The following is a 268,430-nucleotide window of genomic DNA, read 5'->3' as shown; positions in this document are numbered from 1 at the left end:
ACTACGATGAATCTTTAAGCCAATATTGGTCTCGGTTTAAAGGCCTGCTTGACGCTTGCCCAAATCACAGGATGACGGAGGCTGAAACATTTTATCTATTCTACGAAGGGGCAAATCCTGAGTCCAAGGACTTAATGAATTCCTCGAGCGGGGGGAATTTCACCAAGAATAAGGCAAGCGAGGCACGCGAGATTCTGGGAAGATTAATCGACGCGAAGAAGGCGTATGACTGCCCGCGTGCTATCATGAGGAGAAGCTCCGCGAACACAGTTAAGGAACGAGAAGGAGAAGAGGTTAGAGACAGAATAGATCGACTGGAGAAGGCACTGCTAAATGCCATTGAAAAGAAAAATACCCCTGGGTCGACTGATAAGGAAAAAAACCCAGGTCAAGAAGAACATCAGCTTCAATTTTACAATAATCCCTCACTCGATGGAGATTTCCAAGCTCAAGTGAATGCAATGGGGAATTGGAATCAAAGTAATCAAAATACCAACTGGAACCAGTGGAAGATTAAGGAGGCACCATGGAGGGACAATCCTTGTTTCAGATGGGCTGAAGGGAACCAACAACCACAGTCACAACACCCAGGTCCAGCGGAGAACCAGCAGACATGGCCCAGCCGGAATCAGGAAGGACCACAGCATAATTCTAACTGGGCAGGGAAGCAGCAAGAGGGGCTGAACAACTGGAATTTCCGTAACCAAGGGGATCAGCATAACTGGAACAACAGGAACCAGAGCAACCAAGGGAATTCTTATGTGCCACCGCATCAGAGGAACAATTCAGGAAGCAATCAAAATTTCCAACAGAGTCACCCAGGTCCAGCAACCCAGTACAACAATAATCAGGGAGGTCAGGGAAATTTTCGCCAGAACCAGGTGGTTGGAACCAATCAAAATCAAGGATTTAATCCCAGTTCAATTCAAGGTTTCCGACCACAGCGGAATCTTGATGACATGGTGCATGACCTGGTAAATTTCCAACAACACATGCAGAATAACATGCAGGCTAACAATGACGTGGTGCACAAAATTCAAGATGCCCAGCAGGAGCAGAAGTCTGCCATGGACATGTTGGCAAAGCAGATGTCCCAGTTGGCCACGTCGCTGAACGAAATGCGGGGAAATGAAGGGAAATTGCCTGCCACTGTCAAACCACCAGACCGAGCAAATATTAGTCAAATTACCTTGAGATCGGGGAAAGGCTATGAAGGACCGAAGCAAGTGATAAACGAGGAGACACCCTCACAGATGAACGGAGAAAAGGGGAATCAGAAGTCTCGAGGAGATGATCCTGGACTCAGAGAAATTCCTATACAGGATGACCTCCAGGAGGGAGATTTAAGGGGATCTATGCCTCGACTAAGTGACCCATTTTTCCTTGATCCAGAACCTGAGTTGGAACTTAAAGAGGGAAGCAGGGAGACAGGTGCAGCCCCAGCAGGGAGTTCCACGAATGCAGTAAAGCGACCCAAACCATTCCCATATCGAGGAGAAGCCAAGAAAAAGAAAGATGATACTGAGGACCTTGTGGAAATATTTAGTAAGCTGGAGATTAACCTACCCTTTTTGCAGGCTCTGAAAATACCCACCTTCAGCAAGTTCATCAAGGAATTCATAGCAGGAAAAACCAAACCTGATGGGAAGATTGTTATAGGAGAAAATGTATCCGCCGTGATACAAAAGAGGAGGATGCCGTCAAAGTGTACAGATCCAGGTATGTTCACTCTTCCTATTTCTATAGGTGATATTAAAATTGAGCATGCCATGTGTGATCTAGGTGCTTCGATAAATGTCCTACCGCTGTCAATATATAAAAAATTGGTGGGAGTCAGTTTGGTTGATACTAAAGTAGTGATTCAGTTGGCCGATAGAACATGCATCTCTCCTGAGGGAGTATTGGAAAATGTTATAGTTAGAGTGCATGATTTCCTATACCCAGCTGATTTTCATGTGATAAAAATGAGGGGAAATGAATCTACTGAGTCTAGTGGGGTGTTACTGGGGAGACCTTTTCTTCGCACCGCGAAGACTGTTATTGATGTGTTTGATGGAACCATATGCCTGGACTATCATGGGGAGAAATACACCTTCAACATTGAAGAAGCTATGAAAAAACCGCTTGATGTTGAAAACTTGCATGTTGTAGATGTAATTAACCCCCTAGTCCAAGAATATCTTGAGACTGAACTAATGCAGGAACAGTTTGACAATTCGGAGCTGAGCCAGACTGTAGAAAAGGAGGTGACAGGATGGTGTGAAACTTTTTTCACACAGGACTTGACAGATGATCAGATCAATGAAGCGATCATGGCATTCTGCCACCAGCCACTATCATTCCAATCAGCCAGATCTGTTCAGGAGAAGAGCCCAGACGAGGGAGCGAATCTAGAGGAAATGGCGCCAAGAAGTAAGGCGGAGAACCCTTTACCTCAGGAAGCCATCACACCGAAGAAGGAGTTGAAAACTTTGCCTGAAAATTTAAAGTATGCATACCTGGAGGAAGGAGAAACTTGTCCAGTGATAATTAACAGCCGCTTGACTGAAGACCAAGAGAGTGCGCTGCTGGAAGTAATAAGGAGGAACAAGAAGGCCATAGGGTGGACACTTTCTGACCTAGTTGGAATTAGCCCTGATCTTTGCATACACCACATCAGACTAGAGGAAGGGGCAAAGGCTCGGCGTGATCCACAAAGGAAACTGAATCCAAACATGAGGGAGGAAGTGCTCAAGGAAGTTCTGAAACTACTGTCCCTTGGAATCATATACTCTATTCCAGATAGCGAGTGGGTCAGTCCGGTTCACATGGTACCGAAGAAATCTGGAATACAAGTGGTGAAGAATGACAAGAACGAGTTGGTGCCTACTCGACTGGTCACTGGATGGAGGATGTGCATCGACTATAGGAAACTAAATGAAGCCACCAAAAAGGATCATTTTCCTTTACCATTCATTGACCAGATGCTAGAGAGGCTGGCTGGCAAACAGTATTTCTGTTTCCTCGACGGATATAGCGGTTATTTCCAGATTTTCGTGAACCCAGAGGACCAGGAAAAGACCACATTTACATGCCCTTTTGGAACTTATGCCTACCGAAGGATGCCATTTGGTCTATGTAATGCACCAGGGACATTCCAACGTTGTATGATGAGTATTTTTTCGGATCTACTAGAGGTGTGCATCGAGATATTCATGGATGATTTCACTGTATATGGAGGCTCATTTGACACTTGTTTAGCCAGCCTTGACCTAGTGCTGCAAAGATGTCAAGAGAAACATCTAGTTCTGAATTTTGAAAAATGTCACTTCATGGTAACTGAGGGGATTGTTTTAGGTCATGTGGTCTCTGAAAGAGGAATACAAGTGGACAAGGCAAAGGTGGAAGTGATTGCAAAGCTACCTTACCCTACAAATCAAAAGGAAGTTAGAGGATTCCTCGGTCACGCAGGGTTTTATCGAAGGTTTATCAAGGACTTTGCAAAAATTGCGCAACCACTCACTCATTTGCTGCACAACGATGTGGAGTTCGAGTTTGATGAGGGATGCAAGAGGGCATTTCAATTGCTCAAGGAGAGACTAGTGTCCGCACCAATTATCAGGGCACCGGACTGGAATCACCCTTTTGAGATAATGTGCGACGCGAGCGATTTCGCTGTGGGAGCCGTCCTAGGGCAGAAGATAGATGGGAAAAACTACGTAATTTTCTATGCGTCCAAGACACTAAATCAAGCTCAGAAGAATTACGATACTACGGAGAAGGAAATGTTGGCTGTCGTCTACTCGTTCGAAAAATTCCGCCCTTATCTTCTTGGGTCAAAGGTTATTGTTTTCACTGATCATGCAGCAATAAAGTACTTGCTAGCTAAGAAAGAATCAAAGCCAAGGCTAATTCGATGGGTCCTACTTCTACAGGAGTTTGATTGGGAAGTAAGAGACAAAAGAGGAACAGAGAATCGAGTGGCTGACCACTTGAGTAGAATTCATCAAGGAGATACGGACGAGGCTATTCCCGATGTTTTTCCCGAAGAGCATTTGTACTATATGGACGAACCACCTAGACCGATAAGCTGGGAATCTGTCTTAGTTTTAACCGGTCCAGGAGAATCTGATCGAGGAAAGCGCGTACGTAACGCAGAACCATGGTACGCAGACCTGGCAAATTACTTGGTCACGGGAGAGGTGCCAAGTTCAGAGGAAGCCTCCCGGGCCCAGAAGATGAAGCTTAAAAGCGAAGCCAAATATTACTTCTGGGATGATCCTTATCTTTGGAAGATGTGTGCAGATCAGATAATTCGACGTTGCATTCCTGAATGGGAACAAAGAGATGTACTCCATCATTGTCACTCCTTGGCGTGTGGAGGGCATTTCGGACCAAGGAGAACCGCAAGGAAAGTTCTAGACAGTGGATTCTACTGGCCTACATTGAACAAGGATGCCTTTGAATACTGTCAATGCTGCGAAAGGTGTCAACAGACAGGGGGAATCTCGAGACGAGATGAGATGCCCCAAGTGCCCATAGTGATCTGCGAAATTTTCGATGTTTGGGGGATGGATTTTATGGGCCCATTTCCGTCGTCGTACGGAAATGCTTACATATTGGTCGCTGTAGACTACGTTTCCAAATGGATAGAGGCGAAGGCTACGCCCACTTGTGAGTCTAAAGAGGTGGCCAAGTTTCTGAAGTCAAACATTTTCAGCAGATATGGAGTTCCTAGAGCGATTATCTCAGATCAAGGAACACACTTCTGCAACCGCACTATAGAAGCGCTCATGAGGAAATACGGCGTGCATCATAGATTGTCTACACCATATCACCCCCAATCGAATGGGCAAGCTGAAGTCTCTAATAGGGAGATAAAGAGTATTTTGGAAAAATCAGTTAACACCACAAGGAAGGATTGGAGTAAACGCCTTGACGATGCTTTGTGGGCGTATAGAACTGCTTACAAGACACCAATCGGGATGTCACCTTATAGGTTGGTGTTTGGGAAAATGTGTCACTTACCCGTGGAAGTGGAGCACAAGGCATACTGGGCCATTAAGGAAATGAATATGAAGTCTGTGGCATGTGAAGAAGAAAGGAAGCTGCAATTACAGGAGCTGGAGGAACTACGGCTAGAGGCATTCGATTCAGCAATGTGGTACAAGGAAAGAACGAAGCTCTGGCACGACAAGAACCTCCGGGTCAAGGAACTTCAGGTGGGGCAGAAAGTACTTCTATTTCAGTCCAGACTCAAGCTAATGCCAGGGAAGTTGAAGTCAAAGTGGGTAGGTCCATATACCATCGTTGGCCTCCGCGCACACGGAGCAGTGGAAATCCAGGGAAGTGCTCCTAACTCGGTCCCTTTTCTTGTTAATGGCCATAGATTGAAAGTCTATAGGGATAATTCTGAGCTATGCGTAGTGGAGGAAATACCACTACGTGCGCTCTCAGTTATCACTTAGCCAGACAAAGGAATATTCTCGATGAACTCCTGGGTCAAGGGAAATGTTATGTTTTTACACACTGATCCAGGGGATTCGAGAATATTCAAAGGTAATTGTACATAGTTTAATTGCTTTAGAAGACAAAGAAAATCCAAACAAAATAAAAATTCAAAAATTTCCAAAAATATTTTCGAAGACCCAAACTCAAAGGGGATTTATGTCTCGTACTTTAACCTTGACCCAGGAGTCTGGGGTCTTCATATTTTTTTTAGGTCGCGGTCAAGGGAATCAATTAGAGGAAGAGTGCATGAAGGAGCAGTTGAGGAGGGAAGTTATAATTTGAAATTCAAAATGCCGACAATTATGGAGGAGTACGGTCGCTGATGTCATGCCTGCAACCGTCTCTCTCTTCTGTGTAAAAGATGCGAACCGACCTTCTCTCTCCACATAATAATTTCACAACTTGCTCCTCCCTCTCTCTACTGTCATTCTCTCTCTAAGCTTACAAACCCTAACCAAATCGGCCGAAGTGGCGAGGCACAGAAGATCATCCACAGCAGTCCCTCGATCAAGCCATTCCAGCAGTTGACCACCCCGACTATTCCCGAGAAAGTTCCAAATCCACCGAGGACGAAAATGCTAATGAGGAAACCAGGACTCGATCAAGCTGCAGAAGGAAAGGAAGAGCTGGAGCAACCAGCGAAGAAGAAAGTGAAAACAAACCGCCCCAGTGTTCCACCACCGTCTGGCTCTCGCGGGAGCCAGCCCCAGAAATGAGCAATTTCCCCAGACCAAGTAAATTTTAGTTTTTGTGTTTCTTTTTCTGTGTTTTATTTCCATGCGTTGCTGTGTTTTATGCTATCTTCTCCCACTTAGCCCAATGCTTGGTCTAAGTGTGAGAAGTTCTATGTTTTCTGTTGGTTTATTCTTCTCCCACTTAGCCCGTTGCTCGGTCTAAGTGTGAGAAGTGAAATTGTTGTTTAATTCTGCATTGAATTCTCTGTTTTCCCCCCTTCACGACGATGGCTTGAGGCCAAGCTTGAGTGAAGCGGGAGGGGGAGAGGAGTCAATGCAGTGTTATTATGCTTTGAGGAGTCGTAGGTCTAGGGGTGTGTCGCATGAACTAGTGGATATAATACGGCAGATTCCCTTAGGGAGAGCAATTGAAAATAGGAGGTATTCCAACTTAGAAGCCTGATTCTTTAGTAAGCCGAACCAATCTGAATGAAGCGAGAACGATAGTAAATGCCTTTACTTGCCTAGTTGTGAAGCCCTACTCTAGAGGTGAGTTATAAGCCTGTGATAACACTTAGAGCTAACACATGTCAAAAGTCTGCCACTGAATGCTGAAGGAAAAGAGAAAAGAAAAAAATAATAAAAAAAAGGGAAAGGAGAAAATATATAATCGCAAAAATTTGGAGGTATAAGCTGGACGAAGTCCAGAGGAGGAAATAAAAAAAAAAAAAAAAAAAAAAAAAAAAAAAAAAAAGGGAAAAAATCAAGGAGGTATAAGCTGGACGAAGTCCAGGAAATCAAGGAGGTATAAGCTGGACGAAGTCCAGAAAAAGAAAAAAAAAAAAAAAAGGGGGGGATAGTGACGGAGGATAGAAGGAGGAAATTCTCATAACCCGAGGCTTCAGTGGTTTGGCAATAACTTAAGAGAGAATCGGTCCTAACATCCCTGGTAAGGAATGAGCGATCGAGTGAATCTAACAATTGGGGAAGTAACAGGCTATCTTGACGAGCTGACAGGTTGGCTAGGTAGAGGGGAGAAAAAGGCCTATTTGGAGGAGTGCAGCCTGTTGGATTGATCTTAATCTTGTGGGGACGGTTGCCTAAAAGTTGAAACCAGTTCATGCATATGTGTTTATATGTTTTCATCCTATGTGATTATGTACTCTTTGTTTTAGTGTCTAGCTTTGCCTCAGTTGTGTCTAGGTGTAGGAGTTTTGTCTAGAGTCTGTAGAGTCGGTCAAGGGGATAACCATGCTTGAAATTCGCCTTATTCTTCTTTTCTTCTTGTCTTTATACTTGAGGACAAGTATGGTTTAAGTGTGAGCAGTTTGATAAGGCTAATTTCATGCATTGGTTATGTAGTGAAAAACATCACATTTCTGCTGGATCTAACAAGATTTGTTAAGCCAGGTGTGTGTGTAGCGCTAGATCCAGGAGATGCTGGAGGAGGATATCTAGCGAGGAGCAGGAACGGAATCACGAGGAAAAGCTAGAGGAAGGAAGCCAAAAGCTGAGGGCAATCAAGTCAATCAATACCTCGCTGGGCCCCACCTCGAAGCTTATAAATAAAGGAGTGCGCAACAAGAATGGCAGATCCGTCACACTCCACACACAGTCACGCTCTTAGCTCACACACACTAGGGAAATGGGGAATTGGGGGAGGTTTTCGTTTTCGTGAATTACGTATCAGTGCACCACCGTCCCTTGAGGGCGAAGAAACAATTGTTCTCTTAATTTCTGTTTACTACTCTGTTCCGTCTCGAACTTCACTTTTGGAAGTCGAGCTTGCTGTTTTTGTTGCTGAATCAGTTTATCCGTTCTATTTACATTTGATTTGCTTTGATGAAGTTAGATTTCGTGTTGATTATTATGATGCTTGCTATTTTGGTTTGTTTATTTGAGATGTTCTCTTGAATTTGTTGCTGAATATTTTAGGAGATTCGAGAATCGTGGTATTGAAGTTGTGTTCGGTTGGATTTTTGTTCGGATGCTTGGATCCGGAGTGGATTTAGCATCCGAAGTGTGGATCTGAACAGGGGAGGTGAAATTTGTGCATGAGATTATGGGGATTTTGTTCTGCTTGGTTTGCTTCGTCTAGTAGTGTGATTTCCGTCGTTGTTTCGTTTACCGTTAAAATTATGTTTCCAATCTACATCTGAGTTTGTTTTTCTCGATCTCTGCATTTATTTGTGTTCGTTGAAGAAGATGAAGTCATTTTCAGTTGATGCTTTAGTTAGTTAGGCTGCAGATTCGATTCTGTCCGTACTTACCTTTTTCAGAGTTTGGTCCCCACTTGTTTTAATCTCCTTGGTCTAGAGATGTTCGTAGAAGTCCCAGATCTAGTAGTTGATTTGATTTAGTTCTTATACATAATTCATTTTTTGCCTAGATCTAGCAGTTAGCATAGCATACTTTATTTCCAAATTCACTTAGTTAAATTCCTCAACCCAAAATATGCGTGGCAGCAGCCAACCCAAAAATAGTTTCCAATTCTCTACGCATGTATTTTACGAGTCCATCTCTGTGGGATCGATCCCTACTTCCCTGTGCTAGTTTAGTATCTGTGGTTGAGGGTTTTGAAGGATTGTTTGCGTACCAACGACCAGACTTCCAGTCTTGTGAGTCTCTAGACCTTGTGATCTAGTTGATTTACTGGATCTAGGAAGTGTGTAATTAGAAATTGATAGGATACAGCAAGCAAGAAATCAACTCTTCAGGAATCTTTTTCATGGCAGCAATATCATCATCAGACTTAGGACAAAGATCTTTACTCAGTAAAAAATGTGCTGCTAAGGGAACAGAAGCAGTTTTAGCAGCAGCCATATTAAACTTTTGAAGAATCTTAAGCACATAAGGCTCTTGGTGAAGCACCGGGATAGACTTCTTTCTATCCCTGAAAATATTTATCCCCAATATTTTCTGAGCATCACCAAGGTCCTTCATGTCAAAGTTCTCACTTAGAGCAGTTTGCACAGACTTAATAGACTTTAAACAAGGTCCCATAATGAGCATATCATCCACATAAAGCAACAGAAAAACAGGAACACTGCCAAGATTTTTAACATATAAGCATGCATCAAAGGTGCTCCTAACAAAGCCTAGCTTCTGCATACAAGAGTTAAATTTGATGTTCCACTGTCTAGGAGACTGCTTCAAACCATATAAAGCCTTTTTTAACAAGCAAACATGATTGGGAAACTTAGGGTCAACAAAACCTTCAGGCTGTTTCATATAAATGGGTTTATCAAGATCACCATGAAGGAAAGCAGTTTTAACATCCATCTGTTTCATTTCCCAATTAAAGTGAGCACACAAGGCTAACATAAGTCTGACTGTGGTAAATTTTACAACAGGGGCAAAGATCTCAGTGTAGTCTACCCCCTCTTGCTGAGTAAACCCTTTGGCCACTAACTTGGCCTTGTACCTAAAACCATCAATCTCATTTTTAAGCTTATAAAGCCACCTGCAATCAACCACAGAGGCACCAACAGGTAAAGGCACAAGAATCCAAGTATGGTTTATCAACAAAGAATGCATTTCATCTTTCATAGCCTTAAGCCACAAGTTCCAGGCTTTAGACTTCTGAGCCTGCTTATAGGTCTGGGGTTCATCCCCATCAGATTCAAAAACATTGAAAGCAAGAGCAAGCAAGTTAACCAAGCCAGTGTACCTAACAGGGGGGTTATGAGGCCTTCTTACCCTATCCCTAGATAACACATAATCATGCAAGTTTGGCTCTTCAACTACAACACTATCTTGGACAGCAGTTGAATCAGGGGGTGCATCAATATGATCTACATCTACTGGGTCCTCAGCATGGTCACCATCAGGTCCAGGAGTTGGATCAGTGATCCAAACCTGCTCCACCTCACTTGAGGCACCAGTAGGAATCTCCACCTCACTTTGAATGTGGGTAGGAGACTCACTGGATAGAGCAGACTCCCCAGAGGGTCTAAGGCAAGGGAATTCAGTTTTATTAAAGACAACATCCCTGCTAATTATAACCCTGAACCCTGGTTCATCCCTCAGCCATACCCTATACCCTTTAACACCATCATACCCTATACCCTTTAACACCATCAGGGTATCCCAGAAAAACACCTTTCCTAGACCTAGGATCAAATTTATCAACCTTCTGATGAGTAAAGGCAGAGCAACCAAAGACTCTTAGATGAGAAAAATCAATTCTTTTACCAGAAAACACAGACTCGGGACATTTTCCTTTCAAAGATACAGAAGGTGATCTATTCACCAAATAGCAAGCAGTAAGAAGAGCTTCCCCCCAAAACTTTTTAGAAAGACCACTTTTAGAAAGAAGGCACCTAACTTTTTCAAGTAGGGTCCTATTCATCCTCTCAGCTACTCCATTTTGCTGAGGGGTATAAGGAACAGTTTTGTGCCTCTTAATACCATAAGAGACACAGAGACTATCCATCTGAGCATTACAGAACTCCAACCCATTGTCAGTTCTGATAGCCTTGATGGATTTTCCAGTTTGATTTTCAATTAAGCATTTCCAATTTTTAAAAGTGTCAAAAACATCAGACTTTTGCTTTAAAAGAAAACACCAGACCTTTCTAGAAAAGTCATCAATCAGTCACAGATAGAAAATAGACAGACCCTGAATGGGTAGTCACAGAAGATGGTCCCCACACATCCATGTGTAGGTACTCTAGAACTCCTTTACTGATACATTCAGTAACAGGAGAGGGAAAAGACACTCTATGCTGTTTACCTAACACACAAGTATCACAGAAAGGAAGGTCATTTTTAAAATCTTTTGAGGAGAGAAGCTGATCCTTTTTCAAAATTTTCAAACCCTTATCACTCATGTGTCCAAGCCTATTGTGCCATAATAAAGTCTTAGAATCATTTACCACATTTGCAGATTTGTTATTATCACATAGGGACAGAACAGAACACACATACAAGTTATATTTTTTGAAAGCTTTGAAAACACATAAAGACCCCTTAAAGATTTTCATAACCCCCTGCCCCCATCTTCCCTCAAAACCATCTTTTTCAAGAGAAGAACATGAAAGCAGATTATAGCAAAGATCAGGGACATACTTCACATTTTCCAACTTCAAAGTAAAACCATTTTCAAATTTCAAACACACAGTCCCAACCCCAAGAATTTGACACTTTTTATCATTTGCCATTGAGACAAAAGAGTCAGAAACCAGTTTGAAGTCAGAGTACAAATTTTTGAAAGGAGAAATATGAAAGGTACATCCAGAATCAATCAACCAGTCAGTTTGGGCAAAAGAGCAAGCAGAGGCAGAATTCACAGAGAACATGTCATGATTCATAAAACAAACACCTTCAGAATCATCATCCTTAGCAAAATTGGCAAGAGCATCCCCATTTTCATTATAAGACTTTGCCTTTTTAGGCTTAATACATTCTCTCTTATAATGACCAAGTTCACCACAGTTAAAGCACTTCTTGTTGTTCTTATTGGGATTCCTACTCTTAGACCTAGACTTTCCTCTGTTTGACTTTTTCCCATTATCATTATGCTTCCCATTGTTATCTCCCTTGAATCTAGATCTACCTCTAACATTCAGGGCTTTATTTTGACTGGTTTTAGCCTCATTATTCTCCCTAAGTTCAAGTTCTTTAGACTTAAGAGAGCTAATGATCAACTCAAGGGGAGCAGAATCCCTCCCATACTTAATAGCAGCCTTTACATCACTGTATGAGTCAGGGATAGCATTCATTAAAGCTATGCTAGTATATTCATCAATGGTTTTATCACCAGCACGTTTAATGTCTTGAACAAGCTTTTGAAACCTATCCACATTGTCATCAATGTCCTTAGTAAGATCAAGCTTGAATTTGAAGAGTTTTTCCAACAAATACATCCTACTTGACATGGATGTTTCAGTATACAAGGTTTCAAGAGTTTTCCACAATTCAGAAGCAGAATCAATAGTTCCAACCTTCCTTATGACAGAGTCACTCAGGTTGAGGATAATAGTTGACCTTGCCAACTCATTCATTTCAGCTTTCTTTTCCTCTGATTCAGTTTCTGGAATAGTATTTTCAACAGCTCTGAAAACTTTTTGCTGTATTAAAATGCACTTAGTCTTTTGCTTCCAAATGCTAAAATCATTTTTACCATTGAAGGGAGTAATCCCAACAACTGGAGCAGCCATTTTTGAAAACAAAAGGATTTTAGGCAACACACACAGGAAAAAGAAAAGAAACACTCAAGGCACAGCACACAACCCTGCAGAACCAAACTTTTGGTGAGCTAAAAGCCACAGAAACACAGAAAACTCACCAAGAAAACAAGAAATGCAGGGATTTGCTAATCTAGGACTCCACAGAAGAGCAAGTAATCAATCAAGATCACACACAAGCATGCACACACAGGTGGTTAGCAGAGAATGTGTTCAAGAATGTACCCAGCTCAAGTACAGAGATCCTCCCTATCTGTCACGAGCACCCTGGCTAGAGGATTTCCCAGTTCACAAGCACTCAATGAATGAGGGCGCAGGGGGTCACTCTAGGCAGTTTGGAATAGCACTTGGTGGATAGGTAATTTTCTCTTTACAAGCAGTACAAGAAAGAATCCAGAACACACAATTTGCTAACACTTAAAGCACACCAAAGCACACCACAGCGGAAGAAGAAAGAAAGCAGTAAAGCACCTTGGAAAACAGTAAGTCCTAGAAGACCTATACAAGAAAACAAGAGCAGATATCCTAAAGCCGCGGCAAGCGACTACTACCAGCAACAACTGCCCACCCTAAAACTAGAAAGCAGTAAGAGTTTAAGGGTTTTAGCCAATTTACCAGAGCGAATATCCTTCGTTAAGGAATACACGTCTTACCTCAGGGCCTATACCGGAGGCCGAGCTTTACTCTGAAGAGCCCACCTCCTTAATTTGCGACCCGGCGCGCCCAAGTGATCCCCCCGTGGCTCTGATACCACTGTAGGGATCAGACCACTCGGGATTCGCTAATTACCGGGACCTCTTTATTGCAATTGATCTGAGATGGCTAATCTCAGAGTTACAAGCCAAGATACAAAGTATACAGTCGAACTATACAATCTACTTGAAGCTAACAAGATACAAGGAACCCTAGCACTAATCAGAAACCTTGACCGGTTCTGATTCCATAGCTATCTCTTTGAATCTTGACCTGCACACTAAGTAGAACAGTTAGTATAGAAAGAACTCAGATCCTTTAGGATCTGACACAAGAGTAATCAGAAAAACACAAGTAATAAACCGAGGGACTTTGGCTCAGGTTGCACACGCAACTTCACAAGGGCCAGAGACCTCCACCGTCTACACCACGAGTCACAAAGGAGCACCGTGAGACTGAACAACCCAGAAACCCTAGGGATTAACCGATTACTACTTCACAGAAGCGATTCACCACAGAAATCACAAGGTCTCGTCTCAATCACCAAGAACACAGCCAGAACATCACCAACTGCCTCTCACACACCAAGATCTTCTCAATACTTCACCGAATGCAAAAGATCAGAACTCAACCATTCGATCACCAACAGATCCACCTCATCAACACAACGTTGAAAGGATCTCACTCTTCCTCACACAACAAGAGAAGGAATGATCGGAGAAGATGACCGGAGAAGAATGAGAGAGAGAGCAGTTGCTAGAGAGAAGGCAGAGCAAAGAGAGAGAGGGATATCTAAGAATGAGAAACGGCGGATAGGGATAGAGTGAGTTTAACCACTCACAAAAAACACACCCTAGATCCAACGGCCAACATTCACAATCCGGGTGATAATGCCACGTGGCAGCCATCGGTTAATCCCAGGTAAGTTACGGGCCACAACACATTGGGCCACAAATAATAGAATCTGGACTTCGAATTAATTAAGCCCACAATTAATTCATCCAGCCCAATTCACAATTGGTCCATATATCTCACATTTACCTTTTCTTGTTGGAGATGCTCTTATGTTGGAGATGCTCAAGAGCATCTCCAATGGGACGGACTTCCCATCGCCCTTCCCAAAAACACCTTCTGCCACGTCATAAGGACTCCCCACTGCACAATCCGCTCTTCCCGCGTGGACTTCCCGCAATTAAAAAAATTCACAAATTCACAAATACTCAATTTACGTTACGGAATTAAAATTTCGATATGGAATCGGACGGGGAAAATGCAACGATTTTATTTTATTTTTTTAAAAAGCATACGTATTTAAACTAAAAAAAGTACATGTTATACCTTGAATCTCTATAGTTTGCAACGAGCCGTATATATAGAGTTTCTAAAAAAAATTAAAAATCGCGTCGGGACGTCCATTGGTCTGCCACAATGGCGGACGTCCGCCCGCCGTCACGACGGACATCCCGGGAATGCCGCGGATCTCCGTTGTCCGCTAAGGACGTCCGCGTCCGTCTCCTTCGCGCCTAATGGAGGACGTCCCCGACGGACGTCCGACACGCCCGATCCGACTCCCGCCGGGATGTCTGGCGTTGGAGATGTTCTAATCTAAAAATTTACCTTCTTTTTTGGGATTTACTTTTGTTATCTTTTTTTAGTTTACCCTTTTTTTCATAAATTACTACTCATTAAAGAGATGAATATGAGATTCGCAATGTTTAAAGACTTTAAAATGAAGCTGAAAATCAACTTAGTCGAGTTAACTGTGGTTGATTTGAAGTGGTGGAGATTATGAGTCATGTGTGCAGAATTACGTCTTACAAGTCCGTCGTCTTAGTTTTTTTTGAAACCTTTCCCTATTTTATTTTAAGTGCGAAAAACATACACTATCATATTTGAAATATCTAGACCATTGATAATGCATCGACATGTTGCTGACGTTGATGGTTTTCCTTTATTATTACGGAGTATTATACTATAATAATAATGTTTTGACTAATAAGCAGTAATTTACTAAGCTGACTTGCCACTTGAGATGTGATTTTGTCTTATTTAATTATTTCAAGGCCAACCATCTTATGGCACCAAACCTTAATCATAGCAAATGTGGAATCCTATAATGTTTTGGTCAACAACAATAAATTTATGCCTAGCTCAATTTATACAACTTTGGCAAAAGAATGTCAATTTGGATAAGTGGGGAGATTTTATCTACATTTACTTTTAGAAAATAGTAGTATTATCTGATAATCATTTGTGCTTTAAGTAGATAATGCTATGCATGCAATATCCGTATTTGGTAGTATCATATGCTGTGCTCATACTTTTCAAATTTCTATATAAAAGCATAATATTCTTAGTATTGCTTTATCATTTTATTTCGTCAAAATAAACACGCATTTAACCTTACTTTTTGTGGAACTAGTCATTAATATAGAAATAAAGGTAGGAGTACTAAGAACAGTGGCGGAGCTACGGTGGGGAAGGGGGGTTTGCGTCCCTCACCCATTCGACTTTTTCCTATGTATAATATATGTATAAAAGAATTAACAATTGAGGTAGTAGTTGAGTTGGTTTGATTTTCAGGTGCTGAGGTCCACCAATTCAGAAGCTCCAAGTTCGAATCCCCTTTCTAGTATTTGCGCTGAATTAATTTTTATGCATTTTTGGTAATTTTTCTAATAATTTTTAATGTTATACGTAGCTATTAATTTTGTTCCTTTTTTTTATTGTAATTACAGTTAAATGATTTTCATTATTTAACAATATAAATTACTCTTTATTTCTTTAATTCTATGAATATATAAATATGTCACATAAATTTAGAAATTAGTTTTAATCATATCATTTTTATTTTAAAAATCTAGAATAGAAGAAAATTATTCATTAATTCCATAGATACATAGATATATTATTAGTAATATCAATTTGAATAGCACTCTTTATTATAAAAATCCGTTCTTTAATTTTTTTTATTGTTTTTCGATGTTGTTACTAACTTACTATATTTCTAAATTTTATTACTCGTTCTCTAATTCTCTATCTCATTATCCATTTCTCGTACATACTACCATTTATGCTGGAGCTATTTCTACGTCGTTAGCACAGAAAACACTCAACAAATTTTAGCAGTAATTTGGACCCCTAGGATTAGAATCCTGGCTCCGCCACTGACTTAGAATGATAAAATAAATCCAGCATAGTTTTCTGTAAATCATATAGGGCCATTTGAAGCCCATAATATTGGACCGTACAGGCCCAAATATCTGTTGTGGGTTCACTTAGTTTTGCTCAAGCCCTAAAATTCTTCTGATTAGGTAAGGAATTAGATAATTAATGGAGCAGCTGTGAATGTAAAATATACTTTTCGATTGTTAAAAAATATTTTACTCACAATCAATGATAAATACGAGTTTCTTATAAAACTAGATTTTTTTCTGGTGATATAAATCATTTTAAATTTAAAATAAATAAGTCTGTAAACAACGGTTTAGCACATAAATTGATAAATATGTACTAAATTCAAATTAGTTTCAAATAGTCACAAAAAATACAGCACATGAAAAAGGAAAATGGATAGCAATCGAGACTAGTATGGGCTAGAAAAAATGGACCTGATTAGGTCAAGTTTAGTCCACACCTTGATTATGATTTTTTGAGATCTTAAAATAGATGAAAGTTATTATTCTCCATTCACAAGTGGTAGGTTATAAATGTCTCATCCATATAAATATCCACACTTTATTTTACTCGAATACCATCGCCACATATTTCTTTCATTCGATTTCTCTTATTTTTAATGAAAAATTAACTCGATTTTAGTATCATAGTATGGGAGTACGTACAAATAATCGTATAATAATATGGTATAGTACAATATTAAAATAGTGTACTCCATAAATTAATTACGACAACTCATGAAGTTTAGAAAGGTCTAAACAGTACAACACCAATTTAAAATTAAGGTTAGGGGCTCGATGGGAATCAACATTCCTTCCACTATCTAATAATTTATGGTTACGAGATTACTTGGTGATTAAATTAATGCATTGGAACAAATAATTAGGAATAAAGAACGAAGGAGATTATAAATGAGGCGATCTTTTTCAAATCTAGATATGGTTGAGATAATGTTTATTTAATACGCAATTTGTGGACTTTAGCTATTGGGTTTAGTGCTCCAATTACTTGTATTTTAAAAGTTCACGAAAGTCTTATGTGGGGATGAGGGAACAACATTTTTGGCTTGGAAATTTTCAAAAACATCATTTGATCAATATAAATTTACTAATTTTCATAAACATAAAATTTGATTATAAATATTCGAGCTTTGACTTTATAGTCAATTTCGCATGATATGGGATTTTGAGAATATCACGTGACAAAATTAAAGATGAAGTGGCAAGTTAATCCATCAAAATAACTTAATTTAAATCACAAACTTTGATAAATTACGACATTTCCCACAAGCTTTAAGTTTGCCAAACTAATCACGAACTTTAACCTTGTATCAAAATTTTGAATTTTAAGTATCCCTAAAATTAAAATTGGCATAGCAAGTCCGATTATGAGGTGGCAGACCGAGTCAAAAACGTTGAAAAATAATACTCCATATTAGTACTACTTAAAAAATAAAAACATGAGTCATCTTCTTTTCTCCACTACATCTAAGCTACAGCCTTCGTGCTTCAATCACTTCCCTCTAATAATTTCTTTATTTATACTCTAATTTCATTTGAGCATCTGTGTCTATCTCTGCACCACCAAAATCTTCCATTAGACCATAGCACAGTCACCGAATTCTTAATTGACGACCACCTGCAACGCCGATGCGGATAGCCTCAGCCTCTTTTCCAATTTCTTAAACACATTAATGTCGTTTTGATATATAAATTTGTCACTCTAGCGTCCATCGATTTCAGCACATCAGTTTTGATTTGGCAGGAATACTAACTCAAAATTATGAGGTCAAAGTTCGGTTAACTTTTAAGTTCATGACAAACACTAAAGATTTTGGCCAAAATTTGTGTTTTTAGAGACAATTTTCATTAATCTAAAACGATGTCGTTTTGATACATTTATTTGCCACTTCAGCTTTCCTAGTTTCCATCTCAGTTTCGTTTAAGAAAATAAATCAGAAATTGCCTTTGAGGTCAGTGTTACGATTTTTGCGATCACTTCAAAATTTGTGATTTTGGAGACCAATTGCTTTTATTTTAACTATTTTTATTTTTTGTTAAAATTACATAGGAGTATAATTGCTTTTATTTTAACTATTTTTATTTTTTGTTAAAATTACATAGGAGCATTATATGATAGAGTAAAATATTACTACAATCATTTACGCACGGTGAGAAACATACTACACCACCATATAATGTGGAAAATATGGTAAGAACTAAAAGAACCATAACACCACTCACAAACTAGGCCACTCACTAACACATATATATGGAGACAAAACACATACTACTACATCGTATTAAGACGAGATCGACGTATACCTCTTTCACATAAGAGATTTTGAACTGTTTGATTAGTTGGTTGAACTACTCACTGCAGAGAGTAAGAGTTCAGACGAGTAAATATAGGTGATAAAATTTTGATTTCATTGGCATACTATAAGATTTGTTGGAGAGAATGATGCAACTTTAACTTTATATAAGTGGGAATGGTCCACATGTTATGTGATGTATGAAAGGAAATGAACATGTGTTGTGTCGACTGCACAATCATTTTTATTATTTCACTCACAGAGGCATGGCATGGGATGTAGGAATACCAAAGTTATGGCTCCCCATTCCATTTTGTGGCTCTTCCTTTTTTCATTTTCTTTTTTTACTCTTATCTCTACTTATAGTGTTGTTTACATATGGTACTAAATTACTAAGATAAATTAACATGCATATTTTGGACTTCTGCAGCGTTTGGTATATAGCTAATTATATTTACAAATAAGATAAATTTTTACCACAGCTGAGCACTGCAGTAAACACAATACCATTATGTCTTAATTCTTAAATTGTGGAAACGTGTGGGATAATCATAGAAAGACACTTAAGTTGAAGCGATATACTAAGATATCAACCTCGTATTCAAGACCCAGAAAACGATTCCACAATTTTGATCCTTTAATTATTAGTAGTACTACTATTAAACATATGTTGACCGTTGACGTCGACTTAGTTCATTGTGGAAAGTTGAGAGATCATAAAACGACATACTAGTAGTAGTGTTTTTAAAATTAAATTCATGTATATTGCCACTGGAAGATATTTAATACTACTACAATAATGCATTTTGAATTGACTCTAATTGACTCCATCCAACTAACGCCACATCATATGTTCAAGTTTTCAACTGTTCAAACTTCAAGGAATAAAAATGTCCACATTTTTTTCATTTTAACAATTGCCTTTATTCCGATTATTAAATCTTTTGTACTTAATTAGTAAAAGTAGCATATGATAGTGAAGTGATAATCTCTTAATTATAATTATGCTTATTACTCCCTCCGTCTCAAAGAGTATGAACTCGTCCCCAAAGAGTATGAACTTTCTAATGTTGAAAAATTCAAAAAACATATTACCCCTAAACATCATTTTATTGACAACGTATACCATTGCCATTTACACTTATACCATTATAATAATGTGGACTTCAATCTCCACTAACATTATTTCCACTATCCTTTATCTCTCCCTCTCTCTTACTTTTTTCCTTATTTATTAAAACCGTGCCAAACCCAAAGTTCATACTCTTTGGGGACGGAGGGAGTATTTAATAGAGCATCTTCGCGTAAATCTGTATCCTGATTGTATAATTTAGTAGAGCATTATCGCTGAAATATATACTTCGTGGATAATAATTTATCTTTTAATATAATTTATTTATTTTATTTTTGATATAATAAATTTTATTTCACATACATTAAACTTTGTGCCATACTAATAAATTTTATTGACTAAACCATTTTATATAATTAATTAAGCAATATATATAAGAAATAATTGTTTATATAATCAAGTGTCTTTCTCTCTTTACATAGTATATTATTTCGTTGCAATTTATTAAAGTATATACTCCTAAGTCACAATATATTTAATAATCATAATCAAAATTAATTTCGTATAGTCACTATTTTTGAAGTCTATATTGAGTTGTTATACTTCCTTGAGAATATAGTCATAGGAGTAATATTTAAATTTCTTAAACACTAATAATGGGGGCAGATCTATGGAACCAAAATCATACTAGTGTTGACTACATTTTTAAGAGACTTAATAGACATTGATAAAAATATAATCCAATACATTAAAGTATATCTATATTAATTACACGATGAATTCTTAATTGGAAACTCAATAATGAACACAAAATACAAAGATTACCCATATTCGATTAAATCAATAGTTAGTACGAGGCTCTTTATATTCCACACGATAATTAATAAGAAGAGACTAAAATTTAAAATCTGAATATACTTATCCAACACCGAAAGGAGTACAAGTTGATTCTCAGAGTAAAAATATCACCAATCAAAGTTGTTGTCTTTATATTCTTATTTTTGTTTCTACTTTGAAAGACCAGTACCTATTCGTCTGAACGCCCAATAAAAGCTAAACTCTAATGATGCTTGTTTTAACTTTCAAAAAAGTTTTTTCTATAAAGTATTGTCCACTTCATGCAACCGATCGTTTTATTAGTATAACTTTATTAGCTTTTTTATTGGCGTGCTTAACTTAGTGTTTTATCTTATTTAGTTCACACACACATATAGATTTTGGTGCCAATAATGTAGTAGTACAAGATTGTAAATAATGCAATAATTGATTGTATATGGTTATCAAATTCACGAGTCTGGACAGATTTCCATTTACGAAACAAAATTATTAAATGAGTAGATAATATGTACATGATGTGGACAATGTTATAAACCATGCATCCATTTGGCGAGAATCCAATAGAAATTGAAGTCCCACATGTGACTTTCTTTGTTTTTTATTAAAAAACTAAATAAACATATACTACCATTATCTATGTTATTATGTAGGTGCATATCATCCTGCCCCTTAGCCACCCTATTTCTTTAATATAAGTAGCAGACAATGATTGGATATTACTATGATTTATTAGAATGGGCAATGTCTTTTTCCTATCTCAAAATAATTTATCCCATTTCACATATGAATTTATTAAAAATGGGAATTTATTTAACTTGGTAAGTACAGTAGAAAAATGAGAAGCAGATTGTGAGAATGGTTAATCGTTGGTGGGCGGTGTAAGTGATTGAAAGGATCCTTACAGTATAGAATAGACACTAGTTTCTATGGTGAGTGGGACTCTCTCTCCTGTGTGTGCCTGTCTTTATAGTTATGTACATGAATATGTAATGTCATAATGCAAATGCTTTTTTCATTTGATAGTAGAGGCCAACAAAAAACAGTCCCCCCCTCCCCTGTCTCTGTGTTTAATCTGCTTTTCTCTCTGACTTATCTGACGTCCCACTACCCCTCTCTCTCTCTCCAATGATCTTATCTCCCCATCCAAATTCTTGTGTTCCTCTCCTCAACCTAAACCATTTTTGGTAAAAACTAGAATCTGCACCAAATTCTGTCTTTTCACTTCTGCAAGCTGAGGCCCCCTCTTCTGCTGCTTCAAGGTACCTTCTTCTCTTCTTCTAACTTCAAACAAACCCTCCCTTTTTCCTTTTTCTACCTACTTCTTTTCCATGTTTAACTGTTTTTGTGCTTTTTTTTTATTCCATATATCTCTTCTTCTTATTCTTTGTTGATGAATCTGATTTTGGGCTTTGTTGAGGATGTGTCTAGTTTTGCTTTTTTCTACTTCTATAAGGGAATTCTGATGATGTTGTATGACTTGTGATCTGGGAATTTCTTGTTGATAGCTTCCTTTTTCCCTCTGTGGAACTTCGCATAAATTTGTCATTTAATTCTTGTGTTGATTCCTTTAAAGATGTTTTTTTTTTGTGTGTGAGATGCAGCCTTTGTTTCCAACTAATCCTTTATTGAGTATGAATCTAGTGACTTTGGATTATTTTATCTCTGCACCAAGTAATTTTGGACACTGAATTATGAATCCTTATTTAGAGCAAGAGAAATAAATAGGGTTCTGTTCGAATAAGGAAATCGGATATTATGGTACATAGGCTCAAATTTGTCATGTTTTAAGAATGTTGTACTTGTAAACTATGTTACCTTGTATAACAACATTACCATTTGAAATTCTATTCCAATTTTGGGTCTGTCAGTTACAAGTTCGAATACTATATATCTGCAGATTCTTACTCATTAGATGGTCTCCATTGTTTACTTTCTTGAATGGTCTTCAAAATGCATTATCATTTACTCTTTACTGATTTATCTCTTCCTTGTTCAATTATATTGTAGTCCCAGATTAGTATATATGGTTCCTCATATCCAGCTTCTCTCCTCGAAATGTTTGCAACGGGTACTAAATTCAATTTGCAATATATCAAGTATATTTGCAATATATCATGTAATCCATAAGGTTGTTCGATTTGTTGGATTAGAAATTCATTCTCCTTGTTTAATTGGATGAACTTGAACTTAATCTCGGAAATTTAGTACTCCTAGTATATCAAGTATATATCAGTGTTTGAAGGATTACATGACCAAATGAACTCAAATTGATCAATCCATATATGCTAATATAGGGTGTTAAATGTTAATGATAGAGAACTAACTCTCTTCTCTAACACCTCAACTGATTAGCTTAAGCATTCTTAATTTCAGGTGAGTGAGTAAACAAGGGGTTGGTGGAATCGACTATGATGCCTCCCAATATGAACATGGAATCCGAGGACGAATCCGAGGTGAGCAGCCAGGTCGCCTCCAACGCCTCCGTCTACTCCAAGGAAGAGAGCCGAAACACCTCATCCTGCCTCGACGACAGTTTCATCAAGCCCGTCACACTAGACCTCACCCTCGGCTTCAACGGCTCCCCTGAACCCGACCTCACACACCCCAGTGATGCCATCGCCAACAACCCCCCTCCGCCCTCCTCGCGAGTCTTCTCGTGCAACTACTGCCGCCGCAAGTTCTACAGCTCCCAGGCACTTGGAGGCCACCAGAACGCCCACAAGCGCGAGCGGACGCTCGCCAAGAGGGCCATGCGTATGGAGATGTTCTCCGACAGATACGCCAGCCTCGCCTCGCTCCCCCTCCACGGATCCGCCTTCCGGTCTCTAGGCATCCAGGCTCATGCTTCAATGCACCCGGAGCAGGGGATGATACGAGGCGGTGGTGGTGCGAGGTTTATCGATCAAGGCTACTTCGGATTGCCACTCTGTATGGAGTACGAAGAAGGGGAGCTATCGTGGCCGGGAAGCTTCCGACAAATGGAGGGTCTCCGGGGACATCCGGCCTTCGAAACGGGGCAGGGATCGGATATAGCAGGCGGGGCTGCTCTGCCTCCGAGGACAGAACATTCATCTCTTCCTGACCTAAACCTCAAACTTTGACAATTTTTTTGGCACTGGAGTTTTACATGTGATGCATAAATAATTGTACAAAGATTTGAGTGGTGGAGATGGAGATGGAGATTTAGAGGTTGCAGCTTCAAACAGAGATTCTTGGTAGATGAATTTGGTGTGGAGATGCTATAATTTGCTAGTTGGGATAAGAACACTAATATTGTACCATCACTCTAATGTCGACTATAATACTGCTAAAATTTCCATTTCTATCTTCTGTAATTCACTCAATTTGTACTCTTATTGAAGCATATCAAGATCAGGTTAATGTACTTTCTTGTGGGAATAAGGAAATAATTTATATATTTTGGAGTGAATCTTTTGAGCGGGATCGCGTGGTGTGGGCGTGTGTCCGGTCTGATTGTGTTTGCGGGAGAGAGGTTGCGGTGCCGGGCTCAGAATAGCATCTGTGTATGTAGGGAGAGGCCGAGTGTGGGGTCCGGTCCGGTCCGGTCCGGTCCGACCACAACAACAACTGTGTTAACCAAACACATACTACACATGAAATTCTATTTCATGCTTTATTCTATATACACTTAACTTATTTAACATAATTTTCATCAATCTCGCTCTAAAAAAGGAAATACTTATACAAGAAATAGGAAGTACTACTACTACTGTTTCGCACTATTATCATTACTCCAAACAATTGGAATAATCAGTTGGGCCCAGCGGTAAGTTTAGGGCCTGCTCATTTAAGCCTCATTTATGCATTTTATAGAACTTACCTAGGCCGAATATCCTACGACTTATGCTTATGATATCAAATTTAATATATTTGGTCAACTTGTTCAATCAAGTCATTGACATTATTCACATAAATAATTTTATCTTTGTTATTTATATTTTTATTATCAAGCTATTAATTAATTATAGAGTGAACAGCATCCATTAATTGTCAATGAAGCTTCAAAATGAAGCGCGACATGGATGGAAATAATTTTAAATTTTTAGTATTGTTAAATCTATAATAACATGGCATCAAATTTGTGCATGGTGAATTTAAAGCGAATGCAACCATTCTCAAATAGAATAATAAAAGAATCAATAAAATATAACCAAACTTATCCTAAACCACTCTGTATTAAAATCCATGATGATGAGTTGGAATAAATACTAATTTCACTCTATTGAAAGAAGGCAATTTCATTTAATGAAGAATATAAAAAAGTCGTGAGACACACTCTGGTGAAAGAAAAAAGAAAAGGAGGAGAGAGAGAGTATTATTTAATGAGACATTACATTAATATTATATATAGATGAATAAGTGAGAGTATTTGGCACTCAAGCAAAAGGTCATAAAAGTCATCCAGACAATGAGATATTAGGACCACTCGAAGCGTTAATTTGACTTACTCAAGGGGTACTTTAGGGTTTTCATACCTCCAACAAAGCAAATCATCCGCGTTGAAGACTTGAAAGTGTGAAAAAAGAATTCAGCCGTTGCAACTTGCCAAATATATACAGCGAGGAAGAGAGAGAGCGGTAGAGTCAATGCTCTAAAATTTCAACCAAGCCCTAAGATTCTTTTGAATTTTACGGAAATTTGCTCTGTCTCTGTAAGTTTTCAGCTCTTTCTCTCTTCCAATCATTTTGCTTTTTTTGTTTCTGGTGTTTGAGTTGGAAATGGAGAGAGAGCGAGATCATTCTGATGAGCTGTCAGGGGAGAAAAATAGGGATGGCCCGCATGAAAAAGCTCAGTTTTTTGATAAGGGTATTGATTTTCTTGGAGAAAAATCGGCAGATAAAATCAATTCGATCGGTGGTTTTGATGAAAAGGCTAAACGGGCTGGGAATTTAGGGAGTCAGGAGCTTACTCTTAGCTATCTCTGCGAGAATTCGAAACCGTTATTTGAAAAAGATGCTTCGTTGCTGAATTCTTTTGATAAATTTAGCGGTAGGTATAAGGGGAAAGAGATAGCGGTAGCTGAGGATCAAAATGAAGGGGAAAATAATGTTTGGGTGGAAAGGGATTTTCTTAGGTTGAACGAGAGCAGAGGGAATTCATCTAAGAGGGAGGCTGAGAATGCTGATAATGATGCTGAGAATAGGGAGAAGAAGCCAAAGGTTGAGTCTTTGAACCTATCTTTGGCTCTTCCTGATGTTTCCCTGTCCTTGGCCGGGTCGAATCGTGTTCAGAATGGGGGGGATCTTCCCTCTAGATTGCGGCCTAGTAGGAGTGTTCAGTCATTGGGGCCGTCGTATAACAATAATACGCAGACGACTTACTCAAATGACTTTACAGCAGCCTCGCTTTCCTACTCGTATTCTCATCCCCATTCGCATAATCCTAGCTGCTCGCTCACTAGGAACTCGACTGAGAATTATGAATACTCGGGTGGAAGTCATAGGAGGGACTGTGATCAGATCTGGAATTGTGGGGAGGGAACTAATGGTTCTGTCCACAGCCGTTTTAGGCCGATTGGAGATGGCACTGTTGCATTTTCCAATCATGTGGGTGGTGGAGGAGGGGTTGGGATGGGTAATCGCAATGGATTGAATAAGGATTCTAGTAACAATAGTCTTTATAGGACAGCTAGCTCTGAAAATCTTTCATTCTTCCCGTCTGAGCTGCCTGCTAGACCAGTGACAGATGGTCAGTTGGGTGATTCAAGGAGAAGAAACTTGGAGAACTTGAGAGATTCAGAAGATATAGATGTGGTGAAAGGGCGTAAGCTTTCACGACCTGAGAGAATACTTAGGGAGATTGTTTCGGAGTCTGTTCCTGTCATGGCACAAGTAATGCAGGAGCTCACCGATGAAACAGTTGAATCTGTTAAAGAGTACTTGAAGAATGTCATCGACAGCCCTGAGAGGAAAGATGAATTGGTGGCTTTCCAGAAGAGACTTGAGAGAAGATCCGACCTTAGCACCAATGAGACTCTCTCAAAGTGCCAAAAGAGCCAACTTGAAGTTTTGGTCGCGATTAAAATGGGACTAGGAAGCTTTTTACATAGCAAGAACCGACTCCCAGTATCTGAATTAGTTGATATTTTCTTGCTTGAAAGGTGCCGGAACATAAACTGCAGGCGGTCATTACCTGTTGAGGATTGTGACTGCAAGATTTGCTCAACAAAAAAGGGATTTTGCAGTGAATGCATGTGTCCTGTGTGTTTGAATTTTGATTGTGCCAGCAACACATGCAGTTGGGTTGGTTGTGATGCTTGTTCACACTGGTGTCATGCGGCTTGTGGCCTTCAAAGAAACCTCATAAAGCCCGGCCCCTGCTTGAAAGGGTCTTCGGGGGCAACCGAGATGCAATTTCACTGCCTTGGCTGCGGCCATGCTTCTGAGATGTTTGGGTTCGTTAAGGATGTCTTCATGTCTTGTGCCAAGGATTGGGGTCTAGAAACCCTGATCAAAGAGCTCGACTGTGTTAGGAAGGTCTTTGGAGGAAGCGAAGATCGCAAAGGAAAGGAGTTGCATATCAAGGCTGATGAGATGATCAGCAAACTTCGGAGCAATATCATTACTCCTCCAGAAGTCTGCAGTTCTATCTTCCAATTTTTTAACTGTGAGTTCCCAAACCTCTTCTTTCTGCTTGTCTTTACTCACTAGTTATGCTCATTACAGTCTTGCTATATCTTCTCGAGTGCAATGTATTATGCGGCGGATTGGCCATTCAATGACTTGACTGATAACTGTTCTTTTGTGTCAGAAAAGATTCAATATAGAATTCTTAGTTGGACCAAATTGATATGTGTTCAATTGTTGTATTTTGATCTGTTCGGTAGTTAGGATCGGAAAGCTTGGCAGCTTGCTATGGCCGAATGATAATAGTATTCATGTTTTGTATTGTGTCATGAAATGAATTTTGTTTGGTTGGATATATGATATTGAGATGTTGAACATGATTCACATTCATTGCCATCCATACAAATTGGTTTTTTCAAGTATCGGTTCATTATTCAAATTGATCGTATTCTTTTTTAGCACATGTAAAAGGCTAATATGCCATTGTTAACAAAATGCTTCTATTGATTATTCACAATGCTATTCCAGTTGGAAGAGATGATATGAAGCAATCTGGATCATGAAAGGTTTTTTTTTTTTAAGAATTGCATTGCTTAAAAATTATCTTCTATTCAAAGTTTATAACCATCGTTAATGAAGGTCGAAAATATATTGTGTTCTTATTTATTTGGCGCTTAAGTTTCGTATGAGAATCAATCTCTTTTGAGTCTTCCTAAATCTGACCCGAGAAACAGACGGAGAACGTTCATCCCTTGTCCTAATACTGAATTAGAAATTCTGAAACAAGACTGGCTCTGATCAATTTCTTAGTCTTACCTCTTTGATAGATTTCTTATGTAGCACATAGCATTCCTTTGCCATATTTCATGTCATTTTTTAATGGCAGCTGACTGACTCAACAATGATTCCGATTTTTACTGTTTGCCTTTTTTGCTTGCTTGAATGCAGCTGCAGATTCTCTCTTGGAGATGGGTGCTTCAAACATGCCTTCAAAAGATTTGACCGATCAACCGAGCTTTGCAAAAGATGCTTCGACTCTCCCACCCTCCAACGCTCTTGCTCCCTCACCATCTTTCTACAACATGAACTCCTCGCGCGGGCGGCAGGAGTCATCGCCCTTTGATCCTTACCACAACGACGTAAAAGCTCCTCCCATGAGTGACAAGATTGTTGAGGATGAATGGTCGGTCAAGCCCATAAAGAAGGACGGTTTTGACAGCTTGGCGAGCCTCGTGCGCATCAAGGAAGCCGAAGCCAGAATGTTCCAGAGCCGCGCTGATGAGGCACGCACAGAGATCGAGAATTTCAGGCGGATGGTGAGGCTGAAGACCGAGAAGCTGGAAGAGGAGTATGCCGAGAAGCTAGCAAAGCTGTGTCTGCAGGAGACGGAGGAGAGGCGGAGGAAGAAGCTCGAGGAGCTCAAGATGTTGGAGAATTCGCACTGCGATTACTACAAGATGAAGATCAGAATGCAGTCGGAGATCTCTGGATTGCTCAAGAGAATGGAAGCAACGAAGCAACAGTTAGTTTAATTATTGTTTCCTATATTAGGCTCAGATGCTCTGTTTTGTTTTGGAAGAAACCAAGATTTTTGAATACTCTGTTTCAACTTATGTTTTGCTTGTATGATTTCGAACACCAAATTGTTTAATGATCAAGCAATTGTGACAGAGAAAGCCTACTTTCCTTCCTTTCATCTATGAAACCATTTTATATGAGAAACTACATATTAATACAACTATAATTTTAACAACTCTATGAATATTCATTTCATTTATTTGCACAATAGTGACAATACAATATTTAAACTCCCATATTTAAACTCCCATATAGAACAAATCAATCATTCCTACAACAAACAATCACTCACAAATCACCAATATACATGATACCAAATCATGAAAAAGAATTGAAAAAGAAAAGAGTAAAAATGGTTCATGCATAACGAGCAAGAGAGACAGAAAAATCGACAGAGATGCCGAAAAGCAGAATGCAGAGGGCAAGAAAGTTGATGAGACGCCCCTCGTTCTGGTGTTGCAGCCTCATGAGAGTGGCTTTCTCCGAGAGCCCCGTCAAGGCTGTGGCGATGGCCATGAAGAGGAGAGCTCGGCCACCATTGACATGCCACGGGGCGATCATTGCCTTTGAATGCGAGGGGGAGCTCCGAGGCAAAAAGACAGCGAGTCCAACCAACCACTGCCATAAGGAATATACTAGTTTTACTCTCGTGCGATGCAAGAAGCTAGTAAACAATAAATCTTAGATAGATAGATAGATAGATAGATAGATAGGTAGATACCTGAGCGCAGAAGAGAGTAAAGGTGCCGATTCCAATCCAAGAATGCAAGCTATACATGTCGGTGAGGCCGACTTGATCGTGATATTTGAAGGCAGCATGCAACCCCACAATCCCTAACACCATAGCCACCAAGTGGAAGAAGAGATGAACAAATTTCCTTACTTGCCACTCTGCTTTTACAGTCTTGTACGCCATCATAGCTGAAAATAGACACAATTTATTCATCGAAGTTGTTTCATACAAATAGGTATAGAGAATTTGTTGGTTTGGATTATTTTATTCATACCTTCACCAGCCATGAATATGAACCCAAAGAACATGAGGAAAGGATGAACCTGCACAAACAAACATTAATGGGAATATGTAACTCTGAGAATGAAGAAGAAGAGGGCAAAGGCGTACGTTAAAGACGCGACGGGCATCATCTGAATCGAGGTCGAGTCCCTCGCGATAGTGGAGCAGCCACACCAGCATGAGAATGGTTGCTAGTATGCCAAAGAAGTGAGCCACCACGGTAAGACCCGAGGCTGAACTATGATACCTACCCCTGTCGCGCTCAACGTCCATTTTCAATCAAACAATTTGAGGCTCAGATGAAACAAAAATGCTACACACGAATATCTCTTATTGTGCACAATTTTCTCTGCGCCTAAACTTATATATTTATAGGGACGGAATAGAACTTAATATGCAACAATTAATCAACTTTGGAAAAGTTGCTTGCGTTGCTGGTTTGGCATATTTGCTTAGGGAGAATGACTTTATACTTTAGCAAGGGATAATGAAAAGTTGTCTGAGTAAACTAGGTAACTAAAGCTTTTTCTGTTTGGATTGATAGAGTTTTCTAAATTCCAAGCAAAAACCACTTCTTTTTCTTTGTAAAATATGCATGTGTCTTCGCTCCATTGGAAAGCGATGATGATTCTCTGTTATTATATTATACTCATATATACTGTTGTGTTGAGTTTCAAGAGGATTGAATCATGTTTAATGAGCTAGTGTTTTTGGTGAAAAGTTGAATAATGATACAGCAGCAACATGTGCTGTTGAGCGATGAGTGGATTGGAATAAGAGTTCTGCCAATCAACAAACTGCAGAAATAGATGGCACAATGTGAAGAAAATAGGAGATAGAAACATTACATACTCCTGTTGTCATTTGATATTGAATAACTTTTGTTTCAAAACCAATAAATCCAGACAAATAAAAAGCAACAATTGAGTTAATATACAATGTAAAGATTGCGTGTTTGACAATTATCCTCACTCCAATATATCCCAATTCCCACATAAAAGGAGCACAATGTAAAAGTTACACCTATGTGAAAAGCAACCTGATTCTACAATCTACAACATGAGAGAGAGATAGAGACAGAGACGCAACTATGCATCCTCTGAAAAGCAGCCTATGTGAAAAGCCTGGATGAGACTGAGGTTGCATTTTTCAGTAGTCGAGTTCTTAGACGTACTTGGACCAGAAGTGAAGCAGTAAGGGCGCTTCACGGGAGGCAATACCAACCCTGATTGTTTGTCCATTGCGAGTAGCTTCCCACACTTGCTGCACAGTCATAATCACCAAAAATTCACCACTAGGAAAATACTCTTCAACAAGGAAGAAGGAAAGAGTGTAGGAATATTTACCTGCACACCTTCACAAACAGTGTTTGATAACTGCAAACCCAGTGCTGCAACAAAATGAAAAAAATGTAGTTTTAAACCTTAAACAGCTTCAAGTATTTAGTTGCATATCAAATAAGAGTACCAGCAAAAGCTGCAAGGCCATTTTTGGATGGGCAGAGATAAAAAACTGCAGAGCCATAGAAGCATGTTCCTGCAGGAACAATTTTTCAAGGAGATAATTTCAGTATCCAAATGTACTGGGAATGGGTAGATGTCAGTGCTGAAAGCCCTCTTACCGAGACGTGTCTAAATACATGATGAGTTGAAAAACCTCGTGCATGCAAATGGCTGCCACCCTTCATAAGAAATTTAACAGTAATGCATCAGATCTAAGTTGAAATTCAGACTGGGTACGAAAAAACACTTACATTGAAAACTCAGGAAATAAGAAATATTATTAGCAGGAACACTAACAAAAAACATCTAGCAGTAGGCACTCATTTACCAAAAACATTTCAAGTGAAAGCTGGGCTTTCTCCCATAGTTACTTAAATAAACTACTACTCCCTCCGTCTCACTATAAGTGAAGCATTTCTAATTCGGGACGGGACTTTATGTAGTGTTGTTTGTGAGTAAAAAGTAGAGAGACTGATGTTTCCATATTCAGAAATGTGTCATTTAGAGTGGGACATCCCAAAAAAGGAAAATGTGTCACTTAGAGTGGGACGGAGGGAGTATTAAACTACAGTATCTAGCAGACTATTACAACGAAGCCTTTATCTCATTCCTTATATGTGCACGATAATGAGCCTCTAAGGCACAATACATAACTGCAAAGGCAGTTCACTGAAGCCTTCACTAGAAGCATGGAAAACTGCTTCAAGCAATACAGTCAATGATTAGAGGAATAAGAAAATAAAGCACGTTCAAGCATAGCTTACTAAATCACCTCATCAGGTGAAAAGAAAGCTACTGCATCAGGATCCACAGATCCTGCTGTGTGTAATGATACTACTGCTCTGAAAACTGAGGGGAGAAGTAACTCGATCACAGCAGCTTTATCTGCAGCATGCATTTCTGGACGTTCTCTCCATTTGCTTGTGCTTGGGAAGCTAAGATCTTTTGTTGACTCAGTTGGGCTCTCATTTGCCGAAGAGGGCAATGACGATGCTCTCTTTAACCACTCCATCCGCTGGTAAGTACATGCTTGCAGATTTGGAACTTCTTTCTCCAGATGAGACAGCATATCACTCACTGTTTTTAGATCACCAATCTCTTCATAAGATATCGGCAGAGGACTGCAGTGCTTCTTTGTTGCTGGTTCTAAAACAGAATCGTCGGCAAGGTGCGGGAAAAATTGCCTCTTTTGATCTGTGAACGCCTTAAGTGCCAGCCTATGCAAAACCACAAAAAAAACAAATACTTATGACAAATATATTGAACTTTGTGAGAGAGATATACATTCATATATAAGCATGAATGTTTAGTTTTCAATTAATTGAAAATTTGAAACCCATCCAATCCAGATTAAAACTATACTAAGAGGCAAGAGCAATCTATTTACCCAGCACAATATAACTATGTCATATTTAAGGTTATACTTTTCATGGCATCAATTGAAATTATTTGCATAAATTATTGTGCTAGAAGGGTAACATGAACGAGTGAGCACCAATCTGATTAGAATCAGAAACATGTATTGAAAGAAGAGTGTCACAAGCATCCAACATAAATTTTCAGGATACTGCTCTAGGATAACTGCAGTCCCAATTGTTATCTGCGATCCATTCCTAGTCAGAGTAAATATCCATGGATAACAGCATTTCGAATTGGATAACTAATCTGCCTTGACCTGTAATATGCAGGCCAGATAGTGGAACAGACCAAGATATCAATAGCTAGCCTAGGTTGGGGTTGCTGTATATCCTTTTCTTTAAGCAAGCCCAGCAATAGCCAACTTTTGGCACCTTTAGCTTCAGTATCAAATAAGCATACCTGGTTCGATCAACAGCAGATGCACCAGCCTGGCCAGCAAGTTGCCGCTTCCATGCGTAGGCAACAACAGCTCCATCTGGACAGACCAGAGGCATGTGGAGACCCCAAGAATTACTACGTGAACGGAGAGAGTCATTTAATACACCAGATTCCTCCAGCTGTCTTCCTAACAAACACAAAATCATATCATGTGAAATCACATTTTATGACCACAAACAGTGAGAAATTTTCCCTCCGTGCAGATTGAGATAAAAGAGAAGACCCACAAAGAGAGAAAAATGTTATGAGTTGATTCACAAAATATGTCAAATTTTGCATTTTGAAGTCCATATCAAAATGCACAAAATATGCAGTAATCTAAAAAGAAAGGTGAAAGAGCAACAAACACAAGATAGATACAACAGGTTTGTATGATCCAAGCCCATCCAGAAAATACCCATAAAGTTTTAAAGTTCTTCCATGACTTCATTGACTACCAACATGGATCAAAAAGGTTAGCAAACATTTCAAAAATGGAGTTTGGTGTACAAGAAATTGAAGTATTACTACTATGATTATAAATTGGGCCGCAGCTTTATATCTCAGCTCCTAAGATACAACATCCAGAAACAGCTACTTAAAGTTCCTCAATGGCTCAATCTACAGAGCATAAGAAAAACACACTAACACTAGACAATAAAAACATGTGATATATTAAACCTTCACAGGAAACAATCATAAGAAAAACACAAATGAAAGATTCCTACAATGATCACATCTAATTTCGCTGAGTATGTCCATGTCATACATTACAATCCATCTTTCTTTCAACCAAAATTTAAGCTAACTACCAATTGGCCATTTGGGCATAATTATCATTCGCATTCCTTATGCTAGCGGGTGAAATTACAAGTATCATAGCAAAATGCCCAAAATCACACCCCAACTCAAGCTTTCTACCAAGTTGTGTGAATGAGTAATCAATTCCAATTACACACAATTAATAGTAGGTTCAAATAAAATTCAACAAACTTATACGAATGAAATCATGGATGCACATAGACGTTTGTGTGAGTAATACTGACCAATCGCGCGGAGATTGACGAGGTATTGGCGCATTAGGGATTCTTCTTTGAGGATTAAGTTCAAACACTTGGCAGAATATTGGTGATGAGGCTTCTCGGCCACGAAGAATAAGGCTTCCAGCAACCGGTCCGCCCCGAGCCGCACATCGGCAATAAGCCGTCCAGCTTGGCCGAGCTGCTCCAGCGCTTGCGCCACTTGCTTGGGCGGGGCATTTCCCGCCGGCTGCTGAGCTGGTGGTGGAGCAGCTGGCTGCTGCATTTTGTTCGAATTTTGGGGTTTTGAAATTGAAATTGATTCCTACTTCTCCGATGAGGAAATTGATCCCGTCAAAGATCGCTGCTAATCAAATCAAGGGTTTGGGCTGCATTTTATTGCCACATTTTAAACTTATTAGAAACTATAATACTACCTCCAACAAATAATAATAGAGCATATTCATCTTTTACTTTAACAGTAGTAGTACTAGGAGTGGTTTTAGTTTAATAATTTCATTATAAATGTCTATAAAATTTTCCTTAACTAATGTTTTAACAATAAAATTGGAATACATGATTTTTTAGTCTTATTTAGAGACCAAAGCCGACATTTCATATTTAATCCGAATTTAAAATCTATGATCACCTAATTAAATGGTTCTACAAGCCATCATAGAAATGGGGCCCGTTATATCATATTGGGCGTATTGACGACATCCCGAAGAGATATAATCAAGAATTGTGAATCATTACCAATCCTAATTTAAAAAGGTGATGGAAGAAATATATATGCCTTGTGCAATCAATATATATGATGATTATCAATCCACTGATTAATAATTAAATACGATAATATTACATTTCTATTCCTCCTATGCTACTAGGTGTGATGGGGAACGAAGATCATTAAGATCCACTCATTATAATAAGGATTATGTCCTAACAAAAGTTAGAAATCAACAGAAAAATAAACCTCTCTTCATATACAATATATAAAAAATGGAGTTTTGGAAGATTTTGAATAATCATTTTATGCTAAACGATATAAATGCAATTAATATAAAATTTAGAAATTAATTCTAATAAATATATAATTCTATTTAGTTGGTTTTCCACGTTTCTTATTAGTGAAGATTAGTATACCATATTTCATATATACTTGAGTGAATGGGAGGTTAGAGAGAGAGGAAAGCTATTGTTTGGACTAAAAAACGTCAGCAGCAGGTAGTCTTGGAGGTATGCCTTAGCCTTGGGTCCTTCTTCAGACAGGGATTTCCCTCAGCCGAATAAAGGAAACATGGTCTTTTCAGATATCTCAGCCTCGCAAACAGAGCACTGTGGACACTCATCTGGACCAAGGGAAGAGCTTTTATGGACATTATCGTGGCTATTCTTCTTCCTCCACTCGGTGTTCTTCTCAAATTTGGCTATGGAGTACTTCTATTTCTCTTTCTAATTAATATTCTTTTCTTTATTTGATAGTATACAACTACTACTATATTTATATTTGATTTTGGTGAAGTTAACATGTTGAGTTTTGGATTTGCTTCTTGTTGACACTTCTTTTGGTTATATTCATGGAATCATTATGGTATATATATTCTCACCCTATAAACATATTCACCTCACTTTGATTAATGATAATTTATAGTCATTATAGCTTATCTTCTTGATTTGGATGACTAGGGAAAGACTCCACAAAATTATGTGGGGTGAATTGTTTTTAAACATTAAAATTAATGTGTACAGACATTTCATTAATTAATTAAATTCCTAGCCATTTATTCTTCCACGCATTTATGCCATTAATTTTCTATACCTCTTCCGATTTCTTTCCTCTCTCTATAAATATCCATGGTTTGCACTTTGCATCATCACATAAGTCGTCACAGTTCTCTATTTCTCTTTGTGCTAAAATCCACCTTGATGATTTCGGCAAGCAAACCAGACTGACCTCCAACTCCAGCTTGGGCACCGCCACCTCCAAGACTGTTGGACCACAACCGGAAGATTGAATTTGTAGATACCTTGGTGAAATTGATTGCATTACTATTAGTACATGTCTTTAATTAAATTTTGCAAATGCTACTTTGTAACTATGCAAATAAAATATCGTATAGATTTGAGAAATAATTAAACTGAAAAATCTAAATCTATTGCAAGTTAAATTCACTAACCTAAACTGTTTATTTTAACGATATACCATATTTTCGGTATGGATGATATCACTACCGTTACCATATCAATATTTTGGTAGATTGTATCGAACTTCGGTATACTTTACCGGGATGGTATACCGAACTTCGATACACTATCTCGTTATACCGGTAACTTCGTTAAATTTTTTGGTAATATTCATTATATTCGGTAACATATACCGGTAATATTCATATATATCAGTAATATTCGTTATACCGGTATATACGTATATATCAGTAATATTCGTATATAAGGGGCCTTGGTTGCTGCCGTGATCGGAGGCCAGCCGGTGTCCTCTTCATTCAGAGAGGGGGTCGGAGGGGGCCGGAGGAGGGGGGCAGCGGTGGTGTGGCCATGTGTGAGTGAGACCTTGAGAGTTTGAGTAAGGTGGGTGTTAGTGAAAACCCTAATAGTTTTATATATAAATAGGAAACCCTAGAGAGCTGGTATAAAGTTAGGATTATTCTTTAGTTTATGTTAGGATTGGATTATTCTTTAATTTAAGTTAGGGTTATTCTTTAGTTGAGATTTGATCTCCTGGGCGACGATATGTAGGCGACATATGAGCGACTGGTTATGTGGCAGCCAAGGTGGAGTCAGTATTTATTTTTTATTAATCTTAATGTTTTCTCTAACATGTAAATGTAATTTCATCTCTATCAAGGATCCGCGACTGTAAAGATACCTATCTCTATATTCTTAAGTCTGAACAATACCTTTATCACAAATTTTTTGATTCGTCTTCAAATACTCCCAAAACTTCATCCCTGCGGATTTTATTACTCCTGCATCAAATTTTTTTGATTAATTTCAAGTTTTGGCTGCAGCTAAACAAAAATTAGAATCCCCGACGCCCATAAATCGAAAAAGGGGAAAATGGATATAAGAAATTTGTTGTGAGTTTTACGTTCGCACGCTCTGCAATTTTTCTGAAATTTTAGGAGGAAGAGAGTAGTAGGGGTTTTACATCTCGTGCTCTGCAATCATTCTGAAATTATAGAAGAAACAAAAAGCTGAAATTTACTATGGAATTTCAATTTGGAGAATAAAATCATGAAGATGGAACTTCTGGGTTATGACTTATGCGTAATGTTGATGGAGAGTTAGACATGGATTAAAAAATGAGGAATTAAGCGGAACGGTGGAGAGAGAAGAAGAATTAGATCTGGGAGACGTGAGTAAATGGAAGAGATTGTATGATAGAGAGAGAATATTAAGAGTTAGTATAAATTTTTTTTTAAATTATTCCACCTTGGCTGCCACATAAGCAGTCGCTCATATATTGCCTACAAAACGTCGCGCCCGGGAGATCAAATCTCTTCTTTAGTTTATGGTTAGATGTTTAAGTTATGATTATTATATAGGATGAAGGCATTTATTTTCTACACGAGATTTAAGAAAGTTGTATTTAGTGAGTTAAATAAAGTAAATGAGAAAATAAAGGAAGAGAAAGAAGAGAGAGTATAGGAAAATAAAGAATAAAGTAATGAGTCATCTTGGTTAGGACAAATCAAAAAGGAAAGTGGGTCATCTTTAGTGAGACGGAGAGAGTACTACAACAAAGGGGCTAGGGCAGACACGCGCAACATTTTACTCCATTCTATCTTCATCCAAAGTCCAAAGTCCAAAACCTTCATGGAAACAGGCCACGATTCCGACATGCCCACCCCCGCCGCAACATTCCTGCAGCCGTCGGCAGCTATGGCGCTCCCATCTTGCAAAAACCATTTGGTGATTTGGTGGGGTTAATGATGAAGCTCCATATTCCGAGTTGTTGATGAATAGTTTTAGCTTTAAATCGTCTCATTCCCTCGACCTATACGCCTTTCAACGGGGAATCGAAACTTCATACCTAAAACTCCGCGATGAGAAACTGAAGGAGCCTGTCTCGGAGGATATCGGAACTGAGGCATCAGAGTTATCCCCATGAGCTGCGACCAAGTGGATTCGGCTTCCGGTGATGGTTCCGGCGAATTCGTTGTCGGTGGAAGAGGCTATAGGCGGCTGCATCCCCATCATAAAACTATGCATCACATTTTCCCATTTGTCCTGTTTGATATCAAATATCTAATTCTCTTTTATATAGTACTACAACAAAGGGGCTGAGGGAAGACACACGCAACATTTTACTCTATTCTATCAAAGTCCCAAAGTCCAAAACCTTCATGGAAACGGGCTGCGATTCCGACATACGGTTAGACTAAATCCATTTTGGAGTGCTATGGTAGATGTTACTCGCTCTGTTTCTTCATAGTCGAGACACTTTTTTTGGCACAAAGCTTAAAAAATGGATGTTGAAAAAAGTACGAATACACAAATGAAAAAAAAAACTATATTATAGAAAACTAATTTCATGTTAAAAAAAGATAGTGTTAAAACTCAAATGAAGAACAACCTTAGCCCATTAAATATATACTACTACTACTACTACTTCAACCTAAACTAATTGTTTTATGCGTCTCATTTTCTTCTTCTCTATTTCTATGTTGTTGGTCTTCTTCCTCAGGTAGTAGGTAAGTTTTTTTCACTTCCTTCTACTCTTTAGTATGCAATTTTCAGAAATGAATCTATCATACAAAAAGGAAAACTCATTAGAATCATTCATCTTGCTTTCGTTGATTCAATTTCTCTTCTAACCGGTTTTGATAAGAATGGCTAGAAGGAGAGGAAAACTGTTGTTTCGAACTAAAAAAGTCTGCTGCTGGTGGCCTTGGAGGTATGACTTTGCCTTGGGCTCCTTCTTCAAAGAGGGATTTCCCTCGGCCGAATAAATGAACCATGGTCTTTTTCAGATATCTCGGCCTTGCAAACAGGGCACTGTGGACACTCATCTGGACCAAGGGAAGAGCTTTCATTGACATTATCGTGACTATTCTTTTTCCTCTACTCAGTTGTTTTCTCAAGTTTGGCTATGGGGTACTTCTATTTTTCTTTCTAAATTAATATTCTTTTGTTTAATTTGATAGTATACAACTACTACTATATTTATATTTGATTTTGGTGAAATCAACATGTTGAGTTTTGGATTTGCTTCTTGTTGACGCTTCTTTTGGTTATATTCATGGAATCATTTATGCTATATATATATTCTCACACAATAGACATATTCACCTCACTTTGATTGATGTTAATTTATAGTCACTATATCTTTATCTTCTTGATTTGGATGGCTAGGGAAGCCTCCATTCGATTACTTACTTTCATGGGTCTCATACATGTTATGCTTTGCTCTACGGATGATCGTTTTAATACATATTGATTATTGATTTTGTGCATTGCAAATTGAATTTGTTCTTTACTACCTCCGTCCACCAAAATTTGTCTTATTTTTCCATTTCCGTCCGTCCCCCAAAATTTTGTCCCATTTCACTTTTACCATTTTGGTAGTGGACCACATATTCCACTAACTCATTCCTACTCACATTTTATTATAAAACTAATATATAAAAATAGGACTCAGAATTCACTAACTTTTTCAACTCACTTTCCATTACATTTCTTAAAACTCGTGGCGAGTCAAAGTGAGACAAATTTTGGTGGACGAAGGTAGTATTTTATTGTAGTTTTAGGTGAGACAGACGACTTTACCTACTAGTTCTGTTGAAGAGTGACTAATTGTGATGAATTGAAGGTTTTGGTTTATAATGATGAGATTGATTTTAATTTAATGTTAATGTAGTGTATAAAGAAGTTTTAAAAATGCTGAGTAATTATCCGTTGTATTTAATTCTTTATTGTGATAGATTTTTATCTTCCTACTCCATGATTTATTGTTTAAATATTATATTATGTGATTTGTTTCAAATTTATTATGTTTCAATGTTGATTTATATAGATTTTTTATTCTCATATAACAAAATTGTTATTCATATTGTTCATTGTTGATATTGATTCTAATTTATTTAATTAATTTAAAATTGAAAATTAATTAATTAGTGTGCGTGATACTAGTTAGAAATAATAAATAAGTACAATACTAGTTAGAAATAATAAATAAGTACATATTTCAGATTGAGATAATAATGATAGAGCGGGCAATCCTAAATAAGTCATGTTTAAAATATCTAACCCAATAAACACCAAAAATAGTGATTTCAAATTATATTACACAACCAAGAAAAATTAAATTCATTCAAAATTTCCATGTTGATTCTATTGAGTTATTAAACATTGAATTCTATTGAAACTGGTGGATCCTCGAACTATTTTGTTTGTTTATACATGTAATTAATTATGTTCTAAAAGTTTGCTTTACTTTGATCGAGTTCTTGGGTTCTATTAATCCAGTTGAATCACACAAAAGTTTAAGCACCTTACAATAACTTAAATTTCATAACCTAACCTGTTTATATTCATGAAGTTTGGTCAAATTTCTGATTTTTTTCATATCTTTTAAAATTTAAATGTTATCAAAAACTTACAGTGGCTTTTAATGATATTAGTTCCATGCGTTGTCACACTAATACCCATTTACATCATTTAATTTAATTTCATTCACATCACCAAATTTACACATTCAGCAATTTAGCATCAGATTTGCCCTAAAAATGTTATCGTGGGATTTTTCAAAACTTCATAATTGTATTCAAATTTTGGATGGTATGAGAAAAATTAGAATTTATCAAATTTCGTGATTTGTTGGGTAATTAACCATTTACTATATATTATTAGATACTTTACATGAGGAATGTAATATAATTGAGATTGAAACTTTACTAATTCATCCCTCTCCCATTACTGAAAACAATTAAATATTTGATTATCTTTATTTTTAAAAAAATTGCAAAAAGAGCCTTGTGACATTGATGAACCTTGTAGTATAAAGTTACACGTACGTAGTTGTTAATGAACCAATAAAAATTTCCTCCGTAATTCAGTCAAACAAATATCTATATTAGTAGGTCAAGCTACTAACCTAGTTTTAATTCGAAGAACTATGATTGGTGACCATTTATGTTAGAGTGAAAGGCGATGGACTGATATGAGCACCAACGGTACTCAAAAGAGTGCAATCAAAGAGTTGGTATAGTACTGGAGAAGGGAAAGACTTGGCTTTATTGAATTACTGAAATTGAAGGGAACAAAGAACAAAGAACTCCTCCGCAGAGGTCTATGAGATAACTCGTCCTATTCTGATACTTTTTCCAAGATGCATAATCCTATCAGAGACTTCCTATTTATAACCACGGTAGAAGCTAAAATAAAGGAAAGGAAATAACAAGAATTTGAAATGAGTTTGTTCATAACAGCTGCCATGAATTCAGGGCCTTCCGTAACAACTTCAACTCTCATCCGCAATAACCTCTTCCTCTGGATTTGTTGACTCAGTCGGCCAAACAACTCCCCTAATCTCTCGCTGATACACTCTCCACTCCGTATCAATTTATGAGGAAAATAATCGATTAAAAAACCTATCACTAATAGACAACAAAAACAATTATTTATTGGAAGTGCTTACGTGCTTAATCCATATTAATTCACGTGTTATGTTGTTTATCTAATTTATGCTATGGTAGCAGCCACGTCACACTATACCTGTGTGGCTGTATGTTTTGGCACCTTATCTAATTTATTTATGCTATTTATCTAATTTATGTTTTGGCACCTTAAGGCTTAAACTGTGGTACTAATATGCAAAAACAAAAAAGTAGGGATTGTTTGGACAAAACTTTAGTTAATACTGTATTGATAAAGTAGGTTTGGATATGGCTCCGATTTGATTTTCGATTGCATTTTAACTACTACTCCGTATTTGTTTATTGACTATAATGTATACATGAATCTTAGTCAAACACTTGATGCAGATAATAGGTCAGTAACAATCAAATTTAATACAGAAAAATAACAAAGTGCGTGCTGGGACTACACAGTCTTGGATGTATGATCATCTGTTACGATGGGAGTAGCAAACTTTTCAGTGATGATAAATTTAGAGTTTGTATACTAGAAATCACCTTTCGAGTAATTGAATACTGTTAAAACTCTTATTTTATTTTCTAAAGGAATAAACAGATTATTTTTGTCATAATTTTATTATGTTTTACATTTTATGGATGTTTATTACATGTTTAAATGTATAAGTAACTTAACAAAGTCTAAGTCTTTGTTTTAGTAGACCTGTTGTGGGCGTCGTTCACTTTAAGATAACACGGTCAGTTCTAAACAAAGAAAAAGAAGAATTTCACAACCTAGATAGGCTTAGACTACCTATCGTGAAAGGTTGCAACGTCAGTCCGATTATTTCTAAGCCTTACTGAAATAAGATAACGTTGGTGTGGTATAGCACTGAATGGATCTAACAGCGAGATAGTCTTTATGCTATCTACTGAAAGACGAGATCTTGTAAATTGTTATTTCTTAATCAATGTACGTTAGCATTGGGCATACGGTATTGATTATGCACTACTTTGACTTACCAAATGGTGCGGGTTTTTCGCAACCCAATAAGCCTGGTATATTGGGTAGTGGTGATTAATATCTAGCGGTGCTAGGATTGCTATTATGTTGAATCATGCGCGAGGTGAGTCTTGTTTGATAACTTCCTCAAGAGAAGCTTGAAATAAGGTTTTATTATTAGAAACCTAACTAGTTGGAGTTTAATTACTCTATGAATAATAAATAAGATTTTCTTGTCGAGTCCTCTCTTGGAATGAATAAGATATTAATTAATTAAGTCTATAGCAGACAATAATTAATTAATGGATGTTTCTATCTTAAGCGCGGGAAATAAATATCAAGTAATGGAAACCCGAAGTACTTATAATTTCGGATTTGGATGGGAGTGTAATATTACTTCTGTAGTGGCTGCTCGTAATATTCTAATTATAAGCTTATATTAAATTGAGTTTAATTTAATTAGTAAAAAGCTAATTGGAGGAGCTCATATCCAAAGCATTTCATAAATCTCTGTCTGGGCCCAATATGTGACTTATTCTAAATAGGAGAATAAAGGAGACAAAAAATATAGTACTTATTTTTCTTCTAAAATTTTCGGCCCTCTCTCTCTAAAAAGGGGCGATTTTTTTTCTTCTCCGTGGGAAAGGATTTCTGTGTTCTTTATTTAAGTCCTAGTACACTGGTGAGATCAGCCCACCCTGATATCAGTTTACAGTTCGGGAACCAGACAGAAGATCCGTGGTTTTGTACTAAAGATCTTCACGTGGAGAAGGCACTAGCTATCTTCGATTCTTTGGAGAATCATCAAGGTATAATGGCTAAAACATAGAAAAGCATGTTTTAGGTTTCAATTAATTTAAAGCATATTTTATTTGAATTATGGGCATGATACATGTGATAATTACGCTAATAGAATTTGTCTAAATAATCTGCTAAATAGATCAGAATTATTATGTAATTGATTTATGTGAGCGCTTCCGCTGCCAGTTCCTTCAGATAATATGTTCTAATGATAAAAATATCTGGTAAGTTGATAGCACAGAGCATATACAAATGCAAAAAAATGGTAATGATTCCAATTAAAGTATAAATTGCAGATATGAATATTGAATTTATAAGTATGAAAAAATAACACACGCTTCAAGGTTGATCTTATTCTCTGAAACTATACTATTGCATGATAAATGCCAAATCTTGCGCAGCATACAGAAGATTTCATTATTAATTGAAATGCTTGAAATTACCTTTCATAATCTGCACTACATCTTACCACTCAGAGTTTGAATCCAAAAGATGCTACATGCATAAGCTTTCCACAGATACTTTACAATGCAACACAAAGAAAACTTAACAAAAATTTAATGATTGAAGAATATCACAAGAATCACAAATTGATTAATTGACGCTCCTAACTTCCTTAATCAGCCCTTTATGGTATGACAAACAAGAAATTCATGTTAATAAGTGCGGAGTATTAAATAAAAAACTGACCACTTATCAAATCTCCAAAGAAACAAGGAGTTATCAACAGATACCCAAGCCCGCCGTATTTCTAGAAATATTCCACATAGAGCTGTTCCTTCTCCACCAGCAGTGTTGTACCTTTCAATCAGCACTGGGGGCAACTCCCATGTGTATACAACTTCAACCAAAGGGAGCCACTGCAACATGCATATGAAGGCATAAAATATAGGTTCTAAAGCAAGGAAGTGACAGGTCAAAACAAGAATAGTATAATCTGAAAATGGGAATTAATTAAAATCAGGAGTGTCATCCAGACAGTTCAAGTAATGAACAAAGTTACACCGATAATGAAAATTTATTACATTCCAGCCGGTTGTTTTGTCTTAGTACCATTTACAAACTATTACAGGCATGCATAGTACTGTCAATAATATCAAATCCCGTCCAAGGATGGTTTTGGGATCTATGACATGAAACGCCTTGCAACCTATATTTAATCCTCCCCAATACCTCATCAATGTATTCCTCCAAAATGTCGGAATTCTTCCTCCAATTGTATTCTATCCAAATAGACCAACTTCAGGACAATTGTCCCAGGTTTATGGGTTCTAGTGAAACCTAGGACATCTCCGGCTCTTTAGATACACTAGACCACAACTTTTATTCCGGCGGAGACCCGTGCGTGTCGCACCCCAGGTGCTATTTTAACAACACTGTTAGAGATGAATAAAGGTAGAAAACTTACCCATAATTAACCACAATTAAAAAATGGAGTTCCTCAAATGTAGGAGCTTTCAATAACTTTGGAAGATGTGATAGAAACAAGGACATGATAAATATGCAACAGAAATAAAGGATCATTTGATTTACATTTTCAGATTTTTTTTGAGAATGTGAACAAAAACCTCCATGGTTTGGAAGAAGATCCAGGGTAAAATGTGAAGAAACAAAAGAAATAAAACTTGCATTACAAAGATGAGACTAGGAAAATAAAGGGTACAAATATATGGAGGAACTAACCCCAACCCAAATATACTCCCAAAACCCAACTTCAAATTCAAACCCAACCCTAACCTAACCATATGTCCATATCCTCACTGACTGTGACGGTTTCTAACCATTCCACAATTAAGGGTTACGTCATTTACGAAGACTAACATGTAAAAAGGAGTGAATTTTGTCGTTTCTAGTATCCATGTTAACGGATGGGCGGGCTCTCAGCATATGTGGAAACCTTCTTGTTTTCTATCTCTTTTCTTTTCCAACATATAATCATCTATTTCCCTCATTAAACCCCTTTATTTATCATACGGTAGTATAGAAATTAATAGTTACTTTGAATAACATGGAATATAAAGTGTGTAGAAACAAAGATTCAAAGACATCCAATGTTTCCATATTGCATTGGATTTGGAAGTTCAGTGGTCATTAGAGTTGTTAATAATAACTGCATAAACAATTTCAGACGTAACCTCAAAAGTAAACATGTATTATTAGTTCAGTGGCCACATGCTATTTCAATTAGTCTCTTTTGTTCTATTGTATCTAAATACTTCAAGGGTGACCCCAAAGACAATTTATTCTGCTTTTATTCCTCAATGACAATAGAGGTTTGGTTGTCTGTATCGTTCTTCTTCAAAGGTTCTATCCTTTGCATCCACTTGGGCAAGACGGTCGACAGAAATAAAAGCTGAAGTTACCCATTTTGGGACTTGAGATGAATCCTGTTCATTTGAATGAATCCATAGCAACTTTTACCAGACCACTCTTGGAAGCTAATTCTCGGGCTGATGAGTCTTCATTGAGAATTAAAGCAAGAACATGAAAGAAGGCAGAGAGCATTTTCTGATTCCCACTATCAGAGATGTCGCTTCACTTGTTCAATGGAAGGAAATGACCCTTGGTCTTTCTTGGCCTTCATTTTGTGAGCAAATCATGACAAAGAGATCCCTAATAGGGTAAGCTAAGGTCTCCTTCATTTGCACAAGTATCTTGCATGTCAACAGCAGCTCATCAACTGGTGGGAGTTGCACCAATTCCTCTTCAACATTCTGAGTATCCTCCGTTGGGTCCTCTTCTTTTGTCTCTGTCGTAAAATTTCCAAGAGACAGTGCTAGTGCTCGAGCAAGCTCGTCATCTTCTTGAGGTTCCTCAGGATGCGAAAACAAGCATTCCATGGCAAGCTCCACACTATTTGAACCAACCTGTCACAGAGCCTCTTCTGCCTGAGACCCTGTGAACTCCATCTCCACTATTGTTGAAATAGTTGTTTCAGTTGGGGGTGGACCAGTATGACCCACATTAGCACCAACACTTTTTACTTCCACTCCAGAGAATACATGCTTTAAAATTTTGACAACTGTCGTGATGAACTCATAATTACATTCATGGAACCGAGGGTGCGTCCAAACAGGAAGCACAACCTTCAATACCATGGACTGAAGAACTTTGACAAATGTTTCTGCATCACGAGGAAATGGAATGTCCCCAGGCACTAGAGGCTTTGTAAGTAAATGTTTATTGAAAGGTGATAGTATGTAGGACGAAGTCGCCAAGTGGTACAAAAGCTTTCCATAGCTAGCTGAGGGTCCATTAGTCCACAACTGATCAGTTTTTTCAACATCATTTTGCTTCCTTTCATCAGTGTCCATAGGAGATGCAGGAGCCCTACTAATGGCAAAAGGCAACTGCCTGGTAGCCTCTAATGTAGTCAAGACCGTTTGAATAACTCCATGTCCATATAAACAATTCAATATGACAGGATTGCATGAGTCAGGTTTGTCCAAAAGAATACTATCAATGAACTCAACTACCTTGCCGTAGTACAACATTTAATTGTAACCAAATCCTCAGATCCAGAAGGACTAATATTCCCACCAAAATTCATGTGATCCACAGCTATAGATTCAAAGGAAGATGCCACTGATTTTGAGGGAGGAGATACAGTGAGCATATCATCCCTCCGGCGAGATGGAAGCAGCATGACCTTCCCCAACTCTTGAAACAAATGGGTTATGTGAATGGATAGTGATGATACCATATCACAACACGACTGATGGTATGAACCAGATTCATCTTCCTGATTAGCTGCAACCTGTGAGTAGGGATGTCAATCGGGCCAGCCCACCGGGTTTCGGACCAATCCTATTCGGGTTGCGGGTCAATCGGGTGCGGGCTAATCTGGTTGTGATTTTTTCGGGCTATAAAAATTCAACCCTAACCCTAAAAGCTCGGGTTTCGGGCTAGCCCATCGGATTAATCAGGTTGCTACCGATAAAATTAACATGCGATCAATCCAATAAATAATAGTGAAAATTAGTTGTATTTATAAAATGTAAAATATTTAGTTATGATAAATTTGAGATATATGCTTAAACTCAAACGTAAACATGATCAAATACTAATATTTGAGATTTATGCAAAATAAAACATAAACATCAAGAAATTTTAAAGTATGATTTAGAATTTTAAATATATTTTTTTAGTGAATTTGAAGTTTCTAATTTATTTATCTATTATTATGTTAATAAAAATTTTAAATTTAATTTATATATTTAATAATATAAAATCGAAAGTTATTTTTTTTAGTAATCTTCATTATAAAATAACCAATGAAGTGTCGAATTGAAGTCAAACAAATAGTAACAGGTTGCGGTTAATCGTGTGCGGGCTAATCGGTCTGTAATTTTATCGGGCTTGAAATTTTCAGCCCTAACCCTATGAATTTGGCGGGCTATTCGGGCCGGCCCACGGGTTGCGGACTACATTGACATCCCTACGTGTGAGGAATAAGGTGCATCGACACTCTGTCATTGGTGAAGACTTGAGAAAGAGTAAGGTCTCGATAGAGATTTATGAGGCCAAAAAACTGGGACTCAAAGCTCCAACCAGAAGTCCTCCTTAGTAAAGGATCAAGGAATTGCCTGAATGAGTTCAACCTTGGGTCTTCGGCATCATTCATGCCAACTCAGACTGCCGAGAGGCATTAATGGGAACCAGTGAGTTGGTCCTCCGCTTCGGGTATTGATACAAGTCAATTGTGAATTAAATTTCTTCTTACCATAAATATCAAATAAGAGAGCAAACATCTTTAAACTGAACCGTAGCGAAGGTGATTAGTGTAAATAACAAAGTAGAATTAATTTAGTCAACAATGGCTACGTTCGGTTGCTTGTATAAATTAGTAGTAGTTGGATTGGTTGAAATGGGCTTTCTATGAGACTAATATTGGAAAGAAATAATGGGGAGCAAAAGAGAGAGGCAGTGAGATAGAATAGTCGGAGGGTTAATCTCCCCAACCATACAGATTATATGCACACAACCAATTCAACAACATATCTAGCATTATTGGACAAAAACACAGTAGTAGAAGAAATGGACATAACCAAATACTCCCCCCGTCATATAGAAATAGTTAGATTTCAGACTTGTTCATATTCAATATAAGTGGAAACATGACAAATCCATTGGACATGAAACTTGTTAAAACAAGACATATTCAAAATATCTAACATAGTAGCAGAATTGGAACAATCAAGGCTCCACCTCCATTGGTTGAGCCTGGGCGTCTGGCTTAACCATCCACTGGCGGAGGTCCCAAGGGTCAAGGCCAGGCCGGGGACAGAAGACAATTGCTTGGATAGTGAGAGTCGAAGTAGCACCTTTTTTTTTCACAGCCAGAGTCAAATATGCTAGGGCATGGCACATGTCTGTCGTTACTGCCTTGACAACTTCCACAAGCTTAAAAGCTTTGCTTTTCTGCAATATTTCAATCATAAATATTAAACAAAAATTGTTTGATGAATTGATTAAACATATACATACCATGTCAACATTGATTTCTTTGATAGCAAACTTTGCTAGCTTGTACGCAATCTGACGGAGGCCGGGACGAGACAACTGAAGAGGTTGGAGATAAGGACAGCCATGACGTAGCCAAGCAGGAATAATCACATCCACATCAAAACCCTATTAATTTCAATCAAAATAAAAACCCTATCAATTCAATCAAAATTAGTATTAGAATGATGATGATAATTGGATACTTACACCACTATTGCGAACTTGTCTGAGGTATTTGAGATAACGCTTGCGGTTATAAGGATGTTCTTCAATCTCCTTTATCATGTCGAGGTCTCTGTATTTATGTTCCCTCGTATTTATGAAATACTGTGCCTTTGGATCGAAATCTTTGCTCATCCTATGCGTGAACAAACTCAGTATACCACTGAAATCTGTGAATTCCGAAACCTCCCGCGTTTCCTTAGCCATGCCGGAATCGATTTTGGTTAGACCGGATTCCGAGACCTCCCTTGTTGCCATGGCGGAATTGAATTGCGATTCCTCCCTCGTTGCCTTTGCCTTCTTTGCCATGCCGGAGTCGATTTCCTCAATCTCATTTCGTTTACCACACACACCGAAATCGCATGCTCTTTCCCCATTCGAGAAATTTGGGGATCTAGGGTTTCCCACGAGAGCCATCGAAGATAATACGATTTCACGATACGTCTGTGTTTTACTCCTATATATAACAAAACAATGGGCCGGCCACCGACTCCCTTTAAATCATTAAATACTCATTTTCTCAAATCACATATTTATCCTTTTCTTTATTAATAACTAACTAGTTAAGATATTAGCAATTCGGAAAAATTATTATTGATGTTAGGAGCACTACCTCAATTCCAGCATCATGGAAAGCCTTAACCATTTGTTTGAATTCTTGGGAGGCATTAATTGGTCCTCCACCATTGCTTGCATAACGACTCATAGGTGCAAAGAAATTTATAGTTGAATAGCTCCATGTGTTGATCTTGCAAAACATAAGAGTTAAAGCATTAGATGTTCATTTTTCTGGAAGTACATGCGAACCTTTGACTAGTAGTATCAATACATTACATAGTCTACATACCACAAATTAACAGGGATTAGAGCCATATTATTCAAAATCTGCAGCTTGACTACCTTTTGGCCCACTGCTCAAACAGAAATAAAAGATATGAATTGGTAGCCACAAGTTCAATGGCCCCTTTATGCCATTCTGAATGATATTCTCTCTTCACACCACAAGAACGTTTAATGTAAATCATGATATCTGTCCATAATCAAATATTTCTTCGTAGCACGAAAACCTATTTGCTGGAAAGGCACATCAGGTTCCGTACATATGTTGGATTTATCCCAGGCATACATTGTAGATTTCTAGAAATTAGTAGTTAGAATAGAATGTAATTGCTATACCAATCACAGGATTCCAGTCCTATATTAATACATCATGACAAACTAAGCATGCTGGAGCAGATAGATATTTTGCTATTTTAATAGAACAGCAAAAGTTTGCTCTCGTCAACCCATGTTCTTGGAGAAGTGCCCATAACCCTGCATTCCATTACATGGGAGGAATGATATCCATTGACCAGCTCAAGTGAGATGTTAAAAAATTTCTCAATTTGTACTCTTTGTAGCTCCAATTCTGATTGTCACCAAGTATAGGGAATTTTATCTTTTTTAGGTTCCGGGTTGATAGAGCAAATTTGGAAAAATCAATACTTTCTGTCGTTGATTAATCATCTTGTATTGTTTTATTTAATCAAGAACCCTCATCAACTTCTCTCCTTTAATTCATGAATCTAAATTCCTACTATTGCACAAGGACAGAGAACATGCCATGAAACTCAAGAATTCAAACATATATAGCCTCACAGTTGATATCCTACCAAAAGCATTTAAGTGCAAGCTGACCAAAAATCCAAGATAGAGAGCCTCCACATCCATCACATGAAAGATTTCCAGCACTTAGTAAGGTACACAGATGAAACCTGAGCACATGCAAATTGAAGCCACAGATTTGACTCACATGATCAACAAATTCAGTGTCAAAGTTTATACCAAGTGCTCTCTTGCATTTGGGCGCCTTTGGAGCTCCATTTCATCAAACTCGAACACAGGGAGCAGCTCAACTGCATTGACACCAAGCTCCAAAAGATGTGGTATCTTCACAAAATTAGATACATATTTCTTTAAGTAAAGCATGCATTGATCAAGCAAGTCAGCATAGAGGATACATCATATATGAAAATATGAATGTATGATTTCTGAACTACTACTCTCTGCCCTATTATTGATACTACATTGAATATATCATGCAACAAACATAATTGTGGTAAGGGCATTCTCATATGTGCCAAGAAATATAATTACCCTCGATCAGATGTAGATACACATCGTATCAAACTGGGTAGACGATTCTTGTGTTTATTTCTTTTATGTTCGTGATTGTGTGTTGATTTCCTAACAATTTAGTGAATATCTGTAGATATATTTGGAAAATTGTATGTAAATATTGAATGGTAAGAGGGGGTGAGAGTGGCATATGCCCCACCTAGCCAAAGGCTGGCTCCCTCATATAATAGGAACAAAATGTAAAAGAGCTTTAACACTTTGAAGATAAGTGTTAAATTCTCTAAATTCTGCCCCACATCGACTTGGTGAAGATCCAATCTAATCTATATAAGTGTGGATAACCCTTCCCCTTATAAGGCCTTTTAAGGGGTGAGTAGCCCATTTCTAATATGGTATCAGAACGGGCCCAAGTCACCAACGATTTCAACACCCTCTTCCGTTCCCTCCCGCCCGACAGAAGCTACAAGGCATTTGCAATGCCCGGAGACTTCCACGGCCGCCTTCTTCCACCGTCATCCGTCCACTTTGCGTACTCTTCTTACGCGATCCACTGGCTGACGGAGGTGCCCAAGGCGGCCGCAGGCCTCAAGAGATTGTATGGTGTTGAGAGAGGGGAGGTTTATCAAGCTTATTTGAATCAATATGAGAGGGATTTGGAGGCATTCTTGAAGTGTAGGGCTGTAGAAATGGTGAAAGGTGGGATATGGCTCTTCTCATTCCTGCCTACATGTTGGGACCCACAAAAAGAGTTCACTATTGCTTCGGTGATCGAACTTTTCAGATCTTCCCTAGATGATATGGCTAGGAAGGTCAAACTAATGCTGCTTTTATTAGTCAAAAAGTCAACTTTAATATAGAAATTGACTATTTATATTGACTTATGTAGGGAAAGTTGAGTGAAACAAAGTTAGATGCATTCAACTTTCCATATTACATTCCCACTCCGGAACGGGTTTGGGCCATATTGCAAAAGAGCAATAGCTTCAGCATAGAAAGAATTGAGATTTTGAAGAGTGGGACACTGCTTACTGTTGATGGCCACGTGGCATGTTTTAAGGCAGCTCATCAAAATATGCTCTCACATGAGTTTGGAGCTCAAACCATCGATGAGTTGTTCGACTTGTTTAAGAACAAACTTCAAACTTCACTAGTATATGCAAATCCTTCTAATGATAAAACTCTTGTTGTTGTTGCTATCCTCAAGCTCAAAAATGTTCGTTTGATAAAAAAGATGGGATATGAGAAGATATGTAAAGTTTGATAAAAATGAAAGAAAATAAAGTTTTAAAGAATATGATTTCTGAGATTTTTTATTCCAAGTAATGTGAATTCAATTAAAAATAATTCTAGGGGATTATGATTATTGTGTTTGAAAATACGTCGGGATTATGTAACTATAGCTTTTATTTACTTAAAATAATCAAATATATTGAAAGTTCTACAAAGGACATGATAAAAGATTATTAAAATAACATTGATCGCATTAAAATTAAAAATAGATATAAAATAATGGTACTATAAAATAATTTAGGAATACTCAACGTTAAAAAATTATACATACAACTTAGTTTCAAATACTATATGTCAAAGAATCATGCGAGAGTCTTTAAATTAAACAAAGCTTAATTTCAACAAAATAAATACAATAGCAGACGAAAAACATACAGAAGAAAATATTTAATTGATAAAAATAAAGAAAAAAATTGAAAATTAGCAAAATTTTACTTTCTGCAATATATAGAGAAGAAAAGAGGCGAACATTCTGAAATTCAAGCAGCCAAGAATACTCGCGGCATTATCTATGGTCAATTCAACAAGAAACTTGTAATGAATTATGCATACAATCGATATGAATTTGCATGTTATAACACATATACATTATAGTATATAATTGATTGAGAACTTAATTTAGATTAAATCACTATTAGCTGTTGAAGTGTTGGAGTAATCAAACGACTGACATCAAAGACAAAAATTGCAAAAAAGAATGAATTGAGAAAAAAAGTTTAGTGTGAGTCAGAAGAAGAGAGACTAACATACACGAATAAGATATTATGGCGTTCTTTTTCTTGCAACTTAGCCCCTCTGAAATTAGCTGCACTGTCCAAACTACAAAAAAAATTAATAGTTTAGAATCATACTATTATCACATTTGGTTACTTTCCCATACTACAATCCTTATCAAACAAATGGGCCCTTAATGCTTAAATGTATTCAAAGAAATTCGTATCTAAATAAGGACCTCACCCTACAACAACCGCCACAAGGATGAAGAAATCAGTGAAGGTTTGCGCATACGATGCAAGATAAAAAATAATTTGCATAAAAAATTCTTCTAGTTCATTCAAAAGATTCAGTTGCTAGCGAAGAAATCATCGTAGCTCAACCCCTCCAATATGGCATCGAAGAAGTCCATATCAGTGCCCAATCATGGAAATCTATAGTAGCTCTCAAGCCTACCTGTGCCATTGAGAAAATAGGATGTCGACTCTGAAGTGTTGGAGCAATCAAACGACTGACATCAAAAACAAAAATTGCAAAAAAAATGAATTGAGAAAAAAAATTTAGAGTGAGTCAGAAGAAGAGAGACTAACATAGACGAATAAGATATTAGAGCATTCTTTTTCTTGCAACTTAGCCCCTCTGAAATTAACTGCACTATCCAAAACACAAAAAAATTAATAGTTTAGAATCATACTATTTTCACATTTGTTTACTTTCCCATACTACAATCCTTATCAAACAAATGGGCCCTTGAAGAGTGGGAATTTTGGTTGTTGAAGTTAATGATGGTTTAGCGAAAGCGTGTTCTAAAAATTAATGAAGAAAGTCCTCAGTCCAGGAAATCCGCTAGACACTGCGTCTAGGAACTTAGAGAACCTTGAGTTACCTGTCGTTGGGCACACAATCACTACCTTAACTCCCTCTTCAAAAACCCTCAACCCGCTTTAGTTAAGAAAAACTAGTACATGGAAGTAGGGATCGAATCCACATAGATGAATGCGCAAGTAAACATGTTCGAAGACTCGGGAACTATTTTTTTGTTGGCTGCTGCCACGCAATTTTGGGGTTGAGTTTTAATTCCTAGACTTGGTAATTGAAATATTTTGACTCTAACAGCAAGATCTAGGCAGAAACATAAAAACATGCATATTAAATCGAAATAGAGCAAGACAATTCCCAAATCTAATGAACAATTTCCTAGATTAACCTGGACTCGGGAAAGAAGCTAAACGTGGGGACCATTTTCTGAAAAAGGTAGAGTACGACTAAAAAGCTGCAAAATAACTAACTAAAGGATTAACTAATAGTGACATCATCTTCTCCATTATATTGCACGAAACAACCAGCTAAAACAGAGCAAAGCGAGAATCGAAACAACGTAAAACAAATTAAACCGACAGAAATTAAGAACAGTTAAAACTAAGCAGATCTACGGCTACTAGACGAGGTAAAACGAGAATACAGAACTTAAACAATTGAATGAAACAAAACAAGCAGATCCAACCACGAGACGCTTAATCCACTCCGGATTCAAGCCATCCACAACAACCAAACATCATTCCCACCTCTGATCCTCACTAGTCTACGTAGATTCAACCGACAGACAACAGATTTCTTACAAACCAACTCCAAACTCAGATCAACCAACAATAATCAGCAAATCAAACCCAAAACAACACGATAAGATAAACGGAACATAAACAAACATATTCATTGCAAAATACGAAATATCCAACGATGGAAATAACACCAAAGCCGAGCCTCGAACAGCGAGGACTCGGCGAGTACAAAAAGTAGACAGAAAATTAAAGATAATTGTTTCTTCGTCTCCGTAGAGACGGTGTTGCACCACAAACTTCAGATGAAAATGAGAACCCCCCTCAGATTTCCCCCAAGTGCGTGAGTGTGTAGAGAGAAAGTGGAAAAACTAAGCTAGGAGCTGAAAAGTGATGATCGAGATTTTTTCTCATGTTGATTGCGTGCTCCTTTTATAGTGGATAGAGCTTCTAGACTGTTCTTGTAATTCCTATTTTGCCCTCCAATCGATGCTCCTCAGTCTAGTGGCTCTTCATCCTTCTGCTCAATTTTCCTTGCCAGCTTCCTCCACCAGGTGATCTCTTCCTGGGGTTGGCAATTTTCTCTACACACCTGACTCAAAAAGGTTTGATAGACCTGGGAAATCGCAGAATTTAACCCTATAACCAATGCATGAAATTAGCCTTATCAGCCCTTAATGCTTAAATGTATTCAAAGAAACTCGTATCTAAATAAGGACCTCACCCTACAACAACCGCCACAAGGATGAAGAAATCAGTGAAGGTTTGCGCATACGATGCAAGATAAAAAAATAATTTGCATAAAAAAATCTTCTAGTTCATTCAAAAGATTCAATTGCTAGCGAAGAAATTATCGTAGCTCAACCCCTCCAATATGGCATCGAAGAAGTCCATATCAGTGCCCAATTATGGAAATCTATAGTAGCTTTCAAGCCTACCTGTGCCATTGAGAAAATAGGATGTCGAGTCTGAGAAGAAGCTGGAGTTACGCGGTATCTGTCCAAATGAGCTTGTCTCCTGTTCTAGCATAGGATCACCACTAATGAGAAGTGAAAAACGATGCTTCTCCAATGACATTGTTCCCTGCGCCAAATACAAAGCCATCATTTGACTCTGATTCAATCATGACACCATTAATTCGTTGTCCTGATTGAGGTTGTTTATTAATACTCGTATATTTTTAGGCACGGACGTGTTGACCAAAACTTGCATGTCCGGTTGCAGGGTATACATAGAGTAGCTCTCAAGTCCACATGGAAAAGTAAGTTGTCACCAAAATCATCAGTACTAATGAAAGGCGGAACATGCGTTTCTCCTATTGTGTTTGGAGCTTATACGAGTGCCACGCCGGCCTTTTTAGATTCCGAAACGTCGTGTAATATTCTTGCTTAGATGACCTCGTTAATTAAAGTGTTTTTCATTGTGGTGTTGTGTGAACGCTTTGTGTTGAATGCTTTGTGTTGAATCATATTTTGTTGTGAGTTACGATATCTCAAATGAATTTTGTACATTTATACACTTATTCAAATTTAATTTAATTATATATTCACGTGTCTAGAATAACACCAAGACGCTAATTAAGTTTTACACGAGTTCAAATTATAATATTAAAGTTACAATTTGATAATCTTTATTTTCAAGAATGATTTATTCTGACTCAATTTTGTATTTGTATAAAACAATTTAAATACTTTTACCAGCTGGCCTAAATAAAATACTCCTTTTGTCCATGAAATGTTGTCCAAGTTTGACTTAGCATGGGTAAAAAGAAATGTGAAGAAAAATGAAGAAAAGTGGGTGGAAAATGTGAGTGGAATGTAGAGTGTAATGAGTTAGTTGAAGGTGGAGTACATTTACCAAATATGGTGGAAAAAAAAAAAAAGCAAAGTAGACAATATTTCGGGAACGGACCGAAATGGCAAAACTGGACAACATTTCACAGACGGAGAAAGTAAAATAGAATCCCCACTCACTCTACCTCTTTTGTCCTTATCCTTATCTAAGCATCTCCACCGATTAAAAAAACTAAATTTAGTAATGAGTGAAAGTGATTTTAACTTTTCAATAACATACGACATCATTAGATACCTAAATCAAATTCAATTGTGATTAGGTGACAATCAAATTCAATCATAAGTAGCAAAGATCTCATAATCAATGGAAAATTTCAAGCACCGTGCGAATATCAAGCATTTCAAGGTAACGGGCAAGTCGGTCAATGTTGTCGGCGGTGCCTACATGGAGATCTTCGCCTGCCCAAGCGGGGAAGACGAAGATGCAGATCAAAATGGCCACGATGCCGGCGACCCAGATATCGATGAGGCGCAAGCACTCCCCTTTGAGTGTGGTGTCATTTGGATTCCATGACACCATTATCACGGTAAAACTGGCCATGAATGCTGAAAAGCACTCATCGAACATATCATTGACTTTTGGAAAGAACCGGCAATACGACGCAATTGTAACTGCAAATTAATTAGAGTTTTGTATTAGTGCCTAGTGAATCTATTTGAACTAGCATTAGTGGACACCTGTCATTAACTTGTGGGCCCACTATATTGCATATATCTAATTCTATCTTTTATTTTTGTTAACAGTGAGAAAAAACATAAGAAAAGACAAAAAGGGAAAATAAAAAATGGTGACGTGGCTAAGTTGTTAAATTTGGCGCTCATTTGCCATATATAGAAATTTAAGAGCCACTGTATGGAGTAATAAATGTATGTACCTATGAAGGTGACAGATAGCCCAATCACGACCGAGTATTTATCCGTCAAAGCGGCCGAATGGTGCATCCCATATCCCAGCGCAACGCCCAAACATGTCGCGAACAATCGGTTCAGTCCTTTCGCTAGCGTGGCTCTTGCAAAAATTGTTAAACACTACTAAGTAAGACCAACTGCATGGGTCACGCAAGATTGAAATGAGAAATCACTTACCCACAGTGTACTCGAATAAGGCCAGGACGGTCGTGATGCTCAATAATCCATCGGCGCAGGATGCCTAGAAGAAGACGTCGTGGTAGTGGATGAGACCGAGCGCGCCTAGGGCTACCCCGACTTTGAATGCGTGTGCTACTCTCCTCGGATCATCATGCCCAGTTTGTAGGCTTCTTCTCCGATCGCTCTCAAGAACCGTTTTGCTCAATTTTCGATTACTCTCTCCATAGCCCCGCCGGAAAAAGAAGCTGAAAGGATGAATTTTTGGAGAGAATGTGGCCCGCCGGAAAAGGTGAATTGAAGCTGCGAGGTTTCAATCCAGAGTGGTTGCCAACAACGACGGACCCAGGTGCGGTCGGGTGGGGTCGGCCGACCCCACCATTAGCCGATGAGTGCCGCCGGAAACCTCTGCGATTGGCTGTCGAGCCACTGCGCAACTCCCCATCCAACTCCACAAAATTAGAGATTTAAGAAGGAAGAGAGAAATAATTAGTATTAGATTAATAAAACATTAAATGTTATTAAAAAAATCTATTACATTCACGATAACGGGCAAGTAGGTCAATGTTGTCGACGGTGCCTACATGGAGATCTTCGCCTGCCCAAGCGAGGAAGACGAAGATGCATATCAAAATGGCCACGATGCCGGCGACCCAGATAGCGATGAGGCGTAGGCACTCCCCTTTGAGTGTGGTGTCATCTGGATTCCATGACACCACTATCACAGTGAAACTCGCCATGAATGTCGAAAAGTACTCATCGAACATATCCTTAAATTTTGGAAAGAACCGGAAAAATGTCGCGATTGTAACTGCAAATTAATTAGAGTTTTGTATTAGCACTCATCGAATTTGGTTCAAACAGAAAGGGTTCGAATTTTACCAAAAAGTGGTCTCGTCGGTTTTATGTAAATGGTTCGAATTTGTTAGAGAGAGAACCCCCCAGCCATTTGAAATATATGTCATACACACAACTTATCTTGAAAAGTTGCACATTTAAAATTGAGGTGAAAATGGTGCCTATTATTTTGGTTTGATGGTTCGACACTAAGAATTAGTTCTGCCTATATCCCAACTCTGAAAAATAAATCCCAAAAAATAGTACATCATCTTTTACGCCCCCTAAACGATGATAGATGGCTTCAAGCACCGTGTGAATTTCAAGCATTTCAAGAACCGTGCGATTTTCAAGTTTATGACACATGATATTCTCAGTCCGTTTTCGGTCATCTTCCTTACACTGTTTACCATTCTAAGGAGGAAAATGACGTAAGTAGCAAAGATCTCAAAATCAATGGCTAATTTCAAGCACCGTGCAAATTTCAAGCATTTCAAGCACCATGCGAAACACATGACATTTTCAGTCCGTTTTCGGTCATCTTCCTAATATTGCTAACCATTCTAAGGACAACAATGATGTAAGTAGCCTTCTTCTTCGATCGCTCTCCAGAATCTTTTGCTCGATCTTCACTTGTTTCTTCCATAGCCCTGAAGGGATGAATTTTTGGAGAGAATGGGATGAATTATTAGATGAGAGAGGGAGTTTATTTTTCCGTCTGTGGCCTGCCGGAAAAAGGTGAACGGAAGAGAGAATGGGATGAATTATTAGAAGAGAGAGAGAGAGTTTATTTTTCCGTCTGTGGCCCGCCGGGAAAAGGTGAATTATTAGAGAGATGAAAAAGGTGAACGGGCCGGAAAAAGGTGAACGGGCCGAAAAAATTATTAGAGAGATGAAAAAGGTGAACGCCTGAACGGGAGAGGGAGTTTATTTTTCCGTTGGTGGGAATGGAACTAACGACCACATGGTTGAAAGCAACAAGCTCTACCAGCCGAGTGGAGTACATCAATTCCTATGTGTAATTTTTTTATAATTTAGTACAGTTTATTAGGTTTCAATTTATCAAAATAATTATTAATAAAAATTTAAAAATCTAAAATTATTTTGATATACACGATTAATTGATAACTTATCAGATTTTTTACATAAAGCTTGACAGCTCTATTTATTTTGGCTTAATAATAGTAAAACTCAACTTAATTAGACTATAATAAAATTTAATAGTACTAGTATTCATTGAAAATTTAAACGTGTATGATTGGTGTAGGTTACCGTGAAACTTGGAAAATTAAATTTAGAACTGACAATTTAGGTTGAATCAATAGGTGTCCGTTATGTTTCCAGCGTAAATACATACATTTTGATCCTCGTTTTCATTGGAAATATATCCTTTTCGTAATTCTGTTCATGCCAGAACTTCCTATCAAGATACTTAATTGCTGTATCATATTCATTAGCAATATTGTTTTCTAATTCTTCATGCTGGAACTGGGAATAGAAATGTAATTCAGTTCATGCCAGAACTTCCTATCAAGATACTTGATTGCTGTATCATATTCATTAGCAATATTGTTTTCTAATTCTTCATGCTGGAATTGGGAATAGAAATGTAATTCTGTTCATGCCAGAACTTCCTATCAAGATACTTGATTGCTGTATCATATTCATTAGCAATATTGTTTTCTAATTCTTCATGCTGGAACTGGGAATAGAAATGTAATTCTGTTCATGCCAGAACTTCCTATCAAGATACTTGATTGTTGTATCATATTCATTAGCAATATTGTTTTCTAATTCTTCATGCTGGAACTGGGAATAGAAATGTAATTCAGTTCATGCCAGAACTTCCTATCAAGATACTTGATTGCTGTATCATATTCATTAGCAATATTATTTTCTAATTCTTCATGCTGGAACTGGGAATAGAAATGTAATTCTGTTCATGCCAGAACTTCCTATCAAGATACTTGATTGTTGTATCATATTCATTAGCAATATTGTTTTCTAATTCTTCATGCTGGAACTGGGAACAAATTTCTAAGCAAGTACTCTCTCCATCCGTGAATAGGAATCCCGTTTTGCCATTTTGGTCTATCCGTGAATAAGAGTCTCAATTCATTATTTCTATAAATGATAAAAGGTCTCACATTCCACCAACTCATTCCACTCACATATCATTTAAAACTAATATAAACAAGTGGGGCTCATTTTCCACTAACTTTCTTTCACCCACTTTTCTTAACAATGCTTAAAACCCGTGCCAAAAATGAATGAGACTCTTATTCGTGGACGGAGGGAGTATATGCTAACTTAAAACCTTTTGTACTAATTTGTAACGTTGATGAAAGATTTTGTATGCATGGTGTAATTACTCCGAAAAAATAGTACTAAGAAATACTCCCTCCGTTCACCATTAGAAGTCTCATTTCTCAATGGCACGGGTTTTAAGAAATGTTAAGAAAAGTAGATGAAAAATAGTTAGTGGAATAAGGGTCCCACTTGCATATATTAGTTTTAAATGAAATGTGAGTGGAATGAGTTAGTGGAAGGTGGGACCTTATTACCATTTATGGTAAAAGTGAACCGGGACTCTTATTCGCGGACGGACTAAAATGAAAAAACGGAACTCCTATTTGCGGACGGAGGGAGTAATTTGGAGTGGAGTGAAGGATGAAAAATAAAAAAAAATGTTAACGGTGTTAGTGTTATTTGACAGTCAAACTTTTTGTACTATGATATATGTTAACTTAAAATTTTTTAGACTAATTTGAAACATTGGTGAAATATTTTGCTATGTATGGTGTATTTACCCCCTATTAATCTTATTCTTTATTTCTTTTCAGATAAATTTTTTTGGTGAGAGCTACTCCTAATAACAGAAGTGAATAAAATATATACAAAGAAATGTTAGTATTAATTTTTTTTCATAAGAACACAATATTTAATGAAATGATTTTTAAGACGGTATTATATTTTTGTTAATTGTAAAGAGGTCTACTCATTTATTTTCATATAAAATATAAATAAGATAATTGTTTACATTTTTGAATTTATCTTCTTCCATTTTATGTGCCTACAAAACAAAATCTCCGTAAATTTATTTTTATTCAGGGGTAATTATACCATATATAAAAAAAATTTATCAATATTTCAAATTAGTACAAAAAGTTTTAAGTTCATATATATCATACAAAAAGTTTAATTAGTGTTTCAAGTTGATGCATTCCATCTAAATCATTTAACACCGTTACTTTTTTTATTATTTTATATAAGAGTTATGCCTTGCAATAATAAAAATTCCATTACTTTTCTTAATTGCCGTCGAAAACTAAACTGTGCTAAATGAAATTGATCTTTGCCATATGTACTTCCAATTATGTTCTTCTGTTTTCATGTTCTTAGTATTCTTCTTGTTTTCCTAATTTCTTTCTTTGTTGTTTTATTTTATTCAAATTTTACTATTGATGGATGAATTGGCCGTAACATCAGAATACATCGTTAGGTGCTAGAGAAGCAATAGAATTTCCAGTATTTAAATGCAACAAGCAAGCAACAAGCTCACCGTGTGCTATTTTTTTATAGGATTTAATTAATTAAAACAAGTAGGAAGCAAATGATAAACAACATGAACATATTTGTCTAAAACATACTCCTATAGACAAAGGAATTTCTATGAATCCAGATCGATGGAGAAGCTGGTGAAAGTTGCATAAACATAATCGACTAAACCAATTCTGCTAGATAATACAGAGAGAGAATTCAATAAAATAATAATAAAAGTTAACGGTTTAAATGATTTAGACGGAATGTATCAATTTAAAACACTAATTAAACTTTTTGTATGATATATGTGAACTTAAAACTTTTTGTACTAATTTGAATGATATATGGTGTAATTACACCATATATCATTTAAACCGTTAAGTTTTAAGTTGATAAAATTGATAATTACACCATATATCATTTAAACCGTTAAGTTTTAAGTTTTAAGAACTTAAAACTTAACGGTTTAAATGATATATGGTGTAATTATCAATTTTATTCATAGTAGTATGTTTAATGCCCTCATTCCTAGAGAACAGAAAACGCCGCTAATCACTTAATCATGTATATACTACTATTTTTATTTTTGTAAAAGAAGAAAAAAACGTTTTCATCATACTATAATACGCCTAGAAAATAAAATATCATTTAATTAAGCTTAGTTCCTGTACGAATGTACAAATACAGTAACTTTTTTTCAATATCATTTCATCTACAACAATAATACATATACTATACCAAAAGATGGTTATAAAAAGTATAATAAAAAAGGAATAATACTGAAAATATTATTCTTTTTTTATTTTACTCTCTCTCTACTTTATTTTTTTTTTTTTTAAACGAGCACGGAAAATCAAATAACTCATGTACTTATTTTAGCACAGTGCTGTTGCTTGTGAATTGTGATGATGAATTTGATTGCATTCTTTAAGTTAATCATATATGATCGCTTTTAAAAATTATGGTGTACTTTTTTAACACTTGATGCGGTAGAAGAGATGTAATTCGGCATCAGATATAATCCTTTTTTTAAATCTAATTTAATTATTCGTCAAGAAAAAAACAAAAATCTAGAGTCAAGTGCCTCTGTACAACGAAATTCGTCATCTTTATTGTACGTATTTTCTCATCATATAATTTGTAGGCAAGTGAGAGCCAATGCCCATTCATTCTTTCAAAAGTAAAAATAAAGAATACATTGTATTTTAATGTTACTTTTGGATTCCGCGTGACATGTGAGTTTGACAATTGAGCATCATTTTGATTATATTATGAATAATACAAATAACATAAAGTGTCACTAGCTTTTTTATTGAGTAGAGCGAAACCTTGGCCGCCAATTCCTATAATACTCTCCGTCCAACACACATGCTATAATACACAAGTTTTTAAAATATACCTCTCCGTCCCACCTTATTTAATTAATTTCTTTTCTATCATTGTTATAAGAAAATTATATTAAATAGTTAAAATAAAATAAAAATAAAATAAAATAAATAATATAGAAGAATGTTTCCTCAACATTATTTTCTCTCTTACTTTGCATTCTATCCACTTTAACTATTTATTATCATTTTTCTCAAACACATGCCGAAAAGCATTCAATCACTTGAGCTAAGACGGGAGAGAGTATTATTTTATTATAAAACAATTAAAAAAATTATAGTTTTATAGTACATTAATATGAGATATAATTTCGTAAAATGAAAATATGACAATTTTTAAAGAAAAATTAAAATTGAAAATATGACATCTGATTTAATAGCTGGTGATATGAAAATATGACAAATTTTATTCCCTCAACCTTTTCGACTTGATATACTCCATATTCATTGAATAGCTGGTAGTCTGGTACTCATTACTGCAAAGAGTGAAATAATAAAACACATGAAATCTTAAATAATTACCCCAATATTTTGAAATTGAAAGTCGTAGCATTGGAGAAATCTGAGACAGCAACCTTCAAAACTGCCTCACTCAAAAGAGGCACTGGAGTTGAAGAAGCTTCTCCAAATTTCATCTTCATCATTCTTTTTTCTTTCACTCGAAAGACTCTTTGTTGATCAATAGTGGACACATGAAAATAGGTATATGGGATTAAGAACACTATCATAGTTATAATATTTCATTTTTTATTTTAAAATGATATCAAGTTTATCCACATTTTATGCAAGTTATTACTATAATCTAAATTACCTACAAAATTTATTTTGCAATAATTTTTTAATATAGCTCTTATCATTTTTTTGTTGCGTTCTAAAAAAATTACAATGGCTCCATAATCCATACTTATAGATCGTTACCAAGTCGGTGTGTAATAAAATATTAAGAATTTTAAGAGCGGCCACTAACGTTCCAACAGCGCCATAGAAAAATATACGCATTCAACAAAATTAAAATTACGTAAACAATGTCTCTTTTTTTTTATCAAATGCGTCATAAGGTCTTAATAATTATCTGAAAATATAATTTTACCTGTCACATTCACGCTCACACCACTTACCAATTTAAGATGATACTCCGTATTATATTATGATAACCTTATATAGTAGGTGTAGCTAGGGCCATACCCTAAGGATTTTTGGACCAACATCATCATACTTGTTTGGCACAATATGTCATACAGCCAATAAATCATGAGCCCAAGTGGCAAATATTTAAGGCATTTCCTTTTTTTTTCATGTTTTTGCAAATATTTAAGGCATTTACTAAAATTTAATTCCAATGTCTGAATTTTATCGTAATGCCTTAAACAAGAAAAGAGACATTGTTTACGTATGATAATAAAATTTTATTATTATTGATTATATATATAAATTCACTTACAAATAAAATAATTTAAAGTATATTATATTTAACATTAATATTTAAATAACTTATAAATAAAATAAATGTAAACGTTATACAATTATTTTACATACTAATTCAAACTTTTTGAGAAAAGATTGTTCCAATATTACAAGTATAGAAAATATATTCTGATTAGATAAAATATTAAATTGATGATTGGAGATTAATTGAAATCTTGAATGGTTCATAGAAAATTGAGACACAAACTATTGTGCAATTCATAATAAAAATCCATTGAAATCCTCAATAATTCAATCAAATCAAATTAATTAAATTATTAATTGAATATAAGATCAATTAGAAATTCTTTAGTTTTTATATTAAATCTAAAAATTAATATGAATTCTCAGTTGTTCAATTATACTGAATTTGAACACTTAGTTGAAAATCATTTGAGATACTTAATTAACAAATTAAAAAAAGTATCAAAATTCCTCTATATAGAAAACATAAGTAACTATAGCTTGCGTGAATTATTGCTAGTGCACACTCTTAATTTATGTCGGACAACTTTTAAGATAATTGGAAATCAAATTCTTAAGTTCAAAACCATATATAGTAAGTAATATATAAATTGTTATTTAAAACAATTAAAATATATTTGAAATAAATACTCCCTTCGTAGTCCGTCTCGTGCTACTTACACTTTTCAGTCATAAATTAAAAATGGAGTAATTAGTGTAATTAAATTAGTATTTTAAGTATAATAAAAGAAAACTTAATAATAGAATGATTAATTAACTCTAATATAATAATTAAACACCATAATTCTTACTTGAAATATAAATAGTAGTATTAGTAGTTTAGGAAGAGCCAAACAGACATAGTATTAGTAGTTTAGGAAGAGCCAAACAGAAAAGCGTGACTAACATTACACAAGGTAGTAGTCAATTGTATTAAATGAATTGTCATTTAAAGAGAGAATGATACAATAAGCTCCTACAAAACAATAGAATCTTTATTGTCATAAACAAAGTCAATTAATACGATATTATACACAATTGAATCTCCAATATAATATAATGTAAATATATTGAAATTCACAATTACAAATTTTGAATCGAAGATTAATGATATTTCCACATATTTTAACTGATCTTAGATTTATTCCTAAATTCTATTGATCTCTTAGGTTTTTAGGCATGGATTATTTGATATTATTTGATAATATATTATTGAATTATTAAATTTTTAATTATTAGTTATTGAATATTTTGATTCTTACACTAATTAGTCAGTTATCAACCAACAAGTTAGTGTAGGAACAGATCAAAATTTCAATGATAGGGTTAGTCAAAATCTACAACCGATTAATTGGAATCAACATATGAGCAGACCTCGTTACAATATAAGAGCACTTTTTTTTTAATATCTAATTCACATATATAAACAAAAAATTTAATACATTAAAATAACAATAATTTTCAAATGTTCTTCAAAATAGCAAATTTTGATTAATATCTAATTCACATATATAAACAAAAATTTAAATACGTTAAAATAATAATAATAATAATAATAATAATAATAATAATTATTATTATTATTATACTCAATTGTACTATAATTTTCATACTAATCGGTAGTATACACACGTAAACACTATATAAATACATACTCCTACTAAGTATATCAATCCATAAGATTACTGTACTATATTACCGGGATGTGATCAAATGAAAACTCTAAATATCGTACAAATTCAATACTATGATCTGGACCATTGAAAAATGTCAATAGATTACAAAAAAACATCAACAGGAAAATGTCAACAGAATTTCAACGGTAGTCAATGATTGATGTTGTGTTGATATTGTGTTGACACCGTATTGACATTAAAATCTTGAAATTTTACACTGAGTTGATATTGTATTGAAACTGTGTTGAAGCTATGTTGAGGAGTTTTGAGTTTGTACAATATATAAGTTTGCATTTTATCACTACCCTTACATTACCTCTGTCCTATTTTACTTGCACTTTACTGTTTCAGCTCTTCCCAAACTATTTGTATTATTTCAATTTTAAGTAAGAATTATACTAGTATTTAATTATTTCATTATTAAGTGTTCTTCTATTACACTTAAAATATTAATTTAGTTACACAAATTACTCAATCCTAAATTTACAATCTAAGATGAACAATGTGAATAGCAAGAGACGAATCAAGTATATACTCCCTTCGTCCTACTCTAAGTTTAGCATTTTTATCTTGGCACGAAATTTTATTCAATATTGTTTTATGAATTAAGTGGAGATAATAAAGTAAGAGAACGAGAAATTTTTTATATATATTTTTCGAAATATGTTATTGTGAGACATCCTAAAAAGGAAAATGCTTCACTTAGAGTGAGACAAAATGAGTATATTAATACAATTGATAATACTAAACCCTACTAATTTATACAAATATTATAATATAATTTATGAAATATATACAAATTTTATAACATAATTTATAAATTATTTCAATTTTAAACGTTACTATGAAAGTGCCTAAAAATAAATAAATTAGGCTAAATAGATTAAATTTATACCGCCAATCCCCACTCCAACTATTTCTCGGACCCATTCCCCATACACCAATTTCCATTACTCAAACTCCATTGAAAAATTTAATACTCCATTAATTTTATTAGTAAAGGGTTATTTTGTAAAGACACATAAACAATAAATAGACTTATTAATTTATTATTTGTTTGCCGTGTATATTGATCAAAATATCCAATTATGGCCGGCCATATTATGGCCAAGTACCATTTCCCTTTACTAATAACTACACGTCTTTTCGATTTAAAAAATTTACTTACTTAATTATTGTGCCTAGTTATAAAGTCATCACCACTCTTTAATTTTCATAATTACTCCCAATGACCCACTCCAATGTGTACAAATTGTCACCTCAAGTCAAATTTAAGTCAAGCTTATGATTCTAATAATTTAGTAGTACGCTCTTTTTCTTTGCTATCGACCTATCACCTCTGTACAACAAATTCACCAAAATCACAAATCCTTGTATTCCCTGAAATCTCAAATGGAAATTAAAGTGAATTATATAAATAGTTCTTGCATAATCAGGGGATATGTATAAATAGTCAATTTTTATAGTAATAGGGGTTTAGTCACATTGAAAAATTTAGAGTTTTGTTGCAATATATACAAGTGATAAGACTTCATGTACAGAGGAGTCCACCGTCCACGTTAACTGGGCATCAGCATCAAAATTATTGTCAATTTTTATGCCATTTTTGGTTGACATTCTGTATATTCCAAGTTTATTGGCAAAGCGAATTTATGGGATTTTGGTTGTCACTGATGAAAAAAATTGTATGCATTTATGTAAATAAATTTCGTGTGATTGCAATATTTATTCAACAAAAATATCTACAAAATTCATATTTATAAAAATATAACAGAAACGTGGTATGTTTTTTTTTTTTTTTAAAAAAAAAGAGAGAGCATTTGGGTTGGAAGAAAATTGATAATTGATTTCTTCGTCTAATAATATCCAATTTGCACCGCCACTTTGCAGTTTCGAGTTTTTTCTCCAAAAAAATCTCAAAAAATTATCCAGTTTAGGAAATTTACTATAAAAGAATGTTAGTAATATCTCATTTTAACAATATCATAATTATGTATATATTTAATAATTAATATCAAATAAAGTTTAGCAAGTAATAAAAGTAAAACAATCAACTTCAATTTTAATAAATTAAAAAAAAAACACAAATATTAGTGGTGGGGTTTACGTTTGGTTGTGGATAAACCTCATTTTGTTGCGGTGCGGCCGTCCACCTCCATCATCATAATTCCATACAATATCCGTAATGTAATGTGCTTCGACAATTTTGTATGCACTCTCTAATAAGTCCAAACTAAACATTCTAGTATTAAATAATTTTTCCAAAAGGTAAGCAAGATTTTATTAATTGCGATTTGCGAGTTTAATTTTAATCCCTTGTGTGACGAAATATAATACAATAGTTATACTAATAAATTAAATGTCTCACTGTCTCAGTGCTCAAATATTTTTACATTATTATCATTTTCCTACTTATTTGAGAGATTTCCTGATTATTCTATTCATTCTTTTGTATCTTTTATACAACCAATATATGTAAGTGGTCATTATTAAGTTTTTAGTTTTTGCCTCTAAATTTTTATTGTACGAAAAATCAATTCGGACCATATATAATATTTGAGTCAAGTATTTAATGAGCCAATTTTCAATGTAAGTGGAATTATAGCTGGCTACAGTTTATCGTCATAAATGTCAAAACCAAATTTTACCGTTTCAGACTTTAGCATTGAGGTTTTAGGTCAAAAGATACAAATTCCACTGTTAAATAGTGTAACGTTACATTAAGATTAATAAAAATGTAATTTCACACTCGCTTTGCTACTTGTTATTTTCATTCAGAGTTTCAGAGCTGTACTCTTAACTTAGTGGTCACTTTAGTTTTCAATAATTACGTTTGACGTTTTTTCTATAATCACAAAATTATATAACGCGTTTCGTTTAATACTCCTATTTTGACATTGTCATCCTAAAATTAAATAAATTGTCAGCTTCAATATCAATCTAAAATAAATACTTTTATACTCCGTACATATTTTTTTTTCTTATGCTTGAAAGTTAGCATACTTTATTAAAAGTAAATATTTTTATAAATAAAATTGATTGTTCATATAATAAAAGCTTAGCGTATCTGAAAGTAAAAAAAATGTCGACAATTATTTTTTGTGTGACGACTATTGTCTTAATAAAACTACATACCGTTTTAATGTATAAAAGTTAATATTTTAAACACCGCTTTTTCATTCAATAATTTAAATTTAAAATTTTCATCAATCTTAAAATTAATTCGTTCTTTCTTTTTGGAATGAAGATTTAAATACCTTCTCTAGCGAATTTTCAATTTGAATGAGTGTCGCTCAACCAAAAAAAAAAAGGGGAGAAATATTGGATTTAATATAAATTTCGGATTTGTTGAAAGTTTCTAATGTAATTGGAGAATACGGAAGATTTAAGTAAATACATGATTTCCCAACTTAATTATTCTGAATAAGACATGTAATTTCATTTGCTTATACTTTGATTTCTTAACTAATTTAATAGATCGTATTAAAATGAGGCACACTCGTGTATCTTAACATTCTCACTACCCAGGAAAAGAACAATAACATGAATTAATTGGAAATAACAAGGAGTATTGAATTGGGGTCCATTGGAATTTGGGTATTTATTGACTTATAGTCAATCGACATTCCGACAACTTCCTATGCGAATCAAATGGTATGATATTCCCATATTAGTATATAATGAAATCGCAATTATCAACGTGGACCTGGATTCTCTTGAGGTTAGGTTAAGGCAATGGTGGCGGTTGCTTCGTGCATATGATTTAAAAAATATGTTTCGTACAAGTTATTTTATACTCCAACAAATGTTAGGTGTGAATGATGTTGGAAAATTGGGTATTTATAAACAAAACGCTAAATCAAAAATAAAGAGTCGTTAGTGGCCGTTGGGCTATTTAAAAACCTTTTCAAAAATTAGCGGTCTATTTAAAAACCTTTTCAAATATCTAATTTTTGTATTAATAAAATAAATTAATATTGCCACGATGAGTGACATTAGTCGTGCTCATCGTCATTCTTTAATGTTGAGTACATTGTCACATACTCTATCACTCTATTATTAATGTAATTATTTAATAATCCTACCATCTCCTAAGGACGTCAATCAAGTCAACACAAGTTATGGGTCAACCCTACTTGAATTATGGTCTAATAGAATTAAAATTTTATCAGATTACAAATTTTCAACTTATTTCCTCTAAATTTAGCTGATTACTTGGGGCAAATTATAAGTTTCGGCTTGCAATGACATTCTAGCAATCTACAATACAAAATACTCCGTATTCAAAATACATTTACAAAAAATATTACTACTATAACTTTTATTTAAACCTAATATAGGAGTATAATTATTAAGTAATCCTACTATTTCGTGGTTCATTTTAGTCACATGGAGTAATTATTCAATTTACGGTCACTATGTGGATATTTTCGTGGTTGATTTCTAGAACCATCGTGACGGAGTATGTTAGAGTGTCCACTATAGGTGAGCCGCGGCCGGGCCACGGGAGAGCCGCGAGCCGCGGCTCCCTATAGTGGGGGGGTGGGCGGCGGGGCGGGGGGGGGGGGGGGGGTGGACGTGGGCGCGCCACGATCGTGGCCTGGCCGCGGCGCTTGGGCGCGAGCCGCGGCTCCCCTTTTTCGAATTTTTTTTTTTTTTTTTTTTTAATTACTTCTACAAATATACCCATTTTTTCCCCAATTTTTTACACCATTCCAATCTCCACTCTTGTCATTTTATCACCAATTCTACTTTTGAAAAATGAGTTCCGACGATGAGTTCCAACAATTGGTGGATAGGGAGTTCGATGAACTCGTTCAAGAGGTGCAACGGGAAGCAGAAGAGAAGGAGGCAGCGGCGGTGGCGGCGTTCGTTCGCCCGTTCTATCATCGGCGGACCATCTGGCGTGACCATGTCGGGGCACACCAGCGGTTGATAGAAGACTACTTTGGCGATAACCCCCGTTACCCAGCAGAGATTTTCCGTCGCCGCTTCAGAATGTCGCAACGGCTATTCATCCATATAGCGAATACATTGGCGCAGCAGTACAGGTGCTTCACATTGCGCAATGATGCTAGCGGCCGACCCGGGTTGTCGACATATCAGAAGTGTACCGCTGCAATTAGGCAGCTTGCCTATGCCGGACCCGCTGATATGTTCGACGAATACCTACAGTTGGGTGAAACAACTGCTCTGACGGCGCTGAGGCAGTTTTGTTATTGTATCCAGGCCATCTTCGGTCCGGAGTATCTACGGAAGCCAAATGCCGATGAGTGCCAGAGATTGATAGATATGCACGGGCGAGTGCATAATTTTCCGGGGATGATGGGCAGCATCGATTGCATGCACTGGGAGTGGAGGAACTGCCCGGTTGCTTGGAAGGGGCAGTTCACATCTGGATTCAAAGGAAGACACCCAACATTGATACTGGAAGCTGTTGCTGACTACCGACTGCGAATCTGGCATACCTATTTTGGTGTCGCAGGGTCGAACAACGACATCAACGTACTAGATCCGTCCCATCTCTTCAATGATGAGTGTCGGGGTGAGGGTCCGACGGTCAGATTCATGGCCAACGGGACGCAGTACAACATGGCATACTACTTAGCCGATGGGATATACCCTCGTTGGCCCGTGTTTGTCAAGACGATCCGGCAGCCGGTTGGGCCGAAACAATCCTATTTTGCGGCCAAACAAGAGAGTGCTAGGAAGGATGTTGAGCGTGCTTTTGGTGTCCTCCAATTGCGATGGGCCATTCTTCAGTGCCCGGTTCGACAATGGCACGAAAATGATGTTGCCTCCATCATGTATGCATGTATCATATTGCACAATATGATAATAGAGGAAGAAGGATATTCTGCAGAGAACTGGGTACCGGAAGAGGGTGCAAGTACGAGTCACGGTGTTGCAAGCGCCCCACTGCAGATGGGTGTACCGCGTAGTGATGCATACTTGATCCAACAGTTCGCCGATATGCGGAGGGAAACATCACATACGACACTGCAGGCTGATATGGTAGAAGAGGTTTGGAATCGTAGGGGAGGAGGGCGTAGAGCGTGATATGTGTTGGGAAAGTAGTTTATTAGAAGTCGAAAATTTTCGTTGTATAATTTTGCCCCTTTGTATAATACAACGAAGATTTTGTTTTAATTTTAGTTCGTATGCATTTTTTCAATTATTATTGTAGTAGAATTAAAATATAAACAAAATGGAAAAAATAAAATTTTTGGTGGCTTGGCCATTTCCACTATAGTGGGAAACGTAGATATTGGTGGCCCGACCACGATTTTGTGACTTGGCCACACTTTATGGCTTGGTCCGACCATCTATAGGGGAAACTCTTAAGTGCATCCACCGGTTCTAATCAAAATGCACCCTTTGGATTCTCTTACACATGCAGATAAATTATCCAAAACTTTTGACCTAAACTGTGGTCATAGTCCAGTTAATTTCCGCTCACATTAATTTCCTAATGTCTTGTCACTTAAATAAGACAAAAAGGTTGGAGAAAATAAAGGGATTTGACATATATAACGCAGTACTACAATTCAAAAAGTAATTCAATGACTACAATTCAACTTATATTCGTACTGAAAAAAATAACGTAAATACAACCTCCTTCCTTAGTCCCAATTAAAAATTACTCCCTCCGTTCCATTTATGGGACGGTACGAGATTTTAGGAGATTTTGTGCGTTAAATGAAGAAAGAAAATAAAAATTTTATATTAATGTGAGAGGAAACTTTTTATAAAAATGGAAATGTGACATCTTTTGTAGGACAAATTAAAAAGGAAAGTGTGACATCTATTATGGGACGAAGGGAGTACTAAATTTATTCATTTTTATTTGTCCTTAATTAGGAGTCATATTTCATTTTTACTATAAGTGGTGAGTAGGCCCTACATTCCTCTAAATTATTCCAAATCCAATCATATGTTATTATAAAGTTCTCTCTTAGTCCCAACTAAGTTGAGTTATATTTCTTTTTTGGATGTCCCAACTAAGTCCTGTCATTTATTTTTTTAACAAAAAATAAAACATCTAATTATTTTTACATTATTCATCACCTACTTTACTTTCTCTTTATTTTTCCTACTTTATTCTTTTCTCCTCCTTTTCATCGCAATTTCTGAATCTCCGTGCCCAACAGTTTTGACTCAACTTAGTTGGGACGGAAGGAGTATTTATATAAGTGAGAAACATATTTCACTAACTTATTCAACCCACTCTTCTTTACATTTCATAAAACTCATGTCGAAATCAAATAGGACTCTGATAAGGTGACAAAGGGAGTTTTATTTTCGGTATACCATGATTTTCAAAACGGGATAATAATTTTCCAAAATTTTTTGATAAAGTAACCATATGAATTTTCATATATCATGGTATAATACGACATCCGGAAATTTCGGTATATACGGTAAAATATAAATATATTTACAAATTTTAATATCAATTATGAGATATAAATATAATTATGTATATAAAATACACTCCATTTTTAAACCATAAAATCTAAATAATATTATAAAAGCCAAATATCATATTTTAATTAATGTGGAAAGTCTGATATAACAAATTTTGGTATGCGCTATCTGTGATAAAATTTGTCATACCGAAAATAAGATATAATTAAAATTAAATAGTAGGAATAATATAAATATATGATTTTTTCATGCCGGATTTTTTTGTAATAAAGTACACAATATGCTACTCCATTCGTTCCATGTTAATAGAATCATTTTTCTATTTTGAAAAGTTACAAACACAGTTGAGTCATTTTTATTCTTATCAAATGTAATCCTTCCTCTTATTTTATTTTATATTTGTCTCTCTGACTTTATTTCTTTTACTTTATTAATCATTCACATAACATACTATTCTTAAACTATGTTCCAAAAAAGAATTGTCTCCAATGACATAGAACGGAGGGAGTAGCTTCCATAAAGTATACTGTACAATGGACCCAATCCTAGTTGATGTATCAAATCTTTTAAACTTTCATGTAAAGCAAGCTTTTATTTGATAAGATATTATCTCATATTGAAGTTTCCAAATGCAAAACCCATTATTCTACGACTTCAATCTACTCGTATCTTCCTTGCTAGATATGTTTCAAAACTTTCGAATATACAGTGCACATACTACAATTAAATCATACTCCAATTAGTACTCCTAATTACATCTGCCAATCTAATAATCATCATAGATATATTAGTATTTGTTTTATTTTATAAAAGTTGTCATACTTATGAAATAATAAGAGATTTTATAAAGTTTTGTTTTGTGTTTTGAGAGAATTTTTTAAAAAAAATAGAAACATGACATCTTCAATAAGACAAATAAAAAAAAAAGAAATATTTTCGTGTGATAGAAAAAGTTACTATACTACTCCTTCAATCTCATCGAAAATTAATTAAATTTTTACTCCCTATATCGCACACAAATTTCTACTACTGTAGTAGTACTACTATTTTTTATCTTTTTTGTATGGCATTAAAGTTTTATTACTGTGATTCGAAACTTTTCACCGAATAGGGCCCTCAAAGTTAACGCCGTTAAGATGGACGTGAAAATGCCCCTTAGATTTCGGTCCATGTCTGACTTTTACAAACCGACCAGGTCTGGCAGGCGGGGGGGCCCACGTGGCAACGGCTACCCCTTCCTACGTGGAGCTACTCGTTGCTCACTTCAGTTTGGATCGGCAATCCATTTTTATTCTCCGCTCGCCGGCCACGTGGCGGACCACGCGTAACTCTTTAACGAGAGACGTCCCTCACCTTTTACCCTCAGCTCCTACTAGCAGTAGGAATCCACAGGGGCAAATATGTTATTTGGCTGCATTGCCGAGGGTAATTTGGGGATAAGACCAACTTCGATTGAAGCTGCGGCGCCTGGGGCAGTCCGCGGTTTTGTGGTCAGGAATGCAAAAACAACAAATTAATATTCCCTCTGTCGCATAGTAATGGAGATGTTTCTTTTCGGGCACAGAGATAAAGAAAAAATATGTTAGGTGAGTTAAATAAAGGAAGAATCAAGTGGAAAATGAAAAAGAGTAAAGTAGAGTAAGTAGGTGCGGAAAAATGTATTGACTTTTACTAAAAAGAAAAATGACTCGATTGCTATGGAATGGAACGTACCAAAATGACAAAATGACTAAGGAATGGAGGGAGTAATAATATTAGTAATATTTCAAGATTTGTCATTATACAATTATTATATTATACTCCCTCCGTTCCCCAAATTTTGACACGGTTTGACCCTGCAAGGGTTTTAAAAAATGTAATGGAAAGTGAGTTGAAAAAGTTGGTGGAACGTGAGTCCTACTTTTAAAGTACTCCATTAGTTTTATAATAAAATGTGAGTATTAATGAATTAGTGGAATATGAGGTCCACTATCAAAAATGGTAAAAAGTGAAGTGTGTCAAAATTTGGGAGACGAACTGAAATAGTAAACTATGTTAAAATTTTGGGGACGGAGGAAGTAATATTTGCTCTGGGTGAGCGTGATATTAGTTCTATTTTTGTTTGTGTCAGAGTGTAATTGCGAAGGATGATTATTTGAAATAAAATCTGCGGAATAAAACAATTAATGTAGGGGAGTAAATATTAGTACTCCCTCCGTTCTATAGTAATGGAGGCATTTTTTTTAGCACGGAGATTAAGAAAAATTGTATTAGGTGAGTTAAGTAAAGGGAGAGTAAAGTAGAAAATGAAAAAAGTAGAGAGATGAAGAGAGAATAAAGTAAGAGAGAGTAAAATAGATATGGAAAAATGTGTTGACTTTTACTTAAAAAATGAAATGACTCTATTACTATAGAACATATCAAAATGGCAAAATGACCATATTACTGTGGAACGAAAAGAAAAGAATAATAAATTAATGTGACGATGTCATATTACAACACTCCCTGGATTTTCTATTACACGGAGTAGTATTCTACTTTGTTTCATTTGAAACCTTATTAAATGTCACGTTTTGGTTTTACTATTTTTAGTAAATTAACTTAATTCCACCAACTCATTTTATTCTTATTTGATTATTAAATTAATATGGAAATAATATCCATTACTTCATTATTAAATTTTTACTCATTATTCTTTATATCTATTATATTTATGACGTATTAAAGTGAGACACACAATCTTAAAATTTATTCTCCACATCTATGACGAATAAAAGGGAAGCACATAATCTCATAAAATTTATGATGAATTAAAGTGACGAGTAATCAAGGATGGAGATTAGAGAAAGTATTATACACGTAATTAAGGCAGTGATGCTTCTTTTTATGGCGATATGTTTCGCATTTATTTATGATAAAATTGGAAAAGGAAAAGTTCTTTTTGGCCCCCAAAGTCGTGATTCATAATTGTCCTGTAGTCCTAATGATTCCTATACTTATTTATTTTAATGTTCAAATCTAATACAAAGATCCTTTTTGAAGGTACGCTTCGAGTTTGCAATAATTTTGTCACCTTATCCATCTACCCTCAAATTGAAACAGATATTGGTAATTTCTCTTGCTTATTCGAACTAACATAAACATTACGAATTAATGAATTAAATAGTACAAAATTGTGTTAATTCAGCCAAATATATCCTAAGATTTATAATTTGATACATAGGCTAAAAATGCAAATAAACACAAATCTCTTAAGATTTTGGTGGTCAATTTAAACAAAAATAGCGACGAGTAACTTTGGTAGGCACAGTACCGCCTATTGTGATTGAAATTAACTGCAGTATATAAAACTAGTCAACAGTTATTTATGATTGATTACGACTTCAACCTTATTTTTACAGCTTAGTTTCTCTACATAATTGCAATTTGCAACTGTATATTTTACTACTAAATATTTTTATTTTGAAATAGAAAAGCATTTATAAGGACATATTTGTAAATATTTGAAGGTACCCTAATCACACTCCACCAACTGAGTTGGCACCCTAAATGCCAACTTCAAAATATTTTTATTGACAATTAGGATGTACAGTTGGCTATTAGTTTTTGCTTATTCATCCATTTAGGGAAAACGAGTAGTAGTAGTAGTAAATTAGTAATTAATCCTCAAAGCATCTCCAGTGAGGTAAATAGAAATAAGAAATAAATTCTAGTAATATAGTAGCAGTATTTTTTTTCAAAATTTTTCTTTCTCCAGTATTAATTTTTATACCTTCTTTGATTTTGAAAAGATAATTTAAAGAGATATTTTATCTCTTCTGTCCACAAAAGTTATTATGGTAACTATTTTTTATGCCTTTTCTAATTTTATAATTTTATAAATCGAATTATGTATATACCTCAAGGAAATAAATACAATTACTTTGAAAAAGTTTTTTAAAAACTAAAATCTAGTAGTAGTAATTACTACACCCTCGACTAAAAAAACTGTGTATATTGTCTAAGCAACAATAAAAGTATAAAACCACGCTGCTGCTGTGTCTTCCTCTCCAACGCCTCTCTCTCTCTCTCTCTCTCTCTCTCTCTCTCTCTCTGCTGCAGCGATTGAGATTCGAGACCTCCCCCCCGTGCACACACTTACTCAATTTGCTTCTATAATAGGGGCTCTCTTTCAATACCCAACACCACACAAGTACTATAATCCTGAAAATTTAAGGGCTCTGTTTTGGTTATAACAGAGAGCCATGATTTCTCGCAATAAAAATTTCATCTTTGCCTTCGCCTCTGCCTTTCTCGCGCTCTTGGTTAATGGGTTTTCCGGAAACCTTCCAATAGTAGCCTTTGATGAAGGCTACTCGCACCTCTTTGGAGATGGAAATCTCATGGTTCTTAGAGATGGGAAATCTGCTCACATCTCTTTGGACGAAAGAACAGGTGGGTCGTTTAGTCCTTTTCTTTGTTTGCTTTGTGATTTCTGGCATAAATTTTGGCTTGTAGTCGTAAAGATTGGATTTTTAATGGATGGTGTGTGTGTGCAGGTTCTGGGTTTGTGTCACAGGACATTTACCTTCATGGCTATTTCAGTGCTTCAATCAAGCTTCCTGCAGATTATACAGCTGGTGTTGTTGTTGCTTTCTATGTAAGTGGCAGTTGACAACAATTTATAAAAACTTTTTCTGTTTTGAAATAAAAATGGTGTCTTTGATTGTCACAAAGACCAATTTTGAACGGCTTCCCTAAATTTTTGCACCATCAGTTTTTGCCAGTTTCGTTTGAATGGTGTTGAATGGTTAAAATCTATGAGTTTTTGCATGGTAGAATAGATTTTTATGAGTTATTCATGAGAAATTGAATATAGATGATGTTTCAACCGAAGTACAATTGTGACCATCCAATAAAAAATTGATGAAATCACATGCAATTTTGATTCAAGATTCTTGACCTAATTGGATTGTTCGTGGTTGGATTTATTCAAAGATGGTTTTTTTATTTGTTTATCACGACAGATGTCGAACGCTGACACGTATGAGAAGAACCATGATGAAATCGATTTTGAGTTCTTGGGAAACATTAGGGGTAAAGAGTGGAGAATTCAGACAAATATTTATGGAAATGGAAGCACAAACACTGGGAGAGAGGAGAGATATGGCCTCTGGTTTGATCCCTCTGAGGATTTCCACCAATATAGCATCCTCTGGACTGAGAATGAGATTGTGTAAGTATTGAATTTCGTCACGGAATTTAAATTCAAACCTATTATTGTTGCGTATGCATTTGATTTGATGATGTATCATGAAGAGATAGACTTGGCATATATTGATAATGTTGGAATAGGTGATGAAATGTTGTTGTTTGAGCACTGCAAAAACAGCTTGTGGTTTGTTTGATGCTGTGGGTAGTTTTAGATTTACATACATGCTTTGGGTTTTTTTTTCACCCCTTTTAACTGTTTCTGGAGTTGCAGTTGTTGTGTCCCTTTCGATTTCTAAGCAATGGTAGAAAACTTGGTTTCCTTTTTTGGGAGTACATATGTTGTGTGTAGCCTTTGCTGTCTTGTTTGATCCCTTCTTATGCTCTCACTTATTTCTTGGTTGTTGATTGTGCATATATAGTGTCTTTGAAATGAAATTTGAGTTCATGATCAAGTTGGCCTTAATTCATTATGAAATTTGGTGTAGCATAGGATTGCAATGACAGCCTAGCTCTTAACTATTTACTTTTTTATATCATGTCTTAAAAGCTTGGATGATTCTCTTTGTAATGTTATCACTTTGATTTGTGAGATGACAAGTAAAGGGAAACATGTATCTTGATTCTTGTTATCCTCTTTTTCCTTGCTTTTCCAATCTGCTAACTGTGGTAATACTTTTTCTTTGCACTTTTCCCTTTCCTTTATCACTCCCAACATATAACAAGAATTGGTTAGGTGCTCTTGCCTTTATTCTCTGGCCACGAGTGTGCATTTTCATAATCGTATAACCCCGTTCTTGATAGCATCCCGTTTGATTTTATCGCGTGTTTTTGCAGCTTCTACGTCGACAATGTTCCTATAAGAGAGATCAAGAAGACAGAAGCCATGGGTGGGGACTTCCCTTCTAAACCAATGTCATTGTATGCAACAATATGGGATGGATCCGATTGGGCCACAAATGGAGGCAAATACAAAGTTAATTACAAATATGCCCCTTACATCGCCGAGTTCTCCGACTTCGTCCTCCACGGATGCGCTGTTGACCCCACCGAGCCGTCCGAATGCGACACACTTCTGACACCCCCCACCATCGGAAGCCAACAGCGAACGAAGATGGCTAGTTTCAGGAACAAGCACATGCAATACTCGTACTGCTACGACCGTGCTCGATACAAGGCCCCTCTCTCCGAGTGCGTGATCGACTCCAAGGAGGCCGAGCGGCTTCGAGCCTTCAACCCTGTTGTGTTCGGTGGTGCCCGCCGCCAGAAGAAGCACCACCGCGTCCGTGTTAGGCCTGTCCGGGCGGGGGCATCCTCCCTGTGATGAGGCCGTCGGCCTCATGGGGCGCGTGCCACCGTCGTCGTCTTTCCGGATTGATTTAGGGCTGTGGTGGCTGTGGGTTGAGGAATGAATAGAAGCACATAGAGGGTAAGAAGAAGCATATGGTAAAAGATTTATTCCTCTATATGGGGGGCATTGATTATGATATGATGGGGGTATTTGTATAGATTTCATTTCATACCTTTGTTTTCCCATCAAGTTTTCTCCTCATTGGTTTTTTTATTGTTTAATTTATGTTTGGTGAATTTAATTTGTGTACTTGGAACATTTGGAGCACCACCTTGATTGAATAAATATGAAATAATATAACATGTGGAGTTATTAGGGTAGTATTTAAATGAAATATGGTGGGGTTGTTTGGAGGTGATGGGAATAGGATTCCATTTATTTGAAATTGTTGATGCTATCAAAGCATGTTTGTTTGTTATGATTTTTATAACGTTTGAAGGCCTCTTTCAGTCATTGAATTGTCAGACTTGTTCTGTTCACACCCATCTCCCAAAAATGTGGGCCTATTTTTAAAATCTACTATCATGGAGTAGATTCTATGTAGTCTTAATTCTTAAACATGATCCGGAGTTTACATATGGGTTCGAATAGCGTAAATTAAAATTAATTCCATTAACTATTGAATCCTCTTAATTTTGTAATTAATCAATTCAATTTATTGAGTATTACACACTAAAATATAATGAGTGGATTTTAATTTATAGATAGTGTAGATTCTAAATTTTTTTAAAGATTATGTATTATTAAAATTTGTTGACGGAATAAGAAATTTTAGTCAAGAAATAGTTAATATAATTTGGTTTGAATTAATGAAATCAAATGTGGTTAAATATTAATTGGTTTTCTAGAGGAAGTTTAACCGACAAATGTATGGAATATTTGGCCGACCAATCTCTACATTGACAATACTTTCAAATTTGCTTGACTCTAACTTTCATTATCGAATCTGAATTTGAGGATAGCCTAGCTAGTTACTTCTTTTTAAAAGACAAAATGATGAATTTAAATAAAAATTATCATGTTAATCTTATCACATAACTATATTAACTAGTAATTCTTTATTAAATAAGATAGACTAACATTGTATTTTATGTTAACTATAATAATTATAATGTACTACTCCCTTCGTCCCGGGTTAATCGCACGTTTACTATTGGGCACGGAGGTTAAGAAATTATATTAAATAAATAGGAGAGATGAAAAAAGTAGGAAAGATAAGAGAGAGTAAAGTAAATGATAGAATAAAAAAAGAGTGATTAGATGTTTTGTCTTTTGGTAAAAAAGGAAAGAGTGCAAATAACTTGGGACGCCCAAAAAGGAAACTAGTGCAACTTGAGAAATCAGTTGAATTATGTACCGAAATGAAGTAATAAACCTACTACAATAAAGTAAAATGAGTTTCGATGAAGACCGAAATAATACCTACTACAATAAAGTAAAATGAGTTTTTAATGAAGACCGAAATAATACCTACAATACTGAAGTAAAATGAGTTTTTAATGAAGATCGAAATAATTTACACAGCTATTTGGTCTCGACATAGATCACTAACTCTATATTCTTATATTCTTATAAGAAGAAGATATAAGAATTATAGATTTTTGGTTGAAGATTTTTGTGATATGGGAAACCTCAGGAATGAAGATGAAGTTCGGAGATATACATAAATATTTGATTTTTATTCCAAGTACTTGTAAAACGCTAACTTTTTTTATCGACGAGCCATTCTCGGAGCCACACGTCCCGTCATTCTCGACTACTTACATGTCATTCTCGGAAACATTAGTTCGGAGAAATTATTCCTCTTTCAAGAGGGAAGAGAGTAGACTAAAAAGCAATTATTCGGGTGGAGAAACTGTAAAGGAGAATGCAAAAAAAAAAAAAAAAAAAATCTTTATTTTAAATTATAATGAAAGACTCCAACATATAGATAACATGCGGAGATAGAGATGTCAATTGGGTTAACCCGCTCGGGTTCGGGCCAATCCACTCGGGTTGTCGGGCTATTTGGGTGCGGGTTGTTCGGACTGTGAATTTTTCGGGTTATAAATTTTTGGCCCTAACCCTAAATCTCCGGGTTTCGAGCTAACCCACGGGCTATTCGGGTCAATAGTAATCTTATATGTTACTTTCTATCCAATCAAATATTCTAAATTATTAAAAAGTAGATTGTCGCAAATAGTAAAGTATTATCAAAGTGATCAAGAGAAAGAAAATAATAGCAATTGAAAATTGAAACAAAATAGATAAACGTATCGTTTAATTAATATCACACATGAATCTGACTACAATTAAATGGAAATCATGCATTTCATATAACCCTAACTTAATTTGAGAGAGAAGACATAATTACCATATATTCTTCATATCAAATGTTGTACAATATTTAATATTGATATTACCAAATGTACTTCGTATAAGTATATAATCCAAAAGTTTAATTATATTTTACATTAAATGCTCAACCCGTGGGCTAACCCGCAACCCACTCGGGCCAGCCTGTATAACCCGCCGACCTGAACGGGTTAGCCCGTGTAGCCCACTTCTGAATATGGGTCGATTTTCCGGTCCTAACCCTATGATTTTACCGGGTAACTCGGGTCGACCTGTGGATTTCGGGCTAGATTGACATCCCTATGCGGAGATATAAAAGATATCATAGGGAAATAAATCAAATAAAATCATATCAAATCCTATCCATCTATAAAAAAACGTATGACTAAATATATTCTAGTAATAATAGACCAAATAATATATTCTAGATTTATGGAGAAAATTAGATGAAGTGGCATAGATATCAGGAGGAATGATATGCTACATACCTTATGCGAGCTCTGTATGTGAGCACCATTTTCGTTTGACGCACGTTTAAGTTGTTCGTTAATTCTAATACTTTTTTTAATGTTATTGAAATTTTAAATTTCAAAGAATTCATAAAACCTAATGGTCGATTTGCTCGTTTTCTCTATAATTTCAAATAAATTAATAAAATAACAAATCAAGCTTTGATTTTTATGAATTTTGTGAAATTAAAAATTTCAGTAAACAACGTTAAACGTGCGTCAAATAAGAGTGGTGCTCACATAAGGTAGGTAACATATCATTCCTTATAAAAATTAGTATCAACTCTCCTGCTATTGGAATATATCTTGTCCTCAAGATGGAAACCCAAAAAGCATCGTCCGTCGATGCTGAATTTTGCTTCAAAATCCCTACTAATTGTTTATCTCATTTGAAATGGACAGATAACATAACATCCTTCATTAAATAGTTTGTATTTGCGGCACTATCAACCTCATCAGTGAACTCCAAATCAGAGACAATGAAATGTTTTGTAGGTGAATCTAAACCCGAGTGTATGGAAAGCTTTGTGGGCTGCTCCAAATCCGAGTTGATCGAAAGCTTTGTGGGTGGCTCTAAATCAGATACAATGGGAAGCTTCGTAGGCGACTCTGATGCATATATAGTTAGAATTAATATCTTGATTTCCTTTCCTTTTATAAATTAGGGGTTTATTCGATTTTCTAGTTAATTAAATTAAGTAGATGGAAAGTTGTTGACCAATATTAATTGACTTTGATATTTTATTTCTTCAATTAATTAGAGTTTTTTTTAGTTTATTTTCTTTAGTTTGATTTTTTTTTTTATGTTTAGAATTTTTCATTATAAAGGTATTTTGTTGGACTAAAAAATACATCTTTATTTATTAATATTATTATGGGGGTGTGTTATATTGCTAACTTACCCCTAAATTGTCAACTACAACTAAATAATAGGCATTAGATTTTTAAATTAAAGGTGATGATCTTTCAACCCTTCAGTATTAATATCATGCACAAAAAATATCAATAGGGGTATTAATGTCAATTAACTACAAAATTAGTTATAACTAACTTTTAAAAGAAATCCCAAATTTAAAATCATATAACATATATCAAATTAAAGATAATTTTATAAGGATTCCAACGATATCCTACATGCATATGTTCCGACGTCAAAACTTGAAAAAAAATTCGAAATTTTTTAATTTTTTCGTACAGCAGAAATGTCAACATACTATATAAAATATGTCAATATAATACATGTAGAATGTCAATATAAGCAATAAGTTAAGATTCTTAAAACATTGTGTTGACATTCTCAAAACATTGAGTTGATATTTTCGAAACACTATATTGACATTTTCATCCAAAACCGTAATTTGGAGTTTTTTTTTATCTTTTTCGATTTAATTAATAAAAACAAAAATTACACGTGGCAAATTGTAGACCACACGTTTTCTAAAATCCTATGGCCTTAAATTAGTTGTAGTTAGCAATTAAATGATGAGTTAGCAATTGATCACTCCCCTATTATTCCCTATTATTATGAGTCTTATATTTAGTTCTCTCTTGAATTATCAATTTAATTTTATCAGAATATCAAGATGCCAAAAAAAGTCACTTCTTCTCAACCTCTAAATGGGTTTGAAATTTTGAAAGACAACCTATTGTGGATGTCCCCTATAGACCATGATATAACGTAAAACATGACCGTCCAAATTATTTTTTCAATATCTTTAAAGGGTCACCAGGCCAGGAGAGAAAGATATGCATTTGATTAATTAGGGAGACACATGGAGATGTTCATCGCTCGCAATATGGGTACCATAAGCTGTTGGACTTCGTCCTACAATAATTGTCACTCTTATTGTGGGCACGAATTTTAAAAAATATAAAGATAAGTTAGTTGGAAAAGTTAGTGGAGTGTGAGATCCACTTTTTTATATTGATTTTTTATAAAAAAATGTAAGTGAAGTGAGTTAATGGAATGTGAGACCTACTTACCATTTATGATAAAAATGAAGTGTGACAATTATTGTGGGACTGAGGGAGTATCTTGCAACTAAAAAAAATATGTTCAATAGATTTTAGTTCCTTTTTGTATAGCACATAACTGTCTTCATGGGATGGAGGGAGTATCTTGCAACTAAAAAAAGATGTGCAATAGATTTTAGTTCCTTTTTGTATAGCACATAACTGTCATCATCTATCCCGCTGACTACAAATATGTAGAGTCTGACTTTAGTGTTGAGTTTTTCGAGAATAAACCACACGTGGAGTTGTGCTAAGAAAAGCATATAGTATTTCTTTAACCATAGTCTTGCTCTTTATTCAACTTTATTAATATGGATGTGCTTGACATTTGATTTTGATATTGTGCTAAACTGCTAAACTCCAATTTTAAGTTATGGACTTGTACTACTACTATGCACTCCAATTTTATAAGAACTTGCTGTTGAAAAAAGAATGAATGATTGACATGTTCTAGTACCATTTGATGAACCGTAAATCATATCAAGACTTCCACTAAACATAATTAAGTGTACAAAACACTATAGATAATCAAAAGTTGATGTTTTGGGAGTTGGCCAAAATTAACGGCCAACGACCGTTGTTGTGGATGAGGAAGCTGCCGAGATGGCCCGCAAGTGTGGCTTATGAGGTGTGTTTGGTTGCGACGCATACATCATGACCAATGGCATGCAAGCGTGCTCGTGCCCTTCACGCAACATTATACGGATATTCTTCGAGTTTTATTTTTTCAATTACGATGAAGAAATTATATTTAAGGTGTTATTAGAGCCTAATAATTATCATGAAATTTTTGAAAAAATTGTTTCTCCACAAACTTTAAACTTGACATATAATATCATGAACTTAGATAGTTACTCAAATTTTCCAACCAGCAACAAAATCCGGCTACCTTTCAGTTGTTATTACCACTGAAAAATGATAGTGATGTGATTACAAAGTCTCTAAAAGCCAGATCCATCTCATTTTAATGTTGTTGGATTTTTTCGACGGTGAAAAAAGTTCAACAATTATTTAAGTTCGTGGTATTATATGCCAAGTTCAAAATTCGTGGAGAAAAACAAATTTTTTAAAAAAGTTTCACGATATAAAACAAATTTTTTTAAAAAGTTTCACGATATTCCTAAATTTGATTATATAACTCTTTTTACCTCTATACGGTCATTCCAACGACTCTTTGATTAACTCTTTAAATTTTACTTTTTCTAAATTTATTTGACATTCTTTAAATATCATTTTCCAGTTTTCCTCACCTCATTTACCTCCACTTCAATCAATCTCTTTCTAATTGGTTATGTTGATATGAATTTATTAAGTTTTCAATCAATCTCTTTCTAGTTGGTTACATCGATATGAATTTATACAGCTTCGAAGATGTTCACGATACCCATGACCAATTGACCAAACTCAAAGTGGATTTAATTGATGGAAGATGCAACTCACCACTCTATTACAAGTATTTAATTTTACATTATGTATAGATAGCTGGCAAAACACTCGTTCTAGATTGTTGAACTGGGCCCAATTGATGAACTGATTTAAATAAATTTCATATGGGCCGACGCGTTAGTTTTCGGCTGGAATTCTTTTTTGTCGCTCATGTATTAATGATCTATCTATTCAATCGTAGCATTATTTAAATATTAGGGATGAATTAAATTAAATATATTTTAGCTGTTGAAATTATTTGATATCCATTTTAATCCAAAATTTAAAATGTATACATTTATCATTTCTAAATTATTAGCAGTGGAGGTGTGTTCAATTATTTAATGTACATTTATCATTTCATATTACGATTTCTAAATTATTAGCAGTGGAGTATTTCTTTTTCAACTGAGTCTCTGACACATAAAGGTTGATGATAAGCGCAAACCTCGTCTCTAAAACTTAATTGAAAGGAAATAGTATAATTATATAAATGCGTAGATATTTGGTACAATTACCGAATTCTGGATATTTTTGTTATTATTAAGGACTCTTTGATAAGTTAGTAATGTCAAGATATAGATACATATATGACTATTTCTAAGTGTTTGATATCATAGTTAATCTATTATGCCAGTCCGTGGTTTTCTGTATGGTCCATCCGAGTCCGCAAATTTTTCCTTAAAATACAAAGATATGTATCTCACAAATTTGGTCGGATAGCATTTCTAACTCATTTATTATGATTTATTAATACAAAATCTAGATAATTTCTTATCTACCAAACAACAACGAAAAAACCTTCATCCGAGCTTATCTTGACACGAAGCCCGCATTTCTTATCTTATTTAACAAATCTTGTTATATCTTGAATACGATATAGAATTATAATAAAAAAATTTATACATTCAAATCGTCCCTAGTAAATATCCTTTACAAAATACTATTCCAAATATAGGGTCATGCTGAAGTGAGTATATAATCAAAACTATTCAATGACCATCAGATATTAAAATAATTTGACAAGATTAGATATGTATAGTACACTAAACAATAAAAGAGTAAAAATCATTAATTTGTTAGAATATAGTAACCATTCTCTTGGTCCTCACAATATCAATATAATATAATAAATATATTAACATAATAATAACATGAATATTTCAACACAACACAGAGTATATCAATACAAATATATTGTCATATAGGGGTGTAATCAATTGCTACCTTTCTTAATTTGCTAACTTGTTAACTTATCAATGCAGTGTATTAAAAATGTCAATACAATGACATTAAAATGTCAACACATAATTTTGTTGAACTTTAATATAATATGTTGATATTATGTGTTGATATTTTGATGTCACCGTGTTGACATTTTTAATACACTGTATTGATGAGTTAACAGAGTTAACAACTTAAATAATTAGCAATATAACGCACCCCTTTCATATAATATTAGATATGTCACACGAAAATATTTATTAAAATAGACTAAAATTCAAACGGGACTTACATTCCATTCACTTTCCTATATATTTTTTAAAACTCATGCTCAATATAGGGTGGACTAAAAATGGAGAACGAAGATAGTAGCAACTTTTTTTTTATGAAAATAGTGACAATAGTTATGTACTCCTAACATTCAAGTGCTATTAAATGTGCCATAGTAGTAAGAATGTGATCAAATGAAAATTCTAAATATTATACAAACTCAAAATTATTATTTGGACCATTGAAAAATGTCAACATATCATAAAAAAACATCAACAGAAAAATGTTAACAGAATTTCAACGATAGTCAATGATTGATGCTATGTTGATATTGTGTTGATACTGTGTTTACATTAAAATCTTGAAATTTTACACTGTATTGATATTATATTGAAGCCGTGTTAAAGAATTTTGAGTTTGTATAATATATAAGTTTGTATTTTATTACCTGCAGTAGAATGTATTATGAAATGATGGGGCAATTTTGTGTGTTGGGTTTGCGTCACGATTGGATCGACCCGGCCTTCAAGCATGGTGGGAGCGTGCAAATTCGCAAGTGCGCACAAAAGAGAATTACTAGTATATTGAAATTCATTAAATATAATTATCATTCAAATCATTATTGATTATAACATATACATTTTGGAGTAATTTTTAGGACATTACAAACATATCAATTTTTTGTAATTAAAATTAGTCCAATATTTTGGTGGCCCAAACGTTCAAATTACTACATTTGACCATTTGATTTCATAAATCAAATTACGAGATTTGACACAATCAATTCTATGAATATTGTGAGTTATGAGCTATTTGCTGACGTCAATTATTCTTTCTCAAATAAGTTTATAATATTATTATCTCACTATTGGATGGGAACTCATCGTTGTTTTAATAAAGGTATCGTTTACTCATTTTTAAATGCATGTCGAAATTTCAATATAATCTACTATATTTTTTATAACTTACATTCTCATTTTTCATAGATTGATTCTCATTTGTTTAGTGTCAATGCGAGATATTCAACAATCAAATGGTTTTCATCTATAAACAATTTGACATTAATACGCTATATAGTCTATAGTCAATTTGCAGGTGTTTTATTTTATTAGATCCTATTTAATTGCTAAGACTTCTATAGTCTATCCTATTTAAATGCTAAGACTTCTATAGTCTATAGACTATATACCTTACGTTTCGTTAATGCCGGTTTTATAGTGCAATATTTTATAGCGAAACGTACTTTTTTGCCTACTTGTGGTCCTTGCATTTATTTTATTTAAATGCAACTGGTCCATATTTGAATTATATGCACATTAAACATATGCACGATATTTGATTTTTTAAGTTTACTTTTTTGTTTTGGAAAGAAAACCATATGTCGTTACTAATTCCCATGTTTGGAATAATTCTCGAAGTCACTCAATAAATCGGGACCTCAATCTAATTAATTGCGGAACAACACTTTTTACTCAAGTTCCACCTAATTATAAGAAAATAATACTGCTAATAAATTAAAATTAGGAAGAAATTTTAATACAATTGTAAAATGGTGTGATACTTAAATTACGTCACGACGTTAAAAATATAAGTTAAAGACGACAACTTACTTCATAGTAGTAATAATTTCTTTTCAAATTTTTTAGGCTGAACAAGGGTTGATCTATTAAGTGATGAAAATTACATAATATATGATGCTTTTCGAATAAAACATCTGTGTACATAAAGTGTGATTCCTAGCTCAATATTTCAATGAACATATGTTGGTTTCACAACTCGTACTATTATGAAATGTCCCATTTTTTTCCTCGAGTACTAAAGCCCCACCATTAAAATTTAATACACAATGCAAGTACATTAGTACCTGTGAATTGAATTATTTTTGTCAGGTGAGCTTTTGATAGCACTGTGCTATGTCCATTTCAATTATTGAAAACCTTCATTGCACATGCTTGTTTTATAGGCTAAATTACTAAAAAAATTTGAAATTGGTTCAAATTTTAGTTTATTTCACGGTTTTATAAAATGACACAATGAAAAAAAATTACTAGTTATTTAAGTATGTTCATCTTTTGTCAACCAAACATTATTTTTTTTTATGAATAGAAGATATCGTGTAATTCATCGTCCACGTATGATTTCTATATGAGATAATTGTAAATCCGAACTTGTGATTTTCAGATTTTTCAAAGTTTTAATAATGACTAGATCTTTATTTTATTTTTTTCCCAGTTGAATAAAATTAAGTATGCATATATTATACACGTACCCCTAAATTTTAGATTTAATTGAATTATACTACTCATAAATTAATTTTATTAATAATTATATTAGTATTATATAGCGATACAAATTCAATTAAAATAATAATTTTTTCTTAAAGTTATTGTTATTTAATTTAAAATTTTAATATTTTTCTAAATTGTTATGGAATAATTAGCATGCAGTTTATTTTAAATTAATTCATATTTATAAATTGATTATCGATGTAAAATATCAAAATAGTTCAATGATATAAACACAATTTATATACATTTATCGCTACATTTTATCATTTTACTTATATACACATGCTAAACATGCTACTCCACCTTTTATCATTTTTCTTATATACACATACATTTCATGCATTTTATTATAGTCAGAGATCTTAATTATGAGAATAAACTGGAAAACTATACAACCCCAAAATTCAATTTCACATGCTAATTAATGAAATGCAATTACAATTTAAAAATGTGCGCACCACTTCTTCTACCAAACTTATTTCTGTCCTACTAATATTTCCGGTCAGTCGAATTGACAAATTTGACCTTCTCCCAAATTCTTACTAAATCCATTTTCATTTTACATAATACTATAGCGGAAAGTAATTAATGAACTCGATCAATAACCATAAAAACTTGAAAATTTCTCAATTTTAACCAAACTTCAAATCTCTAGACCTCCTAGTTTATTCAAGGTATCATTTATCTCATGTTCATAAAATGTTGGAGTTCAATTAAGAATTTGGTCAAATAACCGTAATCGAACCAACTGCCAAATCTTCTTAGGGCTGTATTTAATCTGATTTAATACTAGTATTATCAAAGTAGTGCTCGATTTCCAAGATAAAATTGAATCTCATGAACTAAACATACTATAAATTCAATTCCGGATACACTCTTCTCCTATACACGTACATATACACAATTGATTTTCTTTTCTCGCAAGAAAAAAGCAGCAGAATCTGTAACCCCCATAAAAACGCACAACACAACACACAGTAAAAACGAAGAGAAGAAAGAGCACCATTTAAGACCAGCGTGTTTCACAAGCGATTTTCTCTCAGATCTTAGTTTTTTCACACACTGATTTCCTCCTTATCACGTTCCTCTCAGATCTGAAATTCGCATCCGTACTACTACTATTACTGCACACACACACACATTGCGGTAGAACAATCCTTCTCACAATCGTCTCCCAAATTTTAACCAATTTTACGTATTTAACCCGATCGCAGATCTGGTGAACACCTCACAATGAGCTAAATTCGTATCTGAACGCGTTAACGTATTGATCAAATACGCAATTCTACATATATAAACTGCGAATATTGTGATTGTTGTACAAAATATATATAGGCGTAGAGGTTGTCGGCATTGGCTTATATAGTGTGCAGTGTAATATCTGTTGCTATGGCGATGCAATCGGGGGCTATGGTGGTGCCTGATAAAATCCCGGTGCAATGGTACAACCACCAGCAACAGCCGCCGCATTATCAGGTGGATGAGAGGGAGGGGTGTTTGATGTGGCTGAGAGGTGAATTTGCAGCTGCCAACGCGATAATCGACGCGCTGTGCCACCATTTGATGGCGGTGGGTGAGCCTGGGGAATATGAGGGTGTGATAGGGTCCGTTCAGCAGAGGAGGTGTAATTGGAATCCAATTTTGCATATGCAGCAGTACTACTCGGTGGCGGATGTTGTTTATGCGCTGCAGCAGGTTGGTTGGAGGAGGTCGCAGAAGGTGGTGGGGTTTGAGGGGGGTGCGCCTGCGAGGATGGGTGGTGGAGGAGGAGGAGGGAATGAGTTTAGGAGAGGAGGAGGCAGGGGACAGAGAGGGGGACTTGAGGTGCAGAATTTTGGTGGAGAGATGAACAAGAAGGATCTCAACAATGGCTACTGTAAAAGCAATCTGAAAATGATTGAGAAACTGGATGAAGGGGACAAGGCAAAGGTGGAGAAGGAGGAGGATTCAGAAGGTAACAAGCCAAGTTTTTTTCAATGAATTTGAGTCTTTGTTTCTGCTGTGTACAAGTTCTTTTAAATGTGAATGCTTTTCGTTGGGAAGCCAACGAATCTATTTTACTTGTTATTTTGGTTTAATTAGAAGGTTATTTATTTCGAAACCAATCGGCATTTGGAAATTTATTGGATCTGATCGGTTATTAATGATCCACTTTTTGTCTGGTGAAATATGATATTGAAGATGGCTTCTTGCTCTCTAACGAGATTAATGGCAATGAATCCATCTTTTATGTATAAAAAGACATCGAGTATGCAGCTAACCAAATACTCAACAGGGAAGTCAAGGGGATGGATTGCAAATTTTGTTGAATTATATGGAAACTATATGTGCCGGAAAGTACTTCCTCAGTTTATTGGCTAGTTTTTTCTTTTTCATATCATTGAAACCTTTCTTGTTTATGTTCATGAATGTGCATTCAAATTTGTAAATATTTTTCTCAAAATCTCTTGGATATTTGTCCGTTGCACCAATTCCTGTTGTCTATCAAACCATTGGGGTTCTACGTATCGCATAATATGCTTATACTGAAATGGCCTAATTCTCTCGAGGCGCTTTATGATTTCGTCCCTGCTGAAACAGCTGTCACATCTTCTTTAACATGTCATTTGTACCACACTTCCTGAATTGGTTTAATTAGCTTCCTAATGATTCAGGAGAATCCACAAACTTTAATGTTTCCATTTGAATTCTCTCTTCATTGTCAAGTCTCTTCTTGGAAGTTAATGGTTAGATATATCACACATGTGTGTCCAAATTAAGTAGTGCCCTTCTTGGTCCTAACTGTGCATTCTTCATAATTAGGTTTGCTATTCCAACTTCCATATATTAAAAACACTTATCTATTATGGTAAGAGGAAAGAAAACGAAAAAAAATCCTCTAAAGGGTTAACTTTTTGCTCATGTATGAAGTGACGGGACTCGATGAAAAATCTGAAGAAAATGGTACAGCAACAACACAGAGAAGTACACAAGAAGCTGTTGCTCATGCAGATGCTGAGGCGGAGGACAGGGGTACTATTTGAAATCCAACTCTCCATATCCTTTTGGCTATACTTTTACCGTTACAATATCTTTATAATTTCTGTGCCTAATGGAGAATTGCTTGTAGGATTAGTTTCCAGTATACAAGTGCTATTTAGAATGTCTAATATGTCCATATGTTTAACTGAGATTTTGGATAGGCTATTTTTTGGTTGCTGATCGGAGTACCTCTTATGAGTGTTTGACATGCTATTTAAGTTCAATCAATATCATGCATGAATATGTTAGCAAGCAAATAAAAATAACGTTCAGCATTTGTAGGCAGCTATTTTCTTGGAATATAATCCCATTCCTGTTACTTCCCCATTGCAGGGTCTTGCAATATGGATGGATCTGGATTAGTCGAGAAATCGAACCTTGAAGTTTCTCCAAAATCTTTTGTTGCTTCTGAGATATGTGATGGAATATCAGTAATCTCCTTTACTCATCTTGTTATCATACATTTATTTTCTTAAATTTTGATGAGCTCAGTTGTCAAGACATTATTGCGTTTGATAATTTGGATTATAGGTTAATATAGCTGAAGGACTTAAGCTCTATGAAGATTTATTTGATGATTCAGAAATTTTAAAGCTAAATAATCTGGTAAACGATTTGAGAGCTGCTGGGAAGCGAGGGCAGCTGCAAGGTAAGTTTAGTGGTAGCTATTTGTGGCACAACCTGCAAAACTAAACATATTTCTCTCTTTTTTTTTGCTTTTTTTTCATTCAAAATGTTATCAAATTCGAGCCTTTAATTTGGAATGGCCCTTTCATATCTTGGATTGGGTGATAAATATAGATGAAGATGCTCTTTGTGATGGAGTTTAACTGTGTCTTAAAGGAGTTTTGATTAGACTGGTTTTATCACCATTAAAAAATGTCTGTGTTAGGCGTAGCAGACCTAGTGAAGTGATGTTAGACTATATTCTTTGCTACATCTATATTGCACATACTTTGAAGTAAGATTAACAAAAAGAAAATATATAGTGAAGCTAGGTCACTCCCTTTATGAAATGCTGATTAAGTTGACAATCCAGTTAAATCTACATGCAATTCATGTAGGAGAGGAACAATTATGTCTCCTTAGGATCTTTCTTTGATAAGAGATTTGAGAATCAAAGTAGCATTTGGCTTCTCTAACTGGATTTGTTGGGAAATATTATGGTGTCCAAGTAGACTGGATCATGTTGTATTCTTTTTGTAAATGAATGTCTGGATAGTTATAATGACCTAATAGGAGTATAATATTAGATCATGTAATAGAATTTTTTTCCTGAGAACTGAAAAGCCAGTGTTGCACATTTGATTGAACTGGGCTTACATTTTAGTTTATTTGCAACTAAGATCACCAAAAATTGAAAGTGAAATTGAACTTTATTGTTAACTGAATTCTATTTTAACTAATACTCCATAAAACTAATGGACAAAATTATTACTGAAATCCTCTGTGATTAGTTAATATTTCATAGTTTAGTATAAAAATGGAATGTGAAATTACTACTTATTAAAATATGTGTACATTGATTAATTGCGAGTTGATGTTTTGCTTAATGAACTGAAATAGAAGTAGAATCCGAACTGTAATCCTATCATACTATAAATGGGTTATATGTTGCGTCTGTGTTTCTACTCACACAAATTAATTAATATAGCTAGATTGCTTCCAGAATGACTGAACTTTAATGATTACAGTAATAAAATGAAATAATGGTTGAAATGTATGATCTCTGATTTTTCACTTTTCTGTTCAACTGGATTGATTTACACATTCACTTGGAAGAAACTGATAATAATTACCTCTAAATTATGAACCTTACCTTGGGCGCTATGGAGTCTGAAATTATATCCATTGGTCGTTCATATGAAAAGTGCAGTCAAAAAGAAAAGATCATGCCTGTGGCGGCTTTACGTCATGCATCCTAACTAAAACATTTTGTCATCAAGAGTTTAGAAGGTGCTTTGTGAAGGCAATATTCCAGCTTGTAAACTGTAAATAGAGTAGTTGGATGCACACCTCAGCATAAATGTCAGGATCCTGGCATCAAATTCCTGTATATTCTAAGCTCGCAAGTCTAAATTTCAAATGTGTGACAGGAAGAATTGTGCATTCAATATTTGCCACTTGAACGACCAGCAAGAATGATCCTAATTAAGATTCAAGTTTTTATCTGGTAGAATCTGGGTACCTAGAGATGTCGGAATTAGCATAGTGACGTGAGCATGGTCCTTTATTCCGGATTAGATTTTCTCCTTGTATTAAAATGTGCAGTGTTTTATGGGGATTCCTTTTGCTCTCTCAGTCATTCCATCAGCCTACTATGATTTTGGTGAAACCTTGACTTCAGTTGAAAGCCAACTGAAAAGAGGAACTGTCTGTCAAGGCAATGCGCTTCCTTCCATGTTTGTTCTTACTTCTACGTTTGTAGAAGACCTGGAATTGACAGAAGTCTTAGATTGTCTTCACTTAAATGAGGATTAGGAACTGTCCCATCAAGCTATACACTTTCAACATTGTCTTAAACAATCTTCACTGGTCCTGACTCGTAAGAATGCATTGATATTTGTTTTGTTGTTTCACGTTGAAAGCTTTGGAAAATAATAAAATACTCTAAAGAATCTGGACGATTATTTTCACCAGTACATGTATGAACGATGCTCAACATCGAGTAAAAAAATGCCCATCCAGTCGTTTTGGGCACCAATTACTCTCGTAAAGCAATTTATTTTTCTTTGTTCCACTGATACAGGTCAAACTTTTGTTGCTTTAAAGAGACCCATGAAGGGACATGGAAGAGAGATGATTCAATTGGGTGTCCCCATTGCAGACGCACCTCCTGAAGACGAAGTTGCTTCAGGAACTTCTAGAGGTATGTTCCAAAGCAAGCATGGAAATTAAGCTAGTCTTTCATTCTGGTAGTGTGTTTGTTTGTGCCTCCCACCCCTCTACATGTTTATTGTTAAACATGTTCAATAGGGTTATGATAAATTTTGCAGATCCAAAAATTGAGCCCATCCCGGTGGCGCTGCAAGATGTTGTTGAACGGTTACTTAATAAAAATGTTGTTAGCACCAAACCGGACTCAGCCATCATTGATATCTTTAATGAGGTCCCATATGACAGTAGTGCATTCTATGTATTAATTATCTGTATTGAAGTTGACATATCTAATTTGCTTCTTCGCTTTTATAGGGTGATCACTCTCAGCCTAATATCTGGCCACAATGGTTTGGAAGGCCTGTGTGTGTAATATCCTTGACAGTGTGTGAGATGTCCTTCGGTAAGGCAATGCCAGTGGATAATCCAGGAAGCTATCGCTGTGCTTTGAAACTCTCTCTTTCACCAGGGTAATTGCAGATATCTTTTCTTTTTCAAATAAATTCTCTCTACTTCATTTGCTGTTAATTGCATACAAGGTAACATTCAGGCATATACGTCTTTCTAATCACCTCCCATGATAACTTGCTTTACGGGGTTGATGATTGATTAGACGACATGATGTTCTGCCTCTTATGATTAACATTAATACTTTGTTCACTATCTAGGAATTGTTCCATACTCTCAGTCTGTAGTTAACAGTCAAAATTTGTCATTTTTTGGTTTGATATATTTTTTCTCCTATTGCTGTTCTTGTGTAATTTTTTTCTTGCTACTTACAGATCAACTATCGTAATGCAAGGGAGATCTGCAGATGTTGCCAGGCATGCGATACCGTCCCTGCAGAGACAGCGAATGCTTGTTACATTGGTGAAGTCGCAATCTAAGAAAACCATTGGCGGTGATGCTCACCGTATTCTACCTCCTACCACCCCTTGGGTTCCACCCCCTAGTAGGCCACCAAGTCATATTCGCCCCGGTGCTGCAAAATATTTTGGCCCTGTACCACCCACTGGTGTATCACCTGCTCATCAGCAGCTACCCCCACCTAATGGAATCCAGGTCCAACCAATGTTTGTATCTGCCCCTGTAGCACCAGGCATAGCGTATCCGGCACCAGTTGCTCTCCCTCCTACATCTGCTGGATGGCCTGCAGCTCCTCCACGGCATCCTAAGCCTCGCCTGCCAGTCCCCGGCACAGGAGTTTTCCTTCCATCACAGGGCTCCAGTAAACCATCAAATCAGACCGCAGCAACTGAAAACAATAGCATGGAGACTTTAGGCAGTGCAGAGGAGAACAGTGCAGGGAAATCAAATGGTTCTCTCTCCTCCCCAAAAGTTGACGGTGAAGCCACAAAACAGGAGTACAGTGGCAGCAGTGACAAATCGAAGGATGACGAGCAGGAATGCTCAGGTGGGGCAGTTTAGTTAGAAAAGCAAAGAGAAGGTTGGAGGTCTCATTCATGTACTGGCAAAGGAGTTGATAGTTGAATGAAAATGTAAAGAACGGAAAATACTAGGATATTTTTGGTGATGAGACTTTTAGTGATGGGTGGAAGGAGCTTATTCATTTTTGAGCTCCCTTCATTCTCTCCTACTTTTTTGGCAATGTATACTTGGACATTACATGGAACATTTCTCGACCATTGAATTAAGCCTCTATTTTCTGGCTTATGCCTCATTGCATTTTTATCTATTTCTTCTGCATATTTGCTGCTTTTATGTGTTTCCCATCTCTTATACTACAACATGTTACTTTTTTTGCATTTTCCAAACTCAAGCTGGGCTTGGCATGTTTCTCATTTGCATAAAATGTGTTGGTACGTACACATTTGGAATTTCATACACCTTCGTCTAGATATGAAAAAAAATACTAAGTTTTTGTGAATGCATCAAAGAGAATAAGAATGAACTACAAAAATGGTCCATGGACTATGGGTTTATCTCGCCCATAGTCCTTGGACTTTAAAAATAACGCCAGACATCCCTGGACTAAGGGTTTATCTCGAAAATGGTACTTTTTCCCTGTTTTCGGTCGAAAATACCCTTTTGGGGGGTTTGGGCAATTTGGTCTTTTTACATTTAACATTTTAAATCTGATAGTATTTAAAAATTGTCATTCTTCTTCCTTTTTGTCATTCTTCACTTTGTTTCTTTATTTCAATATTTTAATTTTATAAAATTAAATTTTAAATTTCAATTTTTAAATATCAACAAATTTTTTAAATTATAAAAATATTAAATAACAAAATTAATAGTCATAATCAATTTTTGATAGTGTCTAATATATAATCAATAAGGTATGACAACGCTTTAGTTTTAATCACTATTTAATAGCTTTAATCACAAATAGATCATATATAACATGATTTATTCTGAAATAAATATGCATCTAATGTAAGACTATTATCATTTTCATGTATTAATTTGAAAACAATCAAAATTTACTAGAAAATTTCAACAAAAATACTCCTATATAAATTTTTTAGTAGGATCAAATTTTTAATCAACTTCATAATATTTAATCACAAGCAATTATAAATTTATAATAACCGAACGGAGGCTAAATTATTAGCTCTTATTTTTCCATCATGATTAATATTATTTTTCTGTACTTCTTCAATTCAGCTGAATATTATACTATTAAATAAAAAAAATTAATAGTTTTTAATCAATATTTATAGTGTCCATGAAAATTAATAGTTTTAATTAAAAAATTTATTGATAATTAAAAATTAAAATTTAAAATTTAATTTTGTAAAATTAAGTCTAATATTGAAATAAAGAAACAAAGTGAAGGATGACAAAAGGGAAGACGAATGATAATTTTGAAATAATCAGATTTAGTACCTAACTAATATCAGATTTAAAATGTTAAAAGTGTAAAAAGACCAAATTGTCCAAACCCCACAAAATCCCCTAAAAAGGTATTTTCGACCAAAAACAGTGAAAAGGACCATTTTCAAGATAAACCCTTAGTCCAGGAATGTCTGACGATATTTTTAAAGTTCAGGGACTATGGACGAGATAAACTCATAGTCCAGTGATATTTTTGTAGTTCACTCAAAAAATAAATGTAGTACTATCAATTCCCCATTAGTTGGAAATTGATTTTTCAGAAAAGAATAAATGTACTAGGTTCATCTACTGCAAAATCTAAATATGTTCCTCGAATAACTGGCTTGGTCCCCTTGTCTTTACAAAAACATGAGAATGTAGGCATAAGTTTGGCGAAGAAGTAAATTTTGGTTGCTATAAAGAAAACACCATGGGGTATTTGAGGGGGTGATGTTTGGGTGTGAACTTTTGGCGCAATAAGTCAAGATAGTTAGTTTTGGTGTCGCCTTAAATCTCAACAAAAGCAGGTAGGGCAGCTCAAATCAATTCAACTCAACTCATTATTATCTTGGTCTGTGGTTAATTATCATTTCCATCATTATCAACATGTAGTACTGTTAGGTATGAATACAATAATTAAAATTCAACACCACTAAAGGCCCTTACAAGTTTGGAATAGAATTAGAAAATCAAACACAATTTTCTCCTGGTTACTTCTTACGTACTCTCCCTATGAAAATGAATTAAATCTTGAATGATTACTAAAATACAAGTTTAATGTTTATTTTTTAAATTTAATATACTACTAGTATAATTTAATAGCTTAACGCGTATATTTCTACTCCAAATTGACTTACATTAAGATGTGGTAAGCAAACAACTACTCCAATACAGGCGTGACAGTTAACCGTCCAAAGCATAAAAATAATGTTGGAAATAGAATAAACTTTAAAATGTCTAAATTGAGATAGTAAATTAAATACTACTACTATTTCTTCAAAAAAATAAAAACGTTCAAACATATTATTTTCATTAGTTAATAAGCGTTTTTAGTATATCATTCACAATCATGATACTGCTAAATTAAATTGGCATCGATTATATTTTGTGTGATGTGTGCGTTAACTGATTGGTAATTTCAGAATGCATAATTTGAATATATTACAAATAAAGATTAAATCTTTAAATACTACTGTACTTAGTAATTAGGAGTATATACGTATGAAAAGGAGAAAGTAAAATTGAGGAGATATTGCAGTTGCAGGTATCACGTAAGAGAAACTGTAAACTCTTAACCTTATTAGTATAAAATATTACTCCTACTCCGTATGAGATTTAAGAAAATACTTTAGTGCGTTAAGTATAATGAAAATAAAATAAGGTAAAATGAGATATAATAAAATTTGAAAATCAAGTTAATTAAAATTTGATAAAAGTTATCAAATGACTCACTTGGGAAAGAAATATGGTTCATTTTTGCCTAAAAGAAAGTAAATATGGAGTAAATTTGGAATGATATAAAACCATATAGTACATATTTCTCCTTATAATATCCGTAAGATTTCTCAGAGTCATATCTCTCAAGTCTCAACACGTGGCTCACAACATGGTTAAAGCTTCTCCACGACTACGCACTCTACACTATTCGTATATTATTATATGCTTACGTTGCTTAAATATTAAACTATACAAATGAGTCCCACAAAGACACACTAAAATAAATCATTGATAAAGTACAAGTACAACTAAAAATTAAAATAGTACACACATTATAATAAGAATGATTGATTTAACATTTAAGTAGTAAATCCCTAGAAGGCCAAATCATCGTGAGTTTGACCCTCTTATATGTTTTAAAATTTTAATAATAAGCAAAGGTGGCACACTGCTCACCCACACGACTCTATAAGAGTCAAAAGATAGAACATTAGAATATTTAAACAAAAATATGAAATACTACTATACATTGTACATAGAGAGAGGTGGGGTTAGTCAAATGGGCGGAAACAAATCATATTTAATTAGCATAGAATAAGCATTAATTAACGGCGACAAATCCGCCTCACGTAATAAGCACACTAACTCGGATCCACGTATGGAGTATTAATTATACATAATGATTTTAATCATGAAAACGATATTTAAATAGATAAGAGAATCAAGCTGTCAGCCACTTCCACACTTCCACACCACAGAATATGAATATCACATCATATGTTCCAATACAAATCAAAATCAAACAAAAAGTCATCTTATCCATTTTCAAATAGTACAAGTATTACAATATGCGACAAACCAGACATCCGAAGCCTCCCTCTGACAGATATAACAATATTAATACTAGTAGTAGTATTATTTGTTTTGTCATCACAAATTTAAATTGTCACGCATCAAGTCACAACAAAATCATGGCGACATCATCACCAACAACTTCACACCAAACCTGCCGGATTCAATTATAATGCAATTGGCTCACAACAAACACCCTTAAATGAAGAAATTATCAACTTTTACCCTCCAACCATACACATGGGAATCAATTCACTAAGCTATATACAACATAAAGCAGCAATTGGAGTTTCAAAAGCAATTAACAAAACCTCAAATCCATGATTCCTTTCCCATAAAATAAAATAACCAAAGCTACCTACATGCGTTTAAAAATAGATTTTCAAGAAAAAAATAGATAAATTAATCTAACTCCCAACTGATTCACCTAACCAAAGAATGGCTCTCTCCCTCTCTTGTTGCAGTGCTCATCGGCCGTCAGCCGATGTGAAGGAATCCGCAAAGCCAGAGGGGCGGATGGGTATACTCGTCTGAGTGTTGTCGTTGCTCCCAGGGTAAGACGAGGAGGTCGCATCCCCATCGATCAAGCTCATTCCCTCGAGCGCCTGCCACTTCTTGAGCACCTGAGGCAAGGTCATGTCGTAATCAATACCATACACGTCGTCGGGATCAGCAGGCTCAGATGGCTTCCACAGCTCTGCCAGAGAGGAAAGCACATTCACCACATGTCCCATGTCGGGCCTCTGATGGGGCTCCCTAGCAGAGCAGTGCCCAGCCAACTCTCCCACCGTGCAGATGCTACCCAAAGTCTCCTCAGTCACTTCAATCGATTGATCAATGGCTTTGCGGAATGTGTCCTTGTTGATCAGCATGCGCCTGAACCACGGGACAAGATGCTGTCTGTCGTCTGGGAATGATTCGTCTAAAGCTTTCCTTCCAGTGATTATCTCCATTAGAATCACTCCAAAGCTGAACACATCGATCTTAGTACTCACTCGCCCCGTCACTACAATGAGAAATGGAAACACACATTTATAACCAACCATTTTTACTCTATGGTGATATAATAATGATAACAACAACATTAAAGGCAGTGCAGCATACTACAGACTACAGTCTGTTGAACTAAATCCTATCAGCAAGCCTCAATTTATAGATAATTGAAGGAGTCATACGTAATCATACAAGAATTCAACAAGAATCGGATATTCAACTCATTCCTAGTTCCCTCACAGGCAAAAAAGTGAACTTTGAAACAGAGGCCTCATTGAACCTTATCACACAAATGCAGTTATTATCTCATGGATAACAAAAATGTAAAATTCATGTTGAATCAACCTATAGCAACTCCCATAAAGCAGAATCAATCAATAGTAGATACATATAAGCATATACTCACGAAAAGCAATAGCAGCAAGAGAAATAAGTGATCAACCTGCATACTCTGGTGCAAGATAACCGAATGTTCCAGCCAGTTTGGTCGCAATTGAAGCTTTTCCATCAGGAGCAAGCCTAACAAGTCCAAAATCTGCTACCTTAGCCCTCATATCATCTCCAAGTAGGATATTAGACGGCTTAAGATCCCGGTGAATAAAGCTCTGCTGAGCCAAACCATGGAGGTATTCGACCCCTCTAGCAACATCGAGTGCAATAGTCAGCCTCTTCATCCATTCCAGAGGCTGCAAACCCTCATCTTTCCAGCTGAAGAGAAACCTGCTAAGCGTCCCCTGAGGCATGTACTCGAAAACAAGCAGCCTCTCATTCCCGTCCAAGCAATACCCCAACAGAGCAACCAAATGCCTATGCCTTACTTTTGTAAGAACAGCGATCTCAGACCTAAACTCCTCTAACCCATTCTCACTGATCACACCAGACTCCATCCGCTTCACTGCAATCTTAGTCCCATCGTGCAGCTCCCCCTTGTAGACAGTCCCGAATCCACCTTTCCCCAGTATGTTTCGCTCACTGAAGTTGTCTGTCACGTTTCTCAGAACTTGAATAGAGATCACCATATTACCAGCCTCGACAATGTGGATGTCACTCGGACCACTGCTCCCATGGCTGTTGGTCTCACCCGTGCCACCACCACCATTGGCACTTGAACCAGCAATGGTGATCTTGACAGCATCGTCAGAGCCCGAGAGACGTGGATGTATGACTGTCGTGTGAGGAGACTGAACCCTCCCACTGCGCTTGCGCTTGCCTCTATAAAGACAGAAGACCAGCGCACCAGCGAAGGCAAGAATGCAAAGCCCCCCAACTACCGAACCTACAACAACTCCAGTATAAGATTTCTTGCCACTGCCTGACCCACTACCGTCTGGATTTTTTTTCCCATCAGGCTCAGTAGGTGGTGGGCCATCCTTGCCAATGTTGACATTCCCAGTAGTCTTCACATCCACACTAGTCTTGAATTGGGGAACCTTTCCATAAATCTGATTATTCGAAATGTCGAGCTCCACGAGATTGGGCAATGTGGTGAGCTCGGTCGGAATGGTTCCTGTCAAGTTATTATTCGACAGAACCAGCCTCTGCAGCGACGTGAGTTTGGCGAAGCTCGGGGAAATAGTCCCAGAGAGAGCCATTCCTTTAAAATTCACCACGGTGATGTTCTTTTGAGTGCAGGTAATCCCTTTCCAGGAATCACAGGGATCATTTCCTTTCCAGTTATCAGCAAATGTAGCAGGATACCCAAAATCCCTCGCCACATCGAGCAAAGCATTAACGCGGGAATCACATTCTACGCCGGGATCGGGCAAGCAGAAACTGTTGCTACCGGGAGTCATATCAACCTTCACAGCGCCGCCAAATTTGGGGGTTTTCCCTTGCAGCTTATTACTCGTCAAATTAACTGTCGCTAGGGTTGTCAATCCAACCAAAGAGTCGGGCACAGGGCCGGTAAAGCTATTCTGCCTCAAAGACAAATCCTGCAATTGAATCAACCCAGTGAAATCAGGCAATGGGCCGGAGAAATCATTTTTGTGCAGCCAGATTTGAGTCAACTGAGTCATGTTTTGCAGAACAGAAATGGAGCCGTTCATTCCAACCATCTGGCCGTTGAGCCACAGGCTCTGAATCGAGGAGCCAGCCAACGACGCCGGCAACGGGCCCCAGATATTGTTGAACGCCAAGTGCAGATTAGTCAAGCTCGAAAACGTCGCGGCCCCGAAAAAATCGGGAAACGGTCCGGAGATATTCGCGGAGGTGGCCGTAAATTTTTGCAGAGCGGAGGCGCTCTTGAGGCCGGCCGGAATTTGCCAAGAGGTGAAGGGATTGTAATCCATGGAGACCTCTTGCAGAGAGGTCATACCGTCGAAGAAGTCGGGAGGGACGGAGGTGAAGTTGTTGTTGTTGACGGAGAGCGTTTGCAGCGAGTTCAAGCCGGCGAGACTCGGGAGGGCGCCGGAGAGCTGGTTGTTTTGGACCTCCAGAGTTTGGAGAGATGTGAGCTTTCCGAGGGAGGGAGGCAGCGAGCCCTGGAGGTTTTGTTGCCTGATTTGGATCCTGGTGACGCGTTTGTCTCTGGAGCAGGTGACGGACTTCCAATTGCAGGGGTCTGGGTCGGTCCACCCGAGTTGACTCGGCGCGTTGATGCTCTTCTTTAATTCCTGCATCACCGCCGCGTCGCCGGATTGAGAGCGGGCGGCGGCGACTAGAAACGAAAAGACGGTGAAAAAAAACAATGCTGATGACGCCATCGGACTGGAGATTGAATTGCAATTGACGCTTTTTTCTCGCTGCGGAGAATTGAATGAGAAGAAAAATTGCTCCTGCTAGCAAAGAGATTGTTTTCCTTGATTGGAATTATTTGTTTCCGTTTTAAAATTCTGGTGATTTTGAATCCGAATCAGAATCCGAATTCAAAATCTGTGACAGCAATGAGTTGCTTCCATTTATAAATTGTGGCGATAATTGGTAAATTGGGAATTTTGAGTAGGGTTTATGGAATGAATGGTGGCGAAGAGTGGGAGTGAATCGGAGAGAGTGGTGTTTTTGTGTGATGGTGAGACAGAGAATCAGAGAAGGAGGATTACAGTTGGCACATGCGTGTGGGGACCACTTTTTTATTTTCTTTTTTATGTTTTCCGGATTAAGAAGTTATTAGTATTAATATATTACCGATACTGCAAATATTGATACATATTTTGCTTTTTTGGAATATTTATTCATAGCGTCTTTATCTTCTTTATTTATGCTGTATTCCTGTTTTTACCTTTGATACACTAGTATTGACAGATCATTTTTCCTAAATCTCTAATATGGAAATCTGTGGCTATCTGTGTTAATACTGTGAAAACGTGTATAATATTTAGTTTGCAATTCATTTGTATTTATATTTAAAACTTCAAATAAAGTCTGGAAAAAATTATTTTTTAAAATTTCTTTTTCAACTTTTAGTGTGATACTATATTGACTTACAAAATAAAATTGTTTTTAGGAGTAGCTATTTCAAATTTCATGTGTTTTGTGTATTTATTTTCTGTAAATTTTGAAAAAAAAAGTTCACGTCAAGTTTGAACATTAACTTTTGACTTATAACGCCATAGAATTAATTGAATCATTATGAACCAAAAACAAAAGTTAGACCAAAATAAAGTTTCGTGTTAGGATAAATATTGAACTAATATGTACGAACTTTGCCAAAATTAGAAATCAATAAACGTTTGCAGTACACAATTACATTTGATGGCATTTGTTGAGCTGGTGTGGCTGATGTCTAATATATTCACTAATCCTATTGATAAGTGTAATCCTTAAATCATTCTGTATTTTAAATTTATTTACCTATATATAATAGCTGTTGGTTGATTGGAGGAGCACTAAAGTCTTTTATTAACTGAATTACGTTTCCTCATCATTAAAATAGAGACATACGATTTGAACATCACATGGTACACTAAATTGCGATTATGCAGAAAATTTAGATATTTGACTGAGTAGACAAGTTTGTAAATTACTAGTATAAACTATGTAGGAAAAATGGCTTTAAGGGTGGTGGAAAATGAATCTTATAATGCGATTTTTCGTGTGGAAGATGATCTAATGAATAGTAATATTCTGAGATTCAAATAAATGTTTAATACTATATCATATAACGCTAATCAACACACGTATTGGGAAATAGTTAATAAATGTTGATATATTTTTAGTGGATAAAATGAGTACATAAAAGGAGTATTAGTATTATGTTGCAAAATGTGTTTTTAGTAAATAAGAGATAATAATACTTGTAAAGTTTGAGTCATAATCTTTGTGGATCGAATCACAAAAGGAGTAGCACATTTGTAATTTAATTTACTAGTAGTATCATTTCTCGACACTTTGATCACTTGGATCATTATTCATTACTTGATTTATGAAAATGATGAATTTTTACTCATAATTTTTTGGCACGACAACGTGTATACATGTAGCTCCCCCATAGCGTGAACAAAGTAAGTACTAGAAACTAAACAAAGTATTTCAAATTACTTACCAAAAATCATGTTTTTGTTAACGCATCAAACTCGAGTCACCAAAACTAGGTTTATAATTAGCTATACTTAAATGTGTCTTTTTTATGTTTAGTGTTACACCGAATAAGCATATCTTGGCCAAGTTCCACAACACCGCTCACTTTAGAGCATCCACATCGGTGCTCACTGGGACGAACGCCGTCCGTGCCGCCATGTTGTTTGCCGCTGCGCTCTCGCCGCTGGCACGGCACTGCTCGATGCATCGAGCACGTCCATGCCGCTGAGCAGGCGACGTGACGCGTTTCTATTCGCCAACGGATTATCCGTTGTATTTTCCTTTTTTTATAAAAAAAATAAAAAATAATACTCCTTCCGTTTCTTCACAGTTGAGTCGTTTCCTTATATGGTAACTTTTTCCTCTTTCTTACTTTACTTTCTCTTACTTTATTCTCTCTACTTTATTCAGTATACTTTATTCTCTCTACTTTTTCCTCTCTCTTACTTTTTTATCTATTTATTTAACACACTCAACATTCATTTCTAAAACTCTATGCCGAAAAGTTCCGCCTCAACTATGAAGAAACGGAGGGAGTACCAAAAATTAAAAAAATATATATATATTTGGATTTCCAAAAAATATAGCCGTTTATAACCGATTTTTTGAATTTTTTTTATTTGTTTTAATGTTTTTTAATCCCAAATCCATCTATAAATACACACATTCATCATCCATTTTTCACATCAAATTATCTTTCATTCATATTTTTTCATATAACTCATCTACATCTTCCTCTCTCACTCCAACCCTCTCTAAAAAAAATTCAAAAATGGATTTCACCGATATCATTGCGGAACCGGAGCGCGAAGAACCAGAATACTATGAACAATATCGTGCCGCCTATGAACAAGAATATTTTTGTAATTTGGCAAGAGCATGGATGTGCATGAATATCACTCCAACACTCTCTAAAAAAATGAATAAAAGTGGGTCCGAGCCTACTCCATACTCTTTGGCAAGAGCATAGATGTGGATGCTATTATTTCATTTCTTAATTTTTTATATTTCATGTAATCAATCTAAAGTAATACCAAGGTATTTAGTTGTTTCAGTTTATAATTATATTTTTAGTCTGAAAACAATTTATTATTAGTATTATTTTATTTTTATGTACACCAAAGTTTTGTTGCCATATTCCTTTTACTATTTTACTTTATTACCACAGTCAAAATAAAAAATATTTCCTTCGTCCTATGAAAATATGGGCAATGAATATGATCCATAAATTAAGATAAAATTAATAGTAAAATAAAAGAGATGATGAGAATGCTATGATAAAGTAAGAGAGATCGAGAAAAATGACAGGTAAAGTAGTTTTAGAAGATATATGACATACATTATTAAATTGATATAATTTGTGGGACGGACAAAAATGAAAAGTGCACATATTTTTATGGGATAAAAGGAGCATTACGTAATGGATATATATATTCAATTTTGACACATATAAACAATAAAAATAAATTTAACTTATGGCAAATTTTCATAACTAAAGTTTATTGCTTTATTTCTTTCATCTTATAAATAAGTTAATCAGGAGTAAATGACAATATATATCTAGTTCGGATTTATAGTACTGTAGTATAACGAAAACAACAAAGTTTGGTGTACGTATAGATAAAATACTACTAATACTAACAAAATTTAGTTATGAAGACACAAAAATAATAAAAATGGTTAGTTATAAACTAGAATATCATATGGCTTAATATCTTTTATTAACACATTTTCAAAACTACAACTTTTACGCAAAATAAATTATCTCACAAAAAATAATGCGGTTAATATTTGATTAGCCTGTCCCATTAAATATGCAACGTTTGTTTTTTCGCACTTGTTTTGAAAAAATTATAAAAAATAAAGTAAGAGAGAGAATAATGTAGAATCCTTTTATATTGTTCTCTTTTTCACTTTATTTTTTCTCCATTTTAACTATTTATTATTATTTTTTCAAAACATATATAAAAAAACAAATGTTTCATTTATAATGGAACAGATGGAGTATATTCTTACGAAATCGATTCTAGTGGTGATGATATAGTGCAACGGGGTTACTGAATTTTTGTCTAACTAATAAACTGGGGCTTTGAGACCTAAGAAAGATAAATGAGAAACTTATTTCCATAAAAGGAAAAAGATAGACTTATTTATTATTCATCATAAAGTCACATTTTGAGGCTAAATCAATGCGATTTACTCGAAATATAAATATAGAAAGTATGTATTAATAAGGTAGTCGACCAAAACAAGCATATACTCCACAAACCATTCATCAATTCTTAATTGAATTGGATAAAAAAATATATTTGGGCCAAGGATGCTAGTGGAGTGGTCTTGCACCCAATTGAAAGATACGAGCTTGCGCCCAATATTCACATGATTGGATCCAAAACTGATTCTAGTGATGCAATAACATTTTTCGCCAGTTTAGGCCCCCACTCTTATCATATTCAAATTCAGGGCTACTTTTTAATTTTCAAGATTATATTAATAGCTATTCAGTGAAAACTTAAACTGATTTTTTTTATATTTAAAGTCATAAGTCCTAAACTCTATATATTTCATGTGATCACCACTCATAAGCAATAGTCTTTGTCCGGTTCTTATTTTATTTTATGAATTTTAAAAATTGAGTTTGATTCTATATATTTATTGTATAGTAGTAAGAGTATATTATTAATGATACTACTAATTTAAAAAATTACTATTGTATAAAAAATGGTGCTCACATTATGCATACGAAGTACTATATATTCTACTTCCTCTATCTTGAGTTTGTCATACTTTGATCCGCTATAAGCTATAAAAAATGAATGAAAAATGACTTTTAAGAGTTAGTGAAATATGAATCGTACTTTTAAATACATAATAATATTAGTTTTATATTAGAACATGAATGAAAATGAGTTCGTAGAATATATGATCTATTATAAAAAAAAAAGTGAATTATGACAAATGTTATGGAACAAGTGAAAATAGCAAAATACAACAAACTTTATAAAACCGGAAGGAGTAATATTTTTCCCTGAATCTAATCCTACAATGATGATTTGAAATCGTTCCATAGTAGGGTCAACTATTTGGAGATGTTTACACAACCTAGTTTAAAATTTATGAATGCTATAATACATTTATATGATATTGTTAAAACACTATTTATTAGTATTAAGAGCACCCACAATCGGGCGTGACGTTAGTCCACTATTGTGTTAAGCTAACGCGACGGACGAGCGGACGACGGATGAGAGGTTGGGCGCGGACTAGCATGGTTAGCCGATCGCTAGTCAATAGTGGACTAGCCGTTTTTTAATTTTTTTCTAAAATATCTTTCTAAAATATCATATTTCTATTTTATTTTTATTCTATGTTTTTTTGCTCCAATTCATTTAATTGTTGTTATTTTTGGTGTTTTTTTCTTTCTGGAATGGGCTAGAACATTGGCTTAGACTATTGTTAAACTGTTGTTTGGTTAGCCTATTACTATGCTGGAAAGAGCATGGTGATGTATCAAGAAGAAATTTTAGCTATAGTATGGTTAGCTTATGATTATTGCGGGTGCTCTACTTTTGATTCATGATGGTTGAAGCCTTATGTCAGATTATTGTAAATATTACTATATAATTACGTTGGCTATGTTTTTTAAAATACTATAGTATGAATTTACATGTAAGGCAGTGGCTGGGACGATGTAGTATAGTTAAACAATAAAAAAGAGAATAATAGACACCAAAATCCCCAAATCCCAAACCCTTGTACGCGAAGAAATTCGCCTGAAACCCTAAGAATAAGAAGCCCTCTTCGATCATCGGCTAATGAGAAGCTCGGAAACAACATTTCCGCCACTCTGCTGTGGTTTACCGCTCTGATTCCCTTTTGCGGCAATTCATTTCAAACCCAGCAGCTTGATTACTCATACAGAAAGCTGAAACAATGTCTCTGCCGCCGCTGGAGTGTGTACATGTGACGGAGGACGCCGTTAAAGAATTGAAGAATCCGAATTCGAATTTCAAATTTGATTCTCCAGCTCATATTCTCCGATTTCTCTACGAACTATGCTACACCATGGTAATATTAGTTGTTTCCTCCCTGTTTCTCTGCACCCCTAGTTGTTTATCCCGGTAGTAGTTTGGGGAGGAGTGTGCTTGCTCGTGGGAGAGTTGGGGTGGGGGGAGGTTTTTTTTTTGCAATTATCGGTGCTTTGCTTTCTTAGGTTGGGTATTTGAGTACCCTCAACCTTTTCTTTTGGGCGATAAAATTCCTTGAAAGGTTTTTTTGCTGGGTTTCTACTGCCTGCTGGATTCAGTAAATTCTGTTTTTTTCCCTACTGAATGTTCGCATTGTTTTTGGCTAGGTCCGAGGGGACCTGCCGTATCAGAAATGTAAAGTGGCGTTGGAGGCGGTGGAATTTTCAGATAGTGATCTGGAAGGGGATGTGGGATCATATTTTGCTGATATTGTTTCCCAGATGGCTCAAGACGTTAGTTCTTTTAACACATTCATTGGATCTTGTCATCATGTATTTGTAGTAATTTTGTGTAATTGGTTTGGGCTTTCCTTTAGTTTGCTTATGAACATGACATTCTATGTGAGAAGAGAAAGAAGTTATACCTATGAAGTACAGTACATACTACATAGTACACATTCAGACCAGAAGGAATCTGTGTTTAGATCATTTACGAGAAAACTCTGTAGTCGCAAAAAAAGTTTCTTTCCATCTACTGGTTATTGTATTTATCTCTGTTGGTAGCCTCTATGTTTCTGGTCTTCTTAAAATCAACCAACCTTGTAATGGTGCTTGGGCTTGTTCTTTTGTCATTAGCAATTTATTGTGATGTTGCAAGGTTGGTATGAAAAACTCCTCATAGTGCACAGATAACTGAGATGCGGAGCACGTGTTAGTGACAACATGATGCAAGATATAGAACCTGTCTAATTTAGTCTGCTGAAAGAGAATCTGAATTCACAGTCGTATATCCCAACAAGTGCCTTATTGGATTTGGTATGGCATGGTTTATACCAGTAAACTGGAATATCACTCAAACTTAATTTACTCTTCTACATCCTTCTGCCTAGCTATCCCTGATCAAGCCACCATTTTGAAACTGACCATATTTATTAAGAATATTAGGTATGAGACCTGTGTAGTGATTAATTCTCAATGTTGATTTGATTGTCACTGGAAAAGAGAGGATGAATTCTGCATAATCATCAAAATTCTATTCGGCTAAACCTCTGATCAAGTAAATGAATCCTTGGAGAGGTAGCAAATATCTGATTGAATGTGTTGACTGTTCCAGCAGATGTTATTGTTCTCACGCATTTATTCACATGCATTAAAATTGAATTTACTGTTATGAGTTTGGCTGCTTCTATACATTTATAATTGTGATTGTATGATAAAATCTGATAAGTCATGTGGATACGAAATTACATTTTTAAATTCAACTCGATCTAATGCATTTCTAATTCCTTCCAGCTCACCAAACCTGGTGAATACCGCTCCCGTCTTATCAAACTGGTAAGAGTTCATGAACATCTTATTTTGAATTTACAATATACTACCATGTTTCTCTCAATGACCCCTCCCCACAAAAGAAATAATACAAAATTCCCCTGCGATTCTATCATTCTAGAACTACAGGAATTCACTATTTTTGAATCAGAGTATATGAGTAGAGACATAATACTGGGGACATTTTCGGTGTGCCCATTTACTAATTAAAGCACCTATGTACACAACAGAGTCATACCTTAACTAGGAAAGTGCATGCTTGCTCTACAAGAAATAACATTTGTACAAATATGATCTAATAACTATGTTTTTAGTGTGGATCATTTTAGAGGAACACCATGGATAGCATTTTTGTTTAACAGAGAGATAATCTAACTAATGTTAAGGAAAAAAATATCTCATTAGGAACTAGGATCTAGTGATCCACTTGCAATATGTTGGGCTGCACCCTGCAATTAACGTGCAATAGCAACTACTCCCTCCGTCCCACAATAAGAGTCCTATTTCACTTTTAACATAAATGGTAAGTAGCCCCACATTCCACCAACTTATTCAACTCACATTTTATTATAAAACTAATATGTATAAGTGGGACCCATCTATTCCACTAACTTATTCAACCCACTTTTCTTTACATTTTTTAAAACCCGTGCCATAACTAAATAGAACTCCTATTGCGGGACAGAGGGAGTAGTTATAAAAAATGGTTCTGATGTATGGATTTTATCTATGTTGTGCTGTTGTGCAACAGAAATTAATACAGTCAGTGAGTTACTAAAAATGAGAAGGTATAACAAATTGCAAACCTGCCCTATCTCGAGTTCACATGCTATATTACCTTAGTAATTTGAGTAATAGCTCTGTGCTGAAATATTAATGTAACTATGAGTTGATATGGTGGTAAATAATTTCTCTGTGAACTGCTAGGGCTTTCAGAAATCATTACTCGAAAGTATGCCTTCATTTATTTTCTAACGGTTACCACTTACTTATGATATTGACCCTTCTAGTTCTTTCCTTTCATTTTAGGCAAAATGGCTGGTGGACTCTGCGCTGGTTCCATTGAGATTTTTCCAGGAGCGTTGTGATGTGAGAATATTTAGTTTGAGCTGCTGTTTTTTTTTCTTCCATATATTGAGAGGAAACATTATTCATAGAGGCAGAACAGCTGACAGTTCGTTTGCACCTATATTGTAGGAAGATTTTTTGTGGGAGTGTGAAATGATTAAAATAAAGGCTGCAGATTTGAAGTCGAAGGAGGTACTTTGAGCTTCAGTTGCACATACTGGAAAGTTTGTAGCAATGCATGTCTACAGCTGAACATATAGTTCGATTTGTTCTTGAAAGTACAATTTCTGGTTTCAGGTCCGGGTCAACACACGACTTCTTTATCAACAAACTAAATTTAACTTGCTTCGTGAAGAAAGTGAAGGCTACGCCAAACTGGTAACATTTACGCTGCTGCTTCCGCAGAATTTGAGTTTTTATGTTTAATTAACCCATGGGCTTTTTTTGTAAGCAATTTCATGCTCCCAATTTGGTGAATCTATAACCACTATGTGACTTGTGTAAAAAAGTTCATCTAGATCTTGCTCATTTGTGTGCTAAAGCAAATTATGGGAATTTGTTTCTTTTAAAAGAAGCCTTATATAAATTTGACTGAATTGGCTGTTGTAGCGAGGATCTTTTTTTCCTGGTGAACATTATATACTAGGAGTATCAATCTTCAGAGATCAATTTCTCTTTGTCTTGGAATTTTCAGTCTATATTGGATTTAAAATAGATATATTCCACTGGTTCAGTCTATGTTGGTTTTAAAATAGATATCTCATCTTTTGCTGTAAACTTTCAGTTGGTTTGTAGTAAAAACATTTCTTTGAAATGATATAAATTGTTTAACTGGACCGTGTTTGTTTTTTCATTTGTCTCTCTGCCGAACAGTAATATAAAAGATGTTTGATTAACAATCACGTATTATTTCCAACCTCAAAAACATTAAACAAAATCACTTATTCCTACAAATATCCCAGATTACAGTCTCTCCAGTTTCAGAATTCTTCGAGTGAGTGGATTGAACTGGGTTTTTGCTCCATAAACATTGGTTAATGATTAATTTTTTCCCCTTGGTCAATAATTACATAGCCGGTGTCTTTCAGGTCACCCTCCTCTGTCAAGTTCCAGAAGTATCGACTGAAAATCAATCAGCTGCAACAGTTGGCATAATTAAGGTTATGGAAATTCTGTGTTTTATCTGTACTTTTATGTACCATTGATTTCTTATTTCTGATATCTGATTTCTGAATTATTGCAGTCTTTAATCGGCCACTTTGATCTTGACCCTAATCGCGTTTTTGATATTGTAAGTTGGATGCCAGTTATGCTACTTATTTGCTTACGTATTTTTCCATCTGTTCATTTCTTACCGCTGGACATTTTATTTGAAGGTGTTGGAATGTTTTGAGCTTCAGCTTGATAACAGTGTTTTCTTGGACCTGATTCCAATATTTCCCAAGGTATTCTAGTGATGATTTTACAGTTTTTACAATCTTTCTTTTGTTTTCAATAGACCTTAAGTGTATCTTTATGCTTTTTAATACTATATCGAGGGTGTGATTGGGGTTTTATTTTATTTTATTTTATGCAGTCCCATGCTTCACAAATTCTTGGATTCAAGTTCCAGTATTTTCAGCGCAATGAAGTCAACGCTCCTGTACCGACAGGGCTTTATCAGCTAACAGCTTTGATGGTGAAGAAAGAGTTCATTGATGTTGATAGCATGTGAGTGAATTCTCTGAACATTTTCTTTGGGTTATAAGCTGGTTCACATGCACTTTGATCGGATAGTATGCAATCAAGTTTCATAAAAACTCACATCTCCTTTGTCTCTATCCACTAAATACTCAGAAGCTGCATAACAATATGGTGGTTTTTAATATTTGGTGTCAATCATATGCATATCTATTCGTGTGAGAAATTCTTATGTTAGCATTATTTGTTTTGCTACATTCTTGTGTGAGCACCATTCGTGACCAATGAACAATGTTCTCGTTTAGTCCACACTAACATTATTTGTTTTGTTTTATACGTTTAGTTAAATTCCAACACCCCGAAATCTATCATTTACATTATTAATTAGTTCTATAAATTACATAAATGAATAAAAGCACAAATTGAACATTGATTTTATGCAATTTGTATAATTAATTATGTCAATAAATATATTTAAGATATTAGAATCACACTAAATGCTTAGAACAAAAGAAACTAATGCTAACGTAGACTAAACAACAATGTTTGTGGATGATGCTCACATAAGGTATGTAACATAACATTTCTTGTATATATATCATTTATGTATTAAGTGTTGAATCTGTTGACATATGCCACATGAGAATGATTAGCAGGATGCTGAGGTTAATGCAGTCATATTCTGTTATGGGCATGTCTAATAATGTGAAGAGGCTTTCAAAACTTTTCTCTATGCTTTGACCTTGCAGCCAGGACTTTTCTACCATATTTTGTTTTCATCAGTTCACTATCTTTTATCTCGTGATTCCATTTTTCTCCTCTTATGCTAAAATCCAATGATTTTTAATGGTCTGAGTTTTTTATCTCGTATCTGTGTGATAATTCTTTTGTGACTTCATCTTTCATGAATCACCTTGGGCCTTTATCCTGTAACGCTAACAAATCTGTCAAGAATTTTTTTTTTATTTTGAACTTCCAAACAGCTGCTCACATTTGATATTGTACGGCTTCAGATATCCACATTTACTTCCAAAAGACGAAGATGCATTTGAGCAGTATACTGCCTTTTCAGCTAAGAGGCTTGACGAGGTAGTTGAAACCTTTACTTGGTTACTTTGTTATTTGCAGAATGCACTTCTTTCTAATTTCTTTAGTCATTCCATTTTTCTGTGACACCCTTATTGATTGTCCCGCATTAGATGCTTTTTCATTTATATTGGGTTTCATTACTCAGATATCAATGGATCACTCAAATTTATCCTGATTGGCATCACTCTCTTTTTGAAAGCATGATCACTCTGTTTATTTGTTGAGATCTCTCACCATTTACTGTTGTATACTTTTTTTGCTTTCTTTCTCTACCTAACTTTTTTCGTTGGCTGTTACATATCGCACCTAATTGTCTGTTGTTCCTCTGGGGTGAATAGGCCAATAAAATTGGGAAAATAAATCTAGCTGCCACCGGAAAGGATCTCATGGATGACGAGAAACAAGGAGATGTAACTGTAGATCTTTTTACTGCTCTTGACTTGGAAACAATGGCTGTTGGTGAAAGATCACCAGATCTTGCTAATAATCAACCTCTAGGCTTACTGATGGGCTTCCTTGCTGTGGATGACTGGTAAACTGAAACTATCTAATTCAAGTTATATGGAAATTTTCTTGATTCTGAGCCAGCATCTGCTCTAATCCCTCCTCTCTTTCTATCTTCTTTGCTTTATCATGCCCTTATCAGATCAATTTCAGTTATATGATGCTTCCTTTTGGTGGATTTTACTTTATTTCTATGTTTTATTGGTGTTGGTCTTATTCCTTACTAGTCGTGAACTAGGTTTTTGATTTGTTAGAAGGACTGGTATGGCATGTAATATGTGTAACTGTTGGTAATAGTAGTATCCTCAACTTGCATGTACACACTACTGAAGTCCTTTAGCAATTTACAGTTGAAAACCTGGAAACCTTCCAAAATGTATATCTTTGGTTCAGTTGGGAAGCATATTTATGGAACATTGATTCCCTTGGGCACCAATAAGCAAAAGGTTGTCTACTAACAAGCTTTTCTGTGTGATCCGTTTATGGATTGTAAATTAGTCATAGTCACTGATGAAATTAAACCAAATCAGATAGAGGCACTATAATAATAATGACCACATAAATAATGCAAAAGATTATCAATGTTGGAGGGCCATATCACAGTTGTATCATCTGCACCTAAAGACGGTCAGTGCAATGGTGATGTATCAGCTGCATGTAATATCCTGGATAATCTCAAGAACAGTCTCATTGATTTCGACCCATTAGGTGTAGATTCATACATTGCTTTATCGAGTTATTAACCCTTCGGTCTAGAATTTTCCAGGTTGAAATACTCTCTGTCCTGAACCCCTGCCCCCCACCTCCACTTTCATTTCTTTAAAGCCTTTATTTATGCCTTAAGCATCTATCTAAGCCAATGGGGATAGTGGATAATTTCCATTAAGAACCAAGATATGGTGCGACTCACTCTTTGCATTTGATGTATCAGGTTTCATGCTCATCAACTGTTGGAGCGCCTTTCCCTTCTTAATTCCATGGAGTATGTGCAAATTAGTCGTGGATTGTTTAGGTAAGCGATCATATTTTGTGCAGTAAGGTTTCAATTTTAAAAATGAAAATGCTATGTCATTTCCTCTAGCATGAAATTCTAATGTTACTTCTTTTGTCTTTTTGTCCAGACTCATTGAAAAAACAATATTACCAGCTTACAAATTAGTATGTCAAACACAACTTTCAACCGCTGGCACTTCTTCTGCTTCTAGTGCTGATTCGAATCTCGGAAGTTCAAATAGACCATTCATCAATTTGCCAAAAGAACTATTTGAAATGCTTGCTTCTGCTGGACCCTATCTCTACCGTGATGCTTTGTTACTGCAGAAGGTCTGTCATCCTAATCCTGGCATTTCTCGTGCTAACTGTTTCCTTTTCCTTTTCTTAAGTTCTCTTTCCTGATCTCTGTACCTTGTGCAGATATCCAGAGTGCTCAGAGGTTATTACATGTGTGCACTGGATCTTGTTAATGATGATGGGGCATTTGGTTCCCATTCTGTTACGGAGAGAATTCAAAATCCTCGCCTTCACCTGAAGGATGCAAGATTGAGAATCGATGAAGCACTTGGAATGTGCCTGCTTCCTTCTCTGCAGTTGATACCTGCAAATCCTGCAGTTGGTCAGGAGATATGGGAACTTTTAAGTCTCCTGCCTTACGAGGTTATTATTTAAAACAAATCCTATGTTTCGATCTTCCGATTTTGAATCAGTTCAGTTTAGCAGAGTTATGGTCTTATTTTTTTTCCATTAGGTGCGCTATCGTTTATACGGCGAATGGGAAAAAGATGATGAACGATTTCCCATGATTTTGGCAGCCAGGCAAACCGCAAGGGTACAAATTATTTGCTTATATTGCTTTGTTTCATTCATCTAGTACTGTGTAGTATAATGATCATCTTCTGTAGTTGGATACTCGAAGAATTTTAAAACGCCTTGCTAAGGAAAATCTTAAGCAGCTTGGAAGAATGGTTGCTAAATTGGCTCATGCCAATCCAATGACAGTTCTTCGAACAATTGTTCATCAGGTAATATATGTTGCTCAGTAGATTAGTTCAGTTAATACTTAGCCTTTAGCTAAATAAATGAATAAGAGTATTTGACTACTCTACGCAGATAGAGGCTTACAGGGATATGATCACTCCAGTTGTCGATGCATTTAAGTACTTGACTCAGGTATATCATCTATGACTTTATTCTTCTCTCCCTTCATCTTATATTCTTATTTGTTTTTTTGCAACTTATTCACCGAAGTATTCGTTTCTGATAAAGAATATGAGTATGCAGGTAGGTTTTTGGCTTTCTAGTTTCCCTAGCTGTTTTTTTATTACTAAAACAAAATTGTATGTTCTTATTTAGGAAAATTTAATTCAGCATTTCTTATGTATTCGAGAACATTGGATATGAAAAATACATTTCACAATCTCATGGGTTCAGTGCTTGTTTTAATAATGGTAGCAAAGAAACACTCGGAACACCATTGGTATTTTTGGTATTAGATGATCAGAACACCCATACCCTGAATCATTAATTGAGTTTCTTTTTCAACATCTTAAACCCGAAGGACATTTTATTTGGTCTGCTTATTATCTTTGTGCTATGACATGCAAAGTCTATTAAATCAGATAATTTCTGCAGTTTGCCCACTTTTTATTTGGTTTTGTAACTTTCTTTGTAGTAATAGTATTACAGACTAAAAGCTAAAGTCTTATTACCTGAAGGACATTCTTTTCTTAATTTTTGCATCCTTCCCACAAAATAGGGCATGAGATGCACACATGAAGCAGCTGCTTTCAGTATTTTTCTCGTGTCTTGGAAGAATTTACTATATCATCATGATTTTCCGTGTGCAATCTGATTTAGTTTCACACCCTCATCGTTTAATTATTTCTAATGCTTTCTGCTTTCTTAACAGCTCGAGTATGATATATTAGAGTATGTTGTGATTGAACGCTTGGCTCAAGGTGGACGTGAAAAGCTAAAAGATGATGGCCTCAATTTGTCGGATTGGCTCCAATCGCTGGCGTCATTTTGGGGTCACTTGTATGGATCTTTTTCACCACTACATAGCTTTGACTTGCTTGTTATATGTTTATGATATACTGCTGATTTGTCTTCCTTATTGAGTATGTGATACCTTTGAAATTCTTTATTTGATGCATATTTGTCTTTACATGAATCCAAATGGTTTATTTGGTGAACATATACTAGTTTTCTCTGTGAAGTAGTTGCTTTAAATTAAAAAAATTGTTGTTTTCCACTTCCTCTTTTACCCTTTCTGTACCTTTTTTAATATGTTCTTCAAGGTGTTGGGTCATGTTCATATTTTTTCTCTTTGCTTTTGTTTTTTTTTCTGGAAAACTTTTGTCTAGGGAATTGTGTTGCACTTATATAACAATTTAGTCTAAATGTGATATATTATTTCTGCAAAGAACTTAGATTTCCCCAGCTAATGCTCTACCCAGTTTGCGGGTTATTTTCTGGAGATGCTGGTTAGTGGGAGCTGGAGATGTGGTGGATCTGGCAGATTGGCTATACAGTTTACCTTCCTGTTTTGCATTCACAACTATCAAAATAAATCTGATCTCTAGATAAGGAATGTTTGTTTAATTTGGGGTAAAGAAGCCTGTCTGAGTGGCGAGGAAATGCCTTATCCTCCCTGCCCATGTAGTTTCTGTATTCTCTCTTGGTGCCCAACTATTGTCCTGAGGAAATTGGGTGCGCTAGCTACTTTGGCTTGTGGAAGATTGTCATTTTATATTGGAACGGATTTGCTGGTGTTGGCTAGATTTTGTCATCTTGGTGTTTTTACTTCATTAACATCAGAGGGCTCTAGCTATTAGCTCATTGCTTGTGGAGAGTATGATCTGTTTGACGTCTTAGGTGAACAAAGTTGATCATAATCTGAACTGGTAGTTTGAAAATGGGATGGTTATTGTCATTGCTAAGATATTCTCGAATCCATTAGACGTATCTGTTTTGCCAATGGGAGTGATAGTCAAAACAAATGGAGTATGTTGGGTACTGAAGAAGTAATTAAATTTTTGGGGGTGGTGTAAACGCTTATGGCCATACTCTACGCATTTCTTACTTTTTTGGACATCATAAGACCCAATTATAAGGTGAAGTTCTGATTGCTATGTGTTGGAGACAATGAATATTCCAAGTGATTTATTACCTCTCTTAATGTGTTGGTTGCGTATTGCCTTGGTCATGGGTAAATCATCCATGAGCTCTACTAAGAGATGCACTTGGATAAGAATGACCAAGAACTGCTTCTCTTCTGTTTAACCCTTCAAGGTGGCATTATTGGTAATTTTTAGCATATGCAATCCTGCGAAGGAGAGGATTGTATTGGAGTTCTGTTGGCAAGCATACTCTTTTAGCACTTCATCCTTCTAGCGTTTAATATTGGGGTTAATTGGGAAGATCAAATCAGTTTTCTTTCTCCATTGTTGCTTTGAAGAAGGGCACTCTTGTTTTTCTTGTGCATCATCCACCAAAGCTCTGAAGTTTCGATGTCCAAATGAATGTATGATTGAGAGGCATTTGACAGAAACATGAGTTTGATGTCAGTCAAGGCTAGTAAGTTGTAAGATTTACGAACATATCGATGTTGGATATACATTGTATACAATATTATATTGCCATATAATATTAATTAAACAAATTCTTGATTCTTGATTTGATCACCAGTTTATGTAACTAACTTTCTATGCTCCATCTTCCTGTTGCGGTGCTTGCACTGTGAGTAGAGTGACTAATGTCTTATTGGTTCTAAGATGAAAAATTCTTGAAATATTTATTTTTAGTCAATATCAAGTAACCTACAATTGTAGCACTAGGCATTTCTTTTTAGTGTCCATGACTCCATATTGAAGAATACTAGTAATAATCTGTACATTTGTTGGGGTTCTCTTGCTTGCTTGATGTTGGTTGAAGGGCAGTATGGGAATAGATGTCTAGTGTTTCATTGTAGTTTGTTCATAGTTGAAGTATGATATTTTGTTGGAGTCGATGATGTGATATCACTCAAAACTATTTTGCATGTTTTCCATTGTTGACAAGTGTGGGTCAAAGGATATTCTTTCAGTTATTTGGACAGAGTATACCACTGGAATTTCTTTGCAAACTATTGCTCATATTTTTTTACTCGCACCTTCAATTTTGTTACCGTTTCTTTTAGCTTGAGTTGGTTGCTAGCCTGTGTTATTTTTGCTGGCATTCTGTAAAGGCTATACCTGAATCAGCCTTTTCTGAGGTGATATGGACCATATGTGCCCATCCAAAGTTGATTCTACCTAGGACCAGGATAAGTGAAAATCTTTATTATGCAGTAATGAAATTAATTATAAGTGATCCTGAAAACTATATCTTTACTTTAGACTATAGGCCATCTGCATGCTGATGGTAGTAGGTAGATGAATTGTTAGTGATTAATAAATTATGGTTATAGTTTAATTCTCTAAACACACAAAAGATTAACGTTAAATGTCTAGTTTCACTCACAAACCTTGTCATTTGGTTTGGCCACTGTCCCCATTGCTAAATATCTTTAATAGTTTGTTTAAGAATAAAATTTTGTTGAAGAGACTGGGACTTTGATCTTTGTTTCTCTAAGCGTCAAGTTCTGTCTTATGCAAAGTCTTTTCTTATATACACTACTGGTTTTCCTGTGGTGCTATGTAAATCATAACGACAATGTTTGAACAATTTCTGTATTTTATATGAATTAGAAGGATAACCTGAGTTCTAACTTCCTTGAATTATGGGTTATTGTAGTAGTTTGTCAATTTTTTATAAATCCTGTTGTTGAGTCCATATATTTTTTAGTTGACTGTTACTTGATTATTTTTGAGTTTTTCTGTTTGCTTTAGATGTAAGGCCTGGCATATGGTTAAGGAACCTTATTTTATTTTAGGTGTAAAAAGTATCCGTCGATGGAGCTCAGGGGCCTTTTCCAATATCTTGTCAATCAGTTGAAAAGGGGCAATGGGATTGAGCTTGTCCTACTGCAGGTTGTAATTTCCTGATTTTTGTCAGTACATGTTTATTGCTAAAGTGTATTGTGTTTATAAATGCTCCATGGTTTCTTATACAAAAGATGTGTTTCTCATCTCATACACTTTACTGAACATCTGCATATGTGTTTTCATGGTTTCTTTACAGGAACTAATTCAACAGATGGCTAATGTCCAATACACTGAAAACATGACGGAGGATCAATTGGATGCAATGGCTGGAAGTGATACACTCCGTTATCAGGCAACATCATTTGGCATGACAAGGAATAACAAGGTGCTTTTTTAACATACTGAGTCAAAACTCACTGTAGCTCATTTGTGAATTTTCTTGTTTGGTACTAGACAGTTTTCATTATCCTACTTATCCACGACAACTATCGTACTTATATTTGTTTCTATATTAGCTTTATATGATGTTTGTTGAATACTTGAATTGTGAAATAGTCTACCCCTCTAAATGACTGCATATTAAAAATTTAATTTATAGACTTTAAGAGGTCTTCCCCTATGGTAACAGGCACTAATGAAGTCCACGAACAGACTCAGAGATTCTTTATTCGCAAAGGAAGAACCCAAATTGGCCATTCCCCTTTTGCTGCTGATAGCTCAGCATCGTTCTGTGTAAGCTCTCTAGATTTTGGTTACCATATTCACGAGATGAACAGACTATTGCTGGCATTTTACACATTTGCATTGATTGGCAATGAGTGGTCTCAGTTATGTAACAATTTTCTAATGCTGTGTAATTGTTTTCCAGGGTTGTTATCAAAGCAGATGTGCCTTATATAAAAATGGTCTGTGAACAGTTTGATAGATGCCATGGGACCCTTCTGCAGTATGTGGAATTTCTGTGTAGTGCGGTGACACCTACGTCAAGTTATGCTTTACTTATTCCCACTCTTGATGAACTTGTGCATCAATATCATCTTGATCCCGAGGTCTCTTTATTTAATTTTTATTCCTTGGAACTTTTTCTTGTTTGTTTGTTTGTTTGTTTGTGTGTGAAGCTATTGAAGTTATGCAAGTTTTAATGCATAACAAATTGCTCAAGTAAATATTGAATCTAGTACTTAAAGCTTTGTTGTTCTTTCTGTATAATATAGGTCGCCTTTTTGATTTATCGGCCAGTAATGAGACTCTTCAAGTGTCAGAATAGTTCCAGTTCCTTCTGGCCTTTATTGAGTAAGGAAAAAGAGGACCCTGCGAGTGCTGACAAGGAGTCTGAAGCTTCAGATTTGTTTTCTACATTGGCTCTGGATCTTGGATCTGCTCGCAAACCTATCTCGTAACCATTCTGGCTATCTCTTATCTTCTGATTTTCACTTTTACTTTAATTGCTGATGTCATTTGTATATTATTATAGGTAACACTATAACAGCATGTTGCTAGCTACTGAAATTAATAGGTTATCTTTTGCAGATGGCTAAATCTCCTTGACACTGTAAAGACAATGCTGCCTCCAAAAGCATGGAATAGCTTGTCTCCCGATTTGTATGCTACTTTCTGGGGACTTACATTGTATGATCTCCACGTACCGAGAAATCGTTATGAATCTGAAATTGCGAAGCTGCATGGATCTCTTAAAGCTCTTGAAGAACTTTCAGATAATTCTAGTTCTGCAATTGCTAAGAGGAAAAAAGATAAGGAAAGAATTCAAGAGTCTCTTGATCGATTAACTACAGAACTTCAGAAGCATGAAGAACATGTCGAGTCTGTACGACGTCGACTTGCTCATGAAAAGGATACATGGCTGAGTTCATGCCCAGATACCTTAAAAATCAACATGGAATTTCTGCAGCGTTGTATATTTCCTCGCTGCACGTTCAGTATGCCAGATGCTGTATACTGCGCCAATTTTGTTAATACACTTCATTCCTTAGGAACACCATTCTTCAACACTGTAAATCACATTGATGTTTTGATATGCAAAACATTACAACCGATGATATGCTGCTGTACTGAGTATGAAGTGGGTCGACTTGGAAGGTTCTTATTTGAGACACTGAAAACTGCTTATCATTGGAAGGTCCGAGTTTATTGTTGTACACCACTTCCAAGTTTTTTATATTTTGCATCATTTGAATGCTTGAATGCCCATTTATTAATTAGAACTTTATCTGCAGAGTGATGAATCAATATATGAGAGGGAGTGTGGGAACATGCCAGGATTTGCTGTCTATTATAGATATCCGAACAGCCAGCGTGTCACCTATGGTCAATTTATCAAGGTTGGTCGGTGGATAACTGATAATTTTCTATTGAGCCTTGATGTTGGTCTGACTTTGCATGCCACCTCGCCCTCTGAATCATGTTTGTTGTCAATCACTGTCCACTCAGTGTTAACTGAGCTGATATTCAGTCAATTGACTAATATCCGAGTACCATGTACTACTTACTGTTACAGGACTCGAGAATGTGCATGTAGCCATGTACCACCATCATATCAACTTGCCTTTTATAGACCTGAACCCCAACAATTGCTTTTGCCTTTTACGTTGGATAATGAGTTCATATTGGTGTTGTCATAAATTATTCAGTTTCTTTTTCCACGTCTACTAAAATCAGTATATTCTTGCTCGAAGGTACATTGGAAATGGAGCCAACGGATCACTAAGCTACTCATTCAGTGCTTGGAATCAACTGAGTATATGGAAATTCGGAATGCCCTCATCATGCTAACTAAGATATCAAGTGTTTTTCCTGTTACTCGTAAGACTGGCATCAATCTTGAAAAGCGGGTAAACTATTCTTCTTCTTTTTTTTTAACTGTTACTAGATTTGCACGAATCAGGCTTAGAACAATCTCCTTTTATTTTGCACAGGTGGCCAAAATAAAAAGTGATGAAAGAGAGGATCTTAAAGTTTTAGCAACTGGTGTTGGTGCAGCATTGGCTGCTAGAAAGGTAATCTGTGAAAAACTTTTATTTTTATTTTGTTATTAAAGTTGACCAAGCCAACTGAGTAGAAGCTGTTTGGGAAACAATTTCATTTCCTATCGATTAAGTGATCTTAAGGTAATTTTCTAGAGCTGATTTCCAGTGAGAGATCTTATATTCTCTGGTTAGTTTTTGCTTGTGCAATTGCTATAAAACTGGGATATGTGCTTCCTTGATCAGTTAAATTTTGTTTCGAGTTTAGTTTGCTTCACATCATTGTGACCTAGCAGTATACTTTCCAGAGTTCCAGCATTGTGGATATATAGCAATTTGTTTCTTTACTCAGAAAATATATGAATTAATCTTAATCTCTACATTACTTTCTGTTGGCAGCCATCATGGGTTACAGATGAGGAATTTGGCATGGGTTATCTAGATATAAAGGCTGCTCCAGCCCCTGCTTCCAGGTCATTGTCATCTAATGCTAACACCTTGCAAAATGGGGCTGTTTCACACGCCGATCAAATGGGGAGCAGAACTGTTTCTGTTGGAAACTTGCTTTCGGATTCTGGGAATCACGGCAGAGATTCTAGAAGAACAGATGGTAATATAGAAAGATAAAGTTGACTTGCTGAAATCCAAGCCAGCTTAATTGAAAGCTGAAAGTCTGGGATCATAATGTGTCTGATCAATGTTTTCTGCTGTCAACTGATTTACAATCTCAGTTGACAATCTAAAACAGGTGGACGAATCAGCAAACAGACAATCGGAAGAGAACTCAAAAGCTAAAGAACCTGAGGTACTGACCAGAGAACTTCTAGAGCTCTATGTCTTTACATTTTCCCGTTCATTATTTTATGATATCTATATACTACTACTACTTATATGCTGTTTAACTATTAACTTATGGTTACAGACAAGGCCTGTGGTGAAAAGGTCTTCAGCAGCTGGATCCCTTGATAAGCCGGCGAAGACAGATCCTGCTAAAGAAGATGATAAACCAATAAAAAATGTTGGCAGAGCTTCAGGTTCGTCCTCTAGTGATATATGTGTATATATATATAAATTATCTACTTATCCCTAGATAGCTGGCTAATTGAAGTTGCTAAAATTTCTTCTGGAATTTCAGGAAATGCTACCTCTACTGCTTCTGCTAAAGTGACTAACCCATCCACTAGATCTTCAGACTTCCATTCTGAAACAAAAGTGGAGGTCACAAATTCAAAATCTTCTGATTCAAAGATTCATGGAGGGAAAGATGATGGGATGGAATACTCTGATGTGAAACAATCATCTTCTAGGTCTACACATTCTCCTAGGCATGAGAATCTTATTGCAACTTCTAAGTCTACTGAGAAATCTCAAAAAAGAACCAGTCCTGCTGACGACCTTGAACGACTAAATAAACGCCGCAAGAGTGACATCGATTCAAGAGAGACGGACAGTGGTGAGGTTCGATTATCTGAAAGGGAGAGGTCAAATGATTTGCGAGCTACGGATAAAATTCACATGGCAGCATCTGAGAAATCAGGCTCTGATGAACAGGTCAGTAGCAGGGTTACAGATAGGGCAGTGGATAAATCAAAAGAAAAGAGCAGTGAGAGATATGATAGGGATCATCGGGAAAGAGTAGAGCGCCCTGACAAGTCACGGAGCGATGATTTTTTATCTGAAAAATTGAGAGACAGGTCACTGGAAAGGCATGGAAGAGAGCGTTCGGTTGAAAGAGTACAAGAAAGGGGTGCGGACAGGAACTTTGATAGACTGGCCAAGGATGATAGGAATAAAGATGACAGAGGCAAAGTAAGGTATAATGAAGCATCTGTTGAGAAATCTCATGGAGATGAAAAATTTCATGGGCAAAATTTGCCTCCACCTCCACCTCTGCCACCTCATGTGATCCCCCAATCTGTTAGTGCCAGCAGCAGGAGAGATGATGATACTGATAGGCGATTTGGAAATGCAAGACATACACAAAAGCTTTCACCTAGGCATGATGAGAGAGAAAAGAGAAGATCTGAAGAGAATGCTTCAGTATTACAAGATGACACAAAGCGGAGACGAGACGACGAATTTCGAGATAGAAAGCGCGATGAGCGTGATGCAACATCAATAAAGGTACATGAAAATGTCACTCGTCTTCATTCTTTTGTATGCTTGGGTGATCTTCCTTGCTAATTTTAGAACATTCGAAGTTAAATATTAAGCCTCCCAGGAACATGCTATAGATGAGGCGGTCATCCAACATAGTCACCGATCCTGGTTCTGACCTGATCCCTACTTACTTTATGAAGTATTTTAGATTAAATATGAACCTAGTAATCTCTTGGTTTCTTATATTCCCTCCGTTTCCTAAAAATAGAAACTCTTTTCTTTTTTGGTCCTTTTCTTAATTCTTAAAAATAGAAACTCTCCATTTTAGGAAAGATCTTTTTCTCTAATGAGGTGATACCCATTTTCCACTAGCACACCTTTTCTTTCAATCTCACTCTTACTTTACCAATTTTACGTTAATGCCCGTGCCGTTTAAAAGTTTCTATTTTAGGAAACAGAGGGAGTATGTTTTAGACCACACATTTTTTCTCAAATGAATGATATATGTAGATGGATGAGAGGGAGAGGGAGAAAACAAACGCTAACAAGGAAGAAGTCGATTTAAATGCTACTAAGAGACGGAAACTCAAAAGGGAGCATATGACATCAGAACCTGGAGAGTATTTACCATCCGCACCCTCACCTGCTCCCATGCCAGTTAGTCTACCTCAGACTCATGATGTAAGAGACAGGGTTGACCGCAAGGGGGCTATAGTGCAACGTCCAAATTATGTTGAGGAGCCCGGCCTACGGGTCCACAGCAAAGAAGCAGCCAACAAAACCCGCCGTGATGCTGATCCGTATCCTTATTTTTAACCTGCGGCACATGTTGAAAATATATAGTAATATTTGATCAAGTTAATTTTTGCAGCCTTAACTTTGGATTTCAGAATATATGATAGAGAGTGGGAAGATGACAAGAGACAGAGAGCTGAACCAAAGAGGCGGCATCGCAAGTAAATCAATCATATTCAGGAATTGAAGCTTGCTAATTGGAAGGGGAAAAATTAAAAGACCCCTAGTGTATGTTTCTGCATCCTGGCAGTGGCTGCCTAGTTTTTTAATGTTTGATTATTTCAAGGAAAATACTTCCTGCTAGCTTCATGGGCTTAAATTTAATTTTCCCTTAAAAACACCGGTATTATGTACATTTCCGTGCAAATTCCATATGGATAATGTTGAATTTGTGGATGTAACATTTTTGCTTTATTCACTTGTAATGATTATCAGGCAGAGCTCTAGTATCACAATATATTCAGTTTCTTTTAGTTTAAGCCATTGCCCCTTAGCAAATAGACCGCTAGTGCAAAACAAGGATTAGTACTACTTAATACTGTCAATATTGTATACTAAGATAATGTAAATAATGGAATGCGTGAGGTAGGTTGGAATAAGGTAATTTTGCCTCTACTAAATCACAATCGAAATAACAGTGTAATATTATTATCACTAGTTTGTTATAAATAACTAATCAAAAGTTTACGCATGATATCGTGCTCAGCATTAGATTTTTTCTAATTGCAGTTTGATGATGTTATCATTGTTTTGATAGAAGCAATGTGCAAAGACAACGTGAATTATGCAAATGACATATTCACTCTTATCACATTGCTTTTAACTTTTTCTCTAAAAATTCATAAATTGAATTTAGACTCATTATATTTGATGAATATAAAAATAAAGAAATGAAGCGAAGTATAGGCCTCAGGGTAGCCAAATTTGGTGGTTCTGCAATGGCTCATTACTATTACTATTAAGGCATGATCCATAATTCCTTACTACCATATTAAATGGATTGAGAGTTTGAAAATCCCATTGATTGTATATTTCCTTCTTCCCCCAACATGCTTTGCTACTATTAATGGAAGCTTCCAGAAGCTCCTCCCACCCTGCGCCAATCTCCTCATCATCCTCCCACTTTATCAATGGTTCCATCTCTTCATCTCCTGACGATGGATCCGTCAACTGCCCCATCCCATCGAGAAAATCCTCGAGCGCGCGGATCTGGATCGCCGGAATCCGATCAATGTAAGGATACTCATACGATCCACAGTATCCCATCCCCTTGCACCAGTCATGAAATCTCGAGAGCTCCTCCGCCTGCACAGCCGCCACGCAGCTCCGGTAGGGCAATTGGATCAGATTCTCCAAAACCTTTTCCATCTCCGCCACAAACGCCGCGTACCGCCAGATACTATCGCGGATCATCGCCGACCCCACCAGGAAGCTTCTCGAAGCCGCACCAGTTGGCCAGCAGCCTATGGCGCGATCGATCAGACTCTGAACCTGAGGCATAGCTTCAATCGTGCTCGTCAATTTATCCGCATCGTCTCCATCGGTAGAAATGAATGCGTGTGCGTCTAGGGCTTCGTCGATTAGGCTCTGACGAAGGCGGTGTAATCGTTGGAGGCGGAGGAGGTGCGGTCGCGGAAAGTGCAAGGGCAGAGGGAGAGGCCTGCGGTGGTGCGGGCCCGGAGGAGCTCGGCCTTGTGGCGGTGGAGGAGGACGAGGCATTTGAGGGCTACGCGCCACGAGCGTGTCCTGCGGAGCCTACGGGCGAAGGCGGAGTGATTTATTGGCGAAATGTTGAAGAGGTTTAGGAGGTCGTGGACGTACTGCTCCGGCAAGGCGGAGTCGTCATTTGCGGTTGCTTTGGTGATTATGAGGTCCATGCTGCATAGGCCGCCGATGGTCGCTATCTTGGCGTAGCGTTCTCGCACGCACGTGAAGACTTGATGGATTCGCTTCTGCATTTTATTTTTACGTCGAGTTTGAAGAGTATGCAAGGATACTTATAGATGTAGTGGAGTTGTGTTTCTTGTTTGTGATATGTTGACAATTGGACCTTTGTATGCAACGTTAGCTACTTACTAGCCGGCATGCCACTTGGAATTATTCATCTTCAATTCATACTTTCTGTTTTAACAACGATATATGTATAATGTTTAGCTACAATGTCTTTTAGTACTATTTCACGTATACACATTAAATTGTACTCCTTCTGTTCCATAGTAATGGAGGCAAAAATTTTCGGCACAGAGATTAAGAAAAATTGTGTTAGGTGAGTTAAGTAAAGTGAGAATAAAGTGAAAAATGAAAAAGGTAGAGAGATGAAGAGAGAGAAAAGTTAGAGAGAGTAAAGTAAGTGTGGAAAAATGTATTGACGTTTACTAAAAAGAGAAATGGCTCTATTACTATGGAACGTACCAAAATGACAAAATGACTCTATTACTATGGAACTGAAGGAGTAGCAAATAGGAGTCCTATTTTGCCATTTTAGTCCGTCCACATATAGGTGTCCCAATTCACTTTTACCATAAATGGTAGCAAGGTCTCATCTTCCACTAACTCGTTCCACTCACATTTCATTTAAAACTAATGTATATAAGTGAGACCCATATTCCACTAACTTTTTTGCACTCACTTTTCTTAACATTTCTGAAACTCGTGCCACCAAGAAATGAGATTCCTAATGGCGGACGGATGGAGTATATATACATGTGAAACTCATATTCCACTAACATTTCTTAAATTCATGCCGCCAAGAAATAAGACTTCTAATGGCGGACGAAAGGAGTATTAATCTGCATGAATTGTAATGATATAAGATTATTACAATTCGGATTACAAGATGGATAGTATTATGATAATTAGTCATATCCACCCACCTCCACTTAAAATATCTCATAATTTAATTTTAAATGGATAACTATATAATAATAAAATATCCCATAATTTAATTTTAGATTGGATAACTATATAATAATAAGTCATAACAACTGAGCAAATAATCCTTGCAAAAAGAGGTGGGCTAATTATTTGACTATTCTTTAAATTTAGAAACGTAGATAGTGTGCTGAAGCCCAGCCCATACCGAAACGGGCCCATATTAAAGTGGAGTCCAGAATGTTGCTTGGAGAAACGTGGCGTGATGTAATTGGGCCAGACAGCCAAAGTGCGTAATAGCGTCAGGTAAATTCTTGGCACTCACAAACCACCACTGATCGTCGTCTATGGCGTTGAGATCCGGCGACCGCAAGCTGTCCTTCGACATCCTAGCCGATTCCGAATACGATTACCTCTCCGCCGAACCCGACGCCGCAATTTCCCGCTCCCTTTCCGATCCCGCGCGTCCCCAGAATGGCGCCTCTGCGTCCTCTCCTCGAAAGAGAAAGAAGAGGAAAAGCAGGAAGGGAAAATCGACTCTCAATTCCGAGAGCCCCACGGCGGATACCCCCTTGATCAACGGAGATTTGAATTACAGCTGTACGCTCAGCACAGTCACGGAGGCCGCTTCCGTCGTGCCGGATTTAGATTGCGAGGTGACGCTTTCATCGGTTTACGGGGCACTGCGGCAGAGGAATGTGGGGAATGGGGGATGTTCGGAAGTGAACAGTGATGATAGTGCAAGCAGTAAGAAAGATGATTCTGCCAAGGAAGAAGTCGCCGAGAATTGGAATGCCGGATGTAAGGAAATCGCTCAGCAGGGGCCGGAAATGAACGGGAGGAAATTGGAGAAAGATGGAACTTTGGATTGGAAGGAATGGATGGGCGAAGACGCCAATTGTAAGTGCATTCACTCAATCAATCAGATATGCTGATTTTAGGGGTTTTCTTTTTTATCTGTTTTATAATTGGGAGGCAAACTCTAAGAAATTTGATTGGAAGTCTGAATATTGTTGATTTTGGGAATCAGGATCCACTCTTTTGGTTCGGTTTGCAAGATTATATCTCATGATAGATTCATGAGATTGAATCTCACAATCTTAGATTAATAATCATATGATAATGAGTCATAATCACCCCATCCAACTAAAATAATCTCAAAAATTAATTCTAGATGTATAATCATGTGATAATGAGTCATAGCAGACGAATGATACCTCAGGGTCTGTGTTTAGATAGATGATCAGATAATCAAGTGAAGGAATTTCAGAAAAAGTAGATTGATGCTTGTAGAAGAAGGTTCGACTAAGGTGACACTGACAGGGCCATTTTGTGAATTGCATGATGTTAATGTATCTTATCCAGCAGTGATAGCAGCTTAAAAAATGTCGCGATGTTAATATTTTGAGGCCTTATAGATGATTAGTTTCTGGTATTTTTCTTTGTCCTGACTAGATCAATTTTCCTAATCTGCCTCAGCTAGAATGTTTGAACCTTATGTTTATTATGTTCCTGCTTCTAATGAATATTTGACCGTGTGGCACCCATCCTTTTTTTTCTTCCTGCTCTCTTATTCCTGGTGTTATGGTTTACTGTAGATGTATTACCAATGGATAAGTCACCAGTGAAATATTACTTGGAAGAAGTGCATGCTGGATATTCCTTGAGGAGCACTACAACCCTTGGGAATGATAAAGAACGGGAACGGGTATATGATACCATATTTCGCCTGCCATGGCGCTGTGAACTGGTAAAAGTCATGCTATTTTCTAGTTGGTCTGCTGTCTTAGTGCAACTTATCCTTTAAGCGGCCGTTCACTTTTGAGGGTTTATAGTTTGATGGACACTGGATAGATTGTCTAATGGATCAAAATTTGAACATGATAAAGTTAGCGAATCTGTCCTATGTTTACTTTGATGCTTTAAGAATAAAAACAGGGATAAACATTGTCCCACCTCTTGAGGTGGTTTGATATCTCTCACTTAATTTGTCAAAACTAAAACAATGAAGATTGAAGGGCATTGGGTAATGTTGGATTCTTTAATTGACCTCTATTGTCAGAAGTAAACCTTACCTAATTGTTTTGACCTTGTAGGTCTCTTTCTTGTTTGTTTGGACTCTGGATGTGTTCATAAATTCTTTCAATTTTGTTATATATGTTGCTTCGTTCATAGTTTCTATCATTAGATTTAGTTTATGAGATGTAAAGACTCATTTTATAACAAAAAGTTCATTTTGTTTGAATGGTTCTGTCAACGCAAATTACTCTGTTGAACTTTAGTTCCTTCTCTAGGGTTTTCTTTACAAAAACTAACTTGATGTTTGCAGCTTATCAACATTGGGTTCTTTGTCTGCTTTGATTCGTTCCTATCGCTCTTAACCATTATGCCAACACGGATTGTCATGGTATTTTGGAAGCTTCTTAGAACCAGGTCTGTTTCATATCTCTCTGAAAAGTATCTTGTTGATAATTTAGATTGTTCACATTAGGGATCTTTGCATGGACTATTGGAATAACAAGTTAAATTTGTCTTATTTGATAAGGAATAGCAAGATAAATTGTACTCCATGTTACAGAGTAATTTAACCATGCCTGTGGCAGGCAGTTCAAGAGGCTTTCCTCACCGGAGCTGTCTGATTTTGGCTGCTTTATTGCCCTGATTATTGGAGTCACTCTATTACAACAAGCAGGTTTCATAAATTTTTTGTCCTAATTCTTCATCTATTTGGTCTGTGTATTTTTTATTTGCCAATATCTGGGCCGAGTTTATTTCTTTAAGATGGTGGTTGACCTATTCTGAAAGCCCTAAAAAACGTAGTCATAATTTTTCTTTTTGCTACTTGTTCTAAATACTCCTTCCTGGCTCAGATATCAGCTTAATTTATCATATGATCCGTGGCCAAGGCATTATTAAACTATATGTGGTCTACAACGTTTTGGAGGTAAGATTACTACAATAAAATCGATGCTATTAATTTACATTGACTGTCTGTTGACTGAATCCGAGGCTTTAAATTTTGATAAAATGTTCCGATGTGTTTTCTGTTAGTAATTTTGTAGTTGACCTATAAACAGTTATGCTAATATCACAAAAGTATGCATTTTAATTTGTGTCCACTATTTTCGGTTCCAACAATCTGTAGAAAAATCTCACTGAAGAAAAATCTCAGTCAATCAAACCCTTACAGCCCTGACTATAGATTCTGAACTTTAAACAAACAAAAACAAGAAACAGATAAGTGCTAAAAATACCAGACTGTTTTCAATTCTGCTTTGTCATAACTGCTGGCAATTAGTTTATTTTTTGTTGCTTAACTCTAGTACAACTTTGAAGCAGAACATGTATGATTGTCTTCTGAGTATAGTTCACATGTTAGTAGATATAAATATTTAAGAATGTAGAATGACAACTAGAACTAATCTTAACTATACGCTTTGGTTGTTGCTGAGGAGTTACTGAAAGAATTGTTAACATAATATGCCTTTTGTAACTTCTTTGATTAACTATTACATTTAGAATCTAACAACCAATTTCTGCCCTATTATGCTTTTATCTACAATTTGCTTGACATTATTGACTATTTGTTTCTCCATTATTCTATACTACTAAATTTGGATTATTTGGTAAGATTGAGATTTGGAAGAAAAACAATATTGGTTTCTTTGATACCAGGTATTTGATAAACTATGCCAAAGTTTTGGGGGTGATGTAATGCAAGCTCTATTTAATTCAGCGGATGGACTTGCCAACTGCTCACCAGAAAACATGCAATTTTGGGTGTGGAGATTTGTTTCAGATGAAGCCCTAGCAGTTGCTGCTTCTGATATCCTTCTCATCACAATTCATACCTGCATAATATATAAGAGCTTTTCCTTTTCTCTTGTTAATTTAGCCTTGATGTAGGTCCTTAACTATATCATACTTATTCATTCATTTATTTTACTAGCTCAGGCAATCACTCTGTCAACCTGTATTGTTGCTCACAACAATGCACTGTTTGCTATGCTTGTCTCTAATAATTTTGCTGAGATTAAAAGCAACGTGTTTAAACGTTACAGCAAGGACAATGTTCAGAGCTTGGTTTACTTTGGTAAGAAACTTACATCCATTCAAATTTTTGCTAATGTTATACTGTTATCTACCTGATTTTATCAGCCATGAATCTTATGCATATCATTTCCATCTGGTTCATCATATACTTTCAGATGTATTTTTTTGTTGTTCTAGTGTTATCATTGCTGCAGGGCTGACTGGTTTACTACTAGAACATAGATTAACATGTTTAGGTTGCAAAAGGCATTCAATTCTATTAACATTGCCATCCCGAACCTTTGGTTCCTATTCCTCTTGCAACTATTTTAAGGCATTTCTGTGAGTCTGGCAGAGCAGCAACTATTATAAGGCATTTCTCACCAACTCATGGTGGACAGACAATTTTTTCTCCTGTATTTAATTACAAGCGAATAAATTCATGCCTAACACATGACTTTTCTGTTCAATTCTTATGACCAGATTCAGTTGAAAGGTTCCATATCACAGCATTTATACTGTTTGTTTTAGCTCAAAATATACTAGAAGCCGAGGGTCCTTGGTTTGAAAGCTTCCTTTATGTAAGTAGTCGATCACTTTTTAGAAATCTGAATCTATTCTGAAGTAGATTTAATGAATATTTGGGTGATCAGGATTACTATATTTGACAATATTCTCAGAATTTATTTGTATATTATGCAGAATGCTCTGGTTGTTTACATATGCGAAGTCATGATTGATATAATAAAACACTCATTCATTTCTAAATTCAATGGCCTAAAGCCCACAGCATTCTCTGAATTTCTAGAAGATCTCTGCAAGCAGGTAACTTTTTCTGTCAATCGGAGCTATTTATGCATTTCAACGACTTTGTGATTTATCTTCCTTCCTGCAGACGTTAAATATGCAAACGGAGAACAGCAATAAGAACCTTACATTCGTTCCTCTGGCACCAGCGTGTGTGGTAAGCATTCGAACCCGAATATCTTTTCTAGGAATGATTTAAGGTTGCTATTACTTACTCTTGAAGAAGGTAAATTTCTTATTTCCACATTGTTGAAGATGAGTTGATTGACATTTCGCGGTTCGTTTAGGTGATCCGCGTCCTACGACCTGTATATGCGGCCCATCTCCCCTATAACCCACTTCCATGGAGATTATTTTGGATGTTGGTGCTGTCTGGCATGACATTTGTGATGCTAGCTAGTCTTAAGATGTTGATCGGGATGGGGCTCCGGAAACATGCAACGTGGTATGTGAAAAGGTGCCAGAGCAGGAAGCTTCACTCTGACTGACTGCAGCTTCTATAGAGGATGGATACTTCATTACAGAGGATACTCGAGGTGATCCTCAGTCGAGCAGAAGCACGCACGCTTCATTTCACGGTACATGGATAGCAGCATATCCTACCAATTTTGATAACATGATTTTAGGGAGGTAAATAGAGCAATGAAACTGATGAGCCGTTTATTGATGAAGAGGTTGTACAGTTATGAACTTGTGTTTCTGTCCTCTCAAAGTAAGACACACATCTGCTATATATATCATACATTTTTTTTTGGAACTGCATCACATTCTGTGGACTATACACTGCTTGAGGAATACACCATTTCATATCTTACATACGTCCACACGAGCGCGTTCGTAATAGTACTATAAGTATGTGCGTGGAAGCTCATCAGTCATTCTTCATGTCATACACATGGAACATAAATTAAATTATAATACTATAAGACACGAAATTTTAAATAAGTTATATATTCTTTACCCACGAGTATTTGAAGAAAACATCAAAACCTAATCGGATAAGACAATTCCAATGATCAAACTTATCTTAACCATTAGTGATTTCATCAATTCCATCTCTAACTTTCAAAAAATATTATTTCTACTCCAAGGATTAATAACTATCTCAATTATATTTTTTAAATACTTATATTTGTATCAACTTTATTATAAGATCGTTCAATACAAAGAGAGAGAAAAAATAAGTCAAGACGAGAAAAGTGAGTAGAAAGAAAAAAAGATTAAAAAAGTCGGAAATGTATTAATAAAGAATGGGAAATCCTAGTCATGAGTGTGAATGAAATATCTGAGTTGATTGCATCTGCATTGCATGGGTATACCATTTTTTTAACTACTAATTCTATTGAAACACACCTATTTTTGTCTGCCATAACATGTGATGCATCATAATCTAGGATGGGATTTTAAAGAATATTAGGCGACAATTTGGACAAATAATTGTACCCCGACAAAGATCTTTGTTTCTCACGTCCTAACTAAATTCCGCCATTTGCTACGATACCGACATATTACCATATTTTAATTATTTACTTCACTCTGATTCTTTTCATTTTTATATATATATCTCTAGATTTTAGACATTTTTTTAACATACAGCCACTTCTAAAAAGGAAATTGGCTGAATCGTCTACAAAAAAATGTTAACGTTCTATATAAATAAAAATATTTACAAAGCCAAATTAATATGCTTTTTTCTACTCAACGCAATATAAAAAAATATTTCCACGTCAATACTTCCAACTGATAATTTGAAATTAATATATCAGTTGTTGGCTTCTGCAATATGCATATGATGCACGTGCATCTTATAGTGGTCCTATTTTTTTTTCTAAAGAAAAGAGACCATGAGCCTATAATAAGGCCATCTGCATCCAGGGGCGGACGCAGGAAAAAAGGAAAAAAGTTTGACAGGGGCTTAACTAAAAATTTTCATACCCATTTTCGTCCATGAAAAATAGTTTCATTTTGTCAATTTTTTGCTTTTTCTCTTTCTCTCTTACTTTATTAATTTCTCATTAAAATCCGTGTTGTTCACATTGTGCCACCATCTCTCATACTCTACTCTTTTCATCTATTTTACTTTATTTTCTCTTACTTTATCCCAACTACCATAAGACACGGATGAATTAAAAATTATAAAAATGCATAAATATCTAATACTATATAAAATTAATACTAACACAAGTTTAACAAAAAAAATACTAATATAATTCATGTTCTAGTTGCGTTTTAATTTGCTAAAGCAATAAATATCTAATACTCCATAGAAATGTTAGTACTAATATTTTTAAAACATAGATACAATATTCACATTATGTAACTTTTCTCATTATTTGTAGAGCTAGAAGTTAAAACGTGCCACCATTTAAGTAGGAGGAATAGGCATTGACTTTATCAACTATTATTATTATATTCATTTAAGTTTAAAATATTTTATTTATTTCATCTTCATCTTCATCCCTACTCCTATGCGGCCATTGTTACATGAAGTTTTCTCAGTAATTTTATTTTTCAGCCCCTCCTTCCCACTAAATTCTTTTCCATTAAACCCCAAAAATATTAATTTGGGAAGGGCTGAAGATAGTTTTTAAGAATTTTGAAAAAAAAATAGTAGAAATTTATTTAAAAAAAATAGTTTGGGGAGGGCTTAAGCCCCTCACCTCCTCCACCTGTATCCGCCATTGTCTGCATCCCTGTCTTTTATTCGTCTTTTAACCGTCTCATCTCTTCATTATTCATGGACCTCACTGTACTTTTCACCTCATCTCTTAACTAAGAGACCGCACCTGCATCCCTCCATCTCTTAACTATCTCATCCCTTAACTATTCATTCAATTTTATTTTTTATTTTTATTTCCAACAAATTCAATTAATATTTCGTTGAAATATTAAATTAATACTAATAATTCATTAAATCATTAAAAACCACAAAAATTACAACATCCGAAAATACGGAAAATACATAATTGAAATCCTATGGAGTATTTTTAATTTTAATTTTTTAATCTTCAATTTTTATTACAATATTGAAAAATACAAAAATTAAAAATTACAATATTTTAATTTATTTTATTTTCGAATTTTCCTGATTTAAAAAAAAAACAAAAAAAACATTTTAAACGGATATAAACGACGCCCACTCGCGGACCGACGAGTGGGCGTCACGCACGAACCGGAGCACGCCACGTCGCCAAGGCGCGTGTCTCGCCAGCTCGAGGCCGACCTCTTCGGGACGCGTCACGCGACGAGACGGCTCGTCTCTTTGGGACGAGATGCATGCCGCATCGCCGTCTCGATGTTGTCTCATCTCGTCGAGACGAGATAGGGACCGCATCGAGACGCGATGCGGATGCCCTAATAGGTTTAGGACCTTTCGACACAAAGATATTGTTCATCACCATTTCAAAACATAAATTAATATACTTAATTTAGGGATTGATGAAGATGCATTTTGTCATTGTAAAAGCTCAAATCACGCATATTTTGTTTTATTTCAGATTTTCTCTCTTTTTGGAAAGTAGTAGTAATATATTCGATGATATTTTGATTTGGTATAGGCTCTCTTGTTTTCAAATTATCGATTTCATTATAATTTCCCAATGGAAGAAATTCCGGAGCCATTTTTCTCTGATATTCTTTCGAACCCAAATAAACGCTCTTTTTTTCAAAATCTTTCGTTACTTAATTAATATCCTAACTAACGCAAATATTATGATATTTACTTTACCCTTAATTAATTAAATTCTATTTTCTAGTAAGTATTGTTTATGAAGATGAGTTGTTTTCAAATTTTTGAGTCTTTTAAGATTATGCTTAGAAGATGATAAAGGTTACTCCTCAAATTATGAAAATTGAAAAGTAAAAATTGCATGAACTCATTATTCATTAAAATTATTAACGGAGGTAACTTCTTTCACATGTGATCGAATCCACGTTATCTATTGCTAGTAGTATCAAGATAACTGTGATTCATGATGTTTATTGTTAAAATAAAATTAATTTTATAAAATTTTGACTAGATTAGTTTCATAAAATTAAAATTCTGCATGTTAATCAAGATGTTTAGTAATTGTCAAATCAAAGAAATCATATACTATAATATAGTAAATCCATTTTATAGTTATAATTATGTTCCAATATATCAAGGATTGCTCTACTTTTATTGTATAATAATAATAATAATAAATAGATAGGTAGAGAATAGTAGAAGTTATCCCACAAGCTTCAAGAACGAGTAAAATAAAGTCGAATTGCCACCATTCTTGATGCTATACAACACTAGCATGGGTGGGACTCACGCTACATCAACTCTATGGCCCCTTATTTTTCATTCATCATTTTATACTCCACTTTTTCATAGCATATAGTAGTATGTGTAAAAACAAAAAGAAATGAACAAAAAATTTTACAAGAGAGAATGTTAACGTGAGATGAATGAAGATTCGAATCTAAACTCATATTTCAACATTGTATTTGCAATTTTATTAGTGTTTGTAATTACAAATATGCTATACCGTATGATTAAAGATTCAAATCTTGATCCGTCTCACAACAATATAGTCCAACACACTGAACCAAAAAAATTCAAGACAAGGGAGACCTCTTTGGCAAACTCTTTCTCTTGTGCAGCATCCTCTTCGGCCTCAGTAACCACGCTTGAATGACTTCACACGACTCCGTTAAAGAAGTATATCCGTTTTCATATGAATTTTCTTCTGTTTCCAAACTCGGAATTTGCCCATCGCTCCAGCCACTCGTAGCACCTATAATGTTGCTTCCATTTATTGTGATTTCTTCTTCGCCGACAGAAACCTACATTATACAACCTATCAATATATGTGTATGTGTATGTGCACGCGCGCAAATATATCGATGAGAGAGAGGAAGAGACTTTGCAAGCAATGGAACAGAAGCGATTAGGCAAGTCTTGAATGTGCCTGCCACAAGCTTCACAGCAAGTGCCACCACCTTTTGTCTTTGAACTTTTTGCATCTTTTTGCTGAGGCCTTGGATTCAAATGTACTGCTTTTTCCCCATTTATTTTGTATGCCTGCAAACATTCCGTATTTTAATCATACAACGCCCTAATTTTCCACCCCTTTTCTAGTTTCATCCTATTTTTCAAAATATATAAATACTAGTACATCTTTAAACAAAAGTGGCATCAGTTGCATTGCATGTCATTAATTTTATGCATCTCATGATGTTCATATGAAATTGAATCTTTGTAGAAATTAACTTTACTACATAAAAGGAAACTTAGCTAATAAGTATATATGATTTGTTCAATATTGGACATATATGGAAAAATGTTAAAGCAAGTGCAAAATCAATATATCCCTCATAATAAGGAGAAAGATTACTCTACAATAGGCAAAAAATCATGAATTATTTGTACCAACACCGTAGTCAAATTCAGAAGAATAAAATACATCAAATTCGAGACTTTTACTATTGAGATATTGACGAATTATATAGCCATAGAAATGAAAAGGCAATTTCATTTCATTTGAATCGAATTCATATCGAGATCTAATCATTCGCAGTGAATCAATAAAAAACTTAATTAATTCAAGGAAAAAACACTAACTTGTATGAGAGAGCAGTCTAGATATGGCTGAATATCGTGGAGGCGAACGACGTCGCGGTAAACGTATTTACAGATTTGCAGGAGGCGGTGGAAGCAGCGGTGGTGCGGCGGCGGCGATAAAGTCACGCAATGCTTGCATAAGCACAGATTGCAATCTATACAAAACAAATTCTTCTCATTCTTTCTGAACTCCTCGTGATCGACGCACGTACGGAAGAATTCGCTCCTCAGCAGACCGCTGATCCACTCCTCCGCCGCCGCCGATTTTCTCTTCCTCGACCGGATTTTGCATCCAACCTAATCATCAAATCACGTTAGATCATTTTACCGAAATTCAATCACTTTTCACCAACTACAAAGTGATCGAATTTCAAAAGCTATTCACAAATTTCTCGATCAACTTTACCAATCTCTCACTCTAAGATCCGGATCCGATCGTTTTAGAGCGAGAAACAGCTGCTAATTAAAATACCAAATTCACACTGCATTTCATTACAATTTACCATTTTCTGATTATTGTGAAGTGGATTTCTCTGGATATAACTTGAAGAAAGCGCGTTGATGTTTTAATTTGCAGAAAGCGGAGGGAAGTGTGAAGAATCAGCAGATTGGAGAAGATTGTGGAGAGTCGAAAGAGATGAAAGAGTGATTGCAGTGAGATACATAAAGGTGTAAAGTGCGGAAATAAATCAAATGATATTTAGAGAGAGAAATAGAAAGATTGTAAAAATGTGATTAAATCGAGTATAAATATTTTTTCTATGATTAGTGATGATTATTGAAAGGCCAACACAGAAAAGCTACTATACTATAAATTGAGGAATATATGTTCACATTAATTATTATTCACACACAATTATGGATTTCGCGACCTGCTATTGGCGGGAACGAGAGGCCACGGTGTCCGTTGGATTTCCTAGTGGGTCCCACTCGATCGAGAATTTTCCACGCACCATTGGTTGACAGGTGGCACACCGCGTGCCGCCGATGGTCGTCCCGCCAATCTCGGCCGTTGCCTGTGGAGGCGCCGCCTGCTTTTCGTTATGAGCTTTATTGCTAAATTTACTCCTTTTATCGAACTTTTTGTTGGTTGTATATAGGGAAATTGCGACATGGAACTTGTTCAACAGATAAATTATGACATAATTCATAAATCCAAGACTTCTTCTCGTATTAATGTACATTGCAGATGAAAAGGTTAGAGAATTTAATAACGATAGGCGTGGAAGTTTTTTGGAGTTGTAACCAAATTGAGTTCCAAGTCAGAAATGGTGATTGCATTTATGACTTTTTCCTGAGGCCAACTAATTTTATTGTGTCTTTTTAGATTAGATGAAAGAGTGTGTTGGTCTTCAAAATCTAGTAGTTACATGAGTATATGACTGGACATCATGTACCAATAATTTTGTTAATTTTGTTGAGATTTCTAATAGTATAAACATTAATTCCAACCCATACAAATATAAAGTTGTTTTATATTACCGAATAATTGTGTTCTATAGTGTTCGTGATCTGATTAATCGCTTAAATTAATCATCACATCACAATAAAGGAAACTAAATATATTGAATTCGATAAACAAGATGTGAAATAGGTATTGAAATTTGACGTTTCAATCTCAGGTACCTAATAGAACTCCATTTACCATGCCTCTCATTTAAAGTTTAAACAAGTTTTATTATATCCATGGGAGCAATGGGTTTAGAAAACGAGATGTATGGATTGACGTTGAAAAAGGTCACCATCGGCGTCAAAAGATAGAAGCAGTGCACACGAAGAACAAAAGTAAACGGAAAAGTTGCCATTCCGTGAGGTTGGCGACATCTCCAAATGCTGAAGTTAATTAAATTTTTTTGATCTTTATGCCAGGAGATAGAATCGATCGACTCCAACTCAACCTAGATCTGTCATTTGACATTGTAGATTAAACTTTTAAAAATTTCCTACAATGCAAATTCTACGAAGGGTTTATAGAAAGCACAAGTTTTTGATACAAACTTGAATAGCAATCAAATATGGATTCATTTATGCTTTAAACTGCTGATTATTTGACTTTGGCTTTATCATTAAACATAATTATATCATTATGAAATAATTATCTACCACTAATATAAATCTTTGACCAGCATCTGTGAACAATTTTACTGTAGAATGTAGATTATAATTTATAATTGATACTCCTATTTCATTAGAAATTTCTTGAATTTTCATGTTATCCTTAAGCAGCGCATTAATTATTAGTTGAAGACAAAGTGATGATTTAAGATTTACATAAGTTTGCTTTTAGTTTTAGCAACAAAAATGTGCATATATATAAAAATAATAGTACGGAGTATTATACAACGATGCTGGTAGTGCTATTACTTAGTAGAGCAGTTGATAAAGTGAGGCTTAAAATTGAAATGGAGAGCAGGGTAATGATTATAAATTCCAGCTAAGAGGATCTATGAAACAATCATTTTTCCACAATTATACAGTTACGATGACTAACTTTATTCATACAACTATAGTAATAAAATCTTTTAATTAATGTCCATTGAACATTATATGAGATGTGCGCATTGGAAAATTATTTCAATGGCCTATAAAATAAGTGAGTTCATTAATTTTTTAATAGTATCCGTAATGATTATTTACTGCATAATTAATTCTGCAAACAAAGTTCAACTGTGAAACAAAATACCGCCTCAAATAAAATTATAGTATACCCTTATCAAATATATTTTATCATTAAAAAATGTGGTTTATTATAAGTTTATGTACCAAAATATGAAATTAATTTTACACCGAGGCTCTTAGTAATGCAATTCTAATTCTAATTATAAATTAGATCCTACTCCGTATTATAAATGAAATTTTAACCGACTTGATAACTCATATTTTGACATTATTCGATCATAATTAACTTTAACTGTAAATATATGTGATATTTCTCACTAATTTTAAAATTAGTCTAAAATAACAAACTTTACATTTCGTTTGTTACTCCCTCCATCCCATAAGAATATGCATTCTTTCCTTTTTAGTCTGTCCCACGAGAATATGCACTTTCCAGTTTTAGAAAGTTTTTTCTCTCTAATAAGGTTGGACCCATTCTCCACTGACAATACTTTAATTATTTTTTCTCTCTACCTCTCTCTTATTTTACCAATTTTGCCTTAAAATCCGTGCCGAACCCAAAATGCATATTCTTTGAGGACGGAGGAAGTATTTCACAACCCACCCCATATAAGATATCTTAGGCAAAAATTTTATTATATGTGAGCAACCGTGAATTATTTTGATATTTTAGCTTATATTTTAAGTTTGTGACAAGTAGGAGAAAAAGCTTTGTAGAAAATCATGTTGATTTAGTAGTGTCAAGTAGGATACATAAGTGCACAAAAATTAGTCGAATACTATGATTGACCTATCATGAAAAATAACAAATAAAATATAAAGTTTGTGATATTTTAGACTAATTTTAAAGTTAGTCGAAAATACGAAAATTTGAACAAAGTTTGAAAAAAATATTGTGTTGAGTTTTGTTTGTTGTCAATCAATAAAAACTTACCAGGCCAATTTATGGAGTATCTGTTGGGCTAATATGTTAAGCCGCCTAAACCAAACCGGCCCAAACTGTAGGCTCTAATTTACTTTACTGCTACTACTACTACTACGTATGTAGTAGGAGACGACAAAATTTCCAAAGACACCACACAGTTGTAAATACAAGAGTATAATTCTAAATAGGCCTGTCAAATCGGGTGTCCACGGATATCCGATCCGAAAATTTCGGGTATCCGATCCCGAATTTCCCAAAATCTAATATCCGATATCCGATCCGAAAATAATTTCGGGTACCCAAATACCCGACTCGGGTATCCAGTCCCGATAAATCGGGTATCCAATCCCGATTTTATATTTTTTTATTATTATTTTTTAAGAAAATTAAAATTCATAAGTTATAACATCCATTATTCATCCATAATAAACATCACAATTCAAATATTAATCCTAAATTTGACTTAAAAGTGAAGGATTTTGAGAGTATATTTAATTATTTAAAATAAAAGAATGAATATTTAATTTATTAAATTAATTAAAAATTAAAAAAATCGGGTAATTCGGGTAATTTGGGTATACCCGATCGGATATCGGATAACCCGATACCCGATAATCCAAAAATCTTATACCCGAACCCGATCCCGACACTCGAAAAATCGGATATCGGATATCCAAGTACCCAATATTTCGGGTTTGGATATCGGGTATCCAATATCCGATATCCATTTTGACACCCCTAATTCTAAACATCAGAAGGAGTTTAGTTCATTTTTCAAATATTTATACTGTATCCAAATAACACTGATAAACCAAGGCTACAATTCTACAAACATTTTCCTCTGATGCTACCACACATATCCATATCAGACCACAATCTGCATATTATACCTACAAAATTTCTCTCTCCCTACATATCTACATTCTCACATCCATAACTTCAAATTCCACAGCCTAAACACACCGTGGTACTACAACCTCCTCCTCCTCCCTTCAGCCCTTCATTTTCCAGCCTCCATCTTCGTGCCTGAGGCGTGTGCCCAAGTCCAAGCCACGGCCCCTCACCCAAACCTGCGCCCCAAGCTCGAACACACTGCCAACCATCTTATCATTCTCAATCTTCCTCAACCCCCCAATCTGGCTCACTTCAAACTCATCCATCACACAGTAAGTATCCCTCAAAGCACCCTGCGCCACCATCTTAAGATCCGCTACCGTCATCCATGGCTTCACCACCACCACTTCTCCAGGCGACAGGCGCCGCCCCAACTGACCCTCCAGCTCATCAAAGCTCGGCAACACCTTGCACTCCAATACCAACCCCTGCCCCACAACCCTGTCCCCAATAGGCCACTCTTTGACAAAGTGATCACATTCAAGAATAAGCTTAGTCTCCGGCCACATTGCCACCACATGCTCACAAACAGTCCACACATCTACAGATAAATTATAGCTCCGTGAGCATTCTTGAATGCTGAACTCCGCCAACCTGGATAATGGATTCGTGGCACGACGTACGATCTGATTCTCCACCGTGAAACAGTTGATCGACTTGAGCACGAAGTCAATCAAGCCAGTGTCCCCAATCGACCTCCTCGCCCCATCTCTCAGTTGTTGACGCGACACGCTACAGTCCCTCCCGAGATTCTCGTTCTTGTGCTCCTTCAACAGATCAACGATCACGAGGAGCACGTGCTCAAGCCTCCTCGCAGGCCACCTACAGCTCTTCCTCATCGAATCCACCAACTTCTCGAACCCCATCGGAATTGATTCCCCTGTTTCCAAATTAAGCTTGGGTGCGCCATTAGCGACCATGTCGATTCTTGAATCAAGAGCCAGCATGAATTTAAGCAGATCACTGATTGTGGAGAGTGGATTCGTGCTGCATTTTAGGTACGCGTCTATGATGGATTTGATCCTATTTGCATTCCGATTGCTCATGGAAATACTGATAATTAGATCGAGGCTTAATTTGCTCAGATATCGGATAGCTGCGTTGTGTTTTTCCTCTGTAATTTCGCCATTAAATCTGTAGCCCCATTTAGCTAGCCACGATTTCCCGTATGCTATGCCGTGGATCAAATTAAGCTCAACCGAACCCCTCCTCGATACATGATCGGCCGAAATGCTCCTGCAGATGTTTCGATTCAAATTTGAAGATCGACAATAACATGAATTAGGTAAGCAAATAATGTTGAAGAAAAGTGAACCTGACTCTAAGAAGGGTGCAAAGACGATCCCAGAATTCCATACTATCCTCTGCACCAAAGAAATTAAAATTGTATCTCAAACCGTGGATGCAGACGAGATGCCCGAATCCGTTGCAGTGAACCAATCCGTATAATTTAAGGTTCTCAAGTTCAGCAAAATCCACATCCAACGGCTCATTCCAATCAGCTTTGGCCGGAATTATAAAATGGTACTTTCTCTTGCAAACAAAATGGTGACCCCAACCTGCATAAACAAATCAAATGACAAAGGAGATAACATTCAACTGCAATAGATCATCAAAGGGAACTTGCTGATGAAGAAATTGAGTTAATCATGCAAACAGATGAAATAGTGATGCAATTATGAGACGAAGAAAAAAAGTGAACTAGAATCAGTGAAACCAAATCGAAAAACCTGATAATTCACAGTAATTGCAGAAGGGGGCGGGAGAGTCCTGAACGGTTTCTTCCACAGTGTAGAGCGGGCAGACGACGCCGTTCTCAGTGAACAAGGAAGTGCACCAAACCGGCATTCCGTTGACGCAGTAGTTTTGAATCTCTGCGAAATCATGAAGAAAAACTCGAATGTTGTCTCTGAAGGCTCCCGACAGCGCCTTCTTGACGAAATCTGGGAAGGCGAAATTGTCGTACAAGAAGAGTTTCTCAGGATTGATCCTGTTTTTTCTCATATTGCTAGGTTTTCTCAAAACAATCGACGCCATCGATGAAAGCGGTGAAGTGGAAGAACAAGAGAAGAAAGAAACTGCGATTTTCGTGTGTTGGGAAATTTGATTCTAGTGGAAACAAGGCAGTGGCGCTTGAATTCTTGATTTTTTGAATTTACTCAAATGGCCTCACGAGGGCGGGAAAGAAGTGGGCCGTTTTGCGCTTGTCTGGGGACAATTCGGTCATTTTCGACGTGTGTGGTAACTAAATGGGATGTCGCTGTTTGAGTGAACCAACCTCATTCTCTACGGTTGGTTATATCCAGTAACTCTACATTGACATAGATCCGTGGTCGAAATTACTTTGATGTCCTCCGCAATTTACAGAATATGTTAACGAAGCTTTACGTTAGCTGTAGGAGTTTTGGGACCATATGGTAATTACGACCCCTCTCGCCATTATATTACTAGTCACATTTGGTGTTTAATTACTATAATTAATTAAATTAGCGTGATTATACAATGAAATTAAAGATTATTGGCTGTTGTTCGCTAATAGAAACAATACTATGTTGGTGCGTGACTGTCACTTTCTATATTAATTACTCCTAGTAAATGGTAATTCAAGTCATTCAATCGGCATTATCACTCCCCTTACTCAAATGTCAAATGAAAAGAGAAGAAAATCTTTATGTAAAAAAAATGTGAACATATAGTAGTTAATTAATTAGTATACTAGATTTTACTCCTATTAAGCCTTACACCCACAATTTTGTGTAAAATATTGGTGTTTACAATGTTACACGATTTGCATGAATTGCATATTCGTGCAAATATAACAATGTAAATAACATTAAGGTTCATAATAAATACTCCTATTAGAAATTTTCAATGATTAGATTTTATGTGGCTTGTTTGTATATTTATGTGGATTTAGCTGGCATTTCATGAAATGAAATGTCGCTATTTTTTAACTTTGATGAGCTTCGCTATTCATTTTACAGGAGTATAACATTTCCTCAATTCTTCGTTCTTCTCCACCAAAGCTTTCCAGCTTCAAAACCATTGCCTTCTTTATTAGAATAGGAAAATAAAACGTAATTAGGTTTTAGTTTAGCCTTTATTTCCACAATGTAGTCAATAATGATATTTTCTCCTTCTCTCTTCTTTCTCCCGTGATTGACGGTTTCTGCATTTTCTCCATCCTCCTTCAATGGAGGTTTCTCTATTACTATTCAATTCTCTATATTTTACAGCACTAGAATTAGTAGTAGTTTCATAAGAGGGAAGCACTAATGGCAGGCCAACATACCAACTTGACGACGTCTCAGAACGCGTACAACATACACAGGCATGTTTCTGAAAGTTTTAGAATGGAGTTCTACATGTAGACAGTTCCCAATTTAACCACATTTACCACAGGCACAGTATAACTGCTACTAGCATCATAACCGAAATAACGCAGCTTAGAACTCTCGTTGTTGACTTGCATCGTGCCTTGCCAACTCAACCTCAAATGTGTTCTTCAAATGATCGAGTTCCTTGTCCAGGTCATTGATAGCCTGATTATATACCTGCATTGCCGAAGATTGGCTCGTGGTTTGGATCCTTATAAGTATTTTGTACTGAAGCGGGTGCGGCAGCTTGTATCCGGCAAACAAAACCTTCTCATCACTGAGAAAGCTGAGACCTTGCCCGAGAGCACTACGAACGAAAATAAGCTCATTCTGTATGGTTAACACGAAAATAAGCTCATTCTGTACGAAAATAAGCCACAGTTGGAAATGTCAACACGAGTCGTCCTGGTATGGTTAACATGAGGGACAGGGCGAAGTGGGATGCATGGAAGGCTGGGATGCATGGAAGGCTGTTGAAGGCAAGTCTGCAAAGAAAGAAAGAGAGAAGGAGAGAATATCTTTATTGACTACATCGTGGAATTGTTAACTACAATTTACAATAAAATACCTTATATATAGGCTGGAAATAAAGGCTAAACTAAAACCTAATTACATTTTATTTTCCTATTCTAATATTCTTCTCCAACAAAACCTTCCACTCCAAATTTATTGGTTGCTCTCACCATTTTATTGGGCTCAGATTTTATTAGACAAATTAAAATTGACAGAATTATGAAAACCAAACACACATGCTCCTATAGAGGTTGAGTGATGAATGTATGTCATGCAAACATTTCTAAGTTTTTGGAAGATAAATGTGATGTGTTTCTCTTTTTCAAAACTCGTGTATTTATAAAGGCTCAGCGTAGAATTTGGAAAAACTCAACTATTACTTACGGTATTATCTACACACCAACAATTACAGCATCTGAAAAAGCCAAATGCCTTGGCAATATAAAATGTAAAAAGCCTAGCTCATGTCTTCGAAAATATTCAAATCAATTAAGCGTGAGCATTTAATTTTATTACCAAAATCAATAATTACATATTTTGGAAATTTTATTAACAAACTCAATAATTTATAAATTTAGAAAACTTTATCAAAAGAGTCAATATTTTATAAATGAAATTGCGATTATATAAATTTTAAACAAATTTTATTAACAAAATCAATAACTTTTAAAACTTAGGCTTTCTTTACTCCACTTACTTCAATTACTACTACTATAATATATAGTTATTAAATATTTTGGGTTTATTCTTTTTTAAATCGTCATTTTATTTGTTAGATCAGCCGGCGTTGCTTTAAATCTCGACCTAGTCCATTAAATTATGTCCATTCCTAGCCCTCTACTAGAGTACAACATTTCAATTGTTGTTGTTCTGCAATTAATAATTTACAATTATCAGAATCGAGTTTCGAACTTTTTGTAAGTTCAATTCCTCTAGCTAGACAGAATTTCCTCCTTGGATTAATGAAATTTTTATGTCACGTGTATTTCTACGGAAAAGATATGGAGTAGTATATTTTAATCTAATTATCTAAATATATAAATAATAAATTGAAACACATCAAATACAAAGCTTGCTATGCTAAAGTACCAAGTTTTGCAATGTACATAATTATAAATTTATAAGTGAAATTTAGTATCCCATGAGAATGAAGAAATCCAAGAGGAAAATACAGTAAGTTGAATTTTTTTTAAATTATGGACTAAATTATCTGAATTTATGCAAATCCAAATAGTAATAATAAAATATTGATTTTACACAAAAAAGTCTAAACAATAAATTTTGATGCGAATGGCCTTGCGCTTTCCGTCGACATGACTTGAAGTCGGCTCTGAAGACTTTTCTCTTTAAAACCCCAACTTCTTCCGCATATTCTTTCACCTTCCTGACCAAGCAAAACACATATTCTTCTTCTTCTTCATTTATATCTGCACATATCTTCGAATTCGTTTGAATTTCAATACACAGATTTTGAAATTGAAACACAACAACACTTGATTTGAAGGTGTGTTCCTCGGTGAGATTCGATTCTGCTCAAATCGTCGGATTCGGAGCTAGATATCTAGAATTTTTCTTTCCTTTTTTTTTTTGTGATAGGTTTGATTGAATTATGGTGAAATCGGTGGAGAATGGGACGTCGCTGCCGCCTTTCTTGGTTAAATGCTACGAGATGGTGAACGATGAGTCAACGGACGCGTTGATTTCATGGAGCGACTCCAATGACAGCTTTATTATATGGGATGAATCCAAGTTTTCTTCCCAGCTGCTGCCCAAGTATTTCAAGCACAGTAATTTCTCCAGCTTCGTCCGTCAGCTCAATATCTATGTGAGATTCTCTTTTATCCTACCCTCCTTTTGATTGTTTTTTTTAAAATTTAATTGAATTATTCTGCTATGTGTTTGTGAATGATGGTGTGTTGACGTGCTGTGCTTTAAATCTCGATGGAAGTTGTGATGATTATGTTTTGTTTCATATGTATAACTAAACTGTTGAACTGACCACCAGGGCAAGGCCAATTGGAATTTTTATTTGCTATATGCGATTGTGAGATTGATCTATGTTGATTTTTTTAGTTATGATGTATGTATAATTATAAATTTGGATAGGGGAATTGCATTTGTAGGAAACCCTGGCAGTAGTAGAAATATGTTTCTGGTTTGGTTACACTATGGTGAATACCTAGCTGTCTTAAAATCTCAAGAGCTTGAGATGCATTTGTGGAATTGTTAGTGGTTAGTTTAAATGATGGGTATACACTTCAAAATGAAGTATAATGAACTGAACTAATGAGGAGAATTGTTGCCACATCCTCCTGAACTTGACAACGTCGTTTTGAACTTATTGGGTATCTGGTTTGGCCTGCACTACATATGAGGAGGTCTGAGCACTTAAAGTATAATTTCTTTTGTTATTCTCGAGGCAAAGAGATGTCGCTCACTTGTTTGCTCGAGACTTCATCTTGAGAGAGCATCCATTTTAGAATGCCCCTACCTGAGAATTGAGTATTGTGTTATGAGAAGCCCTCATTCAATTACTAGTTGGAATATGCTCTGCTCTGCATTATAGCAAGTCCCATTACACACTAGATTCTTTCTGTTTTCAAGTTTGTGTCAAACTGTTGGGCAATTTGTTGGAAAATTAGTGCTAAGAGAAGTTTTGTTTTGTTTTGTTTTGTTTTTTCTTTTATTTTCTCTGCGGTAGTGCTACACCCTCACATGGTTCCTAAGAATAGATCTCCTGTTTCCATCCAATTACAAAGATGTTGGTTAAAATGGAGAGTGTGCATTGTTTTTCAGTTGTGTCTTGATTTTGCAGTCATTTGTTTCAATTGAGGAAATAGTTTGCAACCCTGCATTAGTTGCAGGGATGATTCAATATGTTCTCTGCACTGACTTTTTATGATCTTAAACCAAACCAGGGTTTCAGGAAAATCGACACTGACAACTGGCAATTCGCTAATGAGGCCTTCTTGAAAGGGCAGAAGCATTTGCTGAAGAACATTGTTCGAAGAAAGCATAGTCACAATCTGCTGCAGAACAAATCTTCGCAACAGAAAGACCCAGAGCCTGCTCTACATCCTGAAGAGGACAAGAGACTGGCCCTATGGAAAGAAGTCCAGAGTCTCAAAAGTGATAGAAATGCTTTGACGCAGGAGTTGACAAACGTAAGACTGCACCAGCAGACTTCACGGAATAAAATGCTACTTTTGGCCGAACAATTGAAAGGTATGGAGAAAAACCAGCAACAGATGCTTTCTTTCATTGTCATGGCTATGCAAAGCCCCGAAATCGCTCAGTTTTTCCAGCCGAAAGAGAACAGTTGGCGTATGGCTGAAACTGGAAAAACTAAACTGAGTGAAGTCATGGACGATGATTGTGAACCAACTCCCTTCGATGGAACGATAGTCAAGTATCAGCCGCCTAAAGATGCACCTACAACGCCTGAATGCACGACAGATGCCTTTGATTACGAAAGTTTTATGGAAATTGATTTCTCTGCCGATGAAATGAGAGATTTTCTGATGGATACCGACTTTTTGTTAGGCCCGGATCCAAAGGATGAGAAGCTACTACCTCTTGAAAACCACAACGAAATTATTCTTCCAGATGCACCTGAAAACGATGCAGATATGGATCAGATGCTTTTGCCCTATTTATTGACAGAAAACAAAGTTCCTGTTGGGTCTGGAGGTGAGGGTTGTACCGACTCTGGGGTCCAGTTTGGATTGGCATTCCAGCCTGATGAATCTGAGAACTCAGATGGCTCAGCTGGTGATATCAATGAAGACCAGAATGAGATGACTGAAGCTACAAAGTTGCAAAGCTCTGAAAAAGTTGAAGTTTTAACTAGACAAATGGGGTCCCTAACTTCTGAAATGAGCTGAAATCAAAATACCTTCAAATTCTTCCTGTATGCAATTGCATTAGTGGTTAGGCTTTTTGTGGAAATTGGTTTTGCTCAAGAGTATGGGAACTAAGAATCCCCTTTTTCTTGCCTCAACTGAATGATGCACTATTGCATAGCAATGAGGACTGACAGGTATTCATAAGTTGTTTTTTGAATAAGAAACATCTATTCTTTTATTTTTCTGATGGTTCCCGATAGCAAAGAGCAAGAATCTCTACTATTTTCTTTATAATTTATTCACTATCAATGTTCCTACCCGCAGTCATGTTTAATTCATTGATTCTGGTGCCACATTTGTCATTGGATAGATAATGCATAGGGGTAGCTTGAATTATGTTTCTTGTTCAAAGGGAACAGGTGATCAATCATGTGATAAATTGTGCAGTCATCGAGTGCTGAAACATATTGAAATAAGGCAAAATCTATCAAAAAAAAAGCCCTAAGAAAATTGCCTTATTAGTCCAAGAGTGAGAATAAATGATTATCATCCTTGTACAAGCTTGGCCATGGCAAAAGCAGCAGCGGATGCGATGGCTCCGATGAAGGTGGTCTGAAGAGCACTCCAGAAGGGTTTGCTTCCGGTGAAATGACCTTTGCCGTAGCCAAAGATAAGCAACGCAAGAAGAGTAACGATGACAGAAGCAATTACAGCTCTATCTGCACTGGATATCAACATGTAGGGGAAAAGTGGGACTATCCCACCCACTATGTAAGCTATGGCGATCGTCATTGCGCTCTGCATTGCTCTCTTTGGATCTGGCTTCTCCAATCCCAGTTCAAACCTTTACAAAGGGAAAAAAAATTTAAATTTTATAAGTAACATAAATATTCATCTTGCTCTAATTTGTCATCGTTTTGTGGTCTCGGTAGCACGAGATCATTAACTTTTTCTGATACTGCAGTTAGTTTTTTTCGGTTTGTGTGGAAATAGATCTATGCATGACATTTTTTGTTCTGTTATGAATTCTGTTGGAAAAACCCTCTCTCTCTGTCAAACACACTTGCACACACAGATTTTCTCCCCAAAAAAAAAGTTGAAACATTATAAGGCTTACTTCATCATGAAATCAAGCCAGGCTTGTGGATTTTTCCTGAGTGCATTTACCACCGGCGAATATTCATGCGGCTGAATCCCATACTCCGACAATATCTCTGCTACCTCCGCAGCTTCTGCAATCATTTTTCACCAATCCAATACACTCTGTTAAACTAAAATTCTAGATAATGTTGATGTATATAAAGACGAAATTGAAATATTAAACCTGTATCAGGCACAGCAATGATCTCATCCTGCTCTCTCTTCAACTCTCTCATATAATGATCTGCTTCGCTTTTCGCAGCCAAGTAACTGCAAAATCACAATTCCATGCATCAACTACGAATACAAATACAAATTGACTGACATGATAAGCTGGAGATGGGATGAATTGATGATATACCCTCCGAGGCCCATGGATATGGCGCCGGCGGCGATCTCGGCCACGCCGGCGGTGACAATGACGGCGGAAGTGGCGTTGGCGCCAGAGAGGCCCGCGGCGAGGGCGAAGGGGACGGTGAGGCCATCAGAAACCCCGATTATGATGTCTCGCACGATCTCGCCCGCCGTGAAATGCTTCTCTTTGTGGTCATTCAACAGAGAGGCGTTCGATTCACCTGCCATCCCTCTCTCTCTCTCTGTGGATGCAGTGAGTGAGTGAGTGCGTGCGGTGCGTAACTTTATATGAATATAAATGCTTCCTTCAAATTTCTACCTTTTGCGTTTCTATATTTTTGTTTTATTAGTAATTAATTTAAGCGCTGTAGACCAAGCGTGACATGTGTCACAAATTTCTGTGATTGCGATTTGAATCACAAATATACATTTAATAATAATACCAGCATTCTAGATTTTATACCATCAAAAGTAGGCAAAAAGATTTAACTTTCAGTGTTTGCGATTCGAATCACAAATTTACATTTAATAATAGAAATAATTTAATAATTAATTAAAAGGGAGATAGACTAAAGTAAAAGATATTATAATGATGTACTACATAAAAGTCTCATATACATTATTATATTTCTAACTTTATTCTTTTTCATTTTAACTATTTTTTTTTACCACTTTTTTAAAAAGAGTGTTCAAAACGAAACGTCACTAGTACAGTAGTATAGTGGGATGGAGAGAGTACTAGTATTTTAGATTTTATACCATAAAACGTAAATTATCAAGAAAAAAAAAACAAACTATGACGTTTGTTAAATTTTGGATTATCCTGTAATTTAACAATTACGGGATATCATAACTTTGATATTATTTTAATTGTTTCATAGCACAAAATTTCATCATACTATTTTTCTAAATTTTATCAACGTCATGTGTACATATGTACAAATTAAAGATATAGTAATTGACTATATCTATTAAATGATGTCGTAAAATATTCATAATATTTTACATTTGCCAAAAGCATTCATAATTTTCCACGAATCATAAACTATTGGACAATTGAGAAAATAATGTCAAAGATATGATATAACTGGTCATTTTTTAAAGTTACGGAACATACTAGATATTAACAAACTTCATGATATTTTTATATAGGAGTTTATTTTTTCTATTAAAAAAAAACTTTATGATTTTTTTGGCCATTTACCCTTTTGTAAACTACTCTCCGTCCCACATTAAGCGAGTCACTTTTCTTTTTGGGATGTTCCACTATACATGAGTCTTTTACGGAGTATCTTTTAAGCAAAAAAAAAAATCATATTTCTTACATTATTTTACCACATACTTTATTCTTTCCACTACTCTACTTTCTCTATCTCTCACTCTCATACATTACTCTCTTCACTTTAACTCTTTAAATTTCAATTACTTAAATCTCGTACCCAAAAAAAAATAGCTCGTTTATGACGGGACGGAGGAAGTAACATTATTCAAATGAGGTAACTCTAAATTTTCATTTCTATCATTTAGGATTTTTAGTATGCATTGTACTTTTTCCGGCCTGTTATAAGTAATTAATTTCTTTTGAATATGAGATTTAAGAAAATAATACTCATTCGTCCACGATTTAAAGTCCCACATTAGTTCAGTGCAATTTTAAGAAATGTAAAAAATATTGAGTGGGAAATTTAGTGGAATGCAAGTTCCACTTTTATGTCTTAATTTTATAATAAAATAAGTATAATGAGTTAGTAGAAAGTTATTTTTCAAAAATGGAAATGACAAATATGGACATTATTTCGTGGACGGAGGAAGTATTTATTAAATTAAAATGAAAGAATAAAATGAGAAGAGACAAAATAGTTTGATAAAATGAGATAGAAAGTAGGAAATGATAAAGTACAAATATAAAAGAATAAAGTAAGAGATATAAAGTGGAGTAGAAAAATAGGTGAAAAATAACACAAGAAAAAGTAAATGTACATCTCATATTCATCTCATACCTTCACTATTTATGAGACACACCACTTTTTTAGCATCTCTTAGAGCACTCCCAATGGTGCCGGCTAAAAGTCGGCGTTTTTTCGCCGTCTATCGCCGAGTTATCGCCGACCAATGGGAGAGGTCGGCGATAATTCGGCGATTTTTCCTCCCGTTTTATCTCCAACCGGCGAAAAATCGCCGACCACTGTGGGCGATAATTCGGCGATAAATATATTTTTTATTTTTTTTTTAATTTCCCCCCTATAAATACACACCTTCTCTTCATTCTCTCCCCATCCTCATCCCTTTTCTCTCTTCATTCTCTCCTCATCCTCATCCCTTTTCTCTCTTCATTTATTTTCCATTCCTGTACTATTTTTTTTTATTAATTTTCGTCGTTGTAATGTTTACCCGTGTTTAATACAACGAACTTTATTACTATTATTTGTTTTGTCTTATAAATTAAATTAGCTAGCTTTATTATATACAAAAATAAAACAATTAAATTAGTGATGATGTAAAAATGAAATGTTGAGTTAGGGAGAAATAAGGAAGAAACCATTGGAGCAGTTGGCTAAAAACTGGGGATAAATTATGGTGCTGATGTGGCGCTGATGTGGCAGGAGTTAGGGAGAAATAAGGGAGATTTTAGGGAAACTGTTGAGAATGCTCTTATATAAGAGACCACACGTACAACCATTCATCCTTTAAAGCCTTAACCATTCATTCCCTTCACTATTCATAGGTCACACTATTTCATTCCTACAATTAATAAAAAAAATATAGTATTTCAATAATAAAAATTTATTATAAAAACCGAAAATTTCATTACAAATTCCTAAAAAAATTACTCCCCCCGTCCCTGAAAATTTGTCATTTATTTCCTTTTTCGTCCGTTCCTAAAAATTTGTCACCTTTCATTTTTACCATTTTTTGCAGTGGACCCCATATTCCACTAACTCATTCTCACTCTCATTTTATTATAAAACTAATATATAAAAATAGGACCTACATGCCACCAACTTTTTCAACCCAATTTCTATTACATTTCTTAAAACCTGTGCCGGATCAAATGGTGACAAATTATAGGGGACGGAGGGAGTACATAATTATAGATAATTTTGGATAAATTAGGTTAAAATTTTTTTAAAAATAGGTGAAAGACTATAATATTTGGGGAAGTGATTTTTTTTTTAATTTTCACCAATTTTTTAGAAAATAAAAATTTAATGGCTAAATAGGATGCCCACTCACGGGCCTACGAGTGGCCGTTATCGCACGTTGTGAGCGCGCCACGTCGACAAGGCGCATCGGCCCGCCAAAATAGGCTCAACTGCTTAGATCATGCAGCCCGGTGGGATGAGTCACCTATAATGGTGACCCGTCAGGCCAACCGTTGTGGATACTAGATACTCCAATGGGACAGCTAAAAAATGAAATTAATCGCTTGTAGTGGGATTGTAGTGCAACATTAAGGAGTACTCCCTCCGTCCCCGATTAAGAGTCACACTTTGACCGGGCACAAGTTTTAAGAAATGTAAAGAAAAGTTGATTGAAAAAGTTAGTGGAATGTGAGACCCATTTTTTTATATTGGTTTTATAATAAATTGTGAGTGGATTGAGTTAGTGGAATGTGAGACCTACTTACTATTTATAGTAAAAATGAAGTGTGACTCTTAATTGGGACGTACCGAAATGGAAAAGTGTGACTCTTAATCGGGGACGGAGGGAGTATTATTTACCTTTTTTTTAGCATATTGTCATAAATTCAAAAGAGATATGAACATTTCCTTTTAAATGTGCTTGCGTGACTATATGTAAAGTGAGTAAAGAGTGGTGACTCAGTGATTTGTTTGGTTGTTCATATTGACTGATACTCAATTTTTTCTCCATCTTACCTTGTTGGAATCTTCCTATTCCGACAGAGATTCCTTCCACACGGATTCTTTTTTGTTTCTCCCTTTTGGGATTTCTCATATCATTAAATTCGTTTAGAGCATATACTACCATTCTACATCTAATCCCAACTATGAAAGGAGTATTACTCTGCACAAAAATTACCTGCGTAAGGTATATCACTTGACATAATCTTGACCGTTGATTTAGAAATTAGAATCAGAATGTTTGAATTCAGACTTAGTTTTGCGATATATAATTAGTACTTTCTGACCCAATTTCATTTTTAATTTGCCCCACCCAAAAGTACAATTACTATAAATAACAATCTCTTTATATCTATTTTATTTATTCTATTTTATTTTATTTTCTCCGTCTAATACACAAAATAAAATTGTACTATCGTGCCGTCCAAGGAAGGGGTTATCTTCTTTGGGACGGAGAGAGTAGTAGTAAACTACTAATAGTGTTTAGAGATATGAGAGAGAAGGAGTGCGGCCTCAAAGAGAGGAAGTGGCGAGCAAGGTGGTCCATTTTTAGCCTGTACAAATAGAGACCAAATTGTTTTATAGTGGCGTGGGGGAATAATCCACTTTTTTAAACATTTCAACATTACTTTGAATAGCTTGCGAAAAAAAAATCCATTTTGGCTAGGTTTACTTGTGAAAAAAGTTAGTGCTACTATATAAAACAGATTTAATGAGGACAAGGTGTATATTTACTTGTTTTTATAAAGAATGAAGCAATTTCATCTTACGTGATATGAGAAATGATGAAAATCGTTTGTATTTTGAGGATTAGTGATGATATTAATAGATTAAATTAGATTTTTTTTAAAAAAATCCATTCATGTAAATTAATGGTTTTTTGAGCAAACCCTTTTTTTTTTCAGCAAAGTTTTCCTCTAAACGGTAAATGTGGATCCAATTTCTCTTAAATCGAAATGTTGAGTTGGTACTGGTTTAATTTCTGGCATACTATTGTCTTGGCCAATCGTACGGCATGATGAGGTGGTTAGACATATCACATTATCTTTAACACCATAACTTAACATTAAGCTAATTTGATAGTATTACATAATCGAAGTTCCAAAGACGAAATTTTTAACATGTTAGCTAGACAAACTTTTTAAATATTACACAAAAGTGCTAGTGACTTGACGGATGCACAATAGTTATCCATATCGCATGACAAAATTGAAGCCTAATCTGCAAAGAGGAATATGGAATGAGTGAGCTACAACAAGCATGTAGAATATTCAATGTATTGACTTCAATTCAAATGATTATAAAGACATTAACCCACTGATTTAGAGCCTCAACTATTTACATATCATCAATGATTTTATTTACTATCGTAGATAGCGAATCAACTACGATTTACACCTGCGTTGCCTATTATCTACTTCAAATTAAAATCATTCCACAACAATATATCAATAGCACAAATTGTACGATTGTACATATCGAAGATTTTAGTTGAATTTGATAAGATATATCATTAAATTTAAATGAACTTATATCAATACAACAGAAACAATAACATGTCATGTGGTGTTACTGTTTTTAGGAATGACACAATAGAGGCAAGGTGAACAGCCTTGGTCGATGGAACAATGTAAGCAAGGAAAGCCGACAAATAGATCCGTAACTTCGGAAAAAAGGATCGACTCTGGATCATTGCAATTGTTGGTCTTCAACGAGGAATTCCTAGCAAGCGCGAGTCATCAGCACACAATTACTACGTCCCTGCCCTTTGTGCACACCGCCCGCCAATAATTAGAGGCATCGGGGGCGCAACACCCTCAAGCTGTTCTCATACTTTAAATAGGTAAGAAGGCACGGCTGCTTCGCTAAGCCATGCCAAGGAATCGAGAGCTCCAAGTGGGTCATTCCCATACTTTAAATTGGTAGGCCAGCGCGGCTGCTTTGTTAAGCAGTGCCATGGAATTCAGAGCTCCAAGTGGGCATTTTTTGTACCATTATTATAATTCATAGGATATCTGTGGTAGAGTTCGGAACGAAAAATTATCAAACAGAAATCAGAAATGTACAAAAATTCGTTCGTTGATATGTTTAGTAGCAAAGAATAAAATTGAGGAACAAAACTGTGATCCAAACAAAGTGGGCTAGGAGTATAGGCCCACAATTTTAGCATTATTTCGTCTGAAAACCATGATGAGATGATACAAGTCACACACATCACTCATTTAAAAATCTCTCCCAAATCCGACTAAACGGAGTATTTTCGTTTTTGATAAAATTATCCTATCAAACTGAACTAGATTTAAATTCATTATTTTAATTAAAAATTAAATATATAATCAACGAGCTCATGCTATTTTGGTAGGTACAAACAACTTTTGTAATGCAGAATATACAATTAAATATAATAAGAAATTCTAATAATTTTAAGTTAACAATTTAACTAGGAATGTCACAATATACATAAAATCATTTTTCCATTTTTTCCTTAGTCAAGATAGATTAAATGTTTAGAATCGCGCACTTCACTGTTAAAATGTGGAGTGGCGTTTAAATTTCAACTCTAAATTTCTAGTATTATATTTTTTAGATTTTAATTAAATTTTATTTTACAAAAAGTAATTGGGTATTAACATTCCTATGTCAATTAAATACTAGTACGATTCAGCTACATCCCGTCACTGATTCAAGATTTGTCTTGTAAAGACATACTAATAATCAAAGAAATAATATGCTACATACCTTATATAGACTTCTTATATAAGCACCATCGTTTGACACACATTTACCGTTGTTCATTTCGATTTATCTATTTAGCTTTACTCTAATAAATTAAAAAATATTATAAAAATTTTTAATTTCACAAAATTCATAAAAATCAAAGCTCGATTTCTATATAATTTCAAATAAATGAATAAAATAATAAATCAAACTTTGATTTTTATGAATTTTGTGAAACTATAAATTGCAATAACATTTTTTAATGTATTAGAATTAAACTAAATAGATAAATCGAAACAAGAGTGGTGCTCACGTAAGGAGCACACACAAGGTATGAAACATATCAATCCTTCCAAACATTAAAAGATAGACAAGATATTTGAAACAATTTGGTAAATATGCACCATCATTCAACATTTTCCAACATACATTAAGACCGTAACGAAAGCACATGTTTAATTGATTAGTTTCCGGGAGGAAAATTGGTTTAGCCTAACTGACGTAACGGCATTCCAATATCTTGAGAGTTCAATTTAGAACAATGGGGTCAAATCATTGAAACATAAATAAAAACATTGACAAATAAGTGCACAGGAAATAGGGTTAATATTGAACCTCTCAGACAAATGCCTCGAAATGTCATCAATATTTTTAAGAATGGATAACAGACTCGTCATCTATGGTTCATCATCACTGAGAACAACAAAACCCCCTTGAATAAAGCGAAGAGAAAAATATTCAAATGACGCAAATGAGTTTTTTTAAATTAAAATGAAAAACAATTAACTCCTCAGCTCAGGTCTCCAATGGTTTCTCCGCATACTATAATCTCAGCAAAGGCGAAAGTGTTATTAATCATCATCAGAGTTCAATTCATAATATCGGCAACTTAAAAACAATTACAGATAAATAAAAATCTTGATTTTGATAATAAAATGGGGCAACATTGAACCTCTCAGACAAATGCCTCGAATTGTCATCAATATTGTTAAGAATGGATATCAGACTCGTCATCTATGGTTCATCATCACTGAGAACAACATAACCCCTTCAAATATAGTATAAAAACATTCAAATTCACAAATGTATAATTAAACATGAAAGTATAAACTTAAAACTAAAGCACTCTTCAGTTCAGGTCTCCATAAATCTTCCGCATGAAAAATTCTCAGAAGAACGAAAGTTATGTTTTAATCATCATCAGAGGCCAACACAAAAAAGCAAAAATATTTCGAATTTTTTCGAAAACAATAAAATGATGTAAAAGAATAAACTCAAAATCCAGGATTTACACAGCAAATGGATCTCTTCAGCTATGTAGATTCAGCACATAAATTTATCCCCTGATCTTTAATCAAATACACACCAGAGTAAGATCGAAGAATGAAGCAATAGAGGGAATTGAATCAATTAAGAAAGGAATTAAAAATTGAAAGAGAAGATAGATTAGCGATGATATAGATGAAGGAGGGTGCAGAGTTATATAGAGTACAATAACAAACCCTAGAACAAAAATGGCAAATGATTGGGCCGATATGTTTGGGCCCTTGTGTAATTTGGGTGGGCAAAAATGTTTAGGTCCATAAGTAATTTGGGTGGGCAATGTGTATAACAGGAGTACATACATTAATCGATTAGAATAGAGACCCAAACATAAACCTGCTTATTCGGCTTGTTCCGGTTCTAACCGAACCGGTTGACCGATTAACCAATTTTAAATTTTCATAAATCCTAGAACCGGAGCCCATCGGCTCCGGTTTGGAATCGGCCGGTTAAGAACCGATCGATTACGGTTCCGAACCGGAACCGTTGTGTAATTTTAATCCGAATTTATTTATAATTTTAAATAGTTCAATACTAAAAAAATAATAATCCAACATCTAGAAATATAACAAATAATACCTAAAAATTTAAATAAATACATAAAAAGTACAAACCAATAATACAATAATATTCATATATGGATAAAGTGGTGTCAAGTGTAGTAGGTCAGACTAGTTTATGTTTAGCAATTTTTAAAAAAATAAGTTTTAAAATTGAATTCCATTTTTTCTTTTTTCTTTTTTGGTTTAACAAATATTCAATGGATTTTCTAATACTAATTGATCTTGTTGTGACTTTTAGGTTTAAAACGGAACAGTTAATAAATTGTTCACAAACAGGTTAAAATCGTATGTTAAATAAATTGTTACATAAATTTGTTATAAAGTTAAGTTTCTATCATATGAAATGATATTGTATTTGTATAAGTTCTTTTGGAAGTTAAAAACAAACTTATGAAGTCCTACTCAATGTAGTTAGTTCATAAAAAATGGATTGAGGAAATAATTGTAGATTCAAAGTATCACGGTTTAAACATTTTAAATACTTCAAAAATAGAGCTCGCAAATCTAACACTGTTTGAATCTAAAAATCACTCAATGTTTCAAATTATTTTATTTTAATTCAAAATTGATTCAATTAAATTAGATTTATTAGTATATTAAATTATATAAAAAAAATTGAATTATAATCCGGTTCCCGGTTAGGAACCGGTCGGTTTCAGTTCCTCAATTAATCGGCCGGTTCCAGTTTCGATTCCGATTAACGGAGAACCGAGAACCATTTAAGCACCCCTACCCAAACATGTTGGAAGAATCCATAGTCCATTTATGCCTTCAAAAATCAAAATCATAACTTCAATTTCAAATTAAGTTGTTAATCGAATTTAAAGTTTGACTCTAAATTACACTCGCATCGCTCGAACAACGCATCTATCTAAAATAAAATTTATCCACCACACACAGAATATTGATGATGCCTATACAAAATATTACTACTACTTCAAGAAAGGCAAATAAAACGCGTAATATAGAATCACAAGGCCATCACTTTTTATATTGTTTTGTTTTGGTAATTGTCATTTTCACTCAACAGTCACGGCACTTTCTACGCTGAGTTATGATGACTACGAAGATATAAGTGTAATATTTATTCATGTAATATTTATTCACTTCAAATAATAACTAATTTGTAGTATGATTTTGTGCATAGCATGGTCATTCTTAAACTAATTTACATAAAATCAATGTGGCGATGTACAAGTTCTAGGTATTTCGAAAAATGTTCATAATACTAACCATACTCCTAATGGCACTAGTATAACATTGAATTATTCATGCATTAGTGAGTCGAGGGAGGACTAACTATTAGATGGAAATGGATTAAATTAATGTTTTATTTCTATATATTACATTCAAATGAAGGAAAAATGTAATAATATCTATTATTCCTTTTTATGACGCTAGTTTAGAACAAGGGGAGGTGGATCAGTTTTACTTTTACCGTTCCAATCTTATCGACTAGCCTTTACTAGGCAAATTAAAACAATTTTGAGCCTCATGCATAATTTATCCGCTTTTAAGTATGTATGGAATAAAAAGCAAGATTCAACATTAAATATCTTGCGAAATTTAGATTAGTTAATAATCAGAAGTTGAACTATAGATATATGGTACAATGCACTTAACAATCAAGCCATGTATGTGTGTATAGGAAACATCATTAGTTCAACTAATAAGGATTAAATTAAATCAACTATTAACAAAAAATTCACAATATTACAAGTGAGCAAGTACAGCGTAGAACACGTGAAGGTGGACGAGTGTGGGGCCCGTCGTATAACCATTTCGTATAAATACCTCAACGATCCTTAACCGTCTCCCACAGCATTCCCCACACACACAGCCACACTCAAACACACGCGAAAAAAATATCTCCAGTAATTCTGATTCGATCACGTCTCTGTTGAGGCGAAACTCTTCCTTGAACGATGAAGCGCAAGCTCAGTTCTGATCATGTTTCAGAAATCGAAGATCAATTGCTCTCGTTCGGACGGAAGCAGCTCCGATCGAAGCTTTGTCGCCGGCGGCGGCTTCACATCTCACCTATCGTTGTATTTTCCGGAAACGATTCACATTTTACAACAGTAAGTGAGGTCTCGGGTGACTCTAGCATCGGATCGGTGAGCAATCCGAATCCGCAGGAAATTCATGACAAGTCTAGTAGAATTGTTACTAGATCATATTATAGGAAGGTTTTTAGGAATGCGAGCAGAAATCACGATGAAACGGTGGAGTTATCGGATGTTTCATGCGTGGAATCGTGTTCTGGAACGAACAGAGACTTGAATTTGAAGAGTTCGAATGTGGAGGAACTGGAAGTTGAAGGAGTCGAGGTCACCAAATCTGAAGTTTCTAGTGCTTTGCGGTTTTCGCTTCCCGCGAACGACGCGACGGTGAAGGACAATCAGAGCTCTGTTGGAAATGCTGTCGCCTTGGAGATTTCTGGCGTTGGCGAGATGTCCTGTGAAGAAATTACAAATTCCGCAGCTGAAAACGATGTCGTATCACTTAATTCCGCAGCGAATGCAACCAAAACTATTGAAAATGAAAAAGCGTCTGAAGAAATCCGACCTCCAAGCCTCGTCGCATTCGACTTCGATTTAGCTTGCTCGGAGCAGTTCTCCAGCGGCGCCGTTACTAATGATGGCGAAGAAATATATGATGAGGAGGAGCATAACTCCTCATCGTCAGGATTTTTGTATGCGGTTTCGGATTCTGAATTTAGTTCCGACTATACGCCGTCAATCTGGAGTTGCACTTCCGGAAGTCAATTTTCTGAGAGGTCGTACGGAGACGAGAGTTCTTCGCCTACTTTTGAGTTATTCGGGAAATTTAAACAGCAGTTCTACAGATCGACCTTTTCCTTCAATGATTGTGATGATCATAATTCGGATGAAGTCAATGTGAGTTCCGAATAATTTTTTGTATACCACCTACCTGATGACTGTCATGATTTGCTGCTTCTGGATGAATTTCATATTATCATTAATTTCATTTTAGTTGTTTTTCGTATTTGGTGTGATACCAAGGCACATGCGCAGACATCGTTACTCTTCTGAGCAAATGGATCGATTTGTGTGCTATATCTTTGTACTGTGATTTTAATTCAGGATTAGGCCTAATTAAGGGAATAATTTATTTCATATCCATAACGAGAGGCATGCGAGCAGCAAATTAGACGTTAGCAGAGTTATTTTTCCGTTGCAATAATGATAATTCATTTGCCAATTGTCTGTGAATTAGGGATTGGGGCTAGAAGACGAAGAAGATGAAGAGAGCTTCAGGATGATGAGGATGAGAGAGAGGAGACAAGTATATGTGCATGATTATGCAGAGGAATACTGTAATGATACTACCTATGGAGACCTAGTCATTCAGCAACGCTTGCATATGGTCCACTGGATTGTCGAGGTCTGTGCAGATAACTTCTGACTTTTCTTTGCCATTCATCCTCCATAACTGAAATTGCTAGAATTAGTAATAGTATAAGTATGTTGGATAAATTATCTGTCTATCTTGGTTGGGAAATGATTTAGACTTTTAGGAGGCTCTGTTTTCAATCATACAGTAACTGTGAGGGGGCAAATTCCATTGTATAATATGCCTGAATAAGTTCATATCAGAGGATTCTGCATTGTTTTTTGGTGAATTAGGTGGTCAATTATTTAATTCTGGACTTAATCATGCAGCAAGCTACCAAAGTGGAGCTTCAGCAGGAAACCATGTTCCTAGGAGTCAATCTTCTGGACAGGTTTCTTAGTAAGGGATACTTCAAAAGTGTGAGAAATCTTCAGATTGCTGGCATTGCATGCCTCACTTTAGCCACCAGGCTTGAAGAAAATCAACCCTACAACTGGTAAAGATTTAATGTGTTCGTTATTTTGTTATTTGTGTAGAGACTTGTGGCAGTCCACAAAATTCCTTTCTAAACTTTAGATTCGATCATGTCTTTGACCGAAGATTGTTACTGTAGGACTAACGTAAAACATAACATAACAACAATTGATTAATGAATAATATTCATATTTTATAAAGAGTAGTAAAACTTTCTCCAACAGAAAATATTTATCACTACATATCTATATTTACTAGAATCAGGTGTCTGGTGTAGAAAATGTGACAGTGTTTTATGGACACTGAAAATGTTTATTAGCAAAACCAAGATAAGTGATACACTACAAACTCATGTTGCTTTTGTAATATGCCTCATTTAGGTTGTATTTCCTAGACTTGTAAAGTTCATATATATGTATTATCAGCTATTTGTCTAATCAATCTTCTATTCCAATGTTGCTCTGTTATAAGAGTGGCAAGGAGATGGAATTGTTCCCAACTCAAAGCAGAACCTTAATATATTAACACACTTTCATGTAGAAATATATCTGGATGAAGGTCTATGTGCTGGATGTGATGATCTTTACCTTTGTGCATGACACACAAATATTCTGTTTATTAATAATGTAAAATCAACAGAAAAAGCTAAGCCTTGAGTGAGCACTGTTATGGAACTCTAACTTGAATAAAATTGCATCAGTGTTCGGAAGAAGTCATTTTACGTTGGTAGCACTGTTTATGCCCGGTGTGAAGTGGTGGCTATGGAGTGGCTAGTTCAGGAAGTCCTCAACTTCAAATGCTTCCTGCCCACTGTGTACAACTTCCTTTGGTACATATTTTGTTTCTTGCATTGTTTTCAGTTAAATAACCTTCAGATTAAGGTGCCAGAAATTTTTACTTGCCCTTGTATCACTCTAATCTTGGAAGCAAACTAGCATGTTCTCAGGCTGTATTGACTTTTAATGTGCACAGGTTCTACCTTAAAGCTGCAAAAGCTAACGAGAACTTGGAGAAGACAGCCAAATACCTTGCAGTACTCACGCTGATGGGCCACCAGATGCTTTCCTACTGGCCATCAACTGTGGCAGCTGGACTTGTTACTATTGCTTCAATTGCAACTGACCAAGATGCTTCCTGCCACTTGGTCACAAAGGTAGGCATTCACAGTCTTGCATTTAACTCCTGAGTATTTGATTGTTTAATGTTATGAAATTCAATGGTTGTCACTATGATTAGAGTTTTTGTTGATGAATCTCATTCCTTGATGATGCAGATTCATGCAAGTCACAATGATAAAGATTTACCAGAATGCATTAAGGTATATGTTAAATTGCATGTACTATAAATTTCTCATATTTTGCTAGTATAGCAATTTGTTTTTTGTTCTTATCATTAAGTTTCATCTTTCTGCACTTTATTCACACATTGTTTATCTGTGACAGAGTATGGAATGGATGGTGAAGTACCTCTAGTAGCTGTAGCATTCATGGACAAAATTTTGAAGGCCAATCACTCTTTTGCAGTAGTATCATTCTTTCTTGTTCACCGATTGTCATAGATCGAGTAGAATTTGTAAGCAACACATATAATTCTCACTGTAAGCAATAAATATAATTCTTACTGTAAGCAGCCCTGATAAACTGTAGGGTGATCTTATTCTTTTCAACTGATCATAAACTAGTTACTTCTCATGTAATTGCAGTATTCCCAAAGGATGTAATTCGTTACACGTTTATGATATAGAATGGCGACTTTTTTGTCTGTATGAAATTGTGCAATCTTCAAAATTTCTTCTGGAAAACTCAAACCAATATGAAATGCTTGCTACTCACATAAGCTGAACTGACAGGAAGATCTGGAGACGGATGGGTCGTAACAACTGGCATTGGTGAATTGGGAACATATTGCACCCCCCTCTTTTCCTAGTTATCACTCTCTTCTCCTTCCCGGCCTTCTCCATTTCCATCGTCCCTACGCCCTTGTCTGCCTTTTAGGCGGCTATGTATGCCCTTTTGAGGCTATCCTTGATTCCTTTCCCAGGACAAAGACTTACATGTTGTTGTTACTGCACTCATATATATGTTGTTGCCACATTCATGGAGTATATATGTTTTCTCATTTGAAATCTTGGATTGTGACTCTCCACTTCAACTTTTTATCTTTTGAAATCGCCACACGGACAACAATGGAATGAGATGCATCTCAAATCTTAACAAATAGCAGAAATCTATATCTCTGTTTTGAAGCATTTCCAAGTGTTTGTGATTGGATCTAAGCTATTATCTAATTTCATCAACACTTCATATAGCTAGCAGTTTCACTGATCCATTAAATAAATAGTGATGCTCCCAGTTAGAAGGGCAGCTCCTGGGAATCCATGAAGCTGATATAAGCATCCGTTGCTTCACTTTCCCTGTATGCTTGTGAGACATTACTGACCTTAATTGTCCTAATCTGTCAATATCAATACGAGTATTTGATATTGAATATAGTTATAGCTAAAACAAGTTTGTTTGAGATACATAAACCTCACATCTAAAACGTCAATTATTCATCCACGAGAAGTTGGCTGCAGTTCTCATTCTGTTGTCTCGGACTCTCGGTATGATCCATCAATGCTATGCATTAACGTTGCTCAATTACTACATTCCTATATTCAGGTATAGTGAAAAATAATTTGGAAAAATGGACAAAAATTGACCATACGGATTCTAGATTCTAGAACTGAGCTAATAATTAATATACTAAACAATTGTTCACTGCAATTATAATGCATAAAATTGCGAATATGTTTTTCATTACTCCGTCAGGTGACCACACTTAGGGCATCCGCATGCGGTCTCGATCTCGTCTCGATGAGACGAGACGACATCGAGACAGCGATGCGGGATCCGTCCCGTCCCGATGAGACGAGCTGTCTCGACGTGTGACGCGTCCGGCGCCACGTGGCGCGCGCGGGCGGCTGGCGTGACGCCCACTCGCCGACCCGCGAGTGGGCGTCGGAATTATGACGTCATAATTCATTTTTTTTTAAAAAAAAAAATCAATTTTTCAAATTTTTTTTAAAAAAAAAAAACGGTAATATGACTGTTCAATTTTTGTTTTTTTTTAAATTCTATAAATACTCTTCTCCATTCTCCATTTTGCACACGAACACACATCTATTCTCTCATCTCTCTTTCTTTCCTCTCCAATCACTTCTATAAAATCATTCCTTTATTTTTTTCTTCTCCCAAATTTAATCCATTATGGATCCATTTGAGCAAATGCGTCGAATAATGGAAGAATCGCTAGAAGTAGATCGACATAGGGAGGAGGAAGCCGCCGCGCCTCCTCAAAGGCGACGCCGGACTTGTTGGAACATATATACTAGAAAGCATTTTTCGAGTTTTTGAATTTGATAAATTGCTTGTATATTGTAAACACTCTTCATTTAATGAGAATAATAAATGTTTTCTTCACACTGTGTATTTTACTTTAATGGGTATTGACCGTATTTAATTATATATTAAATTATATAATTAAAACGCCGGAAAGTAAAATCAGTCTAAGTCTTCTACATTGAAGGTTGGGTCGTGGAACAGGTCATCACAGTAGGTGGCCCAACCGGTACTTTGTAGAAGTAAAACTTTTTCACAACCTAGATAGGCTTTGGCTACCTATCGTGAAAGGTTGCAGTGTCCATCCGAAAAGTCGTCTTTACCTTGAGAATGACTAGTGACACTGGTGTGGTATAGCATTGAATGGATCTAAATTCTAAAGTATAGACACGTCTTTGTTGCTATCTATTGTAAGACGATGTCTTGGAGATTTAATATTTCCTAATCTTTGTAATAATATAGGACACACGTTATTTAATCATACGCTGCTTTGACTTATCAATAGGTGCGGGTTTTTCGTAACCCAATATTCCTGATATCTTGGGTAGTAGTAATTAATAACTAGTATGGTGTCAGTTTTATTATTACATTGAATCGTGTGCCTGCGCGGTTTGACTATATCCCCAAGAGGTGTTCGAAAGAAGTTCTATTATTCGGAAACCCGGCCGGTTTGGATTTAATCCAAGAATAAATAGAAAAGGAAAAGTATATTTTTAATATACATCTCGTACTAGACAAACTCTTGGAAATAAAAAGATATTAATTAATTTAAAGTCTATAGCAGACTACAAATTAATTAATGGATATAGAAAGTCTTAGACACGGGAAATAATATATTAAAGAGGTTAACCCGGATTGCTTGTAATCACGGATTGGATGGGCGGTCAATATTTCTTCTATAGTGGCACAAGAAATATTCCATTGGCCTTATATTAAATTATGAGTTATAATTTAATTAGTAAAGAAGGTCCAATTGGGGAGGTCCAATCCAAACCCCATAGATCCCTAACCTAGCCCATCATAAACTCTATAAATAAGAATGTAAGGAGATGAGACATATGTTATCACAAACCCTAGCCTCCACACTTGGCTTTCTTGTCTTCTCCTTCAAGATTCTTATAATTTCTAAGAGATTCCTCCCACAAGGAATTTAGATCTATAAAGTTAAGGGTCATAGGTTAGAAGATCTTTGGTCTTGCATTCACAATCAAGCTTCAAGATCTACACGTGGAGAAGTAGCAAGCCACTTCGATTCTTTGGAGAATCATTGTTGTAAGTATTCAACAACATAATTTAAATTAAATTATGTGATTAATTGCGCAATTATATGTCTCTACATGTTCAAGCATGAAATTGAATCGACCCACATAATCACCTAAATAGATTCTTATGTGGATTTATTTGTTTTGCATTTTCCGCTGCGATTATCCCCAACAGGACTTACATCCATCGTAACCGGGAGGAAGCCGCCGCAAGGTTGGAACGTGATTACTTCAGTCCGAACCCAGTATGGGGAGATATCTACTTCCGTCGCCGTTTCCGTATGTCACGCGCGCTATTTTTGCATATCGCGAATACATTGGCGGGACGGGAATAGTACTTCAGAGAATGGTTCGACGCTGTTGGCCGTCCTAGCCACACGACACTCCAGAAATGTACTGCGGCGATCCGTCAGCTTGCTACTGGACAAACGGCAGATTCGTTCGACGAATACCTGCACGTCGGAGAATCCACTGAGAGACTTTGTTTGTTGAACTTCTGCAAAGGTGTCCGGGCAGCCTTCACCGACGAATTTCTGAAGAAGCCAACCACCGCAGATTGTCAGTTTCTGCTCCAACTTCACGAACAAGTGCACGGATTCCCCGGGATGCTCAAGAGTGTCGATTGCATGCATTGGCAATGGAAGAATTGCCCTGTGGCGTTGAGGGGGTCATACACGAGCGGCCACAAAGGCACCCACCCCACCGTTATACTCGAGGCCGTCGCCGACTATCGGCTATCGATTTGACATGCGTATTTTAGGGTCCCCGGCTCGAACAACGACGTCAACGTGCTCAACAATTCCGACCTCTTCGCCGAAGTTCTGAATGGTAAAGCGCCGACCATCAACTTCATCGCTAACAATCGCCAGTATAAAATGGGGTACTATCTAGCCGACGGTATCTATCCGAAGTGGCCAACCTTCGCGAAGACGTTCAACAGGCCTGCGAACGAAAAGCAGTCTCTTTTTGCGCAGAAGCAAGAGGCTGCTCGGAAGGATGTGGAGAGAGCGTTCGGGGTTCTCCAAGCTCGATTCAACATTATCAAAGCCCCGACTCGACAGTGGTTTATGGAGAATATGGTCGACATCATGTATACGTGCATAATCTTGCACAACATGATTGTCGCCGACGAAGGACCTGAGGCGGGAAATTGGTTCGACCCTGAAACCCCGGAAAGCTCAACCGCAAGTAGTCCGCCTTGAACGGGAGTGCATCCGTCTTTGCAAGAGCGGTTGTCTAATCGGGCAAGGACACATGATTCTACCGCCCACGCCCAACTCCAGGAGGATTTAATGGAGCACAATTGGGCAAAATTTGGCAACCGTTAGATGATCGTCACTAGAGAACTCCTTCTTCTGCTTCTTTGCCTCCATTTTTTTTATTTGAACTTAAGTGTGCAATTTGTAATTTTTAGTTTTTTAAATTATGTCTTTTTTATTTTTTTAGGTATTTAAATTGTAATTTTATTTTATTTAATGAAGTGTATTTTTATTAATTGAATTTGTTGGAAATAAAAATAAAAAATGAAATTGAATGAATAATTAAGAGATGATTAAGAGATGGAGGGATGCAGGTGCTGTCTCTAAGTTAAGAGATGAGTTGAAAAGTACAATGAAACCCATGAATAATGAAGAGATGAGACGGTTAAGAGACGGATAAGAAAGAGGGATGCGGATGGCCTTAGCATATTTTACTTGTTTTAATTTTGAATTTTTAGTAGAAAAAATAAATTGCAATTAAAGAGATTCATATATAGGCCGGATCGGACAGTGCCAATTTTGCCGGCACAAGCGTACGGTTGATTCTATTTTAAACACGGCCGTGTAAAGTGTTAACTATAGTACTCCTAATTACTATCAATTTAAAAATTTATTCGTAGTAGTACTATTTTTCTCCAAATCTATCCAAAGTCAAAACAAATGGGTCATGATCATGCATTTCATATATTCGTGACTGCACATGTCACACTCAAAAAATAAAATCCATATTACTTTATGTTTTTATTAAGAAAACATATATGGCTACTATTACACACTTCATTTGTGGCTACAGAACATATCCTCTTATCGAAAGCATGAATCTTCAGCCGGCCGGAACACTTGTCCAAGAGGAAAAGACACGTACGGCTCCTTCACCTCCCCATTATTTAAATTTTAAACAGACATACATCCATGGTTCCCTTTGAGAAAGAGAGAAAAATGATGAATGAAAACCAAAAAACAGTGTGTGTGACTGGTGGAACTGGTTTTCTTGGATCATGGACTATCAAGAGACTACTCCAAGACGGCTACTCCGTCAACGCCACCGTCAGGCTCCCTCCAGGTTCCAATTTCATATTCTAACAATCTCAATTTACAAAATCCATTATACTAGGACTCGTTTAATAGGTAAGATGTGCTAATAAATTTAATGTATGTTAGTATAAAAAAATGGCTTAGAGCCGCCATCTTTAACTAAATTGTACTACTACCAAATAGGTGTTGAGTCCAGATAACTTTTTTATATTTGATGTGATACTTATTGTCTTAGAGGGCAAAAGGGACATTAGCTACATAACAAATCTCCCCGGCGCGGCGGAGCGCCTGAAGATCTTCAACGCGGACTTGGACGAGCCGGAGTCCTTCGCCCCGGCCGTCCAAGGATGCTACGGCGTCTTCCACATGGCCCACCCGCTCGACTTCTCCGACAACGAGTCCGAGGAGGTCAAGCTCAAACGAGTCACCTCCGCCCTACGCGGAATCCTGCGCATCTGCGCCGCCACCAAAACGGTCAAGCGCGTGGTCTACACCTCCAGCATCTCCACCGCCGCCTTCAAAAGCGGCGGCGGCGTCACCGACGAGAGCTCCTGGACCGACGTCGAGGCCATCCGCAGCATGAAGATGTTCGGTGGCTCGTACATCGTGACGAAGACGGTGACGGAGAGAGCCGCCATTGATCTCGCGGCGGAGCTCGGTTTGGACCTGGTTTCGGTGCTGCCCACGTGGATCACTGGGCCTTTCATTTGTCCTAATTTTCCAGATACCGTTTTAGCTTCCTTGGCGTTGCTCCTTGGTATTTTTATTCTACAGACTATGTTTAATTAAATTCATAAACTTAAATGATTATTTAATTATAAGAGCATGAGTCAATTTTGGTTCTAGACATATGACTAAAATATAAATTTAGTGTAAAACATTCACTTTTTGAAAAACAGGTCCATAACATATGAAAATGTTGACAAAGATTTCATTTGTTATGGATCTATTTTTCAAAAAATGAATGTTTTATACCAAATTCGTATTTTAATTGTATATTTAGAATAAAAATTCACCCAGTCTAATCAGAATAATTATGTATAGGTGAGAAAGGGTTCTACGCGCACCTGAAAGAATCGAGCGTAGTCCACGTGGACGATGTTGCGAGAGCTCATATTCACCTGCTGGAATATCCGGAGGCGAAGGGGCGATACATCGTGGCGGCGGTTGAGTTTACCATTGAAGAGATTTGCGATTTTCTTTCTGCAAAATATCCCGAATATCCGATGCCGTCTCCAGAGTAATTAAATTAATTCTATAACTATTTCTTTTTTAATTACGAATTAATTGGGGATTAATGAATTTATGTGTTTTGGGGCAGTTTGTGGAAAGATTTGACACCGGTGAAATTGTCGGGTCTGTCGACGAAGAAGCTGGAGGCAACTGGGTTCAAGTATGAGAATGGATTGGAAGAAATGTTTGAGCACGCCATTGCAACATGCAAACGCAAAGGGTTTATGTAGTTTATATTGATGTTTGTCAATTTAATTTTAAGCTCAATTGTTCAATTAAGTTAAGTTTGTACTAATAATCAATCTAAACTATTGATATTGTACCAAAATATCCCACTACTATTCTATACACATGCAATTTTAGCATTGTTATTGTCATCATCGGATGAAATATAAAATAAGTTTCTTATTCACACTTAGCTAATTAAGGACTAAAATTTCATTAACATTTTATAAAGTATCTCATTCACGTGGTCTGAGTATTTGTTACTCCCCCGTTCCGCAATAGGAGTCATATTTGATTATAGCACGAATTTTAAGAAATATGTATAAAAAAAATGGGATGAATGAGTTATTAGAAAATGAGTCCTACTTATATTATAATACTCCCTCCGTCCCATAAAAGTTTAGATAAAACTTTCGGATATGGAGGTTAAAAATTTATATTAAATAAATAGGAGAGATGAAAAAGGTAAGAAAGATAAGAAATAATAAAGTAAATGATGGAATTAAAAAAGAGTGATTAGATGTTTTGTCTTTTGTTAAAAAAGGAAATGACTCAACTTTGTTGGGACGGACCAAAAAGGAATACGACTCAACTTTTTTGGGACGGTGGGAGTAAAATGTAGTGAAATAAATTGGTAGAATATGGGGTCAACTTACCATTTATAATAAAAATAAAATAAGATTTTTATTGTGAGACCGACCGAAAATGCAAAACATGACTCCTGTTATGAGACCAAGAAAGTACTACTAGTATTTGTGAACAAATTCCTCAGGCCGCTAAACGTGACAAGCAAAGTTCGAGCCAACTGTCAAAACACAGAGCAACGAACAAAATAAAATACTTTGGATCTACTTGAACACAGCAATGTCATCTACATAATGCACATTAAATACAAAAACGCAACAATGTCGTCTACGTAGTAGTGCACATTAAATAAAAGAATAGAAAAACAATTAAAATTGGGATAGCATAACATAGAATTTTTCTCAAAGTAGACTAATATAGTAAAAATTTTGTGTTTGGTAGAAATTTTTTTATCGGAAATGTTTGGTAGAAAAATAATTTTTCCAAGAAAAACGGTAATACGCGTTTTAATTTCGTGTCTTTAAGAAAGACACATTGCTCACTCGTTACTTGGAAAATAGTAGTATAAAAGTTTGATTGATCGAATTCTCTGTGGGCTGAAAATTAATTTCAATTGGTCTAGTTGGGCATCCTACATACTTAAGTAGTACTTTCTCCATTTCTAAAAAGTAAGTACTATTTACTTTTTAGTTCGTCTCTGAAAAATAGTAATTTGAGAAACTAAGCGGGACGGAGGGAATAATTTGTAAAACATTTATATCATACAAAACATAAGATGAAAACACGCTTGCAATTGTGATTTGAACCTACAACCACATTATCTCTCAGCTTAAATCTGCTTTTATGGCCACTTGTGCACTGCAGTTTTGTAAGTGACGTGACTTTTTTATGTGAAATGAAATGCAAACGCGTCTAACTTATTTTCAAAACATTAAAAATAATTCTCCCGATTGCAAAATTTAATTTTTGCATGCACATGCTTCGAAAAAACCCTCAATATTCCATTGACAGGGTGAAATTGGGTTTCCCCTTGATGCAATGGGTCAACTATATGTTAGTAACATTTTTTGTAATCTTAATGATATGCTTTTTCTATTGTTCGTATATTTCTATGATATATATAAAGCGTGCATCTTCTAATATTATTTAGGTTAGTTGGATCAGTAACCAACTATAAAAATAAAAATAAAAGTGAACTTATGCAAAAGAGAGAGAAGACTTTTTATTAAAAAATGGACTGAAGTTTGTTGATGAATTTAGTTTTCTTCAGCAATCTAACTTTATAATAGTAGTTCAGTAATGAGATTACAAATGACCCAAGCTTGATGCTTACTTATTTTCTTCATTTTATCTTTTCTATAATGTGTAAAAATATAACTATCCGATGTTCTCTAGTTTGTTAATTTGCTATCTGATGAAGACTTCAAATAAAATCCCATGTAAACGATAATCGTCAAAGGCCCAAAGTAAAGTTGGTAGGAGTATTTAATATCTAACCATTTGATAGGCTTATGTTTTTCTAACTTGCATGGCCAAAGGCCCAAGTAAACAAAACAATAATCCAAGACAAAATCCAAATTTTAGTAGGCTATGATTTAGTTTAATTTTGTAGTAGTAGTAGTATTATTAAGAACTGAGCAATCCAATTAGGATTTATAATTGTTTTATAGTAGTATTTAATACAAAAATTTTAACTAGAAAATATTTATGTGGGTTAATCATTTAAAAATCATGATCTACGAGCATAATTTAGAAAATGGCAAATTGTCCAAAGAACTATAAAATTTGGTCAAATATTGATATATTCGCAACTTTACAAATTAATTAACAACAATTGTGAAATTTAGATTTTTACAACTATCTCATGAACAAAAAATTTGGTGAAATTATATTTGATATAAAGGCAAAAAAATCATAAGTAAATGTACGCAAACAAGTTAAATGCTTGCCAATTCATACAAAAACACCAATAATACTATATTATACAAAAACACCGCAAAATTCATAATTTTCAACTGATATTTAAAGTTAAAAGACATAATACTAGAATCTAACCAAATTTCATATTTTATGCCAATTCGTCATTAATAAAGTTAGCTTTTTAATAAAATAAATGTTAATTAACTTAATATTCTAATATTACTAATATTTGTACTCCTTCCGTCCCTGAAAAGTATGAACAATTTTCTTTTTAGTCTGTCACTGAAAAGTATGAATATTCTAATTTTTTAATAAAAATCTCTTTAAGGTGGAACTCATTATCTACTTATAATACTCTAATTAATTTTTAAATTTTTATCTTATTTTAAATTATGCATTAAAATTCAAATCGAACTAAATGTTCATATTTTAAATTATGCGTTAAAATTCAAATCAAACTAAATATTTATATTTTTAATCGAACTAAATGTTCATATTTTTTAGTGACTAATGTAGAATTTTGCAGTAAAGGTTTTTAAAAAAGTGAAACAATGGACACTTCTAGAGCGGCACGCCATACTCAGTATTGTTAGGTTTCTTGATAAAATATCAATAGGCATAAAACTATCCAATATGTTATACTCTTATCAACTTGTCTACCTCACCTCCCATATATTAGAAAAAACAAAATACAACAAGATAAAAAGGACAAAGTTTCCCCAACTTGCGGTATTTTCCTCCAAGTTAATAATGAAGATAGGATATTATTTATGCGGTGACAGTTATCGGGACATGATTATATATCGGATTGAATAATAAATATCCAACAACATAAAAAGAACTTGATAAGTATGATGGAATAATTTGTCTCGATCAAACCTAATTTCATATTCTCAATAATTTCACCTTCCTTTTCGATGTACTTGCATCAAAAGAAAAGTAATACGACGAGAAATTTTTATATGCGTGTACACAAAATACTCCTAATTAGTTCATTAACTTAATTAATTGTGTATTAGTTTATTAAACGGGCTTCTCATGTGGCCCGCATGAAATGCGGCACACACAGGAGACCGATTCTAGATTAATTATGTGAAAGTGTGTATAAAGTAGATACTTATGTTTATGACCTTTTATTCTTTTACATAAAGACAACTTACTTTTCAAATTTGGTCAACTTATAGTATCAAATTCTTACCGGTCTCAGAATAAATATCCCAACTTACTTATTAAATGGGATCATATCGGTTAAATATGTACCTTTTTCAATTTTTTATTCTAATGGAACAATATTATTTTAAGTAAAAAATTGAAATTTTCTGATTTAATATATGAGATTGATCAACTAAACTTTATGATTTAAAAGATATTACTACTTTTAATACAATTTCTATTATTGAATATAAGTGATTAAGAAGACGAGAATATCTTTGTGTATATAGGTAGAAGATGTGAACTTGACACTGAATGTACACTATTTACATTTGCTCTATGTAACACACTTTTACATCCAATAAAGTAGTCAAAGTAAAAAAATCAAAATATCTGAAATCAGAAAAAATAAATTAAAGATGTCATTTCCAAGCGTGCGATTTTATTTTATTGGATTACTTTTGGTGTCAAGAGCAAATTAGTGGCAACCTTTTATCCCAACAAATCCCCAACTAAGTAAAATAGACGTGCCTAAAGGGCTTCCACACTACACAAATGGGGCATGCAATGTGCCAATAACCATTATCCATTTCAATTTCAGTTATATACATGTACACCCACCGTTCTTTTGTAGTTGAGTCGTATTCTTTTCTTATTGTCTTATTATAGATGAATCATTTCTTATTTTGGTAAAAAAGGACTAACTTTTCTTCTCTCTTAGATTATTCTCTCTTACTTTTTTCTCTCTTCATTTCTCTACCCTTTTCATTTCCTACATTATTCTTCCTTCACTTAACTCACTTTCAACATAATTTCTTAAATCACATGCCGAAAATAAATGCCTCTACTACAGAGGGACGAAAGGAGTACTATACTGTAAAGAAAGTACTATTTTATACTAACCAAAGCCGAAGGCATATACACACACACTGCACACATACCAAAATATAATGTGTTCAAGTCTGATTTAAATTTAGACAATTGTAGTATTAATCTAGCTAACAATCGAGACAGTCATATAAGCTGCTGCATTATTAGACTTTGTTTTTTCACTTCATAATTACTAGTCTTTTACTACAATTATATATTTATATAGTTATATAGTTATAAGTACCAACAAAAACAGCTCATAGGAAATTTCATTTAAGTCTCAATTTCTTGATCATGTACTACTTCGACGCAAATTGGTCTATTGTGCTAGTCTTTTGGAAAAGAAGTTGATCCAATGAACTGGGAAGGGACATTGTTCGGATTGGTGGGAATGAATGAAGACTGATTTCAGAAGCATCTTTGCCCCTTCATCAGTGTCACCCAAATAAAGTTCAAGGCTCTCTATTCGATATGGTCCATCAGCCAAAAAAGTTCACAGTCGACGATCTCCAATTTCGACAGAAAAATGATATGGGATCTTATACAATTGATCCACTACACCTTGGATTAACAGTACAAGAATACAGGTCCTTGTGGAGATCGATGTCAAGGTCAACCTTCTTCCTTCCCTCCCACATGAGATCATATACTATTGTCTAAATCAGTTGAAAGACAAATAATCATATCTCTTATTATACTATGTACCATCTATTATCATCCTAAATTTTATACTCCCCCCCGCCCGTGAAATGCTGTCCAGTTTTTCTATTTTGTTCCATCCGTAAAAAGTTGTCCACTTTGCTTCTTTTTACTATTTTTGGTAAATGGTATCTACTTTCCACTAACTCTTTACTCTTACATTCTATTATAAAACTAATACTCCCCCCATCCCAGTTTAGGAGTGCAATTTAGTTAGGGCACGAGTTTTAAGAAATTGTTAGAGTGTGTAATAATTGAAGTGATGTAGTAGTTGTTGGAGTGTGTAATAATTGAAGTAAGGTAGTGGAAAGTGGGACCCTTTTGACTTTTTGTATGTTTAGGATTTTTTTTGTTTTATTTTATAAAAGTAATGACATTTTAGTGTATATTTCACCAACAATGAGGTTAAATTTTATGTCCAAATATGGTAAATTCTAAATGGAACACTTAAACTGGGACGGACGAAAATTGCAAAACAGGACTCTTAAAGTGGGACGGAGGGAGTATATAAATGTGAGAACCTCATCCCACTAACTTTTTCAACTCATTTTTCTTCACATTTCTTAAAACCCTTGCCAAGTCAAACTTGGACAATATTTCATGGACGGGGGGAGTAATATTTGTTTTTGCCGGTGTATTTCACCGCAGATAAACTCATTGCATGCACAATGAGATATGAATCCCGCTATCTTTTGGGATGAGCGACACATTATGAAATTCCTGATGATGATGCATCGTATAGTGTTTGGATGTGCAACTACAGAACTCACCAGAAATGTTATATAAGTTGGCGCATTATTAGACTTTGTTTTTTCACTTCAATTTTAATTACTAGTCTTATACTACAATTATATATTTATATAGTTATAAGTACCGACAAAAATGGCTCATATGGAATTCCATTTAAGTCCCAATTTTTTGACCATGTACTACTTCGACGAAAATTGGTCCATTGTGCTGGTATTTTAGAATCAACTACAATTTGAATGAATGGTTGGAAAAGAAGTTGATCCAATGTACTGGAGAGGGTCATTGTTCGGATTGGTGGGAATGAATCAAGACTGATTTCAGAAGCATCTTTGCCCCCTTAATCAATGTCATCCAAACAAAGTTCAAGGTTTTCTATTCGACATGGTCCATCAGCCGAAAAAGCTCACAGTCGACGATTTCCAGCTTCGACGGAAAAAAGATGTGGGATCTCATACAGTTGATCCACTACACCTTGGATTATCATTTCAAGAATACGAGTCCTTGTGAATGTCGATGAGGTCAACCTCTTTCCCTCCCACATGAGATCATATATTGTTGTCTAAATCAATTGAGAGGCAGATAGATAATCATCTCTCTCATTATACAATGTTACTATCTATTATCCTAATCTTTTATCATCCTGAATTTTATACTCTCTTCGTCCCAGTTTAGGAGTGCAATTTAGTTAGGGCAGAGTTTTAAGAAATTATTGGAGTGTGTAATAATTGAAGTGAGGTAGTGGTTATTGGAGTGTGTAATAATTGAAGTGGAGTAGTGGAAAGTGAGACCCTTTTGACATTTTATACGTTTAGGATTTTGTTTTGTTTTAATTTTATGAAAGTAATGACATTTGAGTGTAAAGTTTATCAATAAGGAGGTTAAATTTTATGTCCAAATATGGTAAATTCTAAATGAAACTCTTAAACTGGGATGGACGAAAATGACAAAACTGGACTCTTAAATTGGGACGAAGGGATTAGTATTTTTTTTCCGGTGTATTTCACCGCAGATAAGCCCATTGCATGAACAATGGGATATGAATCTCGCATATTATGAAATTCCTAATGATGATGCACCGTATAATGTTTGGATGTGCAACTACGGAACTCACCAGAAATGTTAAGAAATCTTTTGGTCCAGAAATGTTAAGAAATCTTTTGGTGGTAGAACTTGACTAAACTAGTGAAAAAACATAGGTTAGAGGAGATTGTGAAAGTCTTAAACCACAACTCAAAGCTACATACAAAAAGAATGGATAAGCTAAGGTTTTTGAGGAATTGCATGGAGCATATGGTACTTAGTATAAATGTTGTGACAGATTTTAACATTTTTTTTTTCTAAATACAGTCAAGTACTAGGATTGACGGCTTGTACGTCCACAAGCCAATTGCAAATATGATCCCAAAGTAGGTTACTATGGTCGTGCATGCAGCGCATGAAATGATAAAAAATGATGGGTAAGTGATTTTTTTAATTAAAAATACACTTTTTTTAGAATATTAATTTAATATACTCCATCTGTCCCGTAAAAATATATGCATATGAAATAACACGGAAATTAATACACAATTGATAATAAGAGAGAAGATAGTTAAAATAGTGTTAGTTGATAATGAGACCCACATTATTAGGGCATGTTCATTTTATTTGATATGGGTATGTGAGAATTAAATCTAATCCAGATTTTTCACTGTTGAAGGATGACATATGCAGAAGATTTAGGATGTTCATTTTTTCAAAAATAAATTAAGATATGGAGTGGGTGAATTTTTTAATCGAAATACATGTGTGTTGTCTGACCATAATAACCCCATACAATATACAATGACTTGATGTCATTTGGGATGAAGAACTTAATTTGCAGGGGTAAATTAATAATTTGAACTCTATTTCTTGACACATTCTTCCAAGCGGATTTAAAAACCACCAAAAGGCTATGAATTGAATTAAGCCTATTACACAGCCTAAAAGTGCGGGCCTTCATTTATACCTCGGGCCTTCAGAATTTAATATTGAAACCTGAACATCATATAACGGCAACAATTAACTCCATTTTTCTAACATTTATGGGAACTTGAACATGCCCTTATTAGTGTTTAATGAGTTGTAATGGTGGAGCATAGTTGTATAAGTTGTAAATAAATTGATGTATATGGATAATGGGTTATGATACCTTTCCATAAATGAAAATGTCCATATTTTTGTGGGACAGATTAAAATAAAGAGTGCATAAATTTTTGTGGAACGGAGGGAGTAATTGGCATGCAATTATGCCTATTTTGTAAAACCATTATTTGCTGAGATGCAGTGGATGGTTTGATAAATAAGTAAGAAAAGTAGTGCTGACAATTTTTGATCTGACACGATAATTCGACACGAGTTCACACAAAGTTAACCTGACACGAACACGCATGTTTAGGATTTAGGTCCTTATAGGGTCGACCCAATAAAAATCCGAAGATAACGGGTTAGGTCGGGTTGGGTTTGGGCTATCTGTTAAGAAAAAAAAATTATTTTATTTATTAAAAAATAAAACTTTAATTTTAGTTTGCTTTTATTAATTAAAATATATCGTACTTTAATTTTAATTAATTATTAAAATATTATAATTTTATTTTATTTTAAAAAATAATTATTTTAATTATTTAGAGTTAATATTACTATAATTTTATTATTTTGATTCAAGAAAAATTATTTTAATTTTATAATATCTTATTTTATCGTGTAATATCATGTTATAATCGTATAATATGATGTTTTAGTCTTTATCATGTCGCGCCAAACTATATTTTATAGTAATTTACTATCATTAATAGGGGTGAGCATTCGGGTTTCGGTTCGATTTTTTGTCCAAATCGAACGAAAATCGAATAATGGAATTTGGTTCAAAATCCAAACCGAACCGAACATTAATATATATATATATATATATATATATATATAATTTTTATTTTATATATACTAATAGAATATAATTATATAATATAAAATTAATAAAATATAAATAATACATATTATATATATATATAATATTAAATTAATAGAATAAATATATATAATATTATATTTAAAATATAATTCGGTTTTTCGGTTTTTTTTTGCCCGAACTGAACCGAACCGAAAAATCAAAATTTTAAAATTTTTAAAACCGAACCATAATCCGGAAAAATCGAACCGAATTTTAAAATTTCGATTTGGTTCGGTTCGGATATTCGGTTTTCGGTTTTTTTGCTCACCCCTTATCATTAACCGAAGACTTTTTTTTGGATGACATGATAACCCACACAAATCCGATACGAACCCGTTGGGTTGAGACCCGATAAACATAAGATGATTTCGGGTTGGGTTAGGTCGATAACGGGTTGATCCGATAATTACCCAATCCACATAATTTGACAACCCTAGAGAATACGTTTGACTTATGTTTTAATGTAAGTAAGTGTTTTTTATTTCAAAATTTACTTTTTTTTTAATATTCATTAAATACACTAATATTTTATTAATTGCATGCCACTTTTGTAGAACCACTATTTGCAAAGATGAAGTGGATTAATTGAGAAAAAGGTTTGATAATCAGGTGGGAAAATGATTGATTCATATGTTAAGTACTTGAATATTCACAATGCTAATATATTAAGTGAATGCTAGCATTCACAATGGGAGACATCCACACCGCAGATCGATCGGCAGTTTGGTCGTCCCCCATTGCGGAGAAAGCACCGATCCTCGATGGCCACCCAAAGCCTGACATTCCATCCGTGCCTGTTGCAGGAGATCGATGCACATAGCAAGCGCGACTGCTGATCTCACCACCGATCTCGACATTATTTTTTTATTTTTTTTACTTTTATCTCCTCCATACCCATTTTCCGTTACATTTTTCACCCCTCTCCATTCCTCTATTCTCTTTCTCTCATATTTCTCTCTCTATTAAACAATGAATCTCGATCAAAGTCCCCCGTACACCGGCGGTTCCCCATACAGCCATACCACGACATTCCCCATACTCCGGTGTTCCCCCGTGCTCCGGCGAGCCCCCTTCGTACTCCGTGGAACCTACTTTGGTGGTGGGAGACCCATGAATCCCCAGGCAACAACCGCCTTTTACAACTATCGCTACGGAAACGGTATTGACCTGCATTATGGCGATAAAGTTTGTCGTCCGACCATGATTGGTACCCCAGGTTTGGGAGATTCCAACATTGTCCCAGAGACCGAAGCTAAAGTTGATCCAACCTTCAGCACCGACGAGTACGAGATGTTGGACATGTAGTCGTCTCCTCCCAAGGAGAATCCCACTCCCCACTGAGCAGAAAAAAGAGGGGAAAGAGAAGGAGAAAGCGAAAGTGGTCGAGCCGTTTGAGCCTCCACTACAATATTCGTTTACCCATTCATCAATTTATATTATCAAATCAATCACATTATTACTCCATCCATTTTTTAAAAATAGAAACATTTGAAACGACACGGGTTTTAATGCACAATTTGGTAAAGTAAGAGAGAGAAAGAAAAAAATTTTGGTAAAGTAAGAAAGAGGGAGAAATTGATAAAGTAAGAGAGAGGGAAAGAAAAAACTAATGGAATTAATGTTAGTGGATTATGGGGTCCATTGTATTAGTGGTATAAGGGCATCCATAATGGAGCGGACTATACGGCGCCCTAATCCCCACCCTATACACCGCCACATCAGCATTTTATCCTCCGCCCCTTCCACCTGCAATGGGGCGGACTATAGCCCACCATAAGCCCCGTCCTAAGCATTTTTTTTTAAATATTTAAACACTTCAAAAATTGGAGAAAACAACTTCATTCCATTGAAAATTCAAATTTTATATTACGAAATAAAAAAACTACAAATTCTCAATGGCCGTTACGCTTCCAAACTTCTTCAATCATGTTGTTCATGAGCGCCGTATGGTCTTGTTGGCTGCACATTGAGGTTTGTCTCACTAGAACCTCATTGAAGCCCATCGGTAATCCTCGAGTGACAGGCGGGGTCGTCGTGCTGGAGCTAGACCCACCTACATCATCGACCCAATCGGTGATATGTCCAGCTTCTTGTTCGACTATCATGTTATGCATGATGCTGCACGCATACATGACATCGGCGATGACTTCCTTTAACCAGAAACGCGTCAGACTTTTCACGATTGCCCACTGCGATTGGAGCACACCAAAAGCCCGCTCTTCATCCTTCCGCGCAGACTCCTGCTTTGCCGCAAACAAGACTCTCCCGTCACCCATTGGGCAACTGATCGTCTTTACAAAAACAGGCCACCTTGGGTATATGCCATCGGCCAAGTAGTACCCATATGATAATGGCGGCCGTTGGCAGTGAACTCGATGGTCGGGCCGCGACCCCTGCATTGATCGGCGAAGAGGATGGACGAGTTGAGGACGTTGATGTCGTTGTTTGACCGGCTACACCAAAGTATGCATGCCAGATCCAGAGGTGGCGGTCAACGATGGCTTCGAGGATCAACGTCGGGTGGCTGCCCTTTTAGCCACTAGTAAATTGGCCTCTCCACGCCGTCAGGCAATTCTTCCACTGCCAGTGGATACAGTCGATGCTCCCTAGCATTCCAGGGAAGCCGTGCACTGTCTCGTGCATCCTCATCAGGCTTTGGCAATCATCAGCAGTCGGGCATTGCAAATATGCCACAACTCCCCTACAAAAATTCTTCAGACAATCGCGCCAGTTGTCTCCCCGACGTGAAGGTACTCGTCGAACATATCCGTTGTGGTGCCGTAGGCCAACTGCCGGATTGCAACCGTGCACTTCTGCAACAGCGTAAGTCCGGGTCTGTCGATGCCGTCTATTCAATACTGGAAGTATTCATCACGTCCCTCCAACGTCCGGACAATGCGGAGAAAAAGATCTCGCCGCATTCTAAAACAGCGGTGAAAAACCGTCGGGCCCACCGTGGTTGCTCGGAAAAATAGTCTGCGAACAGACATTGGTGAGTTACGTCGTGCTCGTGGAGGACAAACGTCCAACGTCGAATCGGCCGAGGGACCCGCGCCGCCACCGCTGCACGCTCGCGCTCCATTTTTGCTAAGCATTCCGCTGCGGCATCATTAACGCAATCGAATAAGGCCTGAGTCAAGGCCCGAGTAATGCCTTCCGATGTACTCTATTCGTCACCGTCGGAATTCATGTTTGTAGTGAGAAAATTGGAAAGTGAGGGATGAGAGAGATGAGAGAGATGAATTGGGAGATGAGAAATTGGAAGATGTGAAATGGTATGAGAATTGGGGTGTTTAAATAGAAAAAAAAAAATTGAAAAAAAATTAAAAAAAAATACAAAAACGCATTCTATCGTCCGTCGCATTGTCCGCGTCGCCCACAGTGGCGGAAGATGCGACGGACGAAGGGGCGGAGGACGCTCGTCGTCTGCAGACGATGGATCAGGCGCGGACGATGGAGAAGCCATCGTCCGTGATGCCACAGTGGCGGACGATCATCGTCCGTCCCATTGTGGATGGCCTAAGTGGTAAATAAATTGATGTATATGAGTGTAAAGATTTTCTAAAATAGGAAGTTTGAAAGTTGCTATTTTTAAGGAACGGACTAAAATAGAAAAAGTTGCTATTTTCAAAATACGAAGGGTATTTCATACAAAAATCAGCCCGTGGAGAAGACGAAGAGGACGAACTAAAATATTCATTTACCTATTCATCAATGTATATGAATCACATTATTATTTCTTATAAAAATCAGCATCAATATTGGGATTTACCCCATAAAAAAAATAGCACCTTCTAGACCTGCCCACGGTTCATGAACCGGCGGTTTTGGTTCGGAACCGCCGGTTCCGGTTTTGGGAAATATGGAACCGGAACCGAACCGTGAGGCTGTTTCACGGTTTCAGTTTCGGTTCGAAAACCGGCGGTTTCAGTTTCGGTTCGGAACCGCCGGTTTTTGGACGGTTCGTAGTGGTTTAGGTTCGGTTTCGCGGTTTCACGGTTTTTTCCGTTAATTTTTTTTTGCCATATAGTTTGAAATTATAAAATAAATTGGAACAAGGAAATGGATAGTTTAAATTGAGCTGTTAACACTAAAATGAGGTGAGTGTAAGTAAGGATAGAGAGGGGTATTTAATATAGATAAAAATAGAGAGAAATGAGATCCAATTTGAATTTTAAATCAACATTTAAGAATAAATAAATAAATAAATAAAAATAAAAGAAATGGTGTTTTATGCAATCAATTTTGAATAGTGCAACCATCGCCCACCGTCAACCAATCAATTTTGAAGACTCAACTAATCAATTTTGAAGACTACAACATTAACCAATGTTAATTTATTATACTTTATTTAAAGTAATCAATTCTTCTAAGTTTATTTTAAAATGTTGGATAAATATTTATTAATAATTATCCATACTCCATAGATTCCATACGTAAAAAAATGTGTTAATTAATAAAATCGGAAATAGTATTATAAAGTTATTACCATAAACCATACAACATAGACTCCATCTTGTAATTTAGTTATTTTTATTTTATTATCTTTTATCTTATGTTTTTACCATCCAATTTTACCAAATAGTATTATAAAGTTATTTTTGCTACAAAATTTTGTCCCACATTATTGTTTCTACGGATATTACCAAATCTAAAAATGAAAGTTATTTATATAAGAGTATAAAACTCATAAACCGGATCATTCAGCAATGTTTTATTTAATGGAGTATAGTTTTAATATAAGGATTAACTATGTTTAAATTTATCATTGCGTTGGCGGTTCGGAACCGTGAAACTGCCGGTTCGGAACCGTGAAACCGCCGGTTCGGAACCATCCAGAACCGGCGGTTCGGTCGCGGTTTCGGTTCGAAAAATTTGGAACCTGAACCGAACCACGGTTCTAAAATTCACGGTTTTGGTTCGGCATATTTTTCGCGGTTTCGATTTTAACTGCCGGTTCGGTAAACCTTGGGCAGCTCTAGCACCTTCCAATTCACAATTCATCTATGTGCATAGATGTCCTACATGATTTTTATACTAGCATTGTAATATTCAAGTACTTAATATATTAAGTGAATGCTGAAATCACACTTAGGATTATAATTTTTATACTAGCATCGTGAATGCTCTAAGATGTCTCAGCGTTCATGTTGGATGCTGAAATCACACTTAGCCTTCTAAGTTAATTGACTTGTTTTTAATTTCGAACTAGTTCGCATGTGGGCCCAAAGAGATGAAAAAAATAAATACTAGTACAAGTTAGTGAAATTAGTATTGATTGAGCTTTAGAAATTAGAATAATTGATATGCATAAAAAATCCGTTTACTCAACCCAGACCACAAATGCAATGCATTTGTCCACCACGTATACAACATTTTCAACTTTAAAAGTTGCTATCTGCCAAACTTATGTTTAAGGCTACTCCACCATATCAAAATAGTTGAGTGAAAATATTCTTGCATAAATAACATGTGGAGAACTAATCAAATATGCTAGTTATTAATAGTTTCAAGTTTCAACATTAGCTTATATGACATCATGGCCACATAAATATGAATTATCCGTAGAGAAATCCAATTACATTGACATTAAGACTTCTTCTCGAATATGAATGTCAATGGGCCATAATCATTAATATTAAACTCAATCCTATTGGCTACTGTCAACAATAAATATGCTTTTCTTATATTTCTTTATCCAACAGATAGCAACATTTGTGACGTATTTTTATACTTAAATGGATTAATACAATGCAAATTTTTTTAATAAATATTTTATGACCGGTCACTTGACTGTTGTTTTGGATGGCCTATTTAGTACTAGTAGAATTATTGAGTAAACAGCCCTATTATGAACATTTAAACAAGGCCGAACTTCTCACACAATACTTAATTCAATTGTATGAATTTTGATTCATTACACATAATTACGTTTTAATGATTGAGTCCTTGTCACTAAGTACTACTCCATTTCGTAGCAAAATTTAACATATGGAAAATGAAAAACATTGGGAGATTCAAGAACAATTTAAAATTTTGTTAAGTTTTTCTTGAATTTCTCTCCCCATTAGAATAATAAGAGGAATCTAAGCTGCAACAGTGGACCACATAGCCAGCTATTTACTCTAATTATTTTATGTTATCTTTGTAGTATGGCATGAAATATGTAGACATACTTCCAAAGTCCAATCACATAATAAAATCAGAACCAAATTTTGATTGTTTTCTTTCATCAGTTGCACTGTACTTGCTATATTTCCAGTGTGTGTATGAAGATTTGATAAAACTCCACTAGAAATAAAGATAACAAAAAATACACAGTTTTGAGCACTCACCTCTTCCACTATTTTCACATTTTCCCTTTTTCAATACACTAGGGTTTCCCCCCACCTTTTATTTCTGGTTTTGTTTCTACTGAATTTGGATGAACTGGCTCTTGAAATATCGTCAGTTGTTTGTCTCTTGCTATTATTAGTGTCACATCTTCATGTGGGATCTTGCTGTTTACTCCTAACTGATGAGGTATTATCTTCTTACTTGTCTCCTTTTATGTTTATCTGTTTTATGATCTATTTCTTGAATTCTAAATCTCTGTTTGTTTGACATATATTTGTTTACTTGTGTATTGCAGTGTGTAACTTGATTGGATCCTCATAAAGTTAAAATCTTGAGCGCACCCTTCTTGATCTTATCTTGGTAGGCATGAGATTGAATACTTATTTCTTGCTCTACTTCAAATGACACAGTTTTTTTTATCTTGGATGTTAACTGCTTGTTCAGTGTCAAGCATAATTTCAATCTGAAAAGGAGTCCCTTTTATGTTATTGAAAACTGATTTTGAGAAAATTAGGATTGAGGTTATTTGGGGTAGTGAGTGCTATAGAGAGAGAGTGAGAGAAAAAGAAATTTCACTTTGAGAGAGAGAGAGGGAGGGAGAGATGGTGTCTAGATCATACTCAAATTTGTTAGAGCTAGCTTCTGGGGAAGCTCCATCACCATCTTTTAGCCGTATGAGCCGGCGTATTCCTCGTATTATGACAGTAGCTGGGATAATGTCCGATATTGATGATGATGGTTCGGACAGCGTATCCTCGGATCCATCATCTTCGTCTTCTCATAAGGATAGGATAATTATTGTGGCCAACCAGTTGCCTATAAAGGTGCACAAGAAAACAGATAATAGTAAAGGTTGGACTTTTAGCTGGGATGATAATTCACTTTATCTCCAACTAAAAGATTGTTTAGGAGATGAAGACACTGAATTCATTTATGTGGGGTGCCTCAAGGAAGAAATTCACCCCAATGACCAAGATGAGGTCTCTCAGATACTCCTCGAGACATTCAAGTGTGTCCCGACCTTTTTGCCACCTGATCTGTATAGCAGGTACTACCATGGCTTCTGCAAACAACAGCTATGGCCTTTGTTCCACTATATGCTGCCTCTGTCGCCCGATCTGGGTGGTAGGTTTAACCGCTCGCTCTGGCAGGCTTATGTATCAGTGAACAAGATTTTTGCTGATAGGATCATGGAAGTGATTAATCCAGAAGATGACTTTGTTTGGGTTCATGATTATCATCTGATGGTACTGCCTACTTTCTTGAGGAAGAGGTTTAATCGGGTAAAGCTTGGCTTTTTCCTGCACAGTCCATTTCCATCTTCGGAGATTTATAAGACATTACCAATACGAGAGGAGATTTTGCGAGGTCTGCTTAATTCTGATTTGATTGGTTTTCACACATTTGATTATGCCAGGCATTTCCTCTCCTGCTGTAGTCGAATGCTGGGGATTTCATATGAGTCGAAGAGGGGTTATATAGGACTTGATTATTATGGCCGCACTGTTAGTCTCAAGATTCTTCCTGTTGGCATTCATATGGGCCAGCTTCAGTCTGTTTTGAGCCTTCCAGAGACGGAGGCGAAGGTAGCAGAGCTCATTAAGCAATTTTCAGGACAGGGGCGGACACTGTTACTCGGGGTTGATGACATGGATATTTTTAAGGGCATCAGCTTAAAGTTATTAGCAATGGAGCAGCTTCTACTGCAGCACCCCGAGAAGAAAGGAAAGGTCGTTTTAGTTCAGATAGCTCTTCCTGCTCGGGGCAAGGGAAAAGACGTCAAAGAAGTGCAGGATGAGATGTATGCAACGGTTAAGCGGATAAACGAAACATTTGGAGAACCTGGATATGATCCGGTCATCCTGATTGACCAGCCTCCTAAATTTTACGAAAGAGTTGCTTATTATGTCGCTGCTGAATGTTGTTTGGTTACTGCAGTTAGGGATGGAATGAATCTCATACCATATGAGTATGTTATCAGTCGGCAAGGCAACGAGAGATTGAATAAGATATTGGGACCCGAAGCATCCACCCCCAAAAAGAGTATGCTTGTTGTATCCGAGTTCATTGGATGCTCTCCATCTCTAAGTGGAGCCATTCGAGTCAATCCATGGAATATCGATGTGGTGGCAGAGGCGATGGAATCAGCCATTGAAATGCCGGAGCCAGAAAAACAACTGAGGCATGAAAAACACTATAAGTATGTGAGCACGCATGATGTCTCGTATTGGGGTAAAAGCTTCCTGCAAGATCTGGAAAGGACTTGTAAGGATCATGTGCGACGCAGATGCTGGGGTATTGGATTTGGCTTGAGCTTTAGGGTCGTTGCACTCGATCCTAATTTCAGGAAACTGGCCATGGAGCACATAGTATCGGCTTACAAGAGGACTACAACTAGAGCTATTCTTCTCGATTATGATGGAACTTTAATGCCTCAAAATTCAATCGACAAGAAACCAAGCTCAAAAACACTTGACATATTAAATAGTTTGTGCAGAGACAAGAACAATGTGGTTTTTATAGTAAGTTCAAGGCCGCGAAGCAAGCTGGATGCATGGTTTTCATCATGTGATAAGCTGGGAATTGCTGCCGAGCATGGCTATTTTATGAGGTATATAAGTTCACTCTATTTAGTGTTTTGGATTATACTTTCAAAAGTTTATGGAAACAATGTTACTTAAAATGGTAATTGGTTTTTGCAGGATGAAGCGAGACGAGGAATGGGAAACCAGTATTCCGGCAGTAGAATGCAACTGGAAGCAAATAGCAGAGCCAGTAATGCAACTATATACGGAGACGACTGATGGATCAATGATTGAACTTAAAGAAACATCGATGGGATGGTGTTATGAGGATGCTGATCCTGATTTTGGATCCTGCCAAGCAAAAGAACTTCTTGGTCATCTGGAGAGTGTTCTTGCTAACGAACCTGTTACAGTTAAAAGCGACTCAAATTGTGTAGAAGTTAAGCCACAGGTATTCTGTCTTTTCTTTCAGAACCAGTCACACAGTATCTTGTCGATAATAGAAAAACTACTTATATTCAACTGAAACGCATAAAATAGTTGGTTTAGTAAGTTGCTAAACAAGAATTAAGGCTACATGTCTCTTTTAGGGAACTTACATGATATATTGTCAACATATCACATCTCAGTTTGCTTCTTTCGCGGTTTCGCCTTCTTTGGTAATGTTTGGAGGCACGTAATTAGACGTCTACTATATTTATTTATTTCTGTACTCTGATATCAGCTGTTATGATCCTTGTTTCAGTTGGTATGAAATTCTGCTAACTATTGCTGAATAGTATTATCTTGCTGGAGGAGAAATACATTTTCGACATAATAATAGCCTCCTCTGTCACTAATTCTTGTGTTGAAACTGTTTATGATTTTATGTGAACTGTTACATAAGTGATAAGTAGGTGATGTCAAGATGACCCGAGGAGAATAACCTTATCTTGCTTAATGTAGTTGAGTAATCAGTTCATACAAAATCTATAGCAGTTCGGGAAGAGATTGATCGTTTAATGATATTAACATTCTCAGTATTTATCAATGTTATTGTTTTTGGTTAGGACTTAGAATAGCCATCTTCCCTGGGCCCCGGCTGAGGCTTTCCGTGCATGTTGTGCAAGGCCGTGGCAACCTTAAGGCCAAATTTGCATAGGCCCTGTCGGAATATGTCGATTTCCAACATTTAGTATTATCTGTTTCGAATGCTGCCTCTAAACATTGTCATAAATCGTCTTACAAAACAACTTTTCTTTACCTATTTATCCCAATTTAGTGATTTAGGTGACTTAACATAGTTAAACTATCACTCTTACAATTTTGGCTGCTGAATGCAGGGAGTTAGCAAAGGTCTTGTAGCGAAACGGCTGCTGTCCTTGATGCAGGAGAGAGGAATGTTGCCCGATTTTGTGCTGTGCATTGGAGACGATAGGTCGGATGAAGATATGTTCGAGGTAATTAGCAGCTCCACGACTGGTCCGTCCATAGCTCCAAACGCAGAAGTGTTTGCGTGCACAGTGGGGCGCAAGCCAAGCAAGGCCAAGTACTATCTGGACGACACGGCCGAGATAGTGAGGTTGATGAAGGGACTAGCTTCAGTTTCGGAGCTTATGATACCCATCTTGTAAGCATGCATCTGCTTGTTGGTTGTTTGACAATTGTAAATTATGGACTGGAAAAAAAGGCACAAGATTGTGGTCTTCCTCGTTTTAATATTTTGACATCTATGCACGTTTGGTGAACTTTGGGTCAGCTGTATATATAAACCTTAGAAATATTCTAATCTCTTTTTTTATCCATTGCAGCATAGCCTAATAGCTCTGATATTTATTTTTGAGTAGCTCAAATCACTAAGGCAATCTCCAATCATTTACACCAAACTTAAACTCATTTTTGAGTATATGTCACACCAAAAAATAATTTTACTCTAACTATTTACACCATTTTTGAGATTTTGCCTCACAAAACTTTTGCAGTAACACCAAATATGGTGTTGTTTTACAAAAAACACCAAATATGGGTTTGAGTTTGGTGTATGGTTGGATAAAAATTCTACATCAAAACTCATTTTTGGTGTATGGTTGGAGATGGTCTAAAAAACCATCAAGTTTGTTAAGTTATTTTCAATCCGGTAGTTTTAGTATAATATTTTTTCTTAATAGCCTGTGACGAACAATTTTGACATGCTGTGTGTCTAAATTTATTGACGTGATGCGTACATTAGTAAAATTTAAAAACGCGATTAACTAATTGTATTAAACGATGTTGTTTTAACTAAATGAACGTTTTGTTCACATAATATTTTTTGTTTGTCTCATCGTTCTTAAAAATGAAAATATGAGATAATTGAGAAAAATATCTAGGGGGAGTGATCAATTGCTAACTCATCATTTAATTGCTAACTACCACTAATTTAAGGCCATAGGATTTTAGAAAACGTGTGGTCTACAATTTGCCACGTGTAATTTTTTTTTATATTAATTAAATCGAAAAAGATAAAAAAAAAACTCCAAATTAGGGTTTTGGATGAAAATGTCAATATAGTGTTTCGAAAATATCAACACAATGCTTTGAGAACAAAATGCTTTAAGAATGTTGAACTCATTGCTTATATTGACATTCTACATGTATTATATTGACATATTTTATATAGTATGTTGACATTTCTGCTGTACGAAAAAATAAAAAAAATTTGAATTTTTTTTCAAATTTTGACGTCGGAACATATGCATGTAGGATATCGTTGGAATCCTTATAAAATTATCTTTAATTTGATATTTGTTATATGAATTTAAAGTTTTGGAATTTCTTTTAAAAGTTAGTTATAACTAATTTTGTAGTTAATTGACATAATACCCCTATTGATATTTTTTGTGCATGATATTAATATTAAAGGGTTGAATGATCTTAAAAAAAAGTTTGAATGATCTTAACCTTTAATTTAAAAATTTAATGCCTATCATTTAGTTGTAGTTAGCAATTTAGAGGTGGGTTAACAATATAACACACCGAATATCCTAATTATTACATAATTAACTATTTTTAAAAATTGTGATATAGATCAGAATTTGATCAATGTCATCATTCCGATTGCAGGAAAAATTAGGGAAGCTCCGGTTAGAGAATTTTGAAAAAAGTGAAGTGGAAATTGCAAAAGTGAATATAGATTCATGATTTAGTAAATACTTCAATTAAAGTTAAATATACAACAGTAGTGCATCATCAATTTATCATAGTTGAAATTTGAGCAGTTTGAGGATTCTTGTCTTTTATTTTCAGTAATCTTGACTAGAAATTAAGATATGAAGACCAGGAGAGAAATAGAAAAGAAATTTTGTGTGTTCATACTTTATGATTGAATTCCAACACGTAAAACGTCTCTTTCTCCTTACCCACACGCAAATGGCTGTCATCGTAAACTCTAATTATTAATTGCACTGATTAAATTATCAAGATTCAATAGTTGGTATTTTTTTCCTAACATTCACACTTTTTTTTTTTTGGGATAAAACGTTTGAAGTGAGAAATTAAAGTGGAGTATTTGGCTAGGGCTTCAACCCTTATCCATATCTTTCTTAAAGTTTTATCGAATCCTTAGAGCATTTCCAATAGCAGCTAGCCCACCGGCTAGTCGATTCGCGTCGTTAGCCGGTCGGCTAGCCGAACTATTGGAAACGGTCAGTCGCGAATCGGCGAAAAAATTGGCGTGGGCTAGCCGATTTGAGGGCGTTGGCCGCCATTGTGGCGAGCTGATCGGCCAGCGCTATTTTTTAATTTTTTTTTATGCATTTTTTTATTTATTACATTTTTTTAATGTATTTTTTCATGAATTTTTTTAATTATGTAATTTTAAAATAGGCACACAGAAGACGGGCTATGCCCAATACGAAATTAAGACCTAAAACAGAAACATGTCATAGCGGCAAACTATAACGGATTCAAGACATATTAACATTTTTTAATGTATATTTTTAATAAATTAATGAGGAGTAGAGCGGGGCGGTGGCTCGTGTGTGGAAGCTCGGATTTTTTTTTATTATGTAATTTTTTTTATTTTTAGTTAATGTACTTTTTTTATTTAAATAAAATTAACGAATTTTCACGTATATGTGTCGTAAATTTAATTCCGTATTTTGTGTTTAATTCAGTAAATGTAGTTGTTTTTGAATTATTTTTATTGCGGCTGGCCTAAGGCTAGCCTATTTAAGTAAAATACTGATGTGGCAGATGGATTTTTAGTGTTAATGACGTGACAGAGAGAGAGTGGCTGACCTATTCTTATCGTGGATGTTTTTATACGATTTAAAGGTGAAATGAAAGAATTAGGCTAGAGCATGAATTGTGTGTGGTTGGTCAGAAATAGTTTAGACTTTAGGAATGATTCAAGCACTAAATGGGCACGTTCTAGCACGGGGAATTGAAATCACATACTGTCATGGACGAGTGGATCAATTTTAAAATGTCAAAATTAGGTACTCCATAAAGCTTGTATTTTAAATAGTTTTTAAGGTTAGATTTAACATGGTTTACTTGGTTTGAGACTAATTAATTTCTCATGTTTTTATCTATACCTCAATCAAGAAATTGTTCTATTGAGTTTGCCAAGTTTTACACTAAAATAGAATACAAATAAGTCCAAATGGAGTAAGATAATTACAGATTTGGAATTGACCAAATTTGGTGTATATTGCAACTTTGCAAGTGACTCGATTGAGTCGGCCCTCATCGCCCCACCATTGCGGTGGAAGGGCCGTCCGGCGGCTCCACCTTCTCTCTCCAAAAGGGCCGATGTATCGGCCTTGGCCGATCCAAATGGGGCATCGATCGGCCCTCCATTGTGGTGAGATGGTCGACGATCGGCCCTAATCTTTTTTCTTTTTGTTTTTTTGCTGAAACAGAATGAGAGAGGGGAAGAAACGTGACCTCCCTTCTCTCCTACTTTACACCTCGGAAAGTACCGTTCTTATAGAGATAAACGCACTTTCACATCTTCTTAACCCAGAATGGCTGGGGAGAGGAAAAGTTCCTTTTTTTGAGGGTACTCCCTGGAACAGATCCAGTGGAGACGGGGTGGGGCCTGTAGCTCAGAGGATTAGAGCACGTGGCTACGAACCACGGTGTCGGGGGTTCGAATCCCTCCTCGCCCACAACCGGCCCAAAAGGGAAGTACCTCCCCCTCTGGGGGTAGGAAAATAATGATCGGGATAGTGGACCAAAAGCTTTGGAACTTGGGTGTGGGTCTTTGGAAGAAGAAGGGAGGGAGAAGAAGAAGAAGAAGAAAGCGGCAATTGTGAGGAAGATTAACCCTAATTTATTATTTAAACTATAAATTAGTGGGCCAATGAATTTATTAAATAGATAGACTATAAATGAATGAGCCAATAATTTTATTAAATTAATGGACTATATTTGAGATGGGCTAATTTAGGTTTTCATTTAGTTAATTAATAAGTTGTCACATATTTGAGATAAATTAAAATTTATTTCATGTACTCTCTCCGTCCCATGTTACTCGCACTTTTCATTTTAGGTCGTAAATTTAAAATTAATTTTTTAGTGTAATTAAATTAGAATTTTAAATGTAATGAGACGTCACTTAATAAAAGACCTCTTAACTTAAACTAACATATTAATTAAATGCATTAATTCTAACTTAAACTATAAATAGTGGAAGGAGTTTGTGACGTGCCGAAAAGTAAAAGTGCAAGTAACATGGGACAGAGGGAGTACTATATAATATTTTTACATTTTAATTAAATTAAGTTATTAATATATTAAATATATAAGTGCTAAAAAATTAAAACAAAATAAATGATGATGTGGAAATGAATTGGAAATGGGAAGGCCCTATGGAAAGGCCCTTCTATTGTGGGAAGATAGGCCCTTTGAACAAATACTGATGTGGAATGGGAGGGCTCTATGGGAGGGCCTTTCCATTGTGAATGCTCTAACAGGCTTATAACTTTATTGGGCTTAATACACATGGGGAATTAATAGCATGTTAAGTTGGTATATCTCGAAATACTTGAAATATAATTCGAGGGTATTGATCTTAGGAGCTTTTTTACTTTGCTACCTACTCTCTTTGTCCACTATTTGTAGTCTATATTGATTTGACACAAGTTTTAAGAAATTGTTTTACTTTATGAAAAGAATAGAAAAATCCCACTTTTATATATTGGTTTTATAATAGAATGTGAGTGTAATGAGTTACGTGAATGATGATCCCCTTATCTAAAATGAAAAAAAAATAAATAAGACTTTAAATCATATCTCAAGATAGCGAAATGAGACATTATTTTATGAACAGATTAAGTATTTATTAGGTGGAAGCATCTATTACGGTAAATGCAGGTCACTGATTTAGACACCCCCATGGCCCCATGGGGTTTAGATGAAATTTAGTAATAAACAATTAGTTGATAATTAATGAGCTGATGAAATCTAGAAATCTTTGTTTGAGTTATTCATCCTAGCATTTAGCCATTTTCTTAATTAGTTTTTGAAACCAAAAAATCCAAATCAATTATTTTTGTCTATACATAAGAAGTTCAAATTGCAATACTTAAAATTTGATTGCAATCTATATAGCTAGATTATAATCGGTTATAATAAGGTAGAACATGACAAAGAAGCATGTAACATGTAATCAAATCCCGTCTTGCTCAAAATGTGTCATCTCTTTCAAGTTGAACGGTTTTTGCTATTCTAGTAAAAAGAAGAAACATTTGACCAATCATGTATATATATATATATCATCATAGTAATATGAATTGTGATGTAATGCTTATGTTTCACAAATTAGAACTTCTGTTAACGTGGAATTTTGACTTTGAATCTTTTTTAAGTGAAAAAGAGTGATTAATTGTCATTCCACCTCACGTATTATACATATCAAATAGTCAAGAAGGAAAATCTCCATGGCATTTTGACAAATAATAGCACAATTAGCAATTCAATAATTTTGAAATTGGACTTTCAATCTTAGAATAAGCCTAACTTCTGAGAATTTGTTTCGAACTTTCGCGCTTATATTATAGCAATTGGGAAGATACAACAGAAATTAATCATCCGAATTTCCCTTGAGCTTATTATTAGCAATTTAGCATCTATTTTTAATTGGAGATAAAAAAAAAAACAAATTATCAGCAATTGGTTGAGATGTCAAATCTGTAGTATTTTATCATTCTTTGTTTTAATTTAATAATAAATGTATATGAAATATGATATGTCAAATTGTCCCTTTCACATCAAACTGAAGGATTACGTACCAAAATAAACCCAAATTTCCGGATTAATGATAGCTTTGGCCAAATTAGGTTTCCTAGTTATTACACGCACGTAAAAAATTCGCGGGAAATGACTAAAATAACCTCAGACAAAGAATTTATGTTTTTAGAAGTGTGAAGGCAAGTAGTTTACCGAATCAACAAAACGGAAAGGAGACACAGTTTCATCAGTCAAACTTCCCATATAATTTTAACATAAATCTACACATTTCTTCACACAAGACAAGACACCGAATGTATTGCATCTGCATACAATCAAATCTCATCCAATTTTTAACTCACCTTCATATTCATATTTATATGCATTAGCCAAACTCCCAACACGAAATCTCTGTGCTCATCATCATCTATATATGGTTGAAAAAGAGTACACACTTACTAATAAAAATAGAATGAATGATGGAATTGTGCACAAGGCTCTCTCCAGCCTCGGCAAAGGCTTCGATTTATCGTCGGATTTCCGGCTCAAATACTGCAAGGGCGACGACCGCCTTGTCCTCCTCAACGAGTCCGACACCCGGGAGCTTCGCATCCCGGGCTTCGGATCCTTAGCTGACGTGTCCAACGACATAAAATGCGACAAGGGCGACCGTACGAGGTACCAGACCGACATCCTCGACTTCAAGCAGGTTAATCTAAATACTTAGCGCCTGTTTGGTAGGAAAGATAAATAAACAAAATTCGGATTCTGGTTGTAAAAGGTCAAATCCTAAGATTAGTTATTTTTTTAGATGTCGGAATTTTTCAACCAGAAAAGCTCGGTGCCGGGGAAGATCCCGTCCGGGCTTTTCAACTCGATGTTCGGGTTTCAGAGCGGGTCGTGGGCTGTGGATGCTTCGAACACGAAGAATCTAGGGTTGGATGGATATTACATGGTGCTGTTTACACTTCATATTGATCGGTATCCGTTGATTCTTGCTGATCAAGTAAGAAATGCAGTTCCTTCAAAGTGGGACCCAGCTGCTCTTGCCAGGTAACTGGTTTACCTGATTTTTGGGAACTAATTACTTCTTCTTTAAGCAATCAATCCGCGTTAAAATGATACAGTTTAAATCAGTACCATTATTAATTAGGAGTAGTTTTCAACTCTATACAATTGATGGAGTTGCATTATTTGGCTTTATATATATATTATTTTAATATTTTAATTGCTAGTAGTGAAAAGGACAGGTAAAAATATGACTCTAATGAGACAAGGAAAATTGAAGGATGAAAATTGTAAATGTGTTGAGAGGATTATTGATAGTGATTTGTCCATTTTAAAATTTATTTGGAGGCTAAATTGCACGGAATAATCGGTGGAAATTTCACAAGAAATGCTAGCTTAAATTCCTTTAGTAGTTGGTATGGCTGATTTTATGAATACAAGTGTATTTGTCTAAGCTTATTTTAGAGCCATAATTAATTTCAACAGCTTATAAGATATAATGTGTGTTCTAGGTTTATAATTTGTTAAAGGTATTTCGTTGATTGAGGTTCCAATATAAGTAAGATAAAAGTAATAATGAGTTAGAAATAGAAAATTGAAGAGAGATGAAATTGGACGAGTATGAAGTGTAACTAGCAAAGCAATTAAATTATTTTTGTAGATTGACTGGTGCTTATTAGACTAAATGTGGCAAAATATGTTGGAATAAAGGAACTTTTTTGGCAAAAAAAAGCTATATATGCTTATTTTTCAAAGTATACTACAGCACTTTTCTATTTATTTGAAATGTGGGACATAATTTTAGGTTTTTGAATTTAACAAAATAAAAAGTAGAACACGAGAAAAAAGTGGAGGTCATGTGAAAAAATAGAATTAGATACCAAAATTGGATTTTCTCCATATTTTGATACTTTTCCAGTTTACTTGAAAAGTTCTTACTCGTTCAATTGCTCTAGAAGTCGGCCATATCAATTTGAGAAATTGACTCTACTCTAGAAAGCTTGATTAACATGGTCATAATACAACATTAAATTCATATTTGATTATTATGTAAAGATAATAACTATAGCTAGGCCTTTTTTATTATTTTAGCATGGTTGACATTGACTGCAGTATAGTTTTTCTACATATGAATTGAATCTAAATAAATTTTCGATGAGAACCTGTCAAACCAAAGACTTTTATACTAGTTTAAAAATTAAAAATTAGAACACTTCTTTGTTAATGTAGAATGTTGTAGTACTCTTTTAATTAATCTTTTGCTATTTCCACAAATTTGAATAAAGTGGTTCAACTGCCTAAAATTCAACTTATAGAACATATATAATCTATTATGGTTGGTGTTTACTATATAGTCACTGTGTATGACAATAACAACTAAAATCAGTGTCAGTTCGAAATGAAATTTTCATTGTTAAAATCTTAAGACCAAAGTTCTCAAATTTAACTTTTTCTATGTATATATAAGTTGGTAAAATCTAATTTAATTTTAGTGTGATTATATTTATCATAGTCGGACTTCGCACGTTCTATATATTAGTAATATATATACACATAAAATAACGATAAAAATGCAAATTGGAAAATAATTGGTAGATTATTGTTGGGAGCAAATGATTATCTTAAACAGTGGGATTATGGTGACGTTACTGAATAATTTCGGAATGTGACAGATTTATTGAAAAATATGGTACTCACATAATTGTGGGGCTGAGCATAGGTGGAGAGGATGTGGTGTTAGTAAAGCAAGAGAAATGTTCAAACATGGAGCCATCACAGCTCAAGAATCATTTGGATAATCTTGGAGATCAATTATTCACTGGAGCCTGCACCTTTTCTCCAAATCAATGCACCAAAACTAATAAAGAACAAAAGAACAAGGTTTATTTTCATTTAATTTCGTTTAATTAATCCATCTAATTTCCCTTGACATTGAGCTAAAGACAATTTTTTTTGTCATCTAATCCAGGCACCCCAGGCTTTCACTGAGATCTTTGATCCACAGCCAAATCTCTTCAGCCACTACGCCTCTGCAACCGCTAAAGATGTAGGTTTCTTTCATTTCCATCTCCTTTAATTCTTCATGAACAAGTAGGAATTGATTCTATATAGTGTGGATTAAGTAATGGTAATTGAAATCCCTATGTTGATTTGGTGAAATTTTCAAGTATCCCAGTTGCCAAAAATAAATGAATGTCAATGCAGCGCCCATAACTTGGACTTTGCATACATACCTACTCTGGCATTTTATGTATATATAAAGAAATACCATCCACATACATGCATCTTTTAATTAATTCTACCAACACAACACAATACAATAGTACCCCCAACCAATTTAGTCAATGTAGTTATCTTAATTATGTAGAAATATATTATTAATAAAAAAATGTAGTAGTAATTGTTTTGGTATGTGTAGGGAATAAGTGTGATATGTTCAAGAAGAGGAGGAGATTCAACAGTGGGAACACATTGTGAATGGCTGCCGACAGTTGCATCAAAGCCTGACGCCATTCATTTCAACTTCATTCCAATCACTTCACTTCTTCGAGGTGTCCCAGGCAGAGGCTTCTTGTCCCATGCCATCAACCTCTACCTTCGTTGTATGTTCATTTTTCTAACACAAACTTAGCATCTTTAATTAACCTAATTATTAATTAGGGATTTAATTAAATTCTCATTGTAGACTAAGACTGATTTTGGTGTGATTAATTTGGATGGACAGATAAGCCTCCAATAGGTGACTTACAATACTTTCTGGACTTTCAAGCCCATAAAATATGGGCCCCGATTCACAACGACCTCCCATTGGGCCCCAAATTGAATAAGGCTTTTCAAACACCATCTCTGAACTTCAACTTGATGGGCCCAAAGCTATATGTCAACACAACTCAGGTGAACTTTTTAAACGCATTTTCCCAATAAAATTTAGATAATTTATTTCCTAAGTCGAATGATTTTATTTTTAGCAGAGGTCTTAAAATCATGTTGTGAATAGGTTACTGCAGGAAACACACCCGTCACTGGCATGCGGTTATATCTTGAGGGTATCAAATCTAACAGGTTATTTTCTATCATGAATTTATTTTCCAAATCAACTCTAAATCATGAATTTATTTTCCTAATCAACTCTAAATCGTGAATTTATCACAATTTTAAAAGTACTACTATTATAAAACCAAAGTTTGAGTTATAGTTAAAGATGGTATATTTTTGGACATGGCTATTCAGGTTAGGCATACACCTTCAGCAGTTGGTGAACCCGCCGGTGCTTCTAGAAGGCAGGATGGAGCTGCCGGGGATGTGGCGGAGCACGGAGGAGACAACGGATCACCACCGCTACCTGGAGCCAATCCAGTGGAAGAAATTCGCCAACGTGTGCACGGCCCCCGTGAAGTACGATCCCCGGTGGGTGAAACTGGGGGACGAAGCCGCCTTCATCGTGACCGGAGCCCAGCTCCACGTCACCAAGGCCGTCCTCCACCTTCGCCTCCTCTACTCCAAGGTCTCTGCTGCCTACATCGTCCACTCCAACTGGATGCAAACCGCTTCCGCCAACCACTCCCTCAAGTCAGGGTTTTTCTCCTCCATCAGCACCACCATCACCGGCACTGCCGACAAGGAGAAGTCGGTGCCGGTGATAGTCGACTCCGGCGTCTACCCCATGGGCCCACCGGTGGCGGCACAGATGCAGAAGCTGCAAAAGTTTGTGGACACGACGCAGCTGTGTCGGGGCCCATCAGATAGCCCCGGGCATTGGCTGGTCACCGGGGCCAAGCTGGACGTCGAGAAGAGGAAGATATGTTTGCGGGTTAAGTTCGCTTTGCTGAACCTGTCATCGCAATGACCGAAACCAAACACTCTGTGCATTTGCATCTGTAAAGAAAACCATTTCTTCATTCTTTTATTGCTGTCTCTGTTTATAGTAAAAGAGAAATATGAATATGGTCACATTTTTTGTTTTTCTTTTTTTGTGAAAGTCTAGTGTTTCAACTTTCAAGTAGACGATGCTGTTGCAGAAACTTAAAAATAGATGACCGAACTAAATTTCCCAAACCAAAATACTCCGTTTTATTGAAAAAAAATAAGGCAGTAAACTACAAAACACAGGAGTTTTTGCTACATAGCCGAAGAAGTTAATCAACATACAAAATTTCTCACCATAATTTAGTAAAACAAATACAAGTACAATTCTACAGCAACAATTCAGCAATCTGGACGGCATTTAGTGCAGCACCCTTGCGTATTTGATCTCCACAAACAAAAATGTCCAACCTATTTTCACAAGAGACGGTGTTCATATTGATATTCATATGACATTTCATAAACTAGTCGAATATAAAATGATTCTTACCCGTAGTTCCCTTCTTGAGACACATCTTGTCGTATTCTTCCTACTGCAACATCATCTTTGTTAGAAACTTCTAGTGGTGTGGGGAAGTTGTTCGCTGAACGATCATCAATCACCACTACACCAGGGGCATTGCTCAGAATCTCCCTTGCCGCAGCCTAATGGAAATAACAAGTTAGCACAGAAGAGGAACGTACACATTCTTGCACATTATTGGTAGGTAACTGAGATGCAGCAGTCAATTACTAAAAACCTTGCAAGGGAATTATTTGAAGTAAAAAGTTTTACCTCATCTAGAGGCGTCGCAAATTGAAGATTCACACTCTCAGCATGAGCACGCATGACAGGTACTCGAATACAGGTGGCAGTAACTTTGACATCCTTATTGTTCTGCAATGATGATAGAAAAATAACTTACATAGCTGATATCATATGCCAATACATCAAACCAAATCTGTAGAACTAAACCAAAATGTTACCCATATCTTCCTTGTCTCTTTCACTAGTTTCATCTCCTCTTCATTGTATCCATTTGAAAGAATGGGTGCATTATGTGAGAACAAATTGAAGGCATACTGTAGATTTAAGAAATTTATTAGAATAGTACTCCCTCCGTCCCGGATAATTCGGGTCACTTTGACCGGGCACGAGTTTTAAGAATTGTAATGAAAAGTGGGTTGAAAAAGTTAGTGGAATGTGGGTCCTACCTTTATATATTAGTTTTATAATAAAATGTGAGTATGAATGAGTTAGTGGAATATGGGGTCCACTACCAAAAATGGTAAAAGTGAAGTGGGACAAATTATGTGGGACGGACCGAAATGGAAAACTGGGACGGAGGGAGTAACATTGAGCAGATGAAGAGAAATGGTTTCTGAACCCAATAATAGCTACGATACAAAAGAAGGAAGAGAGATTTGTTAACCTGCTGCCTAAAGATGTTACAGGTGGGCTCTTTTCCTTCCAGTACCTATTAGATAACAAGTTCTTTCATTCATCCACAAATCGGCTCACAAACTAGACCAAGACATGGGGAAAAAACGAAGATACCTCACGAGTCTGCAGTTCCAGCTCCTCCATTGCTGCGGCACCTGCACCACTTGCGGCCTGGTATGTACTGACGACCATACGAATTACCTGCATAGCATAGTATCCAAGAATAGGACATATAGTCTCAACGAAAACACTTCTAAAAACATTGAAGTCAAGAATTTTAAAAGCATTCTGGGACCCCAAGAAAGAGCGAAGAAACACAAAACTGCCATACAAGTGCAACTTAGGACAATATTCCAGGACTCTGCAGCAAATTTGAAGTTTTCACTGAAGCAGTGGTCCAGATTCTGCTGTTTTATTAATCAAATAGCACAACCAACCACTTCCATGAATCATGATGATTAGCCTGATGTATACTTCTCTCTGATGTACATCAATCAAGATTAATTAGCCTGATGTAGACAACACACACTGTTCTTAGAGGCTGATGCACAATGCACTAACATTCTACATAAATTTGCTATTATGATCAATCATCGTAGTCTTGTTCATGTATCGAGTTTTCCATGTAACGCTACTTAAACTGAACAATGTACCTATATCACAGCACAAAACCTGTTCAAGAATATCGCCCAAAGTTACAAGTTGAGGCCTATCGCTTATCACCCAAAGTTATAATTTGAGGCCTATTGCCAATAAACAGATACAAATTGTCGAAATTCTTCCAAACTCCTTTTGCAAATTGCAACCAACAACAATACACCCCGACCTTATCTTCATCTACTACCATACAATCTTCAAATCCCACTTCAACTCAATCACTGCTAAGGACTTCTAGATCCAAAGCACGCAGCAAATTTTAGCGAACATTGGCACTAGTCCTATGTCTAGAAACGCAGAGTTAGCTAAAATGCATTCATTTATCTCTAAGCAAACAGCACAAAATGGGGGGAAATTGCAGGTCAAAGAGAGAGAAACTATACATTTGCACGACGATGCAAGGGCGTGGCAGCCATGAGACAAATAATTGTGGAACAATTGGGATTGGCAATGAGCGCCCCTTTCCCACTCCTGAGCTTGATTCCCTCCATAGCCTCCGGATTAACCTCCGGTATCACGAGCGGAACCCCCTCGTCCATCCTGAACGCTGAGCTGTTATCCACCACAATGGTGCCCTTCCCCGCCGCAATCGGGCCAAACTTCTTGCTTATGCTACCTCCAGCGCTGAACAGGGCAATGTCGACATCATCGAAGCTGTTCTCCGTCAATTCCTCAACGACGTAATCGCGATTTTCGTAATTGACCGATTTGCCGGCGGAGCGCTTGGAGGCGAGTAGCTTGAGGGAGCGGTAGGGGAAGTCTCTGTCAGAAATGACGGAGAGGAACTCCTGGCCGACGGCACCGGTGACTCCGACGATGGCGACGGAGGGGCCGTCCTCGCGGAGGGACATGCGGACGGCGAAGGGGGCAGAGCGGGAAACGGGGAGCGTGGTGGTTTTGTGGAGGAAGGGAGTAGTGAGGTGGTTGTGGTGGAGGGAGAGAGCAGGGAGCTTCATTTCTCACGGCGGCGGCGGCGGAATGAGGATATTGGTAGATGGTTGTTGTTTTAGTAGGGTTAATGAATAAAATAAACGACCTTAAATGGATGGAACAGTGCAACTGTGGAACTGACCCTTTTGCCGCCGGTTTCACATTATTATATACAAAAATTACCGACATTATTAACCATTTCGATTAGGTTTTATATTTATTGTATGTCGATGATTGCAGGCATATTCATGATTTTATAAAATCCACTCTGCCTCGGACATTTTCAGGGAAATTGCACCATACTTACAAAAAGTTTTCTTAATGTTTCATTTTAGTCTATAAAATTTTTTAAGTTAACATAAATCATACAAAATATTTAACGAGTTTTTCAAGTTAATACAATTAATTCTCATCAACACCTCTAGTCTTTTTCTCTATCTATTATCTACTACTCCGTACTACTGTATATTTTAGGAGTATATCATAAAAGTTTTTTCTTTAGGAAAAAGTTAGCACACGACAACAAATAAAATTCAGACAATTCAAATAGTAAGACATTTTGTCTTCACATGTGGAAGAGAAATTATGGCAGAAACTATAAGAATGAGCAAAGTAGCCACAAGGCTTTAGTGGCAGCCGCTATTGCGGAAACGAGGATGCCGGTTTCTCCAAATAGACGATGAAGAAAATGAGAAGCTAGGGCGTCATGGTGAATGGCTTCTACGAGCTCGAGCCTAACTAAGCTGATCATTACAGGAATGTTAAAGGAGAAGGGCTTGGAACATAGACCCTCTTATGCTCTGCATTACAATGCTGATGGGGAGAGAGAGGAAAGAAGCCTAATGTTGATGTGGGTGTATGCGTGATGTGGCTCAATTTAAAGAAGGTGAGTTGTATGGTGTATGTGTGTTGGGAGCATGGCCAAGTTCCATTCGGCTTAGTTGAAGGAGATTCCAATTGGCCTCGACGCTGCGGCCCTTGATTTCGTTTGGGTCGTGAGGGGTGCAGGGAGGAGGAATGGCTGCTGGAGAGGGTGAAAGGTAGAGGCCTAAAATCATAAGGGGTGGACGTTAGTTACACATTGTGGGTGAAATTTGATTCGGGAAGGGGTGTGCAGCGGGGAATCGGCGGCGGAGACGAGGAGGAGAGCAACTGATTATAAGAGAAATTGCCATAGAAAATTGTTGTATGCTAACTTTTTCTTGAAGAATATGCTGTCATATAACTCTAGGTGTAGGGGGAGAGTGGCTGAGTATATAGAAAATGCAGTAGGAGCGAAATGCAATATGATGACAAATTGAGAAAATACTAACGATGTTAATGAGATTAAACAGAATGTATTAACTTGAAATATTCATGAAATATTTTATATGATTTATGATAACTTAAAACTTTTTGTACTAATTTGAAATATTGAGGAAACTTTTTGTATGTATGGTGCAATTTCCCTCAATCCCATAGATTAGTCATATATTCATTTAATACTATAAAATAGTTTTTCAAAAAATTATTTTTTTCCAAGAACTTTGAATTTGACAAAAATTACTAACTCAATAGTTGTTTAATTTTCCTACCAGTAATAAAATCCAACTACATTAAACAACTACTCGTATAAGTTAAGTTCATGATATTATATGTCATATTTAAGGGGTAATTATGATTTATGATAACTTAAAACTTTTAGTACTAATTTGAAACATTTAGGAAACTTTTTATATGTACGATGCAATTTCCTCCTATTTTTTCATCATATTTGCATGATACTCCTGGAAATAAAAATCGTGATGAGCAACACCTAAAGTGAATAATACTTGCATTAGTGAAATAAAAATCGTGATAAACACCTAGAATGAAATTCCATTTTCATTAGAATAATGATTAAAATGAATAATACTTGAAGAATGATTGATGTTGTCTAAGTTGAACAGCAATGAAGATGGATTTTTTTGCCACCTCCTGCCTCGTTGCTGCTGTGTGCATTTCTTCCTTTTTGTCTTGTTGCTTTGATTTGCATTGTTGCAGAGTCTGACTGTCGAATTTTTTCATTGTTTCAAATATTTAGTATTGAACTACTGAAGCAGATGCAGCGTAGCATTACACTCCTCTATTCAGAATGAATTGTTGACCCCATTGCTTTCTGCTCTGGAAAAATCCCATCATTTTTTTCTTTGCTTGTTTCTTGTTTCTGATACTGCTGTTTCCACTGCTTCTCATCTTTCTGTGAACATTAGTTCTCATTGGATTTGATAAATATAAAAATAAGAATTCATGGGATGCCAAGCATGAGAAAAGTGGTCTGATTAATACTTATTGACTAAATTATTATCTATTCTTTTAAGAAGGTCGTATGTATTACTAAGAAATAATAATTTGGATAGGAGTGAAGGATGAAAAATAAGAAAAAGTTGACGGTGTTGGTGTTATTTAATGGAATGTACTAATTTGAAACATTAATCAAACTTTTTGTATGATATAATTTATAGTAAACAATAACCTCGCTTAGAAAATTTTTCCACAAATTAGCACTTATACTTATTCTAGGTTATGAATTCAAAATCAAAAGATCCAAGATAAATTTATCAATCTCATGAATCTGATTTCCATTTTAGTTTTGAATCTCTAGGAGTATTACTTATTGATATACTTCCAAATATAATCATTTAATTCCCAACTTAGACTTTTAAATTTTATGTTCTTCCTCAATATTTTATCGCAATTCATGTTTAGAAAAAAACATAAGAGTGTGAAGGATTGCCTTGATTTTCCCTGAATGCCCGATCCCTCTTCGAGTTCTCCTTTAAATACCCTTTTTGAATTAAAGATGAACTTTATCTTTTTGCAAAAATGTAAAAGAATGAAGAAAGTGAGAAAAGTGAGTACTAGGAGTAGTATTTAGTTAAGTTCCTCTAGAATCTTCTATATATAGGATTATCTCCTTTATTGTATATTAGAGTATTTTAATAATGTCATTTTTCCATATTTTCTTACGAATTAATCTATACAATGATTCTAATAGTTAAATCTTATAAAATCTATAAAACCGTTATGAAATTTATTACTTACTCTTATTTATTACTACTTGCCAATAAACTCCAATTCGACGATTTTTCTATCTAAAATGTTCATTTCGACTAAGCCCTTTCTTTGGGGTGTTACACTCCAAATTAAATTGTCACGGATGATCGCGACTAGAGAAGAGTTAAAGAAGCGGATAAGAAAGGGGAAAACAATTGTATGCTTGGGATAACTTGAAATGATAGGAATAGCTTGAATAACTCACAGTATCATCTCAAAATGAATAGTATCTCATCAATACATGAACTCAAAAGAAATACTACCATTTAGCTGAAGCGTTCAAGAGCGAATGATGTCATCTATGAAGACACGACACATTAAGAATACTAGTATTTACACATGTGCTATGCACAGGACATAAGAGTTTCAAATAATTGATACAAAATATAATAAATATATAGAAAATATGAATTCAAAGCAATGTGATGATTCAAAAAAAAACATAAATATACTTATCTTGTCTCACTCTAAATGAAAAATTTACTACTCTCTAATGAATGAAATACATATAAAATTTTAATTTATAATCTAAATAGAGTAAAAATAATAATGTGACAATTCACACTATTCTTTATATTAAGAAGTTATACAAAATTTATAAGTTTGGATACAACATGTTTGGATCCTACTACAAAGTAATCACATTTTTTAAAAATTATATATTCATAATATTAACATAAAATAATTAATCACTCTTAATGTTCAATAACATAAAACCGGTTATGATAAAACAACATGATAATAATAAAATAGAGTAACTATCAATATGCAATTATCTCATATGGTTATTAATTTCAATGTTTATAACTTATTGTAGTAATATTTTATAAAACTAACTTTTTGCACTAAAACACACTACTACTATTCAAAAAGTAATGACTATGTTATCAATTAAAAAATCTGTTCTATAATCTCTACTATTACAACCTCTAATTCTATAGTCACACCCCACGTGATAGTTTTATGGTCAATCTTGGTCTTTTCAAAATTAAATTGAAGTGGCAAGGGACAATCGAATAAGTTTCTTCTATTAGACCATACGAAGTACTCTCTCCGTCTCAGATTTATAGTCACATTTTGCCATAAAAGTTCATCTCACCTTTAGAGCATCCGTAATGGGCGGCTAGCGACCGGCTAGCCGAACCATTGGAGTCGCCCAGCGCGAAATCGGCGAGCCGATCGGCGTGGGCTGGCCGATCGCTCGGCGCTGGCCGCCATTGTGGCGGCCAGCGATCGGCCAGCGCCGAATTTTGTTTTTTTTAATTCTTTTTTTTAATTTTTGAAAAACTATATAAACGCGATTTTCTCTATCTCTAAATTTCTGTACAAGAGCAACATCTAGCGATGGACAACAACAACTAGCCCAATACAAAATTAAGACCTAAAACAGAAACAGAAACAGCGAGACCCCCGTTCGGCTAGCGGCAAACTATAACAGATTCAAGGTGGCTCGTGTGTGGAAGCCCGGATTTTTTTTTATTATGTTATTTTTATGATTTTTAGTTAATGTGCTTTTTTTTATTTAAATAAAATTATTGAATTTTCCCGTATATGTCTCGTAAATTTAATTCCGTATTTTAATCGTAATTTTAATTCCGTAAATGTAGTATATTTTGAATTATTTTTATTGCGGCTAGCCTATGACTGGCCTAAATCTGATGTGCCAGGTAGATTTTTTAGTGTTGGTGACGTGGCAGGGGAGAGAATGGTTGGCCTATTGCTGGCCTAAGCACCATTACGGATGCTCTTATAGTCACATTTAGAACTTTTCATATTTGGACATAAAATTTTATCCCATTATTCACTAAAATTACACCCAAATGCCATTATCGAAATTAAAATAAATCAAAACAAAAATAAAAAACATAAAAGTCAAAATGGAATCCACCTTCAACCAACTCACCTCATTTATTACACACTCCAGCATCTCACTTCACCATTTCATTTCATTTATTACACACTCCACCTTTCATTTCATTAATTACACACTCCACCAATTCCTTAAAACTCGTGTCATAACTAAATGTGACTATAAATCTGAGACGGAGGGAGTAGTATTTAGTAGTACTCGTTTACGCTTAAAATCAATAAACATCTTCATTTTTTTATTAATGATGGTTTTATTTTTATTCCATCAAAAAATACTCTTAATTTAGATATTTTGCTATTTTCACTTCAATAAAAAATTTAATTACCAATAAAAATAATAAACAATGAAACTAAAATATAAACAATCTTGAAGCATGAACCAATCCACCCACCCCATTAATATGCAATAATAAACGCACAATTAATGAAAATAAAATTACAAATGCACACATTAACATTTCATTTCACACGCCTCCTTTATCCCTTCCGTCCCCATTATTCTTTCTGTAAATTTATCACAATTGCCCAAACATAATCTTAGGCTTCAAAATTTTCTAAAAAATTGTCGTCAGATCGAGGTGGATCTTTTTCTTCCTCCCTCAAGGAACCACGCCGGCGGCCCAGCGCAATACTCTCCCCTTCCCTACTCTCGATTACCCCTGCCTCCTCTCTCGACCGCCCTGCCTCCCCGGCCTTGAATCGCCGCCCGCACCACCTGCCTCCTCTCTCGACCTCCCTGCCTCGCCGACAATCCTTCCACCGGCGTCTGGCCTTTGACTCAACTTTCTTCAAGGTTTAATTTTTTGTTGTTGTAATACTCTTCTTGTAACTTGTGAATGGTGCTTATAGAGATGTAAATCTTGTTTGGAAATTCATTGCCTCTAATTGCATTGGACAATTATTTTGTCTAACAATTTATCTTCTTTTTCTTCAACTCAACCTCTTAGAATGACTAAGGGATAGATACTACAAAACTTCTCGCATACGCCAATTGGGAATATGGAAAGGTCATCTCAAACTGCAGCAAATGTTTTCGGAACAATTTTTTATTTATCAGTCTATTACACATCATCTTCCATTTTTCCTCCAAAAAGGATATTAAGATCTTTTCACCAAACTGTCACTTTAGATTAGTAAGATAAGATTAAAAGCAAACATAAATCTCCATAAGCTCTGTCACACCCATCACAGCTCAACTTACACATTTTTATGCATGGCTGAATACTTGATGTACTCAGTGAACATATGCCGAAATATTTTATTAAAAAAAAGGTACTCCGTATTTATCATGCTACCATTGAGTGACCTCGGGGTTTTAGCTTTGAAAATTCACGAGACACTAAAATCATTTCCATCGTAAAAGAATATGACTGTAGTCAAAGTTTCTATAGACGTCTACCATATCTGAACCATTGGGAAATATATTTGACCGTATTTAACTACAATCATTGGAATGAGGAATAGATAGTTGGGCCTTCTCAAAAGTAGCTTTCAAGTAAAAGAATTGGGCTAGTAAAATGAATTATGTCTCCTGCCCATATGCAAACTCCTTCTCCGTCATCGATATTACATGTCTCGTTCTTTGATTCCATTTGCATCTTTCACATTGGTCGTGAAGTTGAGTCCTTCAAACGTAAAAAGAATCCAGGCTTTAAAAAAATTCCAGCTACCATCCTATATTTTCGAGAATAAGTAAAAAAAATGATATGAAAAATTGGTTGTTAAATAAGTGGAATTAAGCAAAGGACCACGATTATTCTACTTTTAAGATTGTCATAATAAAAAATATAATGCAATGTAGTTGACATTTTAGTTTAAAAAATCAATTTTAGAGAGGATAATATGAAATTCAACATGAGTCAGTGCATACACTTACTTATTCTACGAAGTTGTGTTTAGCTGATGTAATCAAATTAATTCGTGTACCATACTAAATAAAGTGCTTTTAGGGAAATTTTGTTTTAAAGTTTTTTTTACATATGAGTAATATATGTTTATGTATAAGAATACACAGAATATTTTATACTAAAGAAATAAATTAAACTGAATCACATTAATTTCTTTTAGACATAAATAATAAAGATAAGACTAAATTAAACAATATCTTATAGATTTATGCATAAAATTACAATGATAAATTATGTGCATAGAACAGACCTTTGGCATAATCTAAAGCAACACCTTTAAGTCTAAAACAGCTACTATAATCTGTTTAGAATTTAAAAATGCTATTAGATTTTAGCAAAAGAAAAAGATCAGAACGAGCTTATAGGAATCAAATGATGTGCTAAGCATGACTACAAGAGTTGAAAATAACACATGTGAGCCTTAATTAGATTATTAGAAAAATAAAGCAAAACCTTGGTAGACTTAAGAATTAAGGAAATCAAGACACAAATTACTTACCATTTAAAAAGTGGACTCGAGTATCTTTCAAATTCATACTGTCTAGAATATTTATTATTTTCAGATAGAGAATAAGGGTGTAGTTGTTCACCATCCGCATCATTTAGGCTATTTATATATCTTCTAACAGTAGTCCAGTCAGTTGGTCCTAGTTCTTCATCATCCCTAAGATCACCAAAGGCTTCTATTGTCTTCTTTTGCATTTCATACTTTTTGTAATTCAAAATCCTTTATATTGACTTCCAAACCTGTTCTTTTCAAGTTAAATAGGTTTTATTTTGCTTTAGTTTTCATGAACACCACCATAACAAAATCTATTTTCTAACTAACTAAAGGATCTCTTCTCACTCTTGAGTTACAAGCTTAATTTTTTTTCTTGCTTTTTGTTCAAGTATGTATATATTATTGAATTACATGGGGGAAGTCATATCTGATTAACCTAATAAATCGATTTAACATATATTTTCCTACGCTCATCCATGAAGTCGTGGTATGTGATTTTCTTATATAAGTGGCACAAGTAGTAATTGGGCTATATTTTCAATTAAAACACACAAATCATAATAATCCCAATTAAGTGACCAAAGTTTAAGTAGATACACTTTATTAGCTAAGTAAAATGTCTTCTGTTACTGACTGAATATGGAACAATATTATACCTAATCAGGTGATGCTAAGAATAACCAAACACTATGAGTGATTACTGAGTTAGGACCAACTTATCATTAATTAGTTAAGGCTATCATAATAGGCATTGGTTGTGCTTGAATTGCAAAAAATTTCACAATTAATCATACCACCAGTTAACAATCGAATAAAATCGTTGGGCAGAGTTTGGTACGATGAGGCTATTTAAAATCTCATATTTTGTTAACTTAGTTGGAGTCGGACTTAAGGAAATGTTTGCTATTTCACTTAGTGTTATAGGGGAGTGATCAATTGCTAACTCATCATTTAATTGCTAACTACAATTAATTTAAGGCTATATGATTTTAGAAAACGTGTGGTCTACAATTTGCCACGTGTAATTTTCATTTTTATTAATTAAATCGAAAAAGATAAAAAAAAACTCCAAATTAAGGTTTTTGATGAAAATGTCAATATAGTGTTTCGAAAATACAATGCTTTGAGAATGTCAACACAATTTAGGATTGACATTGTATATGCTTTATATTGACATATTATCTTAGTTGCATTGACATTAACCTGTGTACAAAAAATACGAAAATTCTAGATTTTTTTTTTCAAATTTTGACATCGGAACATATGCATGTAGTATATCGTTGGAATCCTTATAAAATTATCTTTAATTTGATATATGTTATATGAATTTAAAGTATTGGGATTTCTTTTAAAAGTTAGTTATAACTAACTTGACATTAAGACCCCTATTTATATTTTTTGGAATTAATCATATGGCCTTATTGACGTTTTTTGTTGATCGTATTGACATTTGGTGGTTGATGATCTAGGCCTTTAATTTAAATATCTAATGGCTATTATTGAATTGTAGTTAGCAATTAAGCATTGAGTCAGCAATATAACACTCCCCTAGTGTTATAAATTATTTTTTAGTGTTAGACAAATCTACTGATAAGCATATAAGTTATGGAGTCCTAACATAACCCAAAACCATGGTCAAGGTAAAGGGTTAACTCCCACTTATGCTATTCCACAATTTCGAGCAGAACCGATTCGTATCGATTCGTATCAATCCATCCCTATTTAAAATAGGACGTCCACGGATGGCACAATTTGTCTATAATACAACCGTATGAGAGTGATCTTTGACTGCGCTCTTGTAATCTTTGAGTGCCTCTATATCATCGTCGTGTGATTCTCGAAAATACACACCGCCGAAAGCTAATACAAAGAGAAACAAATAATTAGTAGTATTAGATCAATAAAACATTAAATTTCATCAAAAAAATCTATTACATTAAATTTCATCGAAAAAATACATGACATTTTCAGTCTGTTTTCGGTCAACGTCTATGCACTATTAACCATTCTAAGGACGAAATCGTAAGTAGCAAAGATCTCAAAATCAATGACAAATTTCAAGCACCGTGCGAATTTCAAGCATTTCAAGCACCGTGCGAATTTCAAGTCATTTTGACACATGACATTTTCAGTCCGTTTTCGGTCATCTTCCTTATATTGTTAACCATTCTAAGGACAGACATGACGTAAGTAGCAAATATCTCAAAATCTATATATATCCTTTGTCTGTTATATTGGAACATCATTGTTCTCCAATTGCAATTGACAATGTCGATGTAAATGGTTCCATCTCGTCTCGCCGCAAAAAGTGGTCTCTTCTCGTCAATTTTAGAGAGAGATGAAGTGAAGAATTGAAAATGGTTCCGTCTCGTCTCGCCGCAAAAAGCATATCGCTATAGATCACCGAGCTGTGACGGAAGAGGAAAGTGAAGAGGGAGAGAGAATAGAGAAGCAGAGCTATGTCATTGAGGTAAGAGGACAAACACAAAATCGGGAGCCCTAATTTAAAAAAAATCTATTACCTTCTAGATAACGGGCAAGTCGGTCAATGTTGTCGGCGGTGCCTACATGGAGATCTTCGCCTGCCCAATCGGGGAAGACGAAGATGCAGATCAAAATGGCCATGATGCCGGCGACCCAGATAGCGATGAGGCGCAAGCACTCCCCTTTGAGTGTGGTGTCATCTGGACTCCATGACACCATTATCACGGTGAAACTGGCCATGAATGTTGAAAAGCACTCATCGAACATATCCTTGACTTTTGGAAAGAACCGGCAATACGTCGCGATTGTAACTGCAAATTAATTAGAGTTTTGTATTAGTACCTAGTGAATCTATTTGAACTAGCATTAGTGGACACCTGTCATTAACTTGTGGGTCCACTATATTGCATATATCTATTTCTATCTTTTATTTTTGTTAACAGTGAGAAAAAACATAAGAAAAGACAAAAAGGGAAAATAAAAAATGGTGACGTGGCTAAGTTGCTAACTTTGGCGCCCATTTGCCATATATAGAAATTTAAGAGCCACTGTATGGAGTAATAAATGTATGTACCTATGAAGGTGACAGACAGCCCGATCACGACCGAGTATTTATCCATCAAAGCGGCCGAATGGTGCATCCCATATCCCAGCGCAACGCCCAAACATGTCGCGAACAATCGGTTCAGTCCTTTCGCTAGCGTGGCTCCTGCAAAAATTGTTAAACACTACTAAGTAAGACCAACTGCATGGGTCACGCAATTGAAATGAGAAATCACTTACCCACGGTGTACTCAAATAAGGCCAGGATGGTCGTGATGCTCAATAATCCATCGGCGCTGGATGCCTGGAAGAAGACGTCGTGGTAGTGGATGTCATCTGGATTCCATGACACCACTATCACAGTGAAACTCGCCATGAATGCTGAAAAGCACTCATCAAACATATCCTTAACTTTTGGAAGGAACCGGCAAAATGTCGTGATTGTAACTGCAAATTAATTAGAGTTTTGTATTAGCACTCATCGAATTTGATTCAAACAAAAAGGGTTCGAATTTTACCAAAAAGTGGTCTCGTCGGTTTTATGTAAATGGTTCGAATTTGTTAAAGAGAGAACCCCCACAGCCATTTGAAATATATGTCATACACACAACTTATCTTGAAAAGTTGCACATTGAAAATTGAGGTGAAAATGGTGCCTATTATTTTGGTTTGACGGTTCGACACTAAGAATTAGTTCTGCCTATATCGCAACTCTGAAAAATAAATCCCAAAAAATAGTAAATCATCTTTTACGCCCCCTAAACGATGACAGATGGCTTCAAGCACCGTGCGAATTTCAAGTATTTCAAGTACCGTACGAATTTCACGTCATTCTGACACATGATATTTTCAGTCCATTTTCGGTCATCTTCCTTACAATGTTTACCATTCTAAGGAGGAAAATGACGTAAGTAGCAAAGATCTCAAAATCAATGGCTAATTTCAAGCATCGTGCAAATTTCAAGCATATCAAGCCGTGTGAATTTCAAGTAATTCTGACACATGACATTTTTAGTCCGTTTTCGGTTATCTTTCTTATATTGCTAACCATTCTAAGGACAACAATGACGTAAGTAGCCTTCTTTCTCCGATCGCTGCTAACATTTCTAATAGACGCATATGTATTCACATAGATGAAGTAAAGGATTTATAAAATCATATCCTCCATTCTTAGTTCATTGAATCATTTTTCTATTCAACGAAGTTAAAAAATAATTGAGTTATTTATATGTTACTCGTTTGCAATGTAGGATAAGAGGACCTCCTTTTTACATAGACATGACTTTCAACATATAAATACACTATAAATAAGTGTGACTATTACATAATTCATCTCTTAATTCTTGCATGCATTCCGATCTCATTCTTCTTCATAGATGGAAAGTAGTAAAATTAGCATGAGGTTGGATAACTCAAATATGTTAAGTCAGTCATTCCGTTAATGGCTGAAGCTCCACATCTTGAACAAGTATCAGCTTTGCTTTCCCACCATACTCCTCTGGCAGCACTTCCTCTCCAACTTCCCTAATGAATTCCTCTTGTTCCTCCTCGTTTGTCACAATCACAATCTGAAAGTATATGGAATGCCTGTTCAGTACTTCTAAACAAGATGTCTACTCTAAAACCAGATGATTAGGCCTTCCTCATTATGCCATTCTATACCTTTTCCAAAGTTGCTTTTTCAATGAAGCGTGAGACCAGTCTCCAAACACGCACGAAAAATCCAGGCATGTGTAGCAGGTAACATTTGGCTAGGCGCTCGGGATAATATGCCTATGCAGACGAATCATAATGAGACAATCAGTATACATATATATAGTAGTGATCGTACCAGAAAATACTTTAGTTTTACTACATGAAAAGATTTCAATCCAGAAAACAGTAACGGGAGCACTTACTTGCAAGAACTGAAAACAAGTGATTAAACCACGAGCATCAACGTTCTTGTAGCCAATCTGTTGTAGATCAAGAATGGCAATCAACTTCTCATTTCCTATTTCTTTGCCTCTAAAGCCACTGAAATGAAGGAAATGACTTAGATTTCAAAACATAGATTGTAGCCAAATGAATGTATTTCATGAAACATTGAATTTCTTTCATAACCACAAACAACTTAAAACCAACAGTAACGAATAACATTCATGGCCAGCAAAAAATGAACGAGGAATATACTATCATAGGCATAGACATAGTTAGTATGGCAACTCTCTTCTGAGTCATTTTCCTTCACCAGGCCAGCTACTGGGATGACTTGAAGAGAATTGCAAAATGAACTCAGTTACCAAATGTATGGTTTCCTTGCCCGGAGTTAACTGAAAACTATACCTTGCGATGGTTTTGTCAAGCAGGTGAACCACAAATTCTGCACCACGAGAAACGTTTGCATCAGTAACAAAGTTTTTTGGTCACCTTATTCAGTAAAGGGTTGGGTTCGGAAGGTATTGACCACCCATTAACCATTGTTTCGTTTAAGAATATATCTCGAAACTCATTCAATACAGCTATTGGTGTTTATCTTTCTGTGCAAAGTAGGTTTTTGGAGGCACTACAGCATATAAGTATACAATTACAAGAGGACACGACATTCCCAAAATAGATCATGATATGTATGTCTCATAACATGTGCTTATGTCTAGCAAAATCTCATCTTGTAAAAGCACTCAATTAGGCCCACATACCTATCCAACAATAGTCGACAATCGACATCCATTCAACAACCCTCTCTTAAACTCTCAACCAATGATCAGGACTACATTTTTTCCAAAGTTCAGCACATATTAATAAAAGGTATAGAAAGCTAGTCCAAAACAGCAACCTCCACCACCTATTCATGCACACGATACCAACTAATCGGCAAATAGCCTTATCATACCAAACCATCTATTAACAAAACAAGCCCAAAAAGTTCATCAAGATACCATTAGTAGGTGGTTAATAATTGATATTGTCTAAACATGAACATAGTAAACTTCTCCATAATTCTTTAACCCATCATCACCCTCCTAAGCAACAAAAGGATAACCTTAACTATGCATTAGGCCAGATCACAACACAAAAAGCTAGGAAAATGCATCACCCCAAACTCCATGATCAAATCAATACAAACCAAGAAATCAAATTAAAAAACCTAACAGCAAAAAAAAGTGACTAACTCTTAAATTGAAGTGCATCCTTGGAAGGATAATGTTTGTTAGCTTTGCAAATGAGCACAGGGTGCCCTTTTGTGGAGAGGCCCTGCAAAAATATCTTTTCTCCGCCGAGTTCATCTGGAATTTCAGATTCAGGGATGGAATTTAGGGGCACAAAGGAAGCCCTCCACTCCCGCCACTGCACAAACATCTTTGCAGTCTTGTCTATGTCGAATGATCTTGCAATCAAGAATCTCATCAAGGTTATATCCAAAAATGTCTGCACAAAATTGATTATCCCTTTTTGTCAAATAAAAAAGTTTTGATTTTTAACTTTGTGAGAGATGAAAGAGTACCTCAGTGGAAGAACCAAGATTGTGAACTGCTCTCCTCAGCTGGGCTACTGCAAGTTCTTCATTTTGGTCCATTTCTTGCTCTTACACTTCTACAAGCACCCAGTCTGTGAGAAAACAAGAGAGGGAGAGAGAGCAGAGACGGTTGGAATGAGTAATCCTCTTCGTTTTATTGCCAAAATTGCCAATAATCTCCATACACATACACATGGAGTAATATATACCAGTATTGTACGTTAAGCCAATGTCCCTGCAAAATGTTAAAAAATTATTTTGATTTTTCTTTCATTTTATGTTTTTTTGTGGGGCGGAATAAAGAGTGGAGTGTCATTTACATCTACCAATGAAAGACTGAATAGTCTTATTCAAAATTAATTGTGTTTATTTCGTGATAATTTTCTCTCTTTTTTGTCTAATTGTAAGGACTAACGACGTGCGATTTAGATTGATCACTTACCCAAAATATTGAATTCAAATAAATACTATTACTTGCGTCTAAATAAAACTCTATTTCCAATGCAATAAAAATTGAGTAAAATAAAATCAGAGTATAGGGATAGTAATAATTTATAAGTATTTATTGTTTTGGAGGAATGATATGCTACCTCTCCACGTGTTTAAATTAATTGGTTTTTTAAACTTTGAATTGTGCCGGTATGGTTATTGTGTTCAATATTATTGTGTTCAGGGTTATTGTGTTCAATATTATTGACAAACGTAAATAATGATCATAATCACTCTCTAAAGTCATTAAGTCAGACGGTATATCACACGTAACTACGATATTTCTTTATGTTTACAAACAAAAAAATACCCAGCTAACTTAATGCAATTTCTTTTTAGATACTGAATTTAAGAATATGAAGTGTATATTTATTTCTCCCTCTCTATTCTGGGTTTGAGGTAGTGACTTGTGAGCATAGCTGCAATCGTTACCGATTGTCATGCAGATGAGAGAATACACTGACAACATCTACGTAAATTGGTTCAATTTGATTGGAAACAAAAAAAAATATTATATCAAATCAAATAATACACACTTGATATGTGTGTGTGTGCATATAAATTGTTAGGGAGATTTAGAATATTGAATAATACGGATAATCTGAAAGTCGTGATGATATCACTTTCAGATCAAATCAATTTCGGTGTATCTACCAAAATATTTGATCGGATACAATTCAGAAAATTCAGAACAATTATATGTTGATGTTCGAAAAGTATATAGAACCAAAAGAATCGATCAGATTTTGAAGAAGATGAACCAGTGCATTTGTAGATGAACCAGTGCATTTGTTAAGGGAAAAAACCGAATTAACTGTTTTTCAAAAAGTTTCCAAAATTGCAAACAACTAGTCCTTTGACTTTCAGAAATTACATTTTCGGATAAATTTCTTACACAGCCAGGGGCTCTGCCCCTTGGACCCCACTACACCGGGGCGTTGCCCCCGGAACCCCGTCCATCATAATGAATTCAAATAAGCGTGCACTCCGTACTTCCATACTTATATGATGTATCATTATGATAATACTGATCAATCAAATTAACCCAATTACACTAAAATATCCAACATAAATAATGTATACACACATTTGTAAAATTGTATTGTACTCTCTCTTTGCTCTTGACAAAAATTTGTGTCCCTCTGTTTCTAATATGGCAATTAACTTAACATTTGGTTATTTCATTTGAAAAAAAACGCATAGATGATAGACTCAATCACATATATATGCTTATCAAAAGTGTAGTACAAAGATCAATAGTTTAAGTACATAGAAAATAAAATGATTCACTTCATTAGTAAGCAGATTTTACTGATGAGTCACCATTACATCTCTGTATATGTATATATGATCATCTTCATCCTCATTAATTTGTTTTGACATATTGCTTTGCAGTAGAATGAAGGGTTATAGGCATGCGTTAGAGTGGCGATGGAGAGAGACTATGATCAAGTGATCAATAGAGATTTTTCTTCCGAAGGCTTATCGAGTTGAAAATCTTGAAGAAGGGTGAATTTAGCTCGCCCACCGTACTCTTCTGGCAAGGCGTCCGCGCCAACTTCCCTGATCAATGCACGTCGTTCTTCTTCATTCGAGACTATCACAATCTGCAGTGGATGCCTCAAACTTAATGGTCTAGTATGTGAAAATCATTTGTTGTAGTGAAAATGAGGCCATTTGCTCTTCATAAACATGGGAATGAAGTACCTTTTCTAAAGTAGCCTTCTCAAGAAAGCGCGAAACCAGTCTCCAGACGCGCACAAAAAACCCGGGCATGTTTAGCAGGTAACACTTTGATAAGCGCTCCGGGTAATAATCCTACACAGACAAGGAGAGTGCTCACTTTATCAGAATAGGCAATAGTTTTTGGCCTAAACAAATTGATCAATATAAAGGAAAGCTTAATTGAGCATTGAATCAGTTTGTTTGAGAGCTTACTTGCAAGAACTGAAAGCCAGTGATCAATCCACGAATGTCTATGTTTTTGTATGCAAGCTTTTGCAGATCAAGAACGGCAACCAACTTCTCGTTTCCTACTTCTTTGTCTCTAAAGCCACTGCAATCAACAGATGCACAAATCTGAATCAGAACACGTGCATTTAGATCACTTGCAATAGCTATTACAATGCCTATGTTTTGCAAGACTCAAAGCTACATAGCTGAGTTTCCTACATAATTGGTCATCACATTACCTTGCAATAACCTTGTCCAGCAGATGAACCACAAATTCTGCAAGACACAAAAAAATTAGCATCACAAGTCTATCTGCATAACCACAAAACCTTACAATATGCACATCAATTGTCTTAGGCATCTAGTAGAAAAAAAATATATCATGTATATTAGGATTAGGCTAATTCTACAAATACACAACAACATATACTTTGAAGAACTCATTTAGATCATTATCAAATACAGATACTCTCATGTTGCAACCAAAATATTATCAAAATTACAAAGAGATAACAAGCATGAAACAAGAAAGGCAAAAAAAAAAATGCATACTCTTGAATTGGAGAGGATCCTTGCCAGGTACATGCCTGTGGACTTTGACAGCAACAACAGGGTTACCTCTTGCTGAAAGCCCCTGCAAAAATATTTTATTCTGTTGCAGCTCAGCAGTAACTTCAGAGTCGGGAATGTAACCGAGGGGCACAAACGAAGCCCTCCAATTCCGCCACTGCACAAACATCTTCGCAGCCTTGTCTATGTCGAATGATCTTGCCACCAAGAATCTGATCAGAGTTATCTCTCCAAATCCCTGCAATCAATCACCACATGTTCATCATTTTTATGATTCCACCTCATCTAATTTTATTGTTATTAGTTATTACCTCTGTGGTAGAACCTTGCTTGTGAACAGCTCTCCTCAGCTGGGCTACTGCAAGCTCCTCCTTCTGGTTCATTTTGATGGAGTTTGACAAGAAATGGATGTATGTAGCTGTTATAAATAAAATTGATCAAATTGAATACTACACATAGAGAAGGTGGTGAGTTTTGACCGAAGAAACACATCATATAATATGACTATATGAGTGTACATTATGATTCTTGGCGTTAGATACCATTATTATAAATATTCAAGTCAAAGAAAATATTGTTGTTCAATTTTCTATTTTGGTGACCAGAACTGACCGCTGTTTTAGCAATATATTTTCTGCAACGTAATTATTGTCATAACTGAATGGTTGAGAAAAAAGGAATTTTTTTTTTTTTATGTTGTGCAAAAAAGGTTTTATTTTTTTCAATTTTGTATTTTTTAAATTTCTGTTACAGGACGGCTTTGTACATCAAATAAAGTAAAATTAACGATTTTTTGATAATTCAATATAATGAGTCAATGACATTAAAAATTCAACAGAATCTGTTCTTAAGGTCCATTGTGGCAGCTTAATTTATTGCTCCGTCATCGTGGTGTTAATTAAAAAAATAAAATAATTGATGAGTCAATTTTGATTTCGTGAGAGAGACATTTTGTGCAAAATGTTGTTATATTTACGCTGTTCTATATTAGTACTATTAAAATATTTGTACGAATGATGGTTGATAAAGTTTTTAAAATGATAATGATAAACAATCAACAGATTTCAACTGAAACGCTGGAGTCATAGTGATTGATTAATATATTAGCAAATAGCTAAATTAGTTAATAATCTAATCAAAATATCTCTCAAGTACAAATAATTAGATATTTTAGCCTAGTAATGTTTGTTAAAAGTGGAGTAGCTATTAGTTTAGTAGTACTCTGAATATTTTAAATATACTAAATCATTTAATGTCCCTTAAATTTTCCACCAAATTTCCTGTCAGTCTATGACCGATGTTTACTTTTATTCATTTCAAAAGAAAATATTTTCGTTTGGTTTCTTTTACTGAAACGTGTTTGGTTCTTAATTTCACATCTAAAATATTTCATGATTGTCATCTCATATTCCAAATATACAAATAACTTATAAATATATGTTGATAAACTCGATGTCATGAAATCTCTCTTAGTAACTAGTACTCGTAACAAAAATAATACTCCCTTCGTCTCACTTAATATGTCCATTTTTTAATATGTCCATTTTTTCTTTTTAGTTTGTCTCACTTAAAATGTCTACTTTCTATATTTGAAAATAAATCTCTCTCCTCTTTCATCATTAAAATATTCAACTATATTTTTCTCTCTACATATTCCACCTAAAATTCTATATCACTCAAAAATATGAACATCTTAAATGGGACGGAAAAATACTATCGATAACATACGGTGTTCATAGTCAAGAGAAGTGAAAGAAATAGCTCTAAATTTCCAATACTACTTAAGTCGCCAACTTTTAAATTTTTTTTGCTTTGACTATGTTTAGACGGAGAGTTTTCCCATATGCTGGAGAATATTATAAATATGAATTTTAATAAATAAATATAAATTCCCCTCTAAAATTAACGGATTCAGTGGTGTCCCTTGGATAGAATTGAAAAAAAAAAAAGGACAAAGTACTAAGTTATATTTCTACTACATACTTTAGTCAATAGTGAATAGGCATCTAAAGCATGGAAGAAAAATAATAAAGTCAAGTTTGCTTCTGATTATTTAAAGAACCAAACAACACCGTTACTGATTATTTAAACTGGGTTAAATTAACCAAAAATAAAATACTTAAGCTCGTGATTCGCTTTGATTTTGTATATGGATTTTCGATATTATTTTTTTCAAAATACACAAAATATACGTATTTATTATTATAATCTTCACAATTTAAAATTAACCATTGACCTATAATACCAAACCACATCGAAATCATGTTAGTTTTGATTTAATCGTTTTGTCATGTTGCAAGAAATGTAAAGTTTATGTGTTTTGGGTAATAAGAGCATCCGCAATGGTTAATAGGCCAGCCATAGGCCAGCCATTCTCTCCTCTGCCACGTCAGCAACACTAAAAAAACCACCTGCCACGTCAGATTTAGGCCAGCCATAGGCCAGCCGCAATAAAAACAATTCAAAATATACTACATTTACGGAATTAAAATTGCGATATACGGAATTAAATTTACGACACATATACGGAAAAAATAATCCATTCCATTAAAAAAAAAGTACAAAGATTTTTAAAAAAAAGTACATGATTTTTTTTAAAAAAAAAAGGGCTTCAACACCCGAGCCCCGCCACTCTCTACTCCTCATCGCCGTCGCCGTCGCCCTCCTCGTCTCCGCCGCCGCTGCCGCCACCCGTGGTATCTGAGCCCACGTCGGAACCCCCCAGCCGTGACCTCGCCATCTCTAAATCAGCACGCATGCTCTCGAGCATCTCGTAAAGAAACCTCTTCTCCGTGGGGTCAGTGGCGTTCTTCCACTCTCGGAAGACCTGTAACATCTGAGCCCGCGTTTGGTTACGCGAATGGAGAGCGTACTCGAGTGGGGCGGCTGGGAGGGCGGAGGACTGGACCTCGCGGGGCGATAAGGGGGATCCGCCCCTCGCAGCCCGCTGCGCCCGCTTCTGTCCAACCGGGCGGGGGCGACCAGTAAATGAAGGAGGGGATGGAAACTCCTCAGCATCTGGGGGGAGGTCATGGGATCCGCCGCTGCTGCCGCTGTAGTCGCCGCTATAGTTCAGTCGCTGCTTCTTCGGCCACCCAGCGTCGCACCCCGCCCGGAACTTCTCCGAGTCCTTCAGCAACAAGAAGCACTCCCAGAAGGTGAACTCCTTATACTTCCCCTCCAAGGGGAACTGACTCGCGGCTATCCTCCGGGCGTCGTCCTCAGTCTGCCCACTTTTGAGCTAACGGAGGGCGTTGGCGTATAAATTCGCAAAACGGCCCACCGCGGCCCTAGTGCGCTCCCACCCCTTCCGGACCTCCTCGTTGCTAAAGTCCTTCCCATGCGGGCAGTGGTTCTTATAGGCAGCCCTGATCTTCGCCCACATGTTGACGACCCGCTGGTGGTTCGCAACCAGTGGATCGTCGCACACCTCCAACCACCCCTTGGCCACAGCGGCGTACTCATCCTCCGTCCACTTCCTCCGGCCAGTGGCAGCGGGCTGCGATGACGAACCCACCGCCTTGCCCTTCCCCTTCCCCCTCGTCTTCTTCCTCGGCGCGGCCGGCGTCGCTGGAACGGGAGTATCATCGTCCCCGAGATCGATCCCCATATCATGCAATGACAGAAGGTCATCGCCAGAGAACTGCGTCTCCACCGGGGTCGACGTGTGAGACGAAGCCGTCAAGAAATCAAGCGAGGGCCGATATACCGCGTCCCCTCCTGGTGACCCCTGCAGCCCCCCCGGCATCCCGGGATGGATACCGTGCGGCATCCCCCCCGACATCCCCCCCTGCCACATCATCCCCATCATCTGCTGCAGCATCATCTGCTGCTGCATCTGGGGCATACCCCCCCACCCGGGCGCTGACTGCCCGCTGCTCCCCTGCCCGCCGCCCGGCATCCCCCACGGCATACCCCCCTGGTTCCCCCCCATCGCCCCCCCCCCCCCCCCCCCGGCGCACCAGCCATCATCCCCATCATCTGATTCCAAGGGATGTTAAACCCCGGGCCCATCTGCCCCCATCCAGATCCCACAAGTACCGTGGGAGCCTGAGATCCACTCGTCGCTGGGCTGGACTCGTTGTTGTGATCCATCGCCGCTCGATAATGCTCTTGTACAGAAAGTTAGAGAGAGAGAAAACTCGTTAAAACAAGTGGTGCAAATGAAAATGAAACGAAAATCGCGTTTATATAGGTTTTAAAAAAAAAAAAAAATATCGGAAAACACCGCTGGCCGATCGCTAGCCGATCGGGCCCCTGCAATGGCGGCTAGCCGATCGGCCAGCGGATCGGCTAGCGACGAGCGATCGACCAACCCACGCCGATGCGCTCGCCGATTTCGCGTTGGCCGGTCGCAATGGTTCGGCTAGCCGATCGGCTAGCGCGACGAATCGGCTAGCCGGTCGCTAGCCGACCATTGCGGATGCTCTAATGAAAATTCGTATGCAAACCAAAAACATGCAAAAATAATCATGTGCTTTATATCAACGTCAAAGAAGCTGTAATCATCAAAACATGGATATTAATAATAGAGTAAAGGCCAAATATGGTCCCTAACATATGACCGTTTTATCAATTTGGTCCTTAACATTATCATTTTGATTATTAGGTCCCTCACAAATAAACTCGGACCCGAATCGGTCCTCACTTAACAGAATCGTCAAAAAATAGACGGTGATTGCAATTTGACTATATTAAATTACTAATGGTAATTAATTATACCTAATTATAATTCTTAATTCCTATTAAATTACAAATTATTCATTTCATTTTGCAACTGATACTATCTTTTTTCCAATTTTGCTAATAGGAAAAGAATTATAATTAGGTATAATTAATTACCATTAGTAATTTAATATAGTCAAATTGCAGTCATCGTCTATTTTTTGACGGTTCTGTTAAGTGAAGACCGATTCGGATCCGAGTTTATTTGTGAGGGACCAAATAATCAAAAAGATAATGTTAAGGACCAAATTGATAAAACGGTCATATGTTAGGGACCATATTTGGCCTTTACTCTTAATAATACTAAAAATGATATACAAATTTTATAGTTTGAGATTTTCTTGATTATTCTAGCCGCCTTTCTAAGCTAGAAAATAAAATAAAAAACAAAAACAAATCAATAAGACAATAATTACCACCAACCAATCCATTTCATTACCTTCTAGCCAAAGGGAGGGGATCCTAAAATTTAGTCATGGTTGTGGGTACATGATGTGATGGTCGCATCAAATTTCTTCTTTTCTAAGAGTGAATATATCAAAAGAAATTGAAAGAAAATGATGAAGAGAACGCAAATAAAATTCCATAACGCCGGAAAAGACTCAAAACTTGCGTACATTATATTTAATTAATCCTTTTTCGAAATGATGATTTTTTCTCCTCTATTTTGATTGTCGGTCCATGTTTAATTATTATTGTGATGGAACTTTCCTCTTTCTATCTTTCAATTCTCAAGGATTAGCATTACGAAACTAAACTACTAGCAATTCTTCTTTTTGCACAGTACTACAATTTTTACTCCTGCTACCCACTTCCAATCCGCAGCCACAATATATAAATGATCATGATTCCATGGGTTTGTTGGACATTCTTTATTTCTAATAAATTCAAACAATTTTTTTATTTTTAAAATAGGTGAGCATTGATTTCATGGTAAATTAGAATATAAAAGTCATGAGTTTATAAAGATATGAGTTCTCTTTACATAGTACAACCAAAGAAAAAGGATTAAATGAAAAAGATCCATTTTCCAAAATTGAGAGGATTAGGTGTGAGAAAGCTGCTTATTAAGACTTTCCAACTTAGACCATGGAAAATTATTGCATCCCCTTCTGATGGATAGCAACAAAATTAGTTTTACATATCACGTGGATACATTATAGATGCAACTACTTTCCTACATTTAGTAATTACTACTATATGAATAAAAATATAAAATAAAAGTAAAATGAGGAGTATCATTGCATGTTACTAGTATTTTAGAGATTTAGCCAGCAGAAGTGGTGCCATAAGCCATAAAGCCAAACACATGTTATGTTTCTCTTCCTTCCTCATCTCAAGTCTAAACTCAAACTGACATTATTTACTTATGCAAAAATTATCATCTTCCTGTATACACTCTATTTTTCTTTTTCTTTTTCTTTTTTAAGTAGATATGTAATTTTAACAGCAAATATCATACACTAACTACAATATAGATCCTATCCAATCTTAAAGAAATTTGATAGGTTCCTTCAACACATGATATATGGAAGTCTGAAAGCCTAGCTAGAGCTAAACTATACTGCTACCGAATAAGTAAATGAATAAATTACAAATTCTAAGACCAATATCCAACCCAGCAACTACACACTTCACAGCCGGCTGCTACAAGATTCATAGGAGTATATAAACATTACAAGCTAACGAGATTTTCAATTTATTCCCTAAATTATATAGGTGGGAAGCTATACTTACTTGTGCATCCAACATATTGTGTTACTTCGCAAATCCCACCAGGTTCTAATCTGCCAATACAGCACCCGGCTTCGTCATGAAACCTGATATTTCGTTCTGACATGTCTTCGCAGCCCAATTACCTTTTTCCAAGTAATATCAGCTAGTCAGTCTACTACATAGTAAGCAAACAACATGGCATGTTCTGGCTTCAGCAGTTCAGCGGCATACATAAACAAACACACAGTAATAGGTTAAAGGATCAGAGATGTCAAACCATTTAGCAAGTAGTCTTTATGGACTAAACTAGCTGTTTTAATGTGGTTATGCAGTTATTCAGGTAAAACGGAGGTGATCAGCTTAGGGATCAGGGTAAGGGATTAAGTCAATCCGATTATTTTAGGTTGTGTTCATTATGTTGTGAGGAGCTTGATAAGCTTGGTAGCTAGATACATGTCAAATACACAAAATGAGCTAAGAAAGGCTTCAAATCATGCTCAAGCATCGAGTAGCAAGCTCAAACTCAAGCTACACCACCAAAACCTAGCCCACGACACAGCATACAGATCTTGCATTTTTTAGTTGCTGTAACAAATGATAAGAAACACAAACTTCAACATTTTTACAAGATAATCAAAAGTTTTTATAGATCTAGATATAATGTTTAATGCAAACAGAAAATTTACCTAGTCCGAGAAAACACTCATCAGATCATTTTGGGAAAAGTGCTGCTTTACTGGGATTCCCAATTTAATATTTTCCATCAGATCCATATTTGGCTCCTGCTTCACTTTTTTGCTACTACTCTCAACATAAGATCTCACTTGACTTACGTTGCACATTCGCAATTCTTGTTCATTGACAGCAAAGCGACTAGGTATGGACGTTCCTGTACCTATGTATACAGGATTTCCTGCTGATCCTTGCACCAAATTCAGTGGACCATTGTAAGAACCTTGCACAAAGGTCATGTTAGGGGGCTGCATGACAGCATTGATCGCATAGGGTGAGCTCCGAACTCTTTGACAAGAGCTTTGTTGTACATTTGTTGAGCAAGATGATGTAGACGAAACAGAAGCTTCAGCCCCAAACTCAGAAGGAACACTAACCGCTTTACATTCCACTCCCAAGACTTGCCCAATACCTAACGAATTATTTGATTGAATAAAGGGGTTATTGTAATCTACTGCAGAATTTCTAGAGCTACAATTTTGATTGACAGAAGCAGGACTATTTCCTGTTTGATGATTTGGTAAAGATTGGGATGGAACTACTAGGCAAGAAGGTTGCACATTGATTGAACGACTTGATTCTGGCATCACAGATTGTTTCTGGTGTTGCTGTACAAAGCTTAACAAACCGTTTGTTTCTGCAACAGTGCCAAGATTACAGGCTGGTACAATGTCACCAAGGTTCTTCGATGAGCAGACAGCAAATTCTGGTTGCACATCGCCATTGGACCTAAGAGGCTGAGGACTTTGTTTTCCAATGTTGGATGAACATTTTATCAGAGGTTGAGCATAAGCAACCCGATCCACAGAAACACATTTAGACCCTTGAAGGGATGCATGTAGCAGAGTTCTCTGATCCATCCCTGGCAAGATTAAGTTTCCGGTGGGTCGAGAAAGCTCAGAATGTAGAGCTGCTAATGTCTGTGGAGGAAATTGGCCAGAAGCTGCCAATGCTTGAAACTCTATCCTTCCAAGTGAAGCAAGTTTCAGGTTCTGATCTACTGGCCCACAATAAGAAGCAAGGCCAGCCTGTTGATGAGCTACTCCACTCAACCTCTTCAAGTACAATCTAAATTTCTGCAGATTGACATAAAAATAACCACAAATGAGATCATTATAATGGAAGTCATTGTGCAGAGTTGCGGACATGAAGTTCTGACATAAGAAATTTCTTATGAGACAAGATGCAATTGATCATATAACAATTGTAAAGCAATGACCATCAACATCAGAAAAAGCTGTCTGAGATATCATACTGCACTGGCACAGATTTTTCATAAGTAACATAAAATTTGTACAAATATTTTTTTAAATGACAAAATGCACCCGGTCCTGCAAGAGATTGGAATCATGAGTCAATGATACTGAAGAAACAGACCACATTCTTTTGCAATCCTACTACTCAGAGCTCAATTTAGGAGATTGTATACTATCCTTCAGAACGGCTGATGATGACCTACTTTTGATTCCCTCAGTTCTAATTCTGGTGGTAGTTTGCCAAATAAGATATACGTCCAAACTCCACATTGAAATGCAATATACACAAAAAGAGGAAAATATGAATGAATATATATAAATTTGATTGAGAATAGTCATTTGGAAAGTAACATCCGCTACATTGCATGGTTATATAAGAAAATAAACCCATGATGACACCAGAAAAAGTGAAATGGTATACTTCTTCTGTCCACAAAGCAATGTCTCATTCTACCATTTTGATCCATCCACAACTTATTGTCTCATCCTATTTTGAGTAACTATACCCCAACAACCCACCTAATTATAACCGTCAATATTATCTCTTATTTACCAATATAGTCAGTATTGAAACCACAACAATTATTATTACTATAGTAAAAGTGGAAATCATATTCCACTCAAAACATATCCAACCAAATTAATCAATTTAAAATTACAATAATAGTGAGACCCTCATTCTACTCCAACACAAACAATTTATTACAACTAGCGCCAAAAACAAATGAGACAGAACATTGTGGACGGAGGGATTATATGCTTATCCAAAAACCGGAAGTAAATAATGGAAAATATATAAGCTATGATTACCAATGACAATATTTAGCTTTGAAACTAGTCATTGAATAGTTAGAGGTAAGATGCAGCCAACTTCGCACTTCAAAATTACCTTTCCCCTCTATTTACAAAACCTGTTACAGGACAAAAATAGGTAAACAAAGACTAGATGTGAGGAAGTAATGAGACCTGTAAATGACTAGCGACATTTTCCCTCGTCAACCCAGGAACATTCATCAATTCAAGAATTCTCTTTGGTACAGCCTCTGAAAAGGATCCAAAGATGATAACCAATGTCAACAATACATAGATAGATTCATAAGACAATATTCTTCAGAGAAAATAATGATCTCTATGTGCAATTAATGCTCCAGTAAGTTTAAATTTTCAAGAATATAAGAAGTCAAAGTGCAAGTCCATACTGTCAATCCCAAGCTGATTTACAGCAGTGACGAATTGCTGATGGAGCTCTACTGACCAGACTACACGAGCCTTCTTTGATGTGGTAGGGTCATCATTATCTGTTTCATCATCTTCATCTTTAGAGTCTCTTCTTTTCTTTTGCGTTTTGTAAACCTCGTCAGCCCCTGCCCCTTCATTCACAGAAGAAGCATATTCAGTATCATCAATTGCTCGTTTTGGACGATCATGGTCTTCCATGCTACACGAATGGTCATGTTCTTTCATTTCATTCTGTTTTTTCCTAACAACATGCTGCCAAATATTCTTTAATTCTTCATCCCTGATAGGCTTAATTAAGTAATCACAAGCTCCGTGTCTTACTCCACGCAAGACCAGATTAGTTCTTCCATCGGCTGACATCACTGCACAACAGTATATGATGTCAAGTAATGATAACCAAATTTGAAGACTTAGCCACATGAAGCATTACTCACTTATTACAGGAAGGCCCATTTCCAGTCCAACTAGCTCAAGAAGTTTGAAGCCATCCATGTCAGGCATGTGAACATCACTCAGAACTATATCAAAAGAGCCTTTCCTTTCCCGCAATAAGTTCAAAGCAACTGTAGCTTGCGAACAACTGGTAACTGCAAGGATATCAGCACTTTGAGATAAATTCAACTGAACCCACTGCAACGCTGAATCACATAACAAAATATTTGCGGAAAGTTGATAGTTACAAAATGAGTAAAGAATCATAAACATGAGTGGTGACTGGTGAGATCGTCTTGGTCAGCTATAGATTCTGCTGTCAGTTCTACAAAATAATGGTTTGGGGCTAATATCAAAAAATTCCCTTCAAACAATCAATGGACACATTAATCCGTAGATCATAAGGGAAATTAACTACTCCTTAAAACAATAGCCCCGGACTAGTGGAGGCAATAAGAATTTTCTTGTAGTATGAATTAAAAGAGTTTGGAGAGTTAAAGCCAGGGACACATGTCTATCCTAGTAGCTGTAACTAAGTTAAAATTGGAATGGGGGAAACAGAATAAAGGAATCCAATAAATGTCTGCAAATTAACCAAATATGAGCACATTTAATAGCGTCTGTTGTTTGCAGAAAGTTTTCACGTTTTACACATAAAACCCGGAGTTCGGAACATATGGATCATAGAACTGAATTTTAACCAATATCGGTTGATAGGTAAATTTTGTGTGTATGTGTAGCATTTTGCTGGCCAGGCCCCCCCAATCAATGCCCTGGTTTTATGTAATGGAACGGAACGAATTGCAAATCTGCGCGGGAGGGTTATCGGTGGGAGTGTCACCGCATGTGTGCAGGAAGGGGTGAAGGTGAACGATGAAGTAGCTAAGACAAAGTAGTTGGGAGTGAAAGGAAGCCTCCACGCTTGTCCATGTTGTCAATTTGCAGGCTCAAAGATAGTTTGTAAGCATAATTATTCACATCAAGGATAAAAAGGAGCATAAACAGACAAAGTCATGTGCTTAAAATCTGAATAAGCATAAAAAAACTAATGATCTAGCCTGCTCTGAATTATTTAACAGAATAATTTCAAAATTCAAAAATTCAAGTCAATGATCTGGAATAAACGCACTCAATTCCCACAGCAGAGCTCACCACTCACTCAGCAGCACAGCACACGCAGACGAAAATCCTCAAAATTACTAACCATTATACATGCACTTCCGTAGCATTTGCTCCACAACACGCAGGCAGATGACGTCATCGTCGACCACTAAAACCCTAAGCCCCTCCGGGAACTGCTCCGATTGACCACCGCTCGCGCACGCCATTATCTCCCCTGCCAAAACCCTAACTTCACTCACGCATAGCCGAAACCGCTAAAAAAAATCACTCCGCCAAGCGCCGTGGTTAGTATTTTGTGGCTTATGTAAGTACAGCGCCTCCGCAAGAGAGAGATCTGGGGGAGAATCAGAGGCGAAAAGAGAGGCAATGATTGAGGTAGGATTTGGAGGGTAAAGTATAGAAGAGAGAGAGAGAGAGAGAATAATGGTGGAATTGAGTTATGAAAGATTTGAATATGAAAATGGATAACGCGGAAGGAAACTGCATTAAAGATGTTTGTCTTTGATTCTAATTCTATACAAGCTTTGTACGTATCTGTGCCTGCCGTCATTATTGCAATCTACCCATAATCACAATATAAATATGGAAAAAAAGGGAATGTCGCCCACAGCAAACTAAACTAAGTAACCTAACTCTGATTTTACATTAGTAAAATCCTATCTGTGCTTTACTCCTAATTAAAATATAGGTTAGCATTAATTATTATGGAGAACCATATTTCACCTGTGCCGTACTTGTAATAGCATCTCCGATGAAAAAAGATATATTGAGAAGGTATATTTTTTATTTATCTTTTTAAAAAGAATATTATATCTTTTTAAAAAGTAATGAATTCCAAGGAGAGATTGTAAACTAAAAGGACAAAAAAAATAACTAACTTTATTAAGAAGAGGTAAAATATCTTCTCAAAATGAAAAAAAGGTATAATATTTTCTCAAATACCTTTTTCATTAGAGCATGAAATTTTATAAAGAAATGATAAATATAGTAGTTACTCTTTTTTACCTCTCTATTTGCCCTCTCCATTGGATATGCTATAATGACATCGTTTAAGCAAGTAGTAGTATTTGGTAGATTGGTGAGTATTATTTGAGACAAAGTTCACGAAAACATAAAACTATCCTATGATAGTTGAACTGTAATTTTTTTGTCTCAACTATAGTTATTTATTTTATATCAAAAATTAACATACTATTTAATTTCTACCAAACCTTAAACTCTATACTCTTTTAACAAAGTTATCAAGGAAACCACTTCCTATAATATCATTAAATTTATTATGTTCAAAAAGGTCAATAAATTAAAATTCCCACTAATTTATTTTCATTGGGCCGAAATGATTTAGCCTGGCCCGTCAACAGTGACACAACTTGGCCCAGTTCGGATGTCAGCATAAAATTCAATAAAATGTTTATTTTGTTTTGTTTTAACAAAAAAAAAAGAGCCATTAATACTTTCTTAATAGAGTTATTTTTAGTACATAAATTTGAAAAATATCAATTAATTTGATGCGCACACATTGTATTTGAATCCAAGTAGAAATGGAATAAGCATTTCATTTGACATTCATGGATATCCATTTCTCTACTAGACCACCAACTCATCATAGGACAGTCATTAATTATTTATTCATATATTGTGATTTGTGGATGATGATTGATTTTTAATATACGAGGTTTTCAAACCAAAAATATTTTGTTGGTGCAAGGAATGAATTCCGTGGGAAAGTATAATAGTTGCGGTTGAACTATTTGACAAGATCTATCTATAAGATACTATTTAGAATTTTCACTTAATAGTAGATGAATGGCTCATGAATAGCACTTAGGTGTTGAAATTTGGAAGTTATATAAACTTGCATGTGTTACTTGTCTATAAGGTGTCTTGCAGTGTGGGCCAATAATGAGTGTTAGTGTAGGAAAGATGGATACTAGATATGGCCCGAAGACAGCAGTGTATCCAGTAAGGAACAAGGGGTACAACTGTACCTCCAAAAATTCTATAACAATATATGTTATCAAAATGGTCAAGCGGTTGGAGCCTTCAATGATAAGGCTAATTGCGTTGGTCCAATTCCCATCCACCCATATTTTGAATGCTAGTTGTTTTATTTAGTTTTTACACTTTTTTTTTCTTAAGTATTACTTTATTTTTTAATTTTTACTCTTTGTTTAATATCGTTAGATTTAAATAGACTTCCTTTCAATTTTCATATTTTAACCACTTGATTTTTGTTTTCTGCACAGTTACATTTTTCTTTCTTACACTCATGTAGCTCTTCCATGGCTTTGTTTTCTTTAATTTTTACTTTTTCTTGAAGAATATATATTTTAAAATCAAATTTTTCCTCAATGCTCATTTTATGATCATACATGAAATATGAAAATTATTTTTGACGTAAAACATGAGAAATAAATTTTTTAAATGGTAAGTTATGTATTATGTCTTTTTTTATTTTTTAAGTAATTGAAATTTTTGCCTCAAATAAGTCAAAAGATAATTTTTAATTAAAATAATACATTCTGCAAAATTTAAACTAAACTTTTTGTTAATCCATTTTTATATATGATGAGCTTTCATAAGAAAAAAATTAAAAACAGAGATTTTGTTTAAAATCAAAATAAAGAGAAGAAAATTGATCTTTTGGATTTTGAAGTTTTATATTGTTGTAATAATTTAGCGCACCCCCAAACTAAAATTCCTGGATCCAACACTGCCCAAAGAAATACAAGTTGCAGGAGACGATCAAACGAAGGCAGTGACACGGGATTTTCGGCTGCAACGCCAACTCGCCGTCGTCTCGTCTCGGTGAGGCGAGCTATGTTGTCGATGCTCTTAGGATTATGGTAAATCTTAATTGTGAGACGAATTTGATGTAAATCTTACTCATGGGTTAGGTATGGTAAAGGAATATAATTTGTCGATACTCAAATAAACAGGGTAGTGATAAAATGCAAACTCATATATTGTACAAACTCCAAACTATGATTTGGACCGTTAAAAAGTATCAACGCAACATCGACCGTTGACACTGTGTTGAATTGTCTCTTGCCATTATTTTGTCATCTATTGATATTTTCTAACGGTTCAAATCATAGTTTAGAGTTTTTACAATATTTAGAGTTTGCATTTGATTATATTCTCATGCAAATATACGTAACTACATATTGAAAAAATAAATTTGAAGTATTTAATGCAATGGTTAATATCATCAGTGTCTTTCATGTTACAATATCAAATAACCATATTAATATACTAGTACAATATTTATCTTTTGCCCAAATCTAAACCATGTTCAATTGTCTATCTATTCCATGTTTTGACGCGTGATTTCCAGTTAATATAAAATTTCGAAATATTTTCGTTTCATAAAGTGGTACTATATGGTTTCCCGCTCGAATAATTCGCATTGTTAATAATTTCAATTTAATTATTTCAAACTATTCTAAATTGATTGGTACACATTCGAAATTCACTCGACAAGATATATAGCTAACTCCATCAACTATAGTCCCACAGACCATTTGCAATCTTAATAAAACAAAATGTATATTTATATATTTTCAGAGTATTAGTATATATATACCATTAGGGGTGCGTTATATTACTAACTATTTAAACTGTAAACTCTGTCAATACAGTGTATTAACAATGTCAACACTGTGATATCAAAATATCAACACATAATATCAACATATTATATTGAAGTTCAACAAAATTATGTATTGACATTTTAATGTCATCATGTTGACATTTTTAATACATTGTATTGATGAGTTAGCAACATAAGAAAGTTAGCAATTGATTATACCCCTCTACCGCTATATATAAGGTCCACATTTATGCAAAAGTACCATTGTAAGAAATATCCCAAAATATCTTCCCAAAATATCCCACATTGATATAATTTCACTGTAGTTGTGCAAAATAACAATTGTATGCATGTTTTTGAATTCAATCGTGTTGATACACATACACAAAACATGTGGGACTGTAGTGGTAAAACTTAAAGCTTCGTATTAGTGGAGTATTATGGACGGAGACATGCGGTGGTAAAACCACATATATATATATACCTTAAATCTATTCAAATGGTATTTTAATTGGGCACAGATCCTCTGCGGTGTTAAAAACCACAGCACAAGCTGTTGTGGTCAAAACGCAGCTATTTTCACATTAAACGCATGAAACTGACAAATCCTTTTTTCTCTTTTCTACTATTTTAGTTTTTAGTTTTGGATACTTCATTTTATTTAAACATTGAAGAACACTATCAAACCAATTAAGTCAATAAATTAATACGTATAATTATCTTCACTATTTATTTTGGACTTTTAAATTCACAGCTAAAAAAGCTTATACGGCTGTAACTTGTAGTTTGTTTCTTTTTTCTGTAATGGTAATTAAATTAAAATATTAAATAGCAAATGAAAAAAGGAAATCAAAGGGATTGTGGCAAAGTCTAGCGTTTAGTGGGTATTTAGCTGCGTTTTAACCACAGCAGCTTGTGTTGTGGTTTTTAACACTGCAGGGGATCTGCGCCCATTTTAAAAACAGTAGTAGTAACAAATAAAGAGATATTTTTGGTAAACTAGTAGTATTTCAAAAAATATGTTTCTACCAAATGCATATTTTTAAAAAGACCACCTAAAAAATAAATAATAAATAAAGGTTGTCACATTTAAACAACTATTGATTAATGTTCAGTGAAACTATTAATCCTAACTGGATAATCAAGGGTGTAGGCAGTTCTAATTAGGGGTGGTTCGGTACGGTATACCGTACCGGGAGTGCCATACCGTATATCGTATCGAAAGTTACGGTATGACAAAAACCATATCGATATCGTACCGTAAGTTTCGGTATACCGGAGTTCGGTATACCAGAAATTCGGTATGGCAGTTTTCCATACCGTTACCATACCGTGTTATCGGTATACCGAACTGCGATATGGCATTCCGATATACCGTTATACCGTGTTTTGCGGTACGGCATACCGTTATACCATTATACCATGAAAAAATCTATTATATCCAAAATATTAAAAAAAAATCTAGTTTTAGACTACTTCAAAAAATAGGGTTCCCAATTTTGATTCTTTTAGTTTTGTATAATAAAAATTCTTATTTTTTAAAATTTAGTTTAAATATAACATATATAAATATATATTTATATGAAGTATTATATATATCAATCGGTATACCGGTATACCACGATATACCGAAGCATCGGTATATACCGAATCTTCGGTATACCGGTATATACCGGCATACCGAATCTCCGGTATACCGCGGTATGGGAAATCTAATACCGTTACCGTACCGATATCTATCGGTACGGTGATACCGTACCGAAAACTACGGTATACCGAAAAAACGGTATTTTCGGTATTTTTTCGGTACGGTAAGTCCGGTATTCCGGTATTTCGGTATAATTCTCCAACCCTAGTTCTAATTTTAAATTGAAAACCGTTAGTTTCGATTCCGATTATAAATCGATAGTTTTTTATGGTTATGTTTTTATAGTTTTTTTTTAGTAGTAGTAGTAGCAGCAATTTATAAAATAGTAGAAATTAATTTTAAAATAAGTAAAAAAATAAAATCCACAATTTATTAAATTGGAGTTAGACAAATGTACTCCAATAAAATATCTTGGGTAGTGACGTGGACGATCTAATGTTCGCAATGAGATATTTTTGATATTTTCCACCCAAACACATGTGACAGTGACACAACAAATATCCCAACCTTCGTCCTCATTCATTCCACCCACTTCCCATCTTCGGCCCCACAAAATTACGTCTTTACCCCTCTACTCTCCTCCTATTCACCAAATTAACCAATTCCCCGCCACTTCGGTTATGCACGTAATATTTTATTTACTATAGTACTCCTATAAAAATGACTATTTTTGTTATTCGTAATTGTACGATCAAATTTGCTAGCAGCAATGATGATAAAATAAAAATTATCGAGGTGATATAATATGTGGGTGTTTTATTATTTCTATCATACTAATATTTGGACGCGACGATATTTTTTGAATCAAGTCATTAAAAAGAAGTTATAAATTGATCACATTTGATGAGATGATTTGACAACTAAACAAGACTATCCAACTTATGCTTCAATAAGTCTTTCAACTCAAATAATTTCGGTAGTTCAACTGCATATTAAACAAATTCTCTTGATTAACAATGGAAATGATGATGAAATTAAACTAATAAGAGCATTTATAGTAAAGACATGCAAATCAGTTTTATTTTAATCAGCAATTCACTAAAATTCCCTACATTTTTCGCAACAATCTTGTGTTCTGTAATCAAACTCTTTGAAGAAAAAATTAGCTCTTTCCGACCTCTACTAGTAATAAGTGGGCAAATAATTTAGGGCCTGAGATAGAAAAAAGTAATACAAAATAAATTTAATAAATCTGCCGTAAAGTTGTTGTACTCCCTAAGTACTATTCCTAATATTAAACTATAAGTAAGAAGATACAGAAGTAGCTTAGAAGTAAATGAAAGCATCATAGTTGGGGGTGTGACATTTACCAAAGTTTAGTTAGTTTTTTATTGAAATACCAATTCAAGTATCGCGCTGGTCCCACACATGTGATCACTAATTCACTATCACGTTTGAATTAATTATGCATATCCAACTATGACCATAAAACAGCCATTTATTTCGGTTGTACTCCCATTTAATTAATCAACCACCTACCAAGTCCTATGTTTCCCCACTAATTCAACTTTTATCAAATGTATTTAATTTTTTATTCAATATATTAAAGTGTGATTGGACGGCACAAGAGGGACAACGACAAATGCAACGGCGTTTACGGAGCAAACGTGAAATTGTACGTTGATGAATGCCACGTAAAATTCATTATCTTTATTCTTATTTAAATAAGATTGACGCCTAGTAGTAGTAGTAATTTATTTACCTTATAATATTGGCGAAGAGAGGCATTTTGGTAATTAAGCGACGAAAGAGGCCCAATTTGATAAGCCAACCGGAACACATATCTATATTGTTCTTCTCGGTAGGAAGCAACAGAAGAATACAATTTAGTGAGAGAGAGAGAGATGAGAATGGAAGATAGCGAAGAAGAGGAGGAACGCGACCGCATGTTTCGGAAGAGGCTCAAGTGCGGCGACGACCCCGATTATATGGAGCAGGACGCCGGACCGGATTTATTTCCGTATGCGGCTGCTGACCGCCTGTTCTACTCGCCGGAGCTGGCGCCGACGTCGATCGTTGTGTCGGATGTGATGGAGCCGGACTTCCCGGTCATATATGTCAACAGAGTCTTCGAGTTCTCCACTGGATTCCGCGCCGATGAAGTCCTTGGTCGCAACTGGTAAATCAATTTTGTCTCCGTCTGTGTGTACTGTTCATGTGTTTTCATTTTAGGTTTTTATGCGTTGCTTTTCTGGAAATGGAACTATGCTGTTGAGAATTGAAAGTTTTGTTGCAGACGTGTCTCTTAATTTTGCCTCCTGGAATTAACTATTTTCCGTCTCTTTCCTTTTAGTTACTACACATTTTTCGTTGGGATGAATTGCTGTGGCTCTCCTTTGATATTCCATAGACTTTCTCTGTTATTTAGGTTTCCTTAAATGGAATTATGCATTTTTTTTTCTCAGAAATTAATAATGTTAGTAGTATTACATAATTTACACGGCTTGTTTGTGAAAACATCTATGCGATTTCTACGGATTCTATATCTCCTGAAATGACAGGTAATCACTCTTAGTTAATTGGTTAGATTCATTTTATTTATCAGTTTTCTGATCTAAGATCTGTTGCTTTGGATTTTTGCGTAAAATGTGGGTTTGGTAACTTGTGCAAACTTGCATATGTTACCATCAAGTAGTTTGTAGTTGTCTGTTCAGATCCTGAGATTATGAATAAACGTCATTTTAAAAATTTTCTTTGTCATGGATGAATTAAGAATCTATACTGACATTGACATTGTCTTCACCAGCCGCTTCCTGCAATTTAGAGATCCACGTGCCAAGCGACGGCACCCTTTGGTTGATCCAGTGGCTGTGGCGGAGATGAGAAGATGTCTTGAGGAAGGTATCGAATTTCACGGAGAGCTACTTAACTTCAGGAAAGATGGTACTCCTTTAATCAACAGCCTAAGACTCATGCCAATTCACAGCGATGATGGTGTGGTCACACATGTTATAGGAATTCAGCTATTTACTGAAGCCAAGCTAGACTTAAATAATGTATCGTATCCTGTGTTCAAAGAAACATATCAGCAACAAAGCGACAAGTTAGTCGAACCCTTTCAAGTGGGAACGGGTATGCTTCGCAGCCATCAACAAAAACAACAAGAAGTATGTGTGCTTCTGCAGCTGTCTGATGAAGTTATAGCTCAAAATATTCTGTCACGCTTGACACCAAGAGATGTTGCTTCAATTGGGTCTGTCTGCAGAAGGATCCGGCAGTTAACCAAGAATGAACATGTAAGGAAAATGGTATGTCAAAATGCATGGGGAGTGGATGTCACGGGCGCACTGGAGTTGATGACGAAGAAGTTAGGATGGGGACGTTTGGCCAGGGAACTTACGACTCTAGAAGCAATTTCTTGGAAGAAGTTCACCGTGGGAGGTGGAGTAGAGCCTTCTCGCTGCAATTTTAGTGCATGTGCTGTCGGAAATAGGTTGGTTTTGTTTGGGGGGGAGGGAGTAAACATGCAGCCAATGGATGATACATTTGTTCTGAACCTTGATGCCAGACATCCCGAATGGCGTAGGGTGAGTGTTAAGTCTTCTCCTCCAGGGCGTTGGGGCCATACACTCTCAAGCCTGAATGGTTCGTGGTTGGTAGTTTTTGGTGGTTGCGGAAGACAAGGATTACTGAATGATGTATTTGTTCTCGACTTGGACGCTAAGCAGCCAACATGGAAAGAAGTCGCAGGCGGAACTCCTCCACTGCCTAGATCTTGGCATAGTTCTTGTACACTAGAGGGTTCTAAATTGGTCGTCTCAGGTGGATGCACAGATGCAGGAGTACTTCTGAGCGACACGTTTCTGTTGGATCTAAACATGGAGAAGCCAACATGGAAGGAGATCCCAACTTCCTGGACCCCATCATCCAGATTAGGCCACTCACTATCGGTTTATGGACGGACAAAAATATTGATGTTTGGTGGCCTAGCAAAGACGGGGCACTTACAGTTGCGGTCAGGGAGTGCATACACCATCGATCTGGAGAAGGAGAAGCCAGAGTGGAGGCAGCTTGAATGTGGGACAGATGTTGGAGGACAGAATGCTGTGGTTCCACCTCCGAGACTTGATCACGTTGCTGTAACGATGCCCTGTGGACGGATCATAGTATTTGGCGGGTCGATAGCGGGCCTTCATTCTCCATCTCAGCTGTTTTTGTTGGATCCATCCGAAGAAAAGCCGTCGTGGAGGACGCTAAACGTGCCTGGGAAGCCACCGAAGTTCGCTTGGGGGCACAGCACGTGCGTTGTTGGGGGAACCAGAGTTTTGGTCCTTGGAGGTCACAATGGTGAGGAATGGGTTCTGAATGAATTGCATGAATTGTGCTTAGCTACAAGGCAGGATTCTCCATGACCATGACTCAATTACTTCTTCATATTCTGTATTAGCTGAAATTCGTGTAGTGTGTGTGTGTATATATGTATTTATGTGTGCTATTGTTATTCATATTTTAGCCAGGCCCAGATTTGGTGGTTTTGTGAGAATGGCGTGTATTCTTTACCATCTTGTCTCTTATCATTTATAGTTGGCTTTTTCCTACAATTTTTTTGTATCCAAGAATCTATGGTTTCTCTATATTAAGTTCATTTTTCCCGTTATTGATTCACTCCTTATTTGTCATTCGTAATTCAATATTGTGCACGTGACATCTAATAAAACAGTACTACTAATAAGTAGATTTTGAGAGCGTGTGAATCTAAAAACTACAACTCCACTATAAAGAACAATATAGTTGCCTCTTCTCATTTCTTAAACGTCACAATACAAAACTGAGTGTCGGAGGGAACATACATAATTGCAGAATAAAAGCTTTTCCGGTGGCAAAGCCTGTTCAACGCAGCACCCCCTTTGTCTCAAGCGCAAGAAGACCATACCGTGAATCTGAGTGAGATTCAGAGACATTGGCATGAAAGAATGATGTATATATGAGAGATGGGATGGTTCATCATTTCCATGCAACTGAGTCAATTTCATCACGTGCTGACTTGTATAGTTTTAGCTTCTTGGCTATGGATGCCCTTTTTGCCATAAGCGATGGATCTTCATTCAACATCTTACCCAGTTGCTCCTTCTGTGAATATTAAATAGAACACATTACTCTTTCTTGTTGAAGAAATTAGGCATTATAATTGAACTTTTGCATGCACGAACTAAAGTTTATGACCAAATACCTCTTTCCTTCCAATTTGAGCATAGAATTGATTCAGCAGCGATCTTTTAGCCTCTCGAACTTGACAATGAACAACGGCCTTTGGAAGAGTATTCTTCATCGTATCGCATACCATATTAACATACGCAGACACATTTGTACCTGTTGTCAAGGATTGAATTGCTCACATCGCATATAACATGATAATAATTAGTCCAAGACATAGAATTTAGTGGAATATTACCAATTCTCCGTAAATGGTTGTCAGTATAGCGGTCTGCATTTGGACCTGGTGATGGATTACTGCCTTTCTCTGGTTCTGTGTTTAGCTTCCTGAAAAACTCTACTGTCAGATAAGAGGACTCCATTTCCACCAGCCGTGAAACTGTCCTACGACTTTCGTCGCGAAATCTCTCTAGTGCATCATTTGCAGATGCTGCTATATCAGATTGGAGTGCCGGGAATCGCTTCAGTTCCTATATGCCCGTTTACTGAACATTAGGAAAGAAAACTCTTTGGGCTAACAATGTTCGTAATTGAAAAGCTAACCTCTGTTTCAGAAATAGACTTTCTCACCAGTTCTTTCAGAACAAAATGCACCTACAAAAGCCACTATTTGACATTAAGATCACCTTTGTATATACTGCAGCACACGACAATTCAGGAGAACACATAATTCCTTAGTAAGAGCGAGTCATGCTCCCAAGATTTAGAAAAATCTATGGTCATCATGATATCAAGATTTAGAAACTTCTGTTTAGACATGTTTCCCAAAGATCAACTGTAAAGCTTCACACTCATCCATCAAAGAGTAGATAGTATTGTAAACCAATTAAATAAGAGAAGATAGAATAGTATACGAATCCAGCTTACATATTTTTAGGAACAAGGTTCATAAAGGGAATTTTGCACTAAATGGTATACTTTCTGCAAGTACATGAAGTATAGCTAAAGTATTGGAATAGCTCTTAATAATAATCAATATTGTGGAAGTGTAAACTTAGGCATATAGATGAATATTGGGCCGCCTAAGCGAGAATGAATCAATACAGAAAACCAAAACAGTGTTATTGGTTCAAATAAGGCAATGAGGAGGTGTCAGGCCAACAATTTTCAATTATACTAAATTAAGAAGGAAAAGCAACACATAAATCATAAAATCTTATATCATCTGATTATTTGTGTATATTAAAGAAATCAACGAAGGTACCGCATCAACTGAAGCATCAGCTGGCCCTTTGAAATAGCCAAGTGATCCCTCAATCAGCCTCCTGTATCCTTGCTCCGGAGCAATCAAGTGAGGCTGATACCCATCTGCTTCTGAAATGACTTTCTTAACATTACTTTGAGATAGATGTCGATCAAATGGAAGTTTCTTAAGAGCAGCTGGTAGTTGATGATTAAAAACGCTGTATATCTTATCTCCACCTGGCCTCCTGTGAACAAAAAATAAAAAATTAATACCTCAACATTTTCCATATAAGATGTAGAAAGAACTCACGAAGCCACTGCAGAAACACTGCAGAAACTTGCAGATCAGGAACATAAATTTCTAGAGCTATGGAATCTTGAATATTATCCCTTATAATCTGATACTGCACTCTTTAGTTATATATTCAGAAAGTATTAGATGTAGGTTGTAAATGAAGACAATTTGTACATCAATGCTGAGATGTCAGTTTTGCTAGGAATATAATATCCACCAATGAATCATTATTTGAGTACTATTCGTGAGAGCCCTATTCTCTTTACATGGTTCTCAAACAGTTATATCAATGTTGGGTGTAGGAGGTAGGAACTATATCTGCAGACAGGCGTCTTGATAGGCCCTTCAAATTCCAAACTCAGCTAATACCAGAATACAACTTCTCAAAATGGTTCCTGCAAGTAATGATTAAACAAGTTCAACAGTGTCACTGAAATGTGATTTTTTTATGCATTCCTTCGAGTATCGTTTCATGAAATTCAATACAGTTTGGCATTGCACGTAGGTTAAGTTGATATCATCCTGTTGCGACCTAATACTATCCATGTAACCATATATTAATAAACCTTTTCAGGTCCTACTGTGATGCAGATAGCATTGTATAAGTCAAGGTGTCCCATTAAAAAATTGAATCCTTGTTCCATGAAGAAGCCAAGTATTGCTTTTATCATATATCACTAAATGAGGGGAGACAGTTTGTGACACTGTCACTTCTTTTTCACCAGGTATCTAATGAGCTCTTGATCAACTTAATTTTTGTACGGTTCTCATCACATAAAATTAAAAGGCCCAGTAATGAGCTCTTGATCAACTTAAAAAACCCTAGTGAAGTGCGTTTGATCATATGAACTAATGGCTATAATTCTAGGAGACCTTGTGCACATAAGAAAAACATTAAACATTACCCTCCATCCAGATGTTCCTTAAAAATTCGATCAAAAGCACGGCACATTTCCAGAATCGTGTAGAGCTGCGCCTGAGAAACCATGCAAAATATTAATTAAAAATTACAGAGCGTTCAATCTCATCTTGTCTAAAATCATTTGAATATGTTTTTTGGTACTACCCCTCCATCCACCCCAACGGGCCTGCCTATTCGGTCCAATTCAGCATTCAGCTCATCGATTGTCTTATTTATTAAAGCAATAATGCTGGGAATGCGCTGCCTGATTACCTGCTCCAAGTGCTGATGTACACAAAAAATTAACTTTAGCTACCAAAACGTTTTGTTCACTAATAAAACCAGAGGACAAGATAATTGTAGGTTTAAATACCTGAGACAAAAGTTTTGCCAAATACTCTGCACCCATTTTGTGACTCAAATGTCCATACTCTGGGCTGGACTCGAAATATTCCCTTTCCTTCTGACGGGCTGCTATCATGTCAACATTCTTGTTGATATCAGCTTGTGAACGGTTCACTATGCCCACCCAGGGATACACAAGCCTATACGATCTCCCTTCAATTACCTTACCAAAGAAAATATTAAGTACTATATCAAAGAGGCATAAAAGTTGCGAGAGGTGGAAGCTGGTAGAGAATGTCAACTCTCGAATGATGAAAATAAGGTTCTATTTATGCAATAAGAAAGATAAACCCATACATCAAGTGCATTAGTTCCTTTATCCATCAAATCAAGTTTAGTCAACACTCCAAATGTCCGTTCACCTGAAAGTGAAAGAAGGAACAGATTTACCTTTAGTTTTTGCACTCTAAGATTGTTCAGAAACACCACATACACACGGACAAGCAAACAGAGAATGAGCTAATAAACCATTGAGTGGTACCTGTTGCATCAACTTCTCTTGCAAGCTTTATAGCATCGGAAGTTGCAATATCTTGATTAGCAGGAGAGATAGCCAATATAATGCAATTTGGCTGCAAAACGACATTCAAAGAAATTATGAAAGATAAGGAAAGAATTCAGGTTCTGACAGTATCTCATTCTCTTTAGTTAGAAAGGTGGAAACCTTGATCAAGTACTGTTAAAACAATATGGTGCTTTCAGAAGTGATTAAACAAATTTTCTTCCGAGCAAATAAATATTACACATGCATATTTGATGCAGTATGTCAGAAACCTTAATAGAAATATTATGAGTGGGGGGTTTGAATGGCTGACAGATCTGGCCATCCTAGTTTAAAGAAAGCACTTAAACAAGATATTATGTGCACAAAGTACGGATGTTAGTTTAGTGTTTTACCTTCTCAACATAAGAACGAACCATCATTTCTATATCTTGAACGATGCTCTCTGGCTGTCCGTCTGGAAAGTAAAGAGTTTGTCCCACTCAGTTTTTACAATGATCACAATAATATAGAACTCAATGCAGTTTTTATATACACGTTATATACTCATATATTATGTATATATATAAATATATTGGTGATTTAGAGCTCACCTACAGCTACCTTTGTCAGTCCTGGAAGATCAATGAGGGTTAAATTTACAACTGCAAGAGAAACAGAACAAATGTTCAAGGTGTTTTCAAAGCAAAAAAATGATTAGGGAGTGAATGACAGAGAATGTACAGAGTAATAACAAATCAAAAGAAAATCAGTAATTAATGCAATTATTCCAGGAAGTATCCGAAACTCGAGCAGTTCAAAAATTAGACTAGAGGATGATTGGAAAGAGTATGTTAATTTGAGTATGCTAAAAGTAATATGGTACTTATAATAAGATGATAATGTAGAAAAAATTAGATCTTTCACCAGTCTTCGTGATACATGGATGCAAAGAATAGTCTACTATTTAGAGCATTCATAAAAAATCACATGCATCTGTTCTTCAAGAGTACGAGTATAAGTTGTTGGTTGGCATTAAATCAAGGCTAAACGTAGCACAGAAATTCTCCCTACAGGTTCATGATACTCCTATAACAGATTTACAAAAGAAGTAATTTTCATCCAAAAGGGGAAATAGGGGTGAGGCCAAGAGTAGGAAAGCAAAGGCAAGCGACAAACCATTAGGTGAATAAATGCTCAACTGGATAGGAACATTGGAAATTTGTTTGGTTTGCCCTGTTATGCGATCTGTCTCATCTGCTATCTCTTTCCGAACAGCAGCTGCACCACCCAACAATTCCTATTAATGAATTAAGATCTTGAGGCAATATATTGTTCAGATACTTATTCAGTCCAAAAATGAGAAATCTGAACAGAAGTGAAAAGGTACGAGTAATAGCTGATAAAATGCAAAAGAATCATATCCGGAAACTGCTTTGAGAAACCTGCCCGAGTATTATATCTTAAGGCAGATGTATCAAACACAATGGTATTCTTTACATATTCCTTTGGTGACTCTCCACTTTCTCGTACTCCATTTTACATCAACATTACATCATGGTACTCTGTATAGTGTGAAAGGGTAAAGATATTTGATTATGTCTCACCAGCTTACCAACTAGAAAATATCTCACTAGATACAGACCATCATAAAAAATCAGGACTCAGTAGTTTCCTATAGTATTGCAAATGCCTACACGCATGCCAAGAAAAGATTTAAAAATTTAAAGGCTTCTGTAAAGGTGACCGTGCTGTTACTATACTTGAAGTTCTATACCCTTCTAAGCTCCCCAAACTACGCAGAAACAGAATCCTCCGTGACAAAAGTAAGAGAAAATAGAAGAAAAGTGAATAGCGAATAACTTGAACTCTACTCTGACACAGAATCTAAGTTAGTGGAGTTATACAATAAAAGCCATAAATGACACTAAAGAAACTAAATAAACTTTTCTTTCCAGAACCGGACATACCAAAGTCAGTAAATTTCCTCCTTGGTGCATGTAGAAACTCTGCATAGTCTGTCCCTCCCTCCGTTTTATGGAGTTGTAACACCAACGGCCTCCTCGTCACAATGCCTTAATCACAAGAATGAACATATGAAACAATAGTTGTCCGAATGATACCCCTGTATTACAATTCTATATGTTCCACTAGCATAAGCTGCATTTAAGTTCAGCACAAAAGTTAAATACAATACATAATCTCTATACAATTTCAAGGGTTTTCGGTACTTCTTCCCTGTATGAGACAAGATAAGTCATGTGATGCAAAGCATCAGTCAGCAAAGGCAGGTAATATAACCTACACAATAATGTCACCTCAAATCCAAATAGTATAAACATTAAATTTGGATTATCGTAATAATTGATCTCTTAATGTTCTTTCTCGTTTTGCATAGTGGCGTGGCATAACATGAATCTCCTTTAATACTATAGGATTGTTAGCTAATTTGATGATTGACACAAAATATACAATTTCGTAATGCACAACCCCTCGATCGACCATGGCGTTTTAGCATAAGAAATTATACATCTAAAACATTGTGCTAAAAGTTCCTGCTGAAAATTTTACAATTCAAATTACAACATGTCCAGCTTTAAACTGTTCTCCTAGAGAGACAAGACAAAAATGGAAACTACATAATGTAGAATCTACAATGTCTAGTACTTATCAGTTCAGTATAATCATTATCTTAGTTGCTTCCCCTTCCAATTCCTTATTCAGCTCCACAAATCAAAACGTTAATCAACACGCATTATGATCACTTATTTCATCATTTTCATGTCAGAAATCAGAATGCTGATCGGTGCACGGCGTTAAGAAAATGTCTATTGAATGAAAACGAAACACGAATAAAAAATGTAGAACGGTAGAGATTTTACCCGATCCACGAGGAAGAAAATCTCGCCCGACGACGCTCTCAAGGACCGATGATTTGCCCGAACTCTACATTATATCAACTTAAACACTAATGAAACAGGAACGTTCAAAACAAAATCTGATATAGTCATATAGATATATGAAATACCTGGCCGCCGACGACGGCGACGGAGGGGAGGGCTTCCCACAGAGACATGCCTTCTTCGCCGCCGTGATCGCCCAACACCGTGCATGCTCTTTGAATTCTGTTCACTAAGCCGATTAAGCTTTCCATTGTCGCCATGTTTAATCGGAGATATGGCAAATTGGAAGCGAATGTTGAGAAATCGGGATCCGATCTGCGTTTGGACTTGATCACAGAGATAGAGAGGGAAACATGAAAAAAAACTAAATATACGTTTATTATTATTTTTTAAAATGTTTGTTGTTATTTACAATAAAAAGTTAATATTTGACCACTACATATATCTTTTTTTTCATTTTTTCTCTAAGTCAAATCAATATGTTCCAATCGATCGGATCCTCTACAATATGATTCGTGTCATTTTTGTCAATAGTAAAAAAAAAACAATTAGTACGTGATAGAGTGAGGACAAAAATTTAATTTACTCGAGTAAAAATACATCCAAAATATTCAATGATAATAGGATTCGACTAAAAAATATCAAATTTTCAAAGAAATGAATGATACTGTTGCAGCAATCTTGATTCAAGATGGAAGGAAACACATGTATTTAACTTCAACTATCATGCCAAAAATGAATGAATTTGATAAATGATCCATAACTTTGGAGTTTGTCAAACAATTGAACAAATGATCCAATTCTTTAACTTCGTATGAAATGGCGCTAAAAGATCATTAGTTGATCATTATTGTAGAAAAGAATGATAAATTTTCACATTCTAGATAGACAATGTACATCCTATTGTATTAACGGTTTGCAATATTTGAGAAACTTACATAATTTTTAGGTTGATGAATCACATTGATATGACATAACACTAAAATAGTTTATAAAGAGAAACGTTTTTCACGTTGCATGTCGGGCCTGTTTGTTTGTCAAGATCGTCAACTTTTCATTTTGAGCTATGCAAAATAAAATTGAAAAGGGAATAAGAAGATCTGAACTCCAGAATTTTCAAATAATTCTATCATCTTATTTGTTGTTCTAAATCAACTAAGTAGTAGTATCTTTTAACTATGGTAGAAAGAACGGCGCAATACAAAATATCTAATTTTATCTGATTTTTAGTAGCCGGCTTTTGGAACTTCATAAAACTATGTATCCACATGGTGATATTTTCAGTTGGAAGGGAAAAACTCACTTATTTTAAACCCTCAATCTCTACAAAGAAGAGCAATCACTGGTTGTGAATGCATTTCGCTATATATTTCGTGAAAAATCATATTCTTGAATGTCACTCATAACTCATTATCTAGGGTCCCAAATTTAAATATTGTACTATGAAATTTGGGAATGAATATATTTTTACGAAACACAATTTAATTGATAAGAAGTTTTTTCTCTAACAAATTAATCGGAGGTTCGAGTCAGTTAATAAAGATGAGTAAGATGTGTGTAACTCGATCAAAACAACTAATTGGGTTGTGTTGTCTACCAATACATCCATAAACTCAAATAGAAGTTTTGCATAAAATATAAAAATTACCCAAAATTTAAAGAGCGTGTCTGGTCCAATTAGTCAGCCTAGCCCAAAATTGAAATGAGTCGTCCAACAAAGATCAAATAAATTTTCGACTATATACAAATCTTTGCCTGCAGTGTTTTCTTTTTGTTCTGGTAAATCCAATTGTAGATATAAGTTAGAAAGACGCCTAAGCAAAAGTAATGATTGTTCTGTGTGAATTTAGGCAAGTGTTATTTTGGTTGATTTGAAGCTCACCTAATATTTAGGCATTGGAAATCATTAGAGTATGGACTCTCTCCAAATGTAGACATATGCTCAAATCCATGTGCAACTTTGGACATATATTGTAAATTAGATACGAAAGCATTACCAGAATTTCAATATTCAACATTGTATTTTGATGTCATTTGTGATTACGATGGCGTATAACATTATTCTTTTAACTTTTAAAAAGCACTATACAAAGAACATGAACTTCGAACGCTTAGAAACATGCTAGCTAGTAATTGGTTATACTACAAAACATGTTATTAATTGATTATATTAAGAAAATGTAATAACTGAATGAAACTTTTTTCTAAGAAATGAAGGTTAATATACTAGTATAAATAAATGATCTGACTAAAGGTAAACTAAGAGCATTTCCAATGCTCAACCTAAAAACTCCCTTATTTCTCCCTAACTTCTGCCACATCAGCGCCACATCAGCACCAAAATTTATCCCCAATTTTTAGCCAACTTTTAGCCAACTGCTCCAAATGGTTTCTCCCTTATTTTTCCCTAACTCAACATTTCATTTTTGCATCATCACTAATATTGTTTAATTTTCCCTACAAATGTGTTTAATAAATAGATTTATAATGAACAATTCATCGTTGTATTAATCATTGGAAAATATAATACAACGAGAAAAAAAAAAACTACAAAAAAAAAAAAAAACGCCGAAAAATCGCCGAATCGCGCCTACGGTGGGCGCCGATGATTCGGCAATAAATCGGCGATGAAACGGGAGTTGGCGTTAATTCGGTAGAATTAACGCCGAAACACTCCCAACGGTCGGCGATAACTCGGCGATTTTCGGCGAAAAATCGCGGAGTGTTATCGCCGGACCATTGGGAATGCTCTAACATAAAAAAGTTACGATACTTCACATTCGTTGTTTCATATTCCAAATAATAAGAAGCATTGTTATGCGAATTCAAAATAACTAGAGTATAACTGATTCGAAGCTAATCGAAATAAGCCTTATTTACGAGATACTTCAAGGTTCATGAGTGTAATGAGCTATCTAAATTTTAATTACCTAAAATATTAATTTTTAAATAGATAAATTATTTTATTCACTCTAATTTGCAATAAACAAAGTTAGTTAGAAACTTAATACAATTATTATTAATAATACTGGTAAAAACACAATAAATATATTTATTCCAGTGCTTTCATAGTATTAAAATTAGTAAATAACTTAGAGCTTAGTTTGTTTAGCTAACAACTCTCACTAAGCTATCTCACAAAGAGATAACTACAAGGTCATTTTTTTTTTCATCGTCAGTACATTTTACCATTATACCAAATGAGATATTAGTATGAAGTTATAAATGGGACGAAGCTCCCCCCGTGTTAGAGAAAATCTGAGGGTATTCTCGTAAATATACATATGATCCTTAAAAGTTAATGCACATTTAGTACTACGTAATCCGTATTCCAGTGCACGCACGCTTCTGTTTTTTATTTTATCAAAATTTTAGTGTAAGTATTTCGTTATTTCATGTTAATAGTATTAGTAGTATAATTTAAGTTTGAGACCGTTACTTGTTTTTTTTTTATTTGATTGATTGTATTATGCTTAGGCGTGCTTGATTTTGTTTGCATCTATATTGTTTCTTTCTTCTTGTTTGTGTTTTTCGTGTACTAAACGTTATCTAAATGTATTTCAATGTCCACCAAATTTTGATCAATTTAAGCCTTTTCTTTTGCTTTATACTACTACTAGATTTCTCTGATTCGGAAACAAAAATGGAAATGATAGGTGCTGCCCAACCAACTGAATCAAATGCAGCAAGAAAATTAAATAGTCAAGTAATAGACAATGATTACCAATTCTGTTAGAATTTAGAAAAATTTCCGAGTTAGATTTGTAATGCCGACTGCAATAATGATGTCCATTCCTCTATTAATATTGCTATTTCTAATTTTCTACTATGAAAATACCGCCGCGTGCCAATTGATAACTCAATCCCACCAAATCCCATTTTTGATTTTCCCACTTCATTTTACCGTATTTTTAGCGAACAAAACCATGGAGATACGTGAACGTCTCCATACCAAATTTATATAAAATCTTAGCTTTATTTCAAAGTATCTTGCACCAAAACAATTTATATTCACTTTAGTATAAGAAAAACATAAATGATGCAAGGCTCTCCAACCAGCCAACAATGACATCTCACATCTGTGGGCACTCGTATCAACCGACGATTAGCTGTATCTTGTTTTTTTTATTGTTTTAGAGACTGAATCTTTACAAAATAAATATGTGAATTTAACATTTATACTAGTAGTACTCCTACTACTTATTAGAGCTAGGGAGGAGATGAGTGGAATTTGGTTTTTAATAAGATTTCAAGATCCTTATATCCAAAAATTGTACTTCCTCACAATTTATAAATCTCCAATCTAATTTATTAACATTACATTCCATTACCTCATTTTACTCATATTCCACTATAAAATTAATGTACTACTACCTCCGTCCCAATTAAGTTGAGACATAACTTTTGAGTACGGAGATTAAGAAATTGTATTGAAAAGTATGAGAGAGAAAATAGAATAAAGAGAGAGTAAAGTAAACAATGAAATAAAGTAAAAGTGATTGGATATTTTGTTTTTTATTAAAAAGGAAAATGACTCAACTTAGTTAGGACATCCCAAAAAATTGTGACGAAGTGAGTATAAAAATAAACTTATATTCCAACAACTTTTTCTATTTACACATTTCCTTAAAAGACAGTGCCAAGTTAAAATGAGACTGGATAAAGTGAGTAATGCTTGAAGGAAACTCCAAGATATGAAAATGAGAAGCAAGATAAAAGAAGCTTGATGTTCACCCCAAGTAAGATTCCAATATGAAAGCATGATCATCTCTTTATTCTGTTCATCGAATGTGCAAGAACGTGACAAAAGTAAGTAAATCATTCTGAGTCTGACACATACACCAAAGCCCAGAGTCTTGTAAAGAATATTTTGACCACGAGGCCCTGGACAGCACACCCACCCACCAACCTGGATAAGATAATGTATACAGTCTGTATTCATACATCTCACTAATCTTGAGACAATAAATAAATCAAACCAAATCAGCAGAGACGCAACAAATAAATTAGAGCTAGAATTCAGATGCAAAAAAGAAGAACAAGATATTTTATCGGATAACAAGAATATCGACAAACCTCGACAAATACCAATCACACTAAACTGCAGATTCAAAATAGACTGCAAATAATAGAGAGGACGACAATATGGCAACCCATAAGCCAACAAGCTACCTATACAACATATTAAACTGCCACTCAAATATATCATCAGCCAAAAAGTTAGCTCCACTTTGATGCCTTCGTGTTCCTTGCTAATCCCTACGCGGACGAGGGACATAGTAGTAGTCTAAGTCAGAAGCACACCCATAGTTTTTCCCACAAAACCTCATCATCATTGCGTCATTTTCTTCTCTTCCCACGACCAAAGAGCCATTGGCATGCTTGTTACAATTATACAAACAACAGTGAAAGGGTAAAATTAGAAAATGAGAAGGACCAAACAACCAAATCCCTCAATGCTGTGAATGGATTATCCGCTATTGTGTACTGCGTGTCAGCCCACTTCTTGATACAGTCCTGCCGATGATAATGTGTTAATTGATCTCAAATAAAGACACACGACTGAAACAAAAAGGGGGCTCTCATGAATGTAAGTTATCAGTTCATCTGATAAGTTAAACAACAATTGCAAGCACCACGAGAAAACAAAGAGTTGTTGATATTGGAAGGGGAAGAAACAAAACATGATGCAAAGAACAGCATATGGATCTCTCAGAATCTTGACCAGTTCATACACTTCAAATAAGATGATTAAAGGATTCCATAGAAAAATTTAAGTAATGAATCCCCATCAATATTTATCCAAACCACATCAGCCAAAGAAGACTACAAACAGCTTTAATGTGTTAAACGCAACAATTAGTAAATGCCCAAAGCCACACACTGAGCAGAATCTAAGGCATGGCTTCCATGAAGTAAATCTTAATTTGAGACAAACTTGAAAAACATTAGTTGCTACAACAAACAATAGTTAGCCAGTATCATGATTCAACACAAGAAGTCGACAAACAGACTGTATCTAACATTGGCATACTTTGAGAGGTGAAATCATGTAAATTCATCCCTGGGACAAAATCAGAAAATCAGGATAAATCATGTGACAATACCAGTTTACTAAGGAGAAGTGGAGAACGTAAGAAAGACGCCGCTAGTATCAACAGATTGTATAAATATTGCATCCAAGTAACTAATTAACCCTTGTCGAGAACTAGAATAGCAGAAAATACCTCCCAGGAAGCATCTGAGAGCTGTTCATCGAACTCTTCGGATTCCCCAATCTTTTTGACTTATTTTCATGTTCCTTGTCCACCCGCATTGCAGCCACTTCCTTCTCCATAGCAGCCACCTCCCTTCTCATCTTTTTGGCCTCCACTTCCATTGCTTTAGTCAAAGTTTCTACCTTCTTTGCTAACATCTGATTGTGGAAGCAACCGAAAACCTTTAGCATTACGACAATAGTAACAAATGACTGAGAAAAGGAAAGAAATGAACCTCAATTGCATCATCCTTGTCTTTAAGGCCTTGATCCTTTTCGTGGCAAGCTTTCCTCAATGAAATCACCTCTTTTTGTAACATATCATATAACAACCCCGGCACACTATCTTCTTTCTCTGTAACTTGTATGTCACTAGGTTTTTCCACTTGAGTTTCTTTCCATGCACTACTTTGTGTCTCAGTTTCTTTAGTTCCATCACACGACTGACTTTGTTTAAAGTTTGGTCCTAGTCCATTTAAGAGAACTTTGGACCTGTCCAAAGATCTTGAACCACCATCAAAGGACTTTGATGTCCCTTTTGCATGTTTCAATACTGAACTGCTTCCAGAAGATCTTGACTGGAAGGATGGTGATCTCTTGGGTAAGAAGCCATTGGAAGTCAATTTTGAAATGTTATCAGCTCCACCCAGTGACTGGCGTCTTGAAGGACCATTGCTTGAGCTTCTTCCATCTGATGAACCACGAGTTGCAGTGTTTGGCGATCTCAAAGTCTCTTCAAGAACTTTCAAACGTAGCTGATACTTTTCCTGGTGAGAGATAAATAAATTTTAGATTCATTCTATTTTAGTTAAAATTCCGATTTTAATAATGATAAAAATAAGCAATTTACTTTCAGCTGGGCTTCGGATTTTGCTGCCCTCTCAGTGATAGCTAACTTGTCCCTAAGTTGTTGCATCTCCCCCTTGAAGACAAAGAAAGATATTATGAGAAATTTCTCAAAGATTTGACTAGTGGCAATACTACTACTTTCACTATAGCAATATAGCATACAAAACATAATGACAGGCAAACAAGGATGCAAAAATACCTGCAAAAACCTTCTTTCTTCTAACCATTGTTTGACAGGCATTACTTTGTCATTAGCATCTTTCCATTCATTGGCTACCACAGTCGCTACCCTATTAGCCGTTACCTTGGCACGAGCTAGCTCCCGGTCAAGCGTTTTTCTTTCTTCCTGAAACAAAAATAGTATTCCACTCACTTATGGAAAGCAAATAATGGAATAGTTTTGTATAAGTAGTGATGGTTTTAATGGGGTTGGTGTGTACAGAACATTACATTCATCTCCTGAACTTTCCGTTGGTAGTCACGTACAGCATTGGCAGCTGCGCCGCCAGCAAGCACAGCCTCTTCAAGTTCACGTACAGTTTGGGTAAGTTTTTCAACCTCAGCAACCTTCTGCCGATGCATTTTGTCCAGTATCTTATTTTCTTCCTGATAAAACATATATGATCTTTTATTATATGAAGAAGATAAATTTGGTGCTTCAGAATGACAAATAAGAATATCTAAAACCTGGCAAATTTCTATCTGCTTCATCAATTCTTGGTTCTTGTTTTGAAGGTCATCGACCATGGAAGCTTTTGCCAGTGCTACCTGTACAGTTCTCTCTGCTTCTAGTAGAGCAGCCTCTTTTGACTTGGTAAGACGGTCCAGTGCTTTGTTATCATCCTGCAGCTTTGAGATCTAAAAGGAACAAGGCAAGGTTATTTCAGTAATACCCTTAAATGAGTGTACCTCTTCAACTAGTAGAGCAGAAGCATAAAAGGCACAGACCTCCTGCCGTGCAAGCTTGAGCTCAGCCTCCAATGGAGCCAAGATTGCTTCAATAGGAGGCATGTCATCGTCCTTTTGGGCAGCATGAACTCTCCGAAGAGTGGCTTCTGCAGCAAATTGAGCCGCCATTGAAGCCTTCTTTTCATCATTTATTCTTTTGATTTCAAGATTCTGCCCATGAATGTTAATTAAAGAAAGAACATTGTCAAAATAATATAAACATTCAGAAAAGAAGAAAAGTGGGAAAGAGAAAATCTAGAGTGAGTACCTTGCTTTGTAAAAGCGATTCTGTTAATTTGAGCTTCTCATCCACCTTTCCTAACTCGTCAGTTAGCTACAGGTAAACAAACAAAAGTCAGATTTCAGACATGATTCAAGTTCGTCTAGCTACTTGCAAGGACGGAAAGAAAAGGGAGAATGTAAGGGAAGAAAATGAACTAGCTTAAGTATTTTTTACAGATAACTACTATGATATACATGAAAGGATTAGTTCAGTTCAAATGAACGGCTCAAACCAAATTATTTCAATAGGGAGTTCTTCTGAAATGGAAGAATATTTAGTAACTTATATTGTATGGTGTCATATGAAGATTGAAATACGTCATCCATTGAATAGATATGGGTTTGCATAAGTTGTAAAACCCAAAGAGGATAATAATAACACCATATCCTTCTTCCAAAGTTTTTAAAACTTGGCAACTTAGAAACAGACTTATGAGAATACTATGAGAATATAAACAACACTATCTCCCTTTAAAAAAAGCACTATCTCCCTCGTTTTAGGGCAAGAAAAGAATACTCTTCCAACACTTGTATCCTTAATAAGGAAAGTCAAGAAATCTAACAGCAAGCATTTCAAGAGTGGTGAATCGAGTCACATTACTCACAACAATCAGGGAATCACAATATCATCAAAGTATTACATCATGAAAAATATTAAAATTTGATTGATGTACATAGATATCACTAAACTCTTCCCAATACCCTCTCCGAAATCAACCCCATGTCCACTTAGCACACAAGATAGATTAGGCGTCAGTTTCCAGTATGAAACTCAACTGCAATGAAGAAGACATATCCACGAAAACAAATTTAAAGTGAGAGCAAAAGAAACCTCTTCAACAGCTTTTTCACGAAGCCTCTCAGACAGCTTTAACGCCTTGATCTGGGAATGAGCTTCCCCCAACTCCCTATCCTTATCTGCAAAACAGCAACCCTCGCTAAAGTTTCCATTTTCATTCATAAGTTATTAAAGCATCGCATAGTGGTCCATTAAAAATTAAAATAAAACATAAAATGGATAACTAAACAAGGATATGATTTTGTTCGGAGCTCGCAATTAAACACAATTATTTCCAAATTTACAATGCCCTAAATAAATGGCGCATAATAGCCGCACCGAATCAGAGCGAGAATCTAGTGGATCCAGCTGAAGGGACTCACCTCTGACTTCGTTCTCCAGTCGATTGAGCTCCAACTTCACCGGATCCGAACCATGGAGCAGATTTATAAACTCATCCGCGTCGAGGCTCGGCCGCACCGACGCCCTCCGCCGCGACGAACCCTTGCTGCTTCCCTCCTTGAACGACGCCGACACAGTTAGCGGCGTCGACGCCTGAGCATTGCCGCTGACCTCTCCGGGTATCCGCTCCGCCGTAAAGCCCGCACTTCCCTCGCCGGAAACCTCCTCCATCACTGATCTATTTCCTTTTTGCACCGCGCATCAAATTTCCGAAGACTTCCGTATTAATTATCACAATGCCTGTGTATAGATACAAATATTCGAGAGAGAGATTTGGATGAGATGAGTTTAAAAACAGTGCAGGCTGGGGTATAATTTGAGTGAAGATGATAGAGTTTTTTTAAAGAGAGAGACAGAGAGTGGTGATTTGAGTTCAAATTGACGCGATTTTGTTTCTCTCTCTAGAAAAAGGGAATAGCGCCGCTCTGAACTCCTTCCTTGTGTGTAATTTAGAGAGGAAAAAATCCAAGAAAAGAAAAAGAAAACGCCCGCCCACAAAATGACTAATAAACCCTCAGCAAACGCCACGTATTGAGAAGAAAGTCCGAGGAAAGGCCTGGGTAGAGTTGTCATAGAAATTATTGATTAGACGAAATCACTCTCTGTTGCTGTCTCTGTGTGCGTGTAAGAAAGGGAGAGGAGGATGAGTTGTTAATTAAATTTAAATTAAAACATGTTCCATTAATTATTACTGTAAATGAGAACATACAAATACAAATCTCAATTAATGCCTTTGTTCTAATAAATCCATCGCATCTACTGTAAACAAAACCTTTAACAGTGTAATATTGTTGGTTTAATGTAGACAATGAATACGTAGCATGTGAAGCTTAAATCGGACAGGTAATACAGATGATTACGGTGGTTTCATTTAACTCAGTTTAATTTCATTAATTTTGCATCATTTAGATCCTACAGAATCCAAGTACTAAATCCATCGCTTGCAAAACACAAGGAATCAAATATTGATGAAAATTATTTTTACCATTACAAAATAAGAATGGAGTTTAAGAGTATCTCCGACCATTTACACTAAACTCAAATCTATTTTAGTGTAAATGTTACATCAAATATGATTTTACTCCAACCATTTATACTAAACTCAAATTTAAAAGAATATTCTCTATATTATGCTATTTTTACTCACAAAATTTTAAAATTTTTTGGGTTTGAGTTTAGTGTAAACCTAAAGATAGGTATTTTTTTCTCAAAAACCAAAAATGAAATTGGTTTTGAAATACTATTGGAACTAATTATCTATCTCATTTTAAGTTTTTGTGTACCCTTAGAGATGATATGATGCAAACAAAGAATTCTTTTTTTTCAAATGCAAGAGTTTGTACATTTTTGTTGGTGTTGTTTGTTACTCCACTAGTTAATAACTGTAAGACCATAAAGCACATGTGATGTGTATTCCTTCAACCTTAACGCAAATTAAAACAAAAAACAAGTGCAAGCATTATTTTGTCGAGACAGTCACAAATATTATTGGTCTTGATCCTCTTGGTCTTGTCATCTTCATTTGACGAAGAAACGGGAAATGAATTTAATTTATTTTTGGAAAGATGTGATGGAAATAATATTCTGATTATAAATGACACTACTCTCACACACAGCAGGCACACAATGATAATATGACTCAAATTCCTAACATTTTGATCGAAGTAAAGACTCTTACCAATTAACAGTAATAACTTTTCATTTTCCAATTTGTTTATTTTCCACTTTCAATTTCAGTTGATAGGTGTTTAATTTCATATCATTTTTAAGACATAATTCATCAAAGGTAATTACATGATAATAATTTATACTTATTTCTAATGATTAATTTAGATTGTAATTATTTCGTTCATGTAATCAATGTTCTACTAGAAAAGGTTAATATAAATTCTCAATTTAGTAATTATTACTGAAGGTTAACTTTTTACAAGTTTTTAGTTAGTTGCCATTTTAGCTCAATATCGGAAATGACCATTTGATTATAAGGTGTACAATTTATTAACCATTAATATTCGAGAGCCTCTCTCTTGCCCTCTCTAGGTTGTGCATGCCAAAAAAAGAAGAATTAATTAATCATTCTTATTAGCACTTATTTACCTTAAATAAATTATCGCTGATTAATGACCGTGTGGCGTGTACATTGTGATTATATTACATGAGTTTGTGTCTTAATATTTGACAGATTGTACCACGTATTATTTGTCTATCAATATATTAGCAGTAACTTATAACTAATTGTGGTAATTTAAATAATCTTATTTATTGTGCTCTCTTCTATCCCGTTTATTACAATTGTACTCATTCTGGAGTACTATTTACTATAGATCTCAACTCAACAGATGACATTAATAATGCAGACTCATTTTACAAACTACAAATGGCATTTTGTGTGATGTTCGATAATGTCAAACATGTCATATGCACTAACCCTGATCCTAGTATAAACCAAACACTACTAGCTAGGAATACAATAGATAAAACACACTATACAATAGCTATGTTACGACATAAATTGGAGATTCGCCCCATTTATGCCTGAATCATCCCTAGGTAATTTAGCACAGTAATATTTTCCTTATTAGTTTGAGACATAAATTAGAACAATAGCTATGTTACGACAATTTTCTATGATAGGCCTACCACAAACTTGTTAAAACATCAACCACTAAGTATAGTATTACGATACGGTTCTCGATTTAGCAAATCTTGCATAATATACTTTTCTAGATTTTGTTTTATTCAACATATATGTTATTTTAGTTAGTTATCTTTATTTATTTTCTATATTTTTTATTTTAGTTAATTACTTTTTGATTTTATATCGATAAATGATTGACAAATGTTTATATGTCGAATATGATTTGATTGATGATTGCTTGCTATTTTTTTGACTAGTTTGTTAAGATTTAATGAAACTAGTTTTAAAGCTTGTGTATATTTTGTTTGAGAGTGATAATTTAAGTTTTAGATGTTCTAAGTTATAAAGACGGGATTAAAGTTTAAGTACGATAGTTTATAAACTAAATTAAAATGGTTAAGTGCTAGGAGCGGCACTTATAAGGTTCGAGGACGGACAATCGAACCAAGCATGAGAGATTATTTTGGATTGCAAATTTCAAGGTGAGGTTTACTTTATCTATTAGCATAGTGATTACATAATTATAATCGTTGTTGTGTCATGCATCATTCTACGAGCTTATGTGGGCCACGAGGGGTCCGATCCACAAGGGATCATATGAGTTTATAGCCCACAAGGGACTGAGACTAGTCTCACATACATATCAACTAAGTTGAAGTGGTTCATTGTGTTATGATTCGTTACACAATTGGTTATTACTGCTTGCAGTGTGCTTGCATACTCACATTTCATTTTTCACTACTACTATTTTTCTGGTTAAGGAGCCGGTGATGAGGCAGCAGTCAACGTGGTCCACGGTCTCCGCACTCCGCACTAATAGACCATTTGGTATGTTTGGGTAAAAATTAATTGTTTAGTTTAACTATTTAAGAGCATCCGCAATGGTCGGCTAGCGACCGGCTAGCCGATTCTTCGCGCTGGCCGATCGGCTAGCCGAACCATTGGAAGCGGCAAGCGGCTAACCGGCGAGCCGATCGGCGTGGGCTGGCCGATTGGTGGGCGCTGGCCGATGCGCTAGCCGATCGGCTAGCCGCCATTGTGGCGGCCCGATCGGCCAGCGCCGATTTTTGTTTTGTTTTGTTTTTTTTTTTTTTACAAACCTATATAAACGCGATTTTCGTTTCATTTTCATTTGCACCACTTGTTTTAACGAGTTTTCTCTCTCTCTAACTTTCTGTACAAAGCATCATCGCGCAATGAGTAACGCGGGTGGTAGCGGTGGTGGTAGTGGTGGTAGTGGTGGGGATACTGAGGAGTACGAACGGAGGATGAACGAGGCTATGAATGCCTACATGAACCACGAGATGGAGCGGTACATGCGTAGGGTGGAACAGCAGGCGATACCTCGCCCTCCACGAGTTGTCCACCGCCGAGTAGTGATTGATCGGGATCACGTAGCTGCACATCAGCGGCTGTACGACGACTACTTTTCAGAGAACCCGCGGTTTCCCGCCAACATGTTCCGGCGGCGTTTTAGAATGCGCAGGGAGTTGTTTATGCGCATCGTTGGGGCATTAGAGCGTCAATATCTGTGTTTCCGCTTCAGGCACGATGCGGCTGGCAGAACCGGCCACACCCCTATTCAAAAGTGCACGGCGGCAATCAGGCAGTTGGCCTACGGAGGCGCGGCAGACATGTGGGATGAGTACCTCCACATCGGTAAGTCGACAGCCCTGAAATGTCTGAAGGATTTCTGTGGGGGCGTGATAAGCGTTTTCGGTGAGCAGTACCTTCGAAGCCCTACTCCCGAAGATTGTCAGAATTTGATGCAGATGCACGGGGAGAAGCATGGGTTCCCCGGGATGTTAGGCAGCATAGATTGTATGCATTGGGAGTGGAAGAACTGTCCGACTGCCTGGAAGGGGGCCTACACGACCGGCTACAAGTCAAAGAATCCCACGATAATCCTCGAGGCCGTAGCTGATTACCGACTGTGGATCTGGCATGCGTATTTTGGGGTAGCCGGGTCGAACAACGACCTCAACGTCCTGAACTCGTCTCCCCTCTTCAACGATAAGTGCCAGGGCGTCGGTCCAGCCGTCTCATTTGTGGCCAACTGCAACCGGCATGATATGGGCTACTACTTGGCGGATGGGATATACCCTCGGTGGCCGGTCTTTGTGAAGACGATCAGACAAACAAGTGATGAAAAGAAGGCCTACTTTGCGGAACGACAGGAGTCGGCGCGCAAGGACGTGGAGTGCGCATTTGGTGTGCTCCAGTCTCG

The 268,430-nt window shown here is 35.9% G+C and overlaps 29 protein-coding genes, 1 long non-coding RNA gene and 5 other non-coding genes across 47 annotated transcripts; 15 read left to right on the top strand and 20 right to left on the bottom strand.

Moving 5' to 3' along the window:
* Positions 1 to 21,479: 21,479 nt before the first annotated feature.
* On the top strand, positions 21,480 to 23,830 carry LOC125215150 (zinc finger protein 4-like). 2 transcript variants are annotated; one of them, XM_048116480.2, is made up of 3 exons: positions 21,480 to 21,704; positions 22,453 to 22,513; positions 22,819 to 23,830. In XM_048116480.2, the coding sequence occupies exon 3, from the start codon at positions 22,854 to 22,856 to the stop codon at positions 23,544 to 23,546; it is 693 nt and encodes a 230-aa protein (XP_047972437.1). In that variant the 5' UTR covers positions 21,480 to 21,704; positions 22,453 to 22,513; positions 22,819 to 22,853; the 3' UTR covers positions 23,547 to 23,830. The 2 variants fall into 2 exon arrangements, with proteins under 2 accessions (XP_047972437.1, XP_047972436.1); XM_048116479.2 differs by lacking the exon at positions 22,453 to 22,513 and having other exon boundaries at positions 21,482 to 21,704.
* Positions 23,831 to 24,999: 1,169 nt separating this feature from the next.
* On the top strand, positions 25,000 to 28,708 carry TTA1 (class I heat shock protein, putative (DUF1423)). Its single transcript, XM_048113710.2, has 2 exons — positions 25,000 to 27,072; positions 27,981 to 28,708. Exons 1-2 carry the CDS (start codon positions 25,185 to 25,187, stop codon positions 28,562 to 28,564), a joined length of 2,472 nt encoding a protein of 823 aa, XP_047969667.1. The 5' UTR covers positions 25,000 to 25,184; the 3' UTR covers positions 28,565 to 28,708.
* Positions 28,709 to 28,776: 68 nt separating this feature from the next.
* LOC125213265 (Cytochrome b561/ferric reductase transmembrane protein family) lies at positions 28,777 to 29,985 on the bottom strand. Its single transcript, XM_048113711.2, has 4 exons — positions 29,734 to 29,985; positions 29,618 to 29,666; positions 29,332 to 29,531; positions 28,777 to 29,228 (listed from the first exon to the last, which is right to left on the bottom strand). The coding sequence occupies exons 1-4, from the start codon at positions 29,896 to 29,898 to the stop codon at positions 28,968 to 28,970; spliced, it is 675 nt and encodes a 224-aa protein (XP_047969668.1). The 5' UTR covers positions 29,899 to 29,985; the 3' UTR covers positions 28,777 to 28,967.
* Positions 29,986 to 30,535: 550 nt separating this feature from the next.
* LOC125208913 (mediator of RNA polymerase II transcription subunit) lies at positions 30,536 to 34,404 on the bottom strand. Its single transcript, XM_048108439.2, has 7 exons — positions 34,010 to 34,404; positions 32,946 to 33,111; positions 31,900 to 32,344; positions 31,247 to 31,306; positions 31,093 to 31,161; positions 30,972 to 31,015; positions 30,536 to 30,888 (listed from the first exon to the last, which is right to left on the bottom strand). The coding sequence occupies exons 1-7, from the start codon at positions 34,266 to 34,268 to the stop codon at positions 30,714 to 30,716; spliced, it is 1,218 nt and encodes a 405-aa protein (XP_047964396.1). The 5' UTR covers positions 34,269 to 34,404; the 3' UTR covers positions 30,536 to 30,713.
* Positions 34,405 to 48,425: 14,021 nt separating this feature from the next.
* Positions 48,426 to 49,527, bottom strand: LOC125216637 (uncharacterized). The gene is made up of 3 exons (XM_048118394.2): positions 49,094 to 49,527; positions 48,869 to 49,012; positions 48,426 to 48,802 (listed from the first exon to the last, which is right to left on the bottom strand). The coding sequence occupies exons 1-3, from the start codon at positions 49,523 to 49,525 to the stop codon at positions 48,578 to 48,580; spliced, it is 801 nt and encodes a 266-aa protein (XP_047974351.1). The 5' UTR covers positions 49,526 to 49,527; the 3' UTR covers positions 48,426 to 48,577.
* A 2,088-nt stretch (positions 49,528 to 51,615) lies between these two features.
* Positions 51,616 to 53,745, top strand: LOC125210340 (loganic acid O-methyltransferase-like). The gene is made up of 3 exons (XM_048109898.1): positions 51,616 to 52,035; positions 52,113 to 52,439; positions 53,707 to 53,745. Exons 1-3 carry the CDS (start codon positions 51,616 to 51,618, stop codon positions 53,743 to 53,745), a joined length of 786 nt encoding a protein of 261 aa, XP_047965855.1.
* An 18,003-nt stretch (positions 53,746 to 71,748) lies between these two features.
* Positions 71,749 to 72,550, top strand: LOC125210338 (uncharacterized). The gene is made up of 3 exons (XM_089066696.1): positions 71,749 to 71,935; positions 72,080 to 72,363; positions 72,437 to 72,550. Exons 1-3 carry the CDS (start codon positions 71,749 to 71,751, stop codon positions 72,548 to 72,550), a joined length of 585 nt encoding a protein of 194 aa, XP_088922822.1.
* A 5,520-nt stretch (positions 72,551 to 78,070) lies between these two features.
* Positions 78,071 to 80,842, top strand: XTH28 (xyloglucan endotransglucosylase/hydrolase 28). Its single transcript, XM_048117070.2, has 4 exons — positions 78,071 to 78,435; positions 78,540 to 78,640; positions 79,008 to 79,216; positions 80,029 to 80,842. Exons 1-4 carry the CDS (start codon positions 78,246 to 78,248, stop codon positions 80,513 to 80,515), a joined length of 987 nt encoding a protein of 328 aa, XP_047973027.1. The 5' UTR covers positions 78,071 to 78,245; the 3' UTR covers positions 80,516 to 80,842.
* A 10,661-nt stretch (positions 80,843 to 91,503) lies between these two features.
* On the top strand, positions 91,504 to 98,177 carry LOC125209744 (hydroxyproline-rich glycoprotein family protein). Of its 2 annotated transcripts, XM_048109328.2 has the most exons (8): positions 91,506 to 92,559; positions 93,516 to 93,617; positions 93,960 to 94,057; positions 94,158 to 94,275; positions 96,376 to 96,495; positions 96,623 to 96,735; positions 96,819 to 96,973; positions 97,286 to 98,177. In XM_048109328.2, the coding sequence occupies exons 1-8, from the start codon at positions 91,995 to 91,997 to the stop codon at positions 97,929 to 97,931; spliced, it is 1,917 nt and encodes a 638-aa protein (XP_047965285.1). In that variant the 5' UTR covers positions 91,506 to 91,994; the 3' UTR covers positions 97,932 to 98,177. The 2 variants fall into 2 exon arrangements, with proteins under 2 accessions (XP_088925204.1, XP_047965285.1); XM_089069078.1 differs by lacking the exon at positions 93,516 to 93,617 and having other exon boundaries at positions 91,504 to 92,559.
* A 3,656-nt stretch (positions 98,178 to 101,833) lies between these two features.
* Positions 101,834 to 105,619, bottom strand: LOC125213560 (receptor protein kinase TMK1-like). Its single transcript, XM_048114173.2, has 2 exons — positions 103,066 to 105,619; positions 101,834 to 102,636 (listed from the first exon to the last, which is right to left on the bottom strand). The coding sequence occupies exons 1-2, from the start codon at positions 105,326 to 105,328 to the stop codon at positions 102,098 to 102,100; spliced, it is 2,802 nt and encodes a 933-aa protein (XP_047970130.1). The 5' UTR covers positions 105,329 to 105,619; the 3' UTR covers positions 101,834 to 102,097.
* Positions 105,620 to 110,824: 5,205 nt separating this feature from the next.
* THO2 lies at positions 110,825 to 129,255 on the top strand. Of its 3 annotated transcripts, XM_048118328.2 has the most exons (35): positions 110,826 to 111,209; positions 111,496 to 111,621; positions 112,621 to 112,662; positions 113,686 to 113,745; positions 113,854 to 113,916; positions 114,022 to 114,102; positions 114,813 to 114,884; positions 114,968 to 115,015; positions 115,101 to 115,169; positions 115,301 to 115,434; positions 116,418 to 116,493; positions 116,832 to 117,025; positions 117,929 to 118,009; positions 118,119 to 118,320; positions 118,411 to 118,650; positions 118,742 to 118,822; positions 118,896 to 119,015; positions 119,104 to 119,163; positions 119,903 to 120,030; positions 122,909 to 123,005; positions 123,157 to 123,285; positions 123,529 to 123,632; positions 123,769 to 123,949; positions 124,115 to 124,296; positions 124,431 to 125,037; positions 125,135 to 125,239; positions 125,594 to 125,749; positions 125,834 to 125,914; positions 126,281 to 126,491; positions 126,613 to 126,686; positions 126,804 to 126,915; positions 127,017 to 127,695; positions 127,804 to 128,005; positions 128,492 to 128,781; positions 128,872 to 129,255. In XM_048118328.2, the coding sequence occupies exons 1-35, from the start codon at positions 111,075 to 111,077 to the stop codon at positions 128,939 to 128,941; spliced, it is 5,292 nt and encodes a 1,763-aa protein (XP_047974285.1). In that variant the 5' UTR covers positions 110,826 to 111,074; the 3' UTR covers positions 128,942 to 129,255. The 3 variants fall into 3 exon arrangements, with proteins under 3 accessions (XP_047974286.1, XP_047974285.1, XP_047974284.1); XM_048118329.2 differs by lacking the exon at positions 128,872 to 129,255 and adding an exon at positions 128,103 to 128,149 and having other exon boundaries at positions 110,825 to 111,209; positions 127,017 to 128,005; positions 128,492 to 128,632; XM_048118327.2 differs by having other exon boundaries at positions 110,827 to 111,209; positions 127,017 to 128,005.
* Positions 129,256 to 129,685: 430 nt separating this feature from the next.
* LOC148931054 (ENTH/ANTH/VHS superfamily protein) lies at positions 129,686 to 130,734 on the bottom strand. Its single transcript, XM_089066695.1, is given in 2 exon segments — positions 129,686 to 130,362; positions 130,365 to 130,734. Coding segments are annotated over 2 exon segments (1,047 nt in total).
* Positions 130,735 to 131,963: 1,229 nt separating this feature from the next.
* POD1 (POLLEN DEFECTIVE IN GUIDANCE-like protein) lies at positions 131,964 to 137,248 on the top strand. The gene is made up of 11 exons (XM_048118349.2): positions 131,964 to 132,547; positions 133,246 to 133,397; positions 133,977 to 134,080; positions 134,251 to 134,339; positions 134,518 to 134,591; positions 135,323 to 135,473; positions 135,573 to 135,740; positions 136,163 to 136,260; positions 136,382 to 136,504; positions 136,575 to 136,643; positions 136,774 to 137,248. The coding sequence occupies exons 1-11, from the start codon at positions 131,995 to 131,997 to the stop codon at positions 136,972 to 136,974; spliced, it is 1,782 nt and encodes a 593-aa protein (XP_047974306.1). The 5' UTR covers positions 131,964 to 131,994; the 3' UTR covers positions 136,975 to 137,248.
* Positions 137,249 to 140,935: 3,687 nt separating this feature from the next.
* Positions 140,936 to 142,827, bottom strand: LOC125216648 (PLATZ transcription factor family protein). The gene is made up of 4 exons (XM_048118404.2): positions 142,580 to 142,827; positions 142,077 to 142,373; positions 141,378 to 141,536; positions 140,936 to 141,298 (listed from the first exon to the last, which is right to left on the bottom strand). The coding sequence occupies exons 1-4, from the start codon at positions 142,580 to 142,582 to the stop codon at positions 141,071 to 141,073; spliced, it is 687 nt and encodes a 228-aa protein (XP_047974361.1). The 5' UTR covers positions 142,583 to 142,827; the 3' UTR covers positions 140,936 to 141,070.
* A 3,631-nt stretch (positions 142,828 to 146,458) lies between these two features.
* Positions 146,459 to 148,582, bottom strand: LOC125210337 (PHD finger protein At2g01810-like). The gene is made up of 3 exons (XM_048109895.2): positions 148,245 to 148,582; positions 147,830 to 148,073; positions 146,459 to 147,750 (listed from the first exon to the last, which is right to left on the bottom strand). Exons 1-3 carry the CDS (start codon positions 148,549 to 148,551, stop codon positions 146,613 to 146,615), a joined length of 1,689 nt encoding a protein of 562 aa, XP_047965852.1. The 5' UTR covers positions 148,552 to 148,582; the 3' UTR covers positions 146,459 to 146,612.
* Positions 148,583 to 151,723: 3,141 nt separating this feature from the next.
* Positions 151,724 to 154,487, top strand: HSFA8 (heat shock transcription factor A8). Of its 3 annotated transcripts, none has more exons than XM_048114711.2 (3): positions 151,724 to 151,908; positions 152,001 to 152,229; positions 153,323 to 154,487. In XM_048114711.2, exons 2-3 carry the CDS (start codon positions 152,014 to 152,016, stop codon positions 154,286 to 154,288), a joined length of 1,182 nt encoding a protein of 393 aa, XP_047970668.1. In that variant the 5' UTR covers positions 151,724 to 151,908; positions 152,001 to 152,013; the 3' UTR covers positions 154,289 to 154,487. The 3 variants fall into 3 exon arrangements, with proteins under 3 accessions (XP_047970668.1, XP_047970669.1, XP_047970667.1); XM_048114712.2 differs by having other exon boundaries at positions 151,724 to 151,920; XM_048114710.2 differs by having other exon boundaries at positions 151,724 to 152,229.
* A 146-nt stretch (positions 154,488 to 154,633) lies between these two features.
* VIT1 (vacuolar iron transporter 1) lies at positions 154,634 to 156,037 on the bottom strand. Its single transcript, XM_048114713.2, has 4 exons — positions 155,751 to 156,037; positions 155,574 to 155,659; positions 155,367 to 155,481; positions 154,634 to 155,093 (listed from the first exon to the last, which is right to left on the bottom strand). Exons 1-4 carry the CDS (start codon positions 155,969 to 155,971, stop codon positions 154,796 to 154,798), a joined length of 720 nt encoding a protein of 239 aa, XP_047970670.1. The 5' UTR covers positions 155,972 to 156,037; the 3' UTR covers positions 154,634 to 154,795.
* A 5,002-nt stretch (positions 156,038 to 161,039) lies between these two features.
* LOC125212385 (uncharacterized) lies at positions 161,040 to 163,778 on the bottom strand. The gene is made up of 2 exons (XR_007174662.2): positions 162,346 to 163,778; positions 161,040 to 161,621 (listed from the first exon to the last, which is right to left on the bottom strand). It is a non-coding gene; the product is annotated as an uncharacterized LOC125212385 (long non-coding RNA).
* LOC125217272 (small nucleolar RNA SNOR75) lies at positions 162,938 to 163,023 on the bottom strand. The gene has a single exon (XR_007175687.1). It is a non-coding gene; the product is annotated as a small nucleolar RNA SNOR75 (small nucleolar RNA).
* LOC125217194 (small nucleolar RNA Z159/U59) lies at positions 163,109 to 163,193 on the bottom strand. The gene has a single exon (XR_007175614.1). It is a non-coding gene; the product is annotated as a small nucleolar RNA Z159/U59 (small nucleolar RNA).
* Positions 163,275 to 163,360, bottom strand: LOC125217271 (small nucleolar RNA SNOR75). Its single transcript, XR_007175686.1, has one exon. It is a non-coding gene; the product is annotated as a small nucleolar RNA SNOR75 (small nucleolar RNA).
* LOC125217191 (small nucleolar RNA Z159/U59) lies at positions 163,448 to 163,532 on the bottom strand. Its single transcript, XR_007175611.1, has one exon. It is a non-coding gene; the product is annotated as a small nucleolar RNA Z159/U59 (small nucleolar RNA).
* A 2,278-nt stretch (positions 163,779 to 166,056) lies between the features above and the next one.
* On the top strand, positions 166,057 to 169,785 carry SDS (Cyclin family protein). The gene is made up of 7 exons (XM_048109894.2): positions 166,057 to 167,110; positions 167,451 to 167,618; positions 167,897 to 168,063; positions 168,742 to 168,870; positions 169,014 to 169,194; positions 169,315 to 169,359; positions 169,484 to 169,785. Exons 1-7 carry the CDS (start codon positions 166,136 to 166,138, stop codon positions 169,511 to 169,513), a joined length of 1,695 nt encoding a protein of 564 aa, XP_047965851.1. The 5' UTR covers positions 166,057 to 166,135; the 3' UTR covers positions 169,514 to 169,785.
* A 4,939-nt stretch (positions 169,786 to 174,724) lies between these two features.
* Positions 174,725 to 176,575, top strand: LOC125211257 (vestitone reductase-like). The gene is made up of 4 exons (XM_048110986.2): positions 174,725 to 175,005; positions 175,213 to 175,734; positions 176,022 to 176,217; positions 176,299 to 176,575. The coding sequence occupies exons 1-4, from the start codon at positions 174,855 to 174,857 to the stop codon at positions 176,438 to 176,440; spliced, it is 1,011 nt and encodes a 336-aa protein (XP_047966943.1). The 5' UTR covers positions 174,725 to 174,854; the 3' UTR covers positions 176,441 to 176,575.
* Positions 176,576 to 191,544: 14,969 nt separating this feature from the next.
* LOC125213135 (alpha,alpha-trehalose-phosphate synthase [UDP-forming] 6-like) lies at positions 191,545 to 196,024 on the top strand. The gene is made up of 4 exons (XM_048113507.2): positions 191,545 to 191,901; positions 192,011 to 194,326; positions 194,418 to 194,691; positions 195,563 to 196,024. Exons 2-4 carry the CDS (start codon positions 192,318 to 192,320, stop codon positions 195,851 to 195,853), a joined length of 2,574 nt encoding a protein of 857 aa, XP_047969464.1. The 5' UTR covers positions 191,545 to 191,901; positions 192,011 to 192,317; the 3' UTR covers positions 195,854 to 196,024.
* A 3,269-nt stretch (positions 196,025 to 199,293) lies between these two features.
* TRNAR-ACG (transfer RNA arginine (anticodon ACG)) lies at positions 199,294 to 199,372 on the top strand. Its single transcript has one exon. It is a non-coding gene; the product is annotated as a tRNA-Arg (tRNA).
* A 2,300-nt stretch (positions 199,373 to 201,672) lies between these two features.
* Positions 201,673 to 206,421, top strand: LOC125213947 (MACPF domain-containing protein At1g14780-like). 2 transcript variants are annotated; one of them, XM_048114761.2, is made up of 8 exons: positions 201,673 to 202,143; positions 202,246 to 202,487; positions 204,116 to 204,323; positions 204,412 to 204,489; positions 204,862 to 205,045; positions 205,168 to 205,337; positions 205,441 to 205,505; positions 205,674 to 206,421. In XM_048114761.2, the coding sequence occupies exons 1-8, from the start codon at positions 201,868 to 201,870 to the stop codon at positions 206,287 to 206,289; spliced, it is 1,839 nt and encodes a 612-aa protein (XP_047970718.1). In that variant the 5' UTR covers positions 201,673 to 201,867; the 3' UTR covers positions 206,290 to 206,421. The 2 variants fall into 2 exon arrangements, with proteins under 2 accessions (XP_047970718.1, XP_088924351.1); XM_089068225.1 differs by having other exon boundaries at positions 201,952 to 202,112.
* A 68-nt stretch (positions 206,422 to 206,489) lies between these two features.
* LOC125213948 (uncharacterized) lies at positions 206,490 to 209,431 on the bottom strand. Its single transcript, XM_048114762.2, has 7 exons — positions 208,770 to 209,431; positions 207,844 to 207,930; positions 207,719 to 207,763; positions 207,273 to 207,368; positions 207,082 to 207,183; positions 206,797 to 206,951; positions 206,490 to 206,717 (listed from the first exon to the last, which is right to left on the bottom strand). The coding sequence occupies exons 1-7, from the start codon at positions 209,340 to 209,342 to the stop codon at positions 206,636 to 206,638; spliced, it is 1,140 nt and encodes a 379-aa protein (XP_047970719.1). The 5' UTR covers positions 209,343 to 209,431; the 3' UTR covers positions 206,490 to 206,635.
* Positions 209,432 to 215,826: 6,395 nt separating this feature from the next.
* Positions 215,827 to 220,072, bottom strand: LOC125210334 (aluminum-activated malate transporter 8-like). Its single transcript, XM_048109891.1, has 5 exons — positions 219,937 to 220,072; positions 219,728 to 219,862; positions 219,192 to 219,464; positions 216,418 to 216,468; positions 215,827 to 215,885 (listed from the first exon to the last, which is right to left on the bottom strand). Exons 1-5 carry the CDS (start codon positions 220,070 to 220,072, stop codon positions 215,827 to 215,829), a joined length of 654 nt encoding a protein of 217 aa, XP_047965848.1.
* An 871-nt stretch (positions 220,073 to 220,943) lies between these two features.
* Positions 220,944 to 223,435, bottom strand: LOC125215733 (SEC14 cytosolic factor-like). 2 transcript variants are annotated; one of them, XM_089067436.1, is made up of 7 exons: positions 223,402 to 223,435; positions 223,181 to 223,284; positions 222,849 to 223,104; positions 222,022 to 222,058; positions 221,595 to 221,712; positions 221,359 to 221,469; positions 220,944 to 221,264 (listed from the first exon to the last, which is right to left on the bottom strand). In XM_089067436.1, exons 2-7 carry the CDS (start codon positions 223,250 to 223,252, stop codon positions 221,127 to 221,129), a joined length of 732 nt encoding a protein of 243 aa, XP_088923562.1. In that variant the 5' UTR covers positions 223,253 to 223,284; positions 223,402 to 223,435; the 3' UTR covers positions 220,944 to 221,126. The 2 variants fall into 2 exon arrangements, with proteins under 2 accessions (XP_088923562.1, XP_047973218.1); XM_048117261.2 differs by lacking the exon at positions 223,402 to 223,435 and having other exon boundaries at positions 223,181 to 223,374.
* Positions 223,436 to 224,885: 1,450 nt separating this feature from the next.
* On the bottom strand, positions 224,886 to 226,720 carry LOC125215581 (sec14 cytosolic factor-like). The gene is made up of 6 exons (XM_048117035.2): positions 226,516 to 226,720; positions 226,187 to 226,442; positions 225,874 to 225,910; positions 225,620 to 225,737; positions 225,389 to 225,499; positions 224,886 to 225,288 (listed from the first exon to the last, which is right to left on the bottom strand). Exons 1-6 carry the CDS (start codon positions 226,585 to 226,587, stop codon positions 225,130 to 225,132), a joined length of 753 nt encoding a protein of 250 aa, XP_047972992.1. The 5' UTR covers positions 226,588 to 226,720; the 3' UTR covers positions 224,886 to 225,129.
* Positions 226,721 to 230,183: 3,463 nt separating this feature from the next.
* LOC125213720 (two-component response regulator ORR21-like) lies at positions 230,184 to 237,884 on the bottom strand. Of its 5 annotated transcripts, none has more exons than XR_016137109.1 (7): positions 237,509 to 237,882; positions 236,307 to 236,459; positions 235,833 to 236,234; positions 235,600 to 235,676; positions 233,332 to 234,453; positions 232,667 to 232,788; positions 230,184 to 230,316 (listed from the first exon to the last, which is right to left on the bottom strand). XR_016137109.1 is itself a non-coding variant. In XM_048114411.2 (6 exons), exons 1-5 carry the CDS (start codon positions 237,630 to 237,632, stop codon positions 233,332 to 233,334), a joined length of 1,878 nt encoding a protein of 625 aa, XP_047970368.1. In that variant the 5' UTR covers positions 237,633 to 237,882; the 3' UTR covers positions 232,421 to 232,788. The 5 variants fall into 5 exon arrangements, 3 of the variants coding, with proteins under 3 accessions (XP_047970368.1, XP_047970369.1, XP_088924546.1); XR_007174983.2 differs by lacking the exon at positions 230,184 to 230,316 and adding an exon at positions 232,421 to 232,576; XM_048114411.2 differs by lacking the exon at positions 230,184 to 230,316 and having other exon boundaries at positions 232,421 to 232,788.
* Positions 237,885 to 244,475: 6,591 nt separating this feature from the next.
* LOC125213654 (adagio protein 3-like) lies at positions 244,476 to 247,263 on the top strand. The gene is made up of 2 exons (XM_048114311.2): positions 244,476 to 244,785; positions 245,413 to 247,263. The coding sequence occupies exons 1-2, from the start codon at positions 244,511 to 244,513 to the stop codon at positions 247,016 to 247,018; spliced, it is 1,881 nt and encodes a 626-aa protein (XP_047970268.1). The 5' UTR covers positions 244,476 to 244,510; the 3' UTR covers positions 247,019 to 247,263.
* Positions 247,264 to 247,356: 93 nt separating this feature from the next.
* LOC125211976 (phragmoplastin DRP1C-like) lies at positions 247,357 to 254,343 on the bottom strand. Its single transcript, XM_048111954.2, has 16 exons — positions 254,116 to 254,343; positions 253,970 to 254,033; positions 253,058 to 253,162; positions 252,267 to 252,368; positions 251,702 to 251,752; positions 251,504 to 251,565; positions 251,088 to 251,178; positions 250,904 to 250,968; positions 250,575 to 250,769; positions 250,367 to 250,486; positions 250,206 to 250,276; positions 249,025 to 249,250; positions 248,364 to 248,414; positions 248,059 to 248,290; positions 247,837 to 247,976; positions 247,357 to 247,736 (listed from the first exon to the last, which is right to left on the bottom strand). The coding sequence occupies exons 1-16, from the start codon at positions 254,248 to 254,250 to the stop codon at positions 247,611 to 247,613; spliced, it is 1,836 nt and encodes a 611-aa protein (XP_047967911.1). The 5' UTR covers positions 254,251 to 254,343; the 3' UTR covers positions 247,357 to 247,610.
* Positions 254,344 to 259,008: 4,665 nt separating this feature from the next.
* LOC125213746 (microtubule-associated protein 70-2-like) lies at positions 259,009 to 263,998 on the bottom strand. The gene is made up of 11 exons (XM_048114455.2): positions 263,487 to 263,998; positions 263,158 to 263,243; positions 262,312 to 262,377; positions 262,044 to 262,214; positions 261,783 to 261,953; positions 261,546 to 261,701; positions 261,295 to 261,441; positions 261,097 to 261,168; positions 260,483 to 261,013; positions 260,218 to 260,405; positions 259,009 to 259,507 (listed from the first exon to the last, which is right to left on the bottom strand). Exons 1-11 carry the CDS (start codon positions 263,734 to 263,736, stop codon positions 259,468 to 259,470), a joined length of 1,878 nt encoding a protein of 625 aa, XP_047970412.1. The 5' UTR covers positions 263,737 to 263,998; the 3' UTR covers positions 259,009 to 259,467.
* Positions 263,999 to 268,430: the final 4,432 nt, after the last annotated feature.

The sequence above is a fragment of the Salvia hispanica genome, chromosome 3, assembly GCF_029641045.1.
Source record: "Salvia hispanica isolate PSC_SH4W2 chromosome 3, Shi_PSC_v1, whole genome shotgun sequence".
In the NCBI taxonomy this organism is placed as follows: domain Eukaryota; kingdom Viridiplantae; phylum Streptophyta; class Magnoliopsida; order Lamiales; family Lamiaceae; genus Salvia; species Salvia hispanica.
This window is presented reverse-complemented; position numbering and strand designations above follow the sequence as displayed.

Bases quoted from the DNA above. Each gene is read 5' to 3' on its own strand.
- LOC125215150 (XM_048116480.2), top strand. From the start codon at position 22,854: ATGATGCCTCCCAATATGAACATGGAATCCGAGGACGAATCCGAGGTG.
- TTA1 (XM_048113710.2), top strand. From the start codon at position 25,185: ATGGAGAGAGAGCGAGATCATTCTGATGAGCTGTCAGGGGAGAAAAAT. The intron at 27,073-27,980 runs GTGAGTTCCCAA...GCTTGAATGCAG, and splicing joins TATCTTCCAATTTTTTAACT to CTGCAGATTCTCTCTTGGAG.
- LOC125213265 (XM_048113711.2), bottom strand. From the start codon at position 29,898: ATGGACGTTGAGCGCGACAGGGGTAGGTATCATAGTTCAGCCTCGGGT. The intron at 29,667-29,733 runs GTACGCCTTTGC...TTGTTTGTGCAG, and splicing joins ATGCCCGTCGCGTCTTTAAC to GTTCATCCTTTCCTCATGTT. The intron at 29,532-29,617 runs GTATGAATAAAA...GTCTATTTTCAG, and splicing joins CATATTCATGGCTGGTGAAG to CTATGATGGCGTACAAGACT.
- LOC125208913 (XM_048108439.2), bottom strand. From the start codon at position 34,268: ATGCAGCAGCCAGCTGCTCCACCACCAGCTCAGCAGCCGGCGGGAAAT. The intron at 31,307-31,899 runs GTGATTTAGTAA...TTTCTTATGAAG, and splicing joins CTTTCTTTTCACCTGATGAG to GGTGGCAGCCATTTGCATGC. The intron at 30,889-30,971 runs GTAAATATTCCT...ATGACTGTGCAG, and splicing joins CTGTTTGTGAAGGTGTGCAG to CAAGTGTGGGAAGCTACTCG.
- LOC125216637 (XM_048118394.2), bottom strand. From the start codon at position 49,525: ATGGCTCTCGTGGGAAACCCTAGATCCCCAAATTTCTCGAATGGGGAA. The intron at 49,013-49,093 runs GTAAGTATCCAA...TGAAATTAATAG, and splicing joins GACAAGTTCGCAATAGTGGT to GGTTTTGATGTGGATGTGAT. The intron at 48,803-48,868 runs GTATGTATATGT...GAAATATTGCAG, and splicing joins AAGAAATCAATGTTGACATG to AAAAGCAAAGCTTTTAAGCT.
- LOC125210340 (XM_048109898.1), top strand. From the start codon at position 51,616: ATGGTATCAGAACGGGCCCAAGTCACCAACGATTTCAACACCCTCTTC. The intron at 52,036-52,112 runs GTCAAACTAATG...TGACTTATGTAG, and splicing joins TAGATGATATGGCTAGGAAG to GGAAAGTTGAGTGAAACAAA. The intron at 52,440-53,706 runs GTTCGTTTGATA...TTGAGAAAATAG, and splicing joins CTATCCTCAAGCTCAAAAAT to GATGTCGACTCTGAAGTGTT.
- LOC125210338 (XM_089066696.1), top strand. From the start codon at position 71,749: ATGTTCGACGAATACCTACAGTTGGGTGAAACAACTGCTCTGACGGCG. The intron at 71,936-72,079 runs GCATGCACTGGG...TTGGTGTCGCAG, and splicing joins GATGATGGGCAGCATCGATT to GGTCGAACAACGACATCAAC. The intron at 72,364-72,436 runs GTTCGACAATGG...ATATGATAATAG, and splicing joins GGGCCATTCTTCAGTGCCCG to AGGAAGAAGGATATTCTGCA.
- XTH28 (XM_048117070.2), top strand. From the start codon at position 78,246: ATGATTTCTCGCAATAAAAATTTCATCTTTGCCTTCGCCTCTGCCTTT. The intron at 78,436-78,539 runs GTGGGTCGTTTA...GTGTGTGTGCAG, and splicing joins CTCTTTGGACGAAAGAACAG to GTTCTGGGTTTGTGTCACAG. The intron at 78,641-79,007 runs GTAAGTGGCAGT...TTATCACGACAG, and splicing joins GTGTTGTTGTTGCTTTCTAT to ATGTCGAACGCTGACACGTA.
- LOC125209744 (XM_048109328.2), top strand. From the start codon at position 91,995: ATGGCGATGCAATCGGGGGCTATGGTGGTGCCTGATAAAATCCCGGTG. The intron at 93,618-93,959 runs GTACTATTTGAA...TCCCCATTGCAG, and splicing joins TGCTGAGGCGGAGGACAGGG to GGTCTTGCAATATGGATGGA. The intron at 94,058-94,157 runs GTAATCTCCTTT...TTTGGATTATAG, and splicing joins AGATATGTGATGGAATATCA to GTTAATATAGCTGAAGGACT.
- LOC125213560 (XM_048114173.2), bottom strand. From the start codon at position 105,328: ATGGCGTCATCAGCATTGTTTTTTTTCACCGTCTTTTCGTTTCTAGTC. The intron at 102,637-103,065 runs GTTGATCACTTA...TTCTCATTGTAG, and splicing joins TCTTGCACCAGAGTATGCAG to TGACGGGGCGAGTGAGTACT.
- THO2 (XM_048118327.2), top strand. From the start codon at position 111,075: ATGTCTCTGCCGCCGCTGGAGTGTGTACATGTGACGGAGGACGCCGTT. The intron at 119,016-119,103 runs GTAATATATGTT...TACTCTACGCAG, and splicing joins TTCGAACAATTGTTCATCAG to ATAGAGGCTTACAGGGATAT. The intron at 123,633-123,768 runs GTAAGCTCTCTA...ATTGTTTTCCAG, and splicing joins ATAGCTCAGCATCGTTCTGT to GGTTGTTATCAAAGCAGATG.
- POD1 (XM_048118349.2), top strand. From the start codon at position 131,995: ATGGCGTTGAGATCCGGCGACCGCAAGCTGTCCTTCGACATCCTAGCC. The intron at 132,548-133,245 runs GTAAGTGCATTC...GGTTTACTGTAG, and splicing joins GATGGGCGAAGACGCCAATT to ATGTATTACCAATGGATAAG. The intron at 136,644-136,773 runs GTAAGCATTCGA...CGGTTCGTTTAG, and splicing joins CTCTGGCACCAGCGTGTGTG to GTGATCCGCGTCCTACGACC.
- LOC125216648 (XM_048118404.2), bottom strand. The intron at 141,537-142,076 runs GTTAGTGTTTTT...GAATGTTTGCAG, and splicing joins TAGACTGCTCTCTCATACAA to GCATACAAAATAAATGGGGA. The intron at 141,299-141,377 runs GTCTCTTCCTCT...TGTATAATGTAG, and splicing joins TCTGTTCCATTGCTTGCAAA to GTTTCTGTCGGCGAAGAAGA.
- LOC125210337 (XM_048109895.2), bottom strand. From the start codon at position 148,551: ATGGCGTCGATTGTTTTGAGAAAACCTAGCAATATGAGAAAAAACAGG. The intron at 148,074-148,244 runs GTTTTTCGATTT...TTGTTTATGCAG, and splicing joins CAATTACTGTGAATTATCAG to GTTGGGGTCACCATTTTGTT. The intron at 147,751-147,829 runs GTTCACTTTTCT...AAACATCTGCAG, and splicing joins TGCACCCTTCTTAGAGTCAG to GAGCATTTCGGCCGATCATG.
- HSFA8 (XM_048114711.2), top strand. From the start codon at position 152,014: ATGGTGAAATCGGTGGAGAATGGGACGTCGCTGCCGCCTTTCTTGGTT. The intron at 152,230-153,322 runs GTGAGATTCTCT...AAACCAAACCAG, and splicing joins TCCGTCAGCTCAATATCTAT to GGTTTCAGGAAAATCGACAC.
- VIT1 (XM_048114713.2), bottom strand. From the start codon at position 155,971: ATGGCAGGTGAATCGAACGCCTCTCTGTTGAATGACCACAAAGAGAAG. The intron at 155,482-155,573 runs GTTTAATATTTC...AAATGATTGCAG, and splicing joins CATTGCTGTGCCTGATACAG to AAGCTGCGGAGGTAGCAGAG. The intron at 155,094-155,366 runs GTAAGCCTTATA...CCCTTTGTAAAG, and splicing joins TGGCTTGATTTCATGATGAA to GTTTGAACTGGGATTGGAGA.
- SDS (XM_048109894.2), top strand. From the start codon at position 166,136: ATGAAGCGCAAGCTCAGTTCTGATCATGTTTCAGAAATCGAAGATCAA. The intron at 167,111-167,450 runs GTGAGTTCCGAA...TCTGTGAATTAG, and splicing joins ATAATTCGGATGAAGTCAAT to GGATTGGGGCTAGAAGACGA. The intron at 169,195-169,314 runs GTAGGCATTCAC...TTGATGATGCAG, and splicing joins CCTGCCACTTGGTCACAAAG to ATTCATGCAAGTCACAATGA.
- LOC125211257 (XM_048110986.2), top strand. From the start codon at position 174,855: ATGGTTCCCTTTGAGAAAGAGAGAAAAATGATGAATGAAAACCAAAAA. The intron at 175,735-176,021 runs GTATTTTTATTC...AATTATGTATAG, and splicing joins TTCCTTGGCGTTGCTCCTTG to GTGAGAAAGGGTTCTACGCG. The intron at 176,218-176,298 runs GTAATTAAATTA...GTTTTGGGGCAG, and splicing joins TATCCGATGCCGTCTCCAGA to TTTGTGGAAAGATTTGACAC.
- LOC125213135 (XM_048113507.2), top strand. From the start codon at position 192,318: ATGGTGTCTAGATCATACTCAAATTTGTTAGAGCTAGCTTCTGGGGAA. The intron at 194,327-194,417 runs GTATATAAGTTC...TGGTTTTTGCAG, and splicing joins GAGCATGGCTATTTTATGAG to GATGAAGCGAGACGAGGAAT. The intron at 194,692-195,562 runs GTATTCTGTCTT...TGCTGAATGCAG, and splicing joins GTGTAGAAGTTAAGCCACAG to GGAGTTAGCAAAGGTCTTGT.
- LOC125213947 (XM_048114761.2), top strand. From the start codon at position 201,868: ATGGTTGAAAAAGAGTACACACTTACTAATAAAAATAGAATGAATGAT. The intron at 202,488-204,115 runs GTAACTGGTTTA...GGAATGTGACAG, and splicing joins GACCCAGCTGCTCTTGCCAG to ATTTATTGAAAAATATGGTA. The intron at 204,324-204,411 runs GTTTATTTTCAT...CATCTAATCCAG, and splicing joins ATAAAGAACAAAAGAACAAG to GCACCCCAGGCTTTCACTGA.
- LOC125213948 (XM_048114762.2), bottom strand. From the start codon at position 209,342: ATGAAGCTCCCTGCTCTCTCCCTCCACCACAACCACCTCACTACTCCC. The intron at 207,931-208,769 runs GTATAGTTTCTC...TATGCTATGCAG, and splicing joins CCTTGCATCGTCGTGCAAAT to GTAATTCGTATGGTCGTCAG. The intron at 207,764-207,843 runs GTATCTTCGTTT...GTTATCTAATAG, and splicing joins TGGAACTGCAGACTCGTGAG to GTACTGGAAGGAAAAGAGCC.
- LOC125210334 (XM_048109891.1), bottom strand. From the start codon at position 220,072: ATGGCGAGTTTCACTGTGATAGTGGTGTCATGGAATCCAGATGACATC. The intron at 219,863-219,936 runs GTAAGTGATTTC...CAATTTTTGCAG, and splicing joins CTTATTTGAGTACACCGTGG to GAGCCACGCTAGCGAAAGGA. The intron at 216,469-219,191 runs GTAATAGATTTT...AATTCTAAACAG, and splicing joins ACTTGCCCGTTATCTAGAAG to ATTATAGTAGCTGTTTTAGA.
- LOC125215733 (XM_089067436.1), bottom strand. From the start codon at position 223,252: ATGGACCAAAATGAAGAACTTGCAGTAGCCCAGCTGAGGAGAGCAGTT. The intron at 222,059-222,848 runs GTTAGTCACTTT...CTCGTGGTGCAG, and splicing joins GGATGCACTTCAATTTAAGA to AATTTGTGGTTCACCTGCTT. The intron at 221,470-221,594 runs GTAAGTGCTCCC...TCGTCTGCATAG, and splicing joins CTTGTTTTCAGTTCTTGCAA to GCATATTATCCCGAGCGCCT.
- LOC125215581 (XM_048117035.2), bottom strand. From the start codon at position 226,587: ATGAACCAGAAGGAGGAGCTTGCAGTAGCCCAGCTGAGGAGAGCTGTT. The intron at 226,443-226,515 runs GTAATAACTAAT...GATTGATTGCAG, and splicing joins AGCAAGGTTCTACCACAGAG to GGATTTGGAGAGATAACTCT. The intron at 225,500-225,619 runs GTAAGCTCTCAA...TTGTCTGTGTAG, and splicing joins CTGGCTTTCAGTTCTTGCAA to GATTATTACCCGGAGCGCTT.
- LOC125213720 (XM_089068420.1), bottom strand. From the start codon at position 237,632: ATGGCGTGCGCGAGCGGTGGTCAATCGGAGCAGTTCCCGGAGGGGCTT. The intron at 235,677-235,832 runs GTATGGACTTGC...GATCCTTTTCAG, and splicing joins AAATCAGCTTGGGATTGACA to AGGCTGTACCAAAGAGAATT. The intron at 234,454-235,599 runs GTCTCATTACTT...GTCAATCTGCAG, and splicing joins ATGTCGCTAGTCATTTACAG to AAATTTAGATTGTACTTGAA.
- LOC125213654 (XM_048114311.2), top strand. From the start codon at position 244,511: ATGAGAATGGAAGATAGCGAAGAAGAGGAGGAACGCGACCGCATGTTT. The intron at 244,786-245,412 runs GTAAATCAATTT...TGTCTTCACCAG, and splicing joins GAAGTCCTTGGTCGCAACTG to CCGCTTCCTGCAATTTAGAG.
- LOC125211976 (XM_048111954.2), bottom strand. From the start codon at position 254,250: ATGGCGACAATGGAAAGCTTAATCGGCTTAGTGAACAGAATTCAAAGA. The intron at 251,753-252,266 runs GTTTGTCGCTTG...TTTCTCTTGCAG, and splicing joins GAGCATTTATTCACCTAATG to TTGTAAATTTAACCCTCATT. The intron at 251,179-251,503 runs GTAAAACACTAA...GTCGTTTTGCAG, and splicing joins TTCGTTCTTATGTTGAGAAG to CCAAATTGCATTATATTGGC.
- LOC125213746 (XM_048114455.2), bottom strand. From the start codon at position 263,736: ATGGAGGAGGTTTCCGGCGAGGGAAGTGCGGGCTTTACGGCGGAGCGG. The intron at 262,378-263,157 runs GTTTCTTTTGCT...GTTTACCTGTAG, and splicing joins GTGAAAAAGCTGTTGAAGAG to CTAACTGACGAGTTAGGAAA. The intron at 261,702-261,782 runs GTTTTAGATATT...ATGTTTTATCAG, and splicing joins AGCAGATAGAAATTTGCCAG to GAAGAAAATAAGATACTGGA.